This window comes from Ascidiella aspersa, chromosome 9 (genome assembly GCF_963924565.1).
Source record: "Ascidiella aspersa chromosome 9, kaAscAspe10.2, whole genome shotgun sequence".
Taxonomy (NCBI): domain Eukaryota; kingdom Metazoa; phylum Chordata; class Ascidiacea; order Phlebobranchia; family Ascidiidae; genus Ascidiella; species Ascidiella aspersa.
In genome coordinates this window covers 14,717,707-14,981,267 of record NC_139455.1, presented here as the reverse complement: position 1 = coordinate 14,981,267, position 263,561 = coordinate 14,717,707, and the positions used below count along the sequence as shown (strand labels likewise).

Sequence of the window (263,561 nt, the reverse complement as noted above, 5' to 3'; positions counted from 1 at the left end):
TGTACTGACGTGTTGCGACAAATACTCCCTTTGCAAAGGTTTTGCAGTCATTTCGAATATATAGGAATGACATTCTTTTCCAATTGTTTTCGTGTGTTGTGTTTCAGCTGTTGTGAAATGCTTATGGAGCATTGGACGCGAAATTGTCCGATCATTCAACGCATTTGCGCAATTGTTTTTGGTTCGATTCCTGATTCCTCGAGAAAAATTTCGTTTGTGCCTGAACTGGCAACGAGGATTTTGATGTCAGCGTTCGCTGGTTGCTTGAAATGTGTTTCATCGACACGCCAGAGCAGTTTGCTGTGGCTTTTTGCTTTTCAGGAAATCTGTGCGGCTTGCAGGAGAAAATCCCTGCACGGTGCGTTGCAATTCTGACGTCACCAGGAAGCCGTTGTTTTGCGCGTTGCATCTCGATCTATCGCTTTGTCCAACGCTTGTTGTGTTTGTTTTCTGAAATTTCAAAATATTTTTTCGGCAGATGTGTGTTCAAAATGTCGTGGGAGTATTTTTATTGCAACACTTCAAACTTAGGTTATTAACATTTTGGTTATAGACACACATATTTTCTATACTTATATATATATATAGGCGCGACAGGTTACACTTAAAGTTTGAGACAATTAATTACTAGAATATATATTTACTCACGTTACACATATTTTGCAATTCAATACAATTTTAAATTCTATTGATTTTTAACATTGAGCAACATTTCCTTAAAAATTTGCATTTTTTTTTAGTTTGCACAATTCGTTCAATGTAAGTTTTAAAATAACGACGCATCACAAGAAAATACGCTTTGAAATTGCTGCTTTTTCACTATTAATTTTAACAAAGGCAGGTAATGGGCTTATCCCTAATTCGTGTTTATAGACTTACACGATTTTGAAGCATATATTTCGCGTGTGGAAAAGTCATTATGCTTTTCTTCGAGGTATTTAGACTCATGTTTGTTTTTTAACTACCTAACTAAACGCGGCTGCGTATGACGAGAGTTCCCTAAACTAAAACCCAAAACCGTACCAAATGTTTAAAAGAATTCGGAAATTTAACACAAAATTATTTCGTGCACAACAAAATTAAATCATGATTCACAAGTTTAACGCGTTGATTTCAAACTATTGAGCTCAAAGCACAAAAATTAAGCTCCTTTAACATTTATCAAAATATCGTGCGATCGACGTTTAAGCTTAGACTTCATAGATATAGACTATACATAATTTGCGAAATGCGATACATAATGGTTTAATAGAAAGTCGCATTAAAACAATTTACAGACCTTTCAGTCGATATTTTTACTTATTATATATATAATTTTGTTTTTATTTTAAAAGATAATAGATTTTTCACCTGATAAACTAGGCAGAATCAGTTATAGTGAAATCCATGTGCAATTGCGTTTTCCATGATTCCAAACGGTGGTGATGTCTTTATCGGCAACGCTTGTTTGTATTTCGTGTTTCGAATTCCAAGCAAATGCTTTGCTGACGCTATGGAGCGTCTCTTCACGTATCTTTCGATGAGATTAATTTCTTCTAAAGCTGGCTTCTTGCAAGTTCCAAACATGACAGTTTTTAGGCGGCCGTTTGTAGGTGGTCCATACAGATTAAGGCACATATTTTTTCTTTGAGCTTCGTTTCTTCAGTCTTCTTGGAAAAGTAGTTTGCAGGTGGTTCGTTCCTCACTCGGGGCACCAATTTGTGGAGGTATGGCTCCGATTAATGAGTCTTCATTTATATAATTGCCAAGATGAATCGACCACACTCCTACAAGATTTGAGATGGCCTGTCTTCGTGAGGCCATTCAGGTCCAATTCTTTCCTTTAGTTCAGATGCATGAACAGTCAATTTTGCTGTCTTAGTAAAAGCTGTAAAAGCCTCTCTCTCTGCACTAGGCAGTACTGGGTGATACTGGTTGATACTGGTTGATACTGGTTCAGTCACAAAAGCACTCAAGTTTGCTGTCTGAGTAGAAGCTATAAAAGCCTCTTCTCTCTCTCTGATTCATATTGATTGAACACGCTATTTATAGACGAGAATCAGTTAAGAAAATTTCTGCGATAAAGAAAGATTTACGTCATTAATTCTTATAATACTTAACAAAATATCACGTGATAACAAGGCGTGGTCTAAACCTTTTTCTCTCGACTCTTATAGACGGAAATAATATTTTTGTCCAAATATGGCTTGAACAAAAGCGCTTCGATCTACATTGCGACGTAACTGGCGTTCGATTCTAAAAATAATGGATTGTTGACAATAAGGCGAATTTCAAAACAAAGCGCTCACATTAAACGGATATACGTAACATCACATACAGCTCTGACGCATAAAAATTGGTGTAACAAGGCATTCGTTGCAAACTCTAGCAAGAGATATCGGCAATCGAATTTAAACAAAATCTTTCATGACGCAACATTAAGGCGATAAAACAAAGAATTAATTTGATGTACTGACGTGTTGCGATAGGTCGCACAGAACCGGTGAAGGAAGACACGAAGAAGGTTTCTTACGGAGTGAATATAATAAAGTACCGGTATATAAATAAACAAAGGAAGCAGACGAAAGATACAATAGAGTAGGAATTCCCTTTTTAGATAAAGCGATCGGTAGCTAAGACATGAATTCCAAAAATGAGTCTCGTGCCCCCTATCGTGTCCCCACCACAACAAAAAACATTACGAAGGCATTAAAACCAGCGGTGGGATTCAAATTTTTTGGCAGCCGGTTCTATCACAAAAGTCATATTTTTCAGCCGGTTCTGTTACAAAAAGTCATATTTTCCGGGAAATAAATTAAAGTAGTTGTAAAAACAGGATGTAATGCAACCCCAGGTTCCAGCGAATGTTACAAACTGCGAACCGGCTGAATCTGTAGAAGCCATTTTGTCATATTGTGTTTACACAGAGAATTTTTGTTTTTTAATCGATGTGTCGTAACGGAAAATTTTCAGTAAAAATCTATGGCCTAAATTCTTTGTAACCATATTCTAATGTTTACGTTACTCCTTGCAGCCAATGTGCAAACGATAAGCGGAAAGTTTTCGGTAAAATTCCGTTACGTAGATTTCTTGCAACCACATAATATTTGCAGCGAATTTGCAAAATTCAAATTGTTGACACCAATTTTTATGCGTCAAGGTATTTACATCCGTTTTTTTGTATATGTTTCAAAACACCGCGGTCTGAACATTAGTCGGTTTCCCCGGTTGTGTGATTTTCAAACTGTTGACATTTTAACTGGAGGCAGAGGCTGTTTCGCAATCGCATTTTGACGTAAAATTTGTATGTTTCGCGTCAGAAATAAGTGTGAAAAAAGTTTAGACCACGCCTTGTTATCACGTGATATTTTGTTAAGTATTATAAGAATTAATGACGTAAATCTTTCTTTATCGCAGAAATTTTCTTAACTGATTCTCGTCTATAAATAGCGTGTTCAATCAATATATAGAGAGAGAGAGAGAGATAGAGGCTTTTATAGCTTCTACTCAGACAGCAAAATTGAGTGCTTTTGTGACTGAACTAGAGAGAGGCTTTTACAGCTTTGACTGAAGACAGCAAAAATTGACTGTTCATGTATCTGAACTAAAGGAAAGAATTGGACCTGAATGGCCTCACGAAAACAGGCCATCTCAAATCTTGTAGGAGTGTGGTCGATTCATCTTGGCAATTATATAAATGAAGACTCATTAACCGGACCCATACCCTCCCCCACAAATTGATGCCCGCGTGTGACGAACGAACCACCTGCAAACTACTTTCCCAAGAAGACTGAAGAAACGAAGCTCAAAGAAAAAATATGTGCCTTAATCTGTATGGACCACCTACAAACGGCCGCCTAAAAACTGTCATGTTTGGAACTTGCAAGAAGCCAGCTTTAGAAGAAAATAATCTCATCGAAAGATACGTGAAGAGACGCTCCATAGCGTCAGCAAAGCATTTGCTTGGAATTCGAAACACGAAATACAAACAAGCGTTGCCGATAAAGACATCACCACTGTTTGGAATCATGGAAAACGAAACGGAATTATGGATTTCACAATAACTGATTCTGCCTAGTTTATCAGGTGAAAATGTATTATACTTTTAATATATATATATATAATTATTAAAATACCGACCGAAAGGTCTGTAAATTGTTTATGCGACATTTTTTTGAGCCATTCAAATGTGTCCAAATTTTGCCCGCGTCAAAGCACGCGTAGCGGAAATACTTCGTAAAAGCATAGTAATGTCATTCACAAGCGAAAAATATGCTTCAACTCGTGTAAGTCTATAAACACGACTTTAGGGATAAAACCCTGCTCGCTTTCGTAATGTGTTAATTGTTTTATGTAAATGTTTTCAATGCATCGCTTGCCTTCGTGCTTTTCAAATGCAACCCCAATTAAATAGGCGTAAATCAAACAACTTCCGTAACGGCACTCTACGTGGAAACTGAACTCGTTTCCAACCGCATTTTCCCTTCCAAAAACAAACAGCGTTTCTATAAACGGATCCGCAGCTACTTATAAAACGCAAGCCAGTCAAAATGACTAATTTTAAGTGTACACTTCTATACGTCTAATATATTATATCTCATGAACCATTTTGTGAAACTCACTCGCAAAAGCTTACTATTTTAACACGGATTGCCAGTACGCGTTAAGACACTTGACCCTACCTAAAAAGTAGCTTGTTCATCTGTAAACTTGCGCCCAAGGCGTGCCTGGCTTACAAGGCTTAGTTGCCACTCGATCGCTTTTGAAAATGTGGTAAGCTAGCAACCGACAAACCCATTAGCGGTGTTTCCGTAAGTCTGCGCTTTTCAACGCCGGTACTTAATCCCTCCAAGCGAAATGTAAAGCAAAAATTCTACATTTCAAGATAAATTTTACTTATCTTTTCAAAAGAATACATAGCATACGCATTAGTTCTCAGCGAGTGCTATAAATGTATTCCGCAAGTTACCAATGATATTCGGTAACGTCAAATATCCTACAGCTTGCTAGGTCACGAGTTTTCATCGCTAACGTGTTGTTGCTACGTTGACCCTAAATATATCATGGTGGTTAATTCTACCATTTCCACGATAAGAAAATCCCCTTATCCGACCAAGACCTATATGCGGTCGCAATTACAAAATAGCTGGATAGAATTTCCAACAACGCCTGTCCTACTTCACAAACCCTAGAGTTGCCACGCCAAAATGAAGTTATGATAAACTTCGACTAGCCAGTCGAATGACGATAACCAATTTCAATGAAAATGCACGTTGCTCGCGAAATGCCCCACAAATGTTCACTTGTTGCAAAATTGTTATAACTATAGTCATTGTATGTATCGCTTTTGAAGCGAAGAATGTAAAAATGTTACCATTATGTATAAGTTACTCTATGTATCGCGTATAATGTAAATTAAATAACCATGTAATCGCTATAAAGTATATGTCATTGTATGAATCGCAAAGAATATAAATTTGAATGAATATGTTGCAATAATTAATTGTCTCAAACTTTAAGTGTAACCTGTCGCGCCTATATATATATAAGTATAAAAAAAATATGTGTGTCTATAACCAAAATGTTAATAACCTAAGTTTGAAGTGTTGCAATAAAAATGTTCCAGGCATACGAACACACATCTGCCGAAAAATATTTCGCATTTTTCAGAATACAAAAGCACGTTGGACAGCGAAAGGTCACAGCACAGCGCAGCGCACAATGAATGGCTTTCCGGTGACGTCAAAATTACAACGCACCAAACAGGGAGTTTCCCCTGCTGCCGCACAGATCGCCTGAAAAGCTCAATCCACAGCAATGCAATGGTGTGTCAAGCACACAACAATTTCGAGCAACTCAGCGAACGCTGACATCAAAGTCCTCGGTTGCTAATTCAGGCACCAAAGAGAAACTTTCTCGAGGAATCAGGAATCTGACTAAAACAATTGCGCAAATGCGTTATGTGATCGAACAATTTTCGCGTCCACGTGTCCACACACATTTCACAAACAAATAACCAGCTTTTAATATGCAAGCTGTTCCAAAATCTAGCGTGGGAATATTTGTAGAAGCCATTTTGTCATATTGTGTTTACACAGAGAATTTTTGTTTTTTAATCGATGTGTCGTAACGGAAAATTTTCAGTAAAAATCTATGGCCTAAATTCTTTGTAACCATATTCTAATGTTTACGTTACTCCTTGCAGCCAATGTGCAAACGATAAGCGGAAAGTTTTCGGTAAAATTCCGTTACGTAGATTTCTTGCAACCACATAATATTTGCAGCGAATTTGCAAAATTCAAATTGTTGACACCAATTTTTATGCGTCAAGGTATTTACATCCGTTTTTTTGTATATGTTTCAAAACACCGCGGTCTGAACATTAGTCGGTTTCCCCGGTTGTGTGATTTTCAAACTGTTGACATTTTAACTGGAGGCAGAGGCTGTTTCGCAATCGCATTTTGACGTAAAATTTGTATGTTTCGCGTCAGAAATAAGTGTGAAAAAGGTTTAGACCACGCCTTGTTATCACGTGATATTTTGTTAAGTATTATAAGAATTAATGACGTAAATCTTTCTTTATCGCAGAAATTTTCTTAACTGATTCTCGTCTATAAATAGCGTGTTCAATCAATATAGAGAGAGAGAGAGAGATAGAGGCTTTTATAGCTTCTACTCAGACAGCAAACTTGAGTGCTTTTGTGACTGAACCAGAGAGAGGCTTTTACAGCTTTGACTGAAGACAGCAAAAATTGACTGTTCATGTATCTGAACTAAAGGAAAGAATTGGACCTGAATGGCCTCACGAAAACAGGCCATCTCAAATCTTGTAGGAGTGTGGTCGATTCATCTTGGCAATTATATAAATGAAGACTCATTAACCGGACCCATACCTCTACAAATCCCATCACTGCTAACAGCCACACTAAAAAGCTATCATTATTATAAAAATTTAACACAATGTAAGAATGTTACGTGCGACCTTGAACTTTGCACATTTTGAAAAAAACAAACACGTGAGCTACTTAAATCTGAAATAATCAATTTGTGGAATAAGATGCAAAAATCCATTGACAGTAACCAGTAATGCTAACCGGTTCGCTGATCTTATACGATTTTGTGAGACGGTTCTATGGAACCGGTGCGAACCGGCTGAATCCCACCACTGATCTGGTTTCATAGAGATCAGTGATTATAACTTGACATTTCCGATTAGTATTCTATGCTTCGATACAACTTTAGGGGAATTTTATGTGCCCAGTCATGCGTTTATTGTTAAACTGCAGTTGTATTTTGTGTTTTTTGGCAGAAGTCTGTCTGACAACTGTATTCATTCAGTGCTTTAATTTTAAGCGGATACAGTATTTTCGCAGTTAAAATCACATTTTGGACCTGAGCAGTTGTACGTACTTAATGATTTTGCATTGCGCATCAATACGCATTTCAAGGCATACATCAAAAAACCAAAAACGCTGATAATTATCAATATAATTATTAATTAACTAGGGCTAACATTAAAAATGATAAATAGCAGGGTTGTCAAACTCACGTCTAAATGAGTGCCGCATAAAGTGAATAGATCTCATCAGCGGGCCACACCAACATAACCAAGAAACAAAAACTGTTTTAAAATCAAATATTATATTCAAAATCAGCCTATAGTAGCTTAATTTTGATGCTGGTGTAGACTAGGGTTCCTCTCCAGGAATGTTTCGACGAGAAATTCCCGGGATTTCCCGCGAATTAACAATCCCGAATCCTGGAAATTTTTTTTTATAATCTCGGGTATTCGGCAACCTAGCAAAACTTAAAAAAAAAATATATATATATTACCGTTTTTGACTAATATATAGAAAAAATATTACCAACCATGTTAACGTTGTTGCCTGATTTGTTTTATTAGCGCTTACCAGCGGAAAAACCTAATTAAATTTATTCTAACAAAAAAAATGCGTCATGCATGCGTTTTTTTTAATTAAAACAAATAAGGGTCCTGACTCGTATTAGAGAAGGTCTGGCGCTCTTTCAGTTATGAACGTATAAATTAATAAAAAAAAACGGTCTTTAAATACAGCTTACCACAACGCAAATTATTTGGGTTAGAATGCGGGACTGCGTGTTAGCGTTTGGGTGAGGGTGGGTCAAGCGTAATTATTAATAATAAACATAATAATACTTGACCCACCCTCACCCAAACGCGAACCCTAACCCAAACAATATGCATTATGTTATGCGGTATTTCTTTGTTTTGTTTTTTTGCATAACTTTTCACGTACATAAGTGAAAGAACGCCCATAAATGAGCCTAATTAAATGTTTGGAGCTAAAATAAAATAAATACAAACGTCAAAATGACATAATTTTATGCATAATTTTTTCGTCGGGATTCCCGGGAATCCCGGGAAGTTTCATTTTTTAAATCCCGTTTCCCGGGAGTGAAAAAATCCGGGAAAAAGAGGAACCTAGTGTAGACTTTAGTTATTGGTCTAGAAACTTTGTTTTTTTTAACTCTTTTAAATAACCCAATGTGATGTGGGCCTGGCAACAAAAAAAAATTGGAACTATTATGTGGACTAAATGCCGGTTGGAAACTTAGCCTCCTCCTCCTCCCCAATGCAGTTGCACTTTCAGCCGCGATTGTGATACACATTTTCATTACCTCTGCTTACCTTCCATCGCGCTAACGGTTTTCATTATAGTTTATCCCGTGCAAAAATCGTTAAAAATAACGGCATTCCAGATGACCAAATTTAAGCAAAAACTTTGTTCCAGCCGCCTGTTTTTTAAGCAGCATAAATGTATCTCCTGCTCAATATTCTAAGTTTGCAATTTGGGCCAAATGTATGTATGTCAATGGTGGCATGCCAATGGCCCAGAGGCCACAAGTTTCATCCACCTGGTTTCAACCGTTATTCTTAACTTTAAACAGCTAACATGTCCAAGTATAGGTATTAAGCTTGCTAATAGTGTTAAAATGTGCTGTGGCTGTAAAGTGGGCGCTGGTCTAGAATCCTACCACAACACACATTATTTGGGTTAGGGTGCAGGTTAGCGTTTGGGTGAGGGTGGGTCAAGTATTATTATTAAATATTGAATATAACAATACCTGACCCACCCACACCCAAACGCTAACCTGCACCCTAACCCAAATGTTGTGCGTTGATTTAACAATTGTGGGAGGATTCTAGACCAGTGCGGTAAAGTGTACTGATTTGCAAACTTTAGATGGAGATTTTCCAACACTTTAGCTAAAGGTTGGTGGTTTAGTAAGCTCTATGCAAAATAAATATAAGATGCTTCAGTTCGCAAAGCAGGATGGGCTTAACTCAAAAATTTAAGCAATTACAATGATGCTAGTTTAACTCTAATTTTGAAACTTTATGAAATTTTATTGACATGTTTGATTAATTGTAAAAATAAAAAAATACTGAAAAAGATGAACCTAGAATTAAAAAAAAATTGCAGAGTGCAGACCTAATTGCTATGTAAACTTAAACAAATACCAACTTAACTGGGTTGCTAAGTAGTGTCATATTTTCCATCTCAAATTTGTTAGGTGGTTGGTGGGATAATGTTCATTAAAAATTTTCCTTTTGCTAGGATTTGGTTAGTTGTTTTCGAATTGCATTGGCTGCCAATAACTCTTGGGGATATTAGGGATGTTCTTTTTTGTAGGGATGTTCAAAGTAGAATCCCAGGGGATTCTAGAACTTTAGGTTCGAATCTAGAATAACGAATCCAGAATTTTGAATCTTAGTATATTTTTGTTAAATTATTTAATCTCGATTTTGTTTGGGTGTTTAATATCTTAATATAACAACAGGGCCCACATTCACAGCAATAAATCACAAAACAATTTGCTGACATGCCAAATTGTAATAAAAGAAAAATCCCCAATGTTTGACTCTTCAGCAATTCTGTCCTGTTTTTTAAAACATTGTTGTGTTTAAGTTCTTTTTTTTGACTAACATCTGTTATGCAGTCAAATAATGACTATAAAGAATACAACGTTACTACTGCCAGTAATGTATAACCAATGCTTGACAATTGCGGTGTGGATAACCTCACTAAATATTGGTCCAAAGTTTACCTTGAGTAACCCTGTAGCGCATTTTGTAAGAGGAAATGTTACTTGTAACTTAACGCATTTAAGGGGAATTACAAACTGTGCACCTGGCATTACTCGTTGGTCGCTCGCCCAATAACTCTTGATTGACACTTAATTATTAGGCAAGGTTATCGCGAAGTAATTGGCCGCCTGAAAAAAGGCTGACGCCGCACTGCATGGCTATATTTAAAGCATGCAGTATAAATGTGTCGCCGCGACGACAGGCCTTAATCCAAACTTGCCACTGCGTACGCACAATTAGGTGCAACTATCTGCAGTAAATTACCCGATATAAACGGCAAAATTGGATATGAATTCCATTTGGATTCGAATCCAAGGATCCGATATTCTACATTGAATATCCCTTCTTATTTGTTAACGTTTAACAAGCAAAATATATGTTATATTTAAGGGCCATTAGAAATGATGATTAGGCAATATTTGAGGACAGGCTTGGCGTCTGTCACTCAAATTACAAAAAGGTTTATCTCAAACCCTGGAACCTCTGCTGAACAAACCCCAAAGCAATTGCTTCTCTATCTTCGCAACAAAACAGGATTTCCGATGATAGGCTGCAAAGAGGCATTAAAAGTTAACAATTATGATGTTCAAAAGGTAAATATACCCTCTAAATAATATTTTAATTGCAGTTCTATTAATTCAATTTACTTTAAAAAATTACAGCGTGTTTCCTTATTTTAAACCCTAACAGCACAAAAGGGTATTAAAATATACCAATTTATTTCATTGCAGGCTGAAGCCTATTTAGTTGAAATGGCAAAGCAAAAGGGCTGGGAAAAAATGGAACATGGCAAGCAAGACATGACAGAGGGTTTAATTTCTATAACTACACATAAAAACAGTGGGGTCATGTTAGAAGTAGGTGTTATCAATTTTTTTTGTTATAATTTATATAAATATAATACCTTTTTAAATTTATTTTAAAGGATGTAATGCAATTTTTTTCTAATATTTTTAAATAAGAATTAAAATTACAGTCCCTCTAATTTTTTTTCCGAAGCAGTTAAGATTTAAATTTTACTACATGCTTTATTTTTTGCCTCTGTCACTGTAACTCCATATCTGACAAATGTTTATTGTTTTTAAGTTAAACTGTGAAACAGACTTTGTGGCAAAGACGTCACATTTCCAGAACATTACCAAAGCTGTGGCACAAGTGGCATTAAACAACTACTCTAATGAAACAAAGGTAAAGCAAAAGAATTCATGTTACAGGCAGTGTGGTAAATAAGCAATTCCAAATAATGTATTGCATATACTAGGGCTACAGGGTCAATAAAAAAACGAGTCCAGCACTCACAGCCTGGCTCAAGACTTTGATTGTCTTCTGCAGTCCTTACTAGAGATCGACCGCTATCTCTTTTTTGGACATTACTGGTACCCGATTTTTCACAATTTTGTCAACCGATGATTTTTTTATATACCTGGAAAATGTTCAAAACTCTAATTAATTGAAAATAAAATCTAAATAAAGTTTTGGTTTATATACCTTTATTAATTATTTAACTATTATTTTGCATATTAACTTGGCGTGATGCTAAAACCCAAATTTTTTGATCAAAAAATGGTTGAATTTTGTACTGGCAAAATTATATCATATTTTTGTACTAAAATATTGGCTAAAGTATCTACCTACATTTACCGATACCGAAATATTGTTTGAAGCCAAATATCAGCCGATATTATCGGTACACTCCGATTACCGATATATCGGTCTATCTGTAGTCCTTATGCAAGACTCTTTAATATACATTGAGTAAAAGTTAATGTTTATAAATATAAAATAACAGACCTTGTAATAAAAGTAAAAACACAAGTCATTATTCATGTTTTTAGCACATTTGGTTTATTTTTGAGTTTCACTGTTCAAATGTGATGTTTAAAGGGTTTCCTAAAAAGTTACAATGATATTTATATTTTCCCAACCAAAGCATGTAATGCAAACTTTATCCAAGCAGTTTAAACACCATGTAAGGCGTATGACTTTGTTACACATCCCATATGGAAATTATTTTTTTTATTTTACTAGCCTAAGAATGGCGACTTACAGCTAATGATATAATCTTCAAAACTCATGTTAGTGGTAAAAAAAGGTTTTATTGGACATTTCTCTCTTTTTGCAGTGTGCTATTTCTGTTGATGAACTTCTGATGCAAGACATTCCAGGACAAAAAATGAATATTAAAGATATGATGGCTATTTCTATCGGTAAGTGTTTTTTCTCTTACTTTCCATCAGCGTTTTTTTTTTATGTTGATACTTAGCTGTCTGTAAAAGAAGATGATTTGGTATACAAATTGCGAATTTACCGATATATAAATAACTTTAGCAAAAGGCTTTAATACGTTTTTTTTCTGTAGGCAGATCTAAAGAAAGAACATTTTTCAATTTTTACATGTATGCAATTGGGTAGTTTTTTAAACTATTTTTGGTTCTGGAACTTTGCTTTACTAAGAGTAAGTTTTCTTTAGGAAAGTTAAAGGAAAACATCTTATTGCGACGTGCCTCAATCTTAACTGCACCAGAGAATCAGACCTTAGCAACATACATGCACCCAGGCATCCACAAGTTGTCCACTGATCCCAACCATTTATGGGGAACGTATGGTGCCATCATAGCAATTTCACCAACAGATGGTCAGTTGGTTATTTTAGTGGTTTACAGATGTTTGCATTGCATGAATGTTAAATAGAGATAGTTTTGCCTACTAAAGAATTTGTTGGAACTGAAATACAATATTGCACTTTTTCTCACAGGCTGTGAGTTAACTCCCAGAGCATTAAAGCGGCGTGGAACCCAACTTGCCCAGCATATTGTTGGAATGGATCCTCTTTCAATTGGTACCCCGCCAGGTATTACGAGATAAGCACGCAACAAATTTATATAATTTAACTCAAAACCATGAATCATGCCGTAAATGTAACTATGTTTATATGTTTTTATGCACTCTATATATTCTGGGCTTAATGTTTTTTAAATTTGTCTGATCGGCGTAGTTTTTACGCTTTACACTCGGAGCAAAATATTTTATCAAAGTCCAGTCTACACAGATATACAATTTTGCCTTATTAAATAAATTTAGCTGACTTTAAAATATGTGTATACCTAAAATTTGTCAATTTTAAATACACATTTTAAAGATAACCCCCCTTTGTTAGGCCTTTATATCACACTAGTTATAAACTGTAAAATTATATGCATTTTTTTATGCAAAAGGTGTTTTATGCTGCCACTTTAAAAATGCTGAGGATGTGTCTGTTTTAAGATGTTGATAGGAAAATGTAAAGACAGGGAAATTTACAAAAAAAACGCCTTTTTATAGAACCTGTCACAGTAACTGAACCTATTCCATCGTACATGGGAAGTCTCCGACAGGAAAGTGAAAATCAGGATGAAACTGGAAGTGCTGAAGAAATGATATCAGAAGGCGAAAAGCAAGAGGACCGCTCTGAAACGGCAGAAGAAAGTACGGAAGACAGTGCGCCCCCTATCGAAATGCAAACGTTTGATACCTATCCGCCGGATGGCAATAGCGATGAACTGCTGAAGCAGCCGTTTTTGCTGGAAAGCAACGAGTCTGTCTACTACTGGCTCGAGTGTAATTCGCTGCAAATTCACGACTACGTTCGGTTTCAAGTTGGTGAACACGCGCGCGGTAAATGATCCATGATATTTTAATATTCGTTAAAACTACAAAGCGAACATTGTGCAAGAGGATATCGCTATGTGCCATGTCGTATTTGTAGCTGTTTTACAAATCAGACAATGCTGCTTTACAATGTTCTTCTATGGTTTAATAAACGCCTTTTTATGACTTGGATCAAAGTTTGCAGAAATTGTAGTTGGTAAAATGATTATTCCAAAACCTATATTATTGATTGGTTAAACACCTTTAAGTTATTTTACCTTTAAACTAGATACATGGAGTTCTCACTTTAAATAATAAAGCAAAAAGTAAAATGAATAAAATACAGTGAATTTAGTAATTTTTTTATTTTTTTGTTTTAGGCCTGTATACTTTATGTGATCTATAAGCCCCTTCTTAAACCCGAGCCACTTACTTCCAATCAGGAATACAGTAAGTAACGTAACGCGAGATTTGGACAACGCCATTTAAAAACAATATTACGTTCTTGTCACATCATCTGTCGACTTCCGAAAATATATGTTCCACACGCACACTATGTAAAACTACATGTGCTTTTGAATATCCGTGCACTGCGACTATAGACATACTATAACACGTCACATACTATGACATAATTTATAAAACGCAGCAGCAGTCCAGTTTAATAATCTAAAACGCTTGTCCGAAGTAAAGCTTAAAAGCTATCACAAAAGATTTTCTTGTCCAGAATGTATGTCTGCACCAAATCATCGGACAGTTCAATTGTGACGCCACAATGACAGATCTCGGGTTTCCCAGTTTGTTTACGTTTATCTCTAAGTGACGATACCTATTGTAGACGTCATAATGTGTTTCATTTCGAGTGAGCTAGGTTTGACGGATAGTTAGTTATTGTGCTTGGTAATGCGCATCTTCACATTTAGTTTTTTAAACGCCTAATTGTCTAAATTTGTGTAAATGATTAAAACTATTGAACCCTTTTATATATTACAAACGATGGCCTATTAAAGCTAAAATTCTCTATTTGACCCACTCACAGAATTGCCACATCGCCATACGTGATTACAACAATGTTGTTTGTTTTATGTGAATGTAACCCTTATAGTTAATCACTGGTGGTATCAAAACAATCTAGTGACTAAAGCACATCAATCACTCAAATTTGCAGATATGCGTAATGCGTAAACCGTGTGTCACTTGACAACGGTTTATTAAGTTCTTGTATCAACCGCGTTAGTTCACCACATCGACTGAAGGGAAGCCACATTTGGGGAAAAGTACGTAAGAATTAAAACAGTTCAAGTCATAAAACATATTAAAAATGAAATATTCGTCTGTGGTGGGTGTTAATAACGGTTTGAGGTACTCATCATTCGCTTCCTGTTAAGTATTTTTATTTCAAAATTCAACCAAGCTTTTCACATCCCTTTCTCCTATGAAATACCAGACGACTAGAAACTGTATAGTTGTTTGTGCCTGTCGCGCAACAATAATTACTTGTTTCTCGTCGTTTATGATTTGGTTTAAAATCGTAAAACAAAGTAAATGAGATCTTGTGAAGACCCCACGACTACGATGTCAAGAAATGCTGTTGGCAAAAAAAAAAAAAAAAAAAAAAAAATAAAACAGTTTTCTGCCCTATTATGTTATATCCATATAACGACCAGTGCCATTACGAACTTAAGGACCAACAAATTAACTTATATAGGTGGTCCGCAACAGAGTTCCGGTAAAAAAATATGACGGGTATGTGTCAGACAAAGTTTGGTTTCAAAAAATTAAGATGTGCACGTGCGTCACTAGGGCATATTACATAATGAATGCTTTCGATTGAAACACGTAGCCTAATAGTTGTTCAGGTCTCAATGATGGAAACAGTGTTGTTGTTCCACTGTTACTGCTATTTATGTTCTGTTAGTAATTGAAGGCCAAAGCTTGTTATTTTACATATGTTGGTAAACGACCGCGTTGCGTAAGTACTATATTTAAAAAATCGGCGTTAGGAAATTAAGGACTGCAACAACAGCCATTATTAAAGCTATTCGTTAGTTAAATTAATGAGCTTTAGTTCCACAACTAGTGTGTACAACGAATGATACTTGCGAAAAAGTAAATAAATTTAGCGTTTGGTCTTACATAACTATATTAAAACACTCCCGATATTATTTTTAATGGTAGGCATGGCGCCTTAAGAATTAGAAGATTCTTTTAAAACGCAAACGTATCAGAAGAAAAATAAGATTGAAAAAATATATTTGTGTAATAGTCAAAATATATGGCTTACAACATTTTATTTGTAAAACTGTCCCGTTAGAAATATTTCTTGTCACAAGCTTAATTATAGTAACAACCAGTTCAGAAAAAATTACTATTTTAGCTCTGCACAGAAATGAAGACTACACAGCAATTATGATTATGTTGCGGCGCAATACCTTTGTGCTCCGCCGAATCCTTTCTTACCTGCGTCACAAATAATTTGTAGCCGCACACCTACAAAAAACAACTAAAATGACTTAGAAATGTTTTTGTGGTGGCTTTATCGTAAAATCCGAAAAACCTAATTTTTCTTAATGTCGCGAAACGCCGGTTGGGAGCATAACGCTTGTCAAAACCATTTTAGTTTTGTGAATTTTTTTTCGACGCATCACTGCGTTTTAATATAAGATTCGCGTTCCATTATTATGCCTATATTTTCGGTGACCAACATTTACACCCCTCGAGCCTAGTTTACACATGTTAACAAAATGAACTATACTTTTGACGAATTTTGAGACATATATTTAAAATATTTATCATCTTTTAATAGTTAGTGTTCGTAATACGAGGGATTTAAAGTATAACATCCTGTAACAATCTCTATGATCAATAATGAGATAGAGAAGGCGGGGCTGCTTTATTTTGCGCGAGCAACAGAATGAAAAAGATCGCCGTTGTTGTCGTCCTAAAATCACGTCGGGTCGGACCTGGTAAATACCACGTTTGTCATAAAAACAGTTCTTCCATAAGCAAATGTTACTAGTAAGAGCGGGACAATATTTACCACTATGCTAGGTTTTGTTTGCGTATATTAAAGGAGGCACAGGCGGTTACTGTTACACAGAAGAGACAAAAGAATCCTAATTCGGTGAACCTTTGTCACGTATCAAACCTCATCATTATAAAGTCACAGTGGAATGAGCAGCCAAAATGATATCAGGCCATTGTAAAGGTTTTAGCCGAATGGTTACTATTTCTGGTATTTTTTAGATCTAGCTTATAAGATGGATTATCTTAAATGTGTAGCGGCATTTTAAATTTTAGTTCTTGCAGTCTGATAAAGAATAAATTGCCTAAAAATTGAAAAAGGCGCGTTTGTTTTGTTGCTAGCAACTGTTGTGTTATTGTACAGTCACACTGCATCATGAAGGCAGGCATGTTGTGGCCTTAATTTTACCTCAACTATAGTGTAACCAGTTGTGTGTCAGCATGGCCTAAATGAATCAGTCAGTTTTCATCCTAAATTATTCACCTATCTCGCTGTCTTCGGAACATAGTTGTTAAAGTGCATGAGTTCTGCATTGACTGCATTGAGATTTAAGAAACGCGGAATAGTTAAATATATTCATAGAAAGCATTTTGTAGTGTCATATTCTTATTGTGACATTGAACCAGGAAACACAGTAATTAAGGTAAAATCAACTTTGCATGAGTTAAAGTAAATGCTAAATGTGGCATGTAGGGCGCTAGTCTAGAAATTTATCACATTTTCGTCTGGTCATTTATTTTGCTGACATTAATTTTGTCAGGATGCCAGTAAGCCTTTTAATTTGGGTAGGTCAAGTATTATTATTATATTTATTCTCCCATATTTATTTCTTCCTTGCAATATTAATTTTGTCAATTCGTTTTGTTACTGTAAAACAGTGATCTGATTATAGACCAGTTCCGCTACCCTATACGACACTTTTATACCTAGCAACTTTTTGTGTTTTTGAAAGCAATTTATTCAGTTTGACGAAATAAGTTTGACGTTACTGGACCTGCACCAATATTTGTTTCAAGTCATAGAATTTTCAAGATTACGATCCTGATAAATACTTAAATATCGTACGTCCTATACTCCTATGACCTTAAATTTGTGTATTAAATCGCTTTATCTCCACTATTTTAAGCAATATTATGTTGTAACATTCGATAAAACTATTACCATCACCACTCTAATTGTTTTTGTTTTTTGTAGAATACGCAATATTAGTTATGCTGTAAACTACGAAGCCATTCGCACAAGTCGCAACCGCATATAAACCTAAAACTGCCTCATAAGCATGAAACTTGCAATAGTTATTTTCTCGATGTTCTTGCCCCTTGTGACGTCACAAAGCATAGATCTGACGCTACAGTCAAAAGCTACAGGAATCGCAGTGACGTTGAGAACAGTGGAGTTAATTCAAAACTCAGGTAGTAAATTAGAGTTTTCTGTGTGTAAATTTATTTGTAATCAAAACCATAACGTGAATTTAAAAACTAAAATTGTACACTTTTTTAATTTGTTCGTTTCAGCTATTTTCAACGACGACCATGATATGTTGAGAAGGCTGGCTTTTATTGAAACCAGAGACGGTGGTAATTTATCCAGCAATGGTGGTGGAATATGGAGAGTAAGATTTATGAGATTATTATTTTGCAGCGGCTAAATTTGCACTACATACCTGATAAAAGTAATTAGGAAAAACATGTTCTTGGCAGTTGATATTTAGCTGGCCACCTAACATGCGTGGTAGACTGGTAGACTGGTAGACTCTTGACCCGACACACTTTTATTTCGAATTTTTTTATTGCAATATAACTAGGCAAAGCTGTTAGCTCACAACAGTGCAGGGATGGCGGACACCACAGATTTTAAATACCGTACTATTTAAACCAGGGTTTCCCAAACTGAGGTTCGTCAAAGTGCTTTAAGGGCTGGTGGCGAAAGTTTAAGAAATTAAAAGGTCTCGCAGACTAAGTTTTGTGAAAAAAAACATGCTGAAAAGCTGTCTGCGCAATTTGTTTCAACCCTTAGCCTAAAAATATTTACTGTAGCTTCGTTTATTGTTTTGTTCTTAAAAAAAACAAAAAAAAAAATCCAAAATCCAAAATCTAAAAAACTTGGATTACCAAACAAGAATATTTTTATCTTGATGACCTTACGAACGGATCCAGGGGAGGTGGGGGTTTCAATTGATGCAAAAAAGTTTTTTCAGTAAAACTCCTTATAAATTGCAATTTCTTCCGAATTAACTGGTTAATGCAATTGTTTTGAATATTTAAGCAAATTTATAACATTTATTTAATACCTATTCAACTTTTGAAACAAGATAAACGCGATGTATGTGTTTTGCACTTTGTTCGAACTCTTTTAGTGAATTTGCTTTAGCCATTCAGCTGTGGTGTCAAAATCCGTCATAATATAGTATATCCAGAATGTGCCAAAATTTTCATGTGTCCATTGTTTCAAGTCTCCTTTTAAGTTAAAAGTTTTGCTTATTTGAACTAAATAAACGTCATTTTTGCGCTGTGTGCGATTAACATTACCTCAGCTACATATTTGCACACAAGTTTGTTTGATAACAGCATAATACTTAACATTACTTGAATTGTGACGTAACATTATATATATTTTCTTATGCCCCACACCCCGTCTTGTCTTTGTTTGTGACCCGTGCAATAAAAAATATTCACCACCTCCGCAATGTGTATTAAACAGGGTGCTCATTATATGACTCGTTACTAGTATCCTCAATGATTAAAAAGAATGGTGACCCGCTGCATTTTCCCAAACTAAAGACTCTGATTTGTATTGACTTATATTGAGTACATAATAGTCCATTTACAAATTAATTCGGCACAAAACGGCACAAGTATCTTACTACCGTTCAGATAAGTGCGCCGAACCTAGGCAAGCTACAAGACAACACCTATAATGTGACGTCATTTCGTGCGGCTATACAAAGCAAGTTCTCGATCACGTGGTCGACGGTGACCTACGCCGACCTTGAGAAGCCCCTGTATTCAGGGTTGGCCGCCCGGCTGATTTTGGCCCACGGCGAAACGGCCGACAACGTCACCATATCCATGTCTAACACGCAACAGGTATGTTTTGTTTGGCAATTACGTAAAAATTAATGCATCCTTGTGAGTTTATAAAATAGTGTGTAATCGTCGAAAATTTGCTGAACGAAAGTTTCTGTTCCCTGAATTTGCAGGATATGTTCAAATTGATATTTTGCCACATTTGCTTTTCTGTTTTTTTTAACTTCTTTTTACTACTTTTCAGTATTCGATCTGGTCTCTTTACTTCTACGATAACACGCCGCCCATTTCTGAATCTCAGTTTAATGTTCTTGTTGATCAGCTTCCTTCTGGTAAGTGCCGGTTAGCATATTAATTTTACCGGTTAGCATATTACCTTTCTTACTTTATGTTACAACAGTAAAAACTTTCTTAAAGGTACCCGTTTTGTATGCAGTTGCAGGGTTGCCACAAGGTATTTGAATATATTTAAACTGCTCTGCGTGTTGTAAAAGCCATTCCAAAAGTATTCGATTAATAATCTTTGAAATTATTTTATGTCGAGATGAAGTTATGTGTTTAAAAAGTGCCGTTGTTTAAACTTTATTTGTTATAATGCTGACCATCGCTTCTAAACTGTTTTGCTTTTATATTATATTCGGAGTGATCTAATTTATGGGTCTTTGAACAACTATAATTTTTTTTTTTAAATGATTTTTTTTAGTAAAAGTGTCCTGATTGTAAAAAAACACATTTAAGTTTTCGTATTAGACCTTGAGTTAAAACCGGATTTGGATTTTGAAACCGTACAAGAAAAGCAACCTGACAGTGCTTATACTTTCGCAGGATGCCTCAACTACTTTCGCGACGTGGTGTTCGTAGTGGACAGCTCGTCGGCCATCCCGGATGACGACTTCGCCCTGATCAAAACCTTCCTGACCAGCATCGTGTCCCACTTTAATCTCTCGTCGAGTACCACGAGGTTCGGCATCCTGCAGTATGCCACCGATCAGCTGGTGAGTATTGTGTCACCTTCTCTGCTCAGCCATACGGGACGTGGTCAAGATCAGATTGTATGGCACTCCTGTGAGAAAAAAATTAAAACAAACTCTTTGGACGTTAATTAGTTGGTTTTAGGGCCGTCAGATGTGCTACAGAGTTAGGAAGGATGTATATTAGAACGAAAAGTTGTAACTAAAGTTAGACAGACAGACTGAAAGCACAGGTTTTTGTTTTCCTAAAATCAGGAAGTTGAGCAGCCAACAGCTTGTCGTAAAACCAGCTACGACAGAGTACTCCACGTTTTGCTACTTAGAGGCACTCAAGCTTGTATTGTTCATTTTAATTTATTTTTAGAAACGTACTGACTTAACCTTCAACAAAGTTTTAAAAACACTTGCTAAAGAAACAATGTATATGCTTTCGCAATTTCAAATTGAAATGAACGCGTACTGATAGCATCATATGACATATACTTATTTCTATTCAAGTGCCACGAAGATCTCTAAACCGCCTTTACAAGTAACTTGAGCATGTTTTCCACAAGGACATTTTGTGTGATATTGCCGACGAGGATTACGAAGATTATAGTGACAACGAAGACGACTATAGTAGCGATCACGCCGATCCTTTTATATTGATCCAAGGCAGAAAAATGCCTCGGAGAGTTTTCCAAGAAATGGAAGAATTTTTCGACGAACACTTAGTGAGCTAACGCCACCTAGCGGTGTAAATAATAACCAGTATATTGTTCTGTTGTTTTGTAGAAAGAGTGAGATGATATTGTATCGCTTATTCGCTTTGCGATGTAATTTATTTAATTTAGACATAACTTAAAGTGGTTTAGAAATTACATTTTACAAGGCAAGAGGCAGATTAAATTACCCAAAAGTGATTTTTAAAGTACTAGGTCGAGGCTGTTGACAGTGTTATAGCAAAACTAACTATAAGCCTGATATGTAGTCCGCGGCCATTATTTTCTACATTGTCTATGGTAAAAAATCTGTCTTCCTGAATTCATAAATATCGGTTATTTTACATCTCAGCTCGACAAACGTTTCACTTGGTGTTTTTTTGGCATTTCTTCGCAGGAAACTCTCCTGCTTACTAACGGCGGTGACTCAGCAAACGTGACGTCGGCGATTACCGACATGAGGAAGCTGACGACGGAACCAGTTCTGACCGGAATCGCGATCAGTCACGCGGCCGACATGTTCACAAGCGATCGCACGGCCAGAACCGGAGTTGCAAGGGTGGGTGATACTTATAAAGTGAAGTAAGTGACTACATTACATTCTTCGTCGAGAAAAGCAGAAATAAAATCATGCTATACATATTGTCATCATAGCCGAATCGCATAGAGAAGGGGAGATCAACAGGTCAGAGACCAACCTTCATTGTTTACTTTGTTAACCGCCAAGAGTCGCACCTTACAGCGCAGAAATAAATGTCACCCCTTTCCTTCTCTCACTCACACAAATACTTTTACTCAACGAGATTTAATTTTAAATGTTATAATAAAACAAATTGTTATTTGTTAAATAAATGCCATCACGCTGCCAGAGTGTTTAAATATACTGGCTATAGATTCTACAAAATATATACGAAATTGTGTGGAACTTGTAACTTAATCAAAGGAAATCGACACGTATTTCTTTGTTGTAATTTACGCCAAAAAGCTGAAAAAAGAATAAAGCAAAAGCCTGTCCGAATGTGTACTTATATTCTTTATCGAGCGAATTTGAACCTACATTTTATTGTAATTATTTTATAAATAATTAAAAAACGACATTGTTTTAAGTTACTAACAATGTTTTCAATGTTTAAATAGTGTTTATAGGGATAAAACAGATAACCAGTTAAATTTACTTACTTACTTTTGGTATACTGTTGTCTTATACAACGATCACGTGTACCTTATCCAAACCGTAAAAATGACAATACAATTCGGACCTTGAGTGTGGCTTTTGTGAAACGCGTCCTTCGCAACAATCGCTGTGACGGTATTTATTCTCAAATAATGTCTGCGCCGTCTGTTTTGTTGGATTTATTTCACTCGCAAAGCCACAAAACACAATACATATTGTGCGAACCAAATGCGCCTTTGAAGAATATGTTGCTGGTGACACCCGTAAATAAACACCGAATGTAGACGAAATTTGTCACTCGCCCGAAAAGACCAGTAGCACCCCGAACTTTATATTCAAGTAAGCCTCCGCATTTAAACAAGACATCAACAATAGTTAGGTTACAAAATTGATATTCAGTTAAATGACTTTGTATCACAATTTTTGTTTTAAAAAACAAGGTTTTTGTATACGTTTTGTTGTTGTGCGAAAAAGCGATGCCTGAACTGGTTTGTATTATGACGTGTAGATCATCGTGGTCATTACGCAACAAGCAAGCGTGGATGACGTCACAATCCCTACTACTCTTGCCAAGGCCGACGAGATAGACATTGTAGCCATAGGTTATGGTGACGCCATAAATGAGGTAAATATTTACTAGACCAACTCTTAATATTTTTGGTTGTATGACCCAAGTACCGCAATTTCAACATGTTTTTTATTTGTGAATTGTGACAATGAGATTTTCCTAATATGGTCCATTTTAGACTCGAGGTTGGGGCTAAAGCAACAAAGTTAGTTTTTAGATTTTTATGAAATATTTTATACTTGGACTAGAATTTATTCGTTCGATCCCTAACCAAAATATTTTTCGAACCGATTGGCTCAAATGGATTTTTGTTTATAAGTAGTTTAAAAATGCCTGCCAACATGTTGGGTGGGAACATGCGGTAACCAGTCGAGAACTGACACCATCAACGATGGTTTCCTTCACTGACATATTATTATCAGTGATTTCTAGTCATTTGAAGCGTAACTAACATGTGTTCTATTTTTTAAAAAGGTTAGTAATAGGAATTTTAAATATACACCGAACATGATTAGAGAATAAACTACACCCATAAATTCTAGCAAAACAAATAAAAAAAGTGTTAAACTTTGCTTTATTACGCAGACCCAACTGACCGCCATCACACAAGAAGGCAACATCACCCACTCGTTATACGTCTACAATGCCACCTATCTGGCCAACGTTGTTACAAGGGTCCAAAACACCGTTTGCAACGGTAGGGAAAAGCTAAATAAGCTATTTAAAAAATCGTTAAAATGACAATTATCAATACAGAGAGCATGGCAAGGACTAATTCGTTTTCAGTTTAACTCATACCAAATAATTAACTATATGCTAGTACATGTGCGTTACAAAGTGTAATGTCCAAGGTGACTTAACTAAGTTAGCTGTACCTTTTTGTAGAGCAAGTTTCAACTCCCGTGGGATCGACGATTCAAGGCTCACTTGCCTTTGAGGAATACCGCACTTACTCGGTGCTGTTGGATTCATATACGACCTTTACGCTGCAGACCTCCGCTGGCACCGCCTCCTGCTACTTTTCTGGCACCATTCAGACGCCAAACAACGCTTTCTACGACTCCGTGTAAGTTTTGCAATACTTTCCTAATGTACAATGTAAATCCGGATTGTTTAAATTAACTCTGAGAGCAGGGCTTCTTTACCTTTTTTATTGCTAAACCCCCATTTATTTTTTTGCTGTGGTCAACGGTAGTCAAGAAATTTTCAGAGATGTTGTCAAAAATTCACAATCACAATAAAAATAGACCTCAAAAACTCACTGGTTTCGATCCAAAGTGTGAAAGTGAAACGTAGTCTAAATACATTCAGTGTGAAACCGTTTTATTTTTTTATTTTTATTAAACTCTTTTCTTTAAAAGATTAACAAGTTCTTAAATACATACTAACATTTTAATTAGGCCTGCATGGATCCCCTAAAACTTGTACACGAGCCCCAGTTTAGGAACCCCTGTCTTAGAGGGTTAAAGTTCCTGAAATCTCCTTTTTGTAACGTGACGCAAATATGACTGATCGCAGGTAAACTTTTTTAAGCTATAGTTAATTAGTACAGACTATTAGAAACTTATTTTTGTTACCCTTCAGGGCAGAGCTGGGCAAGATACGACCCGCTTTTAAGAAACCTTAATTTTCATTGTTTAAAAATAGAATATATGCGAAGAGCTAATACTGTTGTTACCAGTTTGTCAAGACTGCTAATTGCAGCTCTATACACAATAATTACAATAAATTTGGATTCCTCTCTCTGATACGGCCCGACACAACATATTTAAGTTTATCGGCACCCTATAAAATAGATGTTCTAGTGAGCCTACGTTTCTGAGGAAACAACGAAAAAATATTTAATGCCCTGGTTTTATGTAAAACGTGAGACTCATCATCGACTTTTTCCAAGCCAACTCCTTGTTGATTGCACGGTATTCATACAAATTGTCTAATTTCTTATCTTCAGGTTTCATGCGAGTGTCACCAATACCCAGGTCAACTTCGTTTACAACGCGACTGAAAGTGAATACGTCTACTTCTCGGTTGTGGGAACTTCCCAGACCACCAACGATTTCGTTCTCACAATCAGCGGTTCAGGTTTGTTAATAACGGTTTAGGTTTCGTTCAGCTTCGTTAAAAAGTTATTATGTCCTTTACTTTTTTGAAAAATATAGCTTACATCTACACCAGGGGTTCTTAAACTGGAGTCCATGCACCCCTTGGGGTCCGTGAATTAGTTTTAGGGGGTCCATGAAGGCCTAATCGAAATATTAGTGTATATTTAAAAAGTAATTTTTTTTTCAAAAGAAAGCAGTCAAGTTAAAAACAATACGGTAAATACGGTAAATAATAAAACTTAAAACTATGTTTTATAGCACTATATGTTGACAGAAAATAGTGTGTCGGTGTTGAAAGCGGGTAAACGTGACCGACAATTAAATTACCCACCCGAAAATGCCATGTCACCGAAAACGAATTTTCCTAAAATTTTAAATTGTTAGCAAGGCGTATTATTAACTTAATTCGTTCAAGCCACAGCAAACTGATAAATTATTCATACCGATTTAAAAGGTTACTTACACTCATTGATTCGCTTTTCTACCGTTTCCTTCATTATAAATGCAAAAGTCGTTATTTTGTCGATCAAAGCAAAATCGCCGACAAAAACAAATTTCCATTTTAAAATGTTAAGCGCTTGCACATGTGTGTTGCAGCAACTACGACCCCTGTGGACACCACAACCCCGCCTGACACTACCGCCGTCCCCGTTACCAACGCTACCGACACGACCGTCGCAGTTGTTGACGGCGGCTTGTCCGGTGGCGAGATTGCTGGCATCGTGTTCGCCGCTCTTATCTTGCTGTGTGGCCTGATCGTAGCCTTCTCCTATTACTGTTTCTCGCGACGCGGCACAGTCGACATCACCAAGGAAAGCAAAGGGGTACGACGTTGCACTTGTCTATTTTTACGTGTTTCCTTGGCAAGACTGGACATCAGCAAATATCGAATTTTGAAACAAATTTATAGTTAAGCAGTTACACTGGTCGACGGCACACATTCACTAGTAGAGGGTAAAAACACATTTTTCAGCCAGAACGAACTCTTTTTCATTTACCTTTGTTACCACCGGCCTTGTTTAGTATATCCAAATTTGGCTGCAATGGTAAGTTGTCATGACAAAAAATAGAAAAAAAAATATTCATATAGTTAAAAAAATATTCGTATAGTTAACAAACACTTTGGAAACTTTTGGGCAAACGAAGCTTCACAAACGTATTGCTATATTTATGTTTTACAGAAGGTGGAAATGAACGAAAGTGTTGTTAAACGGTAAGAAGCTAGATCTTTCTTTGATTTTTGGACATTAACTAGTTTCAACGTGTAATCAACATTAACTTTATATTTAATCAATATATATTTTTTCCATACTCGTAAGTTTGAAAAACAAGCTTTTGATTTGTATTCACCAGCCTTCACGCATCTTTGAAAGTAGTACAAATATAATCGTAACACAATTCCAAATTTAACCTTATTTTCACGTTTCCGTTGCATGTTAGTGTCACTTGCATGACTTATAAATGGCATTTTATTGAATATAAAAATTAAACTTCTTCGAAAATACTTTTGTATGTTTAATACAATTTTTTTAATTAGAACGTTTTCGTTTATTGTAACTAATTTTATTTTAACTCATAAATAATTTTTTTTTTAATTTTAAACATAGCTGTTCTGTATACCCGGTTTGGTATTTTAAGGACCAATGCACTGTAGGTTATGTCATTGCGAGTGTTGTGTAACCACAATAAAAAATAATGCCTGAACACCCTGCTTACAAAATCGACTATTACGCACGAATTAAGTCACGCCGCGGAATTTGCACCGATAAAAAGCACGCAATACACAAGATACACTCGGCTAAGAGTAACAACTTAAATTGCATCAAGCTATAACAACGTCACCTCTACGTTCTAGCACTGCTTTAACGCACCGTATAGATCTAATTTCGACCACTGCACTGCACTTTCACACTTTTCTCTTCTTGCACCCTTTCCCATTCAGGCCGGGTTCTTCCCCTGGCTATTTTCGCCGAACCCCATCTTTTAGGAGCGAAAACGTCAGCGAGGTTCAGGCCACCGACGAGGGCGTGGCCAGGAAGCAGCTCCGTGTGGCCCTCACCAAGAATGACGTCACGGGCGTCCAGAACGCGTTGGATCGCTTCAAGGATTTGCGACTGGAAGACAAGGACGGCGACGTTATTCGAGGCGAAAGGCTGCTTTCGGTTCAGCAGTGCAAGGACGGTGCGTGCATTGCAATGCAGTGTTTCTCAACGCACGATGTGTTAGAAATTAGTGCATTTCTAAGCAAAAAGGTCTATACGACAATTAGGGCATTTAATGGCAGAAAAGTCTGACTTTTAGACCTTGAGGTCGCGGCAATGCACTAATTTGGACCTTTAGGTAAACTCCTAGCGGAAATAAATTGAAATATATTCGCTAAAAATTCACAAAAGATAACAAAAAAAGTTGCAGAGCTGTCACTATTGAGACAAAGAAATGCACCTGGCGCTTTAAGTGAACTTTCTGCAAAGGAAATGTTTAAAATAAATTCCTTTGTCGCTATGCTCGACACACTTGAAGCCAATTTAAGAAGAAGAGCTAATGTGTACAGTGACATTGCACAAATGTTCCTCTTTCTTGCTAATCTGAAAGCAACTATGGTAGAAATTGTACGAGTCGTACAACTTTTAAAGGAAGCGTATCCGTAAAATGTTGACCCGAAACTTACTGATGAGCTTCTACAATTTCATTTGTACGTGCGACAAACACAAAACCAAGGGCTTACCGGTACAGAAGAGCCATCTATTTCTTTGTCTCATGGAGACAAGGAAAAAAATAAACACTGCCTTTCCTAATGTGGAAGCAATATTAACACTGTTTCTAAGATTAATGGTCACTAACTGCTCAGGAGAGAGAATTAAAAGAACGAAGAGTTTATTCAGGGCATATATTTTTAACATTAAGCAATGACATGTTGTTTAGAGAGAAATTCTGAGCTCAAAAATAGGGAGTGTCCTCACAAATAGAATAGCCTATAGGGCCTCTCATGGTCTTAATCCGGCCCTGCCCGAACCCTAACCCAAATAATGTGCGTTGATTTAATAATTACATAAACGCTTTAGGTCCCAATACACCAATTCGTGACGTAACAACCCTATATACCCTGGACGAGAAATTATTTTTTGGCAACCAAACTTAATCTTCTTATGCAGATTTAAGTCGAATTAGTGCATTGTCCAACACCTCAAAGTGTAAAAGTCATACTTTTTGATCCTTTGGATGTACTAATTGTGGTGAACCTTTTTGCTTAGAACTGCACTGATTTCTGACGGATCGGGCGTTTTTAACCTATAGGTCGCGATCCTAAATTGGGTCGCCGTTGTTTGGTTAAGTGGCCAACTGCAATAGTTTTATGGCTCGATTTATTGAAATTGGCTCTGAGCAAGATTTCTCCGAAATTTGAGAATATTACGACGGAAAACTTAGATATGGCTCAAATTAATTAAATTCGAACCTATTTATACAACTGTCATACCTTTTGTTCGCTTACAAAGAGTTCAGTGAGGAGAATCTGGCCGCCAAAGCTTTACTGTTACACTTATTCTTAAGATTTTGGTCGCCGCAAAAAAGGTTGAGCAACCCTGTTGTAAAGCATAAATTACGGTTAATACTCAAAATAGAAATAGCCTATAATATTAAATTGTCTTTATATTTGATTTGTATTAATTTATTTAGAGTTATATGAAATGTGTCTTGACAGAGGAAAACACATATTTTTAGTAAATGAAATAGTTTCGGTCTTTTAACCTTAAAACATAGACGGACTTTAAATGTAAATTAAATTTGCGAAGTAAACTGTTTGAAATGTTTGGCATAAACTTTAGTAGACCACTAAGTTATCATTAGGCAAATCTGGAATATATATTTGAAGTATGATAATTTTGAACAAAACTACAGGAATTAGCTACTCGAAAGAGAAGAAAAACATCCGTTATTTGGAAAGGGCGATTTTTGAAGTGAAGCGAAGAAACTTTGCCACTGAGCTCGCCCCTGACCTGAATTCAGCCGAGGTCATGCTTACGGACCTGAAGAACATAGAGGCAAGAGGCTTAAATTTAGAATTAAGTTGGCATAAAGTTTTACGAAGGTTTGAATTTATATGTTTTATGATCACGAGAGGTAATCATATTTTAAATGTAATTCATTAATAGTTATGAATAGTATTTCATGTGATGAAACCACTGCTAAGGTAACCACCAATATTTCCCTATGGTATTTTTTACTATACCCCTCCTGCACAATACACTCATAGCATTTGTTTATGACGCAGAATTTGATGAATCGACTTCGCGCGGCCATGGACGCCGGTGATATGGACGCCGTGGAAAACCTCAGCATGGAATTGCGCTCTCTGAGGGGTTGCGATCAGACCACTGTTGATAGAATGCTGGACGTGCACAGGATTAAAGGAGGTAACCTTTGTTAGTATCTGTACCATCAGATAAAATAGTATTTTTCATACAGCTGTTTTAGGTCAAATTGCGTAATTCCGGAGAATTCAAATAACACTATAGTCTAAGATAACCCCCATGATTTTTTTTTTTATAAGTTTTTATAATTTGTGTGTACGGAATTCCTTTCTTTCTAATGACCATGAAAAGAGTAGACCTTGTCCAAATATAACGTTCGTTTCTGCAACTTGTTAACTTAAAAGTGTTTAAACCCGTATCAAACTCATATCATAACAATCGTTTGTGACGTCATAGAGCTAGAACAGGCAACCCGCAACCGTGACCTTGCGCACGTGACAAGCACCTTGGCGACTGTGGAAGAGAAAGGGTACGCCCTTGACATACCTGTAGAGGTCAAGAGGGCAAAACGAATGAAGAAGGAGCTAGAACTCGTGGAACAGGTTACTTGCTCAAGTTTAATTTCGATTGATATGGCCAGATCATTTGCATTTACATGCCTAATTTTTATGCTGCAAACAAGCTGTCGGTGTTTTTATTTCTGTTTTTAAATCTGGCAGTCCGACAAAACTCTAAGAATTTAAAAACCTACAAAAATTTAACACGCATTAAATATACGTGAAAATCATGATGTTAATTGTTATATGGCTGCATTAATAGTAAATATTTTTCTAAACTTACACAGATCAATATAAAGCCTTCTAATACTTTCGTTGGATCTGTCTAGTCGCGCAAAATATGTGTCGAAAAAAAAAACTGTTGTAAGGTCGCATGGGCTCGCCTATACTTTGCATATCAAATCAGTTGCATGGATGCATTATAACACTTGTAGTCATTTTGTTAACACTCCATTATGTTAGTATGAAAGACTAGTCACTAGATTTAAGCACAGCAGCAAGCATTCAGGTCTTTATTTTTTTTAGCATGAATTCAAATGACGTTTAGGTTGTATTATGAGCTGCACGAAGCAAGGTATGCGTATACTAGTTTGGACACTTTCGCTGCATGTAACCACGTGAATCTGACAGACCGCACTTTTAAGTGGTATAGAATGCTTGATCAGCATGCTCTCACCGAAGCAGGCTCCTTTGGCAACCTGTGGCACTGCTACCGAAATCACCATGGACGTCAGGCATTCTTCCTCTACTTTTCAATTATGTTCATATCTGAAAAAGGAGGATGTCTTTTGTTTGCTTGGTTAACAACTTTGCTTTTCCTTATTTTTGGTTTCTGTTCATGCATGATGATGATGAACCACCCAAGGTCATGAATCGATAATTTTGCAAACCAGAAAAGGAACATCAGAGTACATTACGCAGATGGTTTCGTTGTTGGTTAACAGGTTGAGAATTACATGGATAAGAAATCGAAAGACGATTGGGAGGAAAACAACAAGTTGAAGTACCTTGATGAGGATGAATATTAAGCCGTCTATTTGCTGAACACAGTAAAACATGGATGAGCTTATACTTCCCACCAACACTAGTTTTTTCGGCGTAGACGGAAGATTTATATATTAATGCAATTGAAGTTATTTGACCCTGGTGATAGATCAACATCAGCACCAATGGACTTGAAACAATTATACTTCATGGGCAATAAATCTATATAAATAATTGTACTTTTTATGTTATGATGCAGGTCTTTATACGTAACAACGTTTGATATAAAAATTAAAATGCTGTAATAATTATTATTTATTTAGAACAAATATGTATGAACGCTTCTTGCTGCAAGCTTTTTATTCGTTTTGGTTTGTTGCTATTGAACGGATTTAGGGCATCTGTAGGAAAAATTAAACAAGAAAATGTGTTTGTTGGTGAAATTAATGCTTATAATTGCCAACGATTTGGGCAAACTTTTACAACAGTTATTATATTACGATTGTTTATTGTTTTATGTTTTACAACAAAGAACTTGTGTAAAAAACACAAGCTCGCTTTGTGGGCACTTGTAAGTATTAGTTATGTACAGAAATTCACCTTACAAATTAGTTGCTAAAAATTCTGTCACTGTTGTCGAAATAAAATTCCGTTTATCGGAAAAAACTTCAGTTTTAGTATTGCTGTTTTATTTAAGTTGCAACAGGTTTTCTTCTTAAGAAATTTAACACATTTTTTAGATCAGTCTAGGTAAGCACATCTCTTCTATTGCAAATACTTTTTAAAAATTATCTGTGCCCATCTGCAACGTTTTACATACGGTTTTCCTATAACGATAGAGGAATGCGGATCTGACGTTGTGCAGTGTCCGACACCGATTTTAATCAACACGAAAGCTACCTTTACCTATACATTAATTTAGGTTTCAAATATGTTTTAAACCGTATAGGCACATTAGATTAACTAAACATGTAGGACTGACTGCTAAACGAATCTCGTAATATTTTTTTTATGTTTTGTTAACAAGCCTAACTGTTTAAAATTTTCTGCTCAAATACATGTATATAATAGAAATTAAAAAATGAAAAGGGCTTAAAAAACATGCAAAACAACTCTGTTTGAAAACACAGAATGCTGAAGGTAGGTACGCTGAATATGGCATCATCGGTTTTGGTAATAAGCCTAATTTGTATAAGTAATGTTTTTTAATCTTACGATATGGAGAAAAGATCAACAATTAACAGTGTTGGAACTAGGTATATGTGTGGGACCATTAATATTTAGTGTTTCATTCCAATAACTGGTACTATTCGCAAGAACTGTATGATCATCTGATCCAATGAAAAACGTTTAGTTCAAATATACAAAATATAACATTTTTCATTATAGTATATTTACACCTGGTTTCCCCTAATTGATAAAATATATGTAATTCGTTAAAAAACATTATTCTAAGGCTCGAACCGACGTGTTGAATCTCCGTCAATCAGAGGTTTCGGAAATTCGAAGTTATTCTAATCCGCCAACGGGAGTATTTGAGGTGATGTCTGCCGTCTATCTGCTTCTTGGTTACCCCGCGCAATTGCTAGAGGTAAATGACTGTGTACCAGGTAATTGCTAAAGGTAAATGATAGCAAGCTGATCGATAAGACGATGTTTTTGATCGGGATGTACAGATCATAGTCATGTGTAATTTTAATTTGAACAGGGTTGGTCAGAGGTACAGAGTCTAATGGGCAGAACGGGCAAAGAGAGCTTACGGCGACAGATTAAGTTGCTGGAGCCACGCAATCTTGATCCACGACAAGCCAGATTGGCGATGGCTAAGGTTGAACCATTCGAGTTGCAACAGATCACTTCAATCAGCACCGGACTGTCAATGTTCTACATATTTGTGAGTATATAGAGGGCGTCAGCAAACGATACGATATGGCGTTTGCGATGCAAGACGATAATCTGTTACAAGTTACAGTAATCTAAACATAATAAAATTAAAAGTTTGTGAGTCGGCAGTCGGCCGCATGTTCGCGATTTAGGAAGACACAGACAGAGCAAATTAATTTCAATCCTTATAAATCAAGGGACGACCGGCGCTTTGGTGTAAACAATAGGCTCAAGGCAAAAAAACATAACATGTTATAAAATTTATTGTAACCGAACGTATGCAACGTTCCAAGTCAAAACTTTTAGCAGTATATTCAACCACGCAAAATTTAGACAGAGTTCGCAAAACATCGCAGTTGTTGTCGCATTTTGAACACTAAGCAGATTTGCTTTTCAAACGAGTTTTTTTTCGTTGGATGTCAAATACTGCTACCACACGGGTCGTATACTAAACATACTTACACACATCAGGAAACCTACAAGTATATCGTACAAAAAACCTTCCCAGCAATGTTGTGATGTTGATAGAGGCCAAAGTTTAATGACTTCTTACAATGGGTTTAACCACGCAATACTTGGCAGAGATCGCGAAATATTGCGGTCATTGCAGCAATTTAGCACCGGGATTACGCATTTGCTTAAATATCACGCTATCAAGCAAGTCTAAACAAATTGCTGCTACAATCTGAAGTTTTACGTTTTGAGAGTTATTGTCAATTGACAAATGTCAAGGGTTTTCGTTACTTAAAAGATGTATGACATGCAGCCAAGTTTAGTGTGCTAGAGTCGATTATTTAGTCGTTCCATTCAAAAACATCACACAACAGTGGTTGCATGTTAACTCGAAACGGGGGGCGTGTGACTTCTCGCAAAACCTCTTGACGAAAAGGGTAAAGCGTTTTCACACATTTATAAGGCAATAACCTGTTTAAAGTGCATTGCCTTGGTAAAACTGAAGTTTCATGTGGCAAAGTTTATACTTTTATGTTTTGTAGCTTTTTGCAGTTTGTTTAACCACGTAAAAGATAGTATAAGTTCGCAAAATATTACGTTATTTGCAGCGTTTTCCTTAACATTCTTTTATAAGGCATTAAGACCACTTACACAGAAAACTTACAACAACCCTAACCGAGTTTAAACTACGCAACATTTGGACTGAGTTGAAAATATCGCGTTTGTTGCAGCGGTTTAAACACTAAGCAAATTTACTTTTCAAACGGGATTTTTTTTCATTGGATGCAGAATGGTATTTACCGTGATGACTTATTTGCTTGACTTTCGCGGAATTTGAACAATTGCTGCTACGACTTTTTTACGTTTGTGAGTAATTTTTGATCGACATATGTTACGGGTTTTCGTTACGTAAATTATGCGAGACGTCTTTAGCCAAGATTGTGTGTTTAGTAGCTCCATTTTAAAAAGCACACAACGTGGTTTAATGTTAAATACCCCATGTTTTTTAAAATCATTGGCTATATCACGCGGCTTCAGCAAGCTGATACAATGCTGGTAGCACGTGAATTAGTAATTAAATGGTCACAGCGCGTTCGCGACTTTCCTTTAGCGACCTATTTCAGACACAAAACTGCTTTTTAGGATATACGTTAATTTTTTATCTTTAGATTGTTTTAACCAAATGAAAAAAATACTGGGAAATTACGGAGACAAAGAATTAGATCTTTATAGCCACACAAATAAGTCAAAGAATTAAACACGCCATTCCGCTTTCACACAGGCTGTGGGTGTTACTCTGATTGTGGGGAAGCATAAGTTAACCGATTTTAGACCCACGATATGACATGATTTGATATTTTTATTTAGTGACACGCAGTAGAAACGTTTAGGCATAAGCAAATTTGTTATGACATTTAAAAAAATATGTTTGCATTATTTATGCCACTTACGAAGATCTTACGCTATCCGTAACATTACTTTCGGGTTGTATGCTGATTACCTAACTTAGCTTCCATAATTATGGGCTATAACATGAGGCTATCAGTTTAACATGTTACAACGTGATGTGCAATAGTAATAAAGAGCCACAGTATGACGGATTGTTTCATTTTGTTTAACCAGATAAAATTCAGGTAGACTTCTTACATTATGATGGTTAATATTCTATTTAACCTGGGCAACGCCGGGTATTTTGTCTAGTGTACAATAAAACAGTGATTTATATTGGCGCTTTAAGCTACGATTCATAATACGACTGTTACAAGCGCTTTAGGGGTGCAATATTTTACGATTCCGTATACGGTTGAATATCTCTTTTTGGCTGCTATATATGGTTGGTATTTTAAAAAGGTTGTATTCGTAATATTTGTTCTGTCCTAGGTTCGTCACATGGTCGGTGAATCGCAGAAGGTGGTTGACACGAGCTTTTACTCGCCCACACCTTATCGCTTTCTCTCCGAGACCCCGATCAGTCCAAAGTGGAACCAAAGTGAAGCTTCCAAGTTTATCGGGCGATAGTTTGCAGAATGTATGGGAATTAATTCGAACCACCATTCTTACAGTAGCGTAATGAGTATGCGTGTCGCTTTTTTCAACAGCAATTTATATAAAAAAATGAAAAAGAGGACTAAACATCGTCACAAAATTTTGCCGTTTGCTGTTTTGACAGTTGCACATAAACATTTAAATAAATGCTCTTACAATAGTTAAATTTTTTTAATTGATCTCTAACCCTTTATTCTCGTTATTTGTGTCTTGTCGCATTCTTGCAATCTTTGTTTCACAAAAAAATATTTTCATCTGTATTGCTGTTTTCCCACTATACGACGTCTTTCGTACTGAATAGCGATCGTTATTTAGTTGCAAATAACGTTTTGAAAATTACGGTAAAGTTCTACGAAATACGCCAGCGGTTCTTAAACGTTTTCACCTTGCGGGCGCCTTGTGTTTCCTTAAAATAATGGCTGACCCTTATAATGTTTAAAATAGCGAAATAAATACTGATTTATTAACATTAGCATTCAAAGAGGAAAATATTCTCTTTGCATTAAACCTTTGTCAATTTCTAACAACCGATGTTTTTATGACGTTGTAAATGCCCTGAGGCTAGTCTGTAACGAAATATAACGCAAACTCTTGCCTATGGTTTTTGATTGAATACACGCGAAACAAATACAAAGGACATAATAGAAAGTGAAGACACTAAATTGAAGCACAGCACAGCACATGGTAACAACAAACAGCTGTGAGGCATAAACTCATTGGCAATCTCCCAGTAGACATCAGGTCGTGTGCATCGATCTCCTCCAAGTTTTCCCGTTATACCGCTTGTTCCTATAGCAACCGGTACTCCTAAATTTGTAGGTGTAGGTTATCTAAAGGGAACTTTAGAAACCATTTTACGTTGCGTATCGTACTTGCCGTTAATCTGAAATATACTAAATCCTGGTGATAGGAAATATATGTTTATGATTTTAATTCTATTATTTTGGCGAAAATAAGCGATACACGTAGGACAGGTAGGCCTAAAGGTCTTCTTTAGAGTCCAACTATGATATTTTTAAATGATTGTTAACGATCATTTTCACAAGAACACCATCTATTTAACAACTATATGACTGTTTTGACGCTGTTTTTAATTGCTAAATTTGCTTACTGCGTCCCTTGTTGAAATGAGATTCGGCTGTTTGGTGGTGTCCCCGAAATATTCGTTGCAGCGCTGCTCTTTGCGTCAACTCTGTCGGAAAGGTTGGCGATTCGACCGTGGCAAGATGTGTCGTCACTGCTCGAGATATTAATCAGCTTGGACGGCGAACTGCTCTCCGGCGATGACGTCACCAAGCACCGGAGCAGTTCGACGTCACTTTTGGCCGACGACGCAACGCTGGGACTGGGAAAGGTTGGCTGCTCGGTCGAGATATGCACCGCCAGCTGTTGCCATGCGCTGGTTGGTGGCGGCGAACAATCGCCCGCCGTGATTGGTTCATTTGAATAGGAAGGCGGGGAAATTGCCAACACTTGGTGAGGACTGAAGGCTGGCGAGGGAAGTTTCAGTGCTGGTCTCGCGTGCGCGGTATGGTAGAGCTGCGCGTTGTTGCAATGCCGAGAATAGGTCGTAGCGACTATCGCTCGGGACGTCCCATTTCCTTGCAGATGCTGCTGTTTGTGAAGTGGGCAATATGCAAGCCTACTATTCGGTAAGACGATGTTCGACGTAACGCCTATCTTGCACTTCAGTTTGTTCAGTTCGGTGACCAGGTGGCCGACCTTTTGGTCTAACTTCTTTTGCGAACTGATTCGCCGCTTTTCGCCTTCGTCTTTTAACTTGTTTGCGTCACGTTGCATTGTGTCAATAAGACCTAAGCAAGTTTTGTCAAAAGCGTTAATCCATGTATGTTTTGCTATCCGATTGGCCTGAATGTCTTATATTAGCACTATGGATATTCTTAAATCTACCATTTGTTCCGATAGCACACATTTTTTACAAAGCTACCGCCGTCATATGCGACACTAAATTAGGTCATTAATACGATTAAAATAAGCAATATTGGTAAAGTTAAAACTTGCAACAGCAATTTTTCTATGTTGATATATCAAAATTTGCCTTAGCGTCAGCTTTAAATTGTTTTCTGATTAAATTACAAAAAGAAAAAAGCTGAGTTTTGTCAACAATGATTAAAATGCACAAATTAATTGGAATCGGGTCGGGACAGATACTATCCCAATATTCGACAAATAGCAACTGCTATAGTTATGTCCGAACTCGGCATTGTTTTTGGTGCCAATACCCGTTATTTTCGTCAAGAAGTAACGCAATCTTATACAAAATGACTCTATTACTAATATAGTATGTTTGAACAAACACAGAAGAAGATAAAGTCGAAACGCCCAAAAGAATATTTCCAGTTTTATTGGCCTCACTTGCTTTCACGTAAAAAAATAGTTACCCTCTCTGACTAGCCTAAGTTTGTTTGATAATTTGTTAATACCTTTTAAGGTATATATCGATTTCTGTTTTGGATCACAAAATAAGTCTAAAAGTCGTACATCAATTTGGCATCGGATCGGCAACGATACCACCCTAGTATCGGACGAGTACCGATACTACCATTTGGCATCGGTATCGGCTTCGATGCGATTTGAACGGACATTCCATTTCTTCTAATGTTTTCGAAACAAGGTCACGAAGTCTTACTACATCAGACATTTAGTTTTACTTTACGTCAAATGACAGTTTTTACGAAAGCATCCCGTTGCATTGGCGATTACTTTTAAGAATTTTGATTGTCAGGTTACAGGTTCGGTTCAGCCAAGTAAATTTTAGCCAACTTTCCCTGCACTATTCAAGGTTAAATTAACTATTTTAAATATAATTTATTTTTTTACAAAACCCTTATCCCTAAAATAAACAAATCCTTTTTCCAGTTAGCTAAGTACTTTATAGCCTAATGCAATCATTAAAACTATAAATATTGAAGATTTTTTAAATTGGTTAAATACTGTGTTAGAGGATATGCATGAGTGTAATTGTTACAACTTTTACGCAGACTTTTTGATATTGGTCAAAAAGAACCTCTCAGCTTGCTGTTGGTGGTGTGAATTTTCTTCGCTCTTCCCTCGTAGAAGGAAAGAAGGTTTTCGGCTCTTCGCAACTTTCGTCTCATCGCGTACGATTGGTGAAAAAGTCCGTTTCGATGTTCCTTTGACAAGCGTTCCAACCGCGCCCTCCACGTTTCGGTTTCCGCTTTTGCGCGTTGCTCTTCTCGCAGCGAACTCCGGATCTTGTCTTCCGTCTTTTTGTATTCCAATTGGAGCCTGTGGCATTTGCGGTGAGAACCCGCAAAAATTTAGTCAAAAAGCACAAGGAAAACAATTAGAAACTGTATAGTTTTACTGGACACTGTGGAGCAATATAAATTGAGTTGTCAATGCGCTGCGTAAACCAGTGATGTATAACCTTTGTATATGTAGCGACACCCTTTCCAAGTTTCTAATAAATATAGGCGACCCTACAATTCAGGTGAATTACGCAAAACCGTATTTCGATAATGTATAATTTGGCATAATGATCACATTTTAAAAAAGTGTATTAAAATTTGGCCATAATGTCAAGACTTACCCTGTCACACCACAATTACTAAAGTAACGGTTTAACTTTACCAAAGTTTTAGCACTGTCGGTTGTTCTAGCACCTGTCGGTTGTTAAACTGTCGATTGTTTTGCTCATTCTTACCAATTTCCTACTAAATTTATAGCTCAATTTTTTGTCAAGTTTTTCTTTTACAAATAGTACACAGCGACCTCCTAAACAACCTCTTGCGACCCCTTTGGAGGTCTCAACCCCCTTAGTATGCGAAAGGCTATCAATAATAAATGCTAAAACTGTGTGTATAAATGGCTAATGCATCACGTCAAAGTTATCCCTTTCGTTCTACAAAACGTAACGTAATGTAATGTGTATTAGCTTTATATTATTGTGCAAATAGGATAGAAGCTGTTTAGCTGCATAATTACTATGCATATTCTATAGCGATAACATCTGTCACAAAAAAGCCACATGCCACGGTTTTAGTATTTGTCGTTTAAAGTATCTAATAGGGTTTAAAATATAAACCTTTAGATTAGCCCTTACCCCACCAACAATAGTTTTAATATTACATAGCCTAATTAGAGTAACTTTATTACTTTGAATAAAAATAAGTTTGACATTAAACAGCGAGGAAGTATTCTTTACAACAGGTAAGTTGCGAAAACTAAATGATGAATTATAGTGTTATACTGATTCATTTTTACCTCTTTTCCTCGCTTTGCCAATGTGCGAAACAACCGTGTCTAGACACTTGGGAATCATCTTCAACCTTTTTCCTCAATTTCACTCCTACCTTTCCCGTAAAACAACCTTCAGACTGTGAAGAGGAGGATGCCTGCAGAGGTGCCTTTAACGCCTGTTGCTTGTTATTTTTTCTCCTATTCTGCAGCCTCTTTTGAACTTTAGGCGGCTGCTTTGGCAGTTTGCGGCTTTCAGAATAAACGATTTCATCGTTCCTAATTGGGATTTTCGGAATTGCATTTGATAGTACCTTGCAATCCGCAATCTGTCCTTTTTGCTCCTGATTTTCTTCTTTTTTCACTTGTATTGGTCGTATTTTTGAAGCGACCGTGTTTCTTCTTGATCTTAGTTTTGTTTTCTCCCCGAGCGTATTCCTGCGCGATGTAATTTCCGCTTTTCCGGTATTCACATTTTTGCCCGTTCTGCTTTGCGCTTTCCTTGCTGTCTGATCTTTCGAAAGTTTCCTACAACTGACTTGGTTGTTACTGGATGGAGTTGAACCACACGCGTTGCCCATTGCACTAATACTTGGCAGATCAGCAAGTTTTAATTGAACGTCTGCTTCGATAAATAAAAGTTTTACACATTAAAAGTGCATGGAACTCCAAACTATTAAAAAACATGTTCTTTTAAAGAACGATTGACGACGTACGTACCAAATTCATTTCATAACTTTTATTTTTGCTTGGTAAACTAATTTTATTGTTAAATTTTCATAAGGGCCAAACGTTTGATGTCGTTAAAAACGTAAATCAAATGGTCTGGTATGACTTGCACACATCGACTGTCACGTCGTGTATTAGCATGTACGTTAAGCAGCACTTTCACACTATTGGACTATAGTGGTTAATAAACATGTTTATTTCATTTATTCAAAGATATTCGATGTATATTTGTCAAGGCATAACAGTAAAATAGAATATCGGCTATTCAAGGACGTGTCATTCTGTGACATACTGGTGGCCAAAACTGTTTAACTTGAACGTTTAATAAAAAATCCTATTCTTTAGAGATGCATTAGCATTCAGCACAAAGGCCTATACATAAAATTATAACTGAAGACAAAAATAAAACTTAGATAAATTACAGAGTGGGCGTTAAACCTCAAGGTCACTATCGTTAATCAAATAAAAAAAAAACACTCTCCGTTGATAGCCTTTTAAAAATTTTTGATAGCCCTTTTTTACATTTTTCTCAACATCTGTGACTTTTACACACGATTTAAATTACCTGTTTTATGTTATTAGGTTAAAACAACTACATCCAAATGCTGTGATCACAATTTATTCGATATGCCTGTTTTTGAAAAGTTAAACATTATTTTCTGCATACATTACTGATGACACTAAATCAATTACTTTCATCACTGATAAGGCTAAACCAAGTACTTTTTAAACGAAATGTACGTTCTACTTGTACGTAGCCATGCAACACAAGCATGTCCCAACTTTAAGAATAAATTTACTTCCTAAGGGACTGGTAAAAATCTTTGTTCTTTTGTCGAGTGGCTTCAATGAGGTTTTAAAGACGAGTACCGAATGCTTGGCACAGCAACAGATAATTGTTGTGAAACAATCGGATTCCCTTTTGGCGAGTGTTTCAAGAAGGACACGGATAAGTGCTAATTACATCGGGGCAGTTTCCCCAGACAAAATTATAATGGTAGCAGAACATCGTTTCAAAGGCGATCAGCTGCCTTTTCTTGTGTAAAAGCTGATGCAATGATAACAAATAGCTTATAACAAAACTAAATGGGACGAGTTCGAACTTAACTGTGGACAACCAATAAGACCAACAAAGCAACCATATGTAAATCAGAATAATCTATAATACTGAAGCATTAAGACCAATAAGATAACAATGCCATATATGCAGTGATAACACGACGAAACAAGACCAAAAGTCGTCTGAACAAAACCTCTGCCTGCCGGAATAAGTCCTATATTCTGTAGAATAAGTTCCAAATGCACATAATAGCACCTAAAACTATAGAGAGGACGATTAGGGGACACCTGTCTAGAACCGGTTTTGTTGTTGACGTTTGGCGCCCTAATAGTTGAACTACGTGCTGGGGCGCCGCTGTTTTCGTACCGGATTGTTTTCCCTTCTTTGGAGTTAGCAACGGGCAATGGGTAGGGTTAGAAATTGGGTTAGGGTTCAAATTTTTATATCAGTTAGTGATGATGTTAGTGGTTGAGTTTGGGGTTAGGTAACATGTTATGGCCATTTTCTGACCATTTAGGTCTCATTCCGACTGGTTTAGGTCTTAATTGGATTTATACGTTATTTAGACAATAATGTTTTAGTCCTACTTTGATTTTATTTCGCACTTATTTTTTTGCGACGTTGATGTTGTTCTAATTTCGGGCTTATGGCTGAACTAGACCCTATGTGATAATTTTTTCGGTATATAACGATACAAGCCACTTACACTTCAACAAAAAAGAGACCACGGAGAACATAAAGCAAATCAGCGAACAAGTGTGCGAAAAACGAGGAATTTCCTTTTAAGAGTGGTATAGTACGTAATAAAATATAAGTGTTTTATCATATACAGTGAAATAACACTTAAATAGGCATTGAGAAAGCACAAAACGTTGCTCAATATAACACTTTGATAGAAAAACAAGACGGCGATATTGTCCTTGTCCATTATAAACTTAAAATTTGCAATTACTGTATATGTTTCAAGGGCAGTTTCGCTGGAATACTTACCTCTATTGCAAACGCAATTAACTTTTATTTATTTTCACCAAGTTGAGAAGTGGCATTTTTGTCCATTGTTGTGAAGCGGAAACGTATTGCACGTTTGGTTTGGCCTAAAAAACGTGCTACTTGGCAAACGGAGCTGCTATACCCACAGTGTTCAATGCAGTTTGAAAACTGTGGTATTGACTGCTGCTTTCATAGTTTTCAAAGACAAATTCTGAACTAAGCCGTAGAATATACGAGCTGGGTTGTGTGCAAACTTGCAGCCGAAGCGACTGCAAATAGCTTCTTCAAAGCTTGCACCATTGGTACGGTATCTATAAGTGAGTATAATATTGACCATTCCAACGGAGGGTCTCTCTTTGTATTAACATATCCACAATGTAACTTCTTTAACTACCCTACGAAATATTACTAATAAAAATATAAATGATTGCTTTTTGCGAATGTGGGTGAGAGCCACAATAAAAGAATATTTATTGCAAACGAACAAACGAAAAACAGTACTTACAGCAGGTACTCACGATATACGTACAATTAATTACCTCCGTAACGTACGCGATCTGACTCCAGAAATGAACAGTGAGACTGCTGATTTAACGATTTAAGATATTTATCAGCCTGATGTTAGTAATTACTAATTCGTTTGGAAACATGACGCACAAAACGACTTACGAAATCGGCCATTCGACGAACTAATTTCAAACACGCGGCGGGAAGTTAAAATGAAACATGAGCGATCCAGCCGGCAAGCTGTTCACCGAATAGACAGAGTTGACGGGGTAATAGTTTCAAAGACCAAACTGGTACACGAAAATAACGTCACTTAGTAATTAAGTTGTGTAATAATTCAAAAAGCTTTGGTTATAATATTGAATCAAGTTGTAATTACAAATTAAAAAATTAAAATAACAAAAATAGTTTAACTATCTCTTTACTACGTTTTCGGTTTTAATATATATTTATTCTAGGAACATTGTTCACAGATAATGATGTTGCTGGCCACGTGTGGCTCGCAGGCCTGTCGACCACCTTGAACTAGATGACTAGAAATTTTAATAGGTCAATAAGCAAGAAACCGCAGTAAATAAAACACCTTTTTAAATTTATCTTTGTATAGGGTATTAAAAAAAACTAATAGGTTGTACTCATGTTGGCCGCGGGCCGCACAAAGTGTTCTCATGGGCCGCGTGTGTGAAACCCCTGCATTAGATTTACCAAAAAGCGAGAGTGTTTTTTATCAGGTTACACTTTCGTGTTAAAAAAAACTTATTTTAAATGTTGCGGTATGGTTTTAAAAAGGCCTATAGTTGTTTGGTTAGCTAAAATAAAAATGCTGATTGTTTCGCCTGAGGCAGTATATAGTAGTACACGAAACAGTCTCGTTTACATTCTTCGCCAGAAAAGGTCCGTTAGCTTGTTCACCTTTCTTCAATTAGTTGAAAAAGTGCGGCATTCGACTGTGGATTCAAAAGTTTAAAATTGGTTCTCATAACGCATCCAAGCCGACATTGATTCCAAAATACATATCGTATAGTATTTAAGTTAAGATTTCCAAGTTAAAAAGTTCCAAGTTGAACATAAAGGCCAATCTAAGCTTGCGAGGAAATTGAGAACTTATTGCACTTTCTATAGCACTGCTTTTTTCACCCTATGTATGGCGACAGAATAAATAACGTTGCAAAAGCACACACAGCCCAGTCGCCAGTCGCTTCAGTTGTGTTAAAAAAGCAAGCTTGTAACAGCTGTAATGCGGAAAGCGCATATCATTCATGAGAAGGAAGAACTCCTATTAAATAATAGTTTAATTGCCATCCATTCGCAGTGTAGTCTCCCATTAAATATCGTGTTAAGTTCCCTGCAGTAGGTTTACGACTTCACGTATTTTGAAATATGTCGAAACACGATAATGGAAACGACGTGCCGGCAGCAGTTTGCCAGACATCTAGCACAACTTTGTTTAAAAAGCAACAACGTATTTGCCCTCCAGTACGTACAATCACTTACGCGAGACGACCCGGCGCAGTTATCCTCAGTTCTAACGCGAACCCTATTTTCGCAGCTTGATTTAAGGTATTTTACAGCAAATTAAAATGAGTCAACCAACTGTTGTGCTAGCTTACAGCGGAGGCTTGGATACGTCTTGCATTCTTGTCTGGCTTAAACAGAAGGGTTACAAGGTCATTGCATTTCTGGTAAGTTTAGACCGCAATACGTTGCGTTGGTTTTATCCCATGTCTAATTTTATAATTCGTGGTTTACCGGTTCTCAAACAAAACCCTACTTATAGCTACTGTCATTTTTTGCCTTTCGGTGTCTTATGTTTATTTTGTGTTTTTTAGGCAAATGTTGGACAAGTCGAAGACTTCGAGGCGGCCCGTGAAAAGGCGACTAAGTTAGGAGCAGCAAAGGTTGGTTTCCTTATTAAAACTATAACCAATTTCGATACAAACATTATGAACAGAGCATTGGTTCAAGGTACGATAACAATATTGAAAAAAAATTGCTTTACAATAAAAATCGTAATGTGTAAAAATATTGTCTTTTGTGTTGATATATTTAGCGGTCGAAGTGAAAAACATTATGTTGTTAAGCTTCCATTGTAAGTCTAATAAATTTTATGTTGATGCCGGAATGTGGCCGTAGTCGCCATAGCCAATAGTCTTGCCAAATGCGAATTGTCAGTATTTGTGCGTACGAGAAGCAACAGCAAAAATGAATGACACACAATGTCAAAAATGAAAAATAAGGTTTTTCTCATTGAAAATATATTTGTTGAAATAAAAGTTTTTAAATCTCCACTACTCGCCAAACTAATTAAATAATGTTTACTTAAAAATAAGGATCCTTTCCTTTAAGGTTTAAACGAACCGGAAGTTTTGTGTTTTTAGGTGTACATCGACGACTGTAGGGCGGAATTTGTCGAGGAATTTATATGGCCTGGACTACAGGCTAACGCCAGGTACGAGGGGCGATACCCACTTGGTACGGCCCTGGCCCGACCCTGCATCGCCAGAAAGCTGGTCGGCCGCGCCAAGGAAGAGAACGCCACTCACATCTCTCACGGAGCAACGGGCAAGGCACGTGGCTTTGGAATTAAGATTGGCTGCGCCTTACAAAAAAGCTTTTTTGCGCTATAATTATTGAGTGAATTTTGCACTGCAAAAGTTCTGATTATCGACTGTATACTTACTTGAACCGGTAGACAACGGCACAATATTGTATTATTAAAAATATATATTTAAAGCGACATATGATGAATGCACTTAATATGTCTTATACAGTACAATATATCTGAACCATGCTTTGGTATACCTTAGAAAGTCAGACGACAACGTTAAGATTAAATCGAATTTGGTAGCAAGGATGCCCCACAAAAACCCTGAAGGGATGCCCCACAAAAACCCTGATCCTTAAAGAGTTTTTGTGTGGTATGATTATTTTTCTAGCATGTTTGGTGTCCTTTTTTTCGAACAAACTCTGATCCTTAAATAATACGATAACCCATTTTCTCAACTTAGGGAAACGACCAAGTTCGATTCGAACTCGCTTGCTACTCGCTCTACCCTGGAGTTAAGATGATCGCGCCGTGGCGGGATGCCGACTTTCTCAAGCGCTTTCAGGGCAGGCTGGATCTAATGCAGTTCGCCCGAGAAAACGGCATTCCTATTAAAGCCACCAAGTCTGACCCGTGGAGCATGGACGACAACCTAATGCACATTAGGTAGGTCACCACAGATTAAATGCTCGTTTTGCAGTTTGGATTCCAGTTCATTGCACACAATTGACTTTGTTCAATTACGTGACAATAGATGACACTATAGAATAGAAAATGTTGTTAAGTTCGTTTGATATTATGGTCGCGAGAAGTAATTAAAACCAAGGCGTAAAGCAATTTGTCGTCCAGTATGTTAATATTGCGTCTCATATGTTGAACAATATGTAACGTTTTAACATAAAACCGTTCATGAAAGGATTTGGAGTCCACATACTCATAGAGACCACATATTAATATATTTATGCTGTATCTATTCGAAATGACAGCGCCATGCGTGCCAATTGAAAAAACAAAGCAAACATTGGCGCCCGCTTAAATACACATTGGATCGATTGTGCGAATGATCGACAAGAGACCTCTCCTATATGCCGACCAATCTTTGAAACACGTTTCCGTGACATGATTTATTAAACTCGCGTTCTCCTTAATCATAATAATTTCTTCAGAGTTTAATACACGGATTCCCTATTACCAAATATGTAGGTCTAGCACAGTGGTTAGCAACTAATGGCTTGCGAGTCATATATGGATCTTTTGATAATGGAAAAATCTAAGCTGTCCTTTCTGAGCATGATTGCTGCAAATAAAACTGCACGCGGCCATGGCCCCATTCTAAACTGTATTTTTTTCATATTAAAACAACGTATAGTAGCATTTTTTTCATTTGTTTGTTGGTTTTTCTGGGCCGTTTGGAGAAATTGCTTTTACCAGGTACGTACCATGGCCCTCTGTAATAACCGGCAGAAAGTTCAACTTAGCAAATGAACTTTTTGCGTCTAATATGATCAGCATTTTTAATATAAACAGAAAAAACAGGAAAAAAAATCAAAATATTATAAAGCTTTCACGAAAATAAAACAAAATATATGCAGCTTTTATGGCTCTCTTCTCTAAAAAGGCTTCCAAGTTCCAACCCTTGTATAAGCGTGATTTGTATTACAAATTATAATTATAATCAGTTTTAGTCCTACTGCGCACAAATAGTGCAAAGAGGCATTAGAATACAAACTAATGTGTTATATATTATTATGGTTATTGTTTGTTATTGTGAGGTCCCATCTACAAAAATAGCAAACAATAGATTAAAATCAAGACTTTTTCTAGACAAAATCCTAAACTAACAAACAGATCACAATGATTATCAACGGGCCTTCAATAAAAGCAAAACGTCGATTAACCATAAACTCAAACAAACGCGATAACAATTTAGATAAACACACCTTTCAAGTAAGATTTTGAACCGGCGCTTGAGGCAACAGATTTTAGCAAACCTCTGTAGGCTAAATAGTAAGGTAACAACCTAGCCCACAACGAAGTAAAAAGCTAAATAAGCTCTTTTTTATAAACAAAACAAACCCTATACTTTTCACCTTTTAATCCGTGACATCGGCGCAGTGTTTTAATCAATAAGCACGTGTTTCTATGATGCCTACCTTTTCAATAATAACCCCAAAATTATTTTTAGTTACGAATCAGGAATGTTGGAAGATCCAAACACCGAGTATCGCAGCAATATGTTTGAGATGACAACCGACCCGGAAAAGGCCCCGGACAAATCCGAAAAAATCACCATCGAGTTTGAGAGTGGTGTACCGGTCAAGGTCACCAACAAGGACGATGGATCTCAACACACGGGGGCGCTGGAGCTGTTCCTATACCTTAACAAAATCGCGTAAGTTGCCATGAAGTGTATTAAATAAATCTAAAAAAATGGTCCAGTTATTTCCTTTAGAAATGTGTTTACCACAAGGATTATTTATGGTTTATTACATGTTCTAGCGACGGAAGTTTTTTTGCGGCATAGAGATATTTGGCCCATGTGGAATTGTTGTTATAAACGAATAGAGTTATTTTAAGGTAGCAAATCTTGCCGATATAAGTATCGATATCGCAAGGTACAATTGCCATTAATGCCGAAACTCAAACATGGTGGTGGTTAGAGCCAGTCTTTCGGCACGGAAATGTTTTATTACATGGTTCTAAGTGTTTAATGAGGTTTTGTTGGTTTAATTTTAAGTGGCTGTGGGCGACTTAGGCTTTCGTAATCACATTTTATAACGACAGTATTAGTTTTTGTGGCGGCCGGTGAAGTATACCAATTGATACGAGGTGCATACGTGACCATACGATCTGCGAAGTCACCACCACCAATATTTGCCAGCCGCCATTTGACCGCCATTTGACCGCCATTCGCCCTTGGTGCCTGAGTGCGCCCGACCTTAAGCAAAGCCTACAGGTAAAAGTTTTGTTAGCAACAAAGCCAAGACATTGTTTGGCGGTTTATTTGTGCTTAAGGTTTGGTGTCGTAAAATCAACACCAAATGGCGCAATGCAAATATGTACAATCGAGGTCGGGCAAGTAATCCATAAATCAAATAAACCACGGGTTATTTAGATACTTACAATGTCGACCGTTGATTATTACAGCATTAGGTTTCCCAGTTGACCATGTTCATGGCAGTTATCAATCATTTATAATTTTCGACGATATGGTTGAAATCAAATGTTCATTTTGAGAAAGTTTATTTAAAATACTCCTAATATTCAATTTTGTAAAATTTGTTAAATCAAATAAAGAATTATTTATTGATTAACCAGCGTTTTTTATGCGTGGAATAGGCGTGCACCGAATTTAAGGAAACTGGGCAAAACATTTATATAAAAAATAATTTGCCTGAACTTAGCAAGCAAGAAAAACTGCTACACCGAAACGAAAGCCTATTTCATTTTATTGAAGTGAAAATAACTTGTATAATTTACGCATTTTTAAAATAGGCGGGGCTATATTTGTTTGTTGAGAAAAATAAAAGAGAGGAAAATCGTCCGGAATAACTTGTTTAACAAAGAATTACTTTTAATAAAGTGGAAAGCACGGAATCGGGCGAATCGACATCGTCGAAAATCGCTACATCGGCATGAAATCCCGCGGTTGCTACGAAACGCCGGGAGGAACCATACTTCTTTCCGCTCATGAGGACCTTGAGCTACTCACCATGGACAAGGAAGTCCGGAGAATCAAGGAGCACCTTTCCACTCAGTTTGGAATTCAAGTTTATGAAGGTAAATATGTTCCTTGGCAAATTTGGGAAAATTTAATTATCCCTAAAAATAAGTTAGGCAAATTGATTACATCTTAAGCATCACTAAGTCTGCCAAAAGTATCCGAATTGATTAAAATTGCTGACAAAATAAATTCCTATTTTTTTAATTCTGTTAAACACCAGACTTGTTAAGATAATTCTGCTTAACTTTATTAGTTATAGCTACCAGATTTTCTTAAGTGTTAAGAGTAGGAGTTTAAAGATTGAGATAAATTGTAAAACGTTACAAAAATGGTTTATAATCCATTCCAAGGTCGTTTAAGTTTATAAAAAGCAAACCTAAAATACTCACCTACTGTTGCAGGTCGGTGGTTCAGTCCGGAATGCGAGTACACTCGAGAATGTATTGCTAAAAGCCAAGTAAAGGTGTCGGGAACTGTTCATCTCCGTCTTTACAAGGGGTGCGTTTACGTAACTGGCAGGGAATCCGCGACTTCACTCTACAACCAGGAATTAGTCAGGTACGCTGCGCTTCAGAAAAACTTAGATTTCTTATAACTTATTTTTACGCTGGCACATCAATCATGCATGTCCTAAAACCTTGTTAGTCAACATTTCTACTTTACTTTTCACAACAACTTTTGTAAGTTTGGAATAACGTTTGTATCAGTTAGGCAGGGCACCACTATTTATTAATTTTAAGACAATCATTATAATTTATTGCATTTGAATGCTTTACCGGTGTTAATTAAAATATTAACAGTTCCTGATGAAAGGCCAAAGGTAGGATTTGGCATGTAAAGGGGTTTTCTGTAAATGCTAGTTTTAAAGGGTTATAACTAGCACCTGGGTTTAAGGCCGTTTGTAGTTTTTCTTGAAGCAGAAACCCTTGTTAGTTTGGTGGAAGCATATTTAAAAAATGCAATTTTGAATAGCATGGACGTCGCTGGTGATTTTGAGCCACACGATTCAGAGGGATTCATAAAGATTACCGCGCTGCGTCTGAGGGAATATCAACGAATCAAGGATCTGCAAGAGAAGCAGCAGAAATCTTAAGGCGCGTGCAATATGTCACTTTGATTCTTGTGTAAAATATGACCACCGCTCAAAAATAAAACATACGAGCCATCTCTCAAACTACAACGGCTGGAAATTCTCCCGTTTCCAATGCTTTGGTGTATTTAAACAATTCTCGTGTGCAATGAAATGATTAAAAGAGTTTACGTCACAAAACATTTCGCAATATAATTCATGAAGTTAGTTACAACTAGAGGCAACACATTTGCATTTATCAAGGGAAAAGAAAGTTTATCAAAAAAAATCTAACTGCGAGGCTAGCGCGTATTTTGTTACTTTATTTTAGTCTTAGGCAACAGTTATGATATGCGCTATGAAAATGTTTTGTTTTGGAAAAAATGGTATACAATGTTTTAGCTGGACACTTTTTTATATAGACACACTGATATGTTGTCACTGAAAAGGTTAAGTAATAGTAAATTTTATTTTTAAATAATGTGAGTTTTTTACTGTTTGCATAAAACAAAAAGAAACAAAACAATATCCACACATCATGTTTAAAGATGTGTCTTAATTAGTGGTTTCTAAAGCTTATAGTTAGAATCCCAGCTAAATTTTAACAATCGATTAAATAGCCAGCCTCAGAAAGGTCACGCAGTTTACAAAAAATAAATTTTAACAAATAAGCTATTTTGTCCATTTTAGGCAATCACCTTATTCCATTTTAGTTTAGAAATATTTCTCTTTCTATTTACTCTGAAATATCCTATTTTCTCGCTGAAGAAAGCAAACTTTTTTGGAAAGTTGTTTTTGACATCGCGTGATATTCTGTGCCAAGGTGGATCAATCAACGATTTTTATTTGCCAGGTGGTATGAATAGTTCCCGGTGTGACGTAATTTACGCAATAACGTTGTGTCACTAAAAATTAAGATTAGGAACACCTTCTATTCTGGAACAAGCTCGTGTGCAAATGTAACTGAAACAAGTCTGCAATGCAAAGCGCACAAAAAAGTTGTTTATAAGGTTTAAATTGGCAAAAAAATACGTAAATGGGACTTTGAGGAAACGTAAATGTATAAGGAGATCAAATAAAGGAGATTTGCATATTGATCGATATGACGGCATTTATATTCTAATTTAACATAAATTGGGCTTTGTGCGGTTTATAAACTGACTCTACAGAATATGTCATAGCTTGCATAGCATCTTTGGAATAAATTGAACCGCAAAACGAGTAAAAATATATTGAGCACAGAAAAAGGTTTGCGCCAAAGAAATACAATATATGGGGTATGGCCTGCCTCTTTCCACAAACGTGAAGAAATGTAAACACCAGTCTTCGCCTAAATCGGAGGTTTGTACACACCTGCTTGCCAATCCTACTCCTATGGTAAAATTAAACTTGAGTATTGACATTACAGATTTCGTCTATATTACTCATATCTCTTTAACACCTAGTGGTGCTAACTGGTCTATAACATCACCTTGTTATTTTTGTCCATTTTTTTCATTGGTGTTTAATCGTTTTTATCTTCACTGGAATTCTTACACCGATTATAACATAAGATATTGCCGAAACATTTATGAAGAGTAAAATGTCGATTTTATCACACATAATCTTCTTAGTACTTTTATTGATATTTTTGAAGCGTGTCAATGATAAGTTTGTAACATTATAGACCAGTGGCTCTCAACCTGGGATCCGCGAAGGAAACGCTGAGTTAATTATTCTCTTAATCGAGGCTAGAAGTCAAATGTAAAACACGCTTCAATGTCGACGTATGCACCAATTCGAGTAACATCAGAATTGGCTGAAATGTATTTCTTACACAGTTTTACAGTTACGAGCTCAAAAGCGAAAGCAAAAAGTTTAGTTGTGACATGGCTTACCGACGCAACATACGTCCGTTGTTCTGTCACAGTCGTTGATATGTTCCTATTCAGTTATAGGTTTTATCGAGGAAAATCAAGACCAATTACAAAGTCCTTGTTTTGTTGTACGCAACAAATGTGCTCCACTAACTCCTAATTTTAATTGTAGCGGTAATTTAATTTCAGGTTTATTTAAAGTTACATTACTGCGATATACTGTATATCATTTCAGTAGGCCTATGCCTTTAAAAAGTGAAATATAACGATTTATATTTCATATTTGGTTCTCGTGTGATACCGTCAGATGAAAATAGAAACCGAAGTGTGTTTTTTGTTCCGTCTGTAAGTGTGAGCACCTACTGCACTAAAACCAGACAAGTTCGAGAGACACTTGAAAACAAACTACAATTTAAAAATTCAACGTAAGCACGGCTACGGAAATAACCGTGACAAATTGTCAGATTTCCATTATTGAAAAAACAACACGATAGTTTCTCAAATATCGGTTTAGACTCTCAGTTAGCAAGTTGCCTTTTAGAGAACAATTTCAATCTAAAACTTCGGAGTATTAGACTACTTCGAACAAAACAACTAAGGAAATCATAATCGATAAAATCGACATTTTGCTTATCACAAACTATTGCCGAAATGTGCTGTACTGATTTTGGAATCAGGGTAATAGACTCATGGACTGTTCTAAAGTAAAACATGGTATCTGAATTTTTTAAGGATTAAAGTGTAAATTGAATATTAAATATTTTTAAAAGGCAATGATATTTTTGGGAATCCTAACAGAAGCCGCTAAAAAGGTGGTAAAGCGCCACATGCGGCTTTCGGAGCGGCGGTTTAGAACCACTGATCTATATAGAGAAACAAATTTACCACAAAATGACAATTTCATCACATCAAGGTCGTTAACATTTAAAACGTAGAATTTTCAACAAAGCAATTTAAAAAGTATTGAAAAATGAGACAAGATTGTTTTTTCTGAAATTTTTATTAAAAATGTAATTTGGAAAAAACAGACCGATAAAGACAAGGCTGAGAAATAATTCGTACTTTTAAACGGCTGGATTTCATGTTCTTTTGATTGCTTTGTTTTACCGTTTTGCTGTACTTGGGCGAACACTGGGTTAAACTCCAAAACATAATTTACCTTGTATAAAAATGTCTCAATTACTTAACCTTAAAATAAAAAGGAATTACGGCTTATAGACTAGATTTACAAAAGTCCACATTCTTACGACAGAGCAAAACAAGCTTGCAATATAGCCTTTTGGTGATAAACTTGTAAATATAAATATAACAGAACGGTTTGTTTTTAACAAGCGTCGTCTATGCTATTATGATTTGCGCGGATGCAAATTGTGATATTCCGTTTCAAATTGCAAATCGAATAAAATTTGCGGTTCTGTTAACAATGCCTATCAACTGCATTATAAAGCATTAGATCTTGATGATCCATCGCGATGTCGACATTTGTGTTACAATCCTTAAAACTGAAATTTGTTCGATTTTAATGGTTCCAAACCAGGGTGACGGGGTACCGTTTCTAACGCTCATGGCCTAGAGATATTTCAAATTATATTGGGTTTCTCTAATGGTGATCTCATTAAAACATTTTTTTGTACGTCGAAATTTAGAATGGTGCGTGCACTAAGATTCTAGTTTTTAATAAATTTTAGGGCGCATTCGTTAGGACGATCTTAACTTAATTTCGTCAATGAACGATAGATTTACTAAGAAAATTTGACAAAAAAAATATTTTTTAGAATAACTATCGTTTTCTCGTTCGTATGCTATCACCACAAAATAATAGTTATTATCTGTATTTTACATATACTAGTTGCCTTTCGGTCTAGTTAAATGACATTCTAGAATGAGTCTTCAAATAGCCTATGCCTCGTGAATTAAAACTAGCCGCTAAATGCTTACACTTGATTCGGACTTTAAATATAAAGTTTTTTATATTAAAAATAAGACAAAAGCCTTTCGCGATCGCCAATTAACTTATTTTTGTTCCAGACCGAAAGAAGATTTTTAACTAATGTCTCATGAAGTTCGAACGTAAATCAAATTCTGTGTAGGAAATGTTTTGAGAAGCGAAATTGTTATACTTGTCTTGTCGAACATGTCACATCAGCACAGGTCTTGAATAAATAAGACAGAAATACGAAAAATCATGACGCAATTAGACAGTGTACATTTTGATAATTATACGTATATTAAAACGGAAAATGTGCTTTACGTCTTGGTCATATCGTTCATTTTATATAAGTTATTAGAGACCTAAATCATGGTAATTGAATATTTAAATTTTTCTGTTAATTTTAGCCACCAAACAAAATAATAACAGAAGTACATGTACAAGTTAGCAATTTAGGTGCTAAATCGATATGATCCCCTGTTGCTGTTGATAAACAAAACAATTGCAACGACAAGCATTGTAAAACATAGGGCGGCCATACCAGCTATGTAATAGATCGCAGTTATGCTGCTAGTCTGGTTGAGGATATTGCTGTTGCTTCTGGGGTCAATCTCTACCACTGTATCGCCCTGTAGTACTTCGTTTTCTAAAAAAATAAATCGATTACCTAAACTGTTTGCCGTGGTTTACCGAATAAAAAACAAAATTCTAAAAATGAATGTCTTGTTTCCCGCATGTTATAGAGATTACGACTCTGAATTAGCCTACACAGAAAGAATGGATAGATTAAAGTTTAAAAGAAAGTACAAAATTTTCTAGTTTTCGTAAAGAGACAAATTTTCTATAGAACCTTATAAAAAACTAGATGTCGTATTTACACATAATTTTGCATGCCTAAAATCCTAATATAGTTGAATTATAACACCGTAATTGGATTTTAAATGACTTGATATGCGTGCTAAATCAAGGCACTATTTGCGTTGAAACCATTTGTCTATTATTAATTACAAGTTATATCACTATATGTATTAAAGAAACGTATGGTTTCAATTTACGCCCAAACGATCTTTGAAAGCTGTTTAAACAGTGCATTTTAGGGAGTATTACTATGTAACAATTAATAAAAATTGACGATTACCCATCGTACAACTTTGCCCAACACATATATAAGCACAAATATTCGACCGACTTTGGAATTCCTAAACACCGTGTGCAAATTAAACAGAAGTGTCTGCATCATGTTATATTTTAGGATCGAAGTTTTTGGCAATATAAAGAAAGAACTATCATTTGGGTCGAATAAAAATTGTTCTATTACACATGTTGCAAATATTTAATTTCTATTTTAAATCTTCGGTTACTGCAGTTTCAGTTACACCCTTGAAATTTCATAATATTGCACATACCGATACAATCTTTTCCATTGCTAGCAAGTGTCTCTCCTTTGCCGCAGTAACACTGACCGAGTTCGTCTTTATCTATTACACACACTTCCTCGCATCCACCGTTTTTCTAAAAATAAACATAGGCCTATATATCGCGGTTGAAAACATAATCAGCTAATAATAAATAAAATAGCGCATATTAAGCTGGTAGTATCACATTTGATAAAGGACCATTAAAAAATCGTTATTATTATATAAAGCTATCTTTTTCACCAAAACATAGGATTTTGGTGCATTACATTCTACAGACGCGAGATAAAAACAACAACAACAACTTGTAGCGACTGGTGGGTCCGATATTCCGACTCGGAAAAGGCATTGGGAAACGGAGTTTGGTGGAAATGAGGTTTCAGGTAACTTGCAAGAAAAAAATGTTAGGTAAATTGCAAGAACTCATTATTTCCTTACGTTATCGCAGTGATCAACAGGTATAAATTGGATGGGTCCAACTGTAACGTGGTGAACTTCAGCTTCCGTAGGTAATTCCGACACAACACTTCGCCTCTTCCTCTTTTTGCAGCCACCGGTCTAATATGACAAAATAGTAACAAGCGATCGTTACATAGACTGTCTTATTGGAAGTGTATTGCAATGGCGGTATTTATAGGGTCAAAGGCGACAATTGTTTACAGAAGAAAACGTTGGGCAGCACGCCTCTAAAAATAAATATTGTTTGCTTTGTTACAACAACTAAAGTACATTTAGTAAGGTGAGAATAGTACCTCTGCACTAAATAAATGAATGGTAGAGCTTGAACAGAAACACTAGGAATTACCAACAAACAATGACATGTGTATACTTTTAACACATGTAGAAAAGTTGGTAACAAAAATCTATATACCATATGCCATACACATAAAAATCCAACCTCGAGCAATATTAGGTAAATTCGTGACAAAGCTTTTTCACTTACTGCTAGGCAATCACCCCCGTCGTTGTCGCAGACCTCCACCTGACAATGCACATAATATTGAGTAGTCGGATGAAGGTCGTCTGCGAAAACGAACGTGTTGAATCGAATCTGAAACTCTTCGTCGACTTCGTTCTTGACTACTTGTCGCTCGACATTGATGGTCTCGCCCGTGAGTGGAGTACTTTCACAGCTTAATGCAAATCAACGAAGGGTTAGCCTAAGCCCTAAAAACTCGTGATTTAAGTCGAAAGAATTTCAAACACGGTTTGCAACATGTGATACATTCCCATCTGATTTTAAATCAAATTGGCACCCGATATGGAATGCATTGTTTTGGTGCAACCTGTTATCTGACAAACCTGAAAATTATATATAGAATGACGTTACTGTTACCTAAACGACGCCATAACTTTATCTAATCGACTTGGTCGAAAAGACTGTTTTGTTACTCTCATTATTTTCTGTAATATGTGGAAAATCGTTAGATTTTTGTATTAGCATTTTGAATTGGTAGCCAAAACAAACTATTGATCACTGTATTATAACGTGTTAAGCATTATATTTTTCTGGATACTTTTGTTAAAGTTGTTAGCACGTTTCTTGTTATAAATCAGGGGTCCGCATTCGGCAACCGTTTTTACCCAGGGGCTAAAACTAAACTCCGAAAGGTTTCGGCAGGTTGTAATAGGTTTTATTTGCTAATAGAACCAAGAAATATTCAAACTAAACGTTTGAGCCCCTTTTGTGTCGCTGGCTTCATACCGTTTTACGTCTTTATAATTGTTTCGTATGTATGTTGACTCCATTTAATACAATTCTATTAAACACAAGGGTCACAAAATGTAGTAAAATTTAAATTATTAAAAATTAACTAAATTTAAATAAGATCGCTTAAAAGAATGTTCACCAGCGCTGTTTTTACTTACGAATTAGTACTATGACATCTGTTATAGTGTGTCATGAAAAGTATACAGTTATGGTTACACCAACAAACTGAAGAAAAAAGTTTTTCTGCGAAACAAAAAAGCCTATATTTAATAGTTTGAAAAAAATTGAAGGAGATGATTTTGAAGTTCTTATGATGCTGTACAATTAGTACGATACTTAGCAGTATAGATAAATTGCCACATGACTATATTTTCCAAATAAAGGTGCTGAACAATTAACACATCAAGAAAAACATAAAAAAAATCAGTCGCTTACATCGCCGTAAGAAACAAAGTTGGAAAATAGTTTGCAACTTTTGGTTAGCATTATCTGTAAAATATAGAACCACCTTGTATAGCTTCTGCCTTTCATTATTGGATAAAAATTAAACTAATATAAACCTACTAGTTTGTGATAATGTTGTAACGTGGCGTGGAGGTCGTATTTAGTTCGACTGACTTGTCAACCCAACAGTTCTTTCCCTGAAACGAAATACAACAATCATGTAACGCGCTAGAACGCAGACGTAAACCCAGCTGTGAAATTCATCTGGCTAGCAATCTTTTTAATTGTTACTCCTGCAGATCTTTTTATCTACAGCCAAATAAGGATTTAATCAAAGTACAACCATAGGGAAGTTATTGGTGCCGCTCAATAACACGTAGACGTAAATTCTTATCATAAGAGTACCACCGAACATATAAAAATGCTACCTACGCAATGTATCTTATTTAAAAACAAAAACGTTTCTCTTAAAAAGGTATCCTGTTTCTTTACCAGATGATTTGAAACATGAACTCACTCGAATACGCAGAGACGGTCCAACACCTTCCAACGTGATCTGAATGTTCACGTAATCAGGGACAGTTATCAAATTTGTACCCAACGGAATTGTAAAGTCGTCGTTGCAAAGTCCGCCAGTAATTGTGAAAGTTCCACTGGCTTGCGTAACAAAGGCTGTAGATCTGTGAAAAAAATTACATCTTACTATATTTTGTAAAACCAAAATCCTGCCAGACGTATGTGTATTAAGATTTTATCTATGACAACTGCGACATTTTTTTAGGTTAATTTAGTCCACGTTGCAAAAACAACGACGTTTGCATTTTAAGGAAATCAAACTCAACAGGCGTTAAAAAATTCCATTAAAGTGCAAAAAAATCATTCGAAAAATGTACAAAAACCAACGCATCCAGAAAAGGTTTGTTTTACTTCCATTACACATACCGGATAGTGGGTTGGATAGAAACGCTAATCTCTGTCTCAAGAGGAAAATTGCACGTGAAGGCTAGCGAAGAATCGATGTATCGCGCAATCGATTCTGGAAAGTCTGTGTCGGCCACAACCTTCCAGAGCGTCCAAGTAAAGGCAAAGTTAGCTCCTCTCTGCGAATGAATGCAAGTGGTAATTGTCGCATTGCTGCTTGGTTTTTCACTCCAGAGATTTAAATATTGAACGCATACACAGATTGACATTTTTTAAGTTAGATTTAGCATTTCAGATATTGGTCTTGGCTTTAAAATATAGAAAGTAGGCCCTGATTTAGACATAAGACGAAAGCAAACATTTAAGCTATTAGAAATACAAAAGGCATGTCTAATTTTCCGAGTTTTTTAACAAAGCGCGAGTCGACTAAATTTCCATGATGTTTCGCATTCCATATAGCCAACTCCCTGGTTTTCAAAGGTGAAATACCCTTAACTTACAGTAATGCTTGGGAAACATTCGGACGCCATAAAAGTGATGCTATCAGCCTGGTCAATGGAGCAAGTGTCCGTTGGGTTAAAGGCGCCGAAAAGCACTTGGGTCTGGGCGACCACAAAACGCCTGGCTGCATTCGTCGTACCCAAATTTACCAGATCGGCCGCATCCAGTCTAAAAAAGAATATCAGTTGCAAAGTTGTGTAACTAGAGATCAATGCCAGTGTTGAGAATCTTGTGTATGCAGTGCCTTTCTTTCATTGAAACAAAAAACATACGACCTTTAATTAAAAAATGGTTCGTTAAAATGTGCGTATTTTATTCGTTAGCTTCGTGAAGAAAAATTATACAGACGGTTTATCTGCGAACTAAATTTTATGACTAGAATACAATTTAAAGTATTACAACTATCACAAGTAGTACTTACGTTAATGTTACCGATGAACCGCAAGTCAGTGTATCTAAAAAATGTGAATGTTTTTTTACCCATAGGCTAGGATAATTTACACACAAAAATAAACAGTTGTAGGAATAACAATGAAACATATGTACACACATATGAGTGTTAACAACTGTAGCCTTTCTGAAGCTGCTTTTTGACCAACGATTACGGCTTACATATCAATAGTGCACTGAAAGCCATTGCAGATTCACCGAGCTATGCAGAATGATATGGTACTGTGGATCCCCTTCAATATGAAGTTGCTTGTACTAACAGCGTGATCAAGCATTGGCGAATGGTTGTTTCTCGACTCGTTCCCTTCTGAGCCTGCATAGCTCAATTGGTAGAGCGACGGTCCCGGCTTGACCGGAGGTCTTGAGTTCGAACCTCACTGCATTCTAGTTGTTTTTCTAGTCTGCCCTGCTTGCATCAATGATCGACAGATTCGATCAACGAACGTTGAATCTGCAATGGCTTTCAGTGTTGTAGGAATAATTAATAAAAAAACAAATTTCTCATGATAATAATTGGTAGTGCAAGAAAAAAACCTTTACAACAATGCCACACTTGATAAAAGATATATGGAGATAAGGGTGCAAGCCTGCGAAAAGCGACATTTATTTTCACAAGTGATCGCGGCAGTTTTAAACTTCTCTAGATTGCTCCATGTTATTTAGATTTAAACTAGGTTTTAAACGCTGCTTTTGTCAAGAGTACCTTTTTAAACAATAAAAAATATGTAAGTTTTAAGTATTCATATAATTTAATAGACGCAATATCGCGCAACACCGACCAAAAAAAGTTTTTGCATAGGTATCGATCTCACCATTCCAACGACGCCACACCTGATATGAATTGAGGGTGTAATTGGGTTTCATCCGGCAGAAAAAAGATTTCAATACCCATACCCAATCGCGGCAATGTTTTTAACGTTTTAACAAGAATTTGTTCTTGTTTTATTAGATTTGTTTATGAGAACTTTTTCTGTTACGTTTACATGCTTTGAGAAACTTGCAAATGAACGAAAGCGGTGTTAAATATGGAATGTTATCACAGTAAATAATTTACCAGTAAAAATGGACCGCTATATACTGTTGCATCGATTTTATCGTTTGACATGCTAAATAAAACTTAACACATACTAAATAGAACGATTTTCATTAACGTGGTTATTTAACATCAATGCATGTCTTCCAAAACTTACATGCATCACTTTGATTGGCAGCGAAAAGAAAGGACACCAGAAAGATTGCAAATGGGAATCTCATCTTAACTTCGACGGCAATAGTCAAAAAAACTAGTCAAAACACTTGATGTAGGCCTAATCACCTTTTCGGAGTGGAAAAGAACGCCGATACAGGTCTGGCTCTCAGCGGGTTGATTTCAAAGTAATCTTCTTCTTTTTGTCAGAGGCTCCAGAAACAATACCGGTACCGCAAGACCGGTAATGACGTGTTAAAATTGAAGGTACTCAGTTCCTTCTTTTCTACGCCGAATATTCCAGTAGGTCAAATCAGCCATCTGGTCGACAGAAAAAAATATTAATTTAGACGGACCCAATTAAAAAAGGCACTGATGCATTAACAGCAGGTGCAGGTTGTGTATATTAAAAAATCATTTGACATTAATAGTTTGTAAAGCTATGTCCGCGTGTAGTGTAACGGTTCTCCGACCGCTATAGATGAAAACAGAGTAATTGTGGACGAATCAATCAAAAAACAAAGAGACTATTAGGGATAGCATCGCACATAAAGCCAAAAATGTTTATTGAGATAACAAGTGTCTAAAATATAACGCCCGGGCTAATCAATTCTCCGTTTCAAAAAATATCAATTTTGTGCTCATTCGAACATACCCAGACATCGCACTACGAAACACTAAGAAATTAATTAACTGGTGCAATGATGTTTATTTTGTCGCATTATTTTAAACTTTTGTTTGGTAATAAAAAAGTTACTTTACTGCATAAAGTGTTCTGTGCCTCAAAAAGGCTGAAAAGCTCTAGTCTAGGGAAGAATGATGATGGCTCGTACGTTTTTTGTAATTGTCTATAGTTTTTTGTGAAAAGACATAGTCTTAGGTGTATAAATTTTGCTTGTCTGAGAAGGCCAATCCTCTGTCGAAAAACGGTAGAATTATGGTCTCTTTTTAAATAAACTAAACATGCGCCTAAAACGACTTAACTGAAGCTACTCAAAAGCTTGGCATCTTATACGATATAGTAGTGTTTTTTCTGTGCTTGAATCAATAACACCCTTGTAATGCAGGCTAGATTTCGTATTGGAATTAAACCTTAATATTTTAACAAAGAAAACGAACTGTGCCGTGTTCTTAAGGTTATTTCTTTATGACGTCACGCTTTATTATAACTTTGTAACAACGTTATGTAAATTTTCAGTATAGCCTAAACGACTATTTAAAGGCATCAAAAAGGGGCCACAGGTACAAAAAGGTTGAGAACCACTGTTTTAACTGTTTCAGGCGACACTAAAAGCGCATCGTAAACCATTTAGGGCCCCTCGTAAATAAGCATACTCGATAGCACCTGTTGTCTTCATTGTACTGCTCGACGTCTGTTCGGCGTCTGCGGAAGCGATACTGGGTGATTTCATTTCCTTGTGTTGAGCTACATAACCAATACAATGCTTTACAAAGACCGCTTAACATATAATTAATGTGATGGGCGTCAAAGAACATAAAGATACAATAATGAAGTAACTCAGAGGTAGCCAACTTATGTTTGATAGCGGTCGACTGAAAAAAATTAAAGACTCACGATCGACCAGTTCGGTAATAAATAAGTCCGAACAAATGTAGCGGTGCACCTTTTTCTCTTACTTTTAAGTAGAAAGAGTTTAATAATGTTAGCCTTCTATTCCAAGCCAGCGATAAAAATAAGTTTGTCACGTCATAAAACGCATCATTAGGTTTGCCCACACGCAACAAATTTATTGTTCAATATAAAAAAAAATCTTCTATCTGTTTTTCCAACTTTTTGGCCCTTTAAAGAAATCTATTCAACCCAAAAGCGCTATGCGCACTTTGGCGTGTTGCGCTGTGTGACTATAATAACCGACGAATTGCAATTATGTGCTTATTAAGACCACCAATCCCGTTATTTCGAGCAATATGAGAATCTCAGTTTTTATAGCCTATCCCATCACGTGTCCCTTTAAAATAAAAGTTCATCTAATTTAAACCAAATAAACTAAATTTTTAGCGCTTCGCGCGATTAGAATGGCTTTAAACAGCGTTTTGAGCACAAGTTTACTTGAAATAGATGTTTTGTTGACTATTTGATTTATGACGTAACTTTGTGACGCAGTCTAAATCCAGATGGCTTCCCAAAAAGTTGGTGGCTTGATTCTGAAAATGTAAACGATTGAGTTAAATTTGCTTGACACATTGCCTTCGTGGAGAAACAGTCTCCTTCTACATTCCATTGGTTACCCTTCGTCGCCATTCGACAAAAAGTGTAGGTCGCATATACGGGCGCCGTTAGGAGGCGATGTCGCATATACGGGCGAACTTGTCTAACCACAGACTACTAAGTAATTAGTATTCCAAGATATAACCAATATACTGTGTGGTGTATGGCGTCGGAATGGTGTTCGCACAGATTTTGGTTGGCCATTGTAATGTGTATATGTATTGCCTGACAGTTAAGAAAGTCACATCATGAGTTCATCGTGACGTCACAATATTCGGATGGTGTAGCACAGGGGTCGGCAACCTACAACCGGCGGGCCGGCCCGCCAATGTAACTCATCCGGCCCGCCGCCTCTTTGACAAACAAGACACGAGTCCATTTCAAATACTTTTTGACTATTTTAACTACATAAGTGCAAAAAATTTTAATGATCTTTGCACGTCCGGTTTGTTTACGTTTTGATGCTGTCTTTTCATGTTTAAAATTTTCGGTAATGTAATAAAAACTTAAATTCAAAGGAAATGCCGCGCTCGCTTCGCTCGCCGGGTGCGCCCGCACTTAAAAACGATAACGAACCCTAGTTTCTCGTTTCCTCAAAGTAGTTTTGTTAGTGTTATCTCGTTTCCTCAAAGTAGTTTTGTTAGTAGCATGGATGACGACGTTGTTTTTTTTTTGCTTACTAAAAGAAAGCAGAGAAAGTGTAAAAGAAGTGTAAAAGATGTAGTGGCGTATTCTTCCCATTGACCAAAAAGTAGTTTGGGAATGCCTGAAGTGTCAGTAGTGTTCGAGCCCAGTCCTCAGGACAACTATTCTCCCAAAGGGAGACGGTGCCGCCACTTGGAGGTATGGCTAGAGTTGAACTGCGCATCGGCTGAAGGTTAACATTTTTACCTTTTTGTTTATGGTGTAAATAATATATATGTGTCAGTAGTAGTAATAATTTTAGTTTTTTCTACTGGCCAAAAAAAAAACGTTTTTACCCGGGAAAAAAATGCCAGGACACAAACCCCACAGTGCTCCGGTTAAAGCCCCCGTCAGGTAACTAAGGACCGCGACTAGAAAAAGGTTGCCGACCCCTGGTGTAGCTACTATCCCATATTCGGACGACTATTTTATATATATATAATGGATTGTTTGTGGGTCAGTCGTCAGCATGTTCGCCCGGTCGGTCGCTGGCAGAGCCACGTCTTCGTCGACTAACAAAAGGACCGCGACACCCCGTCGTGTGCTCGCTTCTCCACAGGCGCGCGCGCGACATATTTAAACTTCTTAACGTAACCGCGTAAAACGTTTTCAAGCGCAATTACCTGCCTTAAAATAAAAAATCAAATAAGGTATATTGCCCTAATAAAAAATAATTTTTAATGTTTTCAACTTAAAAAATGTTTGACGTGCTTAGCCGTTGGGTATTTAGTCCTTCGTTGGAAGAAGTATAGTACCTGAATTACGTAAAAAGCACATCACATATTATAATTTATGTTAACGAACAACAGTTTGTTTAACCACGTAAATGGAGCCTAAGTTCGCAAAATATTGCGTTTATTGCAGCTTTTTCCTTAACATTCTTTCATAAGGCATTAGTTTGTTTAACCACGTAAATGGAGCCTAAGTTCGCAAAATATTGCGTTTATTGCAGCTTTTTCCTTAACATTCTTTCATAAGGCATTAGGCCATTTAAACAGACAACGTACAGCAACCCTAACCGAATATAAACTACGCAACATTTGGACTGATTTTGCAAAATATCGCGTTTATTGCTGCGGTTTAAACACTAAGCGAATTTACTTTTCTATGGGATTTCTTTTTCGTTGAATGCAGTACGGATACCTACCGGGATTACGTATTTGCTTGAATTTCGCGTAACTTGAACAATTGATGCTACGACTTTTTTACGTTTTTTAGTAATGTTTGATCGACATATGTCACGGGTATATAACAATTACAATTACCAGAGAAGCTGTTTTTGATTTATATTACCATGCCTGGTAGCAACAGTTTATATATGTCACGGGTTTTCATTACGTTAAATTACGAGACGTGTTTAGCTAAGGTTGCGTGTTTAGTAGTTCCATTTAAAAAAACACACAACGTTGCAATTTGGTTTGATGTTAAATATATATTTTTAAATTATCGGCTATAACACGCCGCTTCAGAAAGAAAGTTATACAATGCTGGTAACACGTGATTAGTGATTAAATGGTCAGTGCATTATTTATGCCCCTTACGAAGTTCTTACGCTATCCGTAACACAACCTGAGGCGAGCAGTTGAACATGTTACAACATAATGTGCAATAGTGATAAAGAGCCCACAGTAAGTTGGATTGCTTCATTTTGTTTAACCAGACAAAATTCAGGAAGACTTCGTACATTATGATTATTATTTTGGTGTAATTTATTTTTAACCAGTTAAAATAACTGGTAAATATACTATTTAACCAGGGCAACACCGGGTATTTCGTCTAGACTCTAGTACAAGGGTCGACAACCTTTCGTCTACAGCAGGGGCGGGCAACACGACCCGCTGGCCGGATCTGGCCCGCGACGAGACTTTGAGCGGCCCGCAGACAGATTCTGGTCTTACATGATTATGTGGCCCGCGGCAACAGTCTGCCGCAATCCCCCACTAATACGTCAAATAATAGTGATTGTTAGGTATTCTTTAGTTCTTTATTTGGGGTTGAAACTAGAGAACTACAGCCATACGATCAAACTAAGAACAACATCAACGTTGGAATAAGACCAAAATAGGACTAACACCTAATAGTCGTAATACCGTCTAAATTGGAATAAGTCATAAACCCGTCGGATTAAAACTTGAATGACCGGAATTAGATCTATAAACCATTTTACCTAACCCTAAACCCCACCTCTAGTACATAACTAACTCCCCTAATAATTTCAACCCTAACCCAATGTTTAACCTTACCTATTACCCACCAATAACCCCGAAGGGCCAATAAGTCAGGTGCCAAAACAGCGGCGCACTTCAAACTATAGTGCGCCTAAAATGCGACACCAAAACGGCCGATCGTCCCAGGTCCCATACCTACTTCCTACAGTCTCAGGCGTTATTTAGGCCTTATTCCGACAGATTTATGTCTTATTCAGACGATTAAGTTCTTACTCTGTCGTGAGTGTTACTGCAAATTTGGCTTAAATACTATGGTATCATTGTTTTTTCTGCTTTAGGTTTTGTTGCTTTTTAGGTCTTGTTGTGTGTTCCCAAATTAGATTTAGAATTTACATCAATATTTTCCCTTAGATTTTACCAATAAACGTAAAGTTGACAAGGAGCGTCGCTAATTTAGCAAGGATCGGATGCCCAAGTACTTTTTTACAGCATTAGCCGCCATTATGCGACAAAACATGCAAGCAATGGCAGTACGGTTATTGTATCAATTCAGTAATCCGGCCCGCCAAGTACTTAATTATACCATATCAGGCCCGCCGACTGGAGAAGTTGCCTGCCCCTGGTCTACAGCGTGCTAGTTTATGAATAATGTCAAAATATCAACAACTCGCATGCCGAAAATTTTCTTTGTTTGGTTTTGCATTGGCAACCAGGGCTGTGCAGTAGGTTAAAAACACCCCGAGTCAGACTCCAGTTAAATGTGCGATTTCATCGAGTCCTGAGTCCGGATCAGACTCTACAGCTTGTATTCACCCATTTACGTAAATAAAATACGATGATTATTCCAGCAATCCACCCATGGGGTAATGAAAAATATGCCACCATATCCTAATTCATCCTAACAATTTACAGTTTGCTGCCTTTTCAGTTTCGAAATTTTGTCCTGCGCATGCACACACGCAGTGTTTTTTTAAGGTGTTTTGGGGGACCGAAACGGTCCCAAATTTTGGACTTGCAACTTTTTGGTTTTTGGTTTCCCAAATTTTGGACTTGCAACTTTTTGGTATTTAAATGAAACACTTGCGGTCTCTTAAAACTACTTAGCGGTCACCCAAACCAAACCTAAAAAAAAACCTGCACACACGTCTCGGACTCGGTAGTTTTACCCGAGTCCATAATTCGACTCAGCAGCCCCTCTGTGATCTGACATCTATTTTACGCATTTTGGAAAACGCCATTAACCCTAATGTCATATGTTAAATTCTGTAAAGATACCCTAACCCTGCTGAAAAACAACGAATTGGGACGAGCACAATACTATTTTGGAATATACTTCGACGCTTTTCAGCCGATACCTAAGTGTTAAACCAACAGTTTCGCTTTTAGCTTGGTTTCTCAGTCGCACAAAAACACACGTGTTTACTTTTAATGTAGAACGCCAAGTTTCACATTGTGGCGTAATACGAACGAACGGTAGTCGTTAACAACAAGTTTAACGCCCACAAAAAACAAAGTTGAATACAAACAGACACACATTTTGTGACACGAAAACTGTCTAATCATTAGGCGTGCGTGCCCTGAAAAATCATCTCGCGTGACACTTTTGGAACCCGTGCCAGGAGTTGCCGACCTCTGCTCTAGTAGTTAATAAATACAGGTCGCATATACGGGCGTTCACATAATGTCGCATATACGGGCAAGTTTATTTACCAAATGTACTGTGTTGTGTTTGGCGTTGAAATAACGCTTGCTTACATTTTAGTTGACCAATATAATTTATTTGTGTAACCTTATAGTTAAAACGTCTTTTCATGACTTCATTGTCACGTCAAACTAAACAAAATTAGTGGCACATGGCCCAGAATTCCAAAAGAAGCGACAAAAATTTGACACCACGAAACGTCTATCTGCTGGTTTTGTAAATGTTGACATCAACAACACGAAAATTCTGCATGTAAAACTGAAAAATCATAATGCCTAATGTAAATCAATTTTCCAATAGAATTCTAATATTAAAATAAATAATTTCCCAAGATGAAATCTATTATTAAAAAAATTTCGATTAAGTGTTTTAGCGTCTTTCTTTCCATCTTTAATCTTTAAATATGTTTTTATGATTCGTTCTAAAAGTTTGGATTTAACAACTTAAGATGAGAAGAATGTGAAAACTTAAACAAACGACATATAAACGTAATTACGACGCCATAGAAGGGAACACACAATGATACCTACAAAGCAACAATACCTTACGCAGAAAAGCTTCAATACCATAGTAATTAACCAACGACATATAAAAGCCAAATAACCAACAATACGCACGACAGAAATGATTTAAATCAGTGATTCCCAAACTGTGTGTCGCGGCACACTAGTGTGCGAAACTTTTTGTAATTTCGGAAAATGTAGTTTTTGTATTACCAATAGGCACACACGCAAGCATTTTTTAGTGTGCGGCGAGCCAAAAATGTTTGGGAACCACTGATCTAAATCGTCTGATTAAGACATGAACCAGCAGCCGTAATTCATCCAAATAAGACCTAAATGGCGAAAATAACGACTGCAAGTGAAGAGAGGGGATATTGGGTTTTATTACGACGTTGATGTTGTTCTTACTTGAACCTTAAGGCTGAGTCCCCATAGACCTGCTTGTATATTAGTTAGATAAACTCGCCCGTATATGCGACATTATACGAACGGTCTTAAATGCGACCTACAGCAGTCGATAAAGGCATTATAAGACGTCTTGACTGTCAGGCAACACAAACGCATCAAACAGCCAACAAAAATTTGTTTAAACGACATACACCAGCACATTATACACTGTCATTCGATTAAACACCAAAATTAAACACCTGAAAGGGGCGAAATGTCAGCACGTTTAAAATTAAACATGTTTAAATTCCAGGTGTTTAGGCTTTTGCCGTTTATTCTGCCAGGTGTTTAATGCTAGTATTCAGTGTTTCCAAACAAATTTCACAATATATTATGAGGTATACAATTTTATTATACCAAACAAAACGAGTAATAATATACATATCGCATTTTCAATACAATGCAGGTGTTTATGCAAACAAAAATGCGTATGTGATAAAAAGAAAAACAGAGAAAAAGAAGATATTTTACAAATTTGAAACCTTTTTTTAATATTTATAATTGCTATGTTTGGCAAATTTTCAAGGTGGGGCCTTTCGTACATTGTTTAAAAACATATAAAAACACAGAGCAACAGGATGATGGATGACTTAAATCCCGTGTATATTAACAGGCTCCAATATCAATGAAATATAACTAAACAATTTGTTCAACAAGTGTTGTTCTTCCACAAATTTAATGTCCATTCCATCCACTAATATACCAATGCAGAAAAGCTGCTGTGCCGTCCACTCCAAAGGTTTGCCCAATAAAGGCCTCGAAGAGCTTTTCTTTTTAGAAGACGAGTTGAGCATGGCTGCCTAAGAAATAAAATTTAGATCAATATAATACACTGCAGTGATTAAATTATACACTATCACTGAACAACTCTTTATATTTTTCAAGTTATTCACCAGAACCACTACATGTCATGTCATAAAAATATGTTTTAGTTTGTCACCAATCACTACAAAAGCATATTATTATGACATGTACTAGGTTTGGTGGCAATGTACTCTTTGAGCATAGCATTAGAAAATGTATTATTTATGTTACACTGTAACCTAAAGACATCGCAATGATTACAAAACAAGTTCATTTTTATTGTTTTAATATCTTTCACCCTACTATGAAAACCCAATTAAATCATTAAATAATTTCAGATAAAAAGTAAATATGTGAGCCAGAATATTGCATTGGCCATATTGCTTAAACTAGTGATAAACAATCTGACCAAAAAAAGTCGCCCATTACTGGGACATGCAGACCAAACATTATACACAATTTATGGAACACAACACATCAATTAAATATCTATTCAATTATATGTATTTACCACAAATTTTAAGGTTCGATAAATGAACTTGGGAAGAAGAAAATTTTAGTTTGTTTACCTTGTGTATCAATTTTAGTAGATCTATACTCTTTTGTTGTTTTCCACTTGAACTTTGTCACAGACTTTTATTTTACCATCTTACACTGCAGTTAAAATTCCTGTAAATAAATAAAAACTCTAATTATGTAAACTATATCACTTTATTAAAGCGTCAGTAGCATACCAAAAGTACTACATATTAGATTTTACATTTAAAGCTTCAATGTAAGATTTAAACTATGGAAATGATAAATTAAAACTAAAACACATATTAAAGTACTTCAGAAAATTTACAGAGATAAAAAAAAAATAATTTGCTGGCTGCTACTAACAAAATAAAAGCCAAATGGGAATAAAATATATTAATGTAAAACATGTAAGTAAAATTTACTTACATTTTTAACCTAATCTCCTGTGAACCAAGTTTTTCTGAAGTTGAAAAGAGCAAATGGTTTGCTGTCATTGATTGCCCTGAAACAAAGCAGTGTAATCTAAATACCTTTAAAAATAATGATTTAATAAAAGTATACTTGATTGTTAACAGAATAATCAAAGTGCTACTTTAGACAAGAAATAGCTTACAAACCTGTTTCGTTTAATTTTCCATGTACATGTGTATGGCACCAAACTATTATGAAGTAGTCTTTTACAATTTTCATTGCTTTTGGATTTATGAATGAAATACCTAAAATTCTGAAACAAAAATCCAATTTCAGACATTTCGTTTTCGCTTGGAAAACTTTTTTTAAACATAAATTTCACACTCTAGACCTGCCCGTCTTCAAGCGTCTTGCACAGCTAATAAAACATTATCACTACACATTTATGAAAAAGCAAATTAAAATAAATAATATATATATAAATCACCACTATACACATTAGTATTTGTTTTACCTCAATCTTAGTAACTCGAAAGCCAAAAAATACGCCAAACCGTCTTTAACTGTAATGTATAACTTGTACTGGTTAAAAGTCAAACTTTTTTTCGGCATTTTGAATTCCCGCGTTGGTCACATATGCTTTGTTGATGTTCATCGGACCGAATCAATTTCAAATAATTTCAATCATGAGTTGATTTATTGAATGTACCAAAGAGATTTAAAGTCTCTTTGAATGTACTTAATATGGACAATATGACAAAAACTTGTTTTATAACAAAACAAAATTTACTATAAATAGTTAAAATATATCGTAAATCAAACATTTAATAAATAATACTTACTATTCGTCATACGTTAAACAATTTAAATTTGAAAAATATATAAGCTTCACGGCGATACAGCATTGCCCTAGAAAAAAATCATTCCCAATGATTGTTTTCGTCACGCGTATTTTATTGCTGGCGCAATAAGTAGGTCATGGCGGCGCAAGACCGCACAGCTTCGCTTTTTACTTGGGTGGTACAAAGTTATTCGCAAGCGACAACAATGAAATCAAATATTGGATTTAATGGCACGTCAAGAACACAAACCCGTATTTTCATGATTGTCGTTATATTTAAAAAATGAAATGACGCCTAATAAGCCGTACAGATGTTAAATGAAACCATGAATTAAGTCATTCCGTTTATTGTGATCTGTTACGATCAATCGATCATACATGCAAACTTGTATAGTTAAATATTTGACGAAATCGTACATAAAACAACTGTTCAGTGCTTTAAAATACCAATACCCCTAATCAACATCTTATAACTTCAACATAAATGACTTGAGCTAATGCTTTACAAGAATGTATCGAATTAAACATGTCTAATAATTGACGTGTTAAATTATGAAGTGTTTAATCGTAAACATGTTTAAATTCGTCAATTGTGCTTAAAATCACCCAATAATCGTTGTTAAACACGTCAAAATATCAGGTGTTTAACATAAAATCGTTCAGGTGTTTATAATTTAAACACCAAAACTAAAATTAAACACAAAGGTGTTTAAATTAGGTGTTTAAGTGTTTAGATTTTAAACGTGTATAGACCGTTTTGGTGTTCAAATTTAAACACCGTTCTGACAGTGTATTTGGTAGATAAATTCGCCGTATATGCGACATTGAATCCTCAAACAACGCCATTCAAACTAGGGCGCCCTAACGTCGACACCACAACGGCCGATGCCCAACCCATGGCACCCGATCGTCCCATACCCTCTACTTGAGGCGTTATTTTGGACTATTAGGCCTTATTCCGATAGATTTAGAACTTATTCCGACAGGTTTATGCTTTATTCAGACGATTAAGTTCTTATTCTGTTGCAGATATTACGGCGTATTTGGCTTTATTATGTCGTTGGTTTTATAGATTTTTGTGCTTTAGGTATTGTTGCTTTTAGGTCTTTATGTGTGTTCCAAACGTACTATATATAATTAAGTTAAATTGTATGTCATTCTTGACTCTTGAGCTTCGAATCTATACTTGGGGACTCCAATGTAAATGTTGTCCAAATCGTGTAGCGAAAGATGGGATCTCTTCACGTTCACCAGTGTCGTATTGTTAAAGTATTTGTGTTTCAAAATCATGCTTTAAAAAAGGTTAATAAACCCGCTCGATGTTGATTTTTGTGAACAGATGTTTGAAACCACACAATCCATTTTTTAGTTAAAGAACATTTTTCGGTGCCGGTTCAGCAAATATTTTTTTTTACACACGACAATTTCAAACATGTCGTTACTCAACATTTCAAAAAAATTATTGAATTATAAGGTAACATACTAAAGCATGCTTTCTGTTGTAACACAGGATAGCAGGCTAGCTGGTCTTCTGTCTATATTTGTAAGTCATACGGTAAACATATTTCGCAATGTCGTTTTGTATTAAATATGATTAAAGTTGTTCGCCAACCACAGGCTCTTGGAACGTGACAACGGCGCATACAACGTGCGTCTTCTTCTCCTCCTAATGAGATAAGCTCTTTGGTTCCTTTCAGGTCTTCATATTTTACACAGTCGGTATATATTGGGGAACAAACTTTTACACAATACAAATGGAAAACTAAAATTATAGGTAATAATATACTCGTGCTTACAAAACAAGCCTGTTGTTTTTTATTTAGTTTTATCAATTTCATACCCGTGATGCTTGTTCATGTAATTTTGTAAACAATGATATATTTTGCAGCGCATGTCGACTCGACATAGTTATAATTTTTTTAAATAAACACAAACAAAGTGAAAAGCGTTTTTTCACTGCAAGAGTAAGAATAACGGAATGCGTGGAAAAGTGAAACGTCTCACGTCGCGGCCCCTACACACTCAGCGAAAGAGATACGCATTCTTGAACAGAAAAGACTTCAATACACATTCTTTAAACAAATTGGACACAAGCTATTATTTTGAAAGAAACACAAATAAAGAAAAAAACTTACACGTTTACTATAATACCACGTTGAGATCACCAAAATATTTCAATCTACGTTACTTCACCAACCAGTTTAAGATACAGTTTACCCTATGTAACTTGTAATGGCGCAGTGTGGCATGGTGCAAATGACTGGATCAATGGCGGAATAGGCACAAGTTTTTCCTTTTTGAGTTGTAGGCTGCTATAGTCAACGTTATGTATTTCAGTTATATTTCGGGTCGCGGTACTATTGCACATTTTACATAGGACAACGACAAACAAATGAAACAAATCGGGCGCTATCAAATCCGTGACAAAAGAATTAAGGTTTGTCAACATCGTTTCAGCTCTACAGTATACAAAAACACTTTTAGCCATTTCGTCGCATAGTTAAGCACCACACAACCTTATGTTGTGCGGACAAAAGTTTGATCAATTGCAACCGTATAGCATCGCACCTTTCTTGCTTCTAGGGGCGGAATGTGTTCCATGCTACCATCAAATTAGTTAAGGAACAGTAAAATGCAACTATTTTTTCTGAATTAGTTCAAGATAAGCATTTGGTTAGCGACTGAAAAGAGGAACCCCAAAAAATCGTTGAGCTTAATATAAAACCATGTCACCATTTACTTCGTTTTAAATCGAAATAATTGAAACGTGCAAGTAGTCCCCAACTCAAAACTTTTTCGTCGGCTTTTTTTCAGGTATAAAACTTCCAAAGCAGATACATGATCAGCGTGGTCACTATCATCCCGCCAAATAGTATCAGCTTGTCCTGGGTGGTTCGCTTCTCAATTAGGCGCATCACCGTGTTTGAGAGACCAAGGGTGTTGGAAATGTTTAGCATTCTCGTCTTCACACCCTGTGAATGAATTTTTGTCAATTATGATCATTTTTTACTACTTACTAAGAAAACTATTGAATATACACAGTTTTGTACGAAAACGCACAATAAGACCTAAAAAGCAACAATACCTTAAGTAGAAGTAAACCATAGTACTAAGACAAACGACATAATACAGCCGAATACACAGTAATATCCAGTACAGTGTAAGATCAAAATCGTCTGAATAAGATCTAAATCTGTGGGAACAAGGCCTAAATTCATCGGAATTAGTCCTAAAGTCATCGGAATAAGGCCTAAATTCATCGGAATAAGTCCTAAATTTATCGGAATAAGGCCTCAATTCATCGAAATAAGTCCTAAATTCATCGGAATAAGTCCTAAATTCATCGGAAGAAGGCCGAAATGTTGAAAATAACGACCGAACGTGTGGGTTTGGACGATCGGGAGCCATCGGTCTAGCATTGGCCGTTTTGGTGACTACGTTTAGACGCTCAGTGTTTTCAACCTATGGGCCATGGCCCAGTAGTGGGCCATGACGCTGTTTTCAGTGGGCCACAGAGCTTTGCATAAAGCGATATCAGAAATCATGTCAATAATAAACACACAAGAGTTCGACAGTTATAGCAAACACCTCGACCTAATGTTATATTTGTGACATCATTTCGTTTTACAATGTATTAGATTTCTCGCCTCCCAACGTGTGGTACGGGTGCCGAGAAGGTTGTTCAAGCGTAGCCATCGCCTTGCTTATGTATTATTCAGTGTTACGTTTATTGTTTTGTTTGCGAGCAGTAGTTTTGCCTGGTTTAGGACAGTGCTCCCACTGCTCCGCAACCGGTGTGCCGCGAAGTTCCCGTAGGTGTGTTACTTGTGTTCAGGCCGGGTACTTTTTAATCAGTCGAATTAATGCGAAAATCTCATCAAGGTAGCTATTTTGACCTTTTATGCAATATTCCAGGTGTAAATTTAGGAACTTCAATAATAAGTATAACTTTTTTTAAACCTATGTTACCTTCTTATAAAAAAAAATATCATTGTAAATATATTAATGGCATTTTGTGATAGTATAATTAGTCTTGGTTGTTGTTTCGAAAAATATGTGGAGCTACAAAAAACAAAGCACCAATGTCCAGTTTCATTTTCCAAATGCTATTAAAAGCCCTCTGTTTTCCGTCAGCTATTGCAAGGCAATCGCTCATTTTTCTGTTGCCTGCCTAACGCCCATGATATTTGCTGATGTTGTCGATACACATATATATTACGTAGGAGTTACGCCGATTTTTAGCTTTTTCAAGTGTTGGTGTGCCGAAGGTAAAAAAAATGAAACGAACGGTTCGGTTTGCAAACACAAGGGAACAAAAATATTTGACGACAATGTTGAACTGCTTGGCTTGACATTACCGGTAAGAACTTGTTAAATGCTTTGTAGCAAAGTTAAGATTTGTAACTGTGGTTAACCGGTGGCCATTTTAAGCAATTTCTTAAACGAAGCTAGAGTTTCGAATGATGTACATGTTGTACATTTTGAATGTCGTGTAACGTTGCTATATAGTACGCAAATATTGCTTATTTTTCGCTGGAGTGATATTTAATTGCAGCGTTTTGGCCTCTGCGACAATTGAACAGCCACGTGTTGCTTGGCTCGGAAAGATCATAATTGGTGTGTACAGGGCTTTTTTTAAGGTTTGGTTTGGGTGACCGCTAAGTAGTTTTAAGAGACCGCAAGTGTTTCATTTAAATACCAAAAAGTTGCAAGTCCAAAATTTGGGAAACTGCTGGAGAAATTTGGGGGACCGTTTCGGTCCCCCAAAACACCTTAAAATAAACACTGGGTGTGTATATGTGTTGTTAAGTGTTCTTGCGTTGACGCCCCTTCGTTTTCTTAATAGAAAACCGCGCTACAGAAGGCGTGCGTCTTTCACTCGCCTGTATATATATTAAGCTACTCGCCTGGGCGGTCCCAAGCCATGTCATTAAGTATCGGGCGACGTAACACATTTGAAAATAATTACAAGCATTAATTAATTTATTTTGTTGTTCAAGCTTGGTGTTTTTCACCGACCGTTAATGGGCCAAAGCCATTTTTTTACTAATTTAGTGGCTCGTGAGCAAAAAAAATTTAAAAACCCCTGCCCGAGTCTGACCGGCGCCGTCAGTGCGCCGCTGTTTTGGCACCACATTTTTGGTCCTGTTTGGAGTTATTGGTGGGTAATGGGTGGGGTTAGAAAATGGGTTATAGTGTTGAAATTATTAGGGGAATTAGTGATGTACTTATGGGTTTGGTTTGGGGTTAGTTAAAGTGTTGATTAGGCCTGATTCTGACCTTTTAGGTCTTATTTCGACGGATTTAGGACTTATTCCGATTTTGGCCTTATTCCGATATATACGTTGGTGTTGTTCTTATCTTTGTCTTATGGCTGGCGTCCGTCCATACTATGTCAAAAATGTACGGAAAAGATATAGGTTTTGGGTGAGCATCTCGCCAGCACTTTTGTAAACAAACAAATAGTTACGTCCCCATTTAAATTTTCCTGATCCTAGATTGAACTTCTTGGGGATAGTACACCTATGCGTATAACACTCAGACCTCGTGACACTTCTTTAAACACTGATCAAACATTGATATTTAGTAATCTCCCTTTTTTGTTGTTTTTTAAAGAGAGTAAGGAAGGTAAATGAACAACATTATCCCAGTAACGTTGACATATTTGTTCCTAAAGTTACACCGATTTGATAAACGCTTTTAGAAGTATATATCTAAATAGAGTTATTGTCAGCAAAGGACGATTACCTTAAGCATTCCTCTTTGGCCCTTTAGGTTCTCCAAGATACTCGATCCCTGATTTAGGACGTCATCTATGCCTGAAATCATACGAAGCATTGCATTTAGGCAAAATAATCTGCATTCTTTGTAGCTAGGATCGCCTATCTTATATTTGAATGATAAATTATCACATATGCGGAGATGTAAGGCTTAGTGAAGTGCGGGAATAATCGTTGTGTGCGTTTCATCTTTATAATATACTAGAGGTCAAATCCAAGTTTATATTTTTCAAATATGGCAGGCATAACATGACTAACCTCTGTGTGCGTTCATAAGCCCAGAATGATGAGTTAAGTCGCTGTCCATTTCAATTGAAGTGTTTTCTTCATCCTATGACAATGTGCATGAAGGTATGTATGGTGCATATCATTGAGCTACAATTATAACAATGAGCTGCAAGAATTTGTATGATGGTGGTTACCAGTTATTTTGTAGTTGTATCGGTAATCTGAATTACAGCTGATCACATTTTTAGTTGTGCAGTGTTTTATTAAAACAACAATTTGGAAAAAAATTGTAATCTATGAATTGAAGATTAATTTGCTAACAATCGATATTTTGTTTCGAAAATCTACCTGAGAGGTTTAAAGATAAAAGACTAACCTTATCAATGGTCAATAAAAAACAATTTAAAACAGTTCACTGGAAAAACTGTTTATCAAATCATAATAATTTACAAGACTAAATCATTCATAAAAAAATTACATTCGTTTTAAAGGAGGTTCGGAGCAAAATCTGACGTTCCATTTTTTGTTGGTCCCTCATTTCCCTCCGGTGATGAAAGTTGCGAAGGGCTGCTTGAATATGCTGAGAGTCATACCGCACCTGATCAACACGCCTATATCAAATAAAAATAAAATCTTTTTTGGGGGTAAAACAATGAAAATATCTAGCTTTAGCAAACAATTATCTGCTGGAATAGCCCAATGCAATCTTAAACAATAGAATTAAACAAACCATTAATTAAATGTGTAAATAGGTAAAAAGCTATGCAAGAAATTGGGTAAATATTTTGAAATATTTCTTTGAATGGAAGACTACCGTTAAAATTTGCCAATTCCATCCATTTACTGTTGATGTCTAGATATTTCAATACAACACAGCTTTAATAATTCACAAATGACCAGTATTAAAGATCGCCAACAACAAAATATTTTTTTGTTTTAAATTACATTCTGGCGTTTTGACGTCTTGTCGGGTGTTCTTTGTTGACGAGAATATTCAAGCGTTCGCAGTTGCCATTAATCTGGTCGATCTGCTCCTGAATTTGTCTTTCAATGACTATTCGCAAACAACACAGATACAAATTAACAATGTAGGTAAGTGACTAGGTTTTTTTAGTTTTGAAAAATAAATTTGCCAAATAGCAGAAAGGCCCTTTAAGAGAATTTCTATGAATGACAACTTTTATTTGAATCAATATATTAACTGTCTTACATTACATTACTTTACAAGGCACACCAACAAAAATATGCATTATTGCAATGTGTGCCAATAAAAAAAATTGTTCAGTTTATTTTTACTATTGACAAAGTGAAAGTCGTCAAAACTAATTTTAATTAAATGTTGGATAAATATTATGTTTTGCTGAAGAGTGCAAGTATATTTTAATTTTATAAAGTATTACTTTGAGAAGAATGGTCTGGAGCGGTTTCCAATCTTCCCATGTGATGTTGCACCTCCTGTATCATACTACAAAAAATTAAAATCATTGTTAGTCAATGAATGTTGTATTTTTTAGCATTTCTCATGGTTGATTTATTTGTGACACTTCTTCACTCAGTAGGCACCCAGCAGTAGTAAACAATGAACAACATAAACATATACAGCTTTTTTTTTAAGTTTACCGATTTGTTTGATGGTAAAGAGCATCCATTTTGGTGTTGTAGAAAGTTCAAAGAAATCTGTTAAATTACACTATTACACAAAATGTTTTAATTTTTAGACAAATCTGATAAAAAACATGTACTACAGTTTGGTATCAATGCATAAAACACAATTTTTTGAAGCAGAATTACCTAAACAATAATGATTCTAAAGTCTAGTTAATAAAAAAACAGGCACTATTTTTTGTACATTCAATATAGTAAAGTAATTATTACCGAGGTTAACAATGAACCAATGTTGGCCAATATAATTAATGCATACCATAACTACTGCTAGTACTAAAGATGAAATTGTTTTCTATTAAAAAAACAGTCAGTCTACATTTTATGACACTTTACGTTGAGTTCTTGAATGAACAATCCCAAATTTTGAGGTCACACGCCCAACGCTCATTTAAAAAAATTGTTTCAAGGTAAGAAGGTAGAGGCACTAATCTACCAGTATTTCAAAAAGTTAACTTAAATAACCCAGTCATTCTGCATTTCATGGCAATTTGCTGTGAGATGTCAGTGCCAACTTATTAGGCATGCAATCACTGTTTTATGAACATGGTCAATGTTCAGGATTGTATCTTAACCTGTTTGCCTAAAAACACAAATTGTTTTAAGATATTCTTGGATGTGCAAATAATACAGACTGGCAGCCCAGGGTAAATATTTCCTTTAAAGTGGTATTTCTGAACAGACTATTAAAATAAAACAGTTTCTGTGTGAATTTCATCATGATTTAATGGTTTGTGTCTTATTAATTAAAAAAGGCTCTTCTGGTAATTATAATTATTCTCCCACGTTTCTGCAACCTTTTTAAGTTACAGGAGAAATGTATTTTTACAAGTTTCGTGGAATATTTAACACCAGAAAACCAACATATTGAATGTCAAAGCAGATGTGGCCTGTTCAAAAATTAGAGGCTACAGTCTGTTTTCACGAGTGTTGGCTGTGTGATTACTAGCTTTTTTTTATTTTGACATGCATCCTATAATGAGTGTTAAATGTAATTCACCATAAGAAGGCAAATTGAATTGGTCGCCAAAATATTGGATGACAATTATGGGCGCTAGTCTAGAATCCTACCACAAAGTACATTATTATTTGGGTTAAGGTGTTGGTTAGAGTTTGGGTTTGGGTTAGAGTTTTGGGTTTGGGTCAAGTATTATTATTAAATAAATATAATAATACTTGACCCACCGACACCCAAACTTGCACACTAACCCAAATATTGTGCGTTGCGTTAATCACTGGTCAACAATTTTTAATTTTTTTTCTAAACAAGTATCAGTATTTCACTTTAGATGTATTTTTCATGCTGACTCCGAAAGTACCTTTAGTTTTTCTCTAACACATTACATTTTTAAGATATTGTCATATTTAAATTCTCCGGAAAAAAAATGCTTTGAAAACAATGCACAACTGTGACACCCTATTCGTCTGTCATAAAAATTTTTTATACACCTAACTCGATTCACCACAATAGTACTTCTATGATAGAATTTTCAACTATTCCCCTTTAAAAATTCTTTTTGACAGGGTTTTATAGCTTAAAACATTGTTTTTGTATGTCACTAGCTGAACCAAGTTTTTCTGGAAAGAAGTTCAACTATGTATGCAGAAAATGCATTTTGAGTGAGATCTGATGTTTGAAATCCTGGCACTGGTGTAGAATCTCACCACATTTATTTAAACACTAACAAAGCGAGTTATCAAAGTTGAAATTGCAAGGAAGGCATAAATGTGTGAGAATAAATATAATAATAATACTTAACCCAACCAAATCTAAACCCTAAATGTCACCCTAACCCAAATACCGTTAGCAATATAAAACCTCGGTCGTGAAGGATTCTAGACCAGCGCCCGAATCCTAACACAATTTTTCAACTTTTTCTTAAAATTAAGATGTGCATACAAACCACATTTAAAAACAAATCTCGGGTGTACACCTGCCACACAATGCAGACTTGTAAAACCCTTATACCAGTGGTTTTCAACCTTTTTGATACATACCACGACCCATTTTAGCAACTCAATGTAATAAACGATCCCCTTCCAAAGAGTCCAAAGCTGCAAACAGGAGGGTCATTATAGAATGCTAGCTAACGTTTTACTGCCTTTATAAAGTCATCTTTTCGACTCTTACTGACTTGGTATAACAAGTATTAATTTTCTTACCACGCAAAAAATACTGCTCGTTAGCCCCGGGTAAACTTGATTCTGTATGAAATAAGTCATTAATATGTTTTTATTTTATTAAAATAGCAAAAAAAATTAAGTTATATTTTTTATGTCCAGCAAATGGTACCTTGCTCTTAACTTTATCTGAGTTATAACTTATTTTCGTGCCAAAGTTTAGTAACTAATTTCTAATATATATTAAAAGCACTTTTTTACAAGTAATACAAACGTTTATTTGCACATAAAAAAAATTGGCGCTCTTTCACTATTGTATGTGAAAAGTTATGCAAAAAAAATAATAATAATACCACATACCACAACTCATATTATTTGGGTTAGGGTGCGGGTTAGCGTTTGGGTGAGGGTGGGTCAAGTAATATTATGTTTATTATTAATGATAACTTGACCCACCCTCAACCAAGCGCTAACCCGCACCCTAACCCAAACAATATGTGTTATGGTATGCGGCATTTGAAGAAATTTTTTTTTTATTAATTTTTACGTACAATAGGGAAAGAGTGCCAAAAAATTATTTATTTAATCAAGCAAACCATTTATATTTGGCCAAAAACTATATTAATATATAAGGCTAATTATGTTAACGCTAACCTCCACCACAGTATAATCTAATAATATCAAAAGTAATTGTTATTTGTCGTAATTGTAGCAATTGTTTAATATTGTGAATAAACAATGGCAAGGCTGAATAACAAATTAAGTATTTTGTCTAGGCCATTTTTTTATTACTATATTTGGCACTAGGGTTCCTCTTTGTCCCGGATTTTTTCACTCACGGAAACGGGATTGAAATATGAAAATTCCCGGAAATCCCGGGATTCCAGACGAAAACATTATACCTAAAATTACATCATTATGGTGTTTAAAATTATTTTATATTAGCTCCAAAGATTAATTAAGCTCAAATATATATGTTCTGTAGTCTTGCAATCTTATAAGACTTGGCGCTCTTTCACTATTGTACGTAAAAATTAATAAAAAAAAACTTTTTTCAAATGCCGCATACCACAACACATATTGTTTGGGTTAGGGTGCGGGTTAGCGTTTGGTTGAGGGTGGGTCAAGTTATTATTAATAATAAACATAATATTACTTGACCCACCCTCACCCAAACGCTAACCCGCACCCTAACCCAAACAATATGCGTTGTGGTATGCGGTATTATTATTATTTTTTTTGCATAACTTTTCACGTACAATAGTGAAAGAGCGCCCTTTTCACGTACATAAGTGAAAGAGCGCCGCTAAATCTGACTTTACATCAGGGCCCAGGGGTGGAGGACACTGCCTTGCAACACCAAATATCAACACATTGTGACCTGAAACCTTTTACAACTATGATCTAAAATCTCTTACAAATACAAAGGATACTTTAACATATCGCCTGTTCAAAACTAAAACAACATATGGTTTCTCAACGTCATCCTTTTAAGTATTTTATGAACAAGAACAGAAAAGGGTAATCCCCTAAAACTCTACCAACAATCACTGATTTCTATTCACAGAAATTAGTGTTAACTGTAAACAACTATATTTTTTTAAATTTAATTTGAGCAACAAGCATTGCAACAGCAAATACGAGCAAATAACGGCAGTGCCAAACGTGAATTTTCATACAGCAAAAACTTAAATGGGACATAAATAAATAGTAGTACGCAAGATATTGAAGGGCGAAAATTTCCAAAAAAATATATAATATCAAACGCATATTGCAATCCATGGTGTGAAAACGTCGAGGTGATTAGGTCACTTTGGCCGCTCATGTGCAGCATGGAACATTACGATTTAAGATGAAATAAAAAAGTAAAATATTTTGAAAGGAAACTGTAAGCTGTAGCATTTTTATCCCTCGAAAATAGCTTGTCAGTGAAACCAGAATCGGAACTTATACACGGGCGTTCGATCAGCGTTGTCCCAGTTCCATAAAGATGCACCCGATCCTCTCCACAGTGATGACAAGCGCACGACGATGATGATAACGTGATAACCTCAGGGGTCACTTACAGGTGTGCTCCTCATACTCAATGACACAGTCGTCACACTCGACTGTGCAGCACCAGTTAAACACGCAGTTACACTTTTCTGTGCGAGTTTTACGGACGGTGACGTAACCCCGTCCGCAACAGAGCAGAAAGCAGCCGTCGATGTCTTCCGAGTGTGCGTTACAGACCCGACCCCTGGTGCCCTTAATGCCCAACTGCTGATTTTCGTCGCAAAAGTCCGGTGAATTTTCGTAGTATATCAGGTCCCGCTTCGTGTAGGGTCCATGAAATGGGTATCTGCGATTTGGTTAAATTTTACGACATTAGCCCACGACAATTTACGAGTAAACCAAATTTAAACTTTCTTGTTTTCAGCATGGACGTACCCCACTTGCAAATAAATATATATAAACGAAATACTTGTATAGAATAATTTAGAAAATGATTACATATAATAAAACACTAAATAAATGAAAAACGATAGTTGATGGTTATTTGTCCTCAACGGCATCGTTATCCATCTTAGCACATTTACCGTTTAGAATTAATAAAAATAATGCAATTAGCCTAAGACCAATTTGAAGCTGGCTATAAGTAGCCTACCAAAATTTTAACTTACCTTTGTGTTAGGTAGTCCTCGCAACCGCGCGCGCCCTTGTAACTCCTCACTTTCATGTGCGACGCATCAGTGTAGCGCTGCCTCAGGTAGTGGCCCACCGAGTTAAAGTCGGGCAACACCAACCAGCAGGTCTTCAACTCGCACGAGCCGGACACGCCGTGGCACTTACACTTAAGCCGACGCTTTTCCCTCAGAGCCTGCGACGAAGAGTTATATGATTTGTAGGCCTAATAAGTAAAGCAAGTTATTTTAAGGAGCTGTTACAACGCCATGCCGTTAGTATATACTACTTCAACAGGGACAGTTTGCAGAATATATCAATGCGTATTCCATTTTGGTTGTATTTGGGTGTACCGGTACTTGCATAAAAGAAATAATGAGAAATAGTAACAACTTATAAACGTTAATACTTGTCAATCGCGTATGGCATCGAACGTTCGAAGCACTACGTACCGGGTTAATGTGCTCTATAAGTAAAAGTTTTACAGTTATAACAAAAGGAACTTTTCAAATAAAAACTTGCAGCAAGTGCTCACCACTCTTCCAGCCTCGTTGTTGTGGCGGTTCATAATCGAGCGCGCCGACTTGGAGTGATCCCGCGCGTCAACGAATTCGCGCGACTTTGCGATGCCGAACTCGATGTTCTCGTCGCAGCTTCCCCACCGCCAGAAGTCCTCCCCTACGTCATCGGAGGAGGAGGTGGAGGAGCGGGGGGAGCGGGGAGGAGGAGGCTGCTCGGGAAACGTGGAGCGAAGCCGGGCTGTGATTGTAGTATTTATTTTGGTTTTGGTTATGGAGCATAATGCTTGGGGGTTGTAGTAAGACGCAATAAGGCTTTCAAAGCCCATACAGAATTATAGGTATCATTTTGAACGTTTTGAATATCTCTTTATTGATTTTCAACATGTTAAAAATGAATGAAGAGTTATTCGAAACGTTCAAAAGGATAACTAATTCTGTATAGGCTTTGATATTTATATTGCACTTTTGGTTATATTTTAAATTTTATTTTATTTATGTAATATGTTACCCAACCACGTACTTAAATTTACAAAATAATATAATCAAAAAATTGTTTCTGTGTTTAGAAACAACAACAAAGCACGCGAGTTCAGTAGTTGAATAAATTGCAAAAGAATAATAGGTCAATTGAATGCAAACGAAATGTTTGAACTAGTAAGATATTAATCACAATAAAAACAGAAACAGGCTTAAACTTTATGCGCTAAATATACATATACATAACTTAACATCACGGAACAAAAAATATTCATACAACAGTGCTAAATTACCGTTGCGATTGCAGCGGCATCCCAGGAGTTGGCCCTTGTAGCAGGACTTAGTAATTGAGTGAGCGACGCCTGCTGCAGCCAGTGCGTGTACAAAGGCGGCTTCCCGGGATCCTAACAACGAAAACAAATAGTTGTGCGCTGACAATCCAAGCTGATGGATGTCTGGCCCGCTGGTTTTGCTAATACCCGATTAGTATATGCAAAAATTTGACCCCAAGCAACTTTGTTGCTGTTTCTGTTTGAAAAGTTATTTTTGGAAAGGAAGCTAACCGAGCAATATGTCTTTAAAACCGAAACATATAGGTTGTGGCAAAACCACTTAACTATTGTACTTAATTTTCGACACAAATTCTATAGTGGCGTTAAATATCTTAACCTATATGCCTACTATGACGATGAAAAATTATTATAAAAATCTAATTGTGAAAAAGCTGTCTGAAATATTTTTTTGTCGTTATTTTTATACCATTTATAGTCGTCTATATCAGTGGTTCCCAACGCATGGGTCGCGACCCAAAGTTGGGTTGCCTGATTATTTTTGAGGGTCGCTTGTTTTTGCAGGCATATTGTATCTTTTCACAAAACTGGAAATCATAATCACAAAATATGAGAACTAAACAGTGAAACCGGCTGGAAGTTAAAGCTGACATGCGTGACTCTATATCAGGGGTGGGCAAAAGTATTCAATGGAAGAGCCATTTGCAGAAATTTAAAGTACCAAAGAGCCTCAAAATTGTGAGCTAAAGCTTACTATCTTAGCAATGAAATTGCATTGACTTGCTGTTAACTAACTCTTCGGATGATATGTCTAGTGTTACGTCACCAGCGAAATGTTCGCCTAAATAAAGAAAAGAAAAAGAGCGAAACGTTCATAAACGAGTCTTAATAGCCTTTATAATGTTTTTTGAATTTTACAAAGAGCCACAAAACACATGCCGGCGAGCGCATGTGGCTCGAGAGCCGCAGTCTGTCCACCCCTGCTCTATATGCTCAAGAAAAATACCGCCTTGCGAGCACAACTATCTCATTAGTAAATTACTAAACATATTATTTTCGGTAAAAGTAACTGCTTTTGTAGTGCAATTTGTTTGCAACGCAATCTTGTATTTGCTTGGGTCGCAAGATTATACCAAATATTTTTTTTTTCAAAATGGGTCGCCTTAAAAACGTGTTGGGAACCACTGGTCTATATATACACGTCATGCCTTCGAAAAGCCTTAACATATATTTATTGGCTTGCATACAATTTAATATTAAATAGGCTTGCTTTACCTCTTTCTAGCACGTTGCCAAAAATACTGCTTCTCCTATTTCTACCTCGGCGCTCGTTTGCTGTGGTAGAGCAGTTCCACCTGAGTAAACATAATAAAGTATCAGCATACTTAAGTGCACCGATGTAAAACACGTAGTACACAGGTCGGGTTTCTATTCAGAATATTTTTTTAAGATGCTTTACAATTTACATCATACATTTGTGGTTGCTTTTAGCAGGATAAACCTAGCAAGCAAAACCAACAGACCGACTATTTACACCAAACCAACAGACCGACTATTTAAAATTGAGTAACAAACGTCACATGTCGAGATTAACCCATTATATGGTTTTTGTGTGAAATGTTTGCAATTCTAAAGCGGCAGTAAAATCACTCGCAGTATCATCAAACAAGTGTTTTTTTCACACCTTTTGTTTTTAAATTGAAACTGACACTGCTTGAATCCCTGCTCAGTTCCGTTGACGATGCTCGCCATGTAAGCGCGGTTCATCATGCAGAAACGAAGCTGACGAGAGTTGAGTCCCGGCACTTGGGAACACGACATCGTACGAATCCGTCCCGGGGATACAGCTAAACTCCTGAAAGCGAGGATTGGAAAAAAATAGATAGCACATTAATGATGCTTAAACATTCAATGGACCTTGTCAATAATACCATGTGAAAATAAAAAGGGTGTAAAAAGATTTGATCAGAGCGGATATAACACGTGAAGGCGAATCTGTTTAAATGACGCTTTACTGATGCACACTCAAGAATAAAATTATTAATTAAAATCCTATTTAAACCAATAAAAAGGATAAAGGTCATACGATTCATTAACAAAAGCCCTGAAATTGCTACATGGGTTTGTCTGTTGAGTCATACAAAGTAATAAACTAACAGTTAAATTTGCTCTAATATTAAATGGCGATAACCGTTTTTAACTTTGTAAAAATCCGTATTAAGTGTGAAAAAAACAATGCTTTGCCCTGAAAAGCAGACCCGATAAGCCACTCGCTTGCCTGTTTCGCTTTACCATTTGAAATAGGTCTGTAAATCCTACCACATGGTGATCGCGGGCAAAATAAAACAAGCACCATTTTGGTGGCTCTATAATGACGCCAAAACATCTGTCAGTTATAAGTGGCCGTTTTTCGTTATAAGCGTAGCTGGTGCGGGGAGGGATAAAGCGGCTTTTCGTTGAGCTTGACCTGCGCCAGTGATTGGGGCACTTATTTTGTATTTCTGTGAACGTGACCAAACGGTTTAGTAATTATGTTTTGATAAACCAAAAAATACCCAGGAGTTGTGAAGGTTACAAAACTTAATAATATATAACAAATTATAAATTCACTTTCCAGTAAACGCTTTTAAAGATCTACTAAAATCGATTTTGCACTGGATTTGGTCTTGCGCGCGTAAGCCGTGCTAATCTGAACCCATTTTCCGTGCAATCCGCACATTTTCTATGCAATTCAGGAAACGCAATTGCACCCCAATTTACCGAAACTGGTTAAGGTGTGGTAGGTTTTATTAATTTTTCAAACCACGATGGGAAACAAAACTACAAAAGTTGTCCTAAAATTGTTAGCTAGTTAAAGGTAATCCTCCGTGGTTAAATACAGGTTTTACGTATATGCTTTGTAATCAACTCTTCAAAATATGACTGGCCACGTTAAAAATGCGTCATAAAGCCGAAAAAATGTCTCGACGACCCATTAACAACGATTTCCGGATGTTTTGCTGGCGAAACGCGACGTGCCAAATAAACTTTCCTATTTGACTCTTTAACGAAATCAAAGGAGACATCAAATTGACGCCAATATAACTTAGTTTTGCTTAGAACTTCCCTACCATAATTGTGGCGCAGTGACGCAATAGAAACAACAAAGCACGGAAGATGGAGGCAATGTTAAATAAACAACGTAATTAAGAATCTCGATATTCCGAACCGGCCTACACTAAAATGATTCACAAGTACCATCAGCGCGGTTCAAAATAGCTTTTAGCGGTGCATTGCAGTAAGTTAGAACGGGCGCGAAAATTTCACATTACGGTCTGCGCCGCGACGTTGTCTCTATAAATTGTCGGGGAGCGGCCCTGTATGCGCGCGAGCGTAAGCAATCAGCGATTATCGTAACAAGCCTCGATTTCGGGGGAGAGGCCGCGCCGGTGATTGGTCGCAAGCCGCAGACACTCGGACGAAATATACCGTCCCGGTGAAAATTGGTGATTCGTAAGTGACGGTTTTGATCCACGAGTCGCGTTTTAAAGGCTTTATTTTTGTTTTTAAACAAATTATTACACTTTGTCGTTTTACTTTTTACTAAATAGAATGGAATTTATATTTTATGAAAAAATTGTAAGTTGCGATTTTGTAAGTGGATATGTAATTATGACAAAGCGGACAAACCTTCCAATCGATAATATTGATTGATTTGTTTAGCACCTCATATTTTTAAATTTACACAGTAGGCTACTCTAAAACATTGTTGCCTAAACTGGTAAATGATTTACCCCAGGGTGCGTGGTATTATTAAAAGACAAACAAATAAATATGAGTGATTCAGGGTTCAATGATTTATTTTTTATAATACTTTTTACATTCATTGCTAGAACTGCACCTATATATATATCATTAGTTGTGAATAGTAGACCAAATGCAGCTCAGCTTTGAACAAGTTTTTTTTTCCTATAGAACACCTTATGCCTATACCATGTACAGTATTATGGTCATATCGGTTTTTAAGGCTAACAAAAATTAAAAACACCTCTCTAAAAGTATATTTTTGAAACGCTAGTTTGTCAATAGGCGTAAAACTTTGTTTGCTTTACATTTTCGACTAACAAAAACTAACACCTATTTTTTGTCCTGTTACAGTGGTAATATAGTGGAAGGCGTAAAAAGTATTCACTCGGATTTAATGCTTTTAAAATAGTTTGATTTAGAAACCTATAGCCAGATCAAGATCGGTCGAATAAACAACAGACGTTGAGTTGAGAAGCGACATGAAATCAATCGGAAAAGGGAAACCGGTAGACGGCTTTTGAAGTGGCCATTTAAACTGGCCGATTATTTTGCGTCAGTGGGAGCAGCCAGAGGAGCTGAAGGAAAGGAGGAAGCGAGAAGAGAAGATCGCTATCGCACCAAAGCCAATTTTCAAGGATTCAGGGATCGCAACTTTGACGCCACTTTTCAATGGAGATAGATGGACGCGAATCCGGAGCCGATGCGCGTTGTCACGTCTACCCGTACAACGTTGAGCGATACGATATTGCATGGGCGCGCGAACCGTTGTAAAGAGTTCCGGCTCATTACGCGAACACGCCACGTGACCCAGCTGATGAGGTGGCTGACATAAGTAATGAAATGCCTTGTTTACGCGTCGACGCAGGGTAGAATGCTAAGCGTTTGATTGCAATCACTAGCAGGAGGTTTGGGGGCGGCTCCCGGGCTTTGAGGTCGACCTCGGGCGAAATGTTACGGGATGCCTTCGGCTTTCCCCACTAAGCACCCCGAATCTCGAACGAGGATTCGCGGTGAAAGCAAGTCTTTCTTCAGCGAATGACACGCGGGCTCGGCAATGGCTTGCGCTCGTTAGCAACCACAGCCAATCCGCTGTTTATGGGTGCTGCGGCGAGCGAGCGACATACATGTTGAAGCGCTAAGCCGGAAAATTAGCGGCGGCAGTGCTTGTACGCTTGTACTGTAAGTGTTTTTCATCCGCACTTGAACGCAGCCCACTCCCCAGGCCAACGCGCGATCTAGTTGCAAAAGCTCGCAAGAGAACACAATCGACCTGAGATAAAACGCAAACTTTTCGTCCGCGTTTCTGTGTTTAAAGAGTTACCATTTATTGTTCCGTAATGCTGACTAATTAACAACACGAGCGCAACGTTGTTGCGGTAGCCTGACGATTTTCCTCGCTTCGCAACAATCAAAGTTGTTTTTAGGTCATTTTTACTTAATGTTGAATTTTTTCATCGTGTTATTCTCCTAACTTGTAACTTTGTACAGCGATCCTTTTTAATATAGGTCACGTCACTTAGTTAAAAAAAACAAGTTTTAGAAATTATTTTAAATGTAATTCAAAAAACAGAACAAAGTCGTTTGGTGACTTCTTTCTCGAACGCCTTTCTTATTAATGGGACTGGCGTGACACGTGGGTGTGCAGGTGTTACATAATCACAAGGACAAGCGATAAAGTTCCGTGAAAGGATAGTTGACAATTACGTCAGGCACAATATGTTCCGCCCGAAGGGCTATCCTCTCCAAACGACTTAGAATTGGGCATAGGAGAGTTGTAACTACATCCTACGCTACAAGAGTGCCAGAGTTATTGCGAAGTTGTTCTTATGCGCGGATTTTTTTTGAACACGTGAATTAAATTACACTATCCCACGCCTCGGCCGGATTAGCGTGCTTGTTGTATACCCTTCGACATTTCGGCGGGCGATTTTTCGATGAGGTACAAAGAGGCTGAAGGGAAATTGTCGGCGTGCTGCAAACGATGACCGCGCTCGTCCGTGGACGAACTAATTGCCGCAAATTACGCGACTCAAAAAGATCAGACGGCATTATACATACGCGCTCAGGCGCGAGTGCGTGTTAAACTTTAAATCGAAGAAAAGCGCATCCAAATATGGACAATTGCACTTACCACCACCGCGGCGAACCGGAACGGGCTTCACACTTTGACGTCACGAGGCGAAAGAAGACGAACCAAAAGAGGGGGGCGATCCAAAGGGCCAAAGTCCGCGCGGACATCATTTCTTTGCTGTTAGAAAGTCCGCTAAACCGTGCTACTTCCGTAATTTTCTTCTCAGAAGTTTTTTTTTTTGAAACAAATTTTCAAAATCGTCCTTCCTTCGTGATTTTTTTTCCGAACAAGCTCTTCGATATTCACAACGATAAATTACCGACAGTCTGAGCGCTGAGCTTCCAGCTTTGTAAACGTCTTCTTTTTGTCCCTACCGTGCCTTTTGCTTGACTTTCGCTGCACCCGAATATATGGCCGTAGCCCTGCAAGTGGGCGGCAATATATGCCGGGCCGGGATGCTTCTTTCTTTTGCTTGAGGCGCAAGTTTCCTCACCTGCTGCTGGTTTTTCTGGTCGTCAAATCTTTCCGGGATAGGGGGTGCGGTGGGCGGAAGAGGTGCTAACAGTTGTTCGCTTCTGTCGTTCACACAAACTGCTTTGCTTGTTTATTTTACGCGACGCCCGGGAAACAAGTGACAATTGTCGAGCGCGGCTGTTTACGACGTGATAATCGCTCAAGTCTAGATCTGAAAGTGTAAAATACCGATCTTTTTAGCTAAAAAATTAAACAAATATACGAAAACCATGTTATTTGTTTAAGGGTAAAATAAAATGAGAAATTTTGATACTCAAGGACGTATAATAGACATTGGCTATACAATATATTGTTTATTTTAGGGTGCTGGTATACGACGAATTTCTACCCTGACGCAACAACAAACCATGTAAAAGGGATATATTATAGTAGAAAAAATGATTATATTTTTTTATTAGGATATAAGAAAGTATGTCAGTATTATTTAACGTCTGACAGGTCTAGATTTTTTTCAAAATTTTCAGCACAAAAGCGATATTCCAGGAACGCACGCGCATTACGCCGACCGATGTTTTTTGTAAAATAAGACGATTGCCGTCGAAAATGTATTCCTGGTCGATTTAGTTGAGCATTTTCGTTTTCACAAATCAGGCCATTATCACCAAACGCGCGAAAGTCGATCGTTGCACCGCGCGAATTGTCAATTTACATACTTGCGCGATGATTCTGACCTTTGCTAAAATTATAGTTGAACGCTCCACATCGGACAGCGGGCCACCATTTTGCAGTGAAGGGTATAGACATACATACGTGGGATTACAGGAGAATGTTTTTCTCGATTCGCCTCCGACGCTTGTTTGGTGCGTCATCATCTTTCAAGTTTTTGAAGCGAGCCTATGCGGTTTCTGAAAGTTTGTTTTGCTAATGATAAACGCTTGTAGTTGCCGATGTCCGATTTACTACACAGGCACTATAGAGAGAGACAGTATATATTCCGTACTTTATCCTGCCCTATTTTCGGTCGTTACGTCTAAATTTCTCAACATTTTTAGACAGCGTGCCCTTCTCGTATTCGCGTTAGGTACAACTCGAACATTTCTATTTATAGGCTAGATGAACTGTTGGTTCCATTTGTTTTAATTATATTGTCAGTAGTGTTGTGTACTAATAAGCACCCTTACCCGCGTTTAGGGGCAAAATAAACCACGCCTATGGGAAGATAACGTTCCGCCGACAAGTCAAGTCGCCTTGCTAACGACCTTAACCTCTCCCTAACTTTCTTGACCTCTGTCATTCTTTAACTGGGGGCACAAGGCTGGTTTAAATGCGTTTCCATTTTTTGATCTGATTTTATCACAACTCGCAACAAAACAGAAACATATGTAAGTAGTTTAATTTAATTTAGGGTTTTACTCCTTTCACTATAATTAAGATTTTAATAGTCTACCTTAAAATCGCTATAATTATCTAAAAAATATTATAAGGTAATTTTCAAAACTTTGCAAATATTAAATCAAAAGGCTCTTTGGTTCACTAACATGTGCAGCGCGCGTAAAAAGTATTCCGACAATGAATAATAATAAAGGCAATAAATAATAATAAAGGAATACCAAAGTGATAAACAAAAACGTTCAATTTTAAAGTAATATCGGGATAGAAAATGGGTCATAATGTACCAATACCTCCTATTTATTAGTTTGATATTACTATTGGTAGTGTCGAAACTAAACAAGTATAGGGACGTTGTAAGCCATCACAAAATTAAGGACAAAAACTTTATACGCCTATAATCGGACTCTGCAAAAATACACTCTTACTAGTGTTTCCCACAAAATGCAGAATAGAAGTGCAGTCATTTAACGAAGTTACTATTATGGTTACGAAAATGCAATTCTGTTATAAGTCTCGACGCTTTCTCGTTTAAAATATACATTTCCCTATGGTTTACATCAGTCGATATAGAAAACTTACGCACAGCTAAAGTAAAGTATTGCTAAAAATCTCGTTTTTTCTTTTCCGTTATTAGCAGATTTTTCGCAAACTACACTGCTCCGACGGTGGACCTCCTGTCTGAACAATATATACACAGGCAGCGTATATTAATTGATATGTAATGCAAACGAGGATGCGCATTATCAATTCGGTAAAGCACTAAAATAACTGCAGAAACCACCGTCGACGTTCGGTTATCGACACGCCGTCGCCTCCAATAAACGCTTCCGTCCGCTGAACTGTTCCAGCACCGAGAGCAGACGCGTTGAAAACGATAAGAAACCTGGCTTCTTTGTTTTGTTTTTCGCATACCAGCATACCCGAAGCAGCTCTTTCTACACATGCCTTGCAGTTACCTCATTGATCAGTTTATTAAAAGGCGATCCGGGAACGGCTGACTCTATCTTATTTTCTTCAATTACGCCAGATATATAGTCGCGACTCATGTCTGTATGACGTGGGGCTTCGCTAAAGCGAAATCGCAATTTAAGCCGTGCCGACATTGAAGGCGGGGTTCGCCATTAGTACATTCGACTCTGCAATTAGCGAGAGCTTGTGACGTAACAAAGTCTAAACACCTAACTCACGAAACCGACCACATCTATAACGGCAACATTTGCTAGCAGTTTGCGGCGTTCCGCAAGTAATAGCATTCTTACGAGGGGCGCGCGTAATCGCGATACAATAAGTGCGGCAATTAAACGTGTTCTAACGTTTATATCACCATATCAAAAGGGCAGTGTGTAAATCATGCTTGGTACCACCTTATATGGGAAACAAATACACAACCATATTTCGCTCGCAATTATTTAAAACGACCTGATGGCGTTTGAGATCAGCAGACAATTTACACACAATCGTTATTTTTTTGTTCTGAATTTAGATTATTTCCACATTTGGATAAAACTATACGCCCAGATTAAGTACATAAAATATTATTTGGTAATAAAACGTGCAGTTGGATCCTTAAATTTTAGCAAGATATAACTTAAAATTCACATTAACTTAGTATAAAAGTTGTAATTACAAACTAATCACGTTTTGAGCCATAATACATAAAAAGTAATAAGGGATGCTACAAATTTTTTTGTAGACCAGTTACACTGGGAGCACCATGAGATGTCATTTTTAGTTGTCAATGGTGCCGAGAAGTATGTGGGAGTTCTGATTTCTGTCTATTGATAAGCCTCTTCTGTACGTAAAGCATATAAATAAATCAAACCATATTTACTACATGTGTAAAATTTATGGTGGTATTCCAGATGCATTTGTTGTAACATTATCAGTAAACCAATTAAGGAAATTATAGTGGAGGTGCCTCAAGAAGTTTATTATCTCTGAGGGTGCCTTAAGCCATAAAAGTGTGGGAACCATTGTTCTAAAATCTGAAAACAAATTTAAATCTTCCTAAAATATTTAAATTTTATTTTGGGCATGTTTTAACAACGACGCGAACGCTTTTGACAACTGGCGTTTCTCGCCTTTAAAGAATCTCCCTGAATAAGTGTGGGGGGGAGGGGCGATGGGCGACGCGCGCAAACTTGTCACGAGTTCGCTGTAGAATTTGCGCAGCTCACGTACGAGATAGCGCAGCTCACGTACGAGATAGCACTTTCGCCGCTCATTCTCGCCAGCCTATTGGCAATTATCGCCTCGGCATTTCTTTACCCCTAATTGTAAACAGATCCGCCGCCTCTTCATATTTCACGGACCAGAAGTTGAAAGGGCCCGTGCCATAATTTGCAGTGTCATTAAACACGTATTTTTTTATCTGTCAAACTTTTTTTCAGATTTATGTAAATGACGAAATACAAGCATTGAATTTCAGAAGGGCGGAAAGCAATTTACAACGTTTTGCTAGTTTTGAAGCTGTCTTTTGTCTTAAAAGAATGTTCGTCTATTAAAAATATTTTCTTGCCTTCTTGTCAAATCATTGCTCAAAATAATAATATACAATTTTCTGGTTTCCATTATAACCTTTATTGTGGCAAAAACAATAGTAAACCAAACGCTATAGGTAATTTTCTAATATATATTTGATTAAACCCCCGTTTAACATAACACATCTCTAAACATTAAATTAACCAAGCACAGACGAGGCCACAAAATATACTGAATTGCAGCAGCATCTTGTGGTCAATGAATTAAAAAAACGGTACCACTAAAAAATCCATGTATTACACCCAAAGTATTACCAATTTTTGTGCATAATGAATATTAAAAAAAGATACTTTTTACAGAACAACAAACAAGTTGTTCATGCTATTATTTACCAATAAAAAATGCAGATGATTAGCTCTATTTTTAGCTAACTTTATTTTTGCAGATGATTGTTCAGCCATCTGCACTGAATCAACCCAAAAGGCACAAAATTTACTAAAATGCACCACGGTGATGAACACTAACAAACTGCTGGGTTTTTAAAAATCACCTTATAGAAAACTGTATTCTTTACAGACCCAGAATTATGATATGGGAAAAAATGTTATGAAGTTCTTTGACTCAAGAGCTGTATGACCGCACGGACCACGTGAAAAGTTTGCGCAAATCTTAAAATAACATAGGCCTTCATAGATTTATTTTATACAAAAAATTGGTTAAATAGATAACACCCCCAAAAAAGAAACTCATTTGTGTCAGGTCAGGTGAGCGTGGTGGCCATTCAATGCTAAAAAAAGTTTAAAAACTGTAAGCCTAATTGGCCAACCCTGTATATATTTAGGAATATGACACCTCTATGAGTGCATGGATAGCTGTATATTTACCCTTACGTATCTAACGTGGCGCTATAACCTGAATAATCTTAGAAAAGGTGTGCTGTTCTAAACGAACAGTTGTGTAGTTATGCATGTAATTGTATAGTAGTAAATTGCACGAGACGCATAAAAGCGAGTATTTGGGTATAGTTGGCGAAACATTATCTTATCAGTGTTTTTTTCAAGTTCTTATAGGCTTCATATAGCTGCTTTAGCTTTAAATAACTATTGAATGAATGCGCTACTGCAGTGTTTCCTAACCTTTTTTACACTAGTGCCCCGTTGGGCTCCATATTATTTCATATCGACCCCTCAATATGCTTACAGTAAAGGTTTATATTAATCGTTGTCTAACTTTATACTTTCATTTCGATGACCTGTCAGTGATGTGTTAGATTGTCAAACATACATTCACTATAAGCATTTTAGTGAGCATGTTTATAAATTGAACTAAATTAATGGCGTAGGTGCGTAACTCTAAAAATTAGGGCATGTGAGTAACAACAGGACATATAATTTACAAACAAAATAATTGCGTTAAGGTTTAAACACATTAATGCAAACTACTTTGCGCTACTGCAGTTAAAACGGCTGACGATTCAACATATAGTTCCATAGCAATCCAGTTTTGTCGTTAGCTTAACATAAAAGATTAATGCGTAATATACATATATTATTTCACAAGGTTATGCTATTACCAGGAAAAATTAAACGTTCTACACCAATACGTTTCACCGTTTTATACGCTGCAAAATGTTTGTTTCTTTGAATCAGGAGTCGGGAACCTTTTACTAGTCGCGGCCCAAAACAAAACTCAAAAAAAAATGGTAACTAAGAATTGTGTTATTAAAATGTTAGAACAAGTTCTGTGAATCAGGCGGGCGACGGATCTTTTGCATTCAAAACGTGTTTAATTACATTTAACGAAGCAGTAAAGTGTTGGCGCAAAGCGCGAAAAAGGCGTTTGTTTGGTTTAAAATTTGAGTCCACACGTCGTCATCCATACTACTAATGAAAAGTGCAATAAAACTACTTTGAGGAAACGCGATAACCTTGATAGTTATTAAGTAAGGGTGCACCTGGCGAAGCGGGCCCGATTTTTTTTTTAAAACGGCATTTCTTTCAAATTAACTTCTTATTACATTGCCGAAAATAGAGAATTTCCGTGTATCCGCGCACTTGGCAGCCTTTCACAGAGCAACGGTAAAAAGGCGCTGATCTATTTCAAAAGACTGCATCAAAACGTAAACAAACCGGAAGTAGAAATATCATTCGCCAAAGCGCGAAATTTTTTCGCACTAAAGCAGTTAAAATAGTCAAAAAGTATATGAAATGGACTCGTGTCTAGTTTGCCAAAAAAGGCGAGCTGGATGAATTACATTGGCGGATCTGGCCCGCGGGCCGTAGGCTCCCTATCCCAGCTTTAAACAAACAAACATTTTGCAGCGTATAAAACGGTGAAACGCAACAACAACCAACATTATAAAGTCAATTATTACGCCAGAAACTACTACAAGTTCGCATTACTAAAGTTGTCATTTAAGCTTAAATAATACATATTACAGTGATGTTTTTACTATTTTAAAGTAATAAAAAAACTGCGCATACGTACTGTTATGTAACGCCCCCTAAATGAGAGAAAGGCCCAAAACGCCCCCTTGTAACTCACTAACGCCCATAAGGGGGCGATACCGCCCACGTTGGGAACCTCTGCGCTACTGCAAGCCGAAAGAGAAAGTTAAAAATGATAAAAAAACATATGATTTATATTTTAGAATTTTTTTGCTTTTCCGCGGGGCACCTGGTAACGTTCCATGGCTTACCGTTTAAGCAGCGCTGCATAAGAACTTAAGAAGGCGAACTTACAAAAAGATTTTTAAAAAACTTTAGCACTATTGACCCTAAGCTGAATAGTTGCGCAGAAATCACGTGGTACTCACGATAAAACTGTCATATCAATGCACGTGATGCCTCCGAAAAGGTTTACCGAAATTAGTCGGCCTAATTAGGATTTTCGTGCAAGCAAGTCCAGGCTGGATAAACTACTAGCTTGCGGTTAGGATAGAACTCATGACTTCCGGCCAAACCTGGACCGTCGCTCTACCTACTGAACTACGCAGGCTCAGTGGGAGCCGTTTTAGTTGGGAGTAAAATATTTGTGCCAGTTATGAGCAGACCCCAATTCAAAATCTAAACAGTGCTTTCTGTTTCACAAACGAGATAAAACTTTGAATGGAGTGTACACTTCCTTGTTATTCCACCACAATGCAATGTGTGTACTTTCTGTTATTTAATACGACTAAATATTCCGTTTTCATTAAAATATCCTTCAGCAAAGTTGATTACTTATAATTTCGTAGCAATACTGCAGCTAAAACTTGCGATTTTAAAGAGGTTATGCACTCTATGTATTGACATATTTGCAGGTTCTGTTTTACTAAGGAGAAATGTAGTTTAAATAGCGACTAAAGTGGTGTAAGGGATAAAAAAGAAAGGTAAAGAACCACTGCGTTAAAGTTTGAAAAACATATTAATGTCTGAAAAACAAAGAGATATAACAACTGCAACTTTTGTCACTATAATTAAACAGAATCGATTACATTTTAGAAGCGTTTCTATACGTCCAAAGTACCTACTTTCTTCGTTTGGGAATTTGGCCTGCTTAGTCGCAGTTATCCCCTTTTGTGGTAGGCTATCGTATACTTCTAAACAATGGGATGGTGTTTAGTTTTCTACCACTAGAGGGGTTGCATGAGTCAGCCGAAAAGACGCCAGCTCGTATCTTTTACAACAGTTATCCGTTGTTTTTAGTGATGTGTTTTTGCACTTTGGTGTCGTTGAAGCTTTTTGTAGCTGATTATTCGTTTAGCGTTAGCTTTAATAAATGTAATTAAATAGTTTTTTGTTTTTAATAACAAAAGTACTGCGAGCGAGAGGGCCATAAACATGTAGTCCACTGTTACAACTTTAAATTTGTACTAAAAATAAGGTTTGGGACAAAAAAATTAAGCATTGCTAAACTTTGAATCGTAAACAAAATATAATTACATAATAAAGGCCGCGAGTTGTGGACAAACCTATACAAGTATTTTATAAGCGAATATCGTAGTGTTCTGTGGTTTCCTACTGCTGATTTTTTACAATTTTAAATCCTTTGTTAATCATCCCTGATTGTTATTCAAGGTTTTGTGTTACCATGTTTTTTGCAAGACGTTTCATTGTTCGTCATTTTCAACTGAAAATTATATATTCCTGTATTTTAATTTAATCAGCATTCAATGGCCTGCGCTATAACGTGATCAATTTTTTGTGTACTTTACATCAATTTTGATAACAACACAATTGATTAAATAATCCACATCCAGAAACCAGTCGTCAAAATTAAAATGGCAAAACTGATAAAAAGAAATATAATAACACTTCACCCTGCCCTAACCCAAACGGTAAACCAGACCCTAACCAAAATAATGTGCAAAGTGGTATAGGATTTTAGACCAGCGCCTTATAGTTTCTAATGTTACATATAAAAGTGACAAATCTCATCATAATCAATATGAGTCAAAGAATAGCCAAGTCCTTCTTAAAACAGCAAATTACATTGTCCTGACATTTATATGCAATTAGTTGAATTTATTCTTCAAATCGGGGAATGTAATTCAGCGAAAATATAAAAATTCATTACGAGGACGGTTTGATGACTTAAAAAGTCAATAATCACTTACATGTATTGCGACAATAAATTAAACAAAATGTTGTGCGAGTGACTACAGCGGTTAGCGTACAAGTTGAACCACTCAATATGTTGCAAACTATCTGACACAAATATTGACCACACTCAGCACCTTCGCCATTGTAAAGAAAATAACATTTGTCTCTGATTGACATAACCGCAGTAGTTTCCTTTTATATCACCGTAACAAGTCCAAATTCATCGAACAAACCAATGCTGTATATGGAAATCTTTGCAGAGACTTCGAAGAGCTTTGTTCCTGACAAGACACAAAAGCATAACATTATAATTAAATATACAATAAAGCTATTGCAACGATTAATTTACGCAAATCAATAAAAAATTCTAAGATTGCATACGGAAGATCAGGTTGCATACGGAAGTAGAAAGCAGTGGTTCCCAAGCTTTGTATTGTCGACATAAACCCGATTACAATAATTCTCAATTAGGCAAAATGTTCAAATTTCTAGACAAATATTTCAAAATTTTGCAAGAATGCCCGGATATACGTCCAAAGCATAAACAAGTTACTAAAAGCGACAATTCAAGGTCTATTTTCGTCATAAGACTTTTTTATTCAAACAAACAAAAAATAATTGTGCCATCATGACATAACAAGAAAATTGACTTCCGTAAACTTGCAAGAATAGCTTAAACAAAACAATAAGCATTTTTGTTTTCAGTTTATAAAACAAATGATTTAATATAGAAAAAGTGATCTTAATATATCTAAGTGTGGAATATTTTGTTACAGAGAGTTTTATCGGGTGTGGCAAAACGTGTCTTCCATGGTCGAATGGTTACCGTTCCTATTTATATTAGAAAAGGCCTTTATGCTGAAACTATGCTTCGGCCTTTTATAGGAAAAATACTAATGGTGACGTCCTAAACACGGCTGGTTCTGTAAAGGAAAAATCGATTGTTCTTTCTCCTTCTACTTCTATATTTAAGTTAAAATTGTTTTTCTTAATATTTTTTTTTGTTTAAGTAGTACACACAACCCCCTGACAACTGCTTGCCACCCCATTTCGGGGTCACAACCCCTTAGGTTGGAAACCACTAAGATAACTGAAAGTTGCATAATACACTTCTATTCATGTTTATATGCGACCAAAAAGACACCAATCAATCGCAACTTAGGTCGCAATTTAAAGTTTAAAAATAAAATTGATTTTATTTGTAATTGCGCAACGCAGCAATTAGTACAAACGTATAACGTCATTAAAGTTTCCAGGTAGTATACTGCAGCATAAACAAATGGGTTGGAAAACGCTGTCATAATTGGCATTTGAAAACTCTGGTAGCACAAAACCCGAGCCTATAGAACCTCTTAAAGAATAATGTTAATTGGATATCGATGAAATGTCGACAGTTTGCAAAAGTGAATGCAAGTCGACGTGGCAAGTCTAATCTCCCTTACATAATCGCGATAAGCCGCTGACAGACGAACGAAAGGGGCATTACAGGGTCGATGCTTGCAAATGCGAACGAGACATATGATCCGCAGTGGTATGTTGTGTCATTTAGGTAATTGTTTGAGTTGGTGTTCATATCAGAAATATCATCTAAGGTGTTTTGTATTTTCAAACTAGACACAGTTAGGCGTTATCAGGAAATTTGCAAACCTTTTTAGATGCCCAGCGGTAACGATAAAACAATGCACTTGAATAGTGGCCTTCTCGTCGCTGCACCATAAACGACAAACGTGTTTGAGAGAGAGAGAGAGAGAGAGAGAGAGAGAGAGAGAGAAAGGCGAAGGGATGACTGCTGATAGAGATAGAGGAGACACAAAAAGCGAAAGACGTGGGAGAAGGTTAGCAAAGCAGATGGTAGAGTAATTCACTGGTAATTGCAGCATGTATTGCAGCTTGCATTAGCGGTGATTCTTCAGCACGGACGACTAGCAGAGAGTAGATATACTTGGTCAACGCACGAATAGCCACTAAAAGTTTAAAAACGAAATGAACTCTGTTGAAAATGACAGCAGCGGCGAAGTTAACGCACTAAACAATGATAGTAACGATTGTAATTCAGGAAATATGGAGCATCTGAGCAACTTGAAAGATACGGAAAGCACTTCTGATCTGTTTCTATCGGCTTGCAGGTGGGTCATAATGTTCAGCAAGAAAATAATTGTGTATAGAGTTCAATGTTTGTCAAATGCACGGTCAAACTACCAAAGTACATATTCTATGTATTCATATCTAGCTTGGTCTTATCCCGTAAAAATTATTTTACCAATTACGTGTTCACATTTAATACTATAGTGTTCATGACAGGCGTTCTTAAAAAAAATGCCAAGGAGTTCGACCAGTACTTCGTCTTTGGCATTTCATAATAAAGACCTTTAGGCAAACGTTAATAGTTTTTTTTTTAAATTGAGTGTAACCCAAAAAACGCTTACCTCGGTCTAAAAAAAAATTCGTAGCCATTGCTCATAGTCACAGTCATTGTTCCATTAATATGCATACATTTTAATTAGATTGTTTCTTCGTTAGATGTGTGATACTTATATTCTCCTCATGGTTTAAGTCTTATAAAACACATCACGATTTTTATCGTGATTATACAGCACGCTTTGTTTGAAGTAAAATATGGCCCGGAGCCTTTTGAAGCGGACAATTTTGTAATCATATTTCTCAGTTTATTTGATGTTTTTTAGTGCGGACGTTGAACTTAATGAATGATCTTACCACTAAGTTTTTTCAGTACTTTCCTTCAAAGAGGACCTTCTAGTAAATTGATTTCATTTTTCCCTAATTCGGCAATATCACTCATTCACCCATAACACATTACTGTATAATATATTTTCCTGAGATTCTCAAGCTTTGCGTCGTGACGAAGTGGTGATTCCTTTTTTTTTATATACCGCTAAGGATTATCATTTTCTTCAACAAACAAATATATAAATTGGCTTTTATGTTTGAATTTTAATATAAATAAGTGAAATTCGTTTGCTGAATGAGTCGCAAGTCCAAAAAACGTATTCAAAGGCATCGGAAGTTCAAATGAGAGCCACTGGTATACTACGCTACACTGGTTACATCAATAAACTGCGATCGGAGAAAAATAGTGGTTAATGTTGCGGACCATATATCAATTTAAATTGTACACGCCGGGCAAAAATATGATCTTAAATGTAGTTATATTTGCCGACAAGCAAACTTTGACGGCCCGTCTGAAAAATAATATACGCACTAGAAATTCGTTTTAGTTTTTTGTTTGAATTTATTTTAATACCGCGAATCACACTTCCGTGGTGTCCGTCTTGCGTTAAAACTGTTTTTACTCAGTTGTTGAAAAGTTTTGTTAACTAACCTATATACGACACGTTAACTTGTTTACCCAATGACCTTGCAGTTTGCGAGTTAAGTTTTCGTTAATGCTGTTTCAGTCATGCGAGTTACCACGGTCCACAGAGCAACAAAACCATAGAAGTTATAGGTTCCGCTTCAAAATACCTAGTGTGGCGCTGCTAAGTGCTGATGCTGCACACGCGAACTAACAACCTAAATTCGTGCGCGCGTTAGGGAAGAAATGCGGTGCTGTGTTGGCTACTTTTAACGACTGAGCTATAAGGTAGCGACAAATTACAGCGGAAAAAGACAAAACGCAAGACACAAAACGACAAGCTTGCACGAAGGTTTATATACGAGCGGCGGCGTTACGTCCTAAATATATTACTATAGATTAACTGTGGCAATTCTTATTGAACATTTATTACCAATCAATCAAATGATATTCAGGGACACTGTCCAATCCGATAACGAAAAAACATTTTCAAACGATGTTTTAGGTTGGTTTATAGTTAACGTCACTTCTGCTTGTAACTTTGGGACTCGAAAGTTGGAGTTTAAAACTGTCACTTTTAGCACACGTATTTGCAAGATGTAAGAAATTCCAATACTTTTTATTACCCTAAAGCAACACACTAACCATTATTATTTGTTGTCTGGCAGGATTGGAAACGACCTGGGAATCCGAGCCCTGCTGCAGTCATCAATGCCAAGCCTAGCCAAGTCGTGCAACAAAAACGGCCAGGTAGACATCAGCCTGCTTTGGTGAAATTTACTGTTAAAAAGTTTCTTTTGGTCTTTGTGTGACAAAAGTTGTCATTGACGGCACCAAGAATACTAGAAATTCAAAGAGTTTTTGAGGAGGATTACATGTATACGCTAACGTCCTTTTACAGCAAAAAATAGTAAACAAATGTTATGCCCCTTGAGCTTTTACGGCCACAAATCTAAATCCAACGTTTATCATTTTGCTACAAGTTTCAACAGCGTAAATATGAAAGGTATGAGGTGTATACGTTTGGCCGCTTTAATCTAAAGCAGCGATAATTGGCCGTTTCAAGAAGGAAATTAAATATTTATATTGATTGCTGGTGGATCGTTCTAAGTGCAGGTACGCATGTCGGTTGCAGTTTACGACAAGGCAGCGTCAGAGCAGCGCAATCGAACCGTTTTCCCACATAAATAAAAGGTTGGAGCAGACTGCCTGACTGGATTATTGTTCAGCCGTCTCGAATCGGCAGACACACAACAAGCTTGCTCGAATTTAATGAACTTTTGATGGTGACTCTCGGCACGTGGTGTGTCGACAACGCCTCCCTTAGCATGTGTTGCCGAATGCAAAGATTGATATAAAAAGTCTCCCTTAGCATTTGTTGCCGAATGCAAAAAACAATAACCCGTTATACTATAGAAAACAACCCGATATACTATAGTTTTTCATAGTCGTACTTATGCGTGAAAATCGTGCTGTATCCGAAAATAGCGTAGTTTTTATTTTGTAGTATACACATATAGATTTTAAAGCAATACCGTATACAAACTCGGGTATCATGTTTGCTTACTTTTAAATTACATTCCTGATGCGTGCAGTAAACTAAAACCGAATTTTGACTGATGTAGGATAATCTTAAAAGATAATAATAAGCATATAGTGGAAAGCGTGGCGACACCACAACTCAACATTTCAAATGCAAAACCAGAAAATTATTTTGAAACGGAATTTTAAATCTAAACTGCCATGAACAACCGCAAGCAATTTATCCCCGGAGTTTGCTGAAAAATGATAAGCTTGAGTTATGATAACCAAACGGGGCTATACAAATTTGATAGTTACCAGTAGGCAGTTTAGATTTAAAATTCAAGTACAATGCATCAAGAGATACACGGACTAATCAATAAAGGCGGGCAAATGAGATTTTTTTTTCTATTACCCTGAAAGGCACTCAAATATTCAGCGCTGCAGGTTAAAATGGCTCTATGCTGTCGACATGCAAAAAAGCAAACAAGCAAACCGCTGCGGTTTCCGTAATGCAGCGAAGAACAGAAAAACACATCTGGCACAAGAAGGTTCAATTGTGTCTGCGTTAGTGAGCTAAACAAACAAAAGGGTTCACAAACCCATTGACCATCGCATATTTCCAACAAACAATGCACTTGCGGAAAAAAATGCACATTTTTGTTTGTTGTGAATTTGTAAGGTAAACAATTTTACGATATCGAAATAATGTGACGTTTCGTGTTTCTGTGTTCGCAGTCGGGACTTAGCCTGGCCTGTTCGACTGGCAACGTAGCAGTCATCCGAACCCTCGTCCAATCATCTGCCGTCGACGTAAACATCGCCGACAACGAGGGGAATACCCCTCTAATGATCGCTTCCCAAGCTGGTGAGTAACAATTAGAACAATATTTTTTACAGTATGCGGAAAACCCGAAGCGATTACTTAAGATTAGAACGAAGTGGTGTTACACTCATTAACCAAGTACTCGACAAATCATTGAGATATACCCGTTAAAAGTTGAAGCAAAGTAAAAAGAGCATTTGAATGGTGTGTGTCGGAATATTGTAGCCACAGACGTCACATGCTCGTTTTGACAGGGTACGACGAGATTGTGAGATTCTTCCTGTTTCACATGAACGGAGAAGTTGATGTTCACGCGCAGAATTGCAGTGGTTTCACGGCGCTCATGAAAGCGTCGCTTCACGGAAGAACCAACTGCTGCAGAATGCTCATTCTCGGAGGTAAGAAAGCCCAAAAACACATTACGTCGATGTTCGATCGACGGAAAAGATACTCGCATCCAATATATCCATTTTTAATTTGTCCATTTTTTTTTAAGTATTTAGAAATATCGCTCGAACCCATATCAAGTGTTATTTGAAAAACATATATGGAAGTTTAAATGCTCCTTAATGTTCTAAAAGGCAAAAAGCATCCTGGTCGCTTTTAAAAATGTTTTTTGAAACTCGTTAAACGTTTTTTGTTTTGTTTATTGGACAACCATCAATCTAGAAAAAAAAAAGATGCAAATTAGCAAAAAATCCAAGAGGGGAGAATCATAGTTCACCGCTCCATTGGCCTGGAAATGAGCGTAATGTGTTATTGCATTCCAGGACTGCAGACAACCGAGTTTAAGTGTGGGGCCCCGTTGGGCTTTTAGCTGAGTTACGAAAACCACAACTTGGTTAAGGTCGATTGATTTAAGAGGACGAAACCTCCGATTTGCGTCAGTCAATTACCTCAAACTACCTTTTCCTTGAATTTGTGCAGGAGAATATAGAAAAAAATTTAATGGTGAAATATTAAATTACAATATTCTGCTTAGGCTGCGCTCAGCCAGTTAGCATGAAACGACATTGGAGGAAAGTGTTGAGTCCACAATTTTTATTTAGTGATACACGGATGAATTATTTTGTTATATTGATTTTCCTTATCGTCTGACATTTTAGTCCATCGTCACTGCATGTGCTTTCTTTTCTTCTGCAGAGTCTATATTGTTGAATGTGCACAATTTAGATGTTGGTTCACAGTTTATTGCAGGAAACCCAATGTTCTATAATACTAACCAAACGTATATTCTAAACGGTGCTTTTTTAATGTTATACATTTTTACATTTTTTTCCAAAGTTTTTGATGCACTGATAGCCAATAGATTTTCTTCGGGGCGACACAGATCAGGCGTAAGGAAAATTTAATTCTGCAATACAAAGAAGACAAAAATACAAAGTACTGAATAAGCTCTTTTTAAGCGAAATTGTGGGATTTTAAAATACAGCTAAACAAAACACAAAGTATACAAATCACAAATGTTTATTGTACTTTACAAACTCTATATAGTCATCGATTTTAATCATTTCCAGTGATATTTAGAACGTCCGCTTTATAACACGGCAGTGCAATTAATTATTTGGAGTTATGACTAAAATCCTAAAAATCGTTAACAATTTAACAAAACAAGTTATCAAGTTAAAAGCTATTGGGAGTAAATTGCAAAACAGTAACTTTGTTTCGCGCAACCCTGTTGGGTACTCTGTTTTGGAATATTGTACGATTTCAATTGCATCACAAGACAGGTGCTTCGTAACAGCTAACAGCCAAAACTTACCACAGAAATTTTCATAAGCCCTACCGTAAATAATTTAGAGGCACACGACGACCAACCTAAATCGCAGCTCTCGAGTCGCGAGCGCCGACTTGAAGAGGCCTTCAATTTCTCTCTCCAGGATGACGCAGATTTGGCGCCGCAAAATTAAGCTAAAGCCTGTAAAATCGTGCGCAGGCGCAGACGTAACGATGACGGACTGGGGACGCAGACTACGCGCGGACCAATGGGCGGCGCGTTGCGGAATGAAAGAGACCCTGGTGGCCATTCGAAGCGTGTCAAAGTGCGCCCTCAGTCGGGAAGACCTGGAGCAGCTCAAGTGGGACAGAAAGGTGAGAAGAAAGACTAATTTGGTTCTTGAATAACAGACGATTTTGTTTAATGAAATTTAGACCTTTTTAAGGTTTCATATCTGCAAATATTATTACTTTTAAGTGAATCAATTGACGTAAACGTTACAACAACAACAATAACTAGGAGTTAAGTTTTAAGCCATATAGTGGTCACTTGGCGTAAGAGATTATAATAAAGTTCCGAAATTGAAAAACCAAGGTATGGTAAAATGACAAGGAAAGCCAAGCAGAACAGCGTTTGCTGGTTTTAAAAACAATCTCCTCTGGTGCCTGTAAAAGACTCTGGTGCCTGCAAAGACTTTATAGGTCCTGGCAACCCGCGCCAAACACATAGGAAAGGTTACGACATTTCGCATCGGTCACTAAAGTGTACTTAAAAACAGTTCAGTTGACAACATTTGTTTCATCGCGACAGACTAGTACTGCAACCGACATATACAACTGGCTGGAGCGCAAGATCTCTCGTGCGCTTAAGCTTAAGCAAAAAAACTGGTCAGCCGAGGCTGGGGCGCTTTATCACCTGGCCTCAGGGGCCTACAACATGCACGGGGGAATATGCGCCGTCAACTACACTTGGTGAGTTTTTATTTTGGCCCACAGCTAACGTTTGACGTTTCCGTAGCGACGATTGTTTCTATTTTTTGCCCTACGCGGCCTTTAGTTGATTACTTTATCCAATCATATAATAAATGTTTACAAACTTTGGGGCGCTGACACGTTAAACTAATGACAGTTTAAAGAACTTTGTATTTGATGTTGTTAAATACTTTTTGGACAACACAGTGCAGTGAGTTTTTGACTAAAATTTAAGAGAAACTCTAATCCAGTGGTTCTTAACATTTGGTAACCTGTCGAACCCCTATGTTATTCTGCAAGCGTTCGTCGAACCCCAAATTTTCGCTCAGTGTTCGTTTCTTCCTCCTAGCAGCTGAAACTGGGTATAATCAAATTAAAAACTCGCATTTAGGTTAAATTGCTCAAACTTGCAATTTATAACATTACATGACACCTTGGCACATAAAAGATATTCGAATTTAGCTTGAAATAACAGCATTAATGTTTCAGAGGAAGTTCTCGCCGAACTCTTGAAACAGCTGCATCGAACCCCAAGGGTCGAACCCTGGTTAAGAACCACTGCCTAATCAATAAATTTTTGTTCGGTCAAATGGCGTCTTACTAACGAATTGGATGAATCTCATCACATAACTGTGTATATGTTGCAAACATATTTCACTTCTCCGAAACGAGCATTCGTAACAGTTGGGTTTGTCCTAAAATCAATCGCATTGCGGGTTTAATCCTACTTGTCTCGTTAATCCCTCAGCGGCGAGGAAGAGCGAAAGGAAACAGTGGAACGTGCAATCGACATCAACACGATCAGAAACAGCAACAGCTCAGACCATGAGGACGAAAAACTTGTCATTACTATGACGTACAAGGGGCGCCAACCTCCCTCGCATAATCTAGGCCAAACGTCACAGACTCGTGTGCAGTCCTCAAACGCGGTAGTTCCCCTTGTTCGTTTAACCCATGCGTCGCCGGTTTTAAAACGAAAGTCCAGGCGAGGTTTGAGGGACGTGACCATGCTGCAAGTGCCCAGGAAAAGCTTTAAAAAGAAGGTGCGTGAGTAGAGATCACTGGCGCCTCGCAGTGGAATGTATCTCAGAGCTTCGGCACCACGAGGTGGCGAAGGAGGACAAGTGTTGAATTCGGTTAAAACGGATGAAAAGGGTTTGACTGAACAAAGCCTGTGCAGTACAACACTGTCGTCACACAAACTGCAATAATTTAATACAATATATATTTTATATTGTTTCGCCAGTGATTACCTGCTTAAACACGTTTAACCGCATAGAAAACAGTGGTTATAGAAACAGGGTCAACAGTAATGTTAATATAATGAACTGATATGTTACATCTAACAGGAAATTACTGATATGTTAACACAAAAAAGGAACTAAACATGCAGAACAAAACGCTTATACTCATTTTTTTTAAATGTTAAAAATTGTTTTAATTGTATTTTATTGCGTTTTACTATCTTTCAGATATATGTTACAGATTGGTGATGTTTAACTAACTGCCGATTTTATTTTGTCTCGCCAATAAATGATTTAGCTTTTCTCTAAAATGCTGTAAATGAGAAATACTATAGTAAGAAATTATCATTGTTGCGAAATGTTAAAATAGCTTATAATATTTTAATTACACAATTTGCTTACTTGTTTTTTATATTATAGCTCGAGCGATTATTTTTTTATCCAAAAATAAAAAATTTAGGCATGTTAATTAAAATTTTTAACAAATTTTGGCCTGAAAATGGTCTATTTTGTAAAAAAATTGACCTATTAGAAATACATAGATTTAAACCATGCTTTGTTGTATAAAAGTAAGTTACTACATTAGCGTTTCGGCGTCGTCAGTCATTTCTTTTTCATATTTTACTGACGACCGGTGGTTAACAATTCAGTTATTTTTTCGGGATTATGCAAGGCTTTTAATATTTTTGGCATGTTAAAATACAAACAACTATTAAAATGCCAAAGAAAAACAAGACGTTAGGTATTTTATAAAATTGTTGAAAAAACAGTTTGGTTAAAATACATATAATTGCAAAAAGTTAAAGATTTAGCTTATCTATCAAAATGGGAATTTATTGCAAATTGCCACCGAAAAAACACAGTAAATACTGTTTAATATATTGTCGAAATCAGAGATGCACAACTATCTGAAGCAAGAAGGTAGTTTGCGATAAACCAGGCTTGTGAGGTTAATTCTGACGGCGCGCGTATATACCGTATATTACAGTTCAAATGTTTGTTCAACCTAATGCAAAACCTAATTTGATAGAATAATAAATAGCTTACTAAAGATTTTGTTAATTTTGTAAACGATGTCTCTGCATTTTGTAAACGATTTTGACTAGAAATAATTTTGATCTAACGTGTAAATTTTGACTTTTTTGACAATTAAAAAAATAATCTCCCTAATTATAGAATTTGTATTATGCAGTAAACTAAGAAGTTACCAACGACCGTTAGCATTTAGTGAATTAATAAACGAAATATGACTCTCCTATAAACACGCCATACACTTTTTCTATACCGTAAAGATAACGTTTATTTGGATTACTTCAGGAAACATATTGGATGATACGTGTGCTCCTCGGTACATCGGTGTTCAAAACTAAAAAGATTAAGTTGCAGTAAATTGTAACTTGAACACTAATTATGGAAATAAAATCCGTTTTGGGCGGCCGATTAGCTCTTGGTCCTATCTGTCAAATGATAAAAAAATACAGCCTGAAGTATGCGCCATTGGTGCTGAGCATGGGTGCCGAATTACGACGATTACAAGCGTGGATATTTATATCTGAACTGCCGGTTTACAATTAAAGGAGAGAGCACGGGAATACAAATGATGACACGCGAGTAGTAAACAATAAAACGCCGACGCCGTTCTCCCTAAGTTTAGACTGAAAGTGACATCACCGGAGGATTTATGTTGCGTTTTGCATTCACTCAAAATCATGTAAATTTAAAGGAGGTGAAGCTGAGAATCTATAACGGTCGCCGAAACGATCACGACCTGGCGTGGCACGCGGCGCGAAATGAAAACAACTTCGCGCTTCGCTGAAAAGCTACAATACAGCTCCCGAACGTTTCCGAGTCGTTCCTTCGGATGCGCGAAAATAGAGGGAGCGCGGCGCGAAGTTGATTGTGAACCGAGCGCTAAACAAAAATTGGGAACAAGGCGAATAGGTGCGACTTTCAAAATTTGCTTTTTGTTGCATCACAATGGGTAGCAGTGCAGAAAAGGGCACTCCCTATTCGGGCACTGGTGTAAACATGCACTAAAAAAATGTACGTTGCGAAAATTATCCTAAATGTGGTTCGCTATAATGTTGCTATTTTTGGATAGTTACAGGAACATGCAATTTTTAATTACTCTGTTTAAGATGCCATAACAAAACCATTTTTAGCCTCTTAACGTACTATTGTATTTATCTATATGGGACAACGTACAATGTAGAAATATGTTTTGGTTTAATTCAATTTTTTAAATCGGTATACTTGCGTTATACAGATTTTCCACCTTTAAATATTTCCTATTCACAACGATGCAAATATTGTTCTTCATTCTGCGCAAACAAAACCTAATGCGAAATTATTGACAGAAAAAAACATAAAATATCTATAATAGACAAAGCAAATGTTAATTTTCAGTAAACCTAGTAACAGTACTTGTGTATAGGTGTTATGGGACTATATAGTTACGTCACAGTGTATGATATAGCGCTAAATAACATAGTGTTCTCCTGAAAATGCTAATATTCCGCATAGTCATTCACTTAAATATAACATTCCCGTATCACGAAGAGCAACATATGCGCAAAAACATTTATAATTGTTACTAAACGACGGTCAGGGAATATTTATAACCAACAAAAACAAAACAATCTCATAAATAAGTCGCGTTGCTAGGCCGCATATCGACGTAATGCTGGGGTTCGCTATGGCTGTAGCGAGTAACCGATGACGCAACCGTTGCGTCATAAGCTGTGACGTTGGAGCAAGGGGTAAAGGGGTGATGAGAGGCGCTCTTGGCTTCTCCGTGTCCCCATTTTTCAGTAGGAGGAGCATTGGGAGGTGCAGGTAGAGGAGGAGAGTGGGGAGTAGCGACTCTGGAAAGAGTTGTGACGTCGTGACAACGCTTACTCGAACAAGAACGTCTGAATAAACACAACACTCAATGTTGTTGGTTGTCCTTGGCAACCAAGTTCTTCTTCGAGTTAAGTGACTAGAAATAAGATTACCCGGCTGATGGTTATCGTATATTTTGCTCTGTGTTGATTTAGGGATTTAAAAAATATTGGGTCCTATTTTAAGTATTACTCGAGTCGCTCGATTTTGGTAAAACCAAGTGTGACTTCAACCGCTAACAGTTTGTGAATGGCGATCAGTGCAAATATTAATTTTATACCAAAATGATTTTTTTTTTCGGTTCAAATCAGATTGTTGCCCAAATAATAGATAAAAGATGCCTTCTTTTATTTGCAAACGTTTCGGCAAGTGCTTTTGCCATCATCAGTGCGGTAAGTGCACAAGCACTTGCCGAAACGTTTGCAAATAAAAGAATGAATCTTTTATCTAATAAAATCAGATAGTTTTAGTTGCAATCGGCCCATTTTATCTCTTGTATGCGATGTCTGTGCCTATACTATAATTTTACTAGTATCCAAATCGCATTCTAGCAATGAATGTGATGCGAATAACGATATAGCAGCTAACAACTTTCTCTTTCGCACCTTGCACCAAGCCAAGCGATGTGACAGAGCTCAATCAAGCTGAGAAGTACTGAGAAGGCAGACACGATGTACATATAACGGAAGAAGACCGTTTTCTCGTTGGGTCTGCTCACGAAACAGTCGACTGTGTGAGGGCAAGGCCATTGACTGCAGCGAAAAACCTCGGGGACCGTCCACCTAATGAAAACAAATTAGTTTGGCAATCTGACATGCTTTTTTCGAGTAAAGCGTCTAACTTAAGTATTTCCACTAAACGGTCGCTAACTAACAAGACGGAACACTTTTTAGGCAAAGCGTTACACCACTGTATTTATATAGCTTGCTGAAATCTCATAGACATTAATTTTACGTAAAATGACTATTTTAGGTTTTTATTAGATATCCATTTTATACATATTTTTCTCATTCCAAATTTATGACTGGACACCGGAAGACGTCGCAGACTACCGAATAAGTCAATCTCAATGATGCAAGCAAGGAAGGCTAGAAAAACAACTAGACTGCAGTGAGGTTTGAACTCACGACCTCCGGTCATACCGGGACAATCGCTCTGAAAACATAGCTACAAAGGCTGAGAAGGGAGCGAGTGGAGAAACAACCATGATAATTTATGAATGCACTTAGAGGTTCAATTAAAATTGCCACCGCTAAGCCGGAGTGGCGATATTTTATTTTTTAAATTGTTTTATTATAGTTTCAATATCTGTATTCAAAAGTGTTTCTGACCCTTATATCGTTTAAGTTGCCAAATATTTTTTTTTCGTAATAGCGATAAGAATGGGATTTTATGAAAAAGACATATTAGAAATATATGTTCTATTCGTGTCAAGCGGGATTGTTTTTGTATTTACGTAGTTAAATTAGGCCAAAAATAACATTTTCAAGGTGGACATTGTCTCGTCGTTTTTAGTTTTAAATTGTCTCCATATTTAAAAAATATTTACAATTATAACTTGTTTTCAGTCACCAATTAACTACTTAAAAATGTCTTGATAAAAGTTGGGCGCTATTAATGGCACAATAACGGTTTACACAAGATCGTCATCGAATCGAGGCCTTATACATTAGGTGAAGAATTCTAAACAGTCTAGAGTTAGATATCCCTGCCATGTCATGAGACATTTCTTTTGTTTGACGCGACACGTACCTGAACTGATATGAGGTGAACTGGAGCATGACGAATCCACACTCGAGCAGGACGCGCGCAAAAATCTGCGCGAGGTAGAAGCGCCAGATGACCTTTGCCCTCGACCTGCGCAAGTCAGGCGGGATCACGTGATCTGTGAGCACTTTCCAACGTGCGTGGGCACCACGTGACCAGTTGCCTATGGTTCAAGGGAGTACAGGAAGTCAGTTGGTTTTCTCCCGCCAAATCAGGTACTTTAGTCGGCGTAATGTTATCCCCACATAAAAATGACCATTTTTTTGGTATTTTCTACAAGTATAGTAGCACTCCATTAAGCATAAGTGAGTAACAAAAATAAAGTGGAGTATCACCAGCTCAAAACTAATTACAAAGAAGAAAATGCGAATATCAAAAATAATTAATTAAACGTATCCCATGTAGAATGACCTTAACTTCTTTGATTTTAGCTATTTCTAAAACATTCGTAAAAAAGGGTGAATTGAGTGTTGAATGTAATATTACCCGTAATATTATTTGAGAGCAAGCAAAAAAACATATGATTCATCAGAATCCAAGGCGAAGTCTTCCAAATACCCATAAACACACGACGAAAATATCAATCTGATCAAGGTAACTCGGAATACACGCGAATTGATGTAAGTATAAGTCGACCACACAATTGCAAAAAAATGCCGCGAAGAACGTCATTAGTCATTACTCCTGGGCCCATAAAGCGTTTAATAAGAGATTGTTCTGCTTACCTGCCAACGAATTCTCACGTAACTTTATTTCGGTTATCGCTTATTGTGAACACTTCATGAGAGATTATTACCAGTGACGAACAAGTGCAGAATGGAGGCGATGTGCATTAGATCAATAAATAATGACTAGTTGTAAAATATAACAATCAAACTGCGAGACAAAATTTAAACAATTCACGTGTTTAGCTTTAGCAAATTGATTAGATAGATAAAAAAATAGACAAATTAAATAAATAATTGTATTCAGTAACGGGTCTGTGAAAAAGAGTTGTCATTGGAGTAAAACTATTGCGTCGGTTGAATGATTATGGCAAAAAAAACCCAGCTAACTTCCAAAAAAGGTAAAGAAAGGTAATTACATTACTGGAACAGGTTTAACATTACTTTGCTATATTGTATTTGTATTTAAGTTTACTTACATGAACTGACGATGCCAGTGCAGGCGAATTATATATTCGTTAAAAATGTCTGATTCTGTGTTTCACTGTTTTTTTTTTAACTTTGAGTTTTATTGTTTGTTACGCTTCTGCCAATGGTTTTAGATTCCACAAAGATACACCCTTCTATATATTACTGGAACAGGTTTTAAGACAACATATCGCTCAAATTTGATTAAACTGCGCACCAAAAAGTGCGTGCAGTGTTTTAGTGCTACTTTTTTAGCTTTGCTATTTTAACAGGTTAGGGATTTCCCTTTGGTCTCTAGGCTTGCTTTCAACATAAAAATAGAGATCGTGTCAGCCAAGAAATTTACATTTATTACAACCACAGCAACATTTTAGGCAGCGCTGTAGCGTAGTATTACCATTTTTAACGGCAAGTTGGGGATTTTGACAAAAAACGAACAGACGTTTATTGTTTTGTAGCAATTGTAAACATAAAGGTGGCCAAACATTAGCACGGCGGACCCAGGGAGTCATGTGGCATAACTTAGCCAGTTAAAGCAATTTTTCGGATATTGATGTAAGTAACACCTCCTAAACCTTAAAAAAATAATCAATATTAACCACACCGTTAGGCGTCCTTGAAAAACAATGCATGCCCAGTCCGTAAACAAAATCAACTCGGACAAACGATAAGAACATGTTACAGATAAGCAATTTGGTGAAATCTATATAAACGCCAACAATTTACGAAAAAAATCTATGCGATCGTCCACAGTTTACGGTAATTACTGTTTATAAGTGGGTGTTATTTCGTGATTTCGTAGGTCCGTTACCTTCGACAAGGCTACATCAGCCGGCCTGATCGGGATTATCCTGCAATCAAGGCAAAGTTCGCAAAACGAATTTGTGGTGAGCTTCGAACTAATGACCTTGGTCTAACTGGGACCTACTGAATTATGATTGCTGCATCCTATCAGTACATAAAACATTCAAAAGGGAGATTAACAGTATTTATACAAAAAACGAAACCATTCATTACAGATATTGTGTATTTATCTCTTTCTGATTTTAGATGCCAACATAAATTTACAGTTACCCCATTTAGTTACATTTTAGGCCACACCGTTAACTCATTTAACTAACCAAAATATTATATCATTCAATGCACTAAAATCGCAGGTTATATTATGCTACCGACCGTAAAAACTAAGGACCAATATGGCCCGTGGCCTAGAGCAGTGCCGCGCAACCTTTTTCATTACTTGAAGCTCACTAACATATGGGTTAATAACTCGGCGGCACACCCACAAGATGTATGCCATTCGGCAAGACATATAATCAAAATATACAAGGACATAGAAGCAAATATACAAGGTAGCCCATAATAAAAAGAGCAGTTCCTCAAAAATAAAACTTGCCTAATGTTCGGAAAATGGTATTTTCTTACAAAAGCGAAAAAGGGGCATTGGGGGCTTTTAAAGAGTATTTGGAAAACGTGACCTGAAAATTGTGCTCGTTTTAAAAAATGTTTGGCAGCAGTTCATAGTATAAGTTTGGCTTAAATCTAATTTGGGTTGCCCAAAACATACTTTGGGGAAATGGGTTTATTTTTAGGGGCGCAATACATATTTAGATACGCTCCTGGTTGAAGCAGTGTTCAAAATAGTATGTTAAATCGGCAACAAGGGTATTCCCAAGTGGTACATCAATATGATAGCCTAAGGCAGCAAACGTAACCTGAGGGCGATTCGAGGTAAGATTTAAATCTCGCGCCATTGTATGCCGACCACGAAAGATTTGCTGCCATGCGTATGTGGAGAAAGGGCGCTTGGGTTCCTACGTGGAAATCAACTCTATTAAACATAACAAATACACACTTCCGGGATATATGTTATTCCGTAAGTTTCAGTCAAAGCCTCTGAGAAAATGAGGTCAAGCATACATGCTTGTATTGCTTTAGAACAATATACCGCCTATAGCTTTATGGAAGAACACACTATAAGCGCGTCATATGAGATCGGTAAGTAAATGTCCAGATCAGGGCAGCAAATTCCAGCGGGGGCACAGCGGTGTAGCAAGTTGTTATACTTAGACCCGATTTGGCATTTCGGAGAAAGGGACAATTTACAAAAGTTCGCGGCGTATCCTAGAGCAAATTGTCCTTTTTATGAAAAAGGGTTACATTTGGCAATTTTGAACAGACGCCCTCTTTTTCCCTTCATTCTTAGTGGGGCAAAAGATTCGTCATGGTTGACTAGCGCAAATGTTTTTTTTACAATAGAGTTAAAGATAAACCGTGCATCAAACTGTCATATTGGCAAACAGGGCCACGCAGTTTAAGACTCTACCACTCATTTCTATTTTGCTATCGTGGTTGCGTTTTAAGTAAAGTAAAATCAACCAAGGGCGCTGAGTTGAAACAACAACACATTTTTTTAATTTCAACCAAATAACGCAGAAATAGGTCTCACACATTCTAGCATAACGTGTACTATAAAGCTGCAAAAATAGACATGTATCACACTGTTGAATTGGCATTACCTTTCAGTTGACGGCAGGTGGCATTCGATTTGCTCCGAATTCTCTCCTTATCAGCGACCTCCCCTTTCTCCACAGCCGAGTCGTCGCCTCTCGACGCTTTGCGCTTTGACACCTATGAGAGAAAAACATCCCTCAGTGTTAAAACAACAAGGCATGTGACGTCACTTTGCTACTGTGGCCTGTACATTAGATTTGGCGTCGTAACTTGAAACCCGTCGCGGATCAGTTCTCTGGCAAAGGGAAATTTCCTTATACCTTTGCAAAAACCTATCTACCGTAACGGAGCGAATGTATCACAGGTAGAGTTTGCAACTTGATCTTTTAAAGCAGTGGTTTTCAACATTTTTTATGACGCGACCCATTTCAGACATATACATTTGTGTATGCCCAATAGCACAAAAATGACACAAACATTTATTTAAGTGATATAGTAGTAAGATACTACGTTTTATTTGTGACATCATAACCAAATATTTCTCGTGATAATCGTTATACTGTGATGTAATAATAATCGTTATTTGTGATAACTAGTCTTTGCACAACGTTAATAGTTTTTTTTGCAGTACAGTAAACACTTGTTTAGCTTGTAATTTCTGTCTTTATTAAATCTGAGGATAAACATAGTGCAATATAAATAATCGCAACTTGAATTACAGGTTAGAGTTTTCACTTAGTTATTGGACAAATTGCGAGGGCTGGTGTGTATAAGTTCTTCAGTAAACGCAAAAGTGTGTAATCTTCCAAAAAAGGTCCATCTCGCAACTTCTGGCTGCTCCGTGTTTGAACATTTAACTTTTATTCAAGTTCTTAAAATTCACTAATATCTTCACAGATATTTTGTTATGGCAAATAATTGGCATTCTTGTAATAGTGATTGATTGGTAATTTATTGTCGTCTCCGCGACCCCCAGAGAAAAGGCAAATGACGCACCTGGGGGTCGCGACCCCCAGGTTAAAAACCACTGTTTTAAAGTGTTTCAAAAATCGGACTTTCGACCGCATGCCGCAGGATAAACGAAAAACATATAACAGGCCTTTGAGAAGGTTAAATTGCGTTGGTTTTTGGTTAAATTGCGTTTGGGCCTTTGTAAAGTTCTGTGATTACAAAGGGTGTTCTAGACTAAAACTGTTAAACAGCGATCTAGCGATGCAGAATTTCCTAGCTCTCCAAAAACGTAATTTTTTTATGCTTGTAAAAGTATATTTCTTTTCTAAGAAACTCTTGTTTCCTCCGTTAAGGCCAGTATTTTTTATCCGTTCTCCGTAACACAAGGCAAGTAACAAACCTATTCATTGTCATATTCGGATGGTCACTCAGCAGTTTGGCCTTATTGACATATAAATCCTTAATATGCCCCGTACTTTTTCTGAGCATTGCATTATAACGACCTAAAGTTTGGCACGCCCGTGGTGGCCTATAAAATGGGCCATGTTCCATACAAAATATACAAGCTCTGTTACCTCCAACCCGCTCATAATCCCATGCTTACCACGTGCATGACGTAGACGAAGTAGAAGGCCCCGGGAAGCGACACCGTAAGAATCTGCAGTCCCCAAAGTCGCACGTTAGAAACCGGAGCGAAATTGTTGAAGCAGACCTAGACATGTTGAAACAATGATACGATAACAAGCACCCCTACTTTGAAAATAAGGTTATAAAGCGGTGCTTATAGCTGTTTTAGCGCTTAAATTTTGCATATTAGGGGTTTTTGACAGTCTTGCAATACAGTCACCCAACAATAAATACTTTTTTCCACCGCAGATATCGCGATATATCGTTAACGGTGTTATCGTTACGTTACTATTTTTCACAGAATATGTATTTTTTTGTTATATTATTCAAACTAAGAAATTAGCGATGCCTGTAGAACACGACAAAATAAACATTTCTCTTTCATCTTTTATTTTCTATTTTAGGAATAGGTACACGACCTTCTTCAATTAAATAGTTTTTTTGATATTGACTATAATATATACTTTGACCACTCTGAACTGGTTCGATTTTTAAGTCGTAGAAATCTATAAAGCACTGAATATTTAATAAATGCGGTTTATTTCTGTCATTTTGCGGCAATTAACACTCGATGTTCATGGTTATATACTGTTGTGGACTTACGCAATAATTAATTTGTACGTATGCATCTACCCATAAATTACTGAGCGCATTTTGCACAAATTATTTACCACGTAATACAGGGTTGGCCAACGTTTTTCTCATACCCAATTTCTTCCGTGGCCCAAGTTTTGCTCATACCCATTCACCTGCACTCCTGACGCGCTTTAACCCTTTTTCAGTCATTTTTAAAGTGTGTCAATTTGGGCATAATTACACTGTATAATCGACAGGCCGGATCCAGGATTTATTGTGACATCATAAATCAAGTAAGCATAAGAGCCCTACTGTTATCCGGCTGACTGGTGTGCAAATGCGCAACTGAAACCCATTCCAATTACATTCAGCGAGGCAAAGCGTGCGAAAACACAACAAAATATTTGCATATTGCTAGAATGGTTTTATTGACATTATTATTTTGTGCAAAATTCAAGTTGATATTGGCACACAGGTTGCAATGACCGGTCCCCTACAGCCGTATCGTAACATAAAAAACACGTAAAAAGTTCGGACAAAGGGACAATCAAGTATACTGTGCGCTTATCACGTAAACGTTCTTGGGGTTTGCTTATACAGGCCACTGATGATAGTGATGAAATAATGATTTTAAATAAGAGGAATTTTAAATGCAAAGTTTGCACATGAAGCCATTAAACGAAAGTCAATAGAAAGTACTGATATGTTTACTTTATAGGTTCAAAAATAATTTCAGTAAAAATACTTTGGCTATTACTTTCCAGAACTCAATTCTTTTTTCATAGCTTACATGTTTTTTGGGGAATAGTGCGCCACTTGCCCCATAGGTTGTCTATCCTAAACCTAAAACAATAATTTACCCAAACAAAGTCAAACATTGCTCGTAGCAAAACAAAAATTCTATAGGCTTATCGGTTAATGCCCCGACAAGCATCAGAAGATAAATTCGCGCAACAAGCGACCGACAACAGATCTTTAATATGAAGCGAAAAGCATTATTACCTAAGGCTGCACGATATTGTCGCATCGGGCCTACAGAAGAACCCAAATGGCAGGTTCTGTGCCAATTTTAGATCCTAAATTAAAAGACTAAACCAATATTCTTATAATCAATTACATTTCTTATGATCAACCACAACTTAGCATGGGATGGACGGCCAAGCGGTAAATAAAAATGATAAAACAGTGTAAACACCCGTTAGTCTTCAAAGTTTCGTAAAAGTGGCAATAGATAATACCATGGGACGAGTTAAAGAATAGGCATATTTAACAGTGTGTTATACTGGCCGCAGAATAATAAACATAAGATTCGTTTTAGTTTGTTACTCTTTGGGCTATCTTTCATCAATCGTTTGCCTAATTCTGCATGGTAAAACTTTCAGTAATGTTATAATAGCAATATTATTAAAAACTTTGTCACAAAATTACTCACGTTTTCACAACCCGGTTGCTTGGTGTTACAACTAAACTCTCGCTGCTCGTCGCTCCAGACATTTTCACCAAAAACCGTTAAGACGACCAACCTACGAAAAATAAGGTTAGTTCTTATTTAGTAGCTGGCATTTGACCTAATCAAGTTTGGGATGGCAGCATTACTAATGGGAAGCGTAACTTAATACCTTATTAATATTACTGAGTGGTAACACCGTTAAAGTATTAGGTAGAAAATATTTCGTACATCACTTACACTTTACATAAGTAGCCTACGGTAGTTTATTACTAACAGCGCTAACTGACCTGAGCAGTAAAAGGGTAGCGACCCAGTATTTTCCAAGTAAAGTCGAGTTCTTGCTGAGCTTGAACAGCAAATCGTCCACATACTTCCACGACATATCATTAGCCTAACTTGATATTTTCAAAGTTGGTTATAATATGGCTGTAGGACTACCAAACACTCCCTAAATGTGTCTACCTATAACTGGGAATTAAAGCGCCGTCTCTCGGTGTTTCCTTGCAGGAACGTTGGGTCACAAGGTACCGACGACAGCCGAACAGCTGCCCGTCTGTCTTTCTGTCCCGTCTGACTGCCTTAACGTCTGCTTATACTGCGTCATAAATTGACTCGAATAGATAAGTAAACCCGTGGGGTTGTATAATTATTTTATTTCTCGCGCAAGGTTGTACAAAAATTTTATTACATACCTTATTGCAAAATTACGCCGTAAACAAGTAAATCCAACAATAATCCAAAGGGTTTAACATCTTAAGCTTTCTAATCCCTACAGTATTTTGTTGCTGCGGTAAATTAAACATGATAGGACTTTTTAACAGCATTCAAATTTATCTACCCCATTTAGGGAACCCCAAAACCTGGTGTAAATACCGCTTTTAAAGGCCAGATCAAAGGTGTAAACTTTAAACACTACTTACAAATGAAACCGGTTGCTTACGCCAATCCTTTGCTGTGCAGCGAACAAAATGTTTTAATTAGGGACACATAAAAACTAATATGTTTTTTAACGTGCTAATTTCTGATAATTGACGTTTAACTAAAAATTTCAACGGTTCTCCGAGGATTTGCTTCATCCATTGGGTGTGTCTCCCGCACAAAGTTCTAATAAAAGGTAAATTATGCGTCATGAACAAGAACAAAACCGGAAGGTAAAACATGTGTAATTTACCATCGCCGCTTTTCAACAAAACTTTTTAAGGAAAAATTTACGTTTTTTTTTTAAATTTTAGAATACTTTGTTGAACAAATACCACTTGTCAGCATCTTCACTAATTTACATTCTTACCAGTTTGTCAAAACAACGATATTTAAGCTATACTGAAAATGAATCACACTTTATATTATGCGTATTTCAGGTCCCCTTTTAAAACCTGCCCCCATGGCCTTTTTTTAATCATGCGACCTTCTTTTAAAATTAATAGTCCTCTGCTGTACAAAAATGCATTTTGGTTTACCAACACTCTTGTCATTTATTAAGCGATTAACACTAACGCCAAATAACGCTTATGTTCTTTGAGGAGAATTATCCGTTAAAGCAGCACGTAAACTGAGTTCAGCGTAACTTAAATTTTATTAAAGTATGTTCCTTGCGCCAACAACTTCAAAAGATGATAGTTAAAAACATCAGTAGCCAGATAAGCATATATTCCAGTAAAAAATGTTCACCAGTGCGTTTTTGAAAAAGAGTTCTTCAATCTGTCGTCCAAATAGATTTCTAATTTTAAATCTTCACGTATGGTAGTGTAATATCTAGAATTTCCAAAAAATAACAAAAATTCCAAACCATCGTTAGTAATTCAAATAAAATTGAAAAAATACGTTTACTTAAACCTATTAAAAGTGACGGTCGATTAAATTAATCAGACATACAATTTTCTATTATTATCAGCTGGAAATTAAAAAGCGGCCAAGATAGGCAAAATACGAGGAATATTCATGATTCGATAAGCTGCTGGTATTTTGCGCTGAACAACAGGAATGACGCCAAACAAAATTATCGGGCCATGACCGCAGAGTAATGTTATAGGTCGCTTCAACGCAAGGCTATCGTGTTGTCGTTCTTAAAACGAACACATTTAGCCAAAACTGCTTAGTTATTATTAGGGCGGTTATTTTTTGACTTATTATCAAATCGTTTACAAAATTACGAAAAAACTATAGTCAGCGTTTTGAAATGCCGTTCAGTTAAAATTTTATAAAAAACAATACATTTTAACAGTATAATATATCTTTATTAGAGCAATTAGGTATACGCGAGCTCGCAGATTTAATCACTCGAGCCTAGTTTATCGTATTTGCTGCCTTTTTTCGCTCGTGATTTGCAATTATCCCATATCCTATTTCGATAACTAGATCTTGTTAATTTTCTGCAATTAAGTATTTTTACTATATATTTTAACTGTTTAAACAACACTTTACTAAAATAACCAGTATCTTGTTTTTCTTTAGCCTTTTGTTTTTGATTGTTTTTTTTGAAATGACAAAAATATCAACTAAGCATTTTAATGAGTTTTGCATAAACCCGAAAAAATAACTGATTTGTGTTCGACCTTAAAAACGTGTCATCAAAAAGGTGTGGTAGACGAGCCAATTAATACAGTACTTCAAACAACAATATGTTGTTTAAATCAATGCATTTCTAATAGGTCAAAATTTGTCAAAATTTCTCATTTTTAGGTCAAAAAAGAATCGCCCTATAGTTATTATTCATTAAATAAGTTATTTGAAAAAACAATTACTAGAATATAGATTCCCAGTATACAACAACAATGATTCATACCGAAACAGTCAACTCAGTTTGTAAATGCTATAGCTTAGTGTTTCTTAAACAGGTGAATGGTTCACCCCAGGGTGAATAAAATTTTTGCAGGGTTGAATCAATCAAACGAGGTGAATAAGGGTGAACAGTCAGAAATGGATGATAGCTTGCGAGTATAGGGCGGATATTCCGGGTGTTCAACCTGTTCAGTGAACAGGTGAGAATTTGTTTTTAGACAAGGGTGAATGAAATCTGGAGATAGATGCTAGGGGTGAACAAAACTAAAAAAGTTTAAGAAGCACTGGTATATCTGACGCTTCTAGACTTTGGCGTTTCTGGCCGTGGCGGCGAGGCGAATCAAACTTTTTTCACTTGCGGTTGGCATTATTAAACATGCGGTCCCGGAAGCGAGACTTTCAAAATAGTAAGCAAGTAAAAATTAAACGTATCGGAGTGACAAAACATGATCGAACACGTTGGGCTCAACTGACGCGTCATACTACAACCAAACCAATCGAAGGCGGGCGTGAAACGCAAAGGCCGGCGAGAACTTGCGGTTTCGGACATGGTACACGCGGTCCCAAACCGATGGTGCTAAACGCGTTTGTTTTTGAATATATTGTTTTCTAGCCTTCCTTGATACGACATGAAGAAAATATTTTTGGTATATGTGTTGTGCTCGTAACTTTGACAGTGTTAAAAACAAGTCTTTAATTTAATTATGCACTATATTTCGCCAAAATATTGGAGCATTGTCAGACATATTTGCATAAAAAAATATAAAAACAAGACAGTAAACAATATAGCAACTGGAACTTCTATGAAATTAACGGAACCGAATATCATGCACTGTTGACAATATAGATTGGCCGAATATATTTATCATAAATTTAATAGAATTATATTTAAAAAATTTGCGTAGGATCAAGGCAGTTGCTATTCACGTAGTCTCGATATATTTATATATGTTTACAATTAGTGTTTGAGAAGATAAATTAAACTAGAAAAATTTACTGGAATCGCGCCTTTAAAATTTTAATGACAACAAAGACCTTGCAAAAGGCGTCGCGCCTGCACCGTCATAACTGACCGCATTATTACGTCACGGGCTGAGCCTCACTAGCACTACGCTTGGCGCCAAGAAGATGTCGATGGTAAGCGCAATTATTGGCAGACGCAACATGACCGTAATAAATATATAAGACGCTAACAAGAATAGCTGGATTCGCCTTGATATAAACCATTATAGACGCGCCTACTTAAGTGGAAGATGTCGTGTACAAGTGTGTTTACAGTCATTTGGCTTTTCATAAACACCGACGGTGATGCCTAATAATAACGAAACGTAAACACCGTCAACGATTTTTTTGGCGTTGCAGTTTATTAACGGGAATGTGGTCAAACCGCACCGCTGATGTTTTTAACCAATTAAGATAAACAAATAAACAATAAATGAAAGACCGAATAAATATAGGCAAAAGTGATACGTGAAAACATTGGCGAGTAATAAAGTTTGTTGCGCGATTGCAACTTTTGGTTATTTGTCCAGATTTCAACAAACGGTTCAGCTCATAATACAGTCCTAACTACGAACAACAAACAACCTCAACGATTGTAAAAAATCAAGCGTTTTACAAAACAGAAGTTTATTGGTGGCGATTTTGGTCGCGACATAAACAGATGAGCACCAAATAAAGTAATATAGTCATTAGAAAAGAATAAGCCATTTCGATCAAGGCACCAGTTTCATGTCACACAAAATATAACGCTCAGCAAACATAAACACGTACTTCGAGGCCAAGCTAGTTGATAAAAGTCCAGCAAAACGCGCACGCAACAGATTCAACTGCCGAACAAATTGGATGACGTGTTGTCAGAGTCTGGATGAAGAGCTATGAGGACCCATGCAAAGACGGCAAAAAGTGCTCTTAGGACGTTGACAGCGTGCCACTTGGTCAGCGAGCTGAAACGGCACATAACATTTGCATGACATAATATTGTATTTGATACTTTTAAAAGATCCATACTTTTAAACAATACATTCCAATGCATTCCATGCTGATCTGATGATGCCAAATAGGCCAAGTAAAAATTTCCGTTTGCATTCCAGTTAAATTTCTTTTAGATTTATGTGTTTTGGGTAATACAAAAAACGTTATTTACTTACAAAGGCGTTCAGCTTTTAACACAGTAATTTAAATACCGCGAATGACAAAAGAATCTTTCAATGTTTGCATTAAACGAGATTCCTCTTACTGATAAATGCAGACGCACGAAAAGCTTTAAACGGTGGTTCTTAAACTTTTTGACTTGGCAGACCTCTTTTGGAGCCGTCACGGAACCCATTTAGGTTTTTAGGTTGAACCCACTTAACTATACTTTTTAGCTAACAACACGAATGAAAAGGTTCACTTTACAACCTAAATTCTTCAACGGGTAAACTAGGAACATTACGTAGCTAACGTGGTATAAAACGCCACTCACTCATCGATGTTGGCCGTGAGAAAGGCGGAGGTCAGGGTGGAGTTGACCGGCGAGTTGGCCGTGGCGATCCAATGGTCAAGACCGGTCAGTCCCACGTTGAACAGCAACGACAAGAAGTAAACTGAAAGCAAGAATTTTTAGAGACATAAAATCTACCCCATGGGAGTCAAATACAAAGTGCTTAACTTACGAAAAAGCCTTTAACAGACAATATTGATACGCAGTTAATCAACATAGAAGGGCTCTACAAAGTACAAACTACAACTTACGTATCACCATCCACGCCTTGCCATCCACCTTTATCAAACTGTGGAAAAACGTGCGGCCAAATTTGCTGAGGTTGAACCTGGCCAAACAAATGTAAGTAGAAATAATCGTTTTAGAAATATGGTAAGGCAGTTGCGTTTGTCCCTAAAACAGTGTATATATGATCTTATAGAAGTCTATACACTTTCAGAACTAGGTGATGAACTGCACATATAAGTAGCTAAAAAAAAGATATACGTAGCTATAGCAACTAAGCTTAAAAACGCGAATTGTTGATTTACAATCATCTGTTCCACTTGCAAAACACTTCAGATATTAAAAGCTTGATATCAATATTTAAAGACTTTATAGAACTCAACAGGGGAAAAAACAAAAAAATCCAATCAAACAAAGTTATGCTATGATGTCACACCTGTCCATGGCTGAAACAAGGCATAGTACAACGGAAATGTAGAACGTTGTTTGTAGAGGAAGTGCGATGGTTTGAAACAAACGAATAAACTCCGCCGAACCCTGATTGTTCAATATAAAGGCAACGAGAACCTGAAGACAAAAAAGCTATGGAAAACGCGAAAAACAGAATTCCTGTGATTAAAACCTTATTGGGAGATATGGAGAAGACACTTTGAACTAGACTTAAAGCATTTTTGCGAAAATCAAAAGCGAACAAATTTCCATGTCCCTCACCCTTACATATGTATTAAATTCAACACCTTTGTTTAGATGCTAGGGGCTGCATACCCTTGTCAAATATTTATTCCTCTTAATAGGGACTGGATTGCCATTTCAATTGGCAAAAAAATGAAATTTGTGATTACATTTAAATAATAATGCATGTCAAAAATAGTCTCTTCTTGTAAAAAAACAAATTTCAATATAATATTTGGAAATCTGTCAAAAAAAATTCACAACTGACAGCTTACCTCCCAAATTGAAATTCCTGCTAGGATGCCATGAATTAGCAAAGTAAAAAACAGAAAAGCTTTGTGAAAGCTCAGAGCCACTTCAGAGGACCTTGTCGTAAAACTTTCCCCTTGGTTTTCCAATGCTGTTTTAACAGCTAACGCTTGCCTGGCTTCAATCCAATCTTTGGTGTGACTAGTAAATCCAGCTAAAACAGACATTAAAACATCTGAAGTGCATTTGTATGACATCTCTACAGACAAAACACACAAGGTACATACTTTTAAGCCTTATTAGGTGGAAAATATTTTATATTTATTGTTGCTTACTAACAACTAACTTAGATGAACCTTATATATCTACTTCAAGTTTAAGGAAGATGATAGCTACATACTAGTATAAGTTATGGCAATTGGTGAAATTACAAACAATTCTAATAACTATGATAAGCTAGAGACACTTACAGTTAGTTTGAACATAAACTTTTTCTTGAGGCTGGCTGTTGCCATTGTGTTTGGCATATCCGGGAAGTGTTGTCATTGAAACCATGTCATCAAGTTTGTCAACTGGAACCACATCTTCATCGCTGAGCATGTTTGTGATTGCATGGCCATTAGTTATCACTGATGGCTCATCTCTGCAAATAGTTTTCAAACAACATATAGCAAATAGTTTTCACACAACATATAAGTAACTAAATTGTAGTTGACGCAGCAATTTTGTGAGTGGAAAGCTAACAAACCGTGGGCTTCTTTTACGAGTATTTCCTTGTCTTCTTCTATTTCTTGCATTTTTGGATGTTGTTGAGTTACTTGGTGTGGGTAATTGCTGATCTATACCATGTGTTGATTATATTACATTACTTTTATAAAACTATTGGATTAGGTTTGAAGTCACATACAAAATGTTTTTGTTTTTTTACAATTTTATTTAAAATATCATTTACTAGCTTTAAAATTTAGACAAACTGAATGTTGTAATAATAACTTATTAGCTCCAGATAAACTGGATTTGCTAATATTGGCTCTGATAAATTAATTTGGCAAAAACTACAAAATGGATGACATAATTTTAAACTTATGTATTTTGACAACTTTAAACATTACTCTTCAACATGTATAACTTATAACATATACCTTTGTGCTTCACATCACTTTGCGACCCTAGGGGAACCAAACTCTCACTCAACGGAGGTAAAGATCTTGATGCTGTGCTGGTTTTTTCATTACTAGGGTACAAACCCCTGGATGGTGTTTTTGGACTTTCTATCAATTCTGGAGATCTTAGAAAACCAATAAACGGAACAGTTAAATAAAACAGTGGTTATACGAAAAATAAAACATCTGTACCCAGTTTGTTTTCTTCTTGGTGATCTTTTCTTAGGTTTTGGCCTTTCCTCAGGTTGTCCAAGTTTAGAAGGACTTAAAATATTCAAATTAAAAATTACTATGATTTATAAAATCAGTATTGTAAGCTTCAAAGTTTTGTTGATATTTTCAAATACGATCAAAGTTTTTTAGTAAACTTTGTAGGGTAGATATACCATGGTGCATTTTAAACATTTCAACTTTACTGTTAACAATTCAATATTTTTACATTTTCTATAAAACATAATAGTCTTAAGTTTGTTAAACGTCAATTTTGTTATAACCTTATCTGTTTTAATAAGCCCACAAAGGTCTCACCTTGATATGGAAGTCGGCTGTAGAGGAGGCAATTTACGATTGGGTACAGCCTGTGCAACCTCCATTTGAAATTAAATATGTTAAGTAATTGTGATTCACAGTTCTTTTTTAATCAAAGTGGGCACAATATGGCTCAAAAACTTTTAAAAGCCAAGGTTACATTAAGAAAAAATATTGTTTTCACACATAGCCTGCAAGCCATACCAAGTACAAATTTTATGTTACTTTGTTAAACATTCAAAATATTTGCTTGTCAATATGAAATTAAGCAGATTAAAACAAAAGATCAAAATTAATATTTGTAAAGTTGGCCAAAGTGTGATAGGGTGCTATATATATTGCTCAAAGGAGCACTGAGAGTTTTTATTTTTTATTTTTAAGAATCTTATTTCTAGTTTCAAAAACAGCAGTGGCATGATGGGGTGCTATTTATATTTCTCAAAGGAGCACTAAGAGATTTTTAAGAATCCTATTGTGCCTCTTGGCAACCCTTTCTGGATACAAATGTTTTTGTATGATAAGATGACAAATTAAAAGGATATTTTAGTTAATTGTGTAGATAAAGTTCTGTTTATATAGTGTAACACTAATAGTAAGGGTTCCACAATTTGTTTTAGAAACCGCTTTACCAGTCTGCATTCTGTGGCAGGTACAACCATAGGCCTACATATCACTCAGGAAACCACCTGATTTTTTTAAAGTAATAAGGGTATACACCACACCTGCTTGAATTTCGCTAGAAGGTTTAATTGTGGTCAATTTTAAACCTTAGGTGTGCAAAAAACATGACTGCACTGCACACCTCCACGCCTAAAAATGTGGCACTGCACCCTAGATATCTTAAAAGGGACTGGCATTGTCAATAGTTATATTGTTAAAACATACGAAAAAATAAAATATTCATCTCCATACACGCCCTAAATGCTAAACAGCAGTGATAAAATACTTACGAAAAGACGAAAACAAAAACGTAATCAAGCTTTACCTTATTTCTAGCTGTTTAAAAAAATCTACACTGAACGGAAAACAGCGTGGATATTTATTCGTGTCGTAATTTTGTAAATACCACACCGGTTACGATGACACCAATCAAATAATAAATTAACAAAATTAGATATTAAACTGTATTATAAATAACAGTGTTATAAATAACAACAAATTGCTATTCGTCTACAACGATAGTTTAAGACTATAATAAAAAACTTTAACCCTTGTTAAAGCTCAACGTCAAAAACTTTTAAGGATTTTATTGTTTATAAAAAAGACAATATTTTTAAATGATTGTTTTCAGTAACTCATACCGTATATGGCAAACAGCGTTGGCGGTAGTAACATGAAATTACAATTATAAAAAAGACATGACGTACAAATGTTAGCATATATTTAAAGCAAATGAACTTTTTACAGGCCGAGCTTTTGAACAGAAAGACCAAAATCAATTAGGCTAATGTCACAGGAATAAATACTGCCGGCGTGCAATATAAATTATTTATACGCATAATTACACGCTCACAATAATAGACAAGCGTACCGTTTTGGCAAATGCCGATATATTTTTACAAGGGCAAAGCAAAGGAAATACGAAAGGAATTTCCTATTAAGTGTGTCCAAAAATAGCTAAACAGCAATATTCTGTTTCGCTTTAAAATGGGTCATTGCTTCTCATAATTATGCAAATATCTTACAATAGTCATGTTTTGATGCAAGTTTTGCAGTATGTGCATAAAAGTAAGTGTCAAACTTAAAACCAAGAGTTTAAATGAAAATAATTTCCTACCTCATTACCTAATATATTAGCTGTTTAGGAGCTAACAAAATATTCTTGATATTATGACACACAACAGGATTTTTAATTGGCGTTCCATTAAACCACATTTTTAAAGACATTCCGACCAAAAAAAAGTTCTTAAATTCAAATAATGTCTCATTTTAAAAATAACCCAAATAGGAATGCCACCCTGACTTTATGGAAAATCCAAATGGCAAACAATTTGTACATGATAAGAACATGTGATATTATGGGATAATAGGTTTTAAGGGTAAACGTAAACATTTCCATGGGATTTGAACTATGCACTCGACAGGGTGAGCAAGACCAAAAGTGGTTACTCGAATAAGCTATTAAATATAATACAACATCAATACAGGTCGGTGTTTGAGTATTAGGCTATTTAGAAACATTCGGCAGTGAGGGAATTTTATTGTTCCAAATCCTATCTTAAACTAATGATATATATATATATATATATATATATATATTAGTATATATATATATATATAGTGGTCGTTAAATGTTGAAATTGCAATATTGAGAATTACAAATAACCGATTTTGGGAATTAAAAACGCTGCAAATCACGTAACATTGATAACAATTGACAATTTACATAACAGAATCGAACGGTCTTACATAACGGCGATAATTGACAATAATTGATGTTGTTGTTAACTGCTTATCAGTGCAGCGCCTTGGCCACCAGTCCCTTATGCAACTAACACGCGACGCAGAAATAATTTCCGACGGAAGACTCCCCTGGGGTGGCGTGTCTGTCCCCCGTCAATCGATGGCAGCGCGTCGCGAAATATCGAAGAAGAGTAAGCAGGCCATGGAAAGCGGACATAATTTTCACCTAAGGAACCGCACACGCGCCTGATCGATTTTCGACGTTTTTGTACAAATCGATATGCCACGTTGCGCGAGGGTATGTTTTTATTTTTCGACGCAACAAAAAGCAGACAGCGGCGGGGTTTTAAATGCGACGCAATGCGGCCCGAAATAGCGGATCGGGAAAGGCGACGCTGATGCTCGCGCTGCGCGGCTGCTATATCGGGCACCGCATCGCTTCCTTATTGGTCACATCGGATACGGCGGCACGGTGACGTCGACTACGTCGGGGAACCACCTTGCGTTGCCTCGTTTCTTTCTCTGCTTCTCTCTCTCGCCCTTTTTATGCGAATGTTTGAAAATATTTGCTCGACGTTTTGATCGAACGTTAACAATTTCACCGCGATGTAGAATGCGCCAATATCCTCTAGTTTCCGGATTCCTCGAAAATCGAATGTGTCCACATATCGTTGTCCCACAATTGACGCTGACGTACCTTGTTGCGTCTAAAGTTCACCTTGAAGCCGTTTTCGGAACAGAGAACAAGTAAACACACGGCGTCATTTTACGCACATGTTGCTATGGCATGAGCAAACGAGCGCTAGCGCGTGGGGCAAAGTCCCCAGGAAACCGAGGACATATACAGATGGTTGGCACATTTGGCGCAAAGGAAAGCGAAACGAAACCGTCACACTTGAGACTGAAGGCCCGGTTAGAGTCAATATCAAACCTTACAAAATGATACGTTAACACTGCGCCAGTCTTAATACCGCTTCACACAAGGCATTCGTTTTCTTTTTAAGTAATATTTTCGAATTAAACTAACTATTTTTAAGCTCTTAAGCATGGGAAAACATTTTTGTGGCATACTATTGGATAGCAACAGACCACATACCTGAATTCTTCAACAATAAATCAAAATTACATACAACCGCAAACCAAACCAATAAAACACATTCAGTATTAATTATGAATACAAGGAATAGCGGTTTGTTTTATATTTGAAAAATATGGGGGAATTATTTTACTCAAAACCCCATTGCGAACACCTTTCGGTGTAAAACATACTATTGCAATAAAATTGAACTAACTGGGTATACTCTTATATTTATGGGTCAGGTCATGCAAAATTAACTGTCGAATTGAATTGACACCCAATCAAATAAACTGCACGAAGCACAGCATTCTTGTTTTTTTGCAGAACGCAATACCATTGCAGAATTTTCCCAGCCCAACGACAACAACGACCGAAACAGCAACCGATATTCGGCGGGGAAATAACCCGGCCTTGGGCAACTGGCAGCGCCAGTACAGAAAGCTATTGGTCCGGTAAATAGTTGTGCGCTCAAGCCTCAAGGGGAACCAGAAATTCTGCACCGAAACGAAACGACGACGTCGAAACAAGCGTTGGGAGCGTCGGACTAGTTAGGATAAAAAAGAATGCATTTATACGAGAAAAACTACTGAAAATACTCGCAAAAGCGACCTTCTCCCATTTAAAATAAACGCCAGAAGACTCTTTGTGACACTGCAGCTGATTGAGTAACTTACGCTCGGTTGTAGCCCGACTTGATAAATTCCGTAAGCATTACGTATACAAATCAATGTTGAAACGAGAGGTGTTATGTTTTACGTACATTCAGTTCGATTTACGTACATTCAGTTCAATTTGAAATTTACAAATTCTGCTTAAAATCAAATTTTACTTTAAACTACTTTTTATACTAAAATAGTTTAATATATCCACTATGTGGGTTTATTTTGTTTTTGACTTTGTTTAAATGTTCGTTCTTTTCGTTATTAACATGGAGTGTTAAAAACATCAAACAAAAAATAGTTTGTGCTAAACTTGCTATATGTTTAGATAAATGTAAGTATGAATACGCAACCACGACCCGTGGTAACCATCGAATAGTTTAGCTTTCGTTTTAGTTTTCTTAAATTACGATGTTGTCGTTATTTCAAATAAACGGTTTTAACAACTTTTAATTGCAATTAAAAATAAATGCGAATCGTGGTGCTAATTATCCTAGCACAACAAACATGCTTTAAACACTCTACGTTTTAAGTCAGTAGTCAATGCACCATTTAAATGTCATGATAACACTATTTTGGTGTAAACAAACGACGCCAAGGGACAATCCCGTCGACGCTGGAGGACCGTTGCGTAATGACGTGAAAATCTTTAAAGGGCACTGAGCAAAAATCACACATAGCCATCATGCGCGCCATCCCCCTCCGCACGCTGCGTGCGTCGAGGGTATTTTTAGCCCCGGGGTCTATAATCGCAAATCCGGAGCCTAAATGCGAGGCCCCACGCTGCGCCGCGAGACGAAAACGTAGCAAAAGGGAAAACGTCTAAATCAGCCTCCGACGACTGCCGAAAAAAAGGCACAGATATATAGCGGCCGCTTATACCGTGGTGAAAGCGATATACGACGAAGCGGCCATGAATATCGATTGTGACGTCACAGACGCGCTCCAGGATTGACATAGGCAGCGTCGGCACACTAAAAACCGCAAATAGGGCGACATTCGTTGGAGAGATACGAGCATGGAGAAGGAATGAGAAATAGCAAGAGCGTCGCGCCGATAGAGCGTGTTACGTAATAGCCTTCTTTCCTTCGCGTCGCTTGCCTCTCTCGCTTGGCATGGCGTTCCATAAATGCGTAGCAGACGAGCGTCAGTGCGTCAGTGTGCGTAAAGACGACGTCAAGCAAGGGATGCCGGGCTTCCACTTCATAATGCGCGCAATTCGACAAGGGTCGAGGTATCGGCAATTGATCCAGCCGCAGTTTACGTTGATGCCAAGTCAGATTTACTATTGGTTTTATCAGTTGAGTTTATCGGCAGCATTCAGAAAAAAACGCGGAAAACCTTAAACTTTTATGACAACCGTGTTTGAGCCAATATAAGCATTGGAAAATTGGTTTCATGCGAAATATTGTAATTTCGATATTGAGTTTCCGCAACCAAAGATAAGCAAGCACCCGACAGTATAGATTTTTAGTTAAAATTGATCTTTGTGCCGTATGTTTAAATCAAGCGAAAATCTAAAACTTAAATACTAAATTAAAAGTGAATTTGCATCTCAATAATCTTGCACATTTCGGCATTAGCAAATAAGGTGATTGTGTTTCGGTCGTAAAGCGAAGTTTTACCTCAGTGGTTGTTTCCGGTGCGATGAGAATTCTTGTCGCCGAATAAGTGCGGAGAAAATCGTGCGCCAAAAGCGTCGACGCTGCGTGAAATAGATTCGACGGAAGCTATTTCAGGCGCTTCGTCGAGCAAGTCTTTCTCTCGTAGAATCCGCTCGGGTCGCTTCGCGCCTACTCGGGATGTTTCGAGGGACGTTCGCCGGCGCTCGCGCATGTTCGCTAGGCTTCGCGCCGAAACGAAAACCTTTCTCAGGTAGCTCTAGGTGGATCCCGTGAAGGGTCTATTTGCGGCGCGCGGCGAGAATAGCGCTGAAAATTCGAAAATAGCGTCGGGCGGCGCGCACAAGGGTTATTTTGCGGGACAGAACTTTTTGCGCACGTTGTTGCTGGCAATAATTTTTGTCCGCTACTGCCAATTTTTTACGCCCTACCGCACCGGCCCGTAGGTGTTTGTTTTCTTTGGCTCGAGGAGCGTTTATCATGGAATTGGCTTTTACCTGCTAATCTTTCATGCGGTAGCTTGTCGTTATGATATCTGAAATTTAAGCAAAATATGTTTGTCGCATATAAAATTATGTACCGTGCTTTTTGGATATAATCAGTAGGGTTGTTGTTCTTCAAATGCATCAAGATAACGCTGAAAGTATTTTTTTACCATTCGGAATGAAAAAAACATTTTTTCAGTAATGAGTTTAAACACTCGTCATTCTTTTGGCAGATATATTCTAATTTTTGACCTGACCTGAAATAATTATGAAAAATATCTTCATTAACTTGATAAGAGTAGTGCAAGCGGTGACAAAAACCCGAGCTGAAAAACATGCCAGAATGTCTTTATCAAAAAACCTTGTTTAATTCAACCAATTTCGCCCGTAATAAGTCTTTATTGGCTTCCTAAGTTGTTTTCTCGTTTACCTCAACTTACCGCTCTAAAATTTCATGTAATACCCATTTATTGCATTTTAGCTAAGTTTAACTTTCATTACCAAGGCTTCGGAATATTGGTCTTATGAATCTAGTAAGAAACTCATGATAAATTATGGCAATAAATCTAGAATTAGAAAGCAGCTGGAAATCAACTATTCTAAAAGTCACAGAGAAAACAATTTCGCTATTTACACTAGACATATCAAAGCTTTTCGACCAAGAAGGTTTCCGCACAGAGAAACCTAAATTTGAATATCCTTATTTACTCGGCTGTCAAACTCACCCGATCCTCCCCAAATTTCAGTAACGCAAATCTGTATAAAGGTCTACCGCTAGAAATTGCTAAATTGGCTTTGGCGGAAAAATTTCGGACCGAGCGCTTCCTACAATTCGACGCTTCGATTTCGTCCTATTACCACGTATAATGGTCAATTGATTCCAGAATACGATCTGTGACGCGAGCGACGGGCGATCGCGCTCTCGATTAAATGTCAATTGTTTCCGTATTGTGACGCATGAATACTGTTGGAATACGCGGCGCACGTGCTGACGCCGATGACAGCGGGACGAAAAAAGTGCCTGCTATTTTTCGACGGAGTTGAACTTACCGTCTGTTTCCTTCTAGCGGCGTTATTGCTTCGCGCTAAAGACAAAGGATCAGTTGTCATGAAAGTTTTTGTATGATATCACTATAGGTCAACCGCAATCGCAGGTGTGACAGGTTAAAGTTAGTTTTTGTTTGCCTCTTTAGCTTTAACGTGTATTACTATGGTAGATTGTGATTTAAATACAAGATATAAGAATACAAGTTTAAAGTAGAATAGAATAGAGCAGCGTGTAAAAGCTTGGATCAGGTATTAAGGTTAGATATGTCGGCTAGCTAAAATTTAAATTTAATAGTTTTATACAAATATAACATTTAAGAGCAACAAAAAAATATTTAGACAAAATTCAAATAATTACTAATTATATTTGATTTGGCAGCACATTTTTTTTACTACACTTTTTAAATGGGTTGTCCTATGTTCTAGCTTATCGAACAAAATGGCGTCTTGATTTAAAAGGAAACTTAGTTGCAAGTGTTTCTTGGTTATAGGACAACAACATTCAAACAGAACTTAATGAGTACCGTAAAAGTTTGTACGAGAAAATCTTGTTTTTTTAGGTTTACAAAACATAAATTTTTTTTTCTATCCAGTGTTGGCTTGTAGTGGATTTTTCCGAGATCTTAGATCTTACTAATGCATGGTGAAATCATCGGACAAAATTGAGTCGAAAGAATCTCCCAATTTCAAGCCCATACCTCATAAAAAACAAGGTGACAATTTTATTACCTAAAACAATTTTATTTGACTATTTTTGAGTATTTAATTTACATTCAAGTGTGTTGTCTATATGTTGGTTCTATACATTTTTGCTTTTTCGTTAGACAAACCTGCTTATGCGTTGTTTGTTTTTGTTATCCACCCTAAGTACTATTATCGTTATTAACAGTCGCTTTTTATTTTTTACCATTCTTACTTTAATGTTTGGTTTTCTCAGGCATAAACATTTTAATGTATATTCTATCACGTTTTCATATAACGTTCATCATTTGCGTAGAAAACAAGCGTCATTCACATCGTCATCTATCACCAGTTAAAGTCGAAAACATGGAATGTGTAGTATTTGATGGTCCTACCGACATTACCCAATTTTATGGATTTGCTTCGTCGGGTGTGAGTGTCTCCTACCCGTCCGTTTCCACCACCCCAGTTGACAACTGCGATTTTAGCTCGTTTCTGGGCGGCGAAAGTCAGGCCTCTGACAACACCATGGACAAACTTCTAGAGAGCATCGCGTCCGAACCCTTTTCGGTACAGTATTCGAGCGCTAATGTTGCCTTGTCTCAAGACGCAGGCGGCCTTGACTTCGTCAGTTCATCTCCGGCCAGCGCCATCAGCAGCGAGCTCTGCCCAGTGTCCACCTACCACAACCTGGACACCTCGTACGCCATGAGCCAGCAGTGCAGTCCGGTCATGACGCAACAACTGTACGGCAGCGACCAGCACCAACAACAGCAACAACAGCAGCGTTGTCAGCAGCAGCGACAAAACATGGGATGGCTTTCGGAACGGCAGGCGTCCACCTGCGACAGCTCAAGCGGTTCTCCTATAGGCGCTGGGGGTCGCTCTAGCATGGATCCTGCTTTGGATGAAATCCAAGGATGTTATCAATCTGAAGGAGAGATACTCCCTAGACCCATTGATGTTTTTCAGCCATGTACCAGTGCATACAGCCAGCCGTCAAACACTGGCTTTAGCTTCGTACCGGGAACGAATTGTGGATTATACGAACAACAACCCGACAACAATTTAACCACAACTCAAGCTCTGTGTGGTCCCTACGACAAAATAACTCAGCAGCAGCCTTGTAGTTTCGCAAGACAATCGCTGACCAACGAGAGTTCGTTCTGTGAAATCGACGCCCTTCCACATGGATTTCAAGAAATTCCCAGCACACGTAAGCATATAAATTAGCACATTAGTGTTGCCTCACTTGTTTTTTACTTTGTTTTGATAGATTTTTTTATAACGCACATATTGTTGTTTTGCAATGTAATGCGTTATGGTAATTGTAGCTTTTGTGTTGTTAACTTGTAGCTTACTGGACTCAATAGAAAACGTAAGCAGTTACAAAAGTAATCAAGCAAAATGTTTTTAGCATCGACATACTTTTCTCACTCGATGTCGGCTCACAGCAACAGCACCACCCAGGGACGACAGCCGCGCAACATGCTGTGCCGGCAAATGTCGCACGAAGCAGCCTCTCCAAATAGACAAGCGTTTACGCCTCCCCACTACTCCTTCTCTGGACCATCCAGCCCTGGGTCTCTCGTGGTGCGGCCTGCCATAGAGTCTTTTCCCCGCCCTCATCAGGCACATTGTTCCTACAACGACGCCTCCTGCTCATCGAGAATCTATCAGGAGCAGTGCTCCGCTCCAATGTCCGGTAGAAGGTCTTCCATGTTCCTCCCAAAATCGGGTGGTTTTCTACTTCATCAGCCCACCAACCAACAGCAACCACCTACTCAACAAATGGCCAAGCCAACCACGTTATTGCCGGTATGTTCAAAAACGTTTTTGTCTACTAGCATATCGGCGTTTATTTGCTCATAGTCACACTTGCAACTGGCTAAATTTATGAAAATCAACGTTAAGCCGGTAATTTGAAATGTAAAACCATCTACGTGGTCGGTGGTTTACCGCTTTGTGAACGTTTCACTAAAGAAACAAAAGTACTTAAAAGCCTCAAACATAATAGATGATAAAACATTTGTAGAGTCTTGTTTGAACAGCAGCTATCTCGTCTACTTATATCCACTTATATGTAAATTTATTGCTTTCGCAATGCTCCAACCATATCAAATCAGGCCTCTGACCTTGTTTTGACGTTTACCTGAACGCCAGCAACTATGCACTTGGTACATCCTACTGCGATTATCAGGTTTCTAGTTTTCGGCTTACTGAAACAGAATGTCAAAAATGGCTTTGCATATACTCAATAGGCGAACACGCGACGGCGTCCTATCGCGCCACATCTAATAGCTTCGGATTATGTACTCGGAACAGCGAATTCTTCTTACCGAGCAAATGCGCGGCATATCGGGGTCGAATCAAGCACGGATAAAAATCCCGATTTGTCGCGATCACGTAACAAAAGTTCCGTGGCTGAACTAAATAAAACGTACGATCCTTACGAGCAAGGCGCGCTGTTTTTTTAGCAAAATAGGTGCAACCTATACAGAGCACATTTTTTTTTTTTTTATTGTTTACTGAAAGGGCCGAGTGGAAAGCGGAGTGGGCAGTTTTTCGGACTGGACTGTCGACCGCGCCGCGACTATCTTGCTTTCGGCCGCTACGTGAGTGAGAGGCCACCGCGTAGCCCCAGGGCAGCGGGCGTTCTCTTCTTCAATTTTACACTTTTCTTTCTGGCGTGATGATAACCGTGTGGTGCAGGTACCATCGACGATACTCGATTATTTTTTACTGCATGTTCGTCAGCGCAGTGTCCAAGTTTATGTTGGCAAACCGAGTTAAAGCAGCAGTCAGGTTTAGTTGACACCGCTAGAAAGGCGTGGTCTAACAGTAGCATTGTAATATTAGCTTGAAGAACATAACTAACTCTACTTTAGCAGGCATAGCAGCTATAGGTGTAGGCAAAAGTTTGCAATGTAATACTTAGCATGACAAATATGCCCATTCTGCAATACACCTTGATAGAAATTGTTTTGAAAAGTATCCTCGCCTCCGAAAGAAACGAAACAGTATGAGTCGTTTAGATTTTACTCGGCCGTTGGGTGGTCGTGGACCCGCCGGTTTAATCGGAGGTTCGCCCCAGCCACATGACGTCATCACTTCAGTAAGGACACCGCCGGGAATGCACCGATTTACCGATACCATATTGGAGGCAAGTCACAGTTTCGATCACGACCGACAGTCTTCCTCTTCGTCGTCTCTGATTGGCTACGACGATGGTGAGGTCACCGACATGTCTGACCCGCTTCAGGAGAGGAACTTGATTCCGCACTTTCACGGAAACGGCAAGGAAAAGGTTTGCACACAGCAGATCAACAATCAGCTAGTTGATAGGCAAAGTCCGATTACGATCCACTCACTTACCACGTCTGGGGGTGGAATTAAAATCACTGGGAACCTCGCGCCTCCGCGCAGCTCCTGCTTCACCAGAAAGTGGCACCGGAACGTGCAAGATGTCAGCCTGGCCGCTGCTATCTCCCCAAATACATCACAATGGCTAAGTCCCGAGCCAAGATCGTCTAGTCCACCCAAATCGCCCACGCAAACACCAACTTCAATTCAGGAGTTTTGGGAAGACGAGAGAAACATGGGGGAGTGCTTTAGCCGTCCATCATCTGGCATGTACCAAGACTCACACCCGTGCTCCCCGGCCGATATGACCCCCTTTCGCCTGCCAACAGATTCCCGCATTTCAGAGGAAAACTTTGACATGATGGAGGCGGTAAAATTGGAGCCCGGAAGTTTTCCGATGGCCAACACATCGTCGTCCTGGAGTGATCACACGCGCCGAAGGTACCTGTCGTTCGATCCGGTCATGAACCCCAACTTCGATTTGACCCAGAAGTCTCTGACAGCCGTCCAAAACGTGAACAGTTTCCTCGGGATCAACAGCGAGTCTGCCTCTTATCAGGACAACTCCCCTATATCACCCTCTCAGTTTGTTGTCTCGGAGCAGGGTTTCTTAAACTGCCATACGCCGAGTAACTTTTTAGCCAGCCACAGCTTTGTGGAGCACAGCCCTTTCAACGCAATGTCTATTCAACACCCAAACGTGGCGTCGCGTCACCAGAGCGGCCACTCGTTTATTCCAAACGGCCAGTTTGAAAGCAATCTTATGAACAAGCGCAGAAGAATATCCCTGCCCTCTTGCCAACCAAATAACTGCCTCGTACCACAGCCGTCGCCTATATTTTCCGCCCCCGGTTCGTGTGACAACATGAGCAGCAAGATCGACGTGAAAATCGAGTATTTTGCGCCCGACGACGTGCGGTTAAACCCAATAACGTTTCACTCGCAAATGCCATTACAGGTAAAAATTAAATCATTATTTTGGAGTTAGCCGTCGTCGTAATTGAGTCTGAATTTGCACACAAAAGTGTTACGCACAGCCAAACTGTAATACGAAATATATATTGTAATATTTGCTTCATTTTTATTGGCATTGCACATTATTTGCCTACCGTCAACGTTTTCCACGTAGGGCGATCGGTATGCATTATTTTAGCAATGAAGGAAGATAGTTGTTATACACCGGTATAATCGGTGCACCGACTCTGCACTGGCTACAACATTATCTTTGCCACGTAGGTCGTGCTAAGCGCCCGTGAGATGGCGACGGCGGCCGCCAACACACGTATGAAGGGTATTTATTGTCGAGATATATTATACGTGGTGGTGACAGGCGAGATCCAACAGCAGGCACGAAACGGCCTTGAAACACTCTCGTTGATTATGGCTCGGTTGCGGCTGCACACAAGCGCAGCCAGGCACGCAACTGGAACAGTGCAGATCCGGCGGCGGCGCCTTTAGCTATCGCTCACGCCTCTCAGCTGTACCTTGCACGGTGAACTGCTTGTAGCCCGAGGCCTAGTCTCGAGGCAGGCTCCTTGCCGCCGCAATCATTTTGCTCACGCGTAATAACACATTCGCAGAGGCGAAGCGATATACGTCGCAGATGTTTAATCCGCCACTTTAATGGACACAGTTCGCCTTCGGATCAAAATGGCGCTCGCCTTTGTAGTCGAAACGCCATGTAGCATTTTTCGCGCGTCATGTGGTGGACTGTTAGCGGGCAAGCACTCCCCACTGTGGCAATGCAGCGAGTGGCGCTTGCAAAACAATAGGATTTACACGTAGCGCCTATAAACAAGACAGTTGGATCCCACCGCTGCTGTTATTTTTTGGCCTCGTAACTAACTGTTGCATGTCTTTAAAACCATACAATTTTGAGATCACGTGCAGACAACTATGAGATTGAGACACTAATGCTTGAAACGACAGCAATAACAAAACGTTACTTGCAAACTGGTGTAAACACGATTTCACAAACACCTGTAACTTAAAACCTTTTTTCTATTTTTTTACCAAAGTTTAGAGATGATTTATATTTATGTTACAGAGTCATCCCAAAACATCGATTGCAACTGGTCTAATCAGCGCTTCGCATCAGATCCCCACATCTCACCCCTCCGTTTCACCCCCCTACGGGGGTTTCGGCGAGGGTTCATGCGCCGTGTGCGGGGATAAAGCGAGGTGGCAACACTACGGAGTTCTTGCTTGTGAAGGGTGCAAAGGATTCTTCAAGGTGATTAAACCGATAGGCTAATTCACCATATCAATTTTAGAGGGATCTCCAAGTAGTTTAAACCGAAAATTTTATGAAAACATTCACGTTACCGTTGATTTACCCATTGAAATTAGTTGAAGATTCGATCGCAAAGGACATTTGCACCTCGGCTTAAATACGCCACAAGAATTCAACCTACAGCGTTGATTATAAAACATTTTACGTATAGCGTGTTTGACTGACAAACTTTGTTCTGCTTTCACATGGTAAACAAAAAAAAATCTGGCCGAAAAAAGAATGTTGGTGTATCACAAAACAAAACAGACGAAATGTGAAAAATTATTTTCATTAGAAACGGAGGTCGACGAACTTTATTACAGATTTCGGACTTTATAATCAAATTTAAAATAGTCTCAAGAAAACACACTTGCCAACATCATTAAGGCCAACAACCTTGATATGTTTTGTATTAAGCCAGACTAATCGAGAAAGAAAAACATTGTTTGTTTTTACCTGTAAACTAGTCAAACATTCCAGTGCCTCATTCAAGTTGAAGCCCAGGGGCCTGAGAAAGCCAACCACATGAGCGTATATATGTATGCAGAAACCTCACTCTCGTTAGCGCGTATGATTGTCTTCTCTTATGGACCGTACTAACGTCGATGGTATCACTTTGTTTAGCGCTCGGTCCAGAAGAACGCCCGGTACGTTTGTTTGGGAAACAGGAACTGTCCGATAGACAAGAAGACGCGTACCCACTGTCCCTACTGCCGTTACCAGAAGTGCATTTCGGTCGGCATGATCAAAAACGGTGAGTGCCTTAAACTGGGTTCGCTTCACCACATGGTATGGCGGTCAATATGGTGCCTGGAATATTATGATTAGGTTTTAAAAGAATGCAACTTATACATGTCGGATGTTCGCGTTTGCCTTCCTTGATTGAACAAAATTAGGATGTTACTAAATCCAGTTATTGTAGCGAGTTTGAGGTACTTAACGGGTGTGCTGAAGTGCAAATCAAACGTCTATTTTAATCAGGATATTTAGTTGTTCGCAAAACTGTATATGTTCGCTTAAAGAACACCAATACAGTAATTAAGTTTTCTCGCTAACAAGTAAGGATTGACAAGGCACTGTGTGGAACGAAACGCTGGTATTTCACCGCAGCCGTCGTTCTTGCGCAGTAGACGCAACGAGGCCTCAGCTTGGGCGGCGGCAGTCTCACGAGTAGGTTGGGCTTGCCACACAAGACACCAATTACCGCGGTTTGATTGGTCCGCCGCAGACTCAAGCGAGCGATTAAATCATTGTGGTGATTATCCCAGGCGGCGCTAATCCGTCGCGGAAACGGAACCCCTCTCCCACCGCCGCTGACGCCCCCAATCAGCGGGGAAATGATTTGGCGGAAATTTGCGGCCGAAACCAATCAAATTTTACCCGATTGTTTCTTCACGAACGTGGATGCCCATACGGTCGACCAGTGTAAAATAAAAATCACCGCTACCCTTCTGTTTTTTTTTAGGGACATATTTTGAAAATTTGCATTTCCTTTCGTTAACTTTACAAACTATTGCACATATAATTCTGCGAATTAAACAGTCCATTTCGAGAAAAATGACCCGTTTCATTCGTTTTTTTGACAAATGATCTTCCAAAGAAATATAACCAAACAAGTCTAGGTGACGAGAAACACTGCGACGTCTTTAAACCATTTTCTATGTTCATTTTATGGCTGTAATTTCCCCAAGAATTATACACGCAGCAAAGTTGTTTCGTTGTTAAATTTAGCCCTTCTTTTATCAAAATAAAAAGTTGTGTTTAAGCGTGAATAATCCGCCTTATGATCTCTGATGAAAGACAAAAAGTTACAATACCAGGTTTCTCAAGAGGTAAAGATCTGTAGCTCGCCAGTTAACTTTTACAAGCTTTAGGCTAACATTTTGAGGATGAATGGCTGTCATTGTAAACCCGGTCGTTAAAAGGAGGTCAAATAGATTTGGCGACTAAGGAACCTTATACGTATTACGACGTCACCGGATAAATAAAGCAATTTATGGGGATAAAGTGCCTTTCCCCTGACAAAATGCGCCGGAAAAAGGACACTTTCCGTTTTACACATCCTTACGTTGAAAATTCCTCGCAAATTTACGACTTGGCTGAATATCAATAAAAAGTGTTGGGCCTGTAGCATTTTTTCGATGCTCCTGGCCCGGATTCGAAATGGGGTGCGTATTGCTTAAACCCTACGGGGCGATTAAGAAAACAGTGGCAATTTTCCCACGTACACTAGGATACTTAAGCACTCGAGCAGCAATAACAATCGAGCACCGTGTGCAGTTATTGCCTCGTATAACTTTTAACGCTTGCCTGAAGTTCAATGTCGCCGTTAACAGCGGCCGGCGTCGTCGGCGATTGCGGCAATATATTGCGACGAAGTGGCAATAAACATCGTAAGCGCCTCGCCGAAGCAACTACCTACACTTGCCCAAAGGGCGCAACTCGCGAAATTCGCTCGGCACCGCAATTGCAGCGAAAAAAGAGGGCCAAAATGCGACTGCGCAGTGATAAAACAACAACAACAACTGTACATTAGCGACGGTATGAGGGACCCCTTGCCGCCGCTATAATCACACCGGTTCGACTTCTTTCTCGCGTTTGCAATTCCACCTGACGTGGAGCCGTCTCGTGTTTGGCGGCCAGGGTTTAAACGGGTCCATTATCGCGCCGCTGCGATCTTCCCACGTATACCTGGCCTCTGTCGTGGCGTGTTTACCGGTCCATCTTGATTGAACGCCGAATTACCGGATTAACCCGCCCACAACACTCTGTGCGCCCTAAAAACAAAAGCAGCGTGTCCTTGCATTCTGCGCGCCCCGTCCGTCTTTAGTCGTTCATCGTATTGACTGACGAAGGTTCTTAGGGGCGAACGGTCCAGTCAGAGTGACGTTTTGTGCTGGTATATATTTTTATCGGCACGGCGGGGTGTTAATCGTATAGGTTTAAGCAGCTGTAAGCGACAGTGTTTAAAGCGATGTAACAATTCCAATAGTTAACTAAATGTAACGTTTGCTTTTAAAATAAATTTTCAACCTGATTGTTTTATAAATTATTTTTTTGTAGAATTGGCCTTTAAAGTTAGAATTGCCCTTTAATTTAATTAAAATACTGGATTGCAAGTTTAAATGAAACAAAGCTTTTATTATAAACTTTTATTGTTATACATTTTAAAGTCTGTAGTGTCTGGTCCTAGTTAAAAAATACAATGTGTATATTAGTGTTACTAAATTTCACTTTTGTTTGCAGTGGTGCGTACCGCCCGTCCAAGGAAGGCCTCGAAGCCAAAAACGGCAGTCGGCAAGTCAAAAGGCAGTCCCATGGTACAGCCTTTGCCGGGTACAGCCGCCAGTCACCTGATCCCGAGCAGGCCCAATCAAAACCCGTCTATTGCACACGTGACACCGACGGTGGGTCTCCTCGGCGAGCAGCAGCACAAACCGACAACAACCCTGAACACAAGTAGTATCTTTCAGTCCTTCGACTTGTCGTCCGCCGGCAGCAGTGGCAGCCAAAACATCACACCCAACGCTATGCAATCCTACTTCGATTAGGGGTAGAAACCGCGAGACATTTTATTGGCTTCAAAAATAGCTGTCGCCCGCGACACAATCGCTCCATGGAAGCAATCCCGGTCCAAAATAGAGGGGAAAGCGACGATTTTGTGTCCGAAATAGCTGCGTGTGGCAATTCGCACCTTTCCACGACTATTCCTGGCGACTCGGGCCCCGCAAACAAGAACAAGCAAAATCAACGACGCAACTGGTTGCGTAGCATTTCCGCCCATTGACGCCCATGTTCACTCATTGTTGACGTCACAAGAAGGGTAGGAAGTGATTTTTTGAGAAGAAATGCCCTTCGCTTAAGGGGGTTGTGGTACAATATGTATACGTGTGTCCATATCTTGCCGAGCATTTTGATGTGCGTTACTGTTTGCGAAAAAAGTTATGTATTACTATGTTCTGTCACCTCTGCCTTTTTGCTCGTTTTGTTTATCTTTTTTTTCACGGTGAAATTTTTCGGAATAATGCCTATTTTCGGTTTTAGAAGTATTTTCTAAACTTTTTTAATGACGATGTAGCCTTTTATCGCTCTTCACTCGTTTCTCAACAGTCCGCAACATTTTATTGCTCTTTTCGTTTTTCGAACCTATTTTCTCGGCAGCATCATTTTGTGACTTTTACTTTTTTTTGGCGTTGCTTCGTTTTTCTTTTGTGTATCGCAAAATATCTAAAGTTTCTTGTATTGTTTAGAAAATCTAAGAAAAAATTATATTTTTGCCAAAATTTTCCCCTTTTGTCTGGTCAGAATGACCCAAACGCCAATTTTCGTCGCTTTAGCGATCGTCAGTGGCTCGAAAATCTCTATGTCTTGCTTTATCGTGTATTGTTACATTACATAGTTGATTAAGGCCTTGCACACAATGAGTATATTGTGATACCACACAAATAAATCGTTAAAGCATGATGTTTGTTTGGTTTTTAGGTAAAGGTACCAACGAGCAGCATATGCCAGATTGTACTAGAAACGAGCTTTTACTTTTTGTTATTAACCAATCAGCACAAATAAAAAAGTTTAACACGACCATTATTGCTTGTTGTATAATTGTAAGGGTGATAATTTTTGAAACAAAATTGAAATTTGACAAAATTGTTTACTAAGAATTTTATGACAAAAACTTGACCTAACAGGAATACATTGATTTAAACACGAATGGTGGTATAAAAGACTGCATTAGTGTTTAGCGTTGTCAGTAACTCGTTTTTGCTGTTTTACTGACAACAAAATCTATTATTGTTTCTGTTTTTTTTAAATGCAAATCTGCTTAGCAGCGTAACGAAGTGTAAAATCGTCGAAAACAGAACAAATGGGTGTGAATTATCATGGTATTCTCATTCTGTTCGTGTTGAGCATTTCGGGAGTTAAACCGACACGATTTTCAAAAAAAGTAGTTAGGAAGTGGTTTAAAAGTGTCGTAACTCTAGTGATCTAGTCTATAGTATACAGCACTACTTTAACATGAAATAATACGGGTAATGAGTAGGGCGATTATTATTTTTTGACTTGTCAAATAAAAGTCAAAATTTACACTTTAGGTGAAAATTTGTCAAATTTTTTTCAAGTCAAAATCAATTAAAAATGCACATAAATCGAAAAATAATAAAAATATATAGCCAGCTTTTTGAAATTGTCGTTCAGTTAACATTTTATCATAACAATTTAGTTTTTAATTACGTTCAACGACATTTTAACCGTATTAAATCTTCATTGGAGAAATATTACGGCATACGCGAGCCGACAGAATTAACCACCCAGGTATAGTTTATCGCATTAGGTTCAGCTCGAACTTTTTTATGCTTTATATAGTTGTGTATTCCTGATTTGGCCAATAGTTTTTGTGCAGTATTATTTTTTTTGGTTTGTGATTTTATCCTATTTCTTATTTGGATACTATACTAGTTCCTAGTTGGTAATTTTCTGCAATTATTTTTACCTTGTAATTCAACTTTTTACACAACATTTTTCTAAAATAACCAGCGTCTTGTTTTTCTTGCATAAACCTGAAAAAATAACTGATTTGTGTTTGACAAACATCAAAATTATGTGGTTGACGACGCCAACACACTAATTTAGTACTTTATACAACAATATAGGCCTAATGTTTAAATCAATATATTTCTAATAGGTTAAAATTTTGTAAATAAATTCCTAGGTCAAAATTTCTAATTTTTTTTGGTCAAAAAATAATTGCCCTAGTAATGAAAAATTCAACTGGTACCATCTTTAGTGAATATTATATAATCAAATTATTCTGTTTTGTCGACAAAAACAAAAGGTGTAGGCCTACCTATAAACATTTTTACTGTATAGGCCTGATTCTGACCATTTATATATCTTATTACATTTTTTTTTATTTCGATTTAGACGGTATTGGTGCTATTTTGGTCTTATTCCGAGCTATGTTTTGTTTCGGCATTGGTGTTTTTCTAACTCCAAAAATAATATTTAAAACTCCATGGCTAAATGGCCAAAAACAGGCCTATACAAAACTTTACCCAACGGCCCTAATAATTTTAACCCTAACTCATTTTCTAACTCCACCCTTTACCCATCAATAACCCCAAACCGGGCCAAAAATCCGGTGCCATTCAATAGGGCGCCCAACGTGGACATCAAAACGGCCGATGCCAAGACCCATGTCACCCTATCGTCCAATACTCTCTACCTACAGTTTAAGCGCTATTGGCCATTATAGGCCTTCCGCCGATTAAGCTAGGAATAGGACTTATTCCGGCGGTTTATGTCTTATTCAGACGATTTAGATCTTATCCTGTAGCGGGTATTACTTCGTATTTGGCTTTGTTGTCATTTGTCCTAATACTATAGTTTTATGGATTTTGCGGCTATATAGGTATTGTTGCTCTTTCGGTTTCATATGCGTTTCCATTACAGAATCAATTTGATATAAACAAGTATTTCCTTTAATTTCTCTGGGTTTAAATGCTCGAAATTGACTAGTATCTTAAAACGTGGGATTTTTTTTTACTTTTACATAAAAATATTGGTCTTATTAAAAAGGTACAAGGCACGGCTAATTGAAGCTTGTTGTCGAAGCTGAAAAAAACATTACAAACCAATACTGCACATAAAATAAATCTTTTATATAAACATGTGTCAATGCCGTACAAAACAAAAAAAAAGTTTTTTATTGGGTGCAAAGCTCTTTGGGTGGCGGACGCATCGGAAATTCTCCTAAAGTGAATCGCTCTGCTTCAAACTGCCCGAGTTCGGCCTCGGTCAGGACTGAGCGATCAGTATAAGTCAAGTCTGCAGTAGGAGCCGACGTAACGCTTGAAGCATTCTTAAACATTAGCCCCGCAGCGCCGCTTGGCGGCAGCGATTGGACGGCAGTTGCGCCACTGAATTGGGGTGTAGCGGTAGCAGAAGGATTCTGCGCGGAAACTGATTGACCAAACAGCGCTGACGGGGTTAACACGGAAGTAGCTGCTGCGCTCATTTGGGAAGGTTTGTTGGCCACCGGGGGTTGTTGAAGGGGTGTAGCCGCTGGTTGCAGCGGGGTATTTAATGTGACGGGCAGTTGGACGGCTGAGGCATTTGCTTCTTGCGAGCGCTTGTCTGAGGGTGGAAAATCTGTTGGGCAAGAAAAAGCAGTGTACATCTTAAGTAGTTACCTTATTCTATGGTTGGGCAGGGGCTTGTCAAGTGACTTTCAACGAAGAGCCGCATATTTTATATTTAAAAAAACAAGGGCTTTTTAAAAGTGTTTACGACATTTCTCTAATAAAAGTGCGCCAACTTCGGGACTTTGTTAAAAGTCATAAGACGGTAAAAAAGGTTGCTTTTAACAGCTTGAAAAGTAGAGACACTTTGAGGCTATTCAACCTTGTGCTCCAGTAAGGCACTGTAATGTTCTTAGAAGCGTTTTAGCGATACGCCCGCCGAACTAAAAATATTTTTATTTTTACTTACCAACACCTTTTCCGTACAGTGCAGCAATGCTAAGAATGGTGGAAGGATTACTTTCAATAGAGCTTCGCAAATCCGACAACATCGCCATCTTTGTCTCATCTGACATGATGAACAGCTCATCTTTTCTCCTTAAGGGAAGACATATCAACAAGTACCGAGACTCTATTACTTCTTCACCCTATGTATCTCCGTTTAGCCTTTACATTTCACCCCTCTCGCATTCAAAGTTGCGAAATAAAATTGTAAATAACATATTGATATTTTACCTGTTATACATCAAATCCATTTCTTTCATAATGTTTTGATAGAATTCAATGCCATGCAGGCGAAACAAAACCCTCAGTTCTTCGGGTTGAATATCAGGTAGGCCTAAACATATTTATATAAATATATATCCGTGCGTGGAGGGCCTATATAGCAAGGGTGTTCAATCTGCGGCCCGCCTAATGTTTAGATGCGGCTCACCACTCATTCCCACTTCACAAGTATTGTTGTTGTTTTTAATGTTACAACATTATCAAATTGTGTCGAAAAAGTTGAATTGCGAGTTGTGTGTATCAGTGATTGCTTTCAAACACACACCAATTATAAGATCAAGTTTGTGTACATTATAAAATAGTAAACAATTTATCTGCCTAGTATTAACTTTTTTCCACTAAGCAAAGCGCCACCGCCGTAGTTGGTAATACACTGCATTCTTCCACCATGTTTATTCATCATTTTTATTTATTCAAAGTTTATTCAATTATAGTTGTATACAAATGTAAACTCTTATCACATTACTGTTGCTATGTATTACCTGGTTAAGGACAAAAACATTTTTAATTTTGAAATTTAATTTGATTATAAAACCTACAAAATGAAAATTTGGGTGCTAGCCACAGATTCGTATTAACAAAAAACTTTTTCAAGATATAACTGTAAGTGTTCATGATAATAATCAAAAGTACTTTTAAAGTGTTATTATATGCTTGGCAGGTATATATATGCTGAATTGATGATCATGGAAAATATAATGCTAATATACAGTGGTTTAACCTATATTGTGGTTTAGCAAAAATTAAGTCCCAAATTATCAAATGAAAGACACAGTATTTTACAGGAAGATTTATCATTATTTATGTGGGCTGAGCAACACAAGTTTCTGCTAGGGGTGTCAAGCACCCTGAGCACTTGGCATTCATGGTCTGACTCAAGAAAAAAAATAGATACTACCCTAAACCAATAATATTTTATTCCCAACCTTCAACAGATTTCTTTTCTTTGGCACAGGAATAGCAGGAGTAGGGCCACATCTTACTCTCCACCCATCTTGTCATGTCTTCTTGGATTGTTTTTACAATGGCCATATCTTCCTGGCTCTCCTGGTTACTGGATGGCAATGAATCAGCATATGTTGAGGACTTGTTGTTCTTGTTCGAGGAGTTACGATCCCAGTGAAATCTGAAGTTTTTGATTTTTATTACCAGGAAATAACTAATAATAACCTTTTGTTGACATAAATGTTTTTGTTGTTTAAAACAGTGGTTTTAATGGCAACTAAGTTATTGGATCCACATTGCCATATTTTTTACGCTTTAGATTAGTTGCAGTGCATTAAAACGACCAGAAATTTGAGCAAATTTAATGCGGAATTACTATGCAAGTTTCACTCGTGAGAAATCTGTAATAAGATATGCCACCAATCGCACAGCTTATAGGCCCATTAAATAACGTGAAACTTTCCTACAGTAGGGAAGTACCATCTGCAAAAGTATTTGTTCACACATAGAAATATATAAACCAATCATAGAAAACACAAAATCTGAACTCGCGTTTAAGTAGTTTAAGCTTAGTCTGATAAGAATTTTTTTGTGAAATCTGTCAACATGTTTTCCTTACTGTGAAACGCTGTATAATAGTGGTTCTTAAACTTTCCTAATGGATACAAATCCACTACATTACTATAGAATTACTAGAACAAATCCTGTGTATGAGATAATGATACCGCTCAAAAGGGGTATAGAGCTAACGCACTGATATGATGACATCATACTCATTATATAATGTTTATCCCCTAATTTAAGACCCCTAAGGGGAACAACAAAAAATATCTGATAATGATACCGCTCGAAAGGGGTATAGAGCTAACGCATTGAAATGATGACATCATACTCATTATATAATGTTTGTCCCCCAATTTAAGTCCCCTAAGGGGAACAACAAAAAATATCTCCCAAGATTTACATTACATTTTGTTTTTTGATTTAATTTAAAATTAATCTTTTGTCAAAATCTCCTGGCAGTGTACTGCTTCAAGTGTTCTAAATTTATTTGGGTGCAATTTTGAATCGCAAATAAGCAGTCCACATAAAAAGTTCGCACTAGAAAATCTCATATATATAATCTCAATTCTAAATTCATGTAAAATGTTAAAAAATTGTGAAGCAATACCTGTCTTTTGATTTGGTATTTTGTTGTGATGGATTCCAGTTGTTATTCCTAGAAAAAGGGCTACGATTGTCTTCTGCATAAAGCACAATGAAAAATAAAATTTAAAAAAATGAAAATTATTTAAAAAACATAATACTTTCAACATCATATGTAAAAATTCATGATAAATTATAACATTCACAGTAGGGATTTTTTTCTAATCCAAAATTGCTGTCATCTAAGGTCGTAGGCCCTTGAATGGTATATTATGATTAACCTCCCCCCAAACAAAATAGAAGTCAAATTATATAAAGATATACAAGGATTCAATATTCTGGATTTGTTATTCTACATTTGAAAGTCGAAACCTAATATTCTAGAATCCCCTGGGATTCTACTTTAAACATCCCTAATTGACAATGGCCAATAAAAGAAAAACCCCTGAAAAGAAATCCCACAGTAAATGTATATTACCTGGATAGGGTTGACTTTGGTTGTAGGTATGGCTATTTGACGAGTTATACTGTTTATTTTGTTGATAACCTGGAGGTAAGAGACAATTTAAAGATTGGAAAAGCTTACTGTAAGATTACACCAGTATATCACAAACTAAAAAATGACAGTATAAGACAAAAACTTTTTACTGCAATATTGCTGAAACTTTAATGTAGTTAAAATATAGAAAGTTGTATATACTTTTTTTAATTTAATGTTGAATCCATAGTTAGTAAAAAATAAAGTGCTTTGATCATATTTTATTGGTGGTTAATACCTTGTCGGTCATAAGAATTAGCTGCATTGTTGTTTCTGGTAAATGGGCTTCTGTAGTCATCTATAAAAATGTGCTGGTCAGGTTAGACCACTAAAGGTATCAAAAACAAAGAATTTTATTAACCTCTGAAACTAAATTTAATAAATTTTTAATGTGACTTTATTTAGCTGTCATTTCTTATATCAATATAAAATCTGATTGTGGAATTAATAAACTTTAGAAATCTATCCCGCAGGTTTTGTCACAAAGTTTTTCCTAATAAACAACGAACAATCTGTGCATCATGATATTAAAACAATACAAGTAAAATAGCATTTTAGGTTGAAAACAAATCCTGGACCTTTAGGTCTAGTTCCTTGGTCGTGATAATTTCTATTTCTCTGGTTTTGCCTCCCACCAAAGTCATCAGCGTGCTCAAAGCGACATTGATTTCCAAACCTACATTTTCCTTGCAGGTAAAACTTGCACACAACCATTTTCCAATACTAGTACAAAACAGAAAACAAGTTCAAATTGCTGAATGTGCTGTAAGTTATTAAAACAAATGCAGTTAAACTTAACAGTTGAAATTTAGAAGCATTCAGATTTAGGTTACAGATGAAAATGCAAAGGATATTTAAAAACATTAAAACAAAGATATATTAAACCAGGAGAAAACACTTTCAAATGGGCACTTTCTAAGTTCACGGTTAATTTAGTTAAACATGATTTAAGATGGTGGTGACGCTTTTCAACGCATTTCCACTTTTGCCCCAGCCTCTTCCAGCTGTTTCTTTAACGCCTCTGCTTCTTCTTTTGAAATGCTTTCTCCAACTATCTGTGGCAGGCTCTCGACCATCTTTTTGGCTTGAACCAAGTTTAAGTCCGGTTTTATAACCTTTATAGCTTTTATCAACTTAATTTTGCTGTTGGCTTCAAAGCTGGTGACTTTAACAGTGAACTCAGTCTGTTCCTGAACAGTCTCCACTTCTGCTCCCTGCTTGGATTCAGTACCCGGAGCAGAAGACTGTGTTACTGCAGCCATCACAGGTGCATCACTGATATTCAAAGTTTCTTTGAGTAAAGCGTTTAAATCGGCAACCTCGCGTAAGTTAAGTTTTGATATGTATTCAACAAGTTGAACAATTTTGGGGTCGTACTCCTTCGGTTGGCCATCCAAGGTTGGAGGCTGAATTGCAGAAGCAGCATGATCGGAAAATAAACGTTTTGCGAAGTGGTTCGATAGACAACAACTGTTGGCTGGTATTGTATTTGTCTTGCAACGACGCAAGGTAAACAGCAGAGCTCTGCTTAAATTAGACATGCTTAAATTCTCTCTGTACTATTTGTCAAATGAAAAAGGACAACAAAAAATATTATTAGCTCAAGTTCAGCAGTAAAAGGAGCAAGAACCACTGCCAGACAAACAACTGTGTTAATGACATTTGATTTATATAAATATACATGTGGTATTGTGGTTACAAGGTTTATATGTATGTCCTTAGCTGTCAATTACTTGTCTTTTTATCCCCAAAATTTCATTTTTATATGCAAATCACATGTTGTTGGGTAAGCGGTTCACATTTAAAAAAGTGGCATTACATTGTAAAGTGATAGATGGGAAAACTTTGGATTTTGCATCAGGGAGACAATTTTGCAGCTTGAAATTGCGCAGCTGTCATAGCATTTTCCGCCCAAATTTTGCACAGCTGAAAGTGGAGTACTATACCAAAAACCGTTAGCGCAACAAGAGTTTTGTGCATTTGAGCGATTTTTCGCGGCTCACTGCATTTTGTTGATTTTCCTATAATGTGTGACTATGACTGCGGCTGAGCGGGAAACTGCGCGGGGAATAAAATTTTACGGAATGATGAATGGTCGGAACGCTCACTAATTTACGAAATTGTCGGAATGGAATGAATAGGGCCGAAACTAATTTGATGAATGGTCGGAACGGAATGAACTGTCGGAATCAAATGAACGAAGCTGTAGAAACAGAATGAACTGTCGGAATGAAATGAACGAAGCTGTAGGAAGAAAATGAACTGTCGGAACGGAATGAACTGTCGGAATGAAATGAACGAAGCTGTAGGAACAGAATGAACTGTCGGAATGAAATGAACGAAGCTGTAGGAACAGAATGAACTGTCGGAATGAAATGAACGAAGCTGTAGGAACAGAATAAACTGTCAGAATGAAATGAATGAAGCTGTAGGAACAGAATGAACTGTCGAATGAAATTAACGAAGCTATAGAACCAGAACGAACTGTCGGAATAGAATAAACTGTCGGAATGAGATGAACGAAGCTGTTAGGGTTAGGAATGAACTGTCGGAATGAAATGAATGAAGCTTTTAGGGTTAGGGTTAGGAATGAACTGTAACCCTAACAGCTTCGTTTTCTATTCCTACAGTTCATTCTGTTCCTGCAGCTTCGTTCATTTCATTCCGACAGTTCATTCTGTTCTTACAGCTTTGTTCATTTCATTCCGACAGTTCATTCTGTTCTTACAGCTTCGTTCATCTCATTCCGACAGTTCATTCTGTTCCTACAGCTTCGTTCATTTCATTCCGACAGTTCATTCTGCTCCTTCAGCGTCATTCATTCCATTCAGATAGTTCAGTCTATTCCGACAGTTCATTCCGTTCCGACCATTCATCAAATTAGTTTCGGCCCTATTCATTCCATTCCGACAAGTCGACCATTCATCATTCCGTAAATTAGTGCATTACCCAAGATTAATTTAAACACAAAATGCCAATAATACATAAATAAAACCTATTTTTGGCGCTGGTCTAGAATCCTACCACAACGTTGAAATGAATATTAAGCAATGCATAATATGTGGGTTAGGGTGTCGGTTAGTGTTTGGGTGTGGGTAGGTCAAGTAATATTGTTTAACACTATTACTGGACTCACCCAAACCCAAACGCTAACCGGCACCCTAACCAAAATAATGTTCGTTGTGGTAGGATTCTAGACGAGCGCCCTATTTTTTCCCCTTTGGTGTATAGAGTTATAATTGCTGAATATTTATACTGACACCTTTGAAAACGTCGCGGCATACTGTTCTAGACCAGCGCCAAATGGCATTACACTAAAACGGCTTTACATTTACAGAGTAATGTCTTATCGAATTAAGGTTTTGTCTTAACTAACTTTAGTCATTTTAACAAAATTATTTTTTTGGTTCTTTTTCATATTTTTTTACATTGGTTTACCACAAAAATCTTTTTGTACATTTTATTATACATTTTTGGACATTTTATTATACAGAATAGGCTGAAAGTTGAAGAAATGCAAGTCTAAATACCTTTTACCTGAATGGCATTGGTCTCTAACTCTACCCATTCACGGTTTTCCAACAAAGTACGTTTTTCGAAGACTAATTAATTCGCAAAACACACAAAATAACCAGGGACGTGCGGTCAGGGGAGGCAGGTGAGGCAGTGTCTCACCTGTCAACATCTGACAAAGCAAAACGTATATTAAAGAGATGTTTATCACAGAATATTATATTATTTGCTAAAGTACAGTACACATTGCATGTTTTTGGGTGCTTTAATTTGAATGGATTCCTGTAGTCCATACTCCTTCTCCCGCAAATTTTACACTTCTATACCTAAAGCGTTATTATTTCCAATTTCTGTTGCGTTATTTATATCAAGCGTTCAAAATCGTTGAAATACGCGAAGAGAGGCAGTGCCAAGCTGTGCCTCTCTTCAGATCACAAAAGTTCTACGTACTGCATTATGCGTGCTTTTTTCTTTCCCAATTCTCTCGGAAAACATGATAAACGATTTAGCTAGGATTTGAGGCATGCCTCAAATGTGACGTCCCAGCTATGAAACATTTCTACATTGACTTCTTGCAGTGTAAAGGATTGTATTTTATATAAAATTTAACTAAAATGGAGAAAAATTTACACTTTCAATCAATCTAAAGTTAGAGTCATAAATAAAGGCAAATCTGTTTCTCATTTAAAAGGTTTGCATCAGACGACTGGACAAAAAAATAACAGTGGATGTGACTGTCATAGGCTCAGCCAGGGGGCAACAGAGGCCATGACCCCCTAAATATGTATAAATATTGTTTACTCTAATAATATTTGTTTTGCAGTACCACAAAAGTCGATCACAGGCATGCCAGAACTTCAATTGTCATGCACTGTTACGTCATAAACGAATTTAGTTATTATTCAATTCGCTATAGGCTACTTATTGATATAGTTTTACTTTTTAGTCATTTTGTTTTTGCTCTCTGAATGATTTTTTAGTATTGCGCTAAAACTCAGTAAGTTGCTGCTCGAAACGGTTTGCTAGTGTATTTATTTGTGTTCGATACGCAGTTCATACAATGGCAAAAGCTAAACAACAAAAGTTTAAACTTTTTGCCCAGACCCCACCTTCCTAGATTTTTGGCTGGCTACGCTACCGGTGGCTGTGCTTTAAAATATCGCCTTTTATACTTTCCCTGTTTCTTATTTTCATTTTTGTAATAAACGTGAAAGTGTGGGGCGCAGCCACAATGAAAGAATGTAAACATTAAACATTCTATAAACATTTTTTCATTGTGGCTGCGCCCCACAAAAGCATACCGCTAATTTTTTTATCTTGATTAGTTCCATACCGTTTTTGTGATTGTTAAAGAAAAGCGTGGCTTGAAAAAATTAGTGCCTACCATCTAGGAACGTCACCGCACGTCACTGAAAATAACAACTAACCAAGTTTACCGAGCGAAACGGTGAATGGGTAGAATTAAAGGAGTAAAGTTGCAATAAGGAAAAAATACTAAATAGTCGTTCGGTAAAAACGGGTAAACGTCGTTATTTTGCGTATTGGTAAGCCGTCGTTTTTTGCGTATTTTGTGGCAATTATAGTCTTCGAAAATGTTATTTCGTTAAAAAAACGTGAATGGGTAGAGTTAGAGACTCATGTCATTTTTGTATGACAAGCGTTTAGTTTATACTTGTATTCTGAACTTATCAGCTATTTTGTAATAAGGAAAAATATTTGTCGTTTGGTAAACTTGATTAACCTTTTTTTTATGTATTCTTCGAAAAACGCATTTTGTTGGAAAACGGTGAATGGGTAGATTAAGATACCAATGTCATTCAGGTGACATGCTTTAGACACTTCTTCAATTTTCAGCCTATTTTAAAATAAGTATTATAAATGGCAAAACAGATTTTTATGGTAAACAGATGTAAAAAAATATGTCAAAAATATTTCGACGAAATTATAATGGTTTATTAAAACATGTGCTACCAGCGTGCTGGAGAGATATAAAACACGGATCTTACTATTCTCCGAATAAATCACGGACGTTTCCCCAGAAAATATAATTTACTAAAAATTAGGAAAATCAGAGAAAGTTAGGTCTAGTCTTGGTGAGAGACAGGGCGGTCTCCCCGAAGACAGTAGACCCAGAAGCATATAAGCAGACACAAGGAGAAGGCGATCGATACGACTGAGCAGGAATGATCTCTGCCGTTATAAACGGACCTACAGAGTCACTACACTCTCATAGCATATCCCAGTACCTGTTAGAACTGTCTTTTGGTATGTTGAATGACATTAGACACGGAAGGCACCTAAATAAGTTGCAAGCGTAGACCTATATGTTTTGTAATTAGGGCCTACCGTAACCGAACCTGGTTTAGCTTTAAAAGTCATACTTGAACTGAACCAAGTAAAGTTAAGTGAAACTTCAACGAACCCACACTTGTCGAAGCAGCCGTTGACTTCACTTCAGCATGACGCAACAATTTTTTTATGCATTTGTGGTCAGGGCTGCGTGCGCAATTATGCATCTGAAATCATAGCGTAAAAACGTTTAAAGAGTTGCACTGGCAACAATGGATTGCAAATAAACTTTACGATTCTTCTCCTCTAAATTTTTTTAACTCTGCCTACAATTTTGACTTTTGAACTCTTCCAATTCTTCCAACTCTTCTAACTATTTCAACTCTACTAATATTTTTAACTCTTCAAACTCTTCTAACTATTTCAACTCTTATCACCCTTCCGATTCGTCCAACTTTTCCAACTCTTCTTACTTTTCAAACTCTTCTAACACTTCCAACTATTTTAACTCTTCCAATTCTTCCAACTGTTCTAATTTTTCTAACTCTTCTAACTATTTCAACTCTTATCACCCTTCCGATTCGTCCCACTTTTCCAACTCTTCTCACCCTTCCAATTATTCCAACTTTTACAACTATTCCAACTCTTCTAACACTTCCAACTATTTGAGCTCTTCCAATTCTTCCAACTCTTCTAATTTTTCTAACTAATTCAACTCTTATAACCCTTCCAGGGGTATCCGCAGAAAATTTTCCAGGGGGTGGCAATCAGGGGAAAATCAAAAAGAGGGGTCCTGAATTTTCAACTTAGGGAATTCCCCTATTTTTCGTCTGACTTAATGAATAATGACGTCATAAAACAGTGACAGCATGACGTCATAGAATGGTGATTGCAAGACGTGATAAAAAAAACTAATCAGAAACAGCCAAATACGTCCAGCAAAAGCGACCACGTGCGTCGTCAACAATCCTGTCAGGCGCCAGCTGCGAAACACGGTAACTTCAGGCAAAAAAAAAAAACAAGACCGTGAAATATCTGTTATTAATTGTGGTAGAATCACACATAATTCGACTATCAGCAGCGCATTTTTTTTCCATGAACGGAACGAGCGCTAAAAAATTGTCTTCACCACCTGCAATACTAAACGAAGAACGTTTTTTCCTGGTGGTATTATGCCACGATTAGTGCAACAATTGCGCCGAGCTGTGTGCCAAGTCAGAATAATTACAAGCCGCGGTTGAGGGAAAATAAGTTGTGTCCATTACACACTTAGCACGTGGTCTAAGAGTATGCTTAAAGAGCATAATTTTGCGTTAACCATCATTACTTAAAAATGGAGACTTTGAAACGCGCACGACAGTCACCATTATATCTGCTTTTAAGAATCTGCTTCAGTTAAACAAATGAAACGGTGTTACACTAACATTGGATATTAGCGCAGAGGCCAAACAAAAAGACGAAAAACGGCGTGTTGCACTCAATCTTGGTTTCGCATTAGATCAAGACGCGTGACCCAATTACTTTAAAAGCACGCCGCTTCAAACAGTTTGTTAAACCATGACAAAAACGAACAAAAAACGATAATATCACTTACAAAAAGAGGGTAAGAACTCGCGCCCCCTGGATACGCCACTGGGGGCAATGGATAATGTATAATATTTTAACCTTAATATACATAGTACACTTAAATATACTACTAATAATTGCATTTTGAAATTCCAGGGGGTGGCAAGTGCCGTGTTTTTTAGCAAATTAATCTATCTTTTAAAGAAAAGAAATTTTGAAGAAAAAAATTAAAGTTTAAAAAATTCAGATTTAAACAAAAGTAGCGTGCGAAAATCTCGTTCAAATTCAAATTGAATTGAGCAATCTAGAGCCATTTGAAAATTTGCCGCGATCGGTTATGAATATTAATATCGATTATCGTCTATCGCCGACTGAACCACTTATCCAAGCCAAAATTATAACAAATGGGATATCATGAGAAAGGTGTGACCACTGTCCTTCTCTTAATATAGGTCATTATTGGGGCAGTTGGCAATATCGAATCGTTTTGGCCGGATGTTACCAGGAGGAAAAATCACGATATTTCGTCTGTGTAGTTGTAAATATGAATTTTTTAAACTTTAATTTTTTTCTTCAAAATTTCTTTTCTCAAGAAGATAGATTAGACAAAAGTAGCGTGCGAAAATCTCGTTCAAATTCAATTTGAATTGAGCAATCTAGAGCCATTTGAAAATTTGCCGCGATCGGTTATGAATATTAATATCGATTATCGTCTATCGCCGACTGAACCACTTATCCAAGCCAAAATTATAACAAATGGGGTATCATTAGAAAGGTGTGACCACTGTCCTCCTCTTAATATAGGTCATTATTGGGGCAGTTGGCAATATCGAATCGTTTTGGCCGGATGTTACCAAGATGAAAAATCACGATATTTCGTCTGTGTAGTTGTAAATATGAATTTTTTAAACTTTAATTTTTTTCTTCAAAATTCCTTTCTCTAAGAAGATAGAGTAGACAAAAGCAGCGTGTAAAAATCTTGTTCGATTCCGAGTCGAATTGACTAGACTGGAGCCGCTTAAAAATCGCCGCGATAAGGATTAGAATCGAGCAGTCTGGAGCAGTATCAAGATGGCCGCGATCGGTTATGAATATTAATATCGGTTATCGGCGGTATTAAATACTTTCCCCCCTTAAACTTATAGCAAGTTTTATATCACTGGAAAGGTATTTTCTTGCGCAACACGAATTTGTTAGTTAAAATAATGGATCAAGCTTTTTTTCCTTATTTTATTGCAAATATTAATTATGAATATTAATATTTTTTTTAATTTTTATAATTTTTTATTAAATTTATAATGTATAGGCAATTCTTAATATTGTGGTATAATTTTTTTTTTTTAAATTTTTGTCGTAAATATGTTTATTTTGGCCTTTGTATTTCTTTGTGATGGCTTTTGTGCTGTGTAGCTTCTGGTCCTTTTTTGTATGGTCACTTTTGTGTTCATTGAAGCGTAACTGAAAACCTAAAATGTGAAGGCGTGTTGGTTTCTTGCATTTTCTCAGTGATGCAACATTGTAGAAGGTTCAAGTAAGTTTTAAAGAATCATCAGGCATGCCACTTTCAAGTTACTGCGAAATTTCTTGTTTATCCATTTGTTCTCATTATTTATTGTCTATTGTTTACAGCGTAGTTTACGAAATCATTCAAGCGGAACTATACTTTAGTTAGCTTTTATTGGAAACCCTTAATTTCGATTTTTCTGCAAATTATCTTGTTTGAAAGATATTTGTACATTTTATATATCAGAAAAAAATTGGAGTGTACTTTTTTGTTTAAACGTTTTTAGGGGTGTTTGAATTTTGTGAAAACTTTTGCATCTAAAGTGCAAGTATTGACATTTTAGGATGTTTTTTACCAATAAGATTTTCTAGTGTGCTGTAAGACAGGGATAAATATATGATCTAGTAAAAAAATATTTGTTTAAACTTGTTTATACATGGAAAACCTTGCAATTGAGGGTAAATAGTAACTTTTAGTATATAGAACAGTATTAATACCACAGTCACTTTTAATTGCAGAATTTTTCGAGTTATTGATCAGCAAACTAATCGTATTGATTCCTCAGTCATACATTTCAAAATCACAATCAAAATATATCAACCTGAAAAGGAAAATCTACAAAAACAAATCACTGATAATGGCGCTTTTCAGTTAAAACTGTTCTTTTTATATCCAAGATGAAGCACAAGGATGCCATTGGACATACCACTCTTGTACAATTCATCCAGTAGCCATGATATGGAAAATGATGCTTCCATGGTATATGTAATTCAAAAAAATTGTATGGCCCTAAAGAAAAAATACTGCCAAATATTACCACTGTAGAATATATTACTAATGATTGTGCTGTGCTGCACAATACAATAACTGTAAAAGCTTTTACAATCTGTGCAAACATAAAGATGATTTTGGCATCTATGCTCAATGGTCTTTTTTACAACAAGTCAGTGAAAACGAGCATGTGATGGAATTGGGGGTACAGTAAATAGATTGACATCCAAAGCCAGTTTGCAAAGACCTGTAAACAACCAAATTACAACTCCAGAGGAAATGTTTCATTGCTGTCAAACTAACATTGCTGTAATCAAGTTTATATTTCTAAAATCTCATGAAATATTCAAGCAAGGGAAAATTTAAAACAATGGTTTTCGGAAGTTTCTGCAGTTTAAGGAACTAGAAGCTTACATAAATGCATTCCTTTTTCACAAACATGCCTTACGACCAAGCTGACTAGCTGGATGACGGTCAGTGTTTTGGTAAAAAAAATACCTTACAAACATACACCCTGGTTTCTAGGTAGCCATTATTTATGACAATTTATGATATTTGGCTACCATACTAGAGTTTAGCTTTGATCAAGAAGATTTGTTACTGGATTTCATGCACCCAAAAGGCCAAAAAGAGTATTTTTATTGGCCAGAGTATAAAGATATTTATTGGGTACCATTTGACCGCATTCTATGTGTGATTTCAGCACTTGGACCACATCTCACTGACCCTAAAAAATACAAACTAAATATAGAAATGCAAATTTTAATTATAAAAAATGGTCATCTGTTAAATAATCAATGTTGTACCACTAAATTTATATAAAACTATGGGTGTAAAAATATTTTGCTATAAGTATTTTATTTTCACTTCTTTTCTTTTGCTGTGGCGTTCTTACTTATTACAATAAAAGTGTACAGATCAATAGCAACTATGTAGTAAAACATGTATGGTTTGATTTTGTAAATAAATGAACCAAAACTTAGCAACATAAACGAAAAATGGGTATAATTTTTAATTCCTCAATTAAAAAGAATACACAAAAAAGTGCATTTTTATTTTTGCTTATAATGTTTAGTAAAACTGTATCTTTCAAATGAGATACTTTAAGGCAAAATCGAAATTAAGGTTTTAGAGAAAAAGGCGTTTGAAATTTGCGTTCAGCATGAATGACTTCTTCAATTGGGTGATTAAAAGTGGGTCAAACAATGCGAAAACATAAACTTTGACATTGTTTGTTATTCGTAAGTTGAAAAGAAAGGATTCCTATTGTTGAAAATCGTTGTAAGTAAATGGTGGGTTACATTTTTCGATTTTTCTGGTGAATTGACATGGAATGACCCTTAGGGTTTAATTTTTTAGGGTAGTTAATGAGAAAGTTAGGGGTAGGGTTTGGGCCTTGGGTTAGTTAAATGTTGTATAGACTTTAACTATTCGACTAGTTGTTAGTCCTACTTGGTCTGATTCCGAGCTGAGTTTTATTCCGATGTTAATTGTGTTTTATTTAGGTCTTATACCTGGGGTCCTTTGAAACAAAACTGGTCGAACGAAAACGGTTTTGCTCCGAACATAAACCGAACCGATATCTAAAAAATATGTGCATTGGATCAAAACCTGCAACGGAATTTAAACGGTCCAGTTCCCCGTTTAAATGTTTTTTTTTAATATTATAGCCTACGAAAGGTAAATAAGGATTTTTGCAAATTAATGATACGCTTCAATAATTGTTGACGAATTGGGTGCTTTTTTAAGACTTTAAGTTACGAGAGAACAGACCAAAAAGTCATTCGCTTCAGAACAGGATCATTACATCCACGTTGCCAAGCTATCTAAATAAGAATCATTTTGTCTTGTCAACTGTGTTTTACACTTTACTTGAAAAACATCTAAACTATCGTGTTTGGTTAATATTATGCCAGTTATATTCTCATTATAAATTTAATGGCGCTGGTCTAGAATCCTACCACAACGAAACACCATTTGGGTTAGGGTGCGGGTTAGCGTTTGGGTTACGGTGGGTCAAGTATTATTATTAAACAAAGAATATAATAATACTTGACCCACCCACACCCGAACGCTAACCCGCACCCAAACTCAAATTTTGTGCGTTGATTTTAGAACTGTGGTAGGATTCTAGACCAGCGCCAATTTAATTAACGTTTTTACTAAAGGTTTGTGGGAAATCTGGCGATGGTTTCAGTTTTTACAAGGTTATATTTTGCAAATTGTGATTTGGAAATTGAATCTACATCTGTGAACACAACAAAAAATCGATAAAAAGTTTGGCCTGCCTCATAATTTATATTTTTTATCCTCTCCTTACTTCATCTTACAGGTGTGATTGACAGGTAAACCTTTCAGTTATTCCTTAGTTTGGTAATTTTATTCCATATTGAAGATGTTTTATCCAGTGTATATGGTCCTTCATTTTGTACCTCAATTAATAGTTAAAGATGAATGACATTTAACTTAATTGCGATTTGTTAAGCTGCACTCCACTGTGGAAAGTATGGCAAATAGGGTTCCTCTTTTTCCCGTGGAAACGGTATTTAGAATTTCTGGAAATACGGGGAATCCCGACAAAAATAATTATACTTAATTAGTCATTATCTTTAAAATTATCAGCTGCAAACATTTAAATAAGCTCATTTATGTTCTGTAGTATTGCTTCTGCAATCTTACAAGACCTTCTCGTTTTAAATGCTGCACCTCTATTTGTGTTTATTTAAAAAAAACTCGCAAGTTTTTCCGCTGGTAAGTGCAAATAAAGCAACTCAGGCAACGACTTTAATAAGTTTAGTAATATTTTTTTCTTGGCATCAGTCGAAAACAACAAGATTTTTTGAAGTTTTGCTATGTTGCCCACTAACCGGGATTAAAACAAATTTCCCCAAATTTGGGATTGTTAATTCGCGGGAAATCCTGGGAATTGCCCGTCGAAACAGTCCTGAAGTAGAACCCTAAAATGGCAAGTACACCAGGGCAATTGTTGGCGCTGGTCAACCATATACCACATTTCCGCCCAGGGGTTTATATTGTTAACAATATTTGGGTTTGGTGGGTCAAGTATTATTATTATAATATTTATTCTTCCTATAGTTACTTCAGCGCTCTTTCATAATGTATTTTGGATACCACGCCTTTTTCTTAAAACAATACCTGGAAGCAACATCTTATTCATATCTTCTTCTTTTCTAATTTTTGTGTTAATTTCTCTGTGCAAAAATCAAAGGGCGCCTAAGTCATTTTCTACATCAGGGTTCGGCAACCTTTTCTTGTTGCGGGCCAAAACCAAACTGAGAAAGTCTCTGCAGGCCGCCCCAAATGTTAACTAAGATTCGTGTTATTGAAATGTTAAAACAACTGTGAATCAGGCGGGCCATGGATATTTTTTTCACTTAAAAACGTGTTTAATTACATTTACAGAGGCAGTAAAGTGTTGACGCAAAGCAAAAAAAGGATTTGTTTGGTATAAAATTCGAGTTCATGTGTCGTCACCCATACTACTAATGAAAAGTGTAATAAAACTGCTTTGAGGGAACGCCATAACATTTTAAGTTAATCTAGCTTTGTGATTTTTAACCGTTTCAAGTCACGGCGCACCTGGCGAGCTCAGCGAGCGCGATTTTTTAGGTATACCGGTATGTTTTTTAAATTTCTTGCAAGTTTTTATTACATCGCCAAAAATAAAAAATCGAAAATGTTAAAAAACTATATGTCCAATATTTTTCAATACGTTTTCTGTTTTTCCGCGACACACTTGTCAGCCTTCCACAGCGCAATGGTAAAGAAGCGCTGATCTAGTTGAAAAGGCAGCATCAAAACGTAAACAAACGGACGTATAATAATCATTCAAGCGTAGCGCGAAATTTTTTGCAATTACGTAGTTAAAATAGTCAAAAAGTATGTTAAATGGATTTATGTCAAATTTTTTAAAGAGGCGGAGGGCTGGATGAATTACATCGGCGGGCCGGAGGTTGCCGACCCCTGTTCTACATGCTCGATTTTCAAAGCCGAATATGACTGAAGTGTCAATATTCATTAATTGAAAATTGTTATTTTAATAATATTTTTTTTATTAAAAGTATGTTTGCTGAACTAATATATAAAAATATTTAACTGAGAATCTTCGTTATTTATTGAGTTATGGAGCCTTTGCTTTTCAACCAAATTCTAACATTTTGATGTTTGTGAATGTTTAAACACATATTAATATCCCACTCCTAAATAACTGGCGTTTGAGTCATGACTCTTTTTGAATAGTATGCTCGTAGGTTTTACCCCATGTAAGTCACTTTTTACATGCTAATAATGTTTATTGTTTAATAATATTTTTTGTTGAAAGTCTGATTGTTTAATAAGTTAGGTCACATTAAGAAGTAAGTAAGTAATTTTTATTTTTCCGTTGGCGCTAAAATTAAAAAACACAAAGTAAGCTATGACAAGAAATAAATTGATGCGCGATACGGCCAGAGCAGCGATGGGTCCGATGGACCTTCCAGTCAGCTGCACGGTTAAGTAATGTGAAAATTTTTTTAATCAATATCTTCTTTACTTCCACAGATGGTGTGATTTATCACCGTCACTGCGTTTTTCATGCAAATTTGCCATGAAATGTGTTCAGTCGCAAAAAGTCAATTAAATGCACAAAACAACTTCAAAAACTTGACTTATGGTTTTCTGTAGTAATCCATTTACTCCTTGGAAACTTAGTAAAATAAAATGCATTACAGCCTGCCAAACTAAATTGTACAATTAATTTATTCCAGCCTTTCAATTTTAGTCTGCATAAATATTCCCCCAATCAATATATCCAGAGTTACCAATCGGACAAAAAATGCAGAATTGGCAGGATTGAATTTAGGTGTCCCTGATGATTGTAAATTTGCTAAAATCTTTCAGCCAGTTTAGTGTTTTAAAATTAACATATTGAAAACTAAAATTGACGTATTGAAAATGTTTCACCCTTAGTGCAGAACGTTTTTGCAATTAGGTAGTTATAATGAGCAAAAAAATAAGAACAAAATAATTGACAGTGGACATTTTAAAAAACTCAAATACAACTGGGACAAATAGGGTAGCATAAAACTGGTTGAAGAGCGGCCCTCGGCCAGCGATCTATGGTTTGGCCACCAGTGCCATAGAACATGATGATATTTATAATCATCTCCTTTTGTAAACCTTTCCACCCTTTTGTTGTGAGCCTTTAAAAGCTGCAGCCCCATATAATATCAAAGTCTTGCATTTTTACCAATTTGGTTTTAATTTGCTAAAAAACACCTGGTTTTGTTGTTTCTTCGTCTTCTGAGAAAGTCAACAAAATACCTTGAACTAAGATTTGCTGCCTATGATAGTGCTTTTGTCCAACTTTATGGATTTAAGAACACATTGCTGCCCCGCCTGGAAAGTATAGTAGATCTCTTCTCCCCGGGGATGCACTTACTTTCACAGTGGCCTACAACGCAGCTGCCAAATTTAAAATTTTTAGTTTTGTTGAAAAACTTTAACTGGATCCTCTGCAGTTACCAACAGGCACATGTAAATTATTGGTTTAAAATGTATTTATAAATTTTGTTTGGGAGTTCCCATATATAATGTTTATATGCATTTATATGTGATATATACAGAATGAAATAATAAAGATAAAATGGCAAATAAGGCAGTTACCCTAAAAATTGCAAGAGATTTTTTGAAATTTGTCGATGCTGGTCCTTCCCCATATCATGTTGTTGAGGAATGCAAGGGAAGACTTCTTAATGCTGGCTTCAAAGAAATATCTGAGCGTGATCATTGGGACATTAAACCAAATGACAAGTGTTTTATGACTAGGAACCAATCTACACTGATTGCATTTGTTGTCGGTGGAGCGTACCGGGCTGGCAACGGGTATGCCATAGTCGGTGCCCACACTGATAGCCCATGTTTGAGAGTTAAAGTGAAGAGTATGCGACAAAAGGAAGGCTTCATTCAAGTTGGGACTGAATGCTATGGTGGTGGAAATTGGCCAAGCTGGTTCGATCGTGACCTCAAAGTGGCTGGCAGAGTTTTGGTCTCACAAAATGATGTAATCAAGTCAAAGTTGTTACATATAAACCGTCCAATCATGAGGGTTCCACATCTGGCTATCCATCTCCAGAGAGAAATGAATGATAAATTTTCAACTAACAAGGAAAACCACCTAGTTCCGATTTTGGCTACGCAGAGCGAGTATGAATTAAATAAGACAGAATGTGATTCCAAGTCTTCATCAGGCTGCTCATCATATCACCACAGTGTGTTTATGGAAATGCTGGCTAATGAATTGGAGACAACGCCAGACAAAGTTGTGGATCTTGATCTGTTTTTAGCGGATCATCAACCATCAGCTATCGGTGGTGTTTTGGAAGAGTTTATCTTTGCTCCAAGGCTGGACAATTTGCTGAGCAGTTATTGCAGTTTAGAGGGCTTGATGAAATCCTGTGACAGTGGCCTGGATTCTGAGAAAAACATTCGGATGGTCACTTTGTTTGATAATGAAGAAGTTGGTTCATCCAGTGCTCAAGGAGCTGGGTCTTCTATTACTGAGTATGTCATGAGGCGCTTGTCCTGTGATCCAAAGAATCTGACAGCCTTTGAGGAGAGCATTCCAAAATCTATGATGGTTAGTGCAGACATGGCGCACGCTATACATCCAAATTACTCCGACAAGCATGAAGAAAAAATGAGACCCAGCTTGCATGGTGGTCCAGTCATCAAAACCAACAACAACCAACGATATGCAACAACGGCTATTACAGCAACTGTACTCCGGGAGGCTGCAAAGTATGCTGATGTACCAATTCAGGATGTTATGGTGAGAAATGATTCTCCATGTGGTTCTACTATCGGACCAATTCTTTCCACTAGATTGGGTATGCGTACTGCTGATGTTGGTGCAGCACAACTTAGTATGCATTCATGTCGAGAAGTTTGTGGTGTCTATGCCCCAGAGCAATGTTTAAAGCTTTATCAAGCATTCTTTGAAAACTACACCACCATTGATGACTCCTTGTCTGAATGATGTGTTAAACACTATATGCTTGCTATTTTCAATTCCATTATGTAATATTTAAAATATTTTCGTGCTCAATCAAAACAAACTATATACCTTAATATTGCAAGATTTGTTTATGTTTTTCATGATTTCTTAGATATTGATTTCCCCTTCTAATTGTATGTGAACCTGGTGATCATTAATATCTATTTAGGCAACCTAATGGTATGTTGAACAGTGATGTTGTGTTGTGTTTTTTTAATTTTCTATGATTCCATTTCAATGAAATGGTAGTTTAATAAGCAATTTTCTTCCATAGATGTAATAGATATGTTTTAAATTGTAATTAGGCTTAATTAAATCTTGTAACCATTAAAATAAAATGTAATGTCTTCTGGTGGAAACTTAGAAGGAACTGTTTACAAATGGACCAATTACTGGGGAGGTATACTTTTCTGTTTGTACTAAAACAACCTGTGGCTATGCAGCCATGGGTTATAAGTATATTTTTGCCAATTTTACTATGTAAACATGAAAATGTTACTCTTCTCGCTAAATTTTGGATATTTCTACTTGCCTAAAATAAATAAAAAGATAATTTTAGACTATCGCTCTTTCACGATTTATGTAAATAGACGATTAGAAAATAACCCAACAGTAACACAGTTTATTTATAAACATTAATATATACTATGGAAATGAATAAATCAAACACTTTGAATATTTACTTTCTCATGAAACGACTCTGTCCCTTGTGGGCTTTTTGGCAAACATTTACCACAAGAAACCTTGGCAAAAACGGACTGAAAAGGTGTAAAAACGAGTTGAAAACATTGCTTATGCTAACTGGTAAATTTATATCCTGGTAGCAGATAGCAATAAACCTCTTAACCGCTATCCGGATAATACAACCCTAGTGTTTACAATGTTTTAGCCTTGTTTTGATGAAATCCAGTCATCTAAGGCACTTTGCATATTATGGCATGTCGCACTGTATGACTTATAAACAATGATGGGATTAAAGTTTTTTTCAGCCGGTTCTATCACAAAAGTCATATATTTCAGCCAGTTGTGTTTTAAAAAGTCATATTTTCCGGAAAATAATTAAAGTTGTTGCAAGAACAGGATTCAACCCTAGGCAAACATGCTGAATCCCACCGCTGCTCACAAACTCCATTTTTTGTTAAAGTGGAAAAATAACCACACATTTCACCTAGTTCATCACATTAAATATGTGTTATGTCATTACAGTAGCTGTCGCACATAGCGAAACATTAAAACGACCAACTGTTGTCTGGCCAAGCCTAATATAGCGTTCTTTGAAGTAACAAATTTATGTCTTTGCTGGCTTGGAATGCAATTAATGCTTAAAATTTTTAATAATAATTGTTCTTGTGACTTTTTTACTGAACCAGTCGATTGTGAGTCTCTAAAAAATATTTTTATAAATCGCAATCAATAAGTCGGCTACACCTGCTTTATGGCATGCCAAAGTTTTTAGGATGAACGCGCCAGATAATATTTTCACTTTTTCTTGTATTTGTCCATAGCCTGTGAACATTAACTCTATACTAAATGCAATTTTTGACAAATTATTTAGTTAATGCAATTTTCTATACAAATTCACAATGTATGCCAGATCGCTCTATTTGACATGTTTATGCCATATCGGTGTAATCATTAGGGGTGGAGGAATATAATGCTAATCTTTTCATGCAACCAATGCGTCAAGTATAGATACTTCAATGGTAAAAATTTTGAAAACTGAAACCAAACAAATGCATGTTTTTTGCACTTCGACTTTGGTTCAGTTGCATAATACCACACATCTGTTGCATGTTTGGTATGATTACATGATTTATACCTGACTGAATTTTTTTTTATGCTTTTCTATACCCCCCAAACTAAAATTCCTGGTCACCCTTACAACATTTGCCCGCCTTATGAAACGATTTGCTCTGCCTGGATGTTTGAACCATGCTGTTTTAGAATTAGCAATGTGCTTATATATATGCAAGAAATGTGCTTATATTTGAGAAATGTGCTTATTTTGTAGATTTGTGCTTACTTTCAGAATGTTTTTTCTGTCAATTGGACCACTTTGACCAATAATACTGTATTACCTAATTAGCAAATATAGTAGACAACAAAAAACTTTATCGATCATTTATTGATTCATCTTTGACTAGACACAAGAAAACACAATATATATTCTACATATAATAACAATAGATTAATTATGGATTTATTGTTTGAAAAATTAATTACAGTTAATATTTAAAACTGGATAATTTGTATGTTGTAAATTAACCATTTTTGATTAAGAAGTTTTCTTGAATAAGAAAGTCTAATACAAGCTCTTATTTCAATCTGTACTAGTAAAAAAATGAAATGCTTGAATTAAAGGTTTTCACAGACCGGTAGAGTACAGAGTCATCACATACCAACAGGGTGTTTTCTGCTTACCAGATGATCACCCTGACTTTACCAGACCTGGTTAAACTATGTCATGTGGGCCAAGTCCTGTCCTAGCTATTAAATCCTGCAGCAGCACATTTTTTATAAACGTGTTTCCCTAAGTTTGTATGGGCCAATTTTAAGATGCCACTGCAACGTTTTTGTACCAAATGTTTTGGACAAAGCATATACACTATGTTTAGCCTTGATCGACCAGTGGTGATGAACTTCTGCTTTGTGTCGGCATGTAATTGATTCAGGTTTGACATGTACTAGACCAGAAGGTTTTCAACATAGGTCAGTGGTCACCTGTCATAAAGGTTTAATCTGGTACCTTGCATAGCAAACAAGATGCAGCTTTGTTACTCTGAGGTTTTGTCTTAAAATATAAAACTAATCTTATGGTTCACTTAACCTTCTATTGCACTGTGTTTTGTCCTTCGAATTTACTTAATTAGTGAACATAGTGATTTATTGTGTTTATATTTTGGGCAGGCAAATACATAAAATTGGCATCTGTGTAATTTGCTAAGCTTCTCAACAATATTTCAGGTTGGCAACCAAGATGGTTAATACTACAAAATGGTGTTTTATCATATTATAACAGCGCTGATGAAGTGGACAAGGGTTGTAGAGCTTCAATTAAAATATCTGCTAGTGACATTATTGGTAAGAATTGTTCCGTTACACTTACTTTTCTTTATAGTAACCAAGGTGCAGTGTGTAGAAGTCAAATTTGTATTATTATGGTGTGATATTGGACAAGTTTTATAGTACTGGTAAACATGGTGTTCAATTTAAACTTGTCATAATTATATTTATAGGTCAACAAATATTGATAATAAATTGCAAAGCCAAAAAGGTTGAGTAAATCGACAGCATCTTGATTAAAACGTTTCGATACGAGCTTGTATCATCTTCAGTTAATGTGACTGAATGGGCTTCAGACGTTTTTAGATTGCGGCTACTCAAGTCGCTATCTATCCAAGACTGCAGCCCCGAATTGAATGTTGACACCTTATCGACACCACTGTTCTTGTTCAACACCTGAAGGTGCTAAATATGCCCCAACTTTCGAAACTCAGACTGATAATAATTGCGTCCCATTTCTTATAAGTGATGCTTGAAATGCTTCTCAGTCACATTAACTGAAGATGATACAAACTCGTATCGAAACGTCTTAATCAAGATGCTGTCGATTTACTCGATCTTTTTAGATTTGCAATTTATTATCAAGCTACTTTACAGATCCGTGCATAGTGTACCCAAATATATATTTATTTAATATTTCTGTATTTGTTAATTTAATTCTTGTTTGTGTGAAATAGATTGTTAGGAATATATAGTTACACACTCTGCATAATTGATCAATAGCTATTTTTAGCATATCCTACTGACAACACCCGTTTTGACATTGTTGTGCAAAGTGAACAAAGGTGGTATCTGAAAACGACCAATGCTGCAGAGAGGCAAGCATGGATCATTGCTCTTGGCACATCAAAAGCCAGTAGTAATGATTTAAGGTTACACAAAGAGCAAGGTAAGTAAACCAGTTTTTCAGGAAAGTAGAAAATAATACTTTTGCTCGCAAATTTTTGGATTAGAACAATATAGTTTTGGTATATTTCAATATTTGTATTCTATTTTTCTAATTTTATTTATGAGTGATTTTTTTGAAAAAAAGTGATAGTTTAAATAACTGGATGTTACCTAGCTTGTTAACGCTAAAGCAAGTTTCAGCTCAATAACTGGAAAACATTTGGTAACAGAATAAAATGTAAACTATTGGACATTTTTATATGTAACAACTACCTATTGACCTTGTTTATTCATATTTTGTAGATTCCCTAGAGGCCCACTCTGAACTACGAACTTGTATGAGTGAAGTTCGACTTTTTTGCGATCTACTTGTACAGCAAGCTGTTCATGTCAAAGAGGAGGCGCAAAAAGACACTCCTGATATTCAGGTCAGTATATGTGTTTACTTTGTTCCATATTGTGTTAGTAGACACTATTAAAAAGCCATGACCTGCTGTCGTTGAAATTTATTTGTTTCTGTGAAGTTTTTTTATTTTAGTTCCACGGGTGTTGCTCTGTACCAAATGTTGTTTGCCATAAGGTATATAGTTATCAAGATTTTGATTTCATTTGCTATTTGTGATGTATTTAGAATGATGCCAAAAAGTAAAAGGTTGAAAGGCAGATTGTAATACTAAAAACATGGCATCCATTATGGTCGTATTCACCAATTGATTTGTTTGAATTTTGCGTTGTTTTATAACATACTACACTACCTTGCTTTTATCATGCATCAATAAGTAACATAATATGTACACTCCTCACCTGCTGAGTACTTCCACAAACATTAAATGTACACTATCTACAATCTGCATACCTGTATCCATTTATGGTAACTGATTTATTAAATGTTAACTAATTTATGCAATATAGGTATAAAGTTATAATACCTTTCAGAAAATTGCAGACAATTCCACTCTGCTTTCCACAACATGTGACACATTCCTTGTTACTTTGGGCCGCTGTTTATCTATATCTGAAACCGTTTTTGAGATGCCAGGTTTGCCTGGTAGAATGATTACTCGGTCACAGTCTCAGACTGACCAAGCTGCATTGCCTGTTTTAGGAACACCAAAGTCAAGACATAAAAAGGTAAAAAAACTTTAAAATACCTACTACAGAATTTTTTTTCTGAAAAGAGACATTTTTTTAATTTAAAATGTTCTCAATATTATTTGCATTCCTTATTTGGTACTAAGGATCATACACCATCACAATGGAATAGATTCATTTTAAAGTGTAAGTTACAGGATTTCTCCAAAGCAGTTTAAGTTAAGTTGATGATTTTAAGAATATTTTTTTTATTTTTGAAATCAATTTTTTATTGTTAAGTTTTGCATGATAATTCAGCAACATTTTATGAGCGTTGACCAATCTGTTAGCTTAGCCAGTGGTCGGCAAACATTTTTAGTCACCGCCCAAGGCACTCTTTTTAGTGCTATTGAAGGCTCACTAGTCACTATATAATACAACTACGAAAAGAGTGGTGGATTCAGGATAGTTGTTTTTAATTATACGGCGCCTTGATGCCAAAAACACTGTTATGCCATAATGTAAAACATTCTAGTGTAAAATAAAGAATATACCCGCGAAGCGTAAAAAGATTGGCGCTAACATAAAGTTGGCAAAACTTATAGTTCGACAGGCTCTCAGAACCACATTTGGCATGTGGGTCTGAACCACATTTGGCATTTGGGTCTGAACCACGCTGAGACATATAAAAGTTTTAGGACACACAAACTTTTAAAATAAAGTCCAATGAATATACACTTTGTACAGCTATCACACGGCCCACAACAACATGATAACACTAAACTATTTAAAAGTAACTCGCGGCCCCATAAAAATGGCTCTGTGGCCCACAGTATGCCTACCACTGAATTAGACTGTTAAACACCTTATTTTGTCTTTAAACCATTTCACCTGGTTACTATTAATTTTTACTGTGGACTGTAGCAGAGGTGGGAATAATTCCGCCTTAAACATAAACTGGGACTTGGATATAAAAATTTACGCATTTTGAATCCTAACCTGGTGCTCATCTTATCATTGCCTTAACCTTACCAAGCTAAAGATGTTACTTTATTGTTCTTCATCATGAAGCAGACAAGAAATTATTCCTACATTAATTATTGGCATGTTTTTTTTGTATTTTATAAAGATAACACTATTAAATCTTTATATTACAGCGCCATGGCCGGAGTGCTTGTCCAACTACCCCTACTTCTCCTGTGCATTCACCATTTTCCACAAAAGTATCACCTGTTCAATCCGCTCCACCTGATACCTTAACACGATTACACAATGATGATCCAATAACTACTAAAACTAACAACTTAAAATTGACAACTGAAGGCACCGGACTGTCATCAGATTCGGCTACCAAGACTGTCCTCACTTTAAATATACCAAAACCAAAATTAGCACAGACTCATTCCATGAACAGCGATGGTGCAACAACACAGTTAGATGGTAAAGAACCTTTGCTGACATTTTTCAGTGCAATGTTACACAGGTATATTCTAAGTTTATTTTATTTATAAAATACATATATTATACAATATAAATATGCATAAAAGTTAAACTTAATACCATTAGCAGGCTATCAGAATCTTGTCAGCTTTGACAAGCATTTTTAGCACAAGTTATTTTGTTTTTTTCGCACCCCCCCTTTTTTTTCAATTTTAAACGCTGTGTTTGCATCATATAAAGTAGGGAATAAACAAGCAATAGTCATCTTACGGATGAAATATTTGAATAATTTACAAGCAAAATAGTCATCAAAGAGTGATGAAAGAACAACATTTAAAAGTTTTTATTTGGTTTCAGTCAACAAAACTTTTACCTTAGGAGACTTGGCGCTTTTGGCCAGGGCTGCGGAGTCGGGACTCGGGACTCTACGGAGTCGGTTTGTTTTGCCGGACTCGGGACTCGAGTAAGACCACGTAAAACTACCAGAGTCCCGAGTCCGACGTGCGCATGCGCAGCATCAAATTTTAAAACTGTTAAGGTGGCAAAATGTAAGTTGTAAAAGTGTAATAGAAAATGGGAAATATTTTTAAACCATGTAATACGGGTGGATCAATTATGACACCAATATGAGTGGATTGCAGAAAATCCACCTTAATTTAGTTGCGTAAATGGGTGAAATACAGGCTGTAGAGTCAGAGCTGGACTTGGGACTCGACAAAATCTTACATTTGGCCGGAGTCGGACTCGGGACTCGGGAGTCGGACTCGGGTTGTTTTTAACCGAATCCGCAGCCCTGCTTTTGGCACCTGAAAAAATTAGCACTATTGGGTCTCTTAAAAAGGCTTGCAATATTACAGAGCCCCAAACAGTTTACCTTAAAAAACGTTGTGTGAAACCGAAAAGGATTGGTTTGACCCCCTGGATCCACCCTATCTGTTTCTCAAACCTTTGTCTTAAAAAACAAACTTTTACAATAATGCAATGATAAAGATTTAATGTAGTAGTCATGTTTATTCTTTACTATGAATGCGAACTATGTAATTTCTCTGGATGCCATTTTAACACAGAAATTCGATAATTGATGGATGATTTTATAAACACTACAGCATAATTATTGGTAATCAGCTGTATTCGCTCTACTACACATAAAATCAAGATTCATTCATATATTTTACTTCTTAATTTTATTAGTTTTTCTGATATTACACTTGAAGAAGATGGTGGAATACCAACAATTCCATTTCTATCAGCATGTGAAGGAATTATTCCTTTTCTTGACACAATTGGTTCAACTGCTTTTGCACCAGTTAAAATGGACTTCATGGGAAATATCAGTGTAACTTAAAAGTTTTTATCTTTATGTATAACTTTTGTAATAACACAATGACATAAATAGAGAGTGTTGAGTAGTTATTTTGTAAGGTCTATTTGATTTAAAACCTCTGGTATTTGTCATTTTTGTTTTTTGTTAATGTTGTGCAGAAGTTAAGAACCAAATACCGATCAGACACATCAAAATATAAAACTTTGCAAGCAATTTTAACTCAAGAAATCCGCACATCAACAACAAAAGTAAGAAACTCTGCAACTGATGCTCTTATGTGGCTGAAAAGAGGACTGCGATTCATTCAAAAGTTTCTCCTCAATTTTAAAAATGGAGAAAATAACCTCACTATAGCTTTAAGTAAGTAGTTTTTTTTTCAGCTTAAGGTTTGGATATTGCTTCATGTTGTAAAGCTCCGCAGTTTACTCTTCATTTTAGAGAAAAAAATTGTTAAGACTTTTAGTTTAGTACATAAATATAACAACACTAATTTTTAAAACTCTGTTTTGAGTGTTTAAATTTTGAAATATTGGGTGGGTATCACACACAATAATATGGAAAAAAATATTTTTTTTAAACTGTCATCCTAAAATATATTAATTTCTTTGGTGATATTTTAGCCTTATCTTAGTTTATATTGTAATTGGCGTAGTGGCAACCTTACTTGGAGATAATGTGGGGCACTAGAGAAAGTTAACATTATAAACGAGGTCACCATACCATGATTATTGTAGTTTCAAAAATGTTTTTTTATAAATTATTTAATATTGATGGGGTAGTGAAAACTTTATTCATTGTATTGCCAAGTTATAACGACAATACTTTATATTACATAGTCATAATGGATTGTGATTGTTTTTTTTTAAGTATGCAGTACTGCAGTAGACTATGGGTTGCCAGACCAAAAAAAAAAAAGCATTAATTAAATGACTTTTTATATTTAAAAATACAGTATACCAGATTGAACTTGAACCCATTAAGTTCAATCTGGTATACTGTAGCCACAGGAGACACATAACATGTTCACAACATACCAACCAAAATGGAAATTTTTATCTTTGGAAAAGCTCAGTTATCCTAGGGTTTTTTAATTGAAAATGCAATACAATATTTTTTTTTAACTATCTTGAAATTTGAAAAATACTAACTCAAACCACTTCATTAGCATCAAAAATTCAGATTTAAGTATACTCATACTTTCTTTGTATTGCTTGCAATTTCTTCAAATGTATAAAATGTCTTGTTTAGTGTTTTTTTTATCGCTTCTGGTTATCAGTAGTGTGCTTATTTTTTGGTCTAAGCTGATGGCAACCCTGATTATGAGTTTCCAAATATTTTATATACTTCATTTTTTGTAATGTAGAACAAATACCAGCATTAAAAAATAATCACACCTAATCCAATAACCCATATATGTAGAGTTATTCTAAGATTTGCTGTTAAAATCATTTTGACTTAGATTTAACAATATTCTATATTTTTTGTTTTTAGATAATGCCTATTCAGATACGTTGAAAGTCTACCATGGCTGGGTAGTTAAAGGAATTTTTGCAGTAAGTGAAGACCTATTTTGTTTGATAAATAAATACAAATATTTTAAGCAAATACCATTAACGTCTTGCGTGTTTACTGTTTAGCTTGCAGTGAAGGCAGCGCCTTATCCAAAGGATTTTATTCGTGCACTTTCTCCAACTCCAGATCATGCAGATGATTGTCAGTAAGTTAACAATAACTCATGTTTCTAACTTTGACTTAAAGCTGGTGTAAGTGCATTACACAAAAAAGTTTTAAAGTTTGGTAGTAAGTGTTGAAATAATTTTTGCACACTTGTACTTTTTGTAGATTTACTACATATCTGATGAAAGATATTGATCAGTACACTACTGCAATGGACGTTATACTAAACCTTGTTGACAACTTTTACCAGCAATGTGACCTGGAATCAAGTGCAGTTGTGTAAAAATACAAAAAAAAATGATTTTATTTGCTTTGTCAACTGTTTAGATTAAAGTTGTTGGTTTTATTGTGTTTAAGTGTAAAATTAGGTTGTTATGATTGATGACCAAAAAAATCTCTAAGTGATCGTTTTCGGAAAAAAAGACTGATAATGCTTGTGAATTTTAAAAAGTGAAAGTGGCGGCTGTGCTTCAGCTTTATTCTTATTTTTAACGCAATGTATGTTATTTTCATATATGTCAACACATTGCAATTTATCATGCTGCAGAAACCTGACACTTTGTTTGGCTGATGTTCTGTAATGCTTAATAGAACAAGAAGATAACATCATAAAAGTACAATTTTTTAGGTGTTTTGAATATTGTGCCTTCTTTAAAAGTTAGTGTAAAACGTCTGAAAGCCGACTACAAGTTTTAAAACAATTTGGTGCTTTTGTATTAAGTTTTTTTTCATACAATATTTTGCACATCATGTTGATGAACCACGTGATGTTGTTCCTCATTCAATCTGTTGTGTCTGCAGTCTCGTTTTCTAATTTGTACACTGTAGTGTGATGTAAATAACTGGCTACTTTTAACATATTGATAAACGTGACATTGGACTGTGCACTCAATCAGATATATATAAAAAATAATGGTTTTTATCACTATATGCACATTTTGTATATCCGTTGTGGATATTTTCGTGTCTTGTGCAATTCCTATTTCCTGTTATTGTCAATTCTACCAAATATATATATAGCTTTAGCACGTGGTTTGTTATTTGCAGCGAATAGTCAGTTTTAGGTTACGTAAGTCAATTTAACGTCACAGCAATTGGCACCAAAAATAATGTTAAACTTTACCAAATATTTCTCAAGCAAAACCTTGAAATACTAAACAAATATCAAGTTAACATTTAAAAATTTGCTTGAATAATCTAATTTTACTAAAAAATATTCAATTTAATGACGTGAACTTCCTCCGAATTTGACAACCATAGCATTACTACTTAAATTGAACAACTAAAAAAAAACTCTTGATCATAAAGGTTTTTTAGCTATGTACGTTGTACAACCTTGTAAACTCACATCTTCGTGGCGTTAGTTCACTCGTCTAAACCTAGTTTTCCCCACTGATATTGTGACATATGGCTGCTAGACCAGAAGACAATAGTGAACTTTGGTTGATTCTAATCAGTAGACTACTATTGTTGAGGTGTCTTTTTTGTATTATTTTATAAATTTGTTTGTGTTACAAATATGCAACCTATTGGACACGGCAGAAGCTTATATATCGTAGGGGTTAGTCGTGTTTTTCAAGGTTGAGAACCACCGTTCGGAGACAATAAACAATCCATTTTCCACAGTAAAGAATGATTTTGTGAATATATAACAGTTATAGCAGGTGAAAGCAACTAAAGGATAAAGTTACTCATGCATTGATATCGGCAGTTTATACAAAAAACGATTAACAAAAGTATTCATAGAATAAGTCTAAAAACAAGCACATGCCAACAGCTATTAAAAACGTAATATATTAATTTTGCCATAAATGAATATCCTTCTACTCTTAGTCCAAGTTAAGTTATTTAAGACTTTTACACTGGGAGTACCACAGATCATTTTCTGTTTGTAAAAACGACAGTTCATGTAGCATATTTAACTTAAAAAAACAAAAAAAACGCTTAAATGCACAGCATATGTAGCATCTAGATCTAGAGCCTACAGAAGCATGACAAAATGCGATTAAAATGTGAAAATAAAATATGATTTTTGACCACAGCACCCTTAAAATCACCGTACAATCTAACATACATTATGTTTGATAAAAAAAAAACAGGTTCACTTAGGACAGGCAGGTAAATAACAGTTATCTAACTTCAACAAATCAGTACCGAGGGTAACACAGTGGTTTTAACAAAACGTTTACTGCAATCATCGTGTGCAATCCATAACATTTGTTTGCTTAAAATAAATGAGTAAATGTTGTATCAAGCCAACTTTTGGTTATACCAGTTATGATGTTACATTTTAAACGAACTACCGTAATTAAAACTTTGCACACAGTTTAAAACACGCTAAAAAATAAATTTATCTTCCATTGTTAATTATTTGGTTTAAAATTATTGAAAAATCAGGGTCATAGGATATGAGAGTCACTGGCTGACGATGTGTACAATGTTTCTAGACTTTGTTTTTTCTATGATTATATAGACAATATATTCTATAAATGTATCCTAAAAATATAAAATATTGTCAAACATGAAACATGCATTTGATGAAAAAGTAATAAATTAAACTATTTTAATGGAGAAGTGAAATAAAGAAACTTAATTTGATACTGCGTGAAATGAGTAGTTTTGACATGCAGTAAGCGGTTTACTTCTTGTATACTTTATATAAAGGACAAAAAATGTAAAAAACACAACTTAAGAAGCATATATGAAATGCGTCACAGAATCAAACAGAAGTGCCATAACCAGGCACTAAGAATAAGAAGTCTTTACCGATGTTGTGTGTAAATAGATAGAAGCATACACCTATATTTTAGAGTAGCTATCCCCAAAATTTGATTTTTGATTTAGACCTCGTTCTCCTTGTCTGGCGGCTTCATTGAACCACGGCGAGATCCACGGAAACTCAGGTTCCGCTTAAGTGATGTTAGAACGTGAACCTAGAAAAAAAAGTTAAACTTAAAAGATTATGCAGGGCCATGCAAGCTAAACCTGCAAGAATCAGCTAAGAATGTTAAAGTAATATGCTGTTATTGTTGGTCAAACGTGAACAATGTTTTCTAATTGTTGTTTTTTTTCAATAAATATAAACAAATCATGAAAATAGATTCTCATCAATATTTTTATAAAAGGAGAGTGTTAGTTTTTCATTGTATAATCTGTTTACACTGCATCTATGTTAAAAACAAAAAGTTAACTTAACAAAAAAGATAGAGACTAACAACATAAATCAGCCAAGCAGACAAGAAAGACAAAGAACAGTACATGCACAGAGAACTGAAAAATAAAATAAATGTTATTATGGAAAGTAGAGAAACCTTTGAAATAGGTGAAGAAGAAATCAGTTTGCGTTCCAAATGAAGTCAGCAGGAAGCGGCTTACAATAATATACCTGGCGTACATACCTAAGTTACCTGCAAATGAGAGGACTGGGAATTGTTTGTGCTGCGAGCCAGAGCTGGGTTGTTGTACATTGTGGCGGGATGGGTGGCCCGCCAGTAAGCCTCCAGGTACTCAGCCAAATGCTCGCATGCGTCCTCAAGCTGGTTTTCATCCAGAACAATATCAAACAAGTCCTAAAAATATTTAATTGTGAGTTGTAGTTGTTTTACGTATTCGTCTTAATTGTATGAGGAAGAAGCTTGAGTTGAAACATTTTTCCTTAGAAAATGTACTAAAATATTATACGGAGTCAATTTCTTTGCCGTGAATTTACAGTGGTTGGTATGAAACAAAAATCTGGGATCATGTTGTACACATACCTGATTGCATTGTGATAATTTCTCAGAAGCAACCATTTGAACATTGAGATGCTTTGACTGTGATTTTCCTCTGGACTTTATAAGGCGCTGTAACACCTAGATTACACACCAAGTTATCACAAAAATTATTCCATAGAAATATATTCTATAGAAGTTTTCTTAAAGTGGGTAGTGTCCACATGGAACAAAAGTATTAAAGTTGTTTTTAAAATGTTTTTGTGAAACAAAACAAAACAAAAAAAGTTTTACCTTTGCCGAGGCAATTTTCAGGGACACAATAATAGGTGCAAGGGAGGTCTTTGTCAATTGTGTTGGATGATTTATAGTGTCTGCATCCAAAACCACCAACTGTAAGGTCCGAGCAAGTTCAAATATTCTTTCTATCTCCCTTTGAACCTCAGCTGACAAAATAAAGAATATTCAAATAGGTACCAAAGCAAAATAGAAAATAAATAAATTAAAACCACTGTTGTTGTGAGTTTCTTTAGTCTTTAGTGTATGATAATTTCCAGAAATGATGTTTAAAATTTTGTTTAAATCAAAAGAATGTAATGTATAGTTAAGCATTTCCTTACCAAGACTTGATCTAGTGTTTGATTTCTCAATCACAGCCCGTTTACTTGGGTTATTAAGGACTGATCGTTTGGCCAGTGAAATATCAGCTGTGACTCTGGTGATTGAAATCCTGCCTTCAAATCTCCTTTTCAGAAAGTCAAAGATAGCTTTTTGCATCATATCAGTGACCTTTAAATAGTAGAACAAGTGTTTTTGACATAATTTACAGTACAATGTTTCCCAGAACAATATTTTAAAGATTCACTTTAAATGACGAAAAAAAACTTTACACAATATACAGTGGATTGGTATTTAGTTTTTTTACTGTTGCAATATATATTCTGAAGGTTTAAGTTTTGGTAAAATTTTATTAGCATACATCTAAATAACAACTACATTTTCAATGCAGTTTACAAATGAGTTTAAGTTTATTCAATGGTAACAATGGAATAAAATGTATTAAGTAACTTTGTTTAAATTGTAAACATTCTAATTTTTCAAAACAATTGGATTTTTGTTTCTTGTTAAAATACCTCATATCCCTTTAAGGATGGCCCAACTAGGACAACAGGTCTCATTGATGGCACAACATCATAAGGGGGTATACTCTCTTGCTTGCGGAAAAATGCCTTCCTCTTATTATCTTTGTTGGCTCCACCGGATGCCACAGATGACACTGAAGTTTTTGGACTTCTTCAAAAAATTGCAAATTGACAAAATCAAGTTGTCAAAGAAATTAAAGACAAGAGAACAAACATATACATTATATGAGAAATGCGTTAATAAAGACCCAGGCCAAAATGTTTATAAAGGGTGCAGTGAAAAGGTGAACTCAAGGCAACTGCCAATAAAAAGAAAAAAATGGTACTCACCAATACACTAGTTAATTAATGAATTAATCGTAGCTTCAGTCAAACAAGGTCTAATTAAAATGAATCGACTCAAACCATAATCTTAGCTTATTGTGCATACTTAAATCCGGACATTTTAGCCAAATGTTGATATAGTCTAACTGGATTTTTTCCCAATTTGAATTTTGTCAATTTTGAAATGTATTTTTTTTATCGACTCTGGTTTATGTATCATATAATATAATTGGGGGGTCGCGCAAGTTATCAAAAACTAGGGGGTTGGCCTAGTTAAGTGGTAATAATACCACAAGGCAAAAGTGTTAAAAATAATCCAATGGGATGATTAAAATACATGCAAATTGAGCAAATGCCCCAGAAAAAAAATTGTCTCAAAAAGATCTTGTGGGACACACACCACGTTCCTGAGGGCTAAATGTGGCCCCAGCAACCAGTTTAAAAACCCTGAGCTAGGGGATACACAATAATGTAAGTTACATAAATGCAACATTTTGCATAAAAAATTTCAATTAAACTGCTGCCTTTTACATAGTATTACATATGATGTTGTGCTAAAGCCGCATGTTAGATATTTTACAAAAAAAATTATGTGACATATGAAACCAAAAAGCTATGGTGTGTAAAGCATTACATCTTCAGTAAAATGCAATTACCATTTTATTCATCGCTTGACGTTCTACTAAAAGCGATAGTTGGATTTAAGCTAAGAGAAAAAAGAGTTTCAAATGGCATAACATTTTTTTTCAGACCCTAAAAGTTACTCTGTGTAGCGCTTCATTTTCCATATCTTGTGATTTGTTTTTTGCAGTCACTGATGATCGGAAAACATGTCATGTCGCCTAAAATGTTAACAGCTAACGCTCTTTTTGGTCATTACAATTTACTACGGATTTTTTATAAAGTGTAAAGTGGTACGATTTAACTAAATTGAATTTAAAGAATGAATAAGTTTTATGCCCAATTTTATTGTTTATAACTGAAAAAAAATGTTAAATGGAAAGGGCAATTACAAAATACAATGCCTAAGCTGGCCGCTAAATAAAAAATATTTGCTAATATTAGGCCTGTGATCTCTCAAGGTCTAAGGTGTGCCGCATTCCAAATTTATGGGAAAATTAGCTGCTTGCTTTGTTAAATCACTGCTTCTCAATGGGTCGCGATCCAAAATTGGGTTGCAGTGTGAATTGGTTGTGTCACCGACTGCAGCTACAGATTTTTCCAAAACTAAGAGATTACGAAGCAATACAAAGAAAGAGATTGATTTAAAATTTGTACTTATTTATGCTATTGTTTTGTTTTGTTCGCTTACAAAAAGTTCAGTTTAGATAATTGGTTCGCCAACGCTTTGCTGTAATACTTAGTATTTGGGTCGCCACGCAAAAAATCTGAGAAACACAGTGTTAAATTTTTACAAGCTATGCTAACCAATTCCTAAAAAATGCATTAATGAAGTTAAAATGCAATTGGAATATTCATGGGATGCAAACCTAAACAAAATATTGATAAAATTTTAAACTAACAACAATTTGACAAAGCCTACAATAATGTTTGTTACATAAATAAACTTGTTTTGTTTACCAAATAATAAAGGTAATAAAAAATTTGATACAGATTTTATATATGACTCAATTATCTATCCTTAAATCTTGCCCACAATCATTTAGCCTTTAATAAAAAGGTTTAGGGACCCTCATCTAGTAACCTATAACTTAAACATTTTACAAGGAAAATGATGTATAAATAATTTAGGTCAATTTAAAACAATTTAGAGTTTGTAGGTAATAGAAATATCAAAACCCTTATTACATTGATAAAAAATGGAAATATGCTAAACTAAACGTTCAAGGTCTTCTACATGAGCTTTGATATTCCTATGTCCAACTAAAACCAGTATGCTCCAAAGCTTGTAAGTAATTCTACTTATTCATGACTACAAAAGAAATGAAACTCCCAACACACCCTTTAATATGGCTAGCATTGTAAAATTTTTAAATTATAAATGATACTAAAAGTTTTATTCGTTTTGTTATTACTTTCTTCAGTTTTTTTCGATATACACGAAACACCACTCAAAGTAAGGCAAATACATTATCACTTTTTGCCCTATGCATCACTTTATGTCTAAAATATTGCAATAATGTCTATTGTTTTCTACTATAGAAATGAATAGAGGTATGCCTAGCTTTAAAGAAACGGGAAAATGAATAAAAAAGTATAAAATAACGGCATTTGCAATTGAGAAACTATAGTTTGTTGAAACATTCAATCTATAGTTCTGCAAGTTGGCCACCACTTTTGTGGCAAAATTTTAAACATTGTGAGTTTAGAGTTTTATACTGTGTCTATTTTGTACAATCATTTACCTAACATTTCATGAATTACTGACTTTCTATGCATAGGAAATATGTAATTAACAAGTTGAATTTCGGCTCATTCAAACCTTGTAGTATCTAAAAATTTGCACATATCAAACAAAAATCATTAAGGCACTTTTTTGGTTCTGTGTAGCTCAAATAAAACAAATTTAGGCACTAAAAAACAACTAAATTGGTCAATTTTTTTGGTTTGTGGTGGAGTATACCTTTTTCACTAAAATATAATTTAGCAAAGTTTATTACTAACAATTTGGTACTAATAAAGAAGCTAAAACGCTTGTCAAGTTTTAAAGGTTGTATTCTCTTTGTAAATTAGAATAGTAAAAGTGGATTAGAATCGTAAAAGTGGAGGGGAGAATTTAGTTTTGGCTTGCAGAAGTTGAGAATCACTGATGTATTATTTACAAATTTATTTTTGCCACCTTGTCCTTCCTTATTTTATTTTTCATTAAAATATACACATGTTACAAATTGTTTTGCGAATAATTTCTGTTTTGTTGATAAAACCCCTATAAAATAGAAGTTCAATAATACAATAAAAATATACTAGGATTTAATGTTGTGGATTTATTATTTTACACTTGTAACATACTTTTCTGTAATATCTTGTACTTTAAACATTCCTATTAATGAAGTATAACATGATCTATATAGGTTCACCTTTGAGTAGTAGAAAATCCTTGTTGTGGATTGGGCGAATCTGAATCATCTTCATCTACTCCATTAGTATCCATCTCATAAGCTCCTTAAACAACATAATAAATTTGTCAGTAAATTGAACATAACAAAATAATCCAAAACTACAAAAAAAAAGAAAAATTAGATTTAAAAAAATTATGCAATTAGTTACTATTACTAGGGTTTTATTTGGATCTTTTGTAATATACTTCAGTAAAATATATATATAAAAATATATAAAAGTGAAATAAAATTGTGACATTTGGATGAATGATAGTGTACGAAAAGTTATGCATATTATCATGATGAAATTAATGCATTGAGAAATACTTTTACATCAGATACTTTTTATTTGAGTGTGTTATTTAAAAAGACATAGACAGGTGCATTGATCTTTCAAAGTTTACACCAAAAGTTATACTAAATGCAGGGTAATTTTTATCTTTATTTTCTAAACACTACATGAAAACCCCAGAGATCCAGCTAATATTTTAGAGTATATTTACAGGCCCTTGGCAAATCCCCAACTTTTAGTAAACTTGTTTTAAACAAATTAGGAGGTCAGTGATAACAAAACACTTTTTTAGGTGCTACATTTGCCAAAATTTTCTTAATATAAAAGAACTTAACTAATGAAAAAAATTAAAGGTAAAATATTTTGTTGTAAGCAGAGAATACAGCACAAAATGAGGGACATGCATTTAAAAAACATCTAAACATGTCCTAAAACAAGTCAACTATTTTACAATTCTGTTATTTTTTTATTGTTTGTAAAGAGACAGTACAGTATAATGTTAAACCACTAATTGTTTTTATAACCCTGATTGAGAAGATGTGCAGTATTTTAGCCTAAATATTAATTTCTGATTCTCAAAGGTGAGGAAACCTTTGTCAAACTGCTAAGTGTTTCCCGTGGTTCTGACCTTAAAAATAGAATTAACCAAAAAATATGGAAATTGGGTCATGATTTTGTATCGCTCAACCGCTTAAAGACTAATCTGGCAGCAGTGTAAATTAACCAAAAAACATGTTTTGTTTTCGTTTTTTTTCGGAAGGGAAGTCTGGATACAATAGTCTGTGTTCTTCTACGACTTGCAAAAGGCTGGCAGGCTGCTGTGCATCATCAGTGATGTATGCTGAGTAGGTTTTCGGCCGGTGTACACGGTGCACCCACCAAAATATGCATGGGGTACACCACTACAAAAAGTTATATAAGGGTACATCCTTTTAATAGACCTTTAATGAATGTTACATCGTATTTGCCAGTAATTACCAATTTCTATGCGACAAAGGTGCTGTAATCATTGTGAACTAAGCTTTCGGACATGCAGTCTTTGTTTTTTTGCCTGACTGTCATGGTTCAAGTTGTATTCAAGTTTGAATGCTGTTTTATGACATGCAATAGTACTCGCAAACAGCTTGCAGACATATCGAACTCTCACTGACAGTGTGTTAAACTTTGGCAGCACCGCTCGGTTTAATCGATATATATATATATATATATATATATTAGCAAGAAAATTTTTGATACACCCAAGCCAAGTAAATTTCGTCTGAGGTTACCGAAGATGCGTTCACAAGTAAAAGAAAGCACCAAAATTGAAGATTTGGTTGGCCAAGAGTCATGGTTTCTTTATTCCTCTCTGAACGTTCAGTGCAACTGGCTGAAGTTTCCAGTTTGTGACGGGCTGCAAGATAGCGACTACCAAGTTGCAGAAAACTTTTAAAATACTGTCAAGGTTGTTAATGATGCTGCTGAGAAAATGTTTAAGTTAAACACTAATTACTCAGAATACGTCACTGATGATGCACAGCAGCACACTAGCCTTTTGCAAGAACAACAACTATTGTATCCAGATTTCAAAAGCAAAAATATAATTTTTGGCTAATTTAAACTACTTCTTTGTGCTGTATATACGTTTATGTGTAGTTCGTTATTTATATATCCAATTTAGCGTTCACAATAGAAAAATTCACAAATTTTAAAAATTTTGGCCTATTAAAGTTTAGGAGCAGTACGAAAGCATGAATTAATTTCAATCATTTCTTTGTCAATCTTATTTTTAAGGTTCAAACCCTGGCAAAAACTTTGATAAGCTGAACTTTTTTTAATTTATAAAAATCTGAACAATTTTACAGCTCATGCCAACCTAGTTTTTTGTGAATAAGTAAAGAAAACGTCTTAAATGCATAGCTGAAATAATACACATAGTTTACAGTTTTAACTAGGTTGAAGGTGGAAATAAATGAATGGGTTGCTAAGTGTTTCCTCAAAGCTTACAAATTTGTATTTAATTGTATATATACCAAAAGCAGTTTTAGCATTATAAAGTTAATGGGCTTGGCAATTTATTAAGATACATAAAAAAATCATGTTTTAACTAAAAAAACGAGGTATTGGTTGTTCAACATCTTTAGCAAACAAAATATTTAAAGATCCAGTTTGTTAAACAGTTGTTGGAGGAAACACTTGGGTGGCTTGATGGAAGAAAATAACTGTTAAATCCACCTGCCGAACTTAGAGGAGTGGCCCTTCTATTCAAAGTATTACCATCGCCAAGACTTGAAGTTGATGTGCCACCAGACTTGGACATATAAAACTTATTTGACTTCGTGCCAAGGTTCTGTGTTTGGCGGATAGCTTCTAGCTTGACAGGTGAAGGAACAAACCCGACATTACAACCTTCCTTGACAAGTCGCCCAATCCACCAGTCGTTGTTGTATTTCTAAATACAAAGTTTTGTAAAACATTCAAACACAATATTTTGTAATAAAATTCCAATGCAAAGTTTACCCAAAAATACAATTGTGGGAAAAATAATACAGCATGGCTTTGTACAACTGTTTAATTGATGAAAGTGGTGCTGTTAACATGTCCTGCTAGTCATGGAAAATAATGCTTAATAGATAGTTTACTAATTCTGCCATAATATATGTGAAAATAGGGGCCCAAATCATATGGATCAAGATAAATATAATTTATGTTACAAAAGATTTGTTTTTGTTTAGGGGGGTTGATCATCCCAAGTTTCTGCTAGGTGGGCTCAATGCAGGGCTGCGGAGTCGGTTAAAAATAACCCTAGTACGACTCCGGCCAAAAAAATAACCAGAGTCCGACTCCGGTCAAATGTGCGATTTTGTCGAGTCCCGAGTCCGGCCCGAACAGCCTGTATTTCACCAATTTACCTAACTAAAATAACGTGGATATTCCGTAATTCACTTATAGGAGTGTCGTATAATTCATTCACTCACAATACATGGTTGGAAAATATTCCGCCATATAATATTCCACCTTTACAATTTTCATTTGGCGGCCATGTTAGTTTTAAAATTCGGTACCGCGCATGTTGGTAGTTTTATAAGGTCTTGCTCGAGTCCCGAGTCCGACTCCAGCAAAAACAAACCGACTCATCGAGTCCTGAGTCCGACTCCGCAACCCTGGCTCAATGCACCCTAAGCACCACTAACTTGACGTCCATAGTCACATTGTAGTAAATTTTTAACAAACACTTTTTTATGTTCCAATGCCTATATTTTTTTATAAAAACCCACCATGTGCCATAACCTTTTTTGTATGCCCTTTAGCCGATCATCCAAATAGGATATATCAAAATGGCTGATACAAATATAGCAAAATTGCCTGTCTGCACTATATGCCTACATTGTCGGAAAATTCCTCAATGAATTCATTGATTTTAACAACATCCAAATAATTATTTTTACTTGGGTTCATTTTTAGATTGGAATTATTAACTCTATGACAACAAACTGAATTTAAAGTTAACTGCCATGCTAACTGAATAGTGAAAAAAAAACGACGTGAGATTTGGCCTTTACGTATATAGTTCAAAAAAGGCAAAAATATGGAAAATGACCACGTTCCTATAATTATAGTTTCAGATATGCTTACAATTATTTAAAAAAAATATTTAGTTGCAATATTGTCCAATGGCTCTATAGCCCACTAAAATTAGTCTTGTGGCCCACTCATGGGCCATGGCCCACAGTTTGGGTACCACTGGTATAAACCAAAGTAAGTTGATGTACTGTTATATTTGCTTGTTTTTTTATAAGACTTAACTTATTCTTAATTTATTTATTTTATATTTAACTTATTACTTATTTTACTATACATATGCCCCTAATACAGCATTTACACATAAAAAGTATAAGATAATTACAAAAGAGTATTATGAAAGATAAAAAATACTTCTTTAATATGAAGGAAATCTTTTGCTTCAAATGAAACAGCTGCACCCTGAACAGGAGAATCATCATCATGCGATCCATCATAACTTACATTTGTGCGAACTGCAAAAGCTACAGCTTTGGTCTGTAAGAAAAAGTACTCCAGTATTCTTCAAACAAAACTAAAATTTTGTTTGTCACTATTTTCAAATATTAAGTAAAATAAAAAATAACCAACATGGCATACCGCACAGCAAAATCCTTTAGAAACTATGTTTTGACTCTGTAATATTTTTTATTTAATTCTTCAACATTTCTTAAATTGTTAGTCCATTTTAATGCTTTTATGTCTATTATTTACTTTAGCTTTTTCCAGTTGGTTTAAAGCCTGTCTTTCTGTTTCCCGCTTAACAGCTGCTGGATCCTCATCCAAAGAAACATCTGAATCAGAAGGTCGGCTTGTGTAAGAGTCACCAGAACCCTGCAATTGAATGTCACTTAGGAGTGAAAACAACAAATATTTCTTTGTTGGAATTCCATATTTTACTCATTTGAAGTTCCATAGTGTTTTACAATCAATTTTAATTTAATCCAATTTTATATACTTCCAGCCATTTAAAAAGTAAGGCCAACTTCACCAAAATATGAATAATTACCTTATTATCTCACAACTTAATAGATTAATTTTTTAAACACAAACAGTTATTGCAAAAAAACATTACATCTGTAAGCCAGTTCTCCTGCTTATTTCGGCAACTGGTCTGTAGGGAATTTTGAATTCAAGAAGGGAGCGATTCCCTATTGAGAGTAGGAACTGACGCAAGCACAAGCTGAAAGTCAATTAGTCCCAATAAAACATTTAGACTTCAACCAGCACACACCCTGGTGTATTGTGGTAATGCAACTGCCTTGTGTATTATTAGTTTTCCAAAAAACATTAGAAGTGGTTTTCAAAGGCAGTGATTAGGAACAGAACAAATTTGCACTCAAGTCCTTTTGGTGCATGTTTTTTACAAGAACAGTTTTGCAATTACAATACTAATATATATATACATTAAGTAGAAAACCATTAAGGCTTGAATCCAATGTCATGACAATACAGTACTTATATCTGTAATTATTGACAACCTAAGAAGCCTAAATATTCAATGTCAAACAAGCAATGTGCAAATGGATTTTCCATATACATACCTAATACAATTATGTATGTGAAGATACCATTGAAATGTTTTTGTTTTAATTTGTTTTAATTACTGTTTATCGTTAAACTGTCCAAAAAAAATTATATATATATAAATACATATGTTTACCTGTAAAAAATAAGTTGGAATTCACATTTATGAAAATGGAAATATAAAAATGTGGCGCAAAATATCTAAAATTTAAATCAACAAAACAACATCAAAAAGTACAATTAAATCACAACTAAAAAAACAAACAGTATATAATAGTTCACTATTCAATTCTAGTAAGATATTGCTCTCAAAAAAGAATCTGATGAATGTACAGCGTTTAAGAAGGCTGTGTGTGACGTATTTGGACTGACCGCGCAGTTGAACTTTGGACTCCCGGTAGTCGAAAAATACGCTGACTTTGCATGTTAAACATTTTACTTCGCATTGATGCTGCATACATTTCATTCCAAAGTGCGATTTTAAGAAGGCCGTGTGTGACGTATTTGGACTGACCGTGCTTGCGGTTGGACTTTGGACTCAGGGTAGTAGTAAAAAACTGACTTTGCTTGTATGCTAACGTTTCGCGTTGGTGCCAAGAAGGATAACTGATATGTTTTTGTTTTTTTCTTGCTTTTTCTTTTTCAATAATATTTAATTATTTCAAATTAAATGTTGTCCTTCATATTGTTGTGCTGTCATACAGATGCCAAATGTTCATAAATAGTTAAAATTCCTCAACATGTTACATATGGATTCAATATTCTGGATTGGTTATTCTAGATTCAAAACATACTATTCTAGAATACCTTGGGATTCTACTTTGAACATCCCTAGTTATCACGGAAAGCAGGCTGGCAGAATCTTGTCAGCCTTCTGGTTGCAAGCATTTTGGGCCCCAATTCTTGTTTTTTTGTCTAGTCTCTTAATGTTAAATGCTATGTTAGCCTATAAAATGTATATAGCTTGCCATGTTTAAGTGAAAAACAATGTAATTGAAAAAAAAGTACAATTTGTGGGTGCACACTGCACAGTGCTCATGTGTGCTTTTCTGACTAAGACACGGTTATGTCTAAGCTGTTATTAAGCAAACTTGTGTGTAAACAGGCAGCTCAAAACCAGTTTAAATGCGCGAAGCATGAAAAAACTAACATATATTTGGTTAAGCTTGCAAAAATTATCAAGTGATACATTAGGCACACAAAAGAGATTCACATATTGCTCGAAATAAAGGCATTTATAATCAAATTTAATGGAAATTGTTGGCCAAGGTTCTGAGTCACACAACGCAACATACCATAGTATGCATTGCGCTTTCCTTCTGATTGCATTTGTGAAACACAGAGAAATAAACATAGCAAAACCCAACAAAGTTCGCGAAATTTTTTACAGTTAATTTTTTTTGGCAGTTTTATAAATAAAACACACAAAAATATAGTTTATTTAATGGCCGTGTTCCCGTGTACCCCTGGGATCCGCCCATGCGAATGTCATACTTGTCTACTGAACTGGATATCACCTTATAGGAGTACTTAAGTACTGCCAGTCAAGGTAAAACTGCCAACACACAACATATTCTATGAATGAAATTGTGTACTTTTTAGAATGGAACAATCCATCTACCTAGCACAGGCTTTTTGCCCCATTCACACATCAGTTACTTTTTTCAGAATGGAACAACAAAATAGTCAACTGTAGTGCGGAGTGTAGCTTTCGATTTGTGCTTAAAAAATATATTGGATGGAATATGTGTGGAAACAACAAATTTTTTACCTGCCAGTGATAGCCAAGCAAGTTTTCAGAAGATGACATTGGAAGTTGTTCTATCATTATCGTTACACGAAATAGCAATTGTACATTTCGTAAAATTAATTACATTTTATATACTTCAGCGACTTATAATCTTCAAAATATAGCAAAACTTTTTATCTCTTCTTTTGGTTAGTATACAAAAAACTTTTTTATTACATTTAATGCGACCAAATTATTAAGCAACATATTAGTTTTTACGTTGGGCACAACTGCACTTTCATTACAGTAAATATTCTAAAATATATGTCAAAATTAATTACTGTCTGGAAATTATAAATAACAGAGATAAAACAAGTGTCAAATGGAGTTAGTAAGTAGTCTAGCTGTGGAACTAAAGCCTAATGTTTTTGAGTTATAAGATATATTTTCACAAAGACTTTAGTAACCTTTCTAGTGCCACTGATTCAACATGTAACTCCAATAACACATTGTGCTTTCTGCCTGTTCTGTAGGTTGTGCAAAGAAGCCCTTGTCTGACTGCAGGCCTCCCTATGCATCCCAGGAACCCAGCAAACTGAAGTCAGCTCTGTGTGGGATATACATTATTAATGAGCACTGGCAATAAGGGAGGTTGCAAACACTTGAACAGAAACCTATTCAGTTTGGGTTGCTGTGTCAAACTGCTAAACCATTTGTTAAAACAATTTGTGCATGTGATAAGTAAACAGAAGTTCTCATGAACTTCTGGGTGAAAGCAAATTGCATGTGGTATCTAAAACCGTCCTCTGTTACTACGGTTGACAATGTTAAAAGACTCAATAAAAACAGTTGCAAAACGCTGGTTGTTCAAATGCTATATGGTAAACAATGTATTTCTCTTAATTATTTTAAGCACAACTATGGACTTTCATTGTTATATTCTCGTACAACCTTTCAAACTAAATAAAGTTATAAATAAAATTCACGAAATTTACATAACTTTATATAATTGTATCATTTCTACAAAACTAAGAGAACATTACTTAGCCAAAACCATGTTGCTATAGAAGTGATAAAAAATACTTCAGGGTACAATCACTTAAGTTCCGAACAACACACAATTCAGTTTTAAACTTACAAATCCACACCATCACAGTCGCTACCTAAACTTTCAAAAAATACATTGAGCAAATAGCCAAATGTTTAGTTTTTCTGTACGACAAAGTTTTATTTGCATTCATGACCTGCTTAAATAAAATGACAATAAAGTTGTAAATCCTACTTTCGACTTTCGCACAAACAAAAATTGTCAAAAGTTTTAAAATGTTGCTTGCACTGACATGCTGTGGTTTAAAAAATGTGAGCAAACATAATTCTTTCCAAACACAACAATATACAAGCTTCAGTATTAAAAGTCACTACTCATATATACAATCCTCAGTATTAAAAGTCACTACTCATACTCATAGCATCTTGATCAAACCCCCGGCAAACATTTTATTTGACAAATACATTAAACAATGGGAAAAAAAATATTTTCAAATACATTTAGCTATTACTTTTAATTAAATTTGGAACACTTTCACCTCTGAAGAGCAAACTTTGTTACTAGCACATATTAGCATAACAAAAATAATTCACCTTTACCTTAAAACATAAAAAACATTTAAATAGGAATCTTTTAGAAATTTAATAAAGAACCCTTTAGATCAGTGTCTCTTGAAGGTTGCCCCCTTCTAATCACGTAAAGCGCAAAACATATCTGTTTTACATTTAGAAAACTTTCCATTCAACAGAAAAAAACTTGCATTTGGCTTAAAATAATAGCATTTAAACCTATATTTTTTCCAAAACAAACTTTAAATTCAAGAGACACTCACATTGGGCAGATAAAAAACCTTTGTGTATTGCTTGATATTTTGACAGCCAAGATAAAAAGTCAACCAAGAAAAAAAGTAGTACAAAAAGCACCCCACCACCCACTGTGGAAAGTATGGCAAGTGCACCCCGAAAAACAATCTGAACTGCAAAAAGACAAAAAAAAAAAAACGCTTGTTCACCCTAATTTATCGCATCGGCATATGTTTACAGTGCAATGAATGCAATACAAAGTGCAGCCGGAAATTTGAAAGTGCAATTTTTACCTTTGTTGCACCAGGTCACTCGGAATTTTTAAGCTGTGTACCGGTGAGATCTGCCATACTTTACAGACCTGGCCCAACACCCCTTTCTAACCTTTATATTTTAAGAACACTTTAGAGCAGCAGTCCCCAACCTGTGGGTCACGACCCCAACTGGGGTCGCCTGAAATTTTTTGGGGGTCACCATTAACTCGTCATATTTCCGTTTTAGTGCAATTTTTGTAGTATTTTTCTTTAAAAAGATGTCACACTAATAAACGTGACTGGGTGAATCTTCTACATAAAATTGTGCTTTAGCTCTTTAGAGCTGCTAAATCAGCTAACGTGGCATTTAACAAAAATTAGCTTTGATTTAGCGTGTGAATGTTGCATTTTCCCTCGCAAATTGTTTCACTACGACATTATTTTAATTAGTAATAAAGGGCTGTTTTTTAAAAATAGTTTGTTAACCGGGATTCAGCGCAATGAGCATATTAAAGTGAATGTTTGCATATGAGGGATTTTTTCAAAAGGTCAACTTTTTGTTAGTTAACTTGGGCAATGTGGTTTGCAGATATAAGGAGTTAATTTCTTAATTATGACAGAAGATACAGCAAACCGCATTTCTTTTAACTCGTTTAAAGTAACATAATCAAAAGTGTACCATAAGCAAGTATTTTGTTTTGAACTTACATGCAATCAAGTACCAGGCTGTATTAAATTTTGTTATTGAACCCATCCCGTTTTTAAACACATGGTTTGTGAATCGTGAAAAAGCGCAATAAGCATATTAATCACGAAACATTGTAGGCCTATATTGCTTAGAAATAAGGCATGGCATGCGGTTATTCTTATGTAAGGTGGATGCCAAAATTAGTGGAGAGGGGGATGCTCAAAGTAGAATATCGAATCCTTGTCCCATCTGGATTCGAATCCAATTCTGAATCCCATCTGGATTTCGAATCCAAATTCTGCCATTTATTTCGGGTAATTGGAACCGATATAATTTAAAGTTTTACCGCCGATTGTTGCGCCTAATTGTACAAACGCGTGTGGTAAGTTGGCCTGTCGCCGCGGCGACCAATTTATAGTGCTTGCTTTAAATGCAACCTCGTAGTGCAGTGTCAGCGTTTTTTCGGGCGACCAATTACCGTAACGTTTGTCTAATAATTAAGTGTCAATCAAGGGTTATTGGGCGAGCGGCTAACGTGTAATGTCTGGTGTGGAGTTCGCAATTTCCCTAAATGCGTTAAGTTGCAAAAGTAACATAGCGTTGCAAAACGTGCTGGCCGTCCACAAAATGCGCTATGGGGTTACTTAAGGTCAACTTTAGGCCAATATTCAGGGAAGTTATGCAGTTATGCACAACGTAATTGTCAAGAATTCGTTATGTCAATAATAACTTTGTATTCTTTGTAGTACATCATTTGACTGCATAACAGATCATGTTAGTCAAAAAAGAAGCAATAAGATTAACAATGCTTTCAAAATAAGGACTGAATTGCTTAAGACTTCTGTGTGCAGTGTTGCATTTTCTCACTATTGGCAAAAATATAAGTTTTGGACACAACCCGGACAGTTGACATATTACAGTTTACACAACTGCTTCAAATGACAGTTGTTAAGAATGTTAAACATATGAGAGAGTTTTTTATTATAATGTACATAACTACACATGTTAGAAAATTGTTTGGGCGATTTATTGCTGTGATTGTGGGCCCTGTAGGGTAGATTAAGATTAATCCGTTCCCCAAACAAAATCGAGGCAAAATAATTTAATAAAAATATACTAGGATTCGCTATTCTGGATTCGTTATTCTAGATTCGAAACCTATTATTCTAGAATACCTTGGGATTCTACTTTGAACATCCCTAGTGGAGATACTATGCAGGCGCAACCTTAGCACTGAATGCATTTATTGTTGAAACAAAATGAAATTTTTATGTTTCTTCGTGTGTTAAATTAAAATTTATTATAATAGGTACAATCTTTGCTCGCACTACTACGTTCCAGCATTATTTAAAATATTTTTATTCGTATTAGAAAAAAATGGGGTCGCAATGTAAATTATAATTGCATTTTATTGGGGTCGCCTGTTACAAAGGTTGAAGACCACTGAGCATAATGCCTTGAATGCCTCATACATAGAAGGAACATCAAAGCGCATAGAGAAGTATGTATGTGAATGTTATTCTTTATTGAGTTTCAACGTTGTAAAAAAGCACTAGCTTGTTTTTTACCTGGTACCAAACCAAAACTCACACTACAGTTATGCAAAACCGTGGACAGTACAGTAAGTTTTTAAAGTTTAGTATCCGGGAATCCGCAGGCAAATAACTACAAAATTAAATCGTTTAAACTAAAACACTGTTAAATACAGATACATATCAATATTACCTTGTCAATAGGCTGTTGTAATTCATCATCATTCATGGTGTACTGTTGTTCCGCTGACATAATAGCAGATGATCTATGTACCATTTTATGCCATTCTTATAATTTCAAATAGATTTGTCAACTTCAATAGAGAGGCAATTATTACGGCAGCAGAAATAAGACCTGCTTATTCAAACTCTATTTAAAAAAACAAATAAATTACCATTGTAATTAGTGCAAAAATGTAACGATTCTTGTTCATAAAAGTTATATCGCATTCCGGAAACGGATGAAAAAAACACATGAAATAACAAAATGCACAACTTATTCACCTGTATGCCACGATTACATGTTGCTTCAACGCAAATTACCGTAAATACTTTACGGTGAATAACTATTAGCAGTCTTTACCATGAAAACTAACAAAGCAAAAGATCAGGGGCACTTAGTCAATAACGTTTTGGTTGAGTGAGCTTGTTGACACTTTAGGGACAGGGAAGTTTCCTAAAAAAACATAGAAAACTAACAATGTGTAGGTCTGGGAACACACAATAAGACCTAAAACGCAACAAAACCTAAAGCAGAATAAACTATAAAACCATAGTATTAAGACCAACGACATATTACAGCCAAATAAATACACAGTAATATTCAGTACAGCATAAGAATAAAATCGTCTGAATGAGACCTAAATCTTTTGGAATAAGGCCTAAATTCATCGGAATAAGGCTTAAAATTATCGGAATAAAGCAAAAATTCATTGGAATTAGTCCTAAATTTATCGGAATAAGGCAAAAATTCATCAGAATAAGGCCTAAATTCATCGGAATAAATCCTAAATTCATCAGAATACACGGTAGGCTACTAATACCATTAGGTATTAGTCCTATTTTGGCCTTTTTACGAATTGTGTTTTATTCTGACATTGGTATTGTTCTTTTTTCGGTCTTATGGCTGGAGTCCGTAGGTCCGTAAAGGTCACAGTGGTTCCCAAACTGTGGTACGCGATCAACGGTGGTACGATTAAGATTTAAATGGCTTAAATAACTTGTAAAATGGCTTAAATAACTTGTAAAATAGCATTAAGAGCGTATGGAACAATTGAACGCCGCCTTCCTGGCATCGGCCATCGACGTTTGGGCACCAAAATTGTTTAGGCGTTTATGTTTGGACACCAGACTGTTTGCCATTATTAGAGATAAGCTGGAAAATAGTTTGGATTACGTTTAAAATTGTTAGTCGAGTAGTAACGATGCTAGGGGTGGGTATGTTTAAGTTCAATGTTGTTTAGTTCTTAATTTTAGGTCTTGTTTCGATTTGGACTCTTTTATTTACAATTGGACATTATAGACTCTATAAACGACTGGCTGAATATTATCCCGTTTTGCAATTTGCGCTAGCGCAGTTATCTCGTGATTGAAAGGGAATTTTTTTATTTAGACATGACGGCGCAATGTTACGTTTACGTCACGCCACAAAGTACGTGAAAACGTGACGTCACAAATTTATATCTTATAACATGACGTCATAAAGCCCTTAGACCACACAATTCGTTTATTTTCTTAAAGTTTAACAATGCAGATGTGTTACTTTTAAAACAATAGCTATGTAACTTTCGTTATCGTGGGTGCCATAAGATGCAGGACGTCTTTAAGATAATTCAATTTTACAAAATAGGGTTAGACATACTGGTAACATCGCAAATATTTTTTGCATTTTACGCAAATAAAATCAGAAAAAATCCAGTTAGCGGGGCTTGGCCACGTGACCCTATCAGAAAACTTGTTCCACGCATTTTAATGTCAATTTTAAGAAACCAAACGATGAGTTAAAGCTGGCCTGGTGAATTAACATAGAGTGACCCTCTGGCGGCTATTTTGAAACTCAGAAATGGCGGCTATTCCCCGGCTAGATAGGCTTGGACTTGTAGCAAATCAGCGTCTGTATTTGTTATTTACAGTACTGTGTTTGTTGTGCGTGTGCTAAAGTTTGCTAAAGTCTTTGTGGCGTATTTCCTGTGCGCTGCATCCTGCTAGTTAACTGGCCAGTATTAATCCTCAACGGATTCGATTTGAATGCAACGTTAGTCGCGTCCTTTCTACTGCAAAAGAGTCATCGATGCGCTCCTTACTGGCAACACGTGTTTTTACTGCGCTGTAAGCTCTTTTATTGAAAGCGAAATCTGCTAAATTATGTGAATGTACAATAAATCTATAAGCGAGTATGCACTTTGAAATGCTATGACAGTTTGTTTAGTTTCGATTTAGTCGAGTTCAGATAGCACGGTGGTCATGTCTCACCTGTTGAAATATACAGACTCTTTTGAGTGATATATACCGACTCCAAAGCATCTGAGGAACACTCTTTTTAAGTTTGAAATAGTGATGAACATGTTTAGTTCAAAATAATTTAAATAAGTTTATATAGGTACATGAATTAATATATTAATCATTTATTATGTGAACATAATGACATGTCATATTGGTTTATTAAAAAATATTTCCTGATCAAATATTTTCTGACGAAACGTAGTTAAAAGAAAATGTTGTTTTTTCAAAATCTACCAAAATATACATTTTTAATGAAGATATCTTTTGCGACATCGTATCGTGACGTTTGGACGACATACATAAATTATCTGAGAGTATAGTTGTTATACTAGTTCACATGTAGTAACCATATAAAGGGCCAATCTGAAAAAATAGGCACAGCTGATTCTCACCTTATTTGTGTCATTGGCAAAACGCCGGTGTTGTTTCACAACTCATTTTGTGTCATACCGGAATTGAAAATCATATCACATAAAAAACGTAAGAAACTGCCATGATATTAAATTTCATTTTGGTTGCACCAGGCGCCCGATATTACGATCCTGGGTCTGTATAAAAGAATATAATTAGTAGTAAATTGCAATACGAATAAAACACTTTTACTACCAATGAACTTTGCACAACCATTTTTTTAGGTTAGACCAGGTTGAAAGTAAAATAGTTTTCGTATCACAACGATGAAAAATCTTCTTACCGGAACGCAAACAAAATCACTTCATAAAGATATGTCTAAAACAAGAAACTTAAGGGTATCATTCGATGAAAATCACAAATATTCAACTGAAATCTAAATTGAAATACATTGAAGGGGATGACGGGATGGCCTAGTGAACAAATGCATGGCCTGGTAAAAAACGAACTGTTTTAACGCCGTTCCGAACAGTTCCGGTTTCTTATCACCACTGAGTTAGACCAGAGGTGGACAAACTGCGGCTAGCCGTAAATCAAGGACGGATTTAAGGAAAATCATGCTGTTTTTGAACGAACTGTTATGCTATTATGAAACTAAATGTTAAGTTAGGCTAATCGCACCAAGCGCTAAAATAATTGCTTTGAAACTCGACGGTTAGGCCACTTAGAATAGCACTATTACCCCCACAGTTGAATGGCTGCAACATTGTGGCTGTTAATAGTAAAAACATTAGCTTCTATTTTATTTCGTTGCACTTATTTCTCCTTTCTGTAAGGTCATATGGGGTCAAAACGCCCATGTCAGGTTAACTTGAAACAAAATTACAAGCATACGGCAAATGCTAGGGTTGCCATACCTCAGAATTTTCCCTGACATGTCAGGAAATTTAGTGTTGAAATCTACGTCATGGAGGAATGGCCAAATCTGCTTATATGCCCGGGATTTGACCGTACTGTTTGACGTAGGTCTATATCACCAATAGACTCGCAATATTGAAAACGATGGTTGTAACTACTAAAATTACAGTTTAAATTTTTGGCTCTATTTAATAAATAGCTTTGTATTCAGAAAGTAACTTTTGCATGCAATGCTTTTCATTGTTACGTCACACAGAACCGTGTTTAATCCCTTTATTTATTTTGTTTTTGTGTATTGCGTTCTGTTCTAGTCAGTTTTGGTTAAGCGTTTACCAGTACTACTGAGTATGTTTATTCATTTTTATACTGTAAGTAAAATATTGGCAAAACCTAAACAAGCAAGATTATATATTTTTTTATACCAAATATGGGAGTGCATATAAACAACAATTGGACCTACGGCTACACCTCCTACGGAACATACTTGCTTTACATAAGAGGTATCCGATACCTTAGCCCGTTTTGTTAAAATCGGATTATCCGGATTGGCCATTGTTCACGCTGCACGCACGACGCAAGTGTTTTCCGTCTTTTTAAATAAAAAGTCCGTCATTTTTGTAACTTTTACGTAATGTCCCCTGATCTCGAGTAGGTCAACAGCAGTAAATTGTACATGATTTTGCGTGTTTAAATATGTCAACCCTAACCTAAACGGACAAGTTACCCAATTTTCATAGTTTAACGTTTTATTTCTGAGTGACATTAAGCCCGTTTATATGCACCTTTCGCGGGCAGTAGATTAAGGTTCAATCCGGATTGAAAAGTGATCCACTCCAGGGTCGCAATTACATGGCGCGAAATTCAAGCCAGCTTAAGTGTAGGCCTACAAACTGCACTGATATGCATTATTACGTAATATTCCAGTAAACCTCTGACGCGCAACCGATTTTTTGGCTTAGGCTACTCCTTGCGGTAGCAACCTATTGCTGTTATTCGTTTTTATTAAACTAAAATTGCAAAAAAAACAAGAATTACTTGAGTTAATGTTGCCGATTAATTACGTTTTTGACTGTATAGTGCTTCAGTTTACCTGGCACACAGAATGTAAGTGCAAAAAAGTTAAGTTTATGTGTGCTGGTCAACGCTATATGCCTATAAAACGCAGAGTGGACAAAAGAAGGTGATCAGATGTACCAAACATAACTAATGAAAACTTTATATGGCGCTGGCCTAGAATCCTACCACAGCGTTGAGACAATTATTAAAGCAATGTACAATATTTGGGTGAGGGTGGGCCAAGTATTACTATTTAAACCTACCCAAACCCGCATCCTAACCCAAATAATGTTCGATTTTGTGGATTCTAGACCAGCGCCTCTGTCACAAATTGGTATCTAACGAGTGTATGTAATATTCTTTCCTTATGCGCTAAACCTGTTGTTTTGTTTACGACTAGCCGTTCGTGTTACGTCATATTTCCCCAAAAGTGGCGTGATGTTTACTGCGTTAAAGCAGGTCATTCTACATTAAACTTTCGGCCGTCCGCGAAACGAACAGATTCACCGGCGAACGGATTGAAATCCACTCCTTTTGAACGATTAAGCAAAGAGACAACTTAATTCATTCCATCGCCAAAACGAGAGAGAATGAATTAACAAAATAGATTCGAATCCGGCTTAAACGTGCATACACACGGGCTTAATGACATGAGTTGAGGTTGACATGCTCTCATAATGCCTTCATTGTGATTTGACTTGTTATTTTTGCAAAAGGCTTGAATTGGACTTAATTATTCCAAAATTGTTTGTTTGCGACACTGCAGGTTTTTATTTACTTAACCAGATTATTTTGACGCAAATTACAAACTGATAAAAATATTGTTTTATAGCCTATACAATTGTGCATCTTTATATAAAGAATAGGGCTCAGAATAAAAAACAATCAGATAACATGGAACCATTAAAATAACTATAAAAAAATTGAATATTGTAGTAGATCTCGCGTATCTCAAAATTGGTTGGCGCGATTATTTTCTGTTGGTCGGGCAAAAGTTTTGGGGCCGTCTAAATCCCCCTTGTTTTAAAACACTATGTCTAAATACCGTAAATACCGTTCAATCTTTAAAACGTTTGGTACGTAGAGTGCCATAAATGTTTTACAATTTTGAATACTTAAATAAATAGCGAGTAACCTACAAGCTCAAAATAATTTGGCTGTTTTGGTAGGCAACGGAAAAGTTGAAATGGAATGAAAAATAGCAAAGATGTATTTTAATTTGCAATTATTTGGATTCAGGTAAAAATTCTGTGAAATAGCCTGCACATGCGGTAAGAAGGTGCTCCGGACAAAGAATAGTCTTAAAACTAGATTGTTAAGTGCTGGCCGCACTTTAATATACAGTACATTAAAATATAGCGGAACTGTTTGTTCATTGAATAGTATTATTTCGTCGACGCAGTTATTTGTCAGAAGCTTTCCGAAATATTATGTCGTTTTATTTATACTTTTAAAAGTGTGGTGGTGTATTGTTATGTTTTTTTAGATATGATGTAGGCCTAAACACTATTTCTTTCAAATATACCATTGGCGTCCGCAAAATTAAACAAAACGTTTTAAACGACCACGGCGTTTGGGCACGCAACCAGTGGGCGAAATGATAAAAGGCGTTGAGTTGACAGAGATAATGATTTTGAAGTGAAATCAATGGAAAACAAATATGGTATATGAACTTTGGTTACATTTATTCAACTGCTGACGTAAGTATATGGTTTGTCGTTGTTTATACATTGCAAACCAAGAGTAGGTGATACGTAATAAGAATATAAAAGCATATACAAAAGTAGGTATATATACCATTTTGTACGTTTCGAACAACTCTTGTTAAAAAATAAAAAAAGAGTTATTGGAAACGTTCAAAATGATACCTACTTTTGTATGGGCTTGTTATTCTTATTACGTCTTACTACAACCTACCATTATGCTCCAGGTTAGGTTATGATCAATATAAAAAAATGCAACTTTAAAATATTTTGCAACAAAAGATGAAGTATAAAACGTATAGGTGGGTGTACAACACTTCAGCGACACGTCGTTTTCAAAGAACTAAACATCGCTGTAATTTACCACGTAGGCCTACTTAAGTCAAATCGGACCTTTAAACATCATTAAACAAGATTCATTATCCCCTTTATTAAAAGACTAATCGTGACAATTACCATTACAGAGGCGCAGGATGGCCTTTAATCATAGTGCATAATTACACCTTGGCCATTAACAGCGCCTGTCTTATTTGATGCCACCTCCTTCAACGTCATTGATTTTACAAATGTATAAACTAGGGACAGTTTTGAAGAAATTATAATTAACAAGAAGATTTTCTCATTGGGGACAAACAGTGGTATATAAGAACACCGACATTCGCTTGAGTCATTATTCTTATCTTGCAGAACAAGAAAGTTATCTAGAAGAACAAGGACTCGCAATATCGAAACAAAATGAAGACTGGAATAGCTCTGTTACTATTTCTCGCAATTGCGAATGCTCAAGGTAAATTAGAAAACAGTCAATAAAGTAAACATAGGGTATTTTTTAACATTTTTCGTTCAAATTTTTTTATGACTCCTAAAACGTTAAATGTATGTTTTTGGTACTGGATTTTTTAAATATTTTTAATATAGACCAGGGGTTGGCAGCCTTTAGCCCGAGGGCTGGATCTAGCCCTTCAATGAACCTTTTACATACTGGCACGAGGCCATGCCATATGTTTTGGTCATTTTAACGATACGAAAACCGTAATTTTTTATTTTAATATATGTTCGTTGTAAGCGAATTTTATCAGCTAAAACGCACCGTGCGCTTAACAACTCTTCATGCGAAACCATGTGTATAGCACGGAACTGTATTAAATTAAAAAGTTTCATCACTTAATGTTGATAATCGTTTCTAGGATGTATTCCTTTCATCAGGAAAAAACATATAACAACGAGAGTATAATACTATAAGCCTTATGTGCATATATTTTTGGTCATTTCTCTTTTATATTATTTCATTTCTCGTTTAAAGCCAACAAACGCGTTACTTGACCTAATGAGTATTCTATTAATTTTCAGTTCCCTAATTAGGGTTTATAATAATAAAATTCTTGAAAGTCGCATTTTTTTATCACAACTTTGAGTAAAAATCTATTACGTCCCGTCATAAACTTACAATGTTTTGCTTGTTAGGCGACCAGCATAAACGTTGCCGAAACATGATTTAGACTTTTTTTGAAAGACTTTTATTGTATTTTTTAGTATCTTATATCGAACAATGGCCAGAAAACAACCAAACACTAGCTGGCGCAAGAGGTGTAGCTGTTCACGGGACTTCGATGGGAAATGGAACTTGCACACTTGTATTTCCAACACCCGTCTTCTGGTTTCATGTAAATTTTGTGAAATAACAATAGCTGTGTAAACGTTAAAATTCCGAAAAAATGCATTTTTTTGGTGCTTATTTGAGCTTTTTAACGTTTGTTATGAAATTTACATCATTCCCTTTTTGTAGTGTGAAGATTGTGACATCGTACCACAGACATCGAGTTCAGCCGAAGGAAGATACACTTTATCCGCTTCCAACAAGGCTTGGCAGGGATCAAATGGCACATTTACCTTTCTCATCAATTACCTCAGTGGACCATTTAACGCAACTGATATAACATACTCCTGCGATGCTACAGACGAAAACGAAGGTAGTTTAAAAGATCGACCTATTAACACAGACTGAGTTTTTAAAATTAATTCCTCTCCTTCTAATTGCTACTTTTCTTTGTTTTAGTATCTCTTCTGTCGTTTCCAAGCAACATGCTTCAAACTGAAGCTCGCTCCAGAATATATGAGCTCAGTTTTGTATCTGATCAAAACTACTTGATTAACTTTCCCGCTCCTGTGGCAAACTTTAGCGTAAGTTGTATGCTATGAGCAAGGAAAAGCGGATTTATTTTATTACATACCGTTTGCATTTTTGACGGAATTAAATAAAAGTATGCATTCTATTGCAGAATATTTATCAGCCCAATTTTAACTTTTTAATTTCAGGTTGATCTTCCAAACACATTCGAGGGAGACAGCGATTTTTTCATGATCGAAAATATTCAACCCGGACAAAGAGAGGTGACTACCTTAGTGCTTAAGTGTTAGAACCTTGTTTTAGCCACAAACATACGTTTTACATCATTCGAAGTACCATTTTATAAACCTTGGCATCGACCTAACTTAAACAACGTATTGCCTTGACGTATAAGGTTTGGAAATAAGTAAGTACATTTTGTAAAATTGAAATTATTCCAAAAATTGGTGAAAAAAAACTCTAAATTCCTTAATGATGCCAAGCAAAAAAATAAGGGTACATTTAACCTGTTTGTTATATTACATTGAACCTATTTGTTAGATTTGGTTCCAGTTCCGCTACACCGACGTTTGGTTTTCAGCTGCTGAAGTTGACGTGGTTCGTGGAGAAGCTGGAACACCGGAAGACATTTAAATTTTCTGGCCTATATCCGAATTATTCTAAAAGGCAAAAAAAAAAAAACATAATCAAAAATAATTGTTGTAACGGCAGATTTCTAATTTTCCCCAACCCAATTGTTAATCAATTCTAGATCAAAACAACCCACATTTGGATTAAACTTTTTTGTGACTACGGTATATGTAAAAATGCCCTATTGATACGATCTGTCTTGCTATAAATTTTTGAGATAATACTTGTTATCGTTTTGTATACATCTGTTGCAAAATAAAATCCGCTAGGGAAATATAGCTTGTTTATCGTACGCTCACTGCAAAACCACTCAGAATGAAGACTTGTAGAGAGTAGATTGGGGATCGTCTTTTTAGTATAGTTATCAATTTCAAAATAAAATTCACGTCTTGTTTGATTGATTGTGTTAGAAATTTATAACAATTTAGGTGAAAGTGAAAATGGTACCAATAACCTGATAGATAAAAAAACGCTCGCTTTTTTAGGACGTTTACCAAGAACAGATTATAGAGTATGTTTCTGGCCAATTTAATTCTCTGGGTGCGAAGTTGAGTATTAGACCTCAAACAAAGGTTGATGTGGGAATCTTTTCATTGATCATTCGTTTGCTGTTAACCACATTAGGAAAACACATATCACGAAAAAGATTTACATTTCTCTTAGCTTGCCATCAATACTTTGGTTGTAAAGTGCAAACTAATACTTGTCAGTCGACAGATTTCGTGCAAAACAAATTAAGAGGAGCCTAAAATTTTAATACGAACGGGATGCAGCAGGCGGCGGTTCTATGGCTATTATTCGATGCATTGCGTCGCTAAGTGGAACTACGGACCCGAAAATGGCCAAGCTCGTGAACTTCTCCGGCAGCCAATGCAATACAAATCTTCCGATAAATTTCGATGATTACAATAGCAACCTGGTGGTGTCCAAAGGACAGTGGTTTCAAAATTATGGATGGGCACGCAAACATTGGTCGCAAAGGTTAAACCTACTGGTCGCGAACGCACGATTTAAAGTTACCGAAACATGGACTGTTGTAAAATAATCTACAAACTTTTTATTTTCCATTTAAATTTGTTTCATGCAGCTGAATAGTTTAGTTTAGCAAATAGGTCAGCGAAGTAAAACGCTATTGACTATTTAACTGTTGACTAATATTGGACTTCACTAAAAACTAACATGTTTTATACTAGTCTTCCGTATTTTGGGTCGCGAAGTGTTCATAAATCTTAAATTTTGGTCGCACTTGAAAAAGTTTGGAAATCACTGTTTTAGGCATTTTGTCTATGCTAAAATTTTTGCAAGCAACAAAATTTTGCAAAGTTAAGAAAGTTTCGCCCCAAACGAAGTTATGGGATGACAAGCTGAATTTTCTTAATAGCCAATACTTTTTAAAGGTGGCTTTGCTGGGCGGCCACTAAAGCAAACACCGCCTGGCTAGTAATACGAACCGTTTTAACGAAGCGAAAAAAAAACAGGCAAGGTGTATAAAAGTTGAATGTGTAAACAGCAGCCAGAAAGAAGGTTGCGAGATGTTATTTTTTATTATATTTTTTGTGCTATTGGGCATACACAAATGTATTACGTATGCCCGAATCATAATTTTTGAAAGGGGATCGTTAGTTACATTGGGTTGTTAAAATGGGTCGCGTTTATGAAAAAGTTAAAAAACACTGATATAGAAAAGCAACTTTTTTGGTTATACCTTAAGAACGAGTGCAGCTTGCTTTGCGAGGTTTATTTTATGCATTAATGCAATTTCATAACAATACATAATTATTGCATCAAGTTTTTAATAATAAAAGTACCATCGATGATTTTGTATGAGCAGAACGAATTTAAAAAAAATTATATTAGTGTGGTAACCTTTTTACACTGCCTTTAAATGTGAGCCGCAATTGCACATGAAAAGGCAAACGATTATAATGCTCTCAATAGGTGGTTCAGTTCATTAGGAATTAGTCAGAAAATCTGGTATGATCAAAGATTTGTGGATAAAATAACACAGTATTCAGTAGGGGAGGATCCAGGAATTTTTGTTGGGGGCAGGGGGAAATAAAAAAATCAGATAACTTATCAAAGTTTTGTCATAAAACACCTGTTGTTCTTGAGCGAACTATAGTGCGCAAATATGCAGATGTATAAGTGGTAAGATTGCACAAGCGCGAAAGAATTTGTGTACATTGGGGTTAAATTGACTTAACTTTGAATCTCGCATATTGTTTAATGTAATGATATGTACAGTATAATTTAACAGAAACTGGACTTTGTAGAGTTTATGAGGAAGACTATTTGTTTTAGTGATAAAATACTCGGCGATCAAGAAACAAGTAAAAAGTCGGGGTAAAACCATACCAAGCCATTAAGCTTTCTTTATAGATTATTTGAGTTCTTACTACAATTCAACCTTTTTTCAAAGCGAGGGTTGAATTTTTAATTTAGTATTCCCTGTTCTGGTTTTTCTATTTTAGCAGACATTCTAATAAATAAACAACAGAATTCCAACAACCATGTTTAATAATATGAATTTTATACTTGCAAAATGACGCATATTAGCATTTCATAGTACTATCAAGTTTTAATAGTAGTAAGCCAAGGTACAGCAATGTCATCGTTTACCAAATATAAAAAGAAGTGGCAAAGACAAAAGCGTAGTGAAAAAAGGAACGAATCGAATATAATTAAAAGTGGGCATTTCTTCTTCTACGTTTACTCTCCTCATCCAGCGTTCCAGCTTCTCCACGAACCACGTCAACTTCAGCAGCTGAAAACCAAACGTCGGTGTAGCGGAACTGGAACCAAATCTAACAAATGAAGCAAACATGCGATAAAATACAATGTATTTAAAAATGACATAAAACTATTTATGTTAGGTTAAAAAATTTGACCTTAACAAGATAATGTTATTTAATGTAATGCTGTGTCGCTGACTTTTTCACACCCTACATGTTTTGATCAACTGACCTCTTTTTGCCATGGCTGAATGTTTTCGATCATAAACAAATCGCCTTCTCCGTCGACAGTGTTAGGATGGTCAACCTATAGACAAGATTATTGCTGGATAATTTTTATTTTCTATATTCAAATGAACAAAGATGTTCGAAATATAACAAGACTTAAAATGGCTATATTGGTTATGCCTATATTTTATGGTGAACGATTTCATAGTCTCGTGTTGTGCTTAAAACTGTCAATATTATTCTGTAAGCTATAAAGTCTAAGCCACAACTTTGCCTCACTGTAAAGTTGGCAACGGGAGCTGGGAAGTTGATCAAGTAATGATCCCCTGACGAGAGACCGAGCTCGTAAATTCGGGACCGAGCTTCACTTTGAACCATGTTGCTTGGAAACGATAGGAGGGAAACTAAAACGGATGTTGTTAGCGTTAGATGTGTGTACCTAACAATTTTCCTATTACCGGTTTTTGTAATTTCCATATGCCCTGCAATACAGATATTAAATAAATAGCATACCAAAAGCAGTTATGTTTTTATTGATAACACAGTGAGATATTTAAAAGTGCTTTTATTCTAGATTTTGTAAGTAAGCTTTGATTTTATACACAACCAGTTTTTTTATTGTCGCTTCAAAATGTATTACTTACATTATAACGGCTTTATTGCAAAAAAAACAATATACATTCGCTCAAGCGTCGAAAAGTAACCCCGACTCTAGCCAGCTAAGAATGTGTTGACCAATATGTGTGATATACCTTCATTTTCATCAGTTGCATCACAAGAAAAGACAATACTCGTTTCGTCAAATTGATCGCCGAGGTAATTGATGACAAAGGTAAAGCGGTCACTATTTGCCTGCCAAAACTTGTTGGACGCAGATAGTGTGTATCTACCTTCGGTGGAACTCGATTTAAGAGGAACTATGTCACAATCTTCGCACTGTAAAGTAAACCGACATGACTCGTTTTTTGACATTATTTTTGCACATTTAGCAACATATTGCATACATAAGTCTCTCGTAAGGCAATCCATTGTTGATATTTATTTTAGTTTGAGTTTTCTGTATATAAGTTTTCAGTCGTAATCGTTGCGTCTAACGTAGCAAAATTACTTATTATTTCAATTGTTAAATACCCTAAAGGTATAGTATTGGATGTTTGCCGTGTTTTTATAACGTCGATAAATTAAATCTAAATAACGTTTATCTTTATACAACTTACGTGAAACCAAAAGACAGGCGAAGGAAAGGCAAGTGTGCAAGTTTCATTCCCGACCAAACCTCCATGGACTGCAACACCTCGGGCTCCCGCCAGAGTTCGGTTGTTCTGCGCCCAATCTTCGATGTAGGAAACTGAATTTAAATCTGTAAAAACATCATTAAGTCTCAATATAACTATTTGTTTAATATGATACGGCCGTACAGAAAATCACAGTACACTTTCGCAATATATGAAAAAGCAAAAGTAGAAGTTTGTAAAACTATACATATTCATCCAAAAAGCAGTAAATCAGTGATGTACCTTGAGCAATTACTCTGGTGATACAGAGTATAAGGATAACCGAAGTTGATTTCATATTGATTTTGTGCGAGTTTAGACTTTTTGAAGTTTCTGTTAATTTCGAATCGGTGACTGATGGTTTTTCAATGATGCCGTTGGATTTATATACGTAAAAAAAATCGTTATTTACGAATACAACCATTAACAGGAATTATTTATTTACCAACACATTCGACGTAGTAAACCTGCGCGCTTAGATTTTAATTGAATAATAATGTATGGCGTGGGCATAGCCCACACAGGTATACTTCGTAGTTACGGTAAAAAGCACACATAATTACGAGCTTAACGTCATCATAATTGTAAGGCAGGAACGATACACGGCTGCTTTCTTACTGCCGAACTTTTTTAAATACTTAAAACTCCATTGAAGGGTAATTTCATAAGTACGTCAATCATCTATGTTCTTTTTGTTAGTTATTGCTTTCTATGGAGAAAACACTCATGTAGGAGTTTACGTCGTTTTTGATTCAATAATTATTTTAATATTGAATTAAGACAAATTCTCTTCACAACATTAGGCGACTACTTCTGATGAAAAAATATATGAATATAGCGGTAAATTTGGTACTTTCAGATGAATTACTTTCGTCAACAAAAACACAACAACACAAACAACAACAATTACCCTTATTGTCCGAATTATTGTATTGTGGTTATTACACCATCTTTAGAAGAAAAGCATATTTACGAATATAATCATACTATATGACGTATTTCGATCGTAGGCTATCATATTTATGTTTACTATGTCCTATCATGTAACTCTAGAAACAAACATTTCAAGAGTTTCGCCTACGCAAAGCATTTGTGTTTATAATTGTGCGTAATCCGTAATTGAGGTAAAAAATCAAGATAATTGTGGTCTAGAAAGCGTTGCTATAACCTTGGAGACACCTTAAATCGTAAGTCAGTAATTATTAGGAATAGGCATCTCCTGAATTGTTTTATAATTATGATAGCTAAATGGCAGTTTGGCTAGTGGTAAACAACACGATCGTCTTCAAACTCGATATATAAGTCAGCTATAACCCTGCAACTTCACTCTTTACAGTTTGAAAGTATTCAGAAAAATACATCATTTGTTGAAAGATATTAAAATATAACAAGATTAAATATGAAAACTGCACTTGTATTCCTGGGTATTCTTTTAGCTGTTAATGCTCAAGGTCAGTATATGTCCCTATATGAATATTAGCAAATTAGCGATTAACATAAGTGCAATTGGTTGTATTCAACGATGACCTGTAGTAGAATGTTATTTTATTATGTTTCTACAGATGTAAACTCAGTTACCTACATCGAAGATTGGGCGCAGAACAACCGAACTCTGGCGGGAGCCCGAGGTGTTGCAGTCCACGGAGGATTGGTCGGGAATGGAACTTGCACACTTGCATTTCCTTCACCTGTCTTTTGGTTTCACGTAAGTTGCTTTAATACAAACGAGTTTTTAAATGTGCTATATCAAGGCAAACCATAAAGAATCATAAGTTCATTTTCTACCATGTAACTATTTAAGACTACCGTAAGTAAATGTGCTTAGGAAGTATGTATATATAAAGCAGCGTATTAAAAGAACTTAAAAGTCATTATTTCCTACAGTGCGAAGATTGCGACATAGTTCCACTTGAGTCAAGTTCAACGGAAGGAAGATACACATTATCCGCGTCAAACAAGTTTTGGCAGGGAAATAGTGATCGTTTTACTTTTGTTATCAACTACCTCGGCATTCCATTTAACGAAACCGACATTATTTTCACCTGTGATGAAACTGACATTAACGAAGGTATGTGGCTGTTCAACATATTTTGCAAGAATATCGTGAATTTGTATATTACGTTTTGCGGTTATTCTGTTGACTGAAAGAATATTTTTAGGTAAATCTATTAAAGCCAGTTAACTGAACATGATCGTATGCTGGCTTTTATTCTAAAAATACCAAGCATGCAAAAACTCACTGTTGAACTGTTCTGCAAACACATGTTTATATATATCAGGATGTGATCCGAAGTCGAACTGGCCCACAATAACGATATCACTTGAAAAATATTCGAAATAAATTGGAATTTCGAAAAGTCACTTATGCAGATTTTCGGTGCGTTTATTTTTAGTATCACTTCTGTCGTTTCCAAGCAACATGGTTCAAAGTGAAGCTCGGTCCCGAATTTACGAGCTCGGTCTCTCATCAGGGGATCACTACTTAATCAACTTCCCAGCTCCCGTCACTAACTTCACTGTAAGATATAATTATCATAAAAATTAGTGTTAAGTTCAGTATTTTATTTCTATTGTTTTAACAAAGATCAAATTTTTCTTTTAATAGGTTGACCATCCAAACACAGCTGACGGAGAAGACGATTTTTTTATTATTGAAAACATTCAGCCATGGCAAAGAGAGGTTAACAATTTTGAAACATAATCCCTAATTTTGGCTTTTTAAACATCTGAAACATATAAGCATTACTTTTATTTGCCTATTATCAAATTAAAAATAGTAAAAAACAAAGAGATCGGGTGTTTACAGTGAATATCGATACATTTCTAACTAATAAATCGAAAAGGGGACTTTAATGATTTTAACAAACCGTTTTTTTTTTAGATCTGGTTCCAGTTCCGCTACACCGACGTTTGGTTTTCAGCTGCTGAAGTTGACGTGGTTCGTGGAGAAGCTGGAACACTGGATGAGGAGAGTAAACGTAGAAGAAGAAACGCTCACTTTTAACTGTATTCCATTCGTTCCATTTTTCACTACGCTTTTGTCTTTGTCACTTCTTTTTATTTTTTTGTCACTTCTTTTTAATTTGGTAAATGATGACTTTGTTGTATATTGGCGTACCACTATTTAAACTTTATATAGTACTATGAAATGCTACTATGCGTCATTTTGCAAGTATAAAATTCATATTAATAAACATGGTTGTTTGAATTCTGTTGTTTATTTATTAGAGTGTCTGCTAAAATAGAAAAACCAGAACAGGGAATACTAAATTAGAAATTTAACCCTCGTTTTGAAAAAAAGGTTGAATTGTAGTAAGATTATATGTAATTGAAAATGCAGACTGTGCTAGCGCTGCGACATGTGAATTTGTTTACAACCGCTTACCCCACTCTGAACCTACCAATTCCCAAAAAACTATAACAAATACAATTGAACAATTGAAACATGCGTATACGCTTTCATGCCTAGCATTTAACTCCAGATTTCATTCACACTTGTCTCATGATATGATAAAACTATCTCATCTATATATAACAGAACAAAATGACTTAGAGCTAAGTTTTACCATTGAAAATCTACAATTTCGAGTCCAGAGATAAAAAGCTACAAAGCCGCAAAACAAACAGAATATCCGCCCTGCTCGCAAGCTATCATCCATTTCTGACGGTTCACCCTTATTCTCCTCCTATGGTTGGTTTGTAGTGACACTTCGTCACATTGCTGTTTATACACAGAGAATGTTTGTTTTATCGCTGTAGTTTCGTCATGGAAAATTTTCAGTATGAATTTATTGCCTAAATTTCTTGCAATCGCCTTTCAATGTTTGCGTTATCTTTGCAGCAAATGTGCAACGATACAGTTTTCCCAGTATAGACACGTAACAGGACACAAATAAAACAAGTGGTACAGGGTTTCCGTGGCCTTTTTGCAAAAAGTACATTGGTTAGATTCGGTTTTACCAAACGAATAAAGGGAGTCATTTGTAACAATTGCGCCCAAGTTAAGCTTTACTGAAAGCTTCTTAGTTTGTTTTCGATTGTTGAATTGTAGAGGTTGCGGTAAATTTTCTCCCGTGGCAAACGTGCACTCCCGCAATTTAAGGTCCAGTGCCATTTTAATTGAGCTTTTGGAGGAAAGAGAATTGTTGTTTGTATTTTTTCGTAAACCGATTTGGTGGAGTTGTACTGCTGGATAAATAATTTTAATGTTTGGGTTCTATACGATCGGAACGTTGTTGCGCTACCCGAATCCCATTCTTCTGGGAGACTCGATATTAATTTTATGAATTGGACAAAATCTGTGTTGTTTGGTGTAAAGTTAAATTTATTTACTAATGTGTCATATTGTAGATACTCGCCGTTTCTATTCAATAAATCCTGGTGAAAAATTATGTTGGAATCTATAAGTGATGGCATAAAAAAACATTTGAGCGGAATTTTACATTTTTGTTTAGCCAAAGCGGACGGCTGTTTGACTTTGGATCTATAATTTCCAAGAGTTGTTTGCACGCCGTTATTGCGCAACGTAACGTTCGCATAGGAAGTATACGCCTTGTGATTGCATTGTTTGTTCCTATGTTCCCATTAAGAAGCGCTTCTAATCTGTTACCTTGGATAAAGGGGCCTTCGATTTGTTTCCAATCAGCTTCCGCGTTTTCGTCAAGTAGTTTAGAGATCCATTTTGTATGTAAGGCTAACAAGTAATTATCTATATTGATCATGCCTGCCCCCCCATTTGCAATACTCGCACTCAAAGTCTCTCTTTTCACCCTCTCCCATTTGGACCCCCATAAGAATGTAAAGAGGATTCGTTTAACTTTTGATATAAAGCATTTGGGTATATTAACCGGGACAACACTCATTTTAAAGGTTAAGATTGGAATCATGAGGGTCTTGATAACTGTTATTTTTCCGAGAAGAGAGAGACCCCTCGCGGACCAAATATTTGATACTATTTTAATTTTTTTCAGAAGTGGTGTGAAGTTTTTTTGGTCATTTAATAGTGATGTATTAAATTTCCAGTAGCCTCTACCGCGTGGTGCTGGGTTAATGTCAGCCCCTAGAGTTGCTATATTATGGTCGGACATTATACCGGGGACTATGTCTACATTTTTAACGTTTTCGACGAGAGATCCGTCAATTAAAAAGAAATCTAAACGCGATGATGCCGCTGGTAGTTTATGAAGCCTTGAGAACTTTTTAACGGTTGGAAATTTGTGGCGAAAAATATCTGTTAGTTTGTAATGTGTCATATATTGCAAAAGACTTTCTCTTGCTTTTCGGTTACGATGTTTTTTACTTTCATTTTGATCTAGGACATTGTCCAGAACTAGATTGAAGTCCCCTCCCATGATTATTGGGGCATCTGAAAAGCTGTCAAGTACGGCGAATAAATTGATGAAAAATTCTGGATCGTCCTTATTCGGCGCGTAAACATTAACAATTACTATTGGTGTTGCATTTATTGTAATTTCAACCATTAAGTATCGACCTTCTTGGTCTACCCTTGTGCCTGAGACGGAATAGGATAAGTTTTTGTCGATTAGTATTGCAACCCCTCTATTGCTTGAGGTGCCGTGCGCCCAAAACGCTTCCCCTCCCCATTCCATACCCCATAACTTTTCGTGCTTAGCACTACCATGGGTTTCCTGCAAAAGGGCAACGTGACACTTTTTACGACGTAAAAGTTAAAAATCGATTTTCTTTTCATAGCAATGTTTAAACCTCGAACGTTGTGTGAAATAATATTTAAAGACATAAAAATAGTATTTAAACGCGTTCGACACCAATATCAATCTTCCACTCGTACTCCATGCCACAATCACATCTAAACGCTTTATTGGGACCCAAAGACAGGAATGCTTTTTCCCGCAACAACAGTTGACTATCTTATACTTGCAATGGGTATTACTACACGCTTTACACATGGCAACCTTAGATAGCGAGTTAAGAGTAAAACAATTACAGACAACAGAGTACCTTTCGCACTGTATGCACTCAAGCACATCTTCCTTCGTCTTGTATTCTGTCTGGAGCTCATCGCAGCACGGCATACGTCTCAATGTCCCTTCGCATGAAGTACTTTGACATGTTTCTTTACCCTCTTCGACCAGAAATAACTCGTCCGTGCAGCACTTCATTGCTACGGAATACTTGTTGGAACAACTCCAGCAAACGAAAGTTTTCGACTGAGCCGAAACACAGCTTCAGCTTGGCAGCCAGGGCATGTCAGCGAAATTCTGGTCGCACATAGGCTAATAAATTTGCTGTTAGGAAGCTCGTCTGGGCTTCGTTGCAGCCTTTTCCTTGACCAGTTGTTGGTAAGCTTCGGTGTGCTTGACTTGATGTTGGCGTTGTTTTCAGAGTTGAAGTCCGGGGAGTTTTTATCAGCATCGTTTAGAATGCTGCTTACGGCTGTTGTAGAGTGTGGATTGTTATCAGCGTTGTTGACGCCAGTGCTAAATTGGGGGGCAACTGCGTTATCGTTTGTCTCTCCGTGTGCTTTGGCTTGCTTGTGCTCTTCTTGTCTTTTTACTAGCCTTTTTGACGTTTGGGACAGTTTGCTTGTTTGTGACCTTTCTCGTCACAATACTTGCAAGTGAACACTTGCCCATGATATGTTACGTAAAATTCACAGTCCGCCATCCTAATATAACTTGGTAAAGGGTTTTCTTCCACGTCCGTTGGATTCATTGTCAAGATTCTCATTCCGGTTAGCAACCCAACCTTGTCCTTCCTGTGTGTCACCTTTTCAACTTTTCTATATTTTGCCGATATTTCCTCTGCTATGAGTTCACTGGGGAAAGGGATAGGCACCCAGCCAACTGCGATGTTAATCTTGTCATTTTTGTATAGTTTAACAAATTTTACTGATTCTGCTGCGCATAGCTTTGTGTAAAGTTCCAAAACATTTTGTCTATTGGTGTAAGTTATGTCGACGTTTTGGCCTGGCATTTCTGCAATCCCAACTAATTTCTTCAGCGGATATTCGATACTTTTTATAAGATTCAGAATTTCGTCTCTTTTCAATAAATTAACTGTCCTCATACTTAAGCAATTCGGCCTCTTAAAGCTGGCCGCATTTTCATTCACTGCCTGAGCGTAACTTGCTCTGCTTGCCATTTTTCGCTCCGCACTCCACGAGCGCCAGACTTGGAATGTGAAATAACGTATATCCGTTTCACAGAAATAGCATATGTTTTTAAAGCGCCGTCCAGCGCCGTCGTGCAAGCAAAGTTCATGTTTCCACAGCTCGTGAGATACATATTGTTGTTGTTTGTGCGAGCCCAGAAATGATTTTGCAATCGTATTTTGACGTAAAAATTGTATATTCGCGTCAGGCAAAAGTGTAAAAAAAAAGGTTTGAGGGAACCGACCTTGTCATGTGATCTTTTCTTAAATATTGTAAGAATTAATGACGTAAATGACGTAAATCCTTCTTTTGTTCATAGAAATTTTCTAACTGATTCTCGTCTATAAATAGCGTGCTCATTCAATACAGAATGCCTTTTACTCAGACAACAAATTCGGGTGGTTGTTTCTGAGCTAAGACTTTATACGAAGCAGAAGATGAATAATTCCATATGAATACCTTGTAGTCGCGAGGTTGATACGCCGAGGCACAAAAGACAATTAAATGAGTACTCATTATCACCCACCTCTACAGGTCACCCCTGCAAAAAAATTCATTTACCTGATTAAGAAATACTGCCGTAACCTACACATGGTAGCATGAACTACCGTATATAATATACATGGTATTGTATAGTCCCGTAAACATAGTGCCTTTTCGACAGGCTTTCCGAAATCAGTCTGCCTAATCAAATTTCGGAACAGTGGTTCTCAAGCGAGGGTCCACGGGCCCTGAAAGGTCTAAAAAAGGTCTGTGAGAAGGTCCCAGAGGTTCCGCGAGTTCATTGAAAACTGACAGAACTTTTTTAATGTGTAAAAAGATAATTTGTTATACACTAAATTGAAAAAAGCCGAATGTATAAACTACGAGAAGTAAAGTAAACTTTTTAGTTCGAATTACGTCTAGATCAGGGGTTCTTAAACTTTTTTTAACCGCGCACCCCTAAAATTTTCTTTCATCTCGCGTGGACCACTGTAGGCAAAAAAATTAAAAAAATGACGTCATAAATTGACGTCACAATACAAATATACCTCATAAATTTGCTGATTTTGGTCCAAAAATGCGAAAGTAAAATGGAGTCTAAATACATTCAGTGCAAAACCGTTTTTATTTTTGATTAAATTGTTTTCTTTAAAAATCTGATTACTTCTTGAATATACACTAATATTTCAATTAAACCTTCATGGACCCCCTAAAACTAGTTTACGGACCCCCAAGGGGAACATGGACCCCAGTTTAAGAACCCCTGGTCTAGATCCATAAGCTAACATTGTACGTTCGTATGTTTATCTCAATTCTGATAGATATAGACATTTGGTTGTCAATGAATTAATAACAAAAATCAGTAGGCTAAGAAAAATCACATTTTTCGCGATGAATTTAAAAATGAGTTTGCTAATATCAAAGCAAAATTAAATTCTACTATTACTTTTTATATTGTCATATTACTGAAGAATAAATGTTATTAAAAGCTTTTGCCGATAAAATGGTTAAACCCAAAAACTCGGCTGCAATAAGTTCGCAAAACCTTATAGATTATTTAACTAACCATAGTTATCTATGTCAGGGGTCACCAAACTTTGTTTTAAAGGGAAACTAGGTTACTGCAAGGCCTGACCACCGCGGGCCGGATAACTGTTGGGATTTACGATAGCGGGTCGAAAAAAACGGTTCACTATGTTCGAAGTCAAGGTAAAATGGCTAGACCTACCAGGCAATTTGCGAACAGTTTTAGCCGCAATAGATCTAGAACAGTCAGCTTTGACGGAAAAAAAACGACAATATGGTTGGCCTGGTGGATACATCGTCTATTTTGCTTCAAGTAGACAACTACAAAAATAAATTACAATTTCTAAATGCGCCGAGATCAAGACCCGCACGACGTGTAGTTAAGACCGCTATCTAATCGAAAACAAAGGCTTCTTCTCAGTTATCGTCTTGCTGTTCGCAACTTTGATATTGCAAGTAGCGTCTCCTATATGCTAACTTGCCCGCCTTCTATAGTTTAACTGGTTGTTCGCTTATCAGATAATACAATTCTATTAACCTATACGTCTTGTGGTTGGCTAACGAGTTATACGCACGCAACCTTCAAGCAACCTTAAAACGAGAGTCAGAAGCTTCAACTAAACTAATCTCGTGCTCCACAGTACCACAGGCGATTCGGTCCTAAATTGCGAAGGGCATTTTTCGAACTTGGGCAGTTGAATTTGAATGAACAGTCCGTATGAATTTAAACATAATTTGCGGTTCATTTTGAAGATGGTGCCTCCTAGTTTATATCGTTAAAGTTTGAACTTGTTGGTTTACAGTTAAAGGTTAATATCGCTGAATATTAATATTCATATTTTGAATATTATTTTTTTGTACTATTTTTCGCTAAAAGTGTGTTTCTTGGAAAGGTGTGCGCAATACAAGCACTGTATAAAAATTTCAACTCCATATCGTCAAAACTTTCGGAGATATTGCCAAAAAACAATACAGGCGCGCCAAGTTCGCCCAGGTCTAACGAGTTTTGAATAGCGGTTAAAGTGGTCCACGGGATGAAAAAGGTTGAGCCACTGATATAAGCGAATTCTACTGACCCATCAACATCGAAATTCGCATTTAATACAATACTCGACCAACAAGCTAGCAAATCGGAATAAGACTTTAACCCAGCAGTATAAAACCTACAGCTACATCGCCAGTGTAGAGAAACGACGCATGTCTGTTTGTGCTTGTAATTATAGCGTGTTCGCCTGGTAAAGTGTTAAATATTTCACCTAGATACTCATTTCCTTTCGTGGCCGTTCTGGAAAATCTAGCCGACATTCGACTCAGCTAATCTCCATCGCAGTCGCTCTTGTGCTATATAGTGTCACGCTGCTGTTGGATTGAAAACACGACAGTCAACAATGCACGCCTTACTGGCAACACGTATTTTTACTGCGCTGTAAGCTCTTTTATTGAAAGCGAGCTATGCTAAATTATGTGAATGTACAATAAATCTATAAGCGACGTGACAGTATGCACTTTGAAATGCTATGACAGTTTGTTCAGTTTCGATTTAGTGGAGTTCAGATAGCACGGTGGTCATGTAACCCCTGTTGAAATATACATTGGAGACCCCGACTGAGATATGAACACGCAATTAAACCCTTTAAATTGTATGCATACTGTCAGGTTGTATAGAAAGTATGAATTAATTTGGTTTGCTAGCGCAGTTTCTCGTTTGTAAGTATTTTTAAGCTACGCCGATCTATTATGATTTGTTGAAACGTTTGTTGACAAGTTTATGCCAGCCTACACAACTTAAAATTGTGTGTTGATATGCTGGAATGAAGCAACATACGAAACAGTTTTTTTCATATTGTTTGAAACTACAGATTTAAAGCCTGTTTCAACAGTGATTGCTCGGACCTAGCCATGGTAAAAATTTACCGAGTAAAAGTTTGCAAAAGTATAGCAAACCATAGGCGTTAAACCATTTTTGATCTTTAAGAGAATGATAATATTTGCTTTTCAAACACGTACGTTTTTGTTCGAAGTGGCTTGCCTAGTAAAACTAGGCGCATGCGACTTGCCTTTCATAAAGAGGCCTCTCTAAGTAAAAAAACCTATTGCTCTTACAACACAAAATATTTTACCACCGCAAATTTAAATGCGAATCCTTGAGGCAGTGGACACATTTCTGTTAGCACCTGTTGTAATTGTTGCACCATTCAAACATATCAACACCAGGCCTAAACAAATATAATTATACAAGTGCCGCAACAACAAAAAGCTTAAGTTTAACGCATTATTAACGACGACGTTACAAAGCAACGTCATAACATGACGTCATAAATAAATAAATCTTGCGTTTATTGGATTTAAATTGGCAAAACTTTCAATATAAAACGTGGCTTATTAGGCACATAAACGTGTTTGTATATTGCTCAAAACTACAGATTTAAACTCTGTTTCAACAGTGATTGCTCAGACCAAGGCATGGTAAAAATTTACCCAGTAAAAGTTGGAAAAAGTATAGCAAACCATAGACGTTAAATCATTTAGAGAGAATGAAAATATTGGCTTTTTAAACATGCTAGCTGACCAAAATGTAATAACATGGCCGTAAGCATTATCTACGTAAATTTTTATTGATCAAATAGATGTTTCGATCATTTCCTAAAATCTACGCCATATTTGAACCCCTTTCGCTTCAAAGCCATAAGTTATTATATTATTATACACAACTTATAATTGTGTGCAGATATGTTGGATGGGAGTAACATACAGAACAGGTGCAAATATTCTCCAAATACGATTTTTCCAATATTCTCCAAATCGTATTTCATCGGATTGTCGCGGTAATACACAAAGAGGTAAGGCCATGAATAAAGTTTCACCCACCGTACAATTAACGGAGGGAAGCATTGCGAGTAGATATGTTCAAAGCAGAATATCGGCGACTCATTTATAATGCTTGCTTTCAATGCGGCGTTAGCTTTTTTTCGGGCGACCAATTACTTCGCGATAAGCTTCGCCTAATAATTAAGTGTCAATAGGGTGTATTTACCGCCGCAAATTTAAATGCGAAATCTTGAGGCAGTCTACGCCTCTCTGTTAGCACCTGTCGTGCATCTTGCTCCAACCAGCATACCAACATCAGGCCTAAACATCTAGCAAAACTTTCGATTTAATAGTTTGCGTATTGAGAACATAATAGTGTTTTTCATATTGTTTGAAACTACAGATTTAAAGCCTGTTTTAACAGTGATTGCTCGGACCAAGCCATGGTAAAAAATTACCGAGTAAAAGTTTGCAAAAGTATAGCAAACCATAGGCGTTAAACCATTTTTAGTCTTTAAGAGAATAATAATATTTGATTTTCAAACACGTAAGCCGGTCAAAATATAATAAAATGGCCATACGCAATATCTACGTAAATTCTATTTATCAAATATATGTTTCGATCATTCCCCAAATTCTACGCCATATTTGAACCCCTTTCGCATCAAAGGCATATTTTAAGTGGGGAAGTTTTCGGCCCATATCTGTTTTTGCTTGCAGAAACAAGTTAAGGAAAATGAAAAACAAAATATATAATATAAAGTACACAATACAAAATATTAAAAAAAAAAAAAAAAAAATTAAAATAAAGTAAAAATTGAAAATAAACACTAAGCCATGAAAATACCCCCGACAAAAAAAAAATATGTCTAGTTTCCGAACTGTTTTGCAAACCAGTCTTTGGTTTCGGTTAACCGTTCGGGTTAAACATCTCAAATCCGTCTCAATGCAAAGCGTATATCATAAAGTATGTATTTAGACTTATAAACTGTAAAAAAAAACATATATCAGGAAAATCTATAACTGAATATTGTTTTGCCCAATTTGCAAGTTTTTAAACAATCGGGTGTTTACGTTATTAAGTACGTTATTTGCTTATTTATTGCAAAGTTTTTTGATGTTCTTTAGACATTTCTAAACTGCTCTGAGCATGTTTAGGCGGATGGAACCTTAATAAAACTATTACCTCAGTCAGAAGTCATTAGTGTTTATTTACATTGTATAATCCACATAACAAAGCAAGCACTTAAAACGAAGAAAGCACTTTACTGCTCAACATGCGACAAGCAAGTGGTTAATAAATGGTATATTTTTTTGTAAGCAGTGCGATATCATGTCTCCTGTCAATCATCAGTAAAGTTCAATAATGCACAAAAGCAATAAGGAATTGCACAGAAGCAACAAGGAAACCTGGGTAATACAGCAGGGAATTTGAATAAGGTTGATTTATTCATGCAATATTGGAGATGATTTGTTGCTCTAAAATTTAAGCAAAAACGCAAAAATCAACTGAATTTGTTACTGAAATTTAAAAAATAAAACTTATCTATATGAAAAGAAGGTATACGTTGGGGTTTCTTAGAAATCGAAGTATAAATTGCTTTGTACAGGCCTATATATTTTAAATCTGCTTGCATTTATTAGTCGTTGACCAAATATATTAGTTTGATGTTTTAATACGACAAAACGGAACAGGCCATTGGTTGTTGAGATTTGCTGTATTAAGAATTCCAATACTAGACCCCCTTGTTGGGTTTGTAGCAATAAGCCAAAATACTGCTTGACCCGAACTTGATGGTTTTCCCGGATACCAACGCACGTAAACACTTCCACCAGTTGAACTTCGCAGCTCTCCATTCTGTTCAAAAAAGCGGGAATTTATTTTGCCAACCACAATGTAATGATCAGGGCGATTATTTAACTTGCCAAACGAAGTCAAATTTTTTGGTAAAATTTACACGTTAGGTCAAAATCGTTGTCTAAATGATTCCGAAAAATTGTACAAAATAACAAATAATGCAATAATCTTTTTTAAATTGTTGTTTAGTTTAAAATCAATTTTATCGAAACTTAGTTTTAAATTACATCCAACATCAATTTAACTGTACTGTGTTAAATTTGTATTAGAGCACTATGCGATACACGTTAAACGCGTAAGGTTGATTCAACTTCGATTTTGCTTTTAGAGAGTTGTAAATCTCCGAATTAGACAAATGTATTAGTAGTAGATGCGTGTTTTTTGGTGGTGATTTGCAAAATACCGCGATGGCTTTTTTATAGTATAATAGCTCTGTTATTTTTATGAACTTATTTAAACAACTAAACCAGGGGTAGGTAATTTGTTTTTACCACAGGCCACATGGAAAGCATAAAATAGTGTAGAAAAGGAATAGCGTGACGCATTGAGCACAGATATAGGGGGCGTCACAATTAAAAGTTAATTTTGTGTTTCTCTAATGTATTTTACGAAAAATGAGGCGCGGGCCGGATTAAATTGCTTGGCGGGTCTTAGTTTGTCCAGGTCTAAACTAAACTTTACTCAACACATTTCAAAAATAACACGCGTCTTTTTTTAGCATTTTTTAAGTTTTTGTCTTTTTGATATGTCAAAAATAACAGATAAGCATTTTCAAAGGTTTTGCATAAACCCGAAATGAGAATTGAAAAAACGAGTGACTAACGACGCCAAAACGCTAATACAGTACTTCATTCAACAATGCGTGGTTTAAATCGAAGTGTTCCTAGTTGAATTTTTAGTGGATTTTCATTTTAAACAGATGCAGATGTATTGCCGTTTGAAGTCGTATTTTTATAACTATAAAACGCATTTATGTATTAGCATGAACCGCAACGTTTAGTAAGTTTTAAGTTAGAATCACCCACCTCGTAAGTTGACGCCAACCAGATATATACGGCATAGTAAGTTGGTAGGTCCACGTACATATTCCAGGCCCGCTGAATATACAAGTACAGCGTCTCGTACATTTGCTCGCTTTCAATATCAACCAGAGTTCCGTTGTAAAACTGACAAAGGCGTTCTGCTGCAGCTTTGCCTTTGCCGTCGTTTTTGTTTTGAGTTGCAACGGTTTGTGGAAGCCAGTAGCAAGATCCGTTGAATACAACGCCAGGGCATTGGGACAATTCTGAAACATAAAAAGAATACTTACTAAAACCAAAAAATATGTATTTACGTTTATCAAATTAATTTGACTAAAAAATCTTACCTTTAATTTTCTGGTCGATTTTTTGTTCAATTCTGTTCCAATCAACAGTTGGTTGTGGTCCTGTGGGGCCATTCGGGCCAGTTAAGCCCCTCGGGCCTCTCTGGCCTGGAGGTCCTGGACTTCCCCTCATGGTTGTCGAGTTCCCTCCGGTGTTGGATTGTTGCATCTCGAACAAACTTCCAATTGGTTTGCACACCAAGAAGTCGTTCGACTGGACTTGTCCGGTTGCAAACGAATTGCAAGCTTGCAGTAAAACTAGAATTGAAACGCCAAGTTGAAGCATTCTTCTATTATAGCAGCTCTTCCTTGAGATGAGATACCTTGAAAGTTGTGAGTAGGTTCTGTCAATTGCCGTTCTTTATAGCATTCGAAAACCGTTGGCATGCGCAGCCATATTTGGCCAACTCTCCTTGTATGGTTCTTCCATCTATATTTGAACGCCTGCTACCACTCGGCTTTCTCTTATAAGGTTTCGGAATGTTCAGTTGCGTAAGTCGGGACGTGTTCTCGCATCTATGCTTTGTTTGTGCAGTTCTACAGGTTGCGTGGCTTTAATATATAACCTGAGGCAATTCTGCATTTTTTTGAAAGCACGCAAACAGCACAAGCATTCGGCATACACATAGAAGTTGTTTGAGCTACACAGCAAAGGTGTTCGCGCATCGTTTGCTTTTAAAATACAACACAATAAAAGTAATAATTCTGCCTTGTAAGTAGAGTTGTCCTTTATTCGTGTCCTGATGCCATCCTCCCAAGTTGCCAAAGTTCAATCTGGGAATGTTTGTCTACCTGGCCTATATAGCAATTTCATAAGTAGAGTTGTCCTTTATTTGTGTCCTCATGCCATCCTCCCAAGTTGCCAAAGTTCAATCTGGGAATGTTTGTCTACCTGGCTTATATAGCAATTTCACTTACTCAATTGCGTGTACCGTATTTTACGGACCATAAGGCGCACCCGATTATAAGGCGCACTGTCAATAAATTACTGTGATTAGATTTTTGTTCATACATAAGGCGTACCGGGCTATAGGGCGCACAAACAATTTATCCAAATCGCCCGGGCGTCCGCAATCTAAAGCACGCTGAGGCCTCCACAAAAAAGCCGAGACTTCAGCCGCGTGGTAAACCGCTCCGCTCTTTCTCCTACTCCTCCCACTATTTCTTCTCGCTCCTCTTTTCGTCTCCTATTGCAACCCAACGTTGGTTCGGCGGCCATGCGGTCGCCAGCCGTCGCCTGTCGATCAGATACAACGTGGGGTCGCAAGTAGTCGCAAGTTGCTTTTACCGTAGTTTACTGTGTTAGACGGTGGTTTATTTATATGATAATAGTATCGGTACTGGTTTTGAGTGTAGGCAATAAAGCACTACACGCACCGGCTTATAAGGCGCACGATCAATTTATGAGGAAAAAAATGGATTTAGATTGCTCCTTATGGTCCGTAAAACACGGTAATACTTTCACTACATAACGATAAAATGTTTGCATAACGATAAACATTCCTAGAAACATCGCGTTTCCCCTACCACCATAAGAAACCAATATTTTTACCTAATTTTGTTTGTATAAGCACTCACTGGAGTGAAACATATTTTTATGTCAGTAGCACTTATGTTTACGCTAGGAAATAATAGCAAACTGTACAAAGGTTTCGCAGAATTTCATTCCAGCAGTATATAGCTCTGAAAAAGGCTACTTTGGGCCGCGACAATAAAAGTTTGCCGACCATTGCTATAACTGATAGAACAACTTTCCTCTGTAGAACAAATTTCCCCCGTACCAGCACGCCTTTCTCAGCACTTTCATTATTTTGCATTTAATAACAATAAGTTTTCTCCCATCGCCATTTAATCAAGGTCATTTTGAAGGTCAGGCTAGGTGTGGCTATTGTACAATTGCGACTTTAATTTTCCGGGTAAAAAAAACAGATATAATTTTTTTTATAATATTGCTTGTTTAGGTTTTGCCATCATTTAATTTGCAGTACAAAAATGAAAAAACATGCTTGGTTTCTAACTGAGCTTACTAAACTAGAACGCAAAACGCAAAAACTCTTTTCAAAAGCGAAAACAAAATGATTAAAAAGCTATAAAGTTGTTACTGTGTGACGTAACGATTAACAGTATTTGCAAACAATGAACAGTATTGGCACCCGTGAGTTACTCTCGGTAAATATTGGAGCTATTTATTAAACAGTACAGAAATTTAAACAAATTTTGGTATTGACAAATATCGTTTTCGATTTTGTGAATGTATTAGACATATATATATTTTATACAGTACGGTTAATTCCCTGACATATAGATTCTGCCATTTCACCCTGACGTAGATTTAAACACTGAATTCCCTGTCATGTCCGGGAAAATCTCGACGTATGGCAACCCTATGTTAGACATGGAGTCGAACCGAACCCAAACTGTAGTTTTACGAACCGCTTTTCGGTTAATTTTACCCTAACATTAAGCAATCCGAAAATTAGAAAAAAAGTGGTTCACTCGACCATGACACAAACGATATATAATTATGACACAGCAAAATAGTTAGTACAAATTGTTTTTATTTAACAAAAAAAAATTTGATACCATTCCTCTTTTTAAATGTTTTTTTAACAACATTTAACAAGGCTACTGAACAACGTACAATGATTGACTTTTTTTATTATGGGGCGATAAAGATGCATACGAGAGAACTTACTGTCAGACTTTGACAACTAGATAATTCTAGTTTTCTAATTCAATTATTTACAGAACTTTCAATATAAAACGTGGCTTATTAGGCACATAAACGTGTTTGCATATTGCTCAAAACTACAGATTTAAACTCTGTTTCAACAGTGATTGCTCAGACCAAGGCATGGTAAAAATTTACACAGTAAAAGTTGGAAAAAGTATAGCAAACCATAGACGTTAAATCATTTAGAGAGAATGAAAATATTGACTTTTTAAACATGCTAGCTGACCAAAATGTAATAACATGGCCGTAAGCATTATCTACGTAAATTTTTATTGATCAAATGTATGTTTCGATCATTTGCCAAAATCTACGCCATATTTGAACCCCCTTCGCTTCAAAGCCATAAGTTATTATATTATTATACACAACTTATAATTGTGTGTAGATATGTTGGATTGGAGTAACATACAGAACAGGTGCAAATAGCAAATATTCTCCAAATACGATGTTTCCAATATTCTCCAAATCGTATTTCATCGTATTGTCGCGGTTATACACAAAGAGGTAAGGCCGTGAATAAAGTTTCACCCACCGTACAATTAACGGAGGGAAGCATTTCGAGTAGGGATGTTCAAGGCAGAATATCGGCGACACATTTATAATGCATGCTTTAAATGCGGCGTCAGCATTTTTTGGGGCGACCAATTACTTCGCGATAAGCTTCGCCTAATAATTAAGTGTCAATAGGGTGTATTTACCGCCGCAAGTTTAAATGCGAAATCTTAAGGCAGTCTACGCCTCTCTGTTAGCACCTGTTGTGCATCTTGCTCCAACCAGCATACCAACATCAGGCCTAAACTTATCTAGCAAAACTTTCGATTTAATAGTTTGCGTATTAGGCACGTAATAGTGTTTTTCATATTGTTTGAAACTACAGATTTAAAGCCTGTTTTAACAGTGATTGCTCGGCCCAAGCCATGGTAAAAAATTACCGAGTAAAAGTTTGCAAAAGTATAGCAAACCATAGGCGTTAAACCATTTTTTGTCTTTAAGAGAATAATAATATTTGCTTTTCAAACACGTAAGCTGGTCAAAATTTAATAAAATGACCATACGCATTATCTACGTAAATTCTATTTATCAAATATATGTTTCGATCATTACCCAAATTCTACGCCATATTTGAACCCCTTTCCCATCAAAGGCATATTTTAAGTGGGAAGTTTTCGGCCCATATCTGTTTTTGCTTGCAGAAACAAGTTAAGGAAAATAAAAAACAAAATATATAATATAAAGTACACAATACAAAATATTAAAAAAAAATAAATAAAAAAATTAAAAAAAAAAATTAAATTAAGTAAAAAATGAAAATAAACACTAAGCCCTGAAAATATAGCCCCTGACAAAATATACAACAACCGCACCCCCGTCTAGTTCTTTTTTGGTTTCCTATGGTTTCCTATGGTTTCCTATGGTTTCCTATGGTTTCCTATGGTTTCCTATGGTATGTTTCAGACCGATTTTTGTCCGAAGCTTTATAGAAAAAGTAGACATCGTAGAACCTTCAAATTTTCAGACATGGCGTAGAGTGGTATGTAGGTGCTTTGTAAAAGTTTATGAGGCTGCACCCCCAGGGGCCTTTGCTTGGGGGGCAAAAACCTGAAATATTGCGTTTTAGCTTTTTCTAGCTAACGACTGCCATCTAGCAACACAAAAACTTTCATACAGAATTCGTTCACATTCGCTTGCTTTGTCCAGCTTGTGAAGTGACGAAGCGACTCACCGCCTGCTGTGCTTTATTGTCCCGCGCGTGAGACTTTCATTGTGTGAAGTGGCACGTTCAATCTGGGCTCGTGCGACTTGCATTTTAAAAAGAGGCTTCTCTTTAGTCAAATTACTTAATGCTCTTAAGAAATAACTTATTTTACCGCTGCAAATTTAAATGCGAAATCTGGTGGCAACTCTAATCCAACATATCAACACCTACACAACTTAAAATTGTGTGTTGATATGTTGGATTGGAGTAACATACTATACAGGTGCAAATAGCAAATATTCTCCAAATACGATTTTTTCAAATATTCTCCAAATCGTATTTCATCATATTGTCGTGGTAATACACAAAGAGGTAAGGCCGTGAATAAAGTTTCACCCAGCGTACAATTAACGGAGGGAAGCATTGCGAGTAGAGATGTTCAAAGCAGAATATCGGCGACGCATTTATAATGCTTGCTTTAAATGCAGCGTCAGCATTTTTTCGGGCGACCAATTACTTTGCGATAAGCTTCGCCTAATAATCAAGTGTCCGCTGCAAATTTAAATGCGAAATCTTAAGGCAGTGTACGCCTCTCTGTTAGCACCTGTTGTGCATGTTGCTCCAACCAACCTACCAACATCAGGCCTAAACAACTAGCAAAACTTTCGATTTAATAGTTTGCGTATTAGGCACATAATAGAGTGTTTCATATTGTTTAAAACTACAGATTTAAAGTCTGTTTTAACAGTGATTGCTCGGACCAAGCCATGGTAAAAATTTACCGAGTAAAAGTTTGCAAAAGTATAGCAAACCATAGGCGTTAAACCATTTTAAGTCTTTGGGAGAATGATAATATTTGTTTTTCAAACACGTAAGCTGGCCAAAATGTAATAAAATGGCCATACACACTATCTACGTAAATTCTATTTATCAAATATATGTTTCGATCATTTCCCAAAATCTACGCCATATTTGAACACCTTTCGCATCAAAGGCTTAAGTGGGGAATTTTTCGGCCCATATCTGTTTTTGCTTGCAGAAACAAGTTAAGGAAAATGAAAAACAAAATATATAATATTAAATACACAATACAAAATATTAAAAAATAAAAAGTATTAAATAAAAAAAAATGAAAATAAAAATAAAACATAAAAAATGAAAAATTAAAAATCAAAAAATTAAAAATCAAAACAAAAATCAAAAAAAACTAAATAAAAAAAATAAATAATAAAAATAAAAACATTAAAAAATAAAAATATTGAAAAATAAAAATAAATAATTAAGTCAATCAAAAATATTAAAAAAAAAAATTGAAAAAAAAAAAAATTAAAAATTAAAAAAAAATAACACTAAACCTTGAAAGTATACCCCCTGACAAAATAAACAACAACCGCACCCCCGTCTAGTTCTTTTTTGGTTTCCTATGGTTTCCTATGGTTTCCTATGGTTTCCTATGGTTTCCTATGGTATGTTTCAGACCGATTTTTGTCCGAAGCTTTTTAGAAAAAGTAGACATCGTAGAACCTTCAAATTTTCAGACATGGCGTAGAGTGGTATGTAGGTGCTTTGTAAAAGTTTATGAGGCTGCACCCCCAGGGGCCTTTGCTTGGGAGGTAAAAACCTGAAATATTGCGTTTTAGCACTTTGTAGCTAACGACAGCCATCTAGCAGCAGAAAAACTTTCATACAGAATTCGTTCATATTCGCTTGCTTTGTCCAGCTTGTGAAGTGACGAAGCGACTCACCGCCTGCTGGGCTTTATTGTCCCGCGCGTGAGACTTTCATTGTGTGAAGTGGCACGTCCTAAACTGGGCTCGTGCGACTTGCATTTTAAAACGAGGCTTCTCTTTAGTAAAATTGCTTAATGCTGTTAAGAAACAACTTATTTTACCGCCGCAAATTTAAATGCGAAATCTGGTGGCAACTCTAATCCAACATATCAACACCAGGCCTACACAACTTAAAATTGTGTGTTGATATGTTGGATTGGAGTAACATACTATACAGGTGCAAATAGCAAATATTCTCCAAATACGATTTTTCCAATATTCTCCAAATCGTATTGTCGCGGTAATATACAAAGAGGTAAGGCCGTGAATAAAGTTTCACCCAACGTACAATTAACGGAGGGAAGCATTGCGAGTAGAGATGTTCAATAAAGCAGAATATCGGCGAATCATTTATAATGCTTGCTTTCAATGCAGCGTCAGCATTTTTGGGGGCGAACAATTATTTCGCGATAATCTTCGCCTAATAATTAAGTGTCAATAGGGTGTATTTACCGCCGCAAATTTAAATGCGAAATCTTAAGGCAGTGTACGCCTCTCTGTTAGCACCTGTTGTGCATGTTGCTCCAACCAACATACCAATATCAGGCCTAAACAACTAGCAAAACTTTCGATTTAATAGTTTGCGTATTAGGCACATAATAGTGTGTTTCATATTGTTTGAAACTACAGATTTAAAGCCTGTTTTAACAGTGATTGCTCGGACCAAGCCATGGTAAAAATTTACCGAGTAAAAGTTTGCAAAAGTATTGCAAACCATAGGCGTTAAACCACTTTAAGTCTTTAGGAGAATGATAATATTTGCTTTTCAAACACGTAAGCTGGCCAAAATGTAATAAAATGGCCATACACATTATCTACGTAAATTCTATTTATCAAATATATGTTTCGATCATTCCCTAAATACTACGCCATATTTGAACCCCTTTCGCATCAAAGCCATAAGTTAAGTGGGGAAGTTTTCGGCCCATATCTGTTTTTGCTTGCAGAAACAAGTTAAGGAAAATGAAAAACAAAATATGAAATATATAATATAAAATACGCACTACAAAATACAAAATATTAAAAAATAAGAAGTATAAAATAAAAAATTAAAATTGAAAAATGAATATGAAAAAATAAAAATTGAAAAATAAAAAATAAAAAAAATAAAATCAATTTAAAAAAAAAATTAAAACAAAATAAAAATAAACACTAAGCCCCGAAAATATACGCCCTGACAAAATATACAACAACCGCACCCCCGTCTAGTTATGTCTGCTTTAGGGAACCCATCTAATGTGGACTAGGCGATGTAATTTGTTTTCGCGTTTTTGAGATTAGCATCTTACCCCCTTTTAATTGGTATTCTGGAGCAAAAGACTCTAAGCAACTAACTTCAGTTTTGCGATTTGAAATTCGAACTGCGTTTTAAGACGATAATTTTGTGCATTATAGGCTATTCAAAAGTGTTTTGCATTGTTGCTTATTGTGCCTTTTAAGTACCATTTCTGGAATTGTCCGTTTGCCGCCAAGACAAGGAATTCATGAACATTTTTCGCTCTGTTGTACACCACGATTTCCAATACGTGCTGGATCGATATTGCACAAATGTCCGATGTTCTGCGGTTGCTGGTCGACTCGTGATCGGATCCTGGGAAGATTTTAAAGAAGCGCGGCCCAACGAACTGCTCGAGACCTTTTTCGTTTTCCAGGGAGGAAGGAAATGATGTAGAGAAACGACGCATGTCTGTTTGTGCTTGTAATTATAGCGTGTTCGCCTGGTAAAGTGTTAAATATTTCACCTAGATACTCATTTCCTTTCGTGGCCGTTCTGGCAAATCTAGCCGACATTCGACTCAGCTAATCTCCATCGCAGTCGCTCTTGTGCTATATAGTGTCACGCTGCTGTTGGATTAAACACTACAGTAGGAAATTTATTGATTTGTATAAAAATGATGACGTTGATTCAATCGCAGTAACCTTTTATAATTTGAAGAACTTCAAATAATGGAGATAATAATACACACACACACACACACACAAACATAAATTCACCTTTAAATTGACAGGTGAAAAATAACAGCAAAAACAAGATAGAAAAAACGGCATATATGAAAAGGTTTGCAAGTTAAAAACATTTAATTGCCATATAGCCTACAGTATTTATTAAAACCAGATGGAATGTGAAGTATTACACAATGATAAAAAAGAGAAAACAAACAAATAGAAAAACAGGACATTCCATAAGATAGCCATATAATGTGAAATATCACAAATACTGTCCTAAGTTGATTGCAAAAATACAGCCTGATGTAAAAGAGTAAATTACCTTACTTGCCTATATCTTAACTTAAACGATCATAACAGCGTTCAATAGCAATAACGTTTTACGCTTAATTAAAATAAGGTCAGACATACTACTAAAATATATAATAAAGCACATACATTTTAATTAAAAATTAAGGAGAGCTTTTTGGTTTGGCTTTACATTTCTAAACAATCGTGATATAGTTTTTAAATCGCTAATATGTATGTTACCTTGAAGACCTGTTACAAGTAATTATGAAATTTTTAAGTATACAAAATTTACCCAAAAGATAGGTTACAGGTCACCAATTTAGCCCTAATACCTTGACAAATAATTATCCTGGACTGTTTTCAGTTTAATTGATTTTGCTTGTTTTAACATAGTAATGATGTCATTTTGTATCAGTTCTAAAATCTTTCTTCCTAAAATATCAGGTATTGGTATCCCATTGAAATGTCTAATCCCATATAATAATTTCACGGGTGGTCTAATTTCAGAACCAAATAGGTAGATAGTAAACCAGTCAACTAATAAATCACACAATAAAAAACATGCACATACTAGTGCAGGAACATAGATTTGAAAACACTTAGTCTTTTGGATGAGAAACACTGTTACACGGAGATGTCATCATCCATCAAGTGAAGCCAGTACTGTATTTTGCCTATCCATTCCTTTTTAAGAACAGGGTTGCTGCTATTAGTACGCACAGACTTGCATCTGCGTTTTGCCCTTCGAGTGAGTTCAGTCACTTCTTGGTTACCCTGCTGCGGAACTTTGGCACAGGCATGTACAGCCTGAGCAAAGTTTGCAACTGCCCATGCATGTGTATTTGGCCTTGGTTCAAAGTGAGTGTTAATTCCAAATATTTTACCATCTTTTTCAGTTTCAAAGCCACACTCAAAGGCGTTGAATGCTTGTTCATAATTTTCAGTTGAGGCAAAAAACTTAGCTGCAGTGATCAAGCATGCTGGACCCATGTCAAGATCGACTTGTTTTTTTGCCAGTTGAAACATTTTCTTACAAATAGAAACTGCATCAGATGGTATTTTATCACAATTTAAGCCTTTAAGCATTTTATTTGCAGCCTTAACAGAATATTTGTAAGCATTAAGCTTTGTATAATTTGACCTGTAAGTGGCCATGTACAAGCCACTTTCAAAATAAATTGTTTGATCATCAAGAATCTTCTTGGTTAGATCATAAGCTTCTTGAAGGCGCTTACTGCGATCACCAATAGATTCCTTTGGATACCGGTTTTGTAGAGATCGTGGGATCTGTGAATTGCTTATTGCAATAAATTCATAGAGAAGACATACACCAGTTTTTGCACTAATTTCCTTTGCAATGTGATAACAGAGCATTCTGTAGTATTGACTTTTTTTAAGTTGATCTTTGGAATGTTGCATTTCCCTCCAAGCATATAACTCTTGTCGACCATATATGTGAAAAAAGTCACACAAGCGCTCTGCCAAAAATGATACCTGGTAATCTTCTAATGAAAGCAAGTTTCCCGTTTCTCTTAAAACAGTTAAGTGTTCTTCAGTGTACGGAGTTTGAGCTTTGTAAGCCTCTTCAACTGAACTTAATTTATTTTTAGCCTGCTCTTTAGTGATGGTGTCGTTATGCTGGAACACATAGTTATTCATGAAATCCTCAAACTTGTTTTGATTTATTTCAATGTTTGCCCTACAATGTTCTTCAACAAATTTAAGGCCAATCTTTCTACCAGCTTTAATGCACATTTTAGCAATGGTTTTGGCTGCATCAGCAGGACTGCGCTCCTCGATGAAATCCAATATGTCATCATTATCCTGTTTGGATCGGAAACACAGGAAACCTGAAGTACTGTAAGAATCAACTACACCCCAAACTAGCTCAGCACCATGAATAACAACTTGTAGTGCATCTTTCCAACTTCCATCTTTTCTGGTTTGAACTAATGCTTGTCCAAGAAGAGCATGTAATTTGCAAATACCCATCCAGGTGACAAAATCTTCTAGAGTCTGATTCTTAAGTTTAAACTGGGCATCCAGATGCCTTTTAGCATGGCCAACTAGCTTTTCTATGTGTATATGTGTTGCAGCCAGAAATTGATCAGTTGTCCATAACCGATTGTCTCGACTGAATAAACCTGTGACAACTTGCATTCCAACATAAAGTCGATGACCTACGTCAACTTTTTGTTCTAGGGAAGCTAACAAAATACAGAAAAAATATTTTGGGATAGTTAACATGCTTGAGTGTTCAGTAACTTCAATTGAAAAAAAATTTCTGACAACCTGAAAAAAATGATTAAGGTCTTCATCAGATGCAGGACCCTCCTTCATTTTTGCATAGATTTTCTTAATAATTTCAGTAGGTATGTCTTCATTGTGTAACAAACACAGAACTTCTAGAGTTTTCTTAACATCCTTCTGTAGATTATTGTCTGTTATACTGGAAAAGATTGCCTTAAATGAGTTAAGATTTTTTTCACTGTTTGGTAATTTGGCAAGTGCATTGAGAGATTTTTTATAAAACATTAAAGTGTCTGATTCTATGTGTTGCATTACTAACTTTAAACTAACTTGTTTTGAAGATTTGTATTCCAAAGAGGCTTTAAGACAAACAGGGTTATTGCCGAAGCAATTTGCTAGATTGGCAAAATCTGTTTCACTTTCGTCCTTCCATTGGTCATCTGTTGATGATTTTTGATACTTAATGGAATCTTTGCTTGTGAAACAAGCAAATACCTCACAAACTTTATCGGAAAATGTTTTTTCTATTTCCCGTTTTGAATAAAGAACTGCATCTCTGGTCAATACACAAATTATTCTTATGTATTTGTTTTCACTTGTACGAAATAAATTGTCCAAAATTTGTCTAATAGCATCCGTAACTTCACTTGTCACCAATGAAAAACCAAGATTACAATAAATTTTTTTTTGATTTAATATTGCAAGGGCTTCTGCTACTTCTGTGTTGCTGTCAGAAACCATGTTGTTGGATTTCAACTCCGAAATAAACAAGTTTAACTGCTCTTCTACTTCTGTAATGGTAAATGCTGGTGGTATAATCCAGGTAATGGAAGCTTGGTCTTTATTTTTTTGATATAGGGAGTCTAGTAGCGCTTTCAAAAGGTAAGCCTTTCCAGAGCCTCTCATTCCTTGAATCAACAGGACACAATGTGTCTCTAACTTCCTCTTGGCCTCATCATATTTCTCTGTCGACTAAACAAAAACAAATAATGAAACTTCAACAATTTCTAAATGAGAGGTGTACCTAATACGGTATAATATACCAGCCAGTTTACATTTCATCACAGAAAATTTAAGACGCATAAAATGTATAAAATCATTATCATGTGTGACCACAAAAAGCCTAACAATTTGTTTTTGAATGACTGGCATTTTTTAAATTAAGACTTAATTAAGATAAAAGTTTGTTTATGGTTCTGTATTTTCTATAAAAAATAAGATCTAGTTTCAAACCTGAAAATCAAGAAGGCTTTTAATGTTTGATATTCTTGGATCATTGTTGTACGTTTTATCTTTTGTACCAGCCATATTACAAAATAGTTAGACAAACCTGAAATGCAATAGTTTTATATTTTTAAGATTATTTTTTGAATTTCCAAATCTTTCTGTTTGTTCCATCTCACTAAGACTAAGGAATGACGAAGATAAAACAATTGCTTATAGGAGGTGTTAGAAAACTGCAAGTCCTTTTTCATGCTCAGATCAGTACGCTTTTACTGCAGAATACTTAAGTCATTTAGCATTCGAAATGTTCCATACTGTTGCAACACAAGGAACCAAACTGTTTTTTATCGCCTACAGTTACACCAAACGTAGCAAACAATTATAGTTCCTCTTTCAGTTGGTGTTGTTTCACCAGGAACCAAACTGTTAACGCCTACAATTACACCATAAGTAGCAAACTATAGTTCCTCTTTCAGTTGATTTTGTTTCCTATAAAAGGGGTTTTTAGATTTTCAACTTCGCGTCTAACGGCGCCCCATCTAAAAAATAAACCTAAACAGAACTTGTTGAAAGGCAACATTTATTTGACAAAACGCAATTTCCATTTAGGGCAGAGGTGGGCAACGTGCGGCCCGCATGCGGCCCGTTTTCATTTTTTGTGCGGCCCTTCACTTTCTTCCAGCTATTTTTCCGTAAATAAGGTTATGAATGTGCACCATGTTAGGAGTTTTGCTCTATCAGTTTCGTGTTTGAAGTGCGAAGTAACCCATAGGCTGCACCGCTACACTAATGCAGTTGAACTCGAAAGGGGTGCATCTAATACAAAACAATCTTCATTCATAAAGTTTTACTTGTGTCACGTTGTTATGATAAAGAATTGTTTTGCAACAATTACACTTGTGTAGTACGGGCAAGGTGTAACCAATGATACTATAAATTGCCGACCCCAGTCTTACACCAACATCTGATATTAACGCAGACAACAAACAGCGAGAAACATCAGGACCGTCTAACTCAGTGGTTCTCAAACTTTTTTAAAAATTACGGAACGGTCCCCCAGCAATTTTTTTAATTGCTCACGGTCCCTTAAAAATATACGCAAAACAACACGTTGTTTTCAATGGTATCAATAAGACAGATGCACTTTGCTTGCTATATGCTCGGCTATGTTTCAAACGAATCACTTTATTTGAGTGAAGCAATCAGGAACAGTTTTAAAACCGTGACTGTATAAAGGCGTATGCCCACAATGCCAGAGCAGCAAACTGTAAAGACGTAATTCTAGTTAGCACAAAGCAACACTATGACGTCACAATGGACAATTCAACTTAAAGCGTGCAATAACGTGAATGAACCACTAAGGCTGGATCCCCACCGGACCACAGACACGACGCGACGAAACATGTCTGACTGTTGACTTGTCGCGTCGTGCCTGACAGCGACTGTCCAATCCCCACCGACAAAGCGCGCGAAAATTGAACTGGTCAAAGCTAGGCGATATAATTCAGTTGTTATCATGGCGGAGGCAAATAAAATGTAAATTTTGGCAGGAATATGTATTTGGAAACGTAACCAGCAGTTTATACGACAGCACAAGTAGTGGGTGTACCCTGTTTGTGAAAAAAAGGTGTAAAGAGGTTTCTTTCTATGTACTTTTTCGCACTTTATTAAAACATGAAGATAAGTTTCAAAATTACGCAAGGGTGACTTCAAAATTGTTTTTTGAACGAGTCAAGCTGGTAAAATCATACATGGAAAATTCCAGGAATATATTTTTATTGGAATTAAAATAAATTACCTGCTTAACCTTTTGAAATAACATTCCTGATATAAAACCTACAAAAACCCATAAAAAACTAATGGTTTCTATCAAAAAGCATCTTCAGACACGGTAAAAAAGTAGTGCACGCGCTGTCTAGCTAAAAACGCGTTTAGTCGTGTCTGTCTGCTGTGCGTAAGATTTGCGTCAAGTCTGGTCGGTGGAGACGCGACAACAAAAGAAATAGCGTTCCATCTCATTAGTCGCGATCAGACTGCTTTAAAGCGTTTTTGTCTAACCAGTGGGGATTCAGCCTAATGGTAATAATAATCAGCTTTGTTTGGAAAAGTAAGTTGCCTGAAAATTTTATTACACAAAAAATGTTCTTCTTTAGAAGCCTCGATTTGATTTTTGTTAGGTGCTTCGCGGTCCCAGAAAATGGTCTCGCGAACCCCAAAAGGAACTCGGACCCCAGTTTGAGAACCACTGGTCTAACTCGACGTTTTCAGAGAGAAAAAAGCGGAAACCGCTTGATTTATATTATTAATTGTCGAACACACACTTGCTAATTAGCCAACCCGAACGAATAACCAAAGGCGAAAGAGAAAAACTATCTAGTGTTTACGGTCGACCAAACAAAAGACGAAAAACGGCGTTTTGCGTTTGATTTTCGTTTCGCATTAGCTTAAGACGCGTAACCCAATTACATTTAAAAACACACAGCTTCGGACGATGAGTAAAACTCTTGACCAATAACGCACAAAAAACGATAATGTCACTTACGAAAACGGGGGGGTACGAACCCCCACCCCCCCCTGGATACGCCACTGCCCACCCCTGATTTAGGGTGTCGAACCGATTGACTTTTTCAAGTTTTGGCGCTGGTCTAGAATTTATTATTATTAAATAATAAATTATAATAATGCTTAACCCACCCACACCCAAACGCCTAACACAAATATTGTGCGTCGATTTAATAATTGTGGTCAGGGGCGTATCCAGAAATCCAAAACGGGAGTGGTTACGAATTTTCAACTTAGGGAATTCCCCGTTGTTTTTTCGTCTGACGTTAATGACGTCATAAAATAGTGACAAATTTGACGTCATAAAATAGTGATTGTAATTACGTCATAAATAAATAAAAAAAACATCAGAAACCCGTCCAATAACGTCCAGCAAAAGCGACATTTTAAATGCAAAGCGAACACGTGCGTCGTTGACAATCCTGCCAGGCGCCCGCTGCGAAACCGCTTAGTGTACAATCGTTAACTTTAGGCAAGAAACTAAACCAAAACCGTGAAATATGTGTGATTGATTTTGGTAGATCCATGTACAGCAGTACACTAAATTGCAAGCACGTCTCTCGCCACCTGCAATACTAAACGATCATTTTCCCGGGGTGTTATTCGATTAGCGCAACATCTGCGCCGGGCTGTGTGCCAAGTCAGCCAAAATACAAGCACGTCTTGCAGACTTACACCAACATCGGATATTAGCGCAGACAGCGAGGAACATCAACTGCGCCAAACTCAACGTTTTAGCGAGAAAAAACGAAACCGGTTGGTTTATTGTTTTTAATTGTCAAACACACTTGCTGATCAGCCAACCCGAACGAATAACGATAGAGAAAAAAATCTTGCGTTTACGGTCGACCAGACAAGAAACGAAAAACGGCGTTTTGCGTTTGATGCTGGTTTCGCATTAGCTCAAGAGTCAAGATGCGTGACCTAATTACAATAAAAACATTGCCGCTTAGGGCGGTGAGTAAAACCATGACCAAAACGAACAAAAAACGATAATATCACTTACGAAAAGGGGAGGGTCCGCTCGAGACTTGCTATATACCACTTAATTAGTGTTACGTCAGGATGAAGTCATGGAATGACGTCATAACTATCAGGCAACACGATACATTATAATGGTTAACAAAAATCAGTTTGAATGGCAAGCAGCTCAAAATAATCTAGTTTCAATCTGAGATGAAATTTTAGTTTGATTTTAGTTGTGAATGTTGAACATTAATATATTTTAAATTTAAGTTTTTTTCATTTAAAAAACATATGCCGGTCTTAAGACAGAGTGTAAAATAGGCCTTCGTAATATAGGCCTACGTAAATATGTTTATTTTGGCGTTAAAATTATCTATCAGATATTTTTGCTGAATAGCTTTTGGTGTATATTTGGTAGACCAATTCGCTCGTGTATGCGAAAGCCCTTTCATGCAACGTGCAGTATTTTAATAAGACTATTTTAGCTGTCATGCGTCGTGCGTCTCATCGCACCCCCGAAAAAGTTTTTGTATTGAAAGTAACCCTTCTCCAACCTAAAACTTTAACAAAATTATCGAGCTTTGTAAGGTTCTCAAGGTTTAATAATTTATGACATCGCAAATGGATCCATGTAACTTAATTTGTTCTGTACGGTACGTTATGGCGTAACTTTGTGAAGCCTTATACATGCCTCCTAACAAAAACCCTGGGTCCGCCTGCGTGAACCCTAGCAAAAATTACTTTACCTTATTTTCCAAAGTTGACAAATGGCCTACATCTACATTTAGTCCTCGACCATTGTTAGGAAATTATATTTTAATGATGTTACCGTTAGCTACGGTTCATCGATTAATTGTTCACTCTAAGACAAGTGACATAAAAGCTAAATTACCAGAAAACTTTGGGGATCATCGGCAATTTATAAAAATATTATTTTTAATGCAGTTGTTTTGGAAGATCAAACAGGCAGGTAGCGGCTGCCGTTAGGAAATCTTGTAACTAAATCGTGCCTCTGTTTTGATTTGGTGTAACTGTTTTGATTTCAACACCTCGCAAATTCCACTCGGATGTTATTAACTCTGCTGCTTGTAGTTTGTTGGTCACTGCAAGTCAAATGTCGGAGATAGAAAAAACTAAATACAGATTTGAAATCAGTTTCTTAAATTTATTCGAAAATGAGAAATATAGCGATAAACAAAATTTTTATCAAATTTCGTAATGTAAAGTAATAATATAGGCTACAACCAATCGGAATCGCTATGGAAATAATCAGATTACAATTTGAAATAAAATAGCAAATAAAAAACGTGTTTCAGGTAGACAAACTAATCAATGAATCTTGTGACAAAAAGGTTTTTTGTTGAGTTATGCATTTTGTAGTGAAGTCGAATAACATAAACGTAACTGGGAATGTCAATTTCGTCTAGCTATAGGGTCGAAAAAAAAATTGCAACTGTAGTCGAATATAAATAAGTGCATAGAGCGGATTTTACGTCAGTACTAATAAGCAACACATGACGCAAGCCTCTAAAGTAAAAGTAAAAAAGAAGCCGAAGAGATAACCCTGAAAAAAAAATATATATCAGAATACCTAAACTTGTTGCTTTGTACAACTATATTTATAAAATAGACATTTTTAAAAGTATTGAAGCTATATTTTTCCTATAATAATTAAGACAACAAGAAAACGTGACGATGTTATAGAATAGCTGATCTGAACAACCCTTGGTGTCAAAATATGGAGTCATTTCATATTACGAAATTAATATAGTGTGTTAACACGTGATTAAATGGCGTCGTAACGTCTAATAAAAACAATAATACGAAAAGGTTGAAATATAAAAAAACTAAAATCACAACGTTTTATTTACATTAAGCCTTCCAAAACTTTCACCCATTCGCACATTCGATTTACTGCCCCGGTTTGTTCTTGGTCAAGGCTTATCACCTGTTTGCATTTGCCGATAGCATCACACCTACGCTGCTCTACCTGGCCATTGCCACGTATCAAATACTCCTTGGTGGTTCGACAAAGGTTGTCCACGGCCCATGCAAATGAACCGCGTTCCCGTCCAATAGGATTAACTTTACTATTAAACACCATGTCGTAGGTTTCGAATGCCTTTTGAAACTCGCCCACAGCTCCGTAGAGCTTGGCCACTTGGACACAACATCGAGGAGCGAAACCCAAGTCACTATAGTTTGCGTAGGCCACATCCAGAACTCGTTGGCAGTCCTCCAACGCAGCATCAGGTAAAGCGTCTTTTCGGTCGCTTAAAGTTACTTTACCGGATAGCATTTTGCATTGGGCCTTTACCATAAGTCTATCGGCATTCAACATTGTATGCGGGGTTCCCGCAACCTGTCTGTAGTGGCCATTCTCGAAGAATACGCCCTTTGGTTCGCGATTAGATTTTAGCCAATCGTAAGCTCGTTGGTATCGAGAGAGCCTCGTTTCTAACCCTTCGTCGGTTTGTTTGTGGTGGAGCATTCTCGGCATGGCAGCATCAGCCAGTGATATGTACTCATTCATTAAACGGACCCCGGTGAGTTGCCTGGACGCCTTCGCTACGTGATGGGCCAAGTCAGTGTAGTACTCGCACTTTTTCTGTTGCAGTCTGGTCATAATGTCTTTGTTGTACAGGACCTGGCGGCCGTACGTGTGAAAAAGGCTTGTCAGCCGCTCAGCGAAAAAACTGCTTTTTAATTCTGATTTCGTTAAGAACAAGTTGAACTTCCTAAGGGCCTCGACAACGTCTTTGTCCACAGCAACGTGGTGTTCAACGGCAAGCTTGACAGACAACAGCTTTTTTTCAGCCTCTCTTTCCTCAGAGCCGGGTGATGTTGCTTTTATCCTCTCAATAAACTCTCTCATATTTTTCGGTCGCAAAACTAGAGATTGCATGGAGTAGTCCTCGATGAAGTCCACAGATTCGCCAGCGATTTTGCATCGCTTAGCGATTTCATGACTCTCCCTTTCGGCATCTTTCGCTTCGTCAAAAAGTAACTGTTTGCGAACTGCGCCCCCGTCAAAAGAAAAGCAAAAAATGCCGCAAGGTTTGTTGTAGTGGAAAATAACCTCCCATACCATGAGAAATGCGTCCTCAAGGGCGTTTAGGGCAACCTCTACACCACCGTCAACTCGACCCTGCATCAAAGCCTGGCTGTATATCTCGCGCAATCTGCACAATGTCATCAGCTGCATGCCTTCGTCAATGGACTTTTCTCGCAATTTGCGGACCGCGTGTTTTATTAGAGATTCCACGTGAGGGCGCAGTGCGGTTAGACGAATATCGGCAACTGTTTTGCTGTTGTCTTTACTAAGCATACCCAGCATTGCACGAAGAGCAATCTGTAGGCTGTGATCGTTGCCGCCCTGGGTGCGATTTGCATCGTGGCGGATAACAGATAGACGAATCGGTTAAGACATCATCCTCGGCTAGGCGATGCACAACGCGTGACGCCTCGTGTAAATTAAGGAGACTTGTGTCTTCCGACAACTTTGTTAGACTTCCAGGCTCCTCCATCTCGCGCAAGATCTGACACACGCGCCCGATGTAAACGATTGGAATGCTTGCGCTGTCAACGTAAGACAAGACCCGTATGGCGTCACTAGTACGCCTGCCTTTAACCTCGGTGTCGTCTTGGTTGTGTAATGCGAGAAAGGCCTGTCGGACGTTGTTGTCCTCCAACGCCTGAGAAACGTTGAGCACGTACTCTTGGTATGACGCTCTCATGGATTTTAAATAGGAAGTGTAGGAAACATGATGTGTTTCGCAATGCTGCTTGGCTACCTTTAAACACAGCGGGTTGCAGCAGTAGTAAACGGCCAGTTCCTCGGCTCCTTTAGGCTGGTAAACGCCCACTGATGGTTCATCGTCTGCCAAGAATATATTTTCTTTAAGATTGGTAGGTGGCGCCCCCAAATAGTCAACAGCTTCTTGTAGGTCAAACACCTGAGTTTTAACCTGCTTAGACCTTGTCCGCGAGTTAGAAAGGTCAATGTATGAAAAAAAATAATCTTTGCTCGGCGTTGCTATGATCAACTTTAAGCTGTTTTTTTGTAAGGAAAGAGCTGTATCCAACAGTGAAGCTATCACTTGGGTATCTTCCCTACCCTTGTCTTGTCGATCATACTTTACTGTATCGAAGCCAATTACAACAGAAAACGGCCTGTTACCCAAACAGGCAAGAAGAGCTGAACAAAAGTGTTTTTCTGTGGATAGTCTATCCGTTTCCTCTTGAGTCAAAATTTTTTTGTTCTTAAGGTAATTCATGAACTTTTTAAATTCCTTTAAAACAATGGGTTCATTTCTCCTACAAGTAACTAGCAGGCGAATTTCTGCCGAGAAGCGGGAATAGGTCAGGTGAGTAAGAATTAAACAAACTGCAGTTGTTTTTCCTGAAGCTGAACCTCCGTAAATTTGTACGACTTTGTTGTTATCCAAGATTTCTTTTAAAGATTTAATGAACCTTGTTTTCTATAAAAATATAAAAATAATTAGCTAAAGCACTACTCCAAACTATGTATTAGCTATCCATAGGTAAAAACTAAATAAGAAAAGAATATTTTATACAACATTGACTCGTTATTATCAAAAATGGAACTAATTAGTTTCTGATCATTTCAATGTACATAGCCAAATATTGTGGATGTTAAAACTCCAAGGTCGCCTTAAATGTTGCCAGTAAGGTGGATTGGCAGGACTTATGTGCGCTTATTTTAATTAAAGTTTTTCACTGATCTTGTTGTGCACCTTCATGGCCAATGTCGATCAAAGGGGTAAAACAAAAACTTTAGAAACCTTTTTTAACACTTGCAGTAGCAAGTGGTAACTTAAGATAGCAAGCTTTTTTTCTGTTTTGTTGCTTGACATATGTGACTTTCATCCTAGTAGCAAAATATTAACTAGTTGCCTAATATGGTTAAAATAGTAAAAGATTTTCCTAGCATTTCTAACATTATTTACGTTTTAGCATACTTTTGTGGCAAAAAAAGTTTGATTTTACTGTTAATCCAAGCTACTGCAATGTCAGCATATATGTAAAGTCACCTGTACGCATATTGGCTTTTCAATGTTTATCACCATAGGGAATATACTTAAAGGGATATCATCAGAAAACTCAGAGATCTCCAGTTCAACACTTGAGCTATTATCAGAACCAGAAACGTAGGAATCACCTTAAACAGAAACATACAATACATAAACAAATGTCAACTTTTATCATAACATTTATATCCGCCCCCAGATCTTCATCATGTTTTAATTGACATAATAAACAGTTTCTGATCAATGCCAACAAACTATAAGTTAAGTACTAACATTATTAATAAAATATCACCTAGTTTTCTTAGATGACACATTACGATGTGTCTCCACTTCACATATTCTTTATCATCGCCATTCTCTATAGAAAATGATTTTATTTGTTCAGGTGTCATTGGAAAATAGGCCATCAGTTTTTCTTCCCAGTTTGGTGGAGGTAGTTGAAATCCATCAACTTCATGTTTCAAAACATAGGGTAAATATTTTTACATAAAACTAAAAAAAAAAAACATTGTAAACTAATCCATTTGTCTTTATAAAGAAACCAGTGGATAAAATTTTTAAATTTTTTAACATTTGTTTGTAATATTATTCTAGTAGGCGTGATTGCTATCCAATTGAACAGCCTTATATTTCTAGTTGTGTAGCCATAGACCTGAGTGCATTCCACTGTCTATTTGGCATAAAATGTGGCCAAAATATTGCTATTGATATAATTTGTCGTAAAAAAAAATATTGCCATGTTACATTAAAAATAGCCTTTTTAAGGATAAATAGCATAACTTTCTTGGTTTAACCTAATTACTTTGTTCAAAGTTGATTAACTATAGACAAATAGGAGTTTAGGACAAACCTGATTTAAAAGGCCTTTTCGAAATCCAGGATTGTACTTGCTCAATAAAAGGCCACAATCTGTTATTAGAATTGAATTCTGCCTCATCCAAAATTTTAGCAGGAATACCAAAGCTATAGGAAATTCTAGTTTTCCAAACAGCCAAAGGATCTAAAATAAACAAAAACTATTGTAAAAGTTCAAACTATAGGCTAAATGATTTAAATTCACATTATATTACACAACATTTCAAATGACTTTAGATTTTTAATAATAAAACAAATTGTGTTTCCTGAATATATAATACTAGATGATAATAACAGTATTTAGGTTCAAACATAAATTTAAACAGATTTAATTAAAATAATACCGGTACCTTCAACGTTGCAATCGGGTGTTGTGTTCTGCATAGTAACCTATTCGTGGTCACCATACCATCAATGTACAACCAATAAAATCAAAATTGCATACAAAAAACTACTTAATTCTAGTAACGTTAAGTTCCTAAAAATCTAAATATGACAAACATATTGTTAAATACTGAGTGAGTGGGTACCATTAGTTTCAAACCCAAGCCCATGTAATTTCTCCAATTGTAAAAGCTCAGACTCAGGCTTGTCATTTTTTACTGTGCCTGACTACAGTGCGTTTTACTAAACATAGACGCTTTAGTGTGTGCCTATGGTGTGTTTATTGCAAAGAGCAGAACGCAACACTGGAAATAACAGTTGTTCCTCTTGCGGGAATACTTTCGGTTGCCGCATTCGTAAGACAAGACAAGTTGTTACTTTTCGGGAAAACCCCTATCTCGTTTCATTTTGGGGGTTAAAAAAATCTCCCAATTCGTCAGCAAGCTTGGCTTATCGGCCATGCGATAGTATAATACATTTCTTTTATATAAACCGTAAAAAAACAACCAGATATTCTGATCTAAGCACCACCCCTGTGCGCATTAAACGAGAATTTTTTGTTTGCCGTATAACATGGCTTTTTCATTACGTTTGAGGCATGCGGGTTTGTTTACAAGTGTCATTAAACTAATTTGCCTCGGCAATCAACCTCGCTATTGCTTCAATAAGTTTTGCTGTTGTCTGATTACAAATCCACAAAGTTTGTGTTGGCTGGTGTTGAGCTGGCCAGCCAGAAGCCGGCAAGCAACACAACCACTCACTGTATTGGCTAGACAAGACTGGATTGGTTCAACAGCAGAACAACTTGTAAATTGATCCTGAGAACTGGACATTTTATTTCCAAATAACGAACTGGACATTTTACGTCCAATAACGTCCAGCAAAAGCGACATTTTAAATGCAAAGCGAACACGTGCGTCGTTGACAATCCTGCCAGGCGCCCGCTGCGAAACCGCTTAGTGTACAATCGTTAACTTTAGGCAAGAAACTAAACCAAAACCGTGAAATATGTGTGATTGATTTTGGTAGATCCATGTACAGCAGTACACTAAATTGCAAGCACGTCTCTCGCCACCTGCAATACTAAACGATCATTTTCCCGGGGTGTTATTCGATTAGCGCAACATCTGCGCCGGGCTGTGTGCCAAGTCAGCCAAAATACAAGCACGTCTTGCAGACTTACACCAACATCGGATATTAGCGCAGACAGCGAGGAACATCAACTGCGCCAAACTCAACGTTTTAGCGAGAAAAAACGAAACCGGTTGGTTTATTGTTTTTAATTGTCAAACACACTTGCTGATCAGCCAACCCGAACGAATAACGATAGAGAAAAAAATCTTGCGTTTACGGTCGACCAGACAAGAAACGAAAAACGGCGTTTTGCGTTTGATGCTGGTTTCGCATTAGCTCAAGAGTCAAGATGCGTGACCTAATTACAATAAAAACATTGCCGCTTAGGGCGGTGAGTAAAACCATGACCAAAACGAACAAAAAACGATAATATCACTTACGAAAAGGGGAGGGTCCGCTCGAGACTTGCTATATACCACTTAATTAGTGTTACGTCAGGATGAAGTCATGGAATGACGTCATAACTATCAGGCAACACGATACATTATAATGGTTAACAAAAATCAGTTTGAATGGCAAGCAGCTCAAAATAATCTAGTTTCAATCTGAGATGAAATTTTAGTTTGATTTTAGTTGTGAATGTTGAACATTAATATATTTTAAATTTAAGTTTTTTTCATTTAAAAAACATATGCCGGTCTTAAGACAGAGTGTAAAATAGGCCTTCGTAATATAGGCCTACGTAAATATGTTTATTTTGGCGTTAAAATTATCTATCAGATATTTTTGCTGAATAGCTTTTGGTGTATATTTGGTAGACCAATTCGCTCGTGTATGCGAAAGCCCTTTCATGCAACGTGCAGTATTTTAATAAGACTATTTTAGCTGTCATGCGTCGTGCGTCTCATCGCACCCCCGAAAAAGTTTTTGTATTGAAAGTAACCCTTCTCCAACCTAAAACTTTAACAAAATTATCGAGCTTTGTAAGGTTCTCAAGGTTTAATAATTTATGACATCGCAAATGGATCCATGTAACTTAATTTGTTCTGTACGGTACGTTATGGCGTAACTTTGTGAAGCCTTATACATGCCTCCTAACAAAAACCCTGGGTCCGCCTGCGTGAACCCTAGCAAAAATTACTTTACCTTATTTTCCAAAGTTGACAAATGGCCTACATCTACATTTAGTCCTCGACCATTGTTAGGAAATTATATTTTAATGATGTTACCGTTAGCTACGGTTCATCGATTAATTGTTCACTCTAAGACAAGTGACATAAAAGCTAAATTACCAGAAAACTTTGGGGATCATCGGCAATTTATAAAAATATTATTTTTAATGCAGTTGTTTTGGAAGATCAAACAGGCAGGTAGCGGCTGCCGTTAGGAAATCTTGTAACTAAATCGTGCCTCTGTTTTGATTTGGTGTAACTGTTTTGATTTCAACACCTCGCAAATTCCACTCGGATGTTATTAACTCTGCTGCTTGTAGTTTGTTGGTCACTGCAAGTCAAATGTCGGAGATAGAAAAAACTAAATACAGATTTGAAATCAGTTTCTTAAATTTATTCGAAAATGAGAAATATAGCGATAAACAAAATTTTTATCAAATTTCGTAATGTAAAGTAATAATATAGGCTACAACCAATCGGAATCGCTATGGAAATAATCAGATTACAATTTGAAATAAAATAGCAAATAAAAAACGTGTTTCAGGTAGACAAACTAATCAATGAATCTTGTGACAAAAAGGTTTTTTGTTGAGTTATGCATTTTGTAGTGAAGTCGAATAACATAAACGTAACTGGGAATGTCAATTTCGTCTAGCTATAGGGTCGAAAAAAAAATTGCAACTGTAGTCTAATATAAATAAGTGCATAGAGCGGATTTTACGTCAGTACTAATAAGCAACACATGACGCAAGCCTCTAAAGTAAAAGTAAAAAAGAAGCCGAAGAGATAACCCTGAAAAAAAAATATATATCAGAATACCTAAACTTGTTGCTTTGTACAACTATATTTATAAAATAGACATTTTTAAAAGTATTGAAGCTATATTTTTCCTATAATAATTAAGACAACAAGAAAACGTGACGATGTTATAGAATAGCTGATCTGAACAACCCTTGGTGTCAAAATATGGAGTCATTTCATATTACGAAATTAATATAGTGTGTTAACACGTGATTAAATGGCGTCGTAACGTCTAATAAAAACAATAATACGAAAAGGTTGAAATATAAAAAAACTAAAATCACAACGTTTTATTTACATTAAGCCTTCCAAAACTTTCACCCATTCGCACATTCGATTTACTGCCCCGGTTTGTTCTTGGTCAAGGCTTATCACCTGTTTGCATTTGCCGATAGCATCACACCTACGCTGCTCTACCTGGCCATTGCCACGTATCAAATACTCCTTGGTGGTTCGACAAAGGTTGTCCACGGCCCATGCAAATGAACCGCGTTCCCGTCCAATAGGATTAACTTTACTATTAAACACCATGTCGTAGGTTTCGAATGCCTTTTGAAACTCGCCCACAGCTCCGTAGAGCTTGGCCACTTGGACACAACATCGAGGAGCGAAACCCAAGTCACTATAGTTTGCGTAGGCCACATCCAGAACTCGTTGGCAGTCCTCCAACGCAGCATCAGGTAAAGCGTCTTTTCGGTCGCTTAAAGTTACTTTACCGGATAGCATTTTGCATTGGGCCTTTACCATAAGTCTATCGGCATTCAACATTGTATGCGGGGTTCCCGCAACCTGTCTGTAGTGGCCATTCTCGAAGAATACGCCCTTTGGTTCGCGATTAGATTTTAGCCAATCGTAAGCTCGTTGGTATCGAGAGAGCCTCGTTTCTAACCCTTCGTCGGTTTGTTTGTGGTGGAGCATTCTCGGCATGGCAGCATCAGCCAGTGATATGTACTCATTCATTAAACGGACCCCGGTGAGTTGCCTGGACGCCTTCGCTACGTGATGGGCCAAGTCAGTGTAGTACTCGCACTTTTTCTGTTGCAGTCTGGTCATAATGTCTTTGTTGTACAGGACCTGGCGGCCGTACGTGTGAAAAAGGCTTGTCAGCCGCTCAGCGAAAAAACTGCTTTTTAATTCTGATTTCGTTAAGAACAAGTTGAACTTCCTAAGGGCCTCGACAACGTCTTTGTCCACAGCAACGTGGTGTTCAACGGCAAGCTTGACAGACAACAGCTTTTTTTCAGCCTCTCTTTCCTCAGAGCCGGGTGATGTTGCTTTTATCCTCTCAATAAACTCTCTCATATTTTTCGGTCGCAAAACTAGAGATTGCATGGAGTAGTCCTCGATGAAGTCCACAGATTCGCCAGCGATTTTGCATCGCTTAGCGATTTCATGACTCTCCCTTTCGGCATCTTTCGCTTCGTCAAAAAGTAACTGTTTGCGAACTGCGCCCCCGTCAAAAGAAAAGCAAAAAATGCCGCAAGGTTTGTTGTAGTGGAAAATAACCTCCCATACCATGAGAAATGCGTCCTCAAGGGCGTTTAGGGCAACCTCTACACCACCGTCAACTCGACCCTGCATCAAAGCCTGGCTGTATATCTCGCGCAATCTGCACAATGTCATCAGCTGCATGCCTTCGTCAATGGACTTTTCTCGCAATTTGCGGACCGCGTGTTTTATTAGAGATTCCACGTGAGGGCGCAGTGCGGTTAGACGAATATCGGCAACTGTTTTGCTGTTGTCTTTACTAAGCATACCCAGCATTGCACGAAGAGCAATCTGTAGGCTGTGATCGTTGCCGCCCTGGGTGCGATTTGCATCGTGGCGGTGGGTCGCGATAGAAATTTCGCCGTTCGGATAACAGATAGACGAATCGGTTAAGACATCATCCTCGGCTAGGCGATGCACAACGCGTGACGCCTCGTGTAAATTAAGGAGACTTGTGTCTTCCGACAACTTTGTTAGACTTCCAGGCTCCTCCATCTCGCGCAAGATCTGACACACGCGCCCGATGTAAACGATTGGAATGCTTGCGCTGTCAACGTAAGACAAGACCCGTATGGCGTCACTAGTACGCCTGCCTTTAACCTCGGTGTCGTCTTGGTTGTGTAATGCGAGAAAGGCCTGTCGGACGTTGTTGTCCTCCAACGCCTGAGAAACGTTGAGCACGTACTCTTGGTATGACGCTCTCATGGATTTTAAATAGGAAGTGTAGGAAACATGATGTGTTTCGCAATGCTGCTTGGCTACCTTTAAACACAGCGGGTTGCAGCAGTAGTAAACGGCCAGTTCCTCGGCTCCTTTAGGCTGGTAAACGCCCACTGATGGTTCATCGTCTGCCAAGAATATATTTTCTTTAAGATTGGTAGGTGGCGCCCCCAAATAGTCAACAGCTTCTTGTAGGTCAAACACCTGAGTTTTAACCTGCTTAGACCTTGTCCGCGAGTTAGAAAGGTCAATGTATGAAAAAAAATAATCTTTGCTCGGCGTTGCTATGATCAACTTTAAGCTGTTTTTTTGTAAGGAAAGAGCTGTATCCAACAGTGAAGCTATCACTTGGGTATCTTCCCTACCCTTGTCTTGTCGATCATACTTTACTGTATCGAAGCCAATTACAACAGAAAACGGCCTGTTACCCAAACAGGCAAGAAGAGCTGAACAAAAGTGTTTTTCTGTGGATAGTCTATCCGTTTCCTCTTGAGTCAAAATTTTTTTGTTCTTAAGGTAATTCATGAACTTTTTAAATTCCTTTAAAACAATGGGTTCATTTCTCCTACAAGTAACTAGCAGGCGAATTTCTGCCGAGAAGCGGGAATAGGTCAGGTGAGTAAGAATTAAACAAACTGCAGTTGTTTTTCCTGAAGCTGAACCTCCGTAAATTTGTACGACTTTGTTGTTATCCAACATTTCTTTTAAAGATTTAATGAACCTTGTTTTCTATAAAAATATAAAAATAATTAGCTAAAGCACTACTCCAAACTATGTATTAGCTATCCATAGGTAAAAACTAAATAAGAAAAGAATATTTTATACAACATTGACTCGTTATTATCAAAAATGGAACTAATTAGTTTCTGATCATTTCAATGTACATAGCCAAATATTGTGGATGTTAAAACTCCAAGGTCGCCTTAAATGTTGCCAGTAAGGTGGATTGGCAGGACTTATGTGCGCTTATTTTAATTAAAGTTTTTCACTGATCTTGTTGTGCACCTTCATGGCCAATGTCGATCAAAGGGGTAAAACAAAAACTTTAGAAACCTTTTTTAACACTTGCAGTAGCAAGTGGTAACTTAAGATAGCAAGCTTTTTTTCTGTTTTGTTGCTTGACATATGTGACTTTCATCCTAGTAGCAAAATATTAACTAGTTGCCTAATATGGTTAAAATAGTAAAAGATTTTCCTAGCATTTCTAACATTATTTACGTTTTAGCATACTTTTGTGGCAAAAAAAGTTTGATTTTACTGTTAATCCAAGCTACTGCAATGTCAGCATATATGTAAAGTCACCTGTACGCATATTGGCTTTTCAATGTTTATCACCATAGGGAATATACTTAAAGGGATATCATCAGAAAACTCAGAGATCTCCAGTTCAACACTTGAGCTATTATCAGAACCAGAAACGTAGGAATCACCTTAAACAGAAACATACAATACATAAACAAATGTCAACTTTTATCATAACATTTATATCCGCCCCCAGATCTTCATCATGTTTTAATTGACATAATAAACAGTTTCTGATCAATGCCAACAAACTATAAGTTAAGTACTAACATTATTAATAAAATATCACCTAGTTTTCTTAGATGACACATTACGATGTGTCTCCACTTCACATATTCTTTATCATCGCCATTCTCTATAGAAAATGATTTTATTTGTTCAGGTGTCATTGGAAAATAGGCCATCAGTTTTTCTTCCCAGTTTGGTGGAGGTAGTTGAAATCCATCAACTTCATGTTTCAAAACATAGGGTAAATATTTTTACATAAAACTAAAAAAAAAAAACATTGTAAACTAATCCATTTGTCTTTATAAAGAAACCAGTGGATAAAATTTTTAAATTTTTTAACATTTGTTTGTAATATTATTCTAGTAGGCGTGATTGCTATCCAATTGAACAGCCTTATATTTCTAGTTGTGTAGCCATAGACCTGAGTGCATTCCACTGTCTATTTGGCATAAAATGTGGCCAAAATATTGCTATTGATATAATTTGTCGTAAAAAAAAATATTGCCATGTTACATTAAAAATAGCCTTTTTAAGGATAAATAGCATAACTTTCTTGGTTTAACCTAATTACTTTGTTCAAAGTTGATTAACTATACACAAATAGGAGTTTAGGACAAACCTGATTTAAAAGGCCTTTTCGAAATCCAGGATTGTACTTGCTCAATAAAAGGCCACAATCTGTTATTAGAATTGAATTCTGCCTCATCCAAAATTTTAGCAGGAATACCAAAGCTATAGGAAATTCTAGTTTTCCAAACAGCCAAAGGATCTAAAATAAACAAAAACTATTGTAAAAGTTCAAACTATAGGCTAAATGATTTAAATTCACATTATATTACACAACATTTCAAATGACTTTAGATTTTTAATAATAAAACAAATTGTGTTTCCTGAATATATAATACTAGATGATAATAACAGTATTTAGGTTCAAACATAAATTTAAACAGATTTAATTAAAATAATACCGGTACCTTCAACGTTGCAATCGGGTGTTGTGTTCTGCATAGTAACCTATTCGTGGTCACCATACCATCAATGTACAACCAATAAAATCAAAATTGCATACAAAAAACTACTTAATTCTAGTAACGTTAAGTTCCTAAAAATCTAAATATGACAAACATATTGTTAAATACTGAGTGAGTGGGTACCATTAGTTTCAAACCCAAGCCCATGTAATTTCTCCAATTGTAAAAGCTCAGACTCAGGCTTGTCATTTTTTACTGTGCCTGACTACAGTGCGTTTTACTAAACATAGACGCTTTAGTGTGTGCCTATGGTGTGTTTATTGCAAAGAGCAGAACGCAACACTGGAAATAACAGTTGTTCCTCTTGCGGGAATACTTTCGGTTGCCGCATTCGTAAGACAAGACAAGTTGTTACTTTTCGGGAAAACCCCTATCTCGTTTCATTTTGGGGGTTAAAAAAATCTCCCAATTCGTCAGCAAGCTTGGCTTATCGGCCATGCGATAGTATAATACATTTATTTTATATAAACCGTAAAAAAACAATCAGATATTCTGATCTAAGCACCACCCCTGTGCGCATTAAACGAGAATTTTTTGTTTGCCGTATAACATGGCTTTTTCATTACGTTTGAGGCATGCGGGTTTGTTTACAAGTGTCATTAAACTAATTTGCCTCGGCAATCAACCTCGCGATTGCTTCAATAAGTTTTGCTGTTGTCTGATTACAAATCCACAAAGTTTGTGTTGGCTGGTGTTGAGCTGGCCAGCCAGAAGCCGGCAAGCAACACAACCACTCACTGTATTGGCTAGACAAGACTGGATTGGTTCAACAGCAGAACAACTTGTAAATTGATCCTGAGAACTGGACATTTTATTTTTGTAAGCAATCCTTTTTCTACACAAAACTTAGAAGAGAAATTTTCTGTGCGAGAAAAAGATTATGACGCAGCAATGACACGGCAAATGTTACATTATCTAATAGTAATTTCGTCACACGGGTGTTGGCTTATCGCCTTTCTTTCTCAACTTATCTCCTACAAGGAAGTTAGAATCTGCCCATATAAGTACACGAAAAGCGGCTTCTCTAACTGTAAACACAATTTCAATCATTGTTTTGAGATGCGGCTAATGTGCCAATTCTCAAAGCGGCGATTTTTAAAGTCGCACATTTTAGTACAATATAAGGAAGGATATGCGTCAATTTTTGCTATTTGTCATCTGTGAACAAGTGGCCGAACTGTTTCGCAAGGCACTGGCAATTTACCGGAAGTTTTCACTAAAAAACGCACACAGTAGCAATTGTCAACATTACATTTTCGAGTTTAGACACATAAAGCTCTTTGATAAATAGATATATTATTACAATTTTGATAAATATACAACAGGATGTTTTTGGTAAGGATGCGTTATGACAATTTTGATAATTAGACAAGAAATAATAAAGGGGCGCATGTTTTTGTTGTTCATTAATTACTTAAAACGATTAATTAAACACGTAAAAATGGCCACTGCCACCACAGATACTCGGCCGCTAAATTTTTGGCCAGGGTGCATATAAAGCCCTGGCTGTTTGTTTCCTTGTTTGTGTTGTTATGTTTTTTTGTTTGTGGAATGCTCGTGGAGCGTTGGTCGCGAATTGTCCGATCATTGAACGCGTTTGCGCGATTGTTTTTTATGCTTCAATTCATGCTTCTTCGACATTTGTTTCATTGTTCTTGTGTGCCAGGTGGCACGCTTCTTTTGTGTTGCAACGATGATCTTGACGTCAGCATTTGCTGATTGCTTGAAACATCGTTTGCTTGCTGTTCGAACTCAATGTTCGCATCTTGACGTCAGCATTCGCTGATTGTTTGAAACATCGTTTGCTTGCTGTTCGAACTCAATGTTCGCCATGACAGAGCAGTGCTGTTTCGCTTTTGCCGTCGAAATTTGTGAAGCATCTGGGGAAAACCCCGTTCGGTGTTCTTTTGAAAACCGATCCGCGCCTTGCGTTTGATCTCTGCAGCGCCCAACGCTTGTTTGTGTTTGTTTCTGAAAATTAAAATAATTTTCGGCAGATATGTTGTCCAAATATTGGGGAGTACAATGTGGCAATTTAGGCCATTCAACACTTACACTTTGATTGCGAATATATTCTTTACTCTTTATATATATCAATTTTTTTTTTTTTTTTTTTTTTTTTTACATATAGGCGCTTTAGGTTACATTTCAAATGCACACTAATTACAATTCATAATTACTCACATTACACATCTCTTTGCGATTTAATGAAATTACACATATATTATAGGGATTACACATATTTTTTCAATCTCGGTTATTTGCGATTAATGGGCGATAATTGCAACGATTAGGTTATAATGATTCACACAAGTTGATCCAGTGCTCCCGATTCATGCAGTTCTCGTTATTTATTGCTCAATTACTTCCTCCAAGTCAATTGGAATTTCATTTTCGTTTTGTGCCTCAGCGATTTGTGGGTTTCTATTGAAAATCGGGAAACGGTGCTGAAAATTCTGCCACCGATTCTGTAAGTGTGGTCTTAAAATGGGCCTTAGGCGGATTAGACAATTCCTTATTGTGGATATTGTTAGAATTAGTCCCCATGACAAGGATAATATTGTCAAAAATGAGAAAATGGCATTTAGAATTGGATTTGCGACCGTTGATAGTAGCATTAAGAAACTATTTCTTAATAGTTTTTCAGGATTCGCGTGCAAAGGATTTGTTATTTGATTTGATGATTCATTGATTTGCTGGCCTTCTATGAAGTATTTTAAGCGCTTTGTTTGCAGACTTGAGGTTCTTAAAGTAGCGATTATTGCTTCTAAATCGTTTGCTTGATTTGAGTCATATCCTAGAATAGTTGACGTCACAGCAAAATCATTGGCTACCTGAGTTTCATTGATGGGCATTAGTGTTGGTGAGAGTTGCATCACATCGTTCGATGCATGTACGAGCGTGTAATTTAGGAAAAGGTAAAATATTCCTTTTATTTTGAAACGTAAGATGCGATTGGGTTTGTACGTTTCTAAGTGAAGGACCATGGTTGATGCGTAGCCTGCAGTGGTATACTGAAAAACCTGCTTTTTGGGTTTGCTAGAGTCGCGACCTCCTACTTTTTCCAAAAGTGGCCTCGTGGCAAAATAGCCACCGTAACCTAGAGACCGCTTTAAACGCAACGTTTGGGGGGAACAAGTTATCTCCGAAATGGTGTCACCTGTTCATGTTGCGAACCTTTGTGTCCCTGTGAGTATTGATAGTATCTGCGAAGGAAATATCGCAGCTTGATTTTTTAAGCTTAAAGAAATGAGACGTTGAAGTTTGCACTCGATATAGTTTATTTGGCTTGCTTGCGATTTTATAGTATCTGAAAAATCGTCTTGTAATTCCTGTAAATATAACAGGAAGAGTTTGGGTACATTTCTTGTTTCTGCGAGGGGAAATACACTCTTGAATGAGTGAAGTTCGCAGTCGTATGGTATCATGACGAAATCGCCGAAACCACAAATGGCGTCGCGATCGACGCATTGAGATTTTGCTGAACATGGGGCCCAGTGATGTATTGATATTGAGAGGCTTTTTATCTCCAAACGGTAAGGCATTCCATTGTCGGAGAAATGTAACGACACTGTGGTATTTTGCACAAGTTTTATTTGCGGGCATTTTAAGTTGCGAGGGGGTTGCCATATGAAACTGATATGGTTTAACTCGCAGTGTCCGCTTCGGACGTTGCAGTGCGTTAATTCCTGGTAGGGCGATATTAATTTATCGTTTTGATGGTCGTAAAGAATTGTTGAGCGCGTTAACACGGCGTTGGTTATAGTTTCGTGGGTCGTAGTCGGCCATTTATATTCGTATTTCGGGCGGTTGTGTGTCCATTGGGATTTTTAGAAAATGGTGATCTGGTTTGTACACGGCCACACGGCAGCGTTTTACTGTATTGGGTGTGTGTCTATAACACGGAGGAGAAGATTGGATATCATATTCAGCCTTTTTTAATTGAGGGTTGCACACTGGGAGCACTAGAGTAAGGGATGCGCTTAAATTATTTACATAAAATATTTAGGACATTACAAACGTGAGTAGGATTTACTCCTAAAGTCGCGTTTAAAGACCTACACGAATTGAATCATATAGTTTGCAAGTGAATGAATTACTATGATTTTAAGTACCTCCGTTATAAATGGTGAAAAACGTGAAACTATGAAAACAAAATTAAGGAGGGGCAGTTATTTGTTCGGAATTAAATTCTATTGATTTTTAACATTGAGCAACATTTCCTTAAAAAGTTGCATATTTTAGTTTGCACAATTCGTTCAATGTAAGTTTCAAAATAACGACGCATCACAAGAAAATACGCTTTGAAATTGCTGCTTATTCACTATTGCTTTCAACAAAAGGCAGGAAATGGGGTGTCCCTAAAGTTGTGATTTGAAAGCTAATGTTTCACGTGTGGATAAATCATTATGCTCTTTGATACGAGGTATTTAAACTCGTGTGTAAACGCGGCTGGGTGATGAGAGAAAAACAGACAAAAACCCAAAACGTACCAATTGTTCGGAAATTTAACACAAAATTATTTCGTGCGCAACAAAATTAAGTCGTGATTCTCAAGTTTAACGCGTTGATTTCAAACTATTGAGCTCCAAGCACAAAAATTAAGCTCTTTTAAAATTTATCAAAAGATCGTGCGATCGACGTTTAAGCTTAGACTTCATAGATATAGACTACACATAATTTGCGAAATGCGATACATAATGGTTTGATAAACAGTCGCATAAAAACAATTTACAGACCTTTCGGTCGGTATTTTAATAATTATACATATATATATTAAAAGTATAATAGATTTTCACCTGATAAACTAGGCAGAATCAGTTATTGTGAAATCCATAATTCCGTTTCGTTTTCCATGATTCCAAACGGTGGTGATGTCTTTATCGGCAACGCTTGTTTATATTTAGTGTTCCGTAATCCAAGCAAATGCTTTGCTGACGATATGGAGCGTCTTTCGATGTATCTTTCGACGAGATCAATTCTTCCAACAGCTAGCTTCTTGCAGGTTTCAAACATAATAGTTTTTAGGCGGTCGCTTGTAGGTGGTTCGTTCCTCACTCGGGGCACCAATTTGAGGCATGCGGGTTTGTTTACAAGTGTCATTAAACTAATTTGCCTCGGCAATCAACCTCGCTATTGCTTCAATAAGTTTTGCTGTTGTCTGATTACTAATCCACAAAGTTTGTGTTGGCTGGTGTTGAGCTGGCCAGCCAGAAGCCGGCAAGCAACACAACCACTCACTGTATTGGCTAGACAAGACTGGATTGGTTCAACAGCAGAACAACTTGTAAATTGATCCTGAGAACTGGACATTTTATTTTTGTAAGCAATCCTTTTTATACACAAAACTTAGAAGAGAAATTTTCTGTGCGAGAAAAAGATTATGACGCAGCAATGACACGGCAAATGTTACATTATCTAATAGTAATTTCGTCACACGGGTGTTGGCTTATCGCCTTTCTTTCTCAACTTATCTCCTACAAGGAAGTTAGAATCTGCCCATATTAGTACACGAAAAGCGGCTTCTCTAACTGTAAACACAATTTCAATCATTGTTTTGAGATGCGGCTAATGTGCCAATTCTCAAAGCGGCGATTTTTAAAGTCGCACATTTTAGTAAAATATAAGGAAGGATATGCGTCAATTTTTGCTATTTGTCATCTGTGAACAAGTGGCCGAACTGTTTCGCAAGGCACTGGCAATTTACCGGAAGTTTTCACTAAAAAACGCACACAGTAGCAATTGTCAACATTACATTTTCGAGTTTAGACACATAAAGCTCTTTGATAAATAGATATATTATTACAATTTTGATAAATATACAACAGGATGTTTTTGGTAAGGATGCGTTATGACAATTTTGATAATTAGACAAGAAATAATAAAGGGGCGCATGTTTTTGTTGTTCGTTAATTACTTAAAACGATTAATTAAACACGTAAAAATGGCCACTCGCACGTTATTACGACCGCAACGAAAGGAAACTTCGTTGCATCTCACCTTTTGAAGGATCACAATAATAGCATTGGGTATGATTTGGAGTTTGACATTAGGGTTTAAGAGCCGGGTTTAGGGGTAGGGCTGCGTTTAATATCTAACAAATTAGCAATTCAGTTAAACCTTGTGAATTAGGTCTATTAACCTCAATAACTTCAAATTACGTCTCAATTTTAAAACAGACGCATTCAATTAGCTAGTGGTTATTTCCTTTAAAAATAATGTAAGTTTCAAGCCTATATAAGGACACTAAAGCAGCTGTTCCTAAACTGGGGTCCGTGCAGCAGTTTCAGAGGGTAAAAGGGTCCTCCGGGCAAATTTTTAGAAAAGTTTGTGAACCGCTGCACTAAAGCAACTAAACCAGTGGTTCTCAACCTGGGGGTCGCAAGGGGTTGTCTGGGGGGGGGGGGGGTCGCCGTGTAGTGTTTGATAAAGAAAAACTTCATAAGAAACAAGCAATATGAACCAAAAGTTTAACAGTATAGAATGCACAAAAGCAACGCCAGTCTACCATTCGTCTTTCCGTGGCTTTTGCTGCAGTGATCCTGTCGCGTTTATGACGTCACCATTACAAAATTCGGGCAAAAAACGATAAATTGTCTTAATTTTAACTGCTGTGTTCGGCGGTTTTTAAATTATTAGGACAGTAAGCTTTCTGTTCTATTTGGCCGAATTTATTTGGAACTTTGTGGGATAAAGTAAATCCACGGGCTCAAGAGGCCTCCAAAATTGTTTATACCAACTTTACCAACGAAAGTCAAAAAAGTTTTCGCGCTTCGCGCGATTATTTGGCGTATTTCGACAATTT

General features: G+C 36.5%; 20 protein-coding genes and 1 long non-coding RNA gene across 28 annotated transcripts; 10 read left to right on the top strand and 11 right to left on the bottom strand.

The window, feature by feature from the left end:
• The first annotated feature begins 10,503 nt into the window (after positions 1-10,503).
• LOC146133175 (elongation factor Ts, mitochondrial-like) lies at positions 10,504-14,471 on the top strand. The gene is made up of 7 exons (XM_083397298.1): positions 10,504-10,701; positions 10,840-10,965; positions 11,195-11,296; positions 12,231-12,315; positions 12,579-12,743; positions 12,864-12,959; positions 13,430-14,471. The coding sequence occupies exons 1-7, from the start codon at positions 10,510-10,512 to the stop codon at positions 13,768-13,770; spliced, it is 1,107 nt and encodes a 368-aa protein (XP_083253424.1). The 5' UTR covers positions 10,504-10,509; the 3' UTR covers positions 13,771-14,471.
• A 3,487-nt stretch (positions 14,472-17,958) lies between these two features.
• On the top strand, positions 17,959-36,066 carry LOC146133174 (uncharacterized). Its single transcript, XM_083396646.1, has 19 exons — positions 17,959-18,172; positions 18,275-18,372; positions 19,634-19,846; positions 20,031-20,118; positions 20,612-20,781; positions 21,856-22,017; positions 23,141-23,257; positions 23,786-23,897; positions 24,086-24,266; positions 25,152-25,282; positions 25,900-26,126; positions 26,484-26,515; positions 27,245-27,483; positions 29,200-29,342; positions 29,573-29,714; positions 30,009-30,154; positions 32,550-32,684; positions 32,802-32,987; positions 35,312-36,066. Exons 1-19 carry the CDS (start codon positions 18,040-18,042, stop codon positions 35,447-35,449), a joined length of 2,793 nt encoding a protein of 930 aa, XP_083252772.1. The 5' UTR covers positions 17,959-18,039; the 3' UTR covers positions 35,450-36,066.
• An 8,465-nt stretch (positions 36,067-44,531) lies between these two features.
• LOC146133173 (argininosuccinate synthase-like) lies at positions 44,532-50,480 on the top strand. The gene is made up of 8 exons (XM_083396802.1): positions 44,532-44,665; positions 44,813-44,881; positions 45,362-45,550; positions 45,992-46,194; positions 47,714-47,920; positions 49,112-49,308; positions 49,654-49,810; positions 50,225-50,480. The coding sequence occupies exons 1-8, from the start codon at positions 44,564-44,566 to the stop codon at positions 50,343-50,345; spliced, it is 1,245 nt and encodes a 414-aa protein (XP_083252928.1). The 5' UTR covers positions 44,532-44,563; the 3' UTR covers positions 50,346-50,480.
• Positions 50,481-68,878: 18,398 nt separating this feature from the next.
• Positions 68,879-70,314, bottom strand: LOC146133172 (uncharacterized). The gene is made up of 3 exons (XR_014501692.1): positions 70,219-70,314; positions 69,843-69,942; positions 68,879-69,269 (listed from the first exon to the last, which is right to left on the bottom strand). It is a non-coding gene; the product is annotated as an uncharacterized LOC146133172 (long non-coding RNA).
• A 3,528-nt stretch (positions 70,315-73,842) lies between these two features.
• LOC146133171 (Golgi SNAP receptor complex member 2-like) lies at positions 73,843-78,781 on the bottom strand. Its single transcript, XM_083396912.1, has 5 exons — positions 78,673-78,781; positions 78,453-78,517; positions 77,998-78,106; positions 77,531-77,663; positions 73,843-74,016 (listed from the first exon to the last, which is right to left on the bottom strand). The coding sequence occupies exons 1-5, from the start codon at positions 78,699-78,701 to the stop codon at positions 73,855-73,857; spliced, it is 498 nt and encodes a 165-aa protein (XP_083253038.1). The 5' UTR covers positions 78,702-78,781; the 3' UTR covers positions 73,843-73,854.
• A 4,112-nt stretch (positions 78,782-82,893) lies between these two features.
• LOC146133170 (protein Wnt-3a-like) lies at positions 82,894-90,793 on the bottom strand. Its single transcript, XM_083397038.1, has 7 exons — positions 90,705-90,793; positions 86,472-86,642; positions 86,063-86,142; positions 84,783-84,901; positions 84,035-84,232; positions 83,499-83,695; positions 82,894-83,176 (listed from the first exon to the last, which is right to left on the bottom strand). Exons 2-7 carry the CDS (start codon positions 86,606-86,608, stop codon positions 82,894-82,896), a joined length of 1,014 nt encoding a protein of 337 aa, XP_083253164.1. The 5' UTR covers positions 86,609-86,642; positions 90,705-90,793.
• Positions 90,794-101,407: 10,614 nt separating this feature from the next.
• On the top strand, positions 101,408-109,445 carry LOC146133169 (uncharacterized). The gene is made up of 7 exons (XM_083397376.1): positions 101,408-101,700; positions 103,556-103,637; positions 105,147-105,276; positions 105,489-105,632; positions 107,171-107,325; positions 107,762-107,922; positions 108,671-109,445. Exons 1-7 carry the CDS (start codon positions 101,558-101,560, stop codon positions 108,975-108,977), a joined length of 1,122 nt encoding a protein of 373 aa, XP_083253502.1. The 5' UTR covers positions 101,408-101,557; the 3' UTR covers positions 108,978-109,445.
• Positions 109,446-110,500: 1,055 nt separating this feature from the next.
• On the bottom strand, positions 110,501-121,389 carry LOC146133168 (gap junction beta-2 protein-like). The gene is made up of 7 exons (XM_083397352.1): positions 121,295-121,389; positions 120,990-121,080; positions 118,959-119,066; positions 117,481-117,580; positions 113,802-113,979; positions 112,655-112,831; positions 110,501-112,078 (listed from the first exon to the last, which is right to left on the bottom strand). Exons 1-7 carry the CDS (start codon positions 121,387-121,389, stop codon positions 111,808-111,810), a joined length of 1,020 nt encoding a protein of 339 aa, XP_083253478.1. The 3' UTR covers positions 110,501-111,807.
• A 3,938-nt stretch (positions 121,390-125,327) lies between these two features.
• Positions 125,328-129,998, bottom strand: LOC146133167 (transmembrane protein 237-like). The gene is made up of 10 exons (XM_083397049.1): positions 129,108-129,998; positions 128,772-128,843; positions 128,559-128,704; positions 128,165-128,255; positions 127,887-128,059; positions 127,443-127,630; positions 126,932-127,062; positions 126,522-126,598; positions 126,253-126,373; positions 125,328-125,731 (listed from the first exon to the last, which is right to left on the bottom strand). The coding sequence occupies exons 1-10, from the start codon at positions 129,170-129,172 to the stop codon at positions 125,611-125,613; spliced, it is 1,185 nt and encodes a 394-aa protein (XP_083253175.1). The 5' UTR covers positions 129,173-129,998; the 3' UTR covers positions 125,328-125,610.
• A 4,502-nt stretch (positions 129,999-134,500) lies between these two features.
• LOC146133165 (uncharacterized) lies at positions 134,501-147,181 on the top strand. Of its 3 annotated transcripts, none has more exons than XM_083396613.1 (6): positions 134,501-137,114; positions 137,696-138,298; positions 138,500-138,900; positions 142,493-142,678; positions 143,342-143,471; positions 145,964-147,181. In XM_083396613.1, exons 1-6 carry the CDS (start codon positions 137,042-137,044, stop codon positions 146,266-146,268), a joined length of 1,698 nt encoding a protein of 565 aa, XP_083252739.1. In that variant the 5' UTR covers positions 134,501-137,041; the 3' UTR covers positions 146,269-147,181. The 3 variants fall into 3 exon arrangements, with proteins under 3 accessions (XP_083252739.1, XP_083252738.1, XP_083252737.1); XM_083396612.1 differs by having other exon boundaries at positions 137,690-138,298; XM_083396611.1 differs by having other exon boundaries at positions 137,399-138,298.
• On the top strand, positions 140,105-141,903 carry LOC146133166 (uncharacterized). The gene is made up of 2 exons (XM_083397008.1): positions 140,105-141,403; positions 141,682-141,903. The coding sequence occupies exons 1-2, from the start codon at positions 140,105-140,107 to the stop codon at positions 141,901-141,903; spliced, it is 1,521 nt and encodes a 506-aa protein (XP_083253134.1).
• A 2,171-nt stretch (positions 147,182-149,352) lies between the features above and the next one.
• Positions 149,353-153,865, bottom strand: LOC146133164 (nucleoporin NUP42-like). Its single transcript, XM_083396742.1, has 8 exons — positions 153,730-153,865; positions 153,390-153,449; positions 153,092-153,160; positions 152,639-152,711; positions 151,449-151,648; positions 150,472-150,574; positions 150,206-150,333; positions 149,353-149,866 (listed from the first exon to the last, which is right to left on the bottom strand). Exons 1-8 carry the CDS (start codon positions 153,863-153,865, stop codon positions 149,421-149,423), a joined length of 1,215 nt encoding a protein of 404 aa, XP_083252868.1. The 3' UTR covers positions 149,353-149,420.
• Positions 153,866-168,298: 14,433 nt separating this feature from the next.
• Positions 168,299-169,842, top strand: LOC146133163 (aspartyl aminopeptidase-like). Its single transcript, XM_083396755.1, has 2 exons — positions 168,299-169,021; positions 169,139-169,842. The coding sequence occupies exons 1-2, from the start codon at positions 168,439-168,441 to the stop codon at positions 169,828-169,830; spliced, it is 1,275 nt and encodes a 424-aa protein (XP_083252881.1). The 5' UTR covers positions 168,299-168,438; the 3' UTR covers positions 169,831-169,842.
• Positions 169,843-170,121: 279 nt separating this feature from the next.
• LOC146133162 (pleckstrin homology domain-containing family A member 8-like) lies at positions 170,122-180,339 on the top strand. Of its 2 annotated transcripts, none has more exons than XM_083396754.1 (11): positions 170,122-170,248; positions 172,813-172,929; positions 173,645-173,800; positions 174,103-174,227; positions 174,736-174,930; positions 176,028-176,353; positions 177,502-177,646; positions 177,793-177,994; positions 179,126-179,187; positions 179,272-179,347; positions 179,477-180,339. In XM_083396754.1, exons 1-11 carry the CDS (start codon positions 170,191-170,193, stop codon positions 179,491-179,493), a joined length of 1,479 nt encoding a protein of 492 aa, XP_083252880.1. In that variant the 5' UTR covers positions 170,122-170,190; the 3' UTR covers positions 179,494-180,339. The 2 variants fall into 2 exon arrangements, with proteins under 2 accessions (XP_083252880.1, XP_083252879.1); XM_083396753.1 differs by having other exon boundaries at positions 179,272-179,351.
• A 747-nt stretch (positions 180,340-181,086) lies between these two features.
• Positions 181,087-199,325, bottom strand: LOC146133161 (voltage-dependent L-type calcium channel subunit beta-2-like). Of its 5 annotated transcripts, none has more exons than XM_083397455.1 (11): positions 199,153-199,325; positions 192,093-192,212; positions 191,754-191,876; positions 190,053-190,269; positions 187,526-187,610; positions 184,155-184,314; positions 183,642-183,810; positions 183,316-183,467; positions 183,067-183,162; positions 182,710-182,880; positions 181,087-182,244 (listed from the first exon to the last, which is right to left on the bottom strand). In XM_083397455.1, exons 1-10 carry the CDS (start codon positions 199,234-199,236, stop codon positions 182,710-182,712), a joined length of 1,377 nt encoding a protein of 458 aa, XP_083253581.1. In that variant the 5' UTR covers positions 199,237-199,325; the 3' UTR covers positions 181,087-182,244. The 5 variants fall into 5 exon arrangements, with proteins under 5 accessions (XP_083253581.1, XP_083253577.1, XP_083253578.1 ...); XM_083397451.1 differs by having other exon boundaries at positions 182,719-182,880; XM_083397452.1 differs by having other exon boundaries at positions 182,719-182,880; positions 184,155-184,311.
• A 6,899-nt stretch (positions 199,326-206,224) lies between these two features.
• On the top strand, positions 206,225-208,250 carry LOC146133160 (uncharacterized). Its single transcript, XM_083397663.1, has 6 exons — positions 206,225-206,276; positions 207,023-207,153; positions 207,276-207,459; positions 207,546-207,670; positions 207,806-207,880; positions 208,158-208,250. Exons 1-6 carry the CDS (start codon positions 206,225-206,227, stop codon positions 208,248-208,250), a joined length of 660 nt encoding a protein of 219 aa, XP_083253789.1.
• A 2,678-nt stretch (positions 208,251-210,928) lies between these two features.
• On the bottom strand, positions 210,929-212,779 carry LOC146133159 (uncharacterized). Its single transcript, XM_083397662.1, has 6 exons — positions 212,725-212,779; positions 212,425-212,567; positions 211,960-212,143; positions 211,487-211,611; positions 211,212-211,286; positions 210,929-211,051 (listed from the first exon to the last, which is right to left on the bottom strand). The coding sequence occupies exons 1-6, from the start codon at positions 212,777-212,779 to the stop codon at positions 210,929-210,931; spliced, it is 705 nt and encodes a 234-aa protein (XP_083253788.1).
• A 1,101-nt stretch (positions 212,780-213,880) lies between these two features.
• On the top strand, positions 213,881-215,485 carry LOC146133158 (uncharacterized). Its single transcript, XM_083397661.1, has 6 exons — positions 213,881-213,932; positions 214,044-214,186; positions 214,366-214,549; positions 214,875-214,999; positions 215,087-215,161; positions 215,363-215,485. Exons 1-6 carry the CDS (start codon positions 213,881-213,883, stop codon positions 215,483-215,485), a joined length of 702 nt encoding a protein of 233 aa, XP_083253787.1.
• A 9,636-nt stretch (positions 215,486-225,121) lies between these two features.
• Positions 225,122-227,437, bottom strand: LOC146133157 (uncharacterized). The gene is made up of 3 exons (XM_083397660.1): positions 227,155-227,437; positions 226,814-227,073; positions 225,122-225,788 (listed from the first exon to the last, which is right to left on the bottom strand). The coding sequence occupies exons 1-3, from the start codon at positions 227,435-227,437 to the stop codon at positions 225,591-225,593; spliced, it is 741 nt and encodes a 246-aa protein (XP_083253786.1). The 3' UTR covers positions 225,122-225,590.
• A 7,827-nt stretch (positions 227,438-235,264) lies between these two features.
• On the bottom strand, positions 235,265-239,230 carry LOC146133156 (uncharacterized). Its single transcript, XM_083396734.1, has 2 exons — positions 239,132-239,230; positions 235,265-238,870 (listed from the first exon to the last, which is right to left on the bottom strand). Exons 1-2 carry the CDS (start codon positions 239,204-239,206, stop codon positions 236,273-236,275), a joined length of 2,673 nt encoding a protein of 890 aa, XP_083252860.1. The 5' UTR covers positions 239,207-239,230; the 3' UTR covers positions 235,265-236,272.
• A 12,672-nt stretch (positions 239,231-251,902) lies between these two features.
• On the bottom strand, positions 251,903-256,836 carry LOC146133155 (uncharacterized). The gene is made up of 5 exons (XM_083397180.1): positions 256,700-256,836; positions 256,345-256,494; positions 255,787-255,945; positions 255,498-255,625; positions 251,903-254,924 (listed from the first exon to the last, which is right to left on the bottom strand). Exons 1-5 carry the CDS (start codon positions 256,731-256,733, stop codon positions 252,282-252,284), a joined length of 3,114 nt encoding a protein of 1,037 aa, XP_083253306.1. The 5' UTR covers positions 256,734-256,836; the 3' UTR covers positions 251,903-252,281.
• Between the last annotated feature and the right edge of the window lie 6,725 nt (positions 256,837-263,561).

Excerpts from the sequence above, each read along its gene's own strand:
- LOC146133175 (XM_083397298.1), top strand. The coding sequence starts at position 10,510 with ATGATGATTAGGCAATATTTGAGGACAGGCTTGGCGTCTGTCACTCAA. Across the intron at positions 11,297-12,230 it reads ACTACTCTAATGAAACAAAG|TGTGCTATTTCTGTTGATGA; the intron begins GTAAAGCAAAAG and ends CTCTTTTTGCAG. Across the intron at positions 12,960-13,429 it reads TTCAATTGGTACCCCGCCAG|AACCTGTCACAGTAACTGAA; the intron begins GTATTACGAGAT and ends GCCTTTTTATAG.
- LOC146133174 (XM_083396646.1), top strand. The coding sequence starts at position 18,040 with ATGAAACTTGCAATAGTTATTTTCTCGATGTTCTTGCCCCTTGTGACG. Across the intron at positions 20,782-21,855 it reads AGTATGCCACCGATCAGCTG|GAAACTCTCCTGCTTACTAA; the intron begins GTGAGTATTGTG and ends ATTTCTTCGCAG. Across the intron at positions 29,715-30,008 it reads CGTGCACAGGATTAAAGGAG|AGCTAGAACAGGCAACCCGC; the intron begins GTAACCTTTGTT and ends GTGACGTCATAG.
- LOC146133173 (XM_083396802.1), top strand. The coding sequence starts at position 44,564 with ATGAGTCAACCAACTGTTGTGCTAGCTTACAGCGGAGGCTTGGATACG. Across the intron at positions 44,666-44,812 it reads ACAAGGTCATTGCATTTCTG|GCAAATGTTGGACAAGTCGA; the intron begins GTAAGTTTAGAC and ends TGTGTTTTTTAG. Across the intron at positions 47,921-49,111 it reads CTATACCTTAACAAAATCGC|TGGAAAGCACGGAATCGGGC; the intron begins GTAAGTTGCCAT and ends CTTTTAATAAAG.
- LOC146133171 (XM_083396912.1), bottom strand. The coding sequence starts at position 78,701 with ATGGATGCTCTTTACCATCAAACAAATCG. Across the intron at positions 78,107-78,452 it reads TCCAGACCATTCTTCTCAAA|TCATTGAAAGACAAATTCAG; the intron begins GTAATACTTTAT and ends GTTTGCGAATAG. Across the intron at positions 77,664-77,997 it reads AGACGTCAAAACGCCAGAAT|GCGTGTTGATCAGGTGCGGT; the intron begins GTAATTTAAAAC and ends TATTTGATATAG.
- LOC146133170 (XM_083397038.1), bottom strand. The coding sequence starts at position 86,608 with ATGTCGTGTTCCCAAGTGCCGGGACTCAACTCTCGTCAGCTTCGTTTC. Across the intron at positions 86,143-86,471 it reads TTTCAATTTAAAAACAAAAG|GTGGAACTGCTCTACCACAG; the intron begins GTGTGAAAAAAA and ends ATGTTTACTCAG. Across the intron at positions 84,233-84,782 it reads GCAATCGCAACGGTAATTTA|CAGCCTCCTCCTCCCCGCTC; the intron begins GCACTGTTGTAT and ends ACGTTTCCCGAG.
- LOC146133169 (XM_083397376.1), top strand. The coding sequence starts at position 101,558 with ATGAACTCTGTTGAAAATGACAGCAGCGGCGAAGTTAACGCACTAAAC. Across the intron at positions 101,701-103,555 it reads CTGTTTCTATCGGCTTGCAG|GATTGGAAACGACCTGGGAA; the intron begins GTGGGTCATAAT and ends GTTGTCTGGCAG. Across the intron at positions 107,326-107,761 it reads AGCTCAAGTGGGACAGAAAG|ACTAGTACTGCAACCGACAT; the intron begins GTGAGAAGAAAG and ends TCATCGCGACAG.
- LOC146133168 (XM_083397352.1), bottom strand. The coding sequence starts at position 121,389 with ATGTCGTGGAAGTATGTGGACGATTTGCTGTTCAAGCTCAGCAAGAAC. Across the intron at positions 113,980-117,480 it reads CAAATCGAATGCCACCTGCC|GCAACTGGTCACGTGGTGCC; the intron begins GTCAACTGAAAG and ends CTTGAACCATAG. Across the intron at positions 112,079-112,654 it reads ATCGCTTGGCTTGGTGCAAG|ACGTTCTTGTTCGAGTAAGC; the intron begins GTGCGAAAGAGA and ends GTGTTTATTCAG.
- LOC146133167 (XM_083397049.1), bottom strand. The coding sequence starts at position 129,172 with ATGGAGGTTGCACAGGCTGTACCCAATCGTAAATTGCCTCCTCTACAG. Across the intron at positions 128,705-128,771 it reads CCAAGAAGAAAACAAACTGG|ATCTCCAGAATTGATAGAAA; the intron begins GTACAGATGTTT and ends TGGTTTTCTAAG. Across the intron at positions 126,374-126,521 it reads CAAGGCGTGGATGGTGATAC|TTTACTTCTTGTCGTTGCTG; the intron begins GTAAGTTGTAGT and ends TCTTGCTTTCAG.
- LOC146133165 (XM_083396611.1), top strand. The coding sequence starts at position 137,042 with ATGGTGAAATCATCGGACAAAATTGAGTCGAAAGAATCTCCCAATTTC. Across the intron at positions 138,901-142,492 it reads AGCCAACCACGTTATTGCCG|AGTCATCCCAAAACATCGAT; the intron begins GTATGTTCAAAA and ends TTTATGTTACAG. Across the intron at positions 142,679-143,341 it reads GGTGCAAAGGATTCTTCAAG|CGCTCGGTCCAGAAGAACGC; the intron begins GTGATTAAACCG and ends CACTTTGTTTAG.
- LOC146133166 (XM_083397008.1), top strand. The coding sequence starts at position 140,105 with ATGAGTCGTTTAGATTTTACTCGGCCGTTGGGTGGTCGTGGACCCGCC. Across the intron at positions 141,404-141,681 it reads ACTCGCAAATGCCATTACAG|GTCGTGCTAAGCGCCCGTGA; the intron begins GTAAAAATTAAA and ends TTTGCCACGTAG.
- LOC146133164 (XM_083396742.1), bottom strand. The coding sequence starts at position 153,865 with ATGGTTGTGTGCAAGTTTTACCTGCAAGGAAAATGTAGGTTTGGAAAT. Across the intron at positions 152,712-153,091 it reads CCAAAGTCAACCCTATCCAG|AAGACAATCGTAGCCCTTTT; the intron begins GTAATATACATT and ends TGCTTTATGCAG. Across the intron at positions 150,334-150,471 it reads ATGGATTTGATGTATAACAG|GAGAAAAGATGAGCTGTTCA; the intron begins GTAAAATATCAA and ends TCTTCCCTTAAG.
- LOC146133163 (XM_083396755.1), top strand. The coding sequence starts at position 168,439 with ATGGCAAATAAGGCAGTTACCCTAAAAATTGCAAGAGATTTTTTGAAA. Across the intron at positions 169,022-169,138 it reads TGAATTAAATAAGACAGAAT|CGGATCATCAACCATCAGCT; the intron begins GTGATTCCAAGT and ends ATCTGTTTTTAG.
- LOC146133162 (XM_083396753.1), top strand. The coding sequence starts at position 170,191 with ATGTCTTCTGGTGGAAACTTAGAAGGAACTGTTTACAAATGGACCAAT. Across the intron at positions 172,930-173,644 it reads ATCTGCTAGTGACATTATTG|CATATCCTACTGACAACACC; the intron begins GTAAGAATTGTT and ends AGCTATTTTTAG. Across the intron at positions 173,801-174,102 it reads AAGGTTACACAAAGAGCAAG|ATTCCCTAGAGGCCCACTCT; the intron begins GTAAGTAAACCA and ends CATATTTTGTAG.
- LOC146133161 (XM_083397451.1), bottom strand. The coding sequence starts at position 199,236 with ATGGTACATAGATCATCTGCTATTATGTCAGCGGAACAACAGTACACC. Across the intron at positions 192,213-199,152 it reads TACAACAGCCTATTGACAAG|GGTTCTGGTGACTCTTACAC; the intron begins GTAATATTGATA and ends ATTCAATTGCAG. Across the intron at positions 183,163-183,315 it reads TGAAAATTGCCTCGGCAAAG|GTGTTACAGCGCCTTATAAA; the intron begins GTAAAACTTTTT and ends TGTGTAATCTAG.
- LOC146133160 (XM_083397663.1), top strand. The coding sequence starts at position 206,225 with ATGAAGACTGGAATAGCTCTGTTACTATTTCTCGCAATTGCGAATGCT. Across the intron at positions 207,154-207,275 it reads CACCCGTCTTCTGGTTTCAT|TGTGAAGATTGTGACATCGT; the intron begins GTAAATTTTGTG and ends CCCTTTTTGTAG. Across the intron at positions 207,671-207,805 it reads CTCCTGTGGCAAACTTTAGC|GTTGATCTTCCAAACACATT; the intron begins GTAAGTTGTATG and ends TTTTAATTTCAG.
- LOC146133159 (XM_083397662.1), bottom strand. The coding sequence starts at position 212,779 with ATGAAATCAACTTCGGTTATCCTTATACTCTGTATCACCAGAGTAATT. Across the intron at positions 212,568-212,724 it reads CACCAGAGTAATTGCTCAAG|ATTTAAATTCAGTTTCCTAC; the intron begins GTACATCACTGA and ends ATGTTTTTACAG. Across the intron at positions 211,612-211,959 it reads TGCAACTGATGAAAATGAAG|TTTCCCTCCTATCGTTTCCA; the intron begins GTATATCACACA and ends CATCCGTTTTAG.
- LOC146133158 (XM_083397661.1), top strand. The coding sequence starts at position 213,881 with ATGAAAACTGCACTTGTATTCCTGGGTATTCTTTTAGCTGTTAATGCT. Across the intron at positions 214,187-214,365 it reads CACCTGTCTTTTGGTTTCAC|TGCGAAGATTGCGACATAGT; the intron begins GTAAGTTGCTTT and ends TATTTCCTACAG. Across the intron at positions 214,550-214,874 it reads TGAAACTGACATTAACGAAG|TATCACTTCTGTCGTTTCCA; the intron begins GTATGTGGCTGT and ends GTTTATTTTTAG.
- LOC146133157 (XM_083397660.1), bottom strand. The coding sequence starts at position 227,437 with ATGCTTCAACTTGGCGTTTCAATTCTAGTTTTACTGCAAGCTTGCAAT. Across the intron at positions 227,074-227,154 it reads AATCGACCAGAAAATTAAAG|AATTGTCCCAATGCCCTGGC; the intron begins GTAAGATTTTTT and ends TTTATGTTTCAG. Across the intron at positions 225,789-226,813 it reads GGTTGGCGTCAACTTACGAG|AATGGAGAGCTGCGAAGTTC; the intron begins GTGGGTGATTCT and ends TTTTTTGAACAG.
- LOC146133156 (XM_083396734.1), bottom strand. The coding sequence starts at position 239,206 with ATGGCTGGTACAAAAGATAAAACGTACAACAATGATCCAAGAATATCA. Across the intron at positions 238,871-239,131 it reads AAAGCCTTCTTGATTTTCAG|TCGACAGAGAAATATGATGA; the intron begins GTTTGAAACTAG and ends GTTTTTGTTTAG.
- LOC146133155 (XM_083397180.1), bottom strand. The coding sequence starts at position 256,733 with ATGCAGAACACAACACCCGATTGCAACGTTGAAG. Across the intron at positions 255,946-256,344 it reads GAAAAGGCCTTTTAAATCAG|TTGATGGATTTCAACTACCT; the intron begins GTTTGTCCTAAA and ends TGAAACATGAAG. Across the intron at positions 255,626-255,786 it reads GTGTCATCTAAGAAAACTAG|GTGATTCCTACGTTTCTGGT; the intron begins GTGATATTTTAT and ends TTTCTGTTTAAG.